At 45.1% G+C, this 288,358-nt stretch overlaps 1 protein-coding gene and 1 long non-coding RNA gene across 3 annotated transcripts; both read left to right on the top strand.

The window, feature by feature from the left end:
* Positions 1-55,891: 55,891 nt before the first annotated feature.
* On the top strand, positions 55,892-264,836 carry BTBD1 (BTB domain containing 1). 2 transcript variants are annotated; one of them, XM_069222562.1, is made up of 8 exons: positions 55,892-56,435; positions 80,664-80,820; positions 117,394-117,499; positions 120,513-120,710; positions 122,549-122,741; positions 133,982-134,069; positions 181,648-181,794; positions 263,892-264,836. In XM_069222562.1, the coding sequence occupies exons 1-8, from the start codon at positions 56,065-56,067 to the stop codon at positions 264,048-264,050; spliced, it is 1,419 nt and encodes a 472-aa protein (XP_069078663.1). In that variant the 5' UTR covers positions 55,892-56,064; the 3' UTR covers positions 264,051-264,836. The 2 variants fall into 2 exon arrangements, with proteins under 2 accessions (XP_069078663.1, XP_069078664.1); XM_069222563.1 differs by having other exon boundaries at positions 55,928-56,315.
* Positions 264,837-265,134: 298 nt separating this feature from the next.
* On the top strand, positions 265,135-266,233 carry LOC138284121 (uncharacterized). Its single transcript, XR_011201349.1, has 2 exons — positions 265,135-265,216; positions 266,049-266,233. It is a non-coding gene; the product is annotated as an uncharacterized lncRNA (long non-coding RNA).
* The last annotated feature ends 22,125 nt before the right edge of the window (positions 266,234-288,358 follow it).

The raw sequence follows: 288,358 nt of genomic DNA, 5'->3' as shown, positions 1-288,358 counted from the left end.
CTTGTTTAACATTTAACATGAAGCTGTTTTGCTTCCTGATGCAGGTGTCAGGGTCTGAGGTTGAACTGATGAAGAATCCATTGTATTTAAGACACAGGAAGATTTACAAGAGATGCTGTTATCATGAGGGGAGTCGTTTGGAATGGTGGCCATAACTCTTCTAAAGTTCCTGAAAAAGTAAGGGGTTGCAAGGCCAAAGTGGAGAGTTTCTGAAGTCAAGCTGCCAGTTAAAATTAGTTTAATGATCTGTTTTTCAGTGGAGATGCCTTAGAAATGATGTAAGCACTGTAGAACGGGGGCTTAAAAGAGTGATCAATTCAGCAAAAGTGTTAAATTCTCTTTGTCCTTAGCAGAGAGCAGACCATACTGAGATTTTCCTTATACTTAAATTCACTCTGGCTTCATGCCACTGCACCTCTCTTAACATAAACATCTACTGAAGCTTCTGTTTGATCATTCTTTATTTAGAAATATTAGCACTAGAATAGTTAACTTAGATGAAATGGTTAGGCAGGAGAAATTGATTTCAGAATTTAAGCATTAATCTTTATTTCAGATTTTCTGCATTATCGCTATTGAGATACGTGTCTTTTATGTGCTTGTGAAATTTAATATAGTACAACGCTTTAATTCTTCTTTGGTGATTGTGTATATCTGTACTGTGGTTTTGCGATTCATTTATGTAAGTTTGACTTTGATTCTTTAATAAAGCCCTTTCAAACTTAAGATGGTCTCTGAGACGTAGGGGGTCATTAAATGTTCGGCGGTCTTATGACCCCCATGTTGGCAGTGGCGGTCGTACCGCCAACAGGCTGGCAGAAAAGACTGCCAAATTATGACCATGGTGGTATCCCCAACAGAATACAGCCAATCCACCCCCAGCACCACCAGTGCGGTCAGGCTATCACGGACAACGGTAGGCACTTTCAGGCCGCAGAAGACCGTGTTCCTGCTGGACAGATTATGAGGCAGTACACCACCAAGGTTTCTGCTGCGGTCGCATCACCACAGAAACCATGGCAGAAACCAACTCTATAAAAGGAGAGACTCACCTTCAGGAACACTTCGCGTCTGAAACTGCCATGGAACCTAAACTACATGTCTTTCCTCTGCTCGCCCAACAACTCCGGAACCAGCGACGACGACGACACCAACCATAAGTACACACTTTCCTATCACTTTTGTAATTTGTGAAAGTACCTATGCACACACAACATACACATCCGGAACGGGTGGTGAGGGTGACACGTACCCACACACTGAAATGCACACTCACACTCAGCCACATACACACATGCACATACATTAAACACACACTACAACCAACACACACTTCCAAAATACTCACCAACACCCAGATAAGCAGCACCGGCAAAGTCAAACACAACAACACAACCAAAACAACACCACAATGGCAACTCGTCGTAAGCACCATCATACTTCCACAGTACACACCTCCACATGACAAATCATACATACACCATCCCCTAACAACACCAGAGAACCAACACACAACACACATCCATACAACAAAGCATACGTCATACCCCACCGACACACATCACAACAGATCTGCCATACCAATCACCACACACAGTACAACCACACAAGGGCACACAACAATTGAAATAACACGTCAACACAAACACTACACACAATAACAACATAAATCCATGTCCTAAACTCATACATGCCCATCACACAATACACAGCCATCACATCTGGAAAAATACAATGCACACAACCACACATGCTGGCCACACACAACTGGTAGCACAACCACCACACACACAAAACGTATTCACACACAAACTAAAGCAGCCAAGACCAAAACAACCACGAGGAATGACAGGCAGGACAAAAATGTAACCTTGGAACCAACAACTGGTTGGCCCACATGTATGGCAATAAATAAATAAATATATATACAGAACTATGTACATGCTAAGAAGGCCATAGGCCAGTCCAAACACATAGGTGCATCAGGCACATATGGCACATTCCAGTGCCCCTACTTGACTCCTGACCGCCATACAACCTTCACAGGTAGGGGCATCAAGGGGACAAGCAGGCACCTCATAGAATGAGAGGATGGAAGGGGAGTTTGGGTTTGGGTTTGGGTTTGGGTTTGGGTTTGGGAGGTGGATCCTTGGGCTTGGGAGGTTTAAGTCGAGGCTTGGGGTGGGCTGGAAACTCTTGGGAGGGGTCAACCTCTTGGCAGGGGGAGGGGCATGGGTACTAGCATGGGCGCTAGGGAGGACTTGGAGGTGAAAGGGCTGGACTTGGGGAAGGACACAGATCTTTTGGGTGTCACACAGGGTGGGAGAGGAGTAGGGAAAAGGGACAACTCAGAGAGTAAACATTTGTTCGACATGCGGGGACAGTCATGGCAAAAGAAGTTTGGGAGTGGAGGGAGAGGAAGTGGTTGTAAGATGTATTTTGGTGGATATTTTGGGTGCATGTTTGTGTGAGGTATGCTTGTGTGTGCTGGGTGTCTGTTTGGTGGGTAGGTGTGGGTGTTTATGTTTCTGAGGAGGAGGGGGTGGAGGTACTGGGAGATGCCATGCTGGATGGGTGACTGTCTGTTGGGGTGGTGACTGCAGGTATAGTGGATGTGCTGCATGTAGGCGTGTCGGTGGTTGAGGTGTCTGCAGATGTGGTGACTTGGATGGATGTCTGCAGGTCTGCTATTGTACTGACTGAGGGTAGGATAGGGGTTGTGGCTGGATCAGTGAATGTTGGTGTGGTGATGGCAGGTGTGTCCGGTGTAGTGTCTGTGAAGGTGGGGATGGTGGGAGAGTAGGTGCAGGTAGTGAGCGTAGGTGTGTCAGCAGGTGGGTGTTGTTTGTGGGCATGCCTGCGGTGGGTCTTATGTTGCTTGTGTCTGTCAGTGGTACCCTTGGATTTATGCATGTCTGTCTGTATGCTTTGGCTGGGACGATGAAGAACGGTACGGGATTGGGAAGAGGAAGGAGGGGCAGAAGACAAAGGGTGACTGACTGCCATCAGTGTGGAGACCATAGCCTAAAAGGATCTGTATAGGCCAGCCAGTTCACCGTGAATGCCCTCCAGGAACGCATTACTCTGTTGCACTTGAGTTGCCAGTCTCTGGATGGCCTTCACAATGGTCGACTGACCCACAGAGATCGACCTCAGGAGGTCAATAGCCTCCTCACTGAAGGCAGCAGGGCTGACAGGAGCAGGGGCAGAAGTGCCTGCGGCGAAAGAGACTCCCACCCTCTTGGGTGAGCAGGAATGGACAACTGGGTGGGGAGCTACAGGGAGTGCAGTTGTAATAAGGGAGATGGTGGACAGAGATGGTGCTGGGGTGGTCCCAGAAGGATCCGACACCCTCAGGGAGTGTCCACTAGAGGAAGATTTCGAAGATGATGATGTGGATCCTGTCTCCCCTGTGGCATTCCCCTCACCCTCTGGGCACCGGGTCCCTCGCAGTCGGTGGTATCAGCACTCCGGGTCCGTGGCCAGCACCATGCCCCCTCACTTGTGCACCGTCTCCTTCGCCTGCCGATGCTGATGCACACAAATAGGGAGAGAGGGAGGAAGAGACAGAGAGGGAGAGAGAGTATCATCACATTCTTCACATACACACATTACAACATGGACAACTGTAGGTATACATCTTCTGGCAAGGCTATGTCATTTAGTGACCCACAGAACCTACATCATGTCACAACATGTTACTTCTATCCACCCCTTAATATTTTCACTCTCACCCACATCATAATCCAATCAAGGTAGCACGACTGGAGCATTCCAAAATTCCAAGAAATCACCTGTAAAGCCATGTCAGCATGCTCATCATGCCTTGGCTGAAGCAGACAATCTGTCCTAATTTGGATCAATATTCTCCATACTCCTATTACTTTTAGGAAAAGCAGTTGACTGATCACAACATTACATGCACGTTCTGAATCTACACCTGGCCAGTCCATGTCCAAAAGTAATGTCCCATGATAGTTGAGAAAACTCAATTCACAGCCCACACAGCACTTGCCATCCTAATCACATGCCTGGCTGGACCCTCTGTACATATATGAAATAATGGATACAATCACTGATGTAGCCACAACATGAAGCACCTCCATACAGGTGACATCTGATGTGTAGAATACATGTCTGGAGAACAGCCATGTCACCACATGTACCAAATACCAGAGGAACATCTGCAGAGACTGAACATAGATACACCACATCACTTCATACATGCATATGCAGCTACAATGGGCTGCACAGCACACATGAGACATCCACTGACAATCATTGAGTGCAGTGGAAGAACGCCTAAATACTAGCAAGCCACAGAAAACATCATAAGGCACCTAACATTCCACCTGACATGCTGTTAGAGTTCCACCACATGACTGCATGAGTATAGCAAAAACACTCACACCTATCCGGACGTGATTACCTGTTCCTAAGTCCAGACAACACACATATTTTACTGAAAAGATAGGTACACACAGAACTACACGACTGCCATTGCACTGACAACATTTCCCACACAACACCTGTATCAGAAAGAGTAGTACAGCTAAACCACTTAATATTGAAATAAGACGTCATCCAATAACAATACCTGTCCAAAGTTCCCACATCCGCTAGGCTAAGGGTATCAGTGATTGACCCACTCTATCACATGTGCCCTAAAGTAGCCATTGAGATATGATGTAGGCAAATAAAGACATATGTGTCACTGTATTTGGTAGCAAATTGGCACACACAGCATGGACATAGCATTTTTTCAAAGGGTAGCCCTGCCTAGCCACTTACCGCCTCGAGAACAAAGCCACTGGTAATATTGTGAGTTGCCCCTATGCCAATGCCATGGAAATGCATGAAAACGATAATTAGACAAAATCGGACACCCAAACTAAATTAGCCTTCCCTTACTACCTTCACATACCCCATAGTATGAAGATGATGGGATAATGGGGATACATCTACAGACCCATATGTACTTTCCTATACTGGCCATATCTGTGGAGTGATTGAGATGCCTGCCTCACATTGAGTCAATAACTGTACCAGGACAAGTGTTACATAGCCCCTGTACAAATTATGTCAGGGACCCAGTTGCAAATACAGGTTATCAAGATAGATGGGAGTGCTCAGACACCTTAGAGCTACTAAAGGACATATGCTGACAGATGGACCAGGACATGAAACACCATCTTAAATCCATAACAATGGCTGGGTGGAATCACACATGTGGCATTGTCATCTGAGCATCTCCACATGCAGTCATAGATATGTCTTAACACAGGTGATCTAAACTTACACATAGCAAACCATAAATGCCAGATCTGCATCAAATAGTGAGGCAATGTGAGTACTACGTGTTCCCACTAAATCACATACATGTAGCACCTACAACATTTTCACAGCTGCTACAGTGTGACTGCAAACACCATACAACCAGAGCCAATTAGAAGGATACAGTCAGTACTTACACCCTTGTGGCTGCTGTCCTGCCCTCAAATGCCCATCCACCTCAGGGTAGGCAATTGCCAAAATGCGGGCTATTGGGGGGTTAAGAGTCCGACGGGCACCCCTCCCTCGCTGGGGGGACACCCCCAGCTAGGTCTTCACGGTCTTCCGGGCCCAGCGTCTCAGGTCCTCCCACCACTTGCGACAATGGGTGCTCCGCTGGCTGTGGACCCTCAGGGTTCGCACTTCCTTTACGATGGCAAGCCAGATCCCCTTCTTCTGATGGGTGTTCACCTGCATGGATGACACAGACAAAATGAGAAAGTCATGTATACATGCACCATACCAACAGGAGTGGTCACTACACATCTGTCACTGCAAGCAGGCACACATACCCAACCTCTCTGCTCACACGCCTTCACAATATGGCTCTGCATGCAGCTACACCCTCACCAGTTCACATGCCCGATTAAACATCACACGCAACACCTATCTCACATGGCTGGGCCATTGAACTCACATGCTCCTCTGGTGCCACATTTAGCTGTTCATACAGGGGTAGGACCTCCTCCACAAGCTTGTCTAGCTCTTCAGGGATGAAGGCAGGGGCCCTATCATCTGCAGGACGTGGCATGATGGCTCCCAGAGGCAGTACACAGCAGCTCATGTCGAGGAGGTCTTACTGGTAACAGTGTCAAGAGTCAAGTGATCAAAACTGCAGACAATGGCAGTCACGGCCACCACGTATAGGACCGTCACTGGCAGCGGTCATGCCCATTGTCCCTAGCCCATCAAAGGCAGCAATGTGAACCATTGACAAGTTGCACTGACGAGGAGTTGAGGGTCATGGTGGTTGAAATTGTCAGGGTAGAGTCACAACTGTTTGGAGCACAGGTCCAACAAACATCGATTGCCAAGAAAATTGAGTTGTGGTAAAGGATAGTTGACAGTTTCAGTTCAGTAGGCAGCCATCCACGCACAAGGGAGGACATCAGGGAGAGGTGGAACGACCTATAGGGAAAGGTGCGTCCCACGACGTCCAGGCACCTAATCGCTGTGCAGAAGACTGGTGGTGGGCCCCCACCTCCTCCTGCACAGTTCACATCCTGGGAGGAGAAGGTCTTGGACATACAGCATCCAAAGGGCCTGACTGGAATACCTGGTGGCTGGAGTCTGGTTAGTACCCACAAGATCCATGTCACACATTTGTCTTGTCCTGCATGCTTCCACACCACCCAAATACTCCCTAATGCATGCAACTTTTGCATGCCACCACCCCACTCAGCCCAACTGCCCACACAGCTCTTGGCAATGGCATTTTAACTACTGGCTAATCATATCACTACGACTCCCCGCATGCACTAACCCATCTTTGTGAAAACCTGGATTGTGCACAACAAATCACATGTAATGCATGTACAACTAAGGTACTAGCCACACCATCTAGATTGTTCTACTGAGGACCAGTACATGGAAATGACAGCAATGCAATGGCAGACTCACAATTGCAACCAAAGCAAAACACAGCTAAGTGATCATTGCTAATGGCCACAGAGCACATACCCCAAGCCTGAAATACATAGACCTGGGTAGGAAAGTAAGATGGCAGACTCTATACACATGCACAACATCCAGAAGCAGGACTATTTCCCTTGCATACCCACATACTGTGTGCTTACTAGGACACCATTACACAATGTGCTGCTGCAATGTGTGACATCAAGCAAGCCTGATTATTCACTAGGTAACAGAGATGAACAGACATGCCAATTATCAGACAAAAACAGAACCCATCTGCGGTGCAATCTGTGCCAAACTTCTATGACAGCCCCCAACATGGAGTATGGAAATCAAGTCACAGAGTAGTAGGTGTGCTGTGCAGCAACTGTCAATGCCATTGCAGGGAATCCTGTTAAGCCACTGTCTGCATCTCACAAAGAGGTAACCAAACACACATTCTAACCTGAACTCTGTGTATCACTCCCTCCACAGGTAACTCAGCCATTGTCACCATGGAGAGGATACCAGACACTGCCAGTCCCACTGAGGATGGAGGCCCCAGTGAGGTCAACATGCCTGGATGTCTAGACAATGACAAACAACCTGGTCAGTCAACAACTCCCTGTCTCACCCTGCCCACATCAACCCCTCCCACCCATGGGGTATCCACATCACAAGCAACCATTTGCTCCCCATTCGAACCTTGACATCCCTGACAATGATAGCCCTGCTACCACTGGGAGTGGGCACAGCGTGCCAGGGGCACAGGCACCCGGGGTATGGTGCGTGGGAGGGATGCTGTGTGCCAGATAATGGGGTCTCAAAGGGAATCTACTGACCAGGAAACCTTCTTCCAAGTCCCAGGAGCATACCAAAGTTCCCAGGACAAGATTGGCCAAATTATATCCATGTTGGGAGAAAATCAACCGCTGTAGAGGAAATACCACCAGGAAGTCAGGCAACAGTGGCAGGCACATAATGCCACCATGGCCACCATTGCAGGGGTGCTGAGGGACATCAATACCACCCTCATTGGTTCCTCAACACACCATCATGTCCCTTCCACTAGCAACCTAACATCCGCCCCATCTATATCTGCAGCAGCTAGTGGAATGGAGGTCCTGCCACAGGACTCACAATCCTCAGACCCCCCCTCCCTCTACAGCTGAAGAACCCCCCTGCAAAAGTGGATGTCCACCCAGCCATCCGGTTGGAGCAGACGCCAAGGCCAAACCCACTGCCAGGAAGTGAACCTCTCCTGATTTGTCACACTTGTGTGCCACTGAGACACCATGTTGACTGTTGTGAGACATGAATCCATTTCCTCATGGTACAAGGACACTGGACCTGTCTGACCAACTGGTGTAGCTGCTACTCTGATGAATCCATCTAGCATGACCTACCTCAACACCCCTTTTTTCACTTAATCACTTTGATTTTGACCTTATTCATCATGATATGCACAATAAATCACAATTGAGCACATCTATACTGTATGTGTCTTTCTTAATACATAAACATTTGCCATGCTTCCCAACTGTGGTGAGGTAATGCCCCCCTGCATCGAACATCCAGTGTAATGTTCATCAGACAGAGGCTCCCACAGCATGAGACACATAACAACTGAGATGTATCAGGACAGGTGTCAGAGAGGTTGCAATCCAGCCCAACATCATAGTGTGGTCAGTATTCCAATCTGCAAATAGAGCATTACAGAAAGTAACATCAGGATGGAAGGCATGGTGGCACACAATGCACGAATACAGGTAACAGAAGACATTGCCATGGTAACCTACCTACAAAGTAGGGGCACCCAGAATGGACCTATATATCATCAGGTACAGGCTCATCAAGTACACATAACATAGCTACATGACCACATATCCCATGGAACACACATATGACACCACTGAGGACCCACAACATAAACTATACACAAACATAGGGCCTATATCTGGAGTAATTTTCTTACTGCTTTGTTACAAAACTGTTGTCTGCACCTTGAACAGCAAAGTCGGAATACGACACAGCTAAGCCCTATGGTCATCACATACTACTCCACCCACTGTGTAGCCAAAGGCAATTATCCATTATTCACACAAGTGCCACATACTTCAGCTGACATGAAAAAAAACATTTCACATCCCCCCAACCCCACTGGTAATAGGAAAGAATGAAGCTGTCACATTTCAACATGTATGAAGGGTGTACAAACAAGTTTTCATCCCACCGTAACTATAGCCAATTCAACTGCTAGCTGTCAATAACAACTCTCAGGTCTGTCATCTACTTCCTTTGACTATTGACAATGAATACCTCAATCCATAGGTTGCAGAGCCAAACTGGAAATTGCTATTGCAGTGATTGGAAGGAGAAGAGGATAGGAGAATGCAGGAAACATAGCTCAATACGGAATACTCCATTCCAGAAGTGAATGTTAGGATTAATGTAACACTACATGTTTGAACTGACCCTCTATTACTGTACACCTTACAATATATCAGTCTGCCTCCACAACTCACATATAGGCATTGGAGCGCAATACACCACCACTGATGAATCAAGTCAGGAGGTGTTATGGAAGCCATCAAAATGTACGCTTCAATACTAGTAGGGGTCCACTTCACACACCTTGATGTCAGTGGAAGTACTGGTTAATGAGCTCTGTCCTAGAGTCAGCTGCTCCTTCTTCCTCTGGCTCTTCATCACTTGCCATATTAGCATTACCAGCCACTGGTCCTGCTCTCTCCCCCTCATCTGCTATCAATGGTATCTGATGTCTCAGGACTAGATTGTGGAGCATGCAGCAGGGAACGATTATTTGGCATACGTTGTGAGGCGAGTTGAGGTGGGCACCTCCAGATAGGTCCAGGCATCTGAATCTTGCCTTCAGGAGACTGAATGCACGCTCAGTTACACGCCATGTACTCCAGTGGGCCTCATTGTAACAGAGTATTCCTGGCGTGGCTAGGTACCTCACTGCTGTCAACAGCCAAGGAAAGTTTTGATAGCCAGAGTCACCTGTGAACACAATGATAGAACAAACATAAATATCTTCACTGACTGAGTATTATATGATGACAGGTGACATAACACTGAAATACACAATACAATGCATACTTACCAAGCAGCCAGACCCTCTCTGTTTGTAGGCATGTCATCAGATGTGGGACTTTGATGTTCCGCATTGTGTAGGAATCATCCACTGATCCAGGAAACCTGGTTGTGACTTGTGAGATGTACTGATCTGCCAGAAACACCACCTGTACCTTGATTGAGTGGTAGTTCTTCGTGTTCCTATACACCTGTTCATTGTCACTGCGAGGGACCAGGACTACATGGGTGCGATCAATGGCTCCTACCTCATGAGCAATGTGTTTCGTCTCATAAAAGTCTGCCTTCACAAAGGCCAAATCCGCTCTTTGGGGGAACCTGATATAGCTGCCCAGGTGCTTCAATAATGCACACAATACATCCTTCAACACCAGAATGAACATGGGCTGAAAAATCCCTGATGTTAAGGCGACTGTATTCTGAAAGGACCCTATGGCAAAGAAGTATAGCACTGATAAGACCTGAACAATGGGAGGTATGCCATAGGGATTGCGAATGGCTTGCATTAGATCTGGCTCCAACTGTGTATATAGATACATGATGGTATGACGATTCATACTATATGTCTGGATGACATGCCTGTCCTCTATGGTTGCCAGGTCAACTAGTGGACGGTACACTGGTTGTTGTCTCACTCTCCTCATGGCAGGATAACTATGTTGAGAGGAGACAATGTACAATGAGTAATGCAGTATGCACACCACCAACACATTGTACATTACCTGACACTTAGCATCTGTAGAGGTAGAGAAGGACTGCTGACATGTAAAATACAGACTACAGCTATGCACCTCATACACTCTCATTGCTGCATATTGGCTTACATGTAATTTGGAATGTACATATGTAACATATGTCTTTATGCATGTGTGGGTGACATTGCTGTCACGGACTCAGTACACATATGTTTTGGTATCTACCTATACCTAGCAGTAGCCTATGTACCTCAGAGTTGCTTTACTTAGTTCTCAACATATAGACAGCCTGAACACGTCGAGGTGTACCGATTGTCACATTATGCTGCACTACCATGATCGCCCAACATACGGTCACACTGAAAATAGGGGGAGTAAGTGACTGACGCAGATTATTCAGCACATCCATCTATGAAATGTGCACAAAATGGCAAGCGCCTGACCTAGTGTAGTGGACAGTTGGAAGTGACCTAAGTCCGCCGGGGGAAGTCGTGGATGTGGATGTGTGTCAGGTGTGGGGTATTCAAACTATCCAATGTGGTGTTGTGTTCTGCCTGAAGTGAGTTTTTGACTGCGGTGGTTCGCACCGCCAATGGTTTACCGCCACAGAAGATCCGCTGTGATTTGTGTCTCGTAATCTGGTGGGTGGAATTTTGTCGGGCTGGTGGTGGAACCGCCTCTTGTCCGCCCTCCAGAGTCATGGCGGTCTCGGAGTTTTTGCAGTTTTTTGGCAGTCTTCACTGTGTGACTGTTAATACTGCGTTCGGATTACCGCCATCATGATGGTCTTTTGGTATCTGCCACCGCAGCAGTCTTCTGAAAAGACCACCAAAGTCATAATGAGACTCTTAATGTGTGGCTCCCTGAGTTACACTGAATTTGTTTAATTTAAACTGATGAATGTTCTCGTCTTCCCTCAGATCTGAGAAGAAAAGATTCATTGGATTCCGGATGAATAAATAATGGCCAGAGCTTCATCAAGAGTGATAATGACCTACTCGTGGATAATTTTACTTTCACAACATCTGTTAGTCTAGCACCTCTTCATACTATCAGATGGGTTTGCTTAGTATTCCCAAAAAGCATCATTGATTAACAGAAAGGCTATAAGATTGAGTCAAGAGCAATTTTGTAAAGAGACCCCTAAATTACTGCCTACCTTACCTACATTTGGTGATTCTGTTTTTGGAGAACTTGAGGGTGAGGAACAATCAATTTCTAAGTTATTTAATGTATTGTTAAACAAAATAAAAATGTTTTTGGTCTAACCCTTTCTCAACAAGATAAGAAAGGTCAAATTAATCAACTCTGGCTGGTTTTAGAATTAATGGTAGAAAATTAAACGTTTCCTTGCATTAGTAACTCAACATTTAAACTGGATAAATGAGTTACATTTTAATACACTCACCAGAGAATATAAAAAGATTTTGAAGAAGAAAAAAGTGGAGGAGCAAAAGATATCATGGATTAACCTAAGAGATGTTTCTCCTGCTAAGGACAGGAACAAATATTGGGAGGTTGGACCTTAAGCATATGGAGAGGACATTAAAAGCCAGGAGTTCCCTGTTGATGCAAACAAATGGATTAACCATTGTAGGCAATTATCTGACAGGTGTGGTAATTCCGGTGGAACAAATGAATCAAGTCTGTTGGCACAAAAGGAGAAGGAGTAGGAAACCCAATGGCACCCTGACTATATTGGTCCTAGAAGTGGAAAATTCTCTCTTCCTGGTGTTGTGCAGTGTAGTCCCTCTCCATAAAGCAGGCAATCACAAAGATCAGATGAATTATAGACTAACCATCTTGTTGGCTGGAACAGGTAAAATACTTTGAAGGGTAATTTAAAATTGGCTTTATGGTTGAGCTGACTGCAATAACTTATTGATCGATGTCCAGACTGATTTTAGAAAAGGAATAGGAATCATCGACCACGCCTTTTGACTTTATATAATTTGTACAAAGTAGTATGCTTTTTAAAAGATGCCTATATACTTAATTTCTATAGATCTAAGAACAGCCTTTGATCAAGTAAACTGAGATAACCCCATATAAGCAGAGTCTGAGGGTTGATGTAGGTTTTTTTATCTGCACTGAAAGATTTGCATTCAGACAGTACAGTTAGAGTTTGGTATTATCCACTTGGCGGATGTAGTAGTAGCTTTGGAATTACAAAGGGTGTCCATCAAGACTGTGTATTGGGCCTGTCCTAATTAATCTGTTTTGAATGTTGTGGCTGAATATCTAATGGATTTGACTGGAATGTGCCCAAAATAGCTAACATAAAAATTCATATTATACTGTTTGCAGACTATGCTGCCTTAGTATTGTGTACAGAAAATGCCATGCTTTGACTACTAAAAAAAAAGGTAAAATGCTGTAATTAGAATAATTTACTTATATGTAGTACATGCTAATAAAGCCTTATTCCACATTAAAATTGGCAATTGTAATTGACTTAGTGGTTAATAGAACCTGTGACCTTCTTTGACTCCTTGGGCATTGTCTTTGATGAACATCTTAAATGGCTGACACCAGTAAAAATGGCTAGGGCCATCTAACACTCCATTAGCGACATATTAAGGTTTAAGGACTAGGCTTGTAGCCAGTCAATGAGTATGATATTCCAGGTTTACAGACACAATGCAGTCACTGCAGCAATTTATGGAGCTGAATTATGGAAGTTTAGCAATATCAATGAACTGCAAGTAGTAGAGAATATTTCTTAAGATCATTGTTAATAGTGGGTCCTGACACACCTTTAATCTCACTGTATCTTGAAATGGGAACTAGGACAATCTCTGACACTATCGTCTCATATCCCTATTCATACTAGATAATCGTTAATAGAAACTCCAAGGCAGTGATACACGTGCTCTCCATGTTAGAGGTTTGCTCATCTGCACTTAGGAGATCTTTGAGCAAACCTGTTCTAATTAGTTCTGACACACTCAGAGTGGCAAAGGATCTGTAGAAGGCCTACAAGATAAGGGCCAAGATTTATAGTAATAATACAGGTACTTTAGCAGCTTCTTAGCATGTATATAAAACAGATGCAAAGTGTGAGAGTTACCTAGACCTGATCCAGCCAGAAAAATGTTGCACTTTATACAGCAGGATTAGGTGTGGGACCTTTTGCGACCAGAGTTAACAAAGTGAAATGTGACAAGCGATTAGTAACTGGTGTTAGAGCATCATCCCTTATTTGGTTTTCATGGTAATAGATAAGGGGACGCTTTATAGGTCGATAGACCTTTTGACTGTGCTTAGAGTAATTCCACCATACGTTTCATGTAAAACAATTTAATCAACATAAATTTGGAAAAACATCTAACTATGGCTCTATTAAAATAGCGGTTGGTACCTAGAAACAAAGAATATAACCTACAACAAGAACAATACCATTTTGTTTTACCTCTCCTCATATGGATCAGCAAGCTGTGATTATCTTCGTCAGTTAGACATCAGTTCGGTCAGCATCCCAAAGGCCAGTGAAAGGGGAATGGTTCAGGAATGGGAACTCTAAGCTATCCGAACTATTTAAAAGCAATATCTAAGGAATCAGCATTTGGCATCAGAATTCTAAGCAATAAAGTTAAGGATAGAAATAAATCTTCAGGAACTGTTCAGCCCCTCAGACAGAATAAAAAAGAAATCCTCTATGGAGGAAATCAAAGTAGGAAAAAAACGTGCTCCTCTCTGTGCAGTTGGGGTAAGTTAGAATCACCTAAAGAAGTTCCCAAATTTACTATTGGTAAGAAAATCGTACATTTACAATTTGTCCAATAAAGATTCATTCCCCAATCTAACATAAAACTTAACTGTCTTTCACATGTCGATGACTGGCTACCCTTCTCCTGTTCCCATCCATACTCCAGCCAGTGCATCCATCGTTAGCTCCTGGGAACAGCGCTGCCTCACGCATCAAGCTATACAATGTAGCAATTACTAATGCAAGATATTCTAGCAGGTAGTTCTTATGAGAAAGTTAAAGACATCTGCTAACATTTGGTCTACGCAGTGGAAAACAATACACGAATACATGATTTTATTTGAACAGTGCAGCCTAATATGAGGCTTGTGCAAACGAGGCCCAAATCTCGCTAACTTAAGGCCTATAGGTAATAAAGCAAATACATAGTGCAAAATCATTAATATAACACATCACTACAATAACCGAAACATAGGCACTTCAATTAATATTAATATGCATTTAATAAGGACACTTCATACTTTAATGATGGCCACTCAAGTGGACACATTTTCCAAGTCACACATTATTTTCTATATTGGTCAAATTCTATACAGATTCATAATCCAAAATACATGACAATTCCTTCCATGACTAATGAGGACACTGACTGAAATGAACTGAAAGAACCTAGAGTTTGGGAGATTCATTAGTAGCACATTCAGCGTTCACAATCCCTCCGCTGATAAAAAAATATGTCAGCATTCTTCACAATTTCCCCAAATTTGTGTTCATCTAAAATTTGCCCTCCTTATAAATTTCATTTCTTTTATCTCTCCTCAAATTTTCCCTAAATAGTTTTTCCATTCTAATTTCTTCCTGCCTCTGATCATACTTATACTTGTTCATTTTAATCACAATACGATTTATAAATTCCCCATGTTCCTAATAGACAGATTACAATAATCAATATTATTTGTATTACTCTCAAAATTATCCCTTTCCCAATGTTGCCAAACCAATTTCCCACAGAAGCAAACCCTTTGCCAAATTTTTCCCAAACTCCAGGTTCTTTCAGCCCATTTAAGTCAGTGCTCTCATTAGCCAGATTGTTAATTAAGCTCTTAATCTTCTTACTATTATTAGGAGTGAGCGTACAACAATGCTGCGAATTCACCATTTTACAAACTCCACCCTCCTTTAATAAAAGGATGTCTGACACAAGTCGATTCTGAAGAGTCATAGATCTTACTGCAGCCATTTCTGTATCCATTAGGATAATGGCTCCTAAAAATTTTGTCAACATGTTATCCACGATAGTAGACAACTTTAGAAATTTTACTGAATTTAGAATAACTCCTACTGAAGGAATCATTGCTTTAAAAATATCTCCCACTATGCCAGAAGAAGATTCTTGCTTTTGTCTGACAAGGTGTAATTCAGTCAGTTTAGGTACTTTATTCAGGTTCTCAAGTTGAAATACCTATGGGAAAACTATTCCCAAGTAATATGTACCATAATATCCTCTAGGAAGAGGGTAATATGCATTTGTTCCACAGATGTAATAAACTCCTGGAATTGGTGGGTCTTGTCTATTCAACATAAATGCCCATTTACTCTGAAACAAAAACACATGTGTACATTCACTTGTTTCCCACAAACAGTGTGTCAGTTCTAGATTTAGGCCTATATATACAAAGTCTCCCTAAGTGTTAAAGCTAATTTCCCTTGTGTCATTGTTTCACTAAATGCATGATCATTACTAGGCGTCCTTTTTTCTAAGCCTCTCTCTAACTTCTCCTTTAAAGCTTTTCTGCTATCATTGGTTTGATCTAAGAAGCTCTTTTCTACAGGTGTCAGCAAGCATGTCAAGTTGTTGCGATGCACGTAAGCTGTTCCAAACATTAATGTGGGCTCAAAGAATCCTCTCACTAACTCTATATTATTTTCTTTTGCTACTCTACTCAGGTACTTAATTATAGGTATGAATGAAAACACAACGTTGTGATTGGAAAATAAATATTGAAGGTTCTCCTGGTTATAGAATCTTGTTAATAAAAGACTACAGCTTATTTTATAAGTAAGAGGCAAACTATGATAAGTAACTCCTTCCTCGACTGATGAAGGAATCTGTGTACACACATAACATTCTGTCGCATTCATTGTCTCAACATACTCATGCAATAAGCGATAGAAAACATTAGAAAAAAGGTCTCCTTGGTTGTTGTCTCCATGCAAGTATTTCTCATCTAACCTAAACTTTTCTAACCCTATGAGTGTAGTAGTTGTTTCTAAAGCAGAGGTATGGTTGGCCACAATCCTGTCAAGAAGAGTCATACTCACAATCAAAAACAGACACAATACCATGCACACAATCGCCAAACCAATACCTATGTATTTACAGCACCCATTCTTCCTAAACTGTTGACTAAGGTTACTCATGATCTATAAAGAATCAGCTAGTAGCAGAGAAAGATTATAAATATACAGCAAAATGAAAAACAAAATCTTTGATCTTCTTTAGCAGGTATTTACAGCTTTCAGTCTTTCTTCCAGGATCCTTTTGTCAAAAATTGGTAGCTTGTCAAAAATCGGTTTAGCAATTTGTCAAATCAGGTTCTTTCCAACTCTTCCGGTTACTTTTAATAGTTGCACTTTCTTTAGACTTGCAGTTTCACAAAGTTCAGTTCATTGATCTTCTTCACGTGCTAAAATATTGACCTGGAATGTCTCGAGCAAAACAAAAAGACAAAAAATCACTCTGCCATTCACTTGTTGTTGTATATACCCATTTAGGACCTGCGTTCCTTCGATTTGCAATTCTCTTTCTTTTCAATCTTCTATCTCCATTTAACTCTCCATCATTCAAATCTTCTTTTCTTGCTGTGTTTATTTCTTCCTCAATTGTTGTCACTGTGATTGCTTCTTTTCTCCTTGCTTGTGACTTTGGCCACATCTCTTTTCAGTGGGCTTTTTGTCAATCAATCAATCAATCAAAGCATTTGTAAAGTGCACTACTCTCCGGTGAGTGTCTCAAGGCGCTGGGGGGGGGCTGCTACTGCTTGAACAGCCAAGTATTGAAGTGTCTCCTGAAGGTAAGTAGGTCCAGTGTCTGTCGCAGGTGGGTGGGAAGAGTGTGCCACGTCTTGGCGGTGAGGTGGGAGAACGATCTGCCACCGGTGGTCGTTCTGTGGATGCGTGGGACAGTGGCGAGGGCAAGGTCAGCGGAGCGAAGCAGTCAGATCGGAGTGTAGAAGGAGAGACGCCTGTTTAGGTTTTCTGGTCTGGTGTTGTGCGGTGCCTTGTGAGCATGGATGAGGAGTTTGAATGTGATTCTCTTGTTGACCGGGAGCCAGTGCAGGTCTCTCAGGTGGGCTATAATATGGCTATGGTGGGGGATGTCCAGGATGAGGCGTGCGAAGACGTTCTGTATGCACTGCAATCTTTTCTGGAGCTTGGCGGTGGTTCCTGCGTAGAGGGTGTTGCCGTAGTCCAGTCTGCTGCTTACGAGGGCTTGGGTGACCGTCCTTCTGGTTCCAGTGGGGATCCATTTGTAGATCTTCCAAAGCATGCGGAGGGTGTTGAAACCACGAGGAGGAGAAAGGGTTGACTTGCTGGGTCATTGATAGCGATGAGACCAGGATGAATCCCAGGTTGCGTGCGTGGTCGGTGGGTGTTGGTACGGTTCCCAGTGTGGCAGGCCACCAGGAATCGTCCCAGGTGGAGGGGGTGGAGCCGAGGATGACGACCTCAGTTTTGTCAGAATTCAGTTTCAGGCAGCTGTTCTTCATCCATTCGGTGATGGCCTTCACTCCTTCATGGAGGTTGGTTTTGGCAGTGGCGGGGTCCTTGGTGAGGAAGAGGATCAGCTGGGTGTCATCGGCGTGTAAGATGATATTTGGTTGAGGTTGTGAGATCGGACTATGGCCCTCATTCTGACCCTGGCGGTCGGTGATAAAGCGGCGGCCAACCCGCCAACAGGCCGGCGGTCCAAAATAAGCAATTCTGACCCTGGCGGGAACCGCCAACACAGCCCGCCGCATTAACACTCCGCCCGCCACGGCGGAACAAACAAACAGCGCGGCGGTCCCCGCCAACAGCCAGGCGGCAGACAATGTACCGCCCACCCTATCACGACCCACCAATCCGCCACCTTTTCCGGGGCGGGAGCACCGCCGATAAAAACACGGCGGAAACAGACTACGAACGGGAAAACGCTCACCTCCACATACTCCACGCGAGATTCCGGCAGTATGGAACCCGAGTTACAGGTCATCCCCGCACTCCTATACCTGCTCCTGTACCAGGAGCACGCCCGGCGGCGCGGAAGACATCGGTGAGTACTGCACCTACGACACAGGGGAGGGAAAAGATTACCGGCACACACCCACCCACCCACACCCACTACAACACACACATCAATGCATTCCCACAGATCACTGTCACAACCCACAAACCCCCCCCTCCGAAATAATGCAAAGACCAAAATAAGAGATCTTAAACGGGCAGATATATTGAAAAATGGACAGCAGTAATCCAAATAAATAAATAAACTATGTACAAAATATATACATCTACTATATGTAGTCCAACCACTGTCCGTGGACCACAGGGGTCCTGAGCAAAGGGGCAAGGCCCAGTCCCACGACAAGAACTCCACGGAGAGAACACTGCAGGGGCATCAGAAAGAAAAAAGGACAGGCACCTCAGGGGGAAGGGAAGAGGGGGCACCTCAGCCACTTGAGTACACGACACCAGATCCACGAGGGGACTCCATGACCACTGGCCCATCCTGGGGAGAGCAAAGCCACAGCCCATACAGTCCATACAGTGGGTGGCCTGCCCACTGGGCCATCCTGGGGAGAGCAAAGCCACAGTCCATACAGTCCATACAGTGGGTGGCCTGCCCACTGGGCCATCCTGGGGAGAGCAAAGCCACAGTCCGTACAGTCCATACAGTGGGTGGCCTGCCCACTGGGCCATCCTGGGGAGAGCAAAGAGACAGTCCGTACAGTCCATACAGTGGGTGGCCTGCCCACTGGGCCATCCTGGGGAGAGCAAAGCCACAGTCCGTACAGTCCATACAGTGGGTGGCCTGCCCACTGGGCCATCCTGGGGAGAGCAAAGCCACAGTCCGTACAGTCCATACAGTGGGTGGCCTGCCCACTGGGCCATCCTGGGGAGTGCAAAGCCACAGTCCATACAGTCCATACAGTGGTTGGCCTGCCCACTGGGCCATCCTGGGGAGTGCAAAGCCACAGTCCAAACAGTCCATAACAGACTCCACTGCCACTGGAGGAGGCATGTTGGCCAGAGGACATCCTGCAGCCCTGCCCGAGACAGATCCTGCCCTGCCACGTCTGCCAAAGGGCCATCGGTTCTTGCCTGGAAGGGCCCAGTTCAGCGGTTCCTGAGACGGCGGTCCCCAGCGGAGCGGTGCTGGAGACGGCGGGGCCCAGTTCAGCGGTTCTTGCCTGGAAGGGCCCAGTTCAGCGGTTCTTGCCTGGAAGGGCCCAGTTCAGCGGTTCCTGCCTTGAAGGGCCCAGTTCAGCGGTTCTTGAGACGGCGGTCCCCAGCGGAGCGGTGCTGGAGACGGCGGGGCCCAGTTCAGCGGTTCCTGAGACGGCGGTCCCCAGCGGAGCGGTGCTGGAGACGGCGGGGCCCAGTTCAGCGGTTCTTGCCTGGAAGGGCCCAGTTCAGCGGTTCTTGCCTTGAAGGGCCCAGTTCAGCGGTTCTTGCCTTGAAGGGCCCAGTTCAGCGGTTCCTGAGACGGCGGTCCCCAGCGGAGCGGTGCTGGAGACGGCGGGGCCCAGTTCAGCGGTTCCTGAGACGGCGGTCCCCAGCGGAGCGGTGCTGGAGACGGCGGGGCCCAGTTCAGCGGTTCTTGAGACGGCGGTCCCCAGCGGAGCGGTGCTGGAGACGGCGGCCATTCTATGGCCAACTGCTCATTGCCTGGTGGTGCCCTCCTGGGCAGCGGGGATGGTGCTCCTTCAATGCCCACCTGGGCTGTGGGTGGTGGGGCCCTCCTGGCCAGCTGGGCTGGGTCCTCCCTGGGCAGCGGCTATGGGGGTGGTGGGCTCTCCCGGGGCAGCTGTGCCGGTTCCTCCCTGGGCAGCGGCTATGGGGGTTGCGGGCTCCTCCTGGGCAGCTGTGACGGGTCCTCCATGGGCAGCAGGCCTGCTGCCTGACTTCTCCGCCTTGCTGCCCTTGCCCTCCTTAGTCGGGAGTCTGTGGCCCTTTCCTCCCTTTGGAGCTGTGGCTGTTGACGGTGGCTGGCTAGTGTCCTGGGGGGATATAGAACCCGGGCTCCTGCGGCGCCCCTTCCGCCTTCTGCTCCTCTTCCCAGGGGGTGGGCTGGCTGTCCCCTTGCTGCTGGGCGAAGATCCAGACCTGCGGGCTGGTGGGCTCCAATACCCCTGCACCCTTGTCAAGGGGGCTGCAGGGCTGGTGGTGGCTGAGGTGCTCTTCTTACCCCGACGAGAAGGAGGGGGGGGCTCAGGGTCAGGAAAGAAGGTAGCAGTAGAGAGATAGATTTTCCTGGGACAATGGATAGTGGTAGGTACAGTGGGTATGGGAGTGGAGGGAGAGGATGTGGTTGTAGGCGAGACAAGTTTGCTGTCTTTGGGTGCAGGTGCAGGAGCGGGAGGCTGTCGTGAGGTGGATGGCTGTTGGGTGGGTGGGTGGCTGCGTTTGTGTGGTGTGGAAGAGGGGGTGACAGACACAGTGGGAGAGGACACAGGGGACGTGTAAATGGCAGTGGGGGTGGTGACTGCACGTGTGCGGACTGTACTGGAGGGTGTGCTGGTGATGGTAACACTGGCTGATGGTGAGGTGAATGAAGGTGTGAGTGTAGACGTCACAGGGAGGGAGGAGGGAGACGAGGAGGTGGGGGTCACAGAGGTGGTAGTGACTGTTGGCATGTCTGCATCGGAATGTTGCTTGTGTGAATGTCTGCGTGATCTGTGGTGCTTATGTTTGGATGAGCTGCTCTTGGGTGTTGAGGTGTGTGCAGGCTGGTCTGATGGTGTGGGTGGGACAGGCAGAGGAACAGGAGACTGGGAGGAGGGAGTTAGTAGAGGGAGGCAGGAGACAGGGACAATGGCTGCCGTCAGTGCTGAGGCCAGAGCCTGGAACGATCGCTGATGGGCAGCCTGACCCAAATGAATGCCCTCCAGGTACGCATTGCTGCGATGAACCTCCCTCTCCACCCCCTGGATGGCATTCAAAAGGGTAGTCTGCCCAACAATGAGCGTTCGGAGGAGGTCAATGACCTCCTCACTGAGGGCAGCGGGGGTAACAGGGGCAGGGCCTGAGGTGCCTGGGGCGAAGGAGATGCCCGGCTTCCTGGCAGAGCGGGCACGGGGCGAACGCTGAGGGGCTGCTGGGAGGGCGGAGATGGTGCGCTGGGTGGCGGCTGTACCTGTAATGGCGGGGGGCACGGATGGTGCCACCCCCGCAAGGGAGCTCCCTTCCGAGGACGTGTCCGTGTCGCTGCAGGGTCCAGTCGGCCCCGTTGTGGAGCTCCCCTCGCCCTCCGTCTCACTGGTCCAGTCCAACTCTGTGGCATGGCCCTCCTGGGCCATGTGAGATGCAGCTCCCTCCTGCCCCGATGCCACTTCTCCTCCGCCTGATGATGCTGATGCACACAAGCACAGAAAGACAAACAAAAAGGGGGGGGAGAGAGAAATAAAGAGATTTTGAGTACATGGATCACCGGTACAGTTAGCGGACATGACAGACACAGATGCCCCCTGCACTAAGTTGCGCACTTGTGGTCCCCTACGCATTCCGTGGAACATGCCCTACACGCCTAGAGTTGACAACTGCACCCATGGATGACACGGCCCAGGGATGGCTGTACTGGCACACTACTGAGGGTGGTGGCTGGGGACACAGGGGCTTACGGGGGTGCCCAGCCTACAGATATCGCCCTGGCCTAGGGGGACCCACAGCCCTCCTCCCCCACCCAGACACCTCCACTGCGCGACAACAGAGTAGATAATGCTTGTACTCACCCCCTTGTGTCTGCTGTGCTGTCCTCACGCGCCCATCCAAATCAGGGTAGGCCACCGCCAGGATCCGGAACATCAGGGGGGTCAGTTGACGGCAGGCACCCCGACTACGTTGGGAGGCCATCCCCAGCAGAGACTCGGCGGTCTTCTTGGTCCCGTGGCGGATGTCCTCCCACCTCTTGCGGCAGTGGGTGCCCCGTCGATGGTGGACCCCCAGGGTCCGGACTTCCTTGGCGATGGCACGCCAAATCCCGATCTTCTCATGGGCGCGGACCTATGTGACACGTACAGGGAGGGAGAAATACCACGTTCAAGTTTGTCTGCATTATCGTTGCCAGTGGCCCAACGCCCCCCATCCCCGCCAGGCCCAACATGCCCCCCATCCCCGCCAGGCCCCCCGCCAGGCCCAACATGCCCCCCATCCCCGCCAGGCCCCCCGCCATGCCCCCCGCCAGGCCCAACATGCCCCCCATCCCCGCCAGGCCCCCCGCCATGCCCCCCGCCAGGCCCAACATGCCCTCCATCCCCGCCAGGCCCCCCGCCATGCCCCCCGCCAGGCCCAACATGCCCCCCATCCCCGCCAGGCCCCCCGCCAGGCCCAACATGCCCCCCATCCCCGCCAGGCCCCCCGCCAGGCCCCCCGCCAGGCCCAACATGCCCCCCATCCCGGCCAGGCCCCCCGCCAGGCCCCCAAGCCAGCCAGCGGCCCCAAATCCATATTGAATTAAACTCACTTGTTGGTCTGGAGGACCGTAGAGTAGCGCATACTGGGGGAGGACCCCATCCACAAGTTTCTCCAACTCTTCTCCAGTGAAGGCAGGGGCCCTTTCCCCAGGCGCAGCAGCCATTGTCCCTTCCAGACCGAGGTCACAGCAACACTTGCAGTATAGGTCCTTTCCTGTGAAAGTTCAAGTCGCAAGTGAATAAGTAGATAGAAAATGGCAGTCACGTCCGCGGCGGTGCGTACCGCGGCGGTGCGTACCGCCATCGCCGGCGCCCTTCGCCATTGGCTCCTGAAACCCATAGGCTTCAATGTTAACCAATGCGGCTTTGCGCCGCGGTCTTCGACCGCCTACCGCCACGGTGTGCCACGCCAGCGCATTGACCTCACATCCCATTGCCACACTTCACAGGTCAGGCAGCCGCCATTTCGAGGGTCCACATGGCTCAATTTCAACTGCGTCACACAGGCCTAGGCCTTGCATAGCCACTCAGACACGCCATTCACTGCATAGAGAATCGTTTACTGTGCAAGCTGTGAGTACGTACCTGTGGGTTGCTTGACTGTGTGCTCCATGTTGTCCTTCCTAGGCACCGTCCGCTGGGTTTGGCGAGGAGACGGATGAATCCTCCCGTGTACAGGCCGCTGGTGGACCTGTCGACAATGGAAGCACGCCACATTATCCTGACCTACCGGCTTGACCGTGCCACTATACATGAACTGTGTGCCCAGCTGGAGCCCGACCTGATGTCCCCCATCCGCCAACCCACAGGGATTCCCCCTCTGGTGCAGGTCCTGTCAGTACTCCACTTCTTGGCAAGTGGGTCATTTCAGACAACAGTGGGAATTGCTTCTGGGATGTCTCAGCCCATGTTTTCGAAGGTGTTATCCAGAGTGTTGTCGGCCCTGATGAAATACATGAGGAGCTACATCCTTTTCCCTGAGATGGGCGAATTGGCTGCAGTGAAGGGTGATTTCTATGCCCTTGGACATATTCCCAACGTCATTGGTGCCATTGATGGGACCCATGTGGCTTTGGTTCCCCCAAGAGACAGGGAGCAAGTGTACAGGAACAGAAAAAGTTACCATTCCATGAACATCCAGGTGGTGTGTTTGGCTGACCAGTACATCTCGCATGTAAATGCCAAATTCCCTGGGTCAGTGCATGACGCCTACATCCTAAGGAATAGCAGCATCCCTTACGTGATGGAACAGCTAGAGAGACACCGTGTATGGCTATTGGGGGACTCTGGGTACCCCAACCTGTCGTGGCTACTGACCCCAGTAAGGAATCCCCGGACCAGGGCAGAGGAACGGTACAATGAGGCCCATGGGCGTACTAGGAGGGTGATCGAACGCACCTTCGGCCTCCTAAAGGCCAGGTTTCGGTGCCTGCATATGACAGGTGGATCCCTAATGTACTCACCTAAGAAGGTGTGTCACATCATCGTGGCCTGCTGCATGCTTCACAACCTGGCTTTGCGCCGCCAGGTGCCTTTCCTGCAGGAGGATGGTCCAGATGGTGGTGTTGTGGCAGCTGTGGAACCTGTGGAGAGTGAAGAGGAGGAAGACGACGGGGATGAAACAGACAACAGGGACAGAATCATTGCACAGTACTTCCAATAGGACACAGGTAACAATTCAAACATAATTTTGTTAATGTAAACTACTCTCCTGCATCTCTGCTGCCTGTCTATTTGCCCCAGTGTATGATGACTGAGTTGTGGCTTTTCCCTCCCTATTTCAGATCTGGGGTCCCCACTACGAGTCCTGTGCTTCGTTTCCCCATGGACTACAGCTTTGTGGCAGCTGTTTGTTGACTTCACTATGTACAAGGACATATTTGCACTGTCATGTCAATTACAATATTTTGAATTCACAGCCAGACTCCAGATAGTTTTGTGCAAAATAGGTGTTTATTTCAGTGCTCAAAATGGGATGGGTGGTTTCAAGTGGGTGGGGGCTATGGTGAAGGAATGTCCATGGCAGAGTCCAGAGTAACAGTCACACAGGTGCATTGTCCATAGGCCTGTGGAGAGATGGAGCATGGGCAGTTCAAGGATGGACAGGGTGACAATGTGGGACAGTGGGATGACATCAGGTGGTATCCTTTGCTGGCGGGGGTCTTGACATCCTACTCTGTCTTCTTGTGAGATCTCAGGGCCCTCTTGCGGGGTGGTTCTTCTCCTGCAGGAGGTGGGGGTCTGGTGGGCTGCTGTTGTGCGGGGGCCTCCTGTCCACTAGCGCCAGCGGAGGTGGTTGGCTGTTCTTGGTCCAGGCTAGTGGCAGGGGCCCTTTGTTGTTGTTGAGTGTCCGTCCTGGTGTTGATGAGTTCCTGCAGCAGCCCTACCATGGTAACCAGGGTGGAGGTGAGGGCTCTGATGTCCTCCCTGTACCCCCGATAGTGTTCCTCCTGCAGTACCTGGATCTCCTGGAACCGGGCCAGTACCGTCGCCATCGTCTCCTGGGAGCGGTTGTATGCTCCCATGATGGTGGTGAGGGCCTCGTGGAGAGTGGGTTCCCTGGGCCCGTCCCCCCCCTGTCGCACAGCTGCCCTCCGAGTTGCCCTGTTTCCCTGGGCCTCTGCCCCCTGGCCGGTGTGCCCACTACCACTGCCCCCAGGTCCCTGTTGTTGTTGGGGTGGTGGGTTATCCTGGGTGCCCTGTAGTGGTAGACACACCGCAGATTGACGCGCCCTGGAGACAGAGGCATGGGCCCGCTGGGTGGGAGCTGTGCTGGTGTTCCCAGAGGGGTTTGGGTCTGTAGTGGCCTGTGGCTGTCTGAGGGGAACCGACTGTCCATAGGTCCCCGATGGTCCGGGCTGGTCATCAGTGTCCAGGTCGACAGAGCTGCTGTCATCGCTGACGGCCTCTTGGGTGGGGGGTGTGGAGAATTCTGGGCCCTCCGTGGCGGTGTGTTGGCGGTCGGGTCCTGCAGGGGTATAGAGGTATGGTTATAGTTTCAATGTGTGCCATATGGGTGTATCTGTGGGTTCCCGTGTCCCCAAGTGCTGGCATTCGTGTGTGGGGGCTTTGGTGAGGGTGGCTTGTGGGGGGGATGTGTATATGCATTGGGCATGCTTTGGTGATGGGTGTCCATGCTTAGTGGACGCATGCAGGCCTAGGTTTTGGGATGTGTGGGTTGTGATGGTGAGACATTGGCAGGGAATAGGTGTGCTGGGGGTGGGGGTGAGGATGGTGGTGGGGGTGAGGATGGTGGTGGGGGTGAGGGTGGGGGTGAGGATGGGGGTGGGGGTGAGGGTGGGGTTCGAGGATGGGGGTGAGGGTTGGGGTATGATTTGGCATGCAGGTGGGGGGGAAGCAGTATTGAAGCTTCAACTTACCAGAATCCATTCCTCCGCCGACTCCTGCGAGGCCGTCAGGATGCAGGATGTTCAAGACTTCCTCCTCCCATGTTGTAAATTGTGGGGGTTGAGGTGGGGGTCCTCCGCCAGTCTTCTGCACGGCGATGTTGTGCCTGGATACCATGGAACGCACCTTCCCCCGTAGGTCGTTCCATCGCTTCCTGATGTCTTCCCGATTTCTGGGGTGCTGTCCCACAGCGTTGACCCTGTCGACAATCCTCTGCCATAGCTCCGTCCTCCGGGCAATGCTGGTGTATTGGATCTGTGTGCCGAGGAGCTGGGGCTCTACCCGAACGATTTCCTCCACCATGACCCTGAGTTCTTCGTCTGAGAAGCGGGGGTGTCTTTGGGGTGCCATGGAGTGGTGTGTATGATGTGTGGGGTGGAGTATGTGTAGTTAAGTGTGTTGAGTGTGGTGGTGTGTGTTGTTTTGTGTGTGGATATTGTGTGGGTGATGGTGTAGTGTGCCTCTGTGTGATGGTGTTCTGTGATCGCTGCTTTGTCTCTCAGTGCTTCTTTTTGGATTTTGGTCGAAGGGGTTTGTGGGTGATGTGGGTGTGTGTTTTATGTTGTATTGTGTGTGTGGGAGTGGTGTGTGTATGTGTATCAGGTGTGTGGAATTCAAATCGGCCAATGTGGCTGGGTTTTGTTCATTTATGTGTATTCTGACCGCGGCGGTGTGTACCGCCAATGGAAAACCGCGTTTGAAAGACCGCCGCGTGGATTCGTGGGTCGTAATGGCATGGGCGTATTTCTGTTGGCGTGACGGTGGAGGTTTTGTCACCTCCACTTTTCCGCCGACCGCTGGTCTGGCGGTCTGTTGTGGCTGTCGGATTTTCGGAGGTTTGGCTGCTGCGGGTCAGAATGACCGTGGCGGGTTACCGCGACCGCGGCGGAATTATGGAGGATTTCTGACCGGCGGTAGGCGCCTTTTACCGCCGAGGTCAGAATGACCACCTATGTTTGCGAGCGGAGCCATGTAGATGTTGAAGTGGGTCCGGCTGAGGGACGATCCCTGGGATACGCCGCAGATGATTTTAGTGGCTTCAGAGCAGAATGGGGGGAGACAGACTCTCTGGGTTCTGCCAGTGAGGGAGGAGGTGATCCAGTCCAGGGCTCTGTTGTAGATTCCTCCGTCGTTGAGGCGTGTGCGTAGGGTGTGGTGGCAGACGGTGTCGAACGAGGCTGAGAGGATGAGGACTGCAGTTTTGCCATTGTCAAGTATGGTCCTGATACCGTTGGTGGCGGCGATGAGGGCGGTTTCGGTGCTGTGGTTGCTGTGGAATCCAGATTGGATCAGGTCCAGAGTGTTGTTCTCCTCGAGGAAGCGGGTCAGTTGTTTGTTGACAATTTTCTCAATGACTTTTTCCGGGAAGGGGAGCAGGGAGATGGGCTGGAAGTTCTTAAGATCCTTTGGGTCTGCCTTGGGTTTCTTGAAGAGGGCGTTGATCTCGCCTTGCTTCCAGCTCTCCCAGAAGGTGGCAGTCTCAAAGGAACTGATGATGATCTTCCGGAGTTGGGGTGTGATGACGGAGCTCGCTTTGTTGAAAATGTGGTGAGGGCAGGGGTCGGATGGTGAGTCGGAGTGGATGGTGTTCATGATTTTGATAGTGTCGTCGTCATTGCCGTGGGTCCAGGAGAGCAGGAGGCTGAGTGGCTGGGGGGCGGTGAGTCTGTGGTGTCGGTGGTTGACGGGGGGTCTGGGTAGGGAAGCTGTAATGGATGTCTGCGATCTTGTGGTAGAAGAAGGTGGCAAGGGAGTTGCAGAGGTCTTGTGATGGCGGGATGGTGGGATGGCGTTGATGTTGGCATTGGGGTTGGCGAGTTCCTTCACGATGCTGAAGAGCTTCTTGTAGCTGTGTGCGTTGTTGTCAATGCGTTCTTAGAAGGTGGTTCTTTTGGCGGTTTAGATGAGTTGGGGGTGTCTCTCGGATGGCGTCCTTGAAAGCTGTGTGGTTGTCCGGTGTCTGTTCTTGGCACCACTTTTTCTCGAGTCTTCGGCATGTTTGCTTGGATTCTTGGGGGTTGGCGGTGGACCAGAAGGCCTTTCTGTCGGTGCGTCTGTTAGAAGGTCTCTTGATCGGAGAGAGTGCTGGCACAGTTGTCGATCCATTGCCTGAGTTTGCGGGCTGCTGTGTCGGTGGTGTCGATAGGTGGGTTCCAGGAGAGGGTGGTGATCAGCTGGTCTTTGGTGACCTTGTTCCATCTGCGGTGGGGAATCCGCTGCGGGTGATGGTTTGTTGTGGGTTTCTCGAAGGAGAAGTAAATGCAGCAATGGTCAGTACAGTGGAATTCGGTGGTGTGGCTGAAGGAGATGTGCTTGCTGATGGAGAAAATGGAGACGAGCGTGTCACCTGCAGAGTGGGGCAATGTTCTTTTCAGTGCTGGATTTGCAACTTCTCTTTGTTCTGCTGGATTTTCTCTTGACATACCTGCAACTGTTTCAGGAGGAGTCAAATCACTTTGGCTTTGATCTGCCTCAACTCCTTCCACCTCGGGGTCTGTCATTTGCTCTGTTTGTGTCGCAAGACTGTCTTCTTCTGGGAGAGCCCTCCTCTGACTAGACTTTCCTGCCACCTCATTTGAGGTTGGTTCACTGTTACTCTCCTGTATTTCTTCCGCTTCGTCTCTCACAGAACTGTTTGTATTGGCTTCAGTCTGCTCAGATTTAGGCCCTCATTCCGACCTAGGCGGGCGGCGGGTGCCGCCCGCCGGTCGGTAACCGCCGAAAGACCGTACCGCGGTCATAAGACCGCGGCGCCCATTCCAACTTTCCCGCTGGGCCGGCAGGCGCCCTCCAAAAGAGTGCCCGCCGGCCCAGCGGGAAAGCCCCTGCAACAATGAAGCCGGCTCCGAATGGAGCCGGTGGAGTTGCAGGGGTGCGACGGGTGCAGTGGCACCCGTCGCGATTTTCACTGTCTGCTAAACAGACAGTGAAAATCTTTGTGGGGCCCTGTTAGGGGGCCCCTGCACTGCCCATGCCAGTGGCATGGGCAGTGCAGGGGCCCCCAGGGGCCCCACAACACCCGTTCCCGCCAGCCTGGTTCTGGCGGTGAAAACCGCCAGAAACAGGCTGGCGGGAAGGGGGTCGGAATCCCCATGGCGGCGCTGCAAGCAGCGCCGCCATGGAGGATTCCCTGGGCCAGGGGAAAACCGGCGGGAAACCGCCGGTTCCCCTTTTCTGACCGCGGCTTTACCGCTGCGGTCAGAATGGCCCTGGAAGCACCGCCAGCCTGTTGGCGGTGCTTCCGTGGTCCCCAGCACTGGCGGTTTGAAACCGCCAGGGTCGGAATGACCACCTTAGTCTCTGATTCTCTGTGTCCTTCTCCGAGCCTGGGTTTGGTCTCGAATTGTTGGCACTCTCAACAACCCGTCTTTATCATCCAAAGGACACAGCACTTTCCGAGTATGGCTGGCATGGATCCAATCTGGAACTCCAGCGCACTTTACAGCTGTAGTAGTAACCAGTACTACTTGGTAGGGACCTTTCTACCGAGGCTCCAAGCAAGTCTTCCTCAAGTGTTTTCTGATCACAATCCAGTCCTCTGCTCTTAGGTTGTAGCTTTGATCTTGTGATGGCTGCAGTGTGGTGGCTTCCACCTGATGAGAAAAAGAGCAGACCACATCAGCCAGGCCTTTGCAGTAGTCCAACACCATATCATCTGTTATGTTCACAAGAGCATTTGCAGGAACCGCTAGCAACCTCATTGCTCTGCCCATGAGGATTTCATGTGGCGACAATCCATTTCTCCTGTCAGGTGTGTTTCTCATACTCATCAGAACTAACTGCAGTACATCTGGCTATTTCAGATTTGTGGACGCACACATTTTCACCATTCTTGATTTTAAGGTACCATTCATCTGCTCAACGAGTCCTAATGCTTCAGGGCGGTAGCTACAATGCAACTTCTGCTCAATGTGTAAAGCTGAACATAGCAATTTGATTACTTCATTGTTGAAGTGACTTCCTCTATCTGATTCTAAAGAGACCGGAAAATCAAAATGAGGTATCAGTTCCCTAAGCAATAACTTTGCTACTATAAGGCTGTCATTTCTTCGTGTGAGGTAAGCTGCAATCCAGTGACTAAAGATACAAACAATCATCAACACAAATCTCAATCTTCCACACATAGGCATCTCAATTAAATCCATCTGCATTCTGCTAAGTGGACCTCCTGCTCTTCCAATGTGGCTCAAATTAACCACAGTCCCTTTACCCATGTTTATTTGCTGACAGATGATGCAACAATGGCAAACTGCTTCGGCAACCTGTCTAAACTTTGGAATAAACCAAAACTGTTGAAATGTTTGAATCATCTCATCCCTTCCAACATAAGCTCGGTGATGATAGTACCTCACCATTTGAGTCAAGAAAGTATTAGGCAGAACCACTTGGCCCTCTCCTGAAAACCATATATCATCCTCATGTTGAACACATTTCAACCTCACCCAGTTTCTCCTTTCCTCTCTGTCAACATTTTCTTGAAGTGCTTCCAGTTCTTCCAATGTGTTGATTACATGCAAAGCATAACTTGGGCATATTCCTTCTTCTTAAGGTAACAATTCCCATTTATGTTTGAATGATATATAGTTCAATGCGCAAAATGTTGCATATCCATTTCCCATTGACACAAAATCTTGTGATTTAAGGTGTGCACTGCATTTCACCACAGCAATCTTTTCAGGCATTTGAATAGCTTGTAACAACTGATGAATTCTCTCACCATTTCTAACTGGTGAACCAGAAGAGGTCAGGAAACCTCTCGGTGACCACAGCTGGGCAAAGTCTTGGACTATTCCAGATCCGCACTGGCTGTCAGTATAAATGGTAACTTTAAGCTGTGCAGAAACGTGGCATGCTCTAGTAAGGGCTACCAACTCTGCTACTTATGCATTATACACTCCTCAAACCCAGGATGCTTCAAGCATACCAGAAATTGTGCATACAGCACATCCTGCTCTCAATGTTCCTATGTTATCTATTAAACAGGAACCATCAACAAAAATAATTTGGTCATTTTCTTCTAATCAAGTATCCTTAATATCAGGACTTGGTTTTGTGCACAAATCAGTTACCTAACATCTGGTCTTGGTTTTGTGCACACATCAGTTACCGCCAGACAGTCATGTTCAACTTGTTTCAATTTGTTAACTTCAATATTCTGTTTTGGAAGCAAAGTTGCAGGGTTAAGCACTGTACACCTTTTTAACATCACATTAGGGGAACCCAAGATGACAGCCTCATACCCTGTCAACCTGGAATTCGTTAGGTACTGAGTCTTCATTCTGGTGAGTAAAACTTCAATGGAGTGACGGACCATGACAGTTAAAGGGTGTCCCACTCTGAGTGAGGCTCAGTCCAACTGTTGCAACTGTATGTAAACAGCCAGTTAAAGCTGCTGCAACTGGGTCCAAAGTAGCTGACAAATATGCTACTGAGCGGTTTACACCACCATGGACTTGAGTCAAGACAAACAAAGAACATCAGGCTTGTGACAAAACAACATGAAGGGTTTTGTGTGGTCAGGCATTCCCAAAGCCGGGGCTTCGCACAGACTTTCTCTCAATTCAGTAAAAGCTTTCATGCGTGCTTGATCTAACTCTAAGAGATCAGTAATTTCTTTGTGAGTCAGCTTCTGTAGGGGCTTCGAAATAATTGAAAAGTTGAGAATCCACTGTCGACAGTAGCTCACCTTTCCCAAAAACATTCTAACATCTCTCTGTGTCACTGTGGGATTCATCAACAATATGGCTGTAACCCTCTCTCTGGAAATCTTTCTAGCTCCTTTCTCAATTTAGTGACCTAAATATTTCACTTCTTTCTGACAGTACTGCAATTTAGCTGGGGACACTTTATGCCCATTCTTCCCTAAATGATTCAGTAAGGCAATAGTATCATACTTGCATGCTTCCCTTGTCTTTGGCGCAATTAACAAATCATCAATGTACTGTACTAATGTTGATTGGAAAAGCATTTCCAATGACTCCAAGTTATTTTTCAAGAACTGGTTGAAAATGGATGGTGACTCTAAAAACCCCTGAGGAATTCGACACCAATAGTAGACTCGATCCAAGAATTTGAAACAGAAAAGAAATTGACTATCCTCATGAAGAAGTATAGAAAAGCATGCTTGAGACAGGTCCACTACGGTGAACCATTCAGCATTACATGGGATCTGAAACAAAATCACTACTGGATTTGGCACTACTGGACAACATTTAATCACAATATAATTTACTTTTTGCAAATCCTGATATCGGGGTATCTGGGGAAAAATCGTATTTGGCTTAGCTGGAACTTTAACAGGCTCAACTCCTTTGATTAGACAATGGCCCTCATTATGACATTGGTGGCACAAGGCGCCTACTGCCACGGCGACAGCCGTCAACATACCGTCGCCGTGGCTACCGACTGTCCATGCCATTATGGCCGTAGATGGAATTCCGCCAGAAGGCTGGCGGAATTCCATCGACGGTCATGGCGGCGGATGGCAGTAGAGTGGTGCTGCTACCAGCAGCAGCGCCACGTCAGCAAAACACCGCCTACCGTATCATGTCCCATGGGACGCTGCTGCTGGCAGCAGGGCTGCGTCCTGTCTCCTGCGGGAGGACCTCCTGCATGCAGGTAAGTCGGGTTCTCCGACAGGAAAGGGGGGTGGAGGGTGTGTGTGCATGTGTGGGGGAGTGTGTGAGTGTGTCTGAATGCGTGCATGCGTGTGTAATGCATGTGTTGCATGAGTAGGTGTGTGTGCACATGCATGTTGTGTCATGAGATTGTGTGTGGGCCTGGATGCATGTTCGTGAGTGTTGCTGTGAGTGTGTATGAATGTATGAATGCGTGGGTGAATGTGTGTATGCGTGTGTATATGGGTGTAAATGTATGTGCGTGTATGTGTGTAAATGTGCGGGCAGGTTGGGAGGTGGATGGAGGGGGAGGACTCTGGGGAGGGGAAGGGCACGGAGAGACCCTATCAGTGCCAGGGTAGGAATTCCCCGGCACTGATAGTGCCTCCCGCCACGGTTTCAGTGGCGGTACAGAAACCACTGAAACCATGGAGGTGGGTGGGGTCATAATGCCATGGGCGGCCTAGTGACGGCCGCCGGGCTAGAGGCTGTAGTCTCGAGCCCGGCAGTCGTTACCGCTGCGGCCGTCGGTTTGGTACATTGGCGGTTTGGCAATGTCATAATAGTGGAGGTAGGTACCGCCAGCCTGTTGGCGGTATTACCTCCACTATTCCACCGACCGCCAGGGTCTTAATGACCCCCAATGTCTATTCCTGTAAAATCCCACACTTTGATTTTTAACTGTTCCCTGTAAATCAGTAGGAAGATCTCTTACTGTGAAAACATGAAAGCAACTAATCAAAGGGTATTCCAGCTTCACTGTATCACAGTCTGTTTCTGTGGACAAGTCATCTTCATCATCAGTGTTTGTCTGAATGGCAATTCCATCTTTTGAGCAAGTAATTGAACATCTCGTCTTTCACAACAAGTCCCTTCCTAGTAAGGATACTGTACTTGAATCACAAACCACAAATTTGTGTAGTCCTTCGAAATTGCCAATTTTAACCTGAACTGGTTCTGTGATTGGATTGGTCAAATATTGGTTTGCAACCCCTACAATCTAGACTGTTTTCCCTGAAAGGGGCAGGTTTGGAACTTATGCAGTTCTCACTGTTAAGTGTGTCAATCCTGTGTCAACTAAGAACGAGACTTTGTGACCCATTGCTTTTCCCTTCACATATGGACCTTTCGATCTACCTCTAGTGAAGCTGCTAACACAAATTCTTCTTCATCCGGCCTCTCACTCACCCAGTCATCGTTCATTCCATCCTCACTGTGTAATGGGAATTGGTGTACTATGTTATTATTCTGATTAAACCTTTGGCCTGTGACCTGCTGAGGAAGCATCACTTGCTGCTGCTCCACTGGGGCTTGAGGTATTTGAATTTGTTGCCTAGGTACCATTTGCACTTGAGGCCGCATTTGCTGTGACTGGGGCACCTGCAGACGTGGCATCTGCACTTGTTGTACGGGCTGAAACTTTGCATTGGGTTCACACTACTTTGGAAATTTGGATTTTGACCTCTCATTCTCGGTCGTCTCATTTTTGGGAAAGAATTGATTTCATTTGACTGCTGAACAACACCTTCCTGAACTAACATAGGACACTTCTGTTTCCAATGTCAGAGCCTGACACGGCAACACTCTCTTCATTCCTTGCACATCATTCTGAACAACCGCAGTATCGGGACTACCGTTCACGTTTCCAATTCCACCACGATCTGTACCTTTCGCCTGGTTCTATGACCACAGGTTTCCCTGCTATTGATGTTGCGGAAAACTTCCCTGAATCCCTATTTGTGCTGCTTTAATCTGCATCACCATTGCCTTCTCTTTCAACTTTCTCTACTTCAACTCAGTCTCGTCACTACAGTAGTTTGCATACTGCAATACTTCGGCAATCGCCTTTGCTTGTCAATAAATCAAATGTCTCTTTATCAACTGGCTAATTTCAAGTCTCAGTCCTTCAACAAATCTGAATACAAAATGAGTGATGTCTTTCAACTCAATTGTTTCTGTGCCACTGTAATGTTTGAATGCCTGTAAAAATCTCTCGTAGTATCCATGTATTTGCTCCTTCGTTTCCTGGGCTGTCCTGTCTTTTCTCTACCAGTCAATATTCTTGGGCCAAATTCTCGTTTTTAGGAATCCAATCACTTTGTAATAATATTTCATCATGTCAGTAGATGGTGCACCTATTGCTGGATCTTTCAAAGGTTCTCTTGTGGGCCAATCTATACTCCTTTTACACTTGACTTATAAATCTGCTGGAACCACTATCTCTAACAAGGTACTCAAATCCTCCTACAGGCATTTTGCGAGTTTCACAAACCTATCTGTTTGCTGGTACCATTCTATAGTCTTCTCTCTCAACCTGGGACAATCATTTGTAAATGAGAGAATGTCACTTCTGCTCCAAGGGACATGCACAAAATTCCCTCTGGGAATCTCTCATTGGTAAGATTTTCACTGGATTCTCAACCTGCTGCACATTTGCAGTAAGATTCGTAGAATCCATTTTTCTTTTGTCTCTTTTCTTTACCCATCTGCCTTCCCATTTGTCTAAGGCTCCCCATGTCTGGATGCTCTGAATTAATTCCCTAATGTGAATTTTCATTCTCGGTATCCTCATGTTCTCAAAGTCCCTTGAGTCGAACTCTAACCTGTAATTGTTCTTTAGACGCTTAGTTTTCTCAATTCCCACGTCATATTTTTCTGCCAAATCTGCTAATTTCTGATGTACTATTCCTGCTTTGTTGGTAATCAGTTTGAACAAGTAACGTAGCTCCTCTTCTTTGTATGGGTCAATTCTGTCTAACCCCATGTAGGAGGCTGGACTGGCTTGTAGTGAGTACCAAGGGGTACTTACACCTTGCACCAGGCCCAGGTATCCCTTATTAGTGTATAGGGTGTCTAGCAGCTTAGGCTGATAGATAATGGTAGCTTAGCAGAGCATTTTAGGCTGAACTAGGAGACGAGTGAAGCTCCTACAGTACCACTAGTGTCATATGCACAATATCATAAGAAAACACAATACACAGATATACTAAAAATAAAGGTACTTTATTTTTATGACAATATGCCAAAAGTATCTCAGTGAGTACCCTCAGTATGAGGATAGCAAATATACACAAGATATATGTACCCAGTACCAAAAATATGCAGTATAGTATTAGAAAACAGTGCAAACAATGTATAGTTACAATAGGATGCAATGGGGACACATAGGGATAGGGGCAACACAAACCATATACTCCAAAAGTGGAATGCGAACCACGAATGGACCCCAAACCTATGTGACCTTGTAGAGGGTCGCTGGGACTGTAAGAAAACAGTTAGGGTTAGAAAAATAGCCCACCCCAAGACCCTGAAAAGTGAGTGCAAAGTACACTAAAGTTCCCCAAAGAGCACAGAAGTCGTGATAGGGGAATTCTGCAGGAAAGACACAAATCAGCAATGCAACAACGATGGATTTCCAAACGAGGGTACCTGTGGAACAAGGGGACCAAGTCCAAAAGTCACAAGCAAGTCGGAGATGGGCAGATGCCCAAGAAATGCCAGCTGTGGGTGCAAAGAAGCTGCTACTGGACAGTAGAAGCTGAAGATTCTGCGAGAACGACAGGGGCTAGAGACTTCCCCTTTGGAGGATGGATGCCACACGCCGTGGAGAGTCGTGCAGAAGTGTTTTCCTGAAGAAAGACCACAAACAAGCCTTGCTAGCTGCAAGTCGTGCGGTTATGGTTTTTGGATGCTGCTGTGGCCCAGGAGGGACCAGGATGTCGCCAATTGCGTCAGGGGACAGAGGGGGTGCCCAGCAGGATGACGAGCCCTCTCAGAAGCAGGCAGCACCCGCAGAAGTGCCAGAACAGGCACTATGAAGAGGAGTGAAACAGTGCTCACCCGAAGTTACACAAAGGAGTCCCACGTCGCCGGAGGACAACTCAGGAGGTCGTGCAATGCAGGTTAGAGTGCCGTGGACCCAGGCTTGGCTGTGCACAAAGGATTTCCGCCGGAAGTGCACAGAGGCCGGAGTAGCTGCAAAAGTCGCGGTTCCCAGCAATGCAGTCTGGCGTGGGGAGGCAAGGACTTACCTCCACCAAACTTGGACTGAAGAGTCTCTGGACTGTGGGAGTCACTTGGACAGAGTTGCTGGATTCAAGGGACCTCGCTCGTTGTGCTGAGAGGAGACCCAGGGTACCGGTGATGCAGTTCTTTGGTGCCTGCGGTTGCAGGGGGAAGATTCAGTCGACCCACGGGAGATTTCTTCGGAGCTTCTAGTGCAGAGAGGAGGCAGACTACCCCCACAGCATGCACCACCAGGAAAACAGTCGAGAAGGCGACAGGATCAGCGTTACAGAGTTGCTGTAGTCGTCTTCGCTACTTTGTTGCAGTTTTGCAGGCTTCCAGCGCGGTCAGCAGTCGATTCCTTGGCAGAAGGTGAAGAGAGAGATGCAGAGGAACTCTGATGAGCTCTTGCATTCGTTATCTAAGGAAATCCCCAAAGCAGAGACCCTAAATAGCCAGAAAAGAGGGTTTGACTACTTAGGAGAGAAGATAGGCTAGCAACACCTGAAGGAGCCTATCAGAAGGAGTCTCTGACGTCACCTGCTGGCCCTGGCCACTCAGAGCAGTCCAGTGTGCCAGCAGCACCTCTGTTTCCAAGATGGCAGAGGTCTGGAGCACACTGGAGAAGCTCTGGGCACCTCCCAGGGGAGGTGCAGGTCAGGGGAGTGGTCACTCCCCTTTCCTTTGTCCAGTTTCACGCCAGAGCAGGGCTGAGGGGTCCCTGAACCGGTGTAGACTGGCTTATGCAGAAATGGGCACCATGTGTGCCCATGAAAGCATTTCCAGAGGCTGGGAGAGGCTACTCCTCCCCTGCCTTCACACCATTTTCCAAAGGGAGAGGGTGTAACACCCTCTCTCTGAGGAAGTCCTTTGTTCTGCCTTCCTGGGCCAAGCCTGGCTGGACCCCAGGAGGGCAGAAACCTGTCTGAGGGGTTGGCAGCAGCAGCAGCTGCAGTGAAACCCCTGAAAAGGCAGTTTGGCAGTACCCGGGTCTGTGCTACAGACCCGTGGGATCATGGGATTGTACCAACAATGCCAGGATGGCATAGAGGGGGCAATTCCATGATCTTATACATGTTACATGGCCATATTCGGAGTTACCATTGTGAAGCTACACATAGGTAGTGACCTATATGTAGTGCACGCGTGTAATGGTGTCCCCGCACTCACAAAGTCTGGGGAATTGGCCCTGAACAATGTGGGGGCACCTTGGCTAGTGCCAGGGTGCCCTCACACTAAGTAACTTAGCACCCAGCCTTTACCAGGTAAAGGTTAGACATATAGGTGACTTATAAGTTACTTAAGTGCAGTGTAAAATGGCTGTGAAATAACGTGGACGTTATTTCACTCAGGCTGCAGTGGCAGGCCTGTGTAAGAATTGTCAGAGCTCCCTATGGGTGGCAAAAGAAATGCTGCAGCCCATAGGGATCTCCTGGAACCCCAATACCCTGGGTACCTCAGTACCATATACTAGGGAATTATAAGGGTGTTCCAGTATGCCAATGTAAATTGGTAAAATTGGTCACTAGCCTGTTAGTGACAATTTGAAAGAAATGAGAGAGCATAACCACTGAGGTTCTGATTAGCAGAGCCTCACTGAGACAGTTAGTCATAACACAGGTAACACATACAGGGCACACTTATGAGCACTGGGGCCCTGGCTGGCAGGGTCCCAGTGACACATACAACTAAAACAACATATATACAGTGAAATATGGGGGTAACATGCCAAGCAAGATGGTACTTTCCTAATCACCCCCCCCAACGAAGGACAATAAGACTAGCCATGACCTGATGAGTCTTCATTGTCTAAGTGGAAATATCTGGAGAGTCCATCTGCATTGGAGTGGGTACTCCCAGGTCTATGTTCCACTGTATAGTCCATTCCCTGTAGGGATATAGACCACCTCAACAAATTAGGATTTTTACCTTTCATTTGTTTTAGCCAAAGTAGAGGTTTGTGGTCTGTCTGAACAATGAAGTGAGTGCCAAACAGGTATGGCCTCAACTTCTTCAGTGCCCAGACCACAGCAAAGGCCTCCCTCTCTATGGCAGACCAACGCTTTTCTCTAGGGGTCAACCTCCTGCTGATAAAAGCAACAGGTTGATCCTGGCCCTCAGAATTAAGTTGTGAAAGGACTGCCCCTACCCCTAATTCAGATGCATCAGTTTGGACAATTAATTTCTTGGAGTAACAGGGGCTTTTCAGGACAGGTGCAGAGCACATGGCCTGCTTCAGCTCCTCAAAAGCCTTCTGACAGCTAGCTGTCCACAATACCTTCTTAGGCATTTTCTTTGAAGTGAGGTCATTAGGAGGGGCTGCAATGGAGCCATAGTTCTTTATGAACCTCCTATAGTACCCAGTGAGGCCTAAAAAGGCTCTCACCTGAGTCTGAGTAGTAGGGGGAACCCAATCTATAATAGTTTGGATTTTCCCCTGAAGTGGTGCAATCTGTTCTCCACCAACCAGGTGTCCTAGATAAACCACCTTCCCCTGCCCTATCTGGCACTTTGAAGCCTTGATAGTGAGGCCTGCTTTTTGCAGGGCCTCCAAAACTTTCCATAGGTGGACCAGGTGATCATCCCAACTGGAGCTAAAGACAGCTATATCGTCCAGATATGCTGCACTAAAAGCCTCCAGCCCTTGCAGGACTGTATTCACCAACCTTTGAAAAGTGGCAGGTGCATTTTTCAATCCAAAAGGCATTACTGTGAATTGGTAATGGCCTCCAATGGTTGAAAATGCAGTTTTTGCTTTTGCATCTTCTGATAATTTGATCTGCCAATACCCTGCAGTCAAGTCAAAAGTGCTTAGATACTTGGCAGATGCCAGTGTATCTATGAGCTCATCTGCCCTGGGTATAGGGTGAGCATCAGTTTTGGTTACTTGGTTGAGACCTCTATAGTCTACACAAAACCGCATTTCCTTCTTTCCATCTTTGGAATGAGGTTTTGGTACAAGTACCACAGGAGAGGCCCATGGACTTTCAGAGTGCTCAACCACTCCCAGTTCTAACATTTTCTGCACCTCTTGTTTTATGCAGTCTCTGACATGGTCAGGCTGCCTATAGATCTTACTTTTGACAGGCAAGCTGTCTCCAGTATCTATAGTGTGCTCACACCAAGAAGTGGTGCCTGGCACAGTAGAGAAGAGTTCAGAAAACTGACCCAGGAGATTTATGCAGTGGTCTTTCTGCTCAGCAGTAAGACAATCTGCCAGTACTACACCTTCCACTAGAGCATCTTGTTCTGTGGAAGAGAAGAGATCAGGGAGAGGGTCACTCTCTTCTTCCTGTCCCTCATCTGTTGCCATGAGCAGGGTGAGATCAGCCCTGTCATAGTAGGGTTTCAGGCGATTGACATGGAGCACCCTAAGGGGACTCCTGGCAGTGCCTAAGTCAACTAAGTAGGTGACTTCACCCTTTTTCTCAACAATTGTGTGGGGTCCACTCCATTTATCTTGGAGTGCTCACACTTTCTGCCCTGGTTGGTACTGAATCAAAACAGCCTTCTGGTCATGCCATTGCTTTTGGAGCTCTTGGCTGGCCTGAAGGTTTTTACTGGCCTTTTTCATGTACTCAGCCATCCTTGATCTGAGGCCAAGTACATAGTCTACTATGTCTTGCTTTGGAGCTTTTAAAGGTTGTTCCCAACTCTCCTTAACAAGTGTTAGAGGACCTCTCACAGGGTGCCCAAATAGGAGTTCAAAGGGGCTGAAGCCCACTCCTGTCTGGGGTACCTCTCTGTAAGCAAAAAGAAGGCATGGTAAAAGGATATCCCATCTCCTGCGGAGTTTTTCAGGGAGTCCCATAATCATGCCTTTGAGAGTTTTGTTAAATCTCTCCACCAGTCCATTTGTTTGTGGATGATAGGGTGTGGTGAACTTGTATGTAACACCACACTCCTTCCACATGGCCTTTAAGTAAGCAGACATGAAATTGCTTCCCCTGTCTGATACCACCTCTTTTGGGAAGCCCACCCTGGAAAAGATTCCCAGGAGGGCCTTTGCCACTGCAGGAGCTGTAGTGGTCCTTAGAGGAATTGATTCAGGATATCTGGTGGCATGGTCCACTACCACCAAGATAAACCTATTGCCTGAAGCAGTAGGAGGGTCAAGGGGGCCAACTATGTCAACCCCTACCCTTTCAAAGGGAACCCCAACCACGGGCAGTGGAATAAGGGGTGGCTTTGGAGTGCCACCTGTCTTGCCACTGGCTTGACAGGTTTCACAGGACTTACAAAATTCCTTTGTGTCCTCTGACATTCTAGGCCAATGAAACAAGGGAACAAGCCTGTCCCAAGTTTTCATTTGCCCCAAATGTCCAGCTAAGGGAATGTCGTGGGCTAGAGTTAGGAGGAACTTTCTGTACTCCTGAGGAATCACTAATCTCCTGGCAGCTCCAGGTTTTGGATCCCTTGCTTCAGTGTACAGAAGATTGTCCTCCCAGTAAACTCTGTGAGAGTCACTGACATCCCCATTTGCTTGTTTGACAGCTTGCTGCCTTAGACCCTCTAGTGTGGGACAGGTTTGCTGTGCCGCACTCAGCTCCTCCCTGGCAGGCCCCCCTTCACCCAAAAGCTCAGCAGTGTCTGCTTCCAGCTCCTCTGGTGTAGGTTCTGCACAGGCTGGAAATTCTTCTTCCTCAGAAGTAGAATCCACTGTAGAGGGAGGGATAGTAGGTAGTGCTTTACTTCTACTAGCCCTAGCTTTAGGGAGCACTTGGTCCATTCTTCCAGGATCCAAGTCACCCTGTCCTTTTTGCTTTTTGGCCTGAGCCCTTGTCAAAGCAAAAATATGCCCTAGAATGCCCAGCATTGCTGCATGGGCCTCCAACTCCACATCTGACCAAGCTGATGTCTCTAAATCGTTTCCAAGTAGACAGTCTACAGGTAAATCTGAGGCAACCACAACTTTCTTTGGACCAGTAACCCCCCCCCAGTTGAGACTTACAACAGCCATGGGGTGGCTAAGTGTGTTGTTGTGAGCATCGGTTACTTGGTACTGGTGACCAAGTAGGTGTTGTTCAGGGTGGACCAGTTTCTCTATTACCATTGTAACACTGGCACCAGTGTCCCTGTAGGCCTGAACCTCAACACCATTTATTAGGGGTAGTTGCTTGTACTTATCCATGTTAAGGGGACAAGCAACTAAGGTGGCTAAATCAATAGCCCCCTCAGAGACTAACACAGCCTCTGTGGTCTCCCTAACAAGACCAACCCCAACTAAGTTACCAAAAGTGAGCCCAGCTACTCCCTTGGATTGGCTATTAGTAGGTTTGCTCCCACCACCACTGCTATTAGTAGGGACACTAGGTGTAGCAGTAGGGGTTGTAGTGGTAGGAGGCTTGGTGCTTTTCTTTGGACAACTGGGATCTGTTGTCCAATAGCCTTTTATTTTACATAAATAGCACCATGGTTTCTTTTCTTTGTTTTGATTTCAAGAGGATTTGGACCCACCACCCCCACCAGAGTGTTTTTGTGGGCCTGATGAAGACTAATTTTTAGATTTGTCCCCACCCTTGTCAGAAGACTTACCATCCTTCTTCTTGCCATCTTTGTCACCCCCTGTATGAACTTTTCTGTTCACCCTTGTTCTGACCCATTTGTCTGCCTTCTTTCCCAATTCTTGGGGAGAGGTCAGATCAGAGTCCACCAGGTACTGGTGCAACAAATCAGACACACAGTTATTATGTGTATGCTCTCTCAGGATTAAGTTATACAGGCTTTCATAATCAGTAACTTTACTGCCATGTAACCACCCCTCCAAGGCCTTCACTGAATGGTCAACAAAGTCTACCCAGTCTTGTGAAGACTCCTTTTTGGTTTCTCTGAACTTCATCCTGTACTGTTCAGTGGTTAATCCATAACCATCTAGGAGTGCATTCTTAAGAACTGCAAAATTATTGGCATCACTTTCTTTCACAGTAAGGAGCCTATCCCTACCCTTTCCACTAAATGATAGCCATAGGATAGCAGCCCACTGCCTTTGAGGGACATCCTGTACAACACAGGCCCTCTCAAGTGCAGCAAACCACTTGTTAATGTCATCCCCCTCCTTATAAGGGGGAACTATCTTGTGCAGATTCCTAGAATCATGCTCTTTTGCAGGATGACTATGGGGAATACTGCTGCTGCCACCATGGGTTTCTAAACCCAATTTCTGTCTTTCCCTTTCCACCTCTAAGGACTGCCTATCCAAATCCAGCTGTTGCTTCTTGACCTTCAGTCTGGTTTGTTCCACTCTCAATCTATTGAGCTCCCTTTCTAACACTCTGTCATCAGGGTGGGTGGGTGAGGCATGTCTAGAGACAGAAGTATGCTGAGATAGAACAGAAGGAGGCCTGGCCCTAACAGAAGGCACCCTAATAGCTTGACTAACAGAAACAGCACTTCTACTATGATGAGAAGGGATACTCTTACTGTGATGTGAGACCACACTATCAGTATGGTGTGACTCTACATCAGTACCAGCTATGCTAGGTGGTTTGCTAGGGGGCAGGCTTGGAAGTTTCCCTCCCACCTCTTTTGCTAGGGGTGCCCCAGAATAAGAGTGGGAAGCATTAGCTAACTTTTCAACAGGGGTGCCAGCTCTGGCCTTATCCTGTTCAACAAGCATATTTACCAACAGTTCTCTAGAGGGATTCTTCCTTACACTTAAACCTCTTTCTATGCAGAGACTCCTTGCTTCTTTCCAGCTAAGGTTATCATAAGCAAGTTTGGACAGATCAACAGTTTGGCCTGTGACAGACATTTTTTAGAAAGTGTTTAAGTGATAGAAAAAGTGAGAAAAAAGTTTTTCAGAACTTTTGGAAAGACAGAAAAAAAACTTTTAAAACTTCTTAAGAACTTTTTAGAAAGTTTGAGGTACTTTTCAGCACTTTAGAAAAGAGGTGAGAAAAGAAATGCAAAACTTTTTGGTTAGGTGTACATACACTGAATTTGTTTTGTATATTTTTCTCTTATGAAAAGTACAATGACAAAAGTGGTAAGTAGTTACAAAGCACTTATCCCACCACTGCACAACCAATGTAGGAGGCTGGACTGGCTTGTAGTGAGTACCAAGGGGTACTTACACCTTGCACCAGGCCCAGGTATCCCTTATTAGTGTATAGGGTGTCTAGCAGCTTAGGTTGATAGATAATGGTAGCTTAGCAGAGCAGCTTAGGCTGAACTAGGAGACGAGTGAAGCTCCTACAGTACCACTAGTGTCATATGCACAATATCATAAGAAAACACAATACACAGATATACTAAAAATAAAGGTACTTTATTTTTATGACAATATGCCAAAAGTATCTCAGTGAGTACCCTCAGTATGAGGATAGCAAATATACACAAGATATATATACCCAGTACCAAAAATATGCAGTATAGTATTAGAAAACAGTGCAAACAATGTATAGTTACAATGGAATGCAATGGGGACACATAGGGATAGGGGCAACACAAACCATATACTCCAAAAGTGGAATGCGAACCACGAATGGACGCCAAACCTATGTGACCTTGTAGAGGGTCGCTGGGACTGTAAGAAAATAGTTAGGGTTAGAAAAATAGCCCACCCCAAGACCCTGAAAAGTGAGTGCAAAGTGCACTAAAGTTCCCCAAAGAGCACAGAAGTCATGATAGGGGAATTCTGCAGGAAAGACACAAATCAGCAATGCAACAACGATGGATTTCCAAACGAGGGTACCTGTGGAACAAGGGGACCAAGTCCAAAAGTCACAAGCAAGTCGGAGATGGGCAGATGCCCAAGAAATGCCAGCTGTGGGTGCAAAGAAGCTGCTACTGGACAATAGAAGCTGAAGATTCTGCGAGAACGACAGGGGCTAGAGACTTCCCCTTTGGAGGATGGATGCCCCACGCCGTGGAGAGTCGTGCAGAAGTGTTTTCCTGAAGAAAGACCACAAACAAGCCTTGCTAGCTGCAAGTCGTGCGGTTATGGTTTTTGGATGCTGCTGTGGCCCAGGAGGGACCAGGATGTCGCCAATTGCGTCAGGGGACAGAGGGTGTGCCCAGCAGGATGACGAGCCCTCTCAGAAGCAGGCAGCACCCGCAGAAGTGCCGGAACAGGCACTATGAAGAGGAGTGAAACAGTGCTCACCCGAAGTTACACAAAGGAGTCCCACGTCGCCGGAGGACAACTCAGGAGGTCGTGCAATGCAGGTTAGAGTGCCGTGGACCCAGGCTTGGCTGTGCACAAAGGATTTCCGCCGGAAGTGCACAGAGGCCGGAGTAGCTGCAAAAGTCGCGGTTCCCAGCAATGCAGTCTGGCGTGGGGAGGCAAGGACTTACCTCCACCAAACTTGGACTGAAGAGTCTCTGGACTGTGGGAGTCACTTGGACAGAGTTGCTGGATTCAAGGGACCTCGCTCGTTGTGCTGAGAGGAGACCCAGGGTACCGGTGATGCAGTTCTTTGGTGCCTGCGGTTGCAGGGGGAAGATTCCGTCAACCCACGGGAGATTTCTTCGGAGCTTCTAGTGCAGAGAGGAGGCAGACTACCCCCACAGCATGCACCACCAGGAAAACAGTCGAGAAGGCGGCAGGATCAGCGTTACAGAGTTGCAGTAGTCGTCTTTGCTACTTTGTTGCAGTTTTGCAGGCTTCCAGCGCGGTCAGCAGTCGATTCCTTGGCAGAAGGTGAAGAGAGAGATGCAGAGGAACTCTGATGAGCTCTTGCATTAGTTATCTAAGGAAATCCCCAAAGCAGAGACCCTAAATAGCCAGAAAAGAGGGTTTGGCTACTTAGGAGAGAAGATAGGCTAGCAACACCTGAAGGAGCCTATCAGAAGGAGTCTCTGACGTCACCTGCTGGCCCTGGCCACTCAGAGCAGTCCAGTGTGCCAGCAGCTCCTCTGTTTCCAAGATGGCAGAGGTCTGGAGCACACTGGAGGAGCTCTGGGCACCTCCCAGGGGAGGTGCAGGTCAGGGGAGTGTCACTCCCCTTTCCTTTGTCCAGTTTTGCGCCAGAGCAGGGCTGAGGGGTCCCTGAACCGGTGTAGACTGGCTTATGCAGAAATGGGCACCATGTGTGCCCATGAAAGCATTTCCAGAGGCTGGGGGAGGCTACTCCTCCCCTGCCTTCACACCATTTTCCAAAGGGAGAGGGTGTAACACCCTCTCTCTGAGGAAGTCCTTTGTTCTGCCTTCCTGGGCCAATCCTGGCTGGACCCCAGGAGGGCAGAAACCTATCTGAGGGGTTGGCAGCAGCAGCAGCTGCAGTGAAACCCCTGAAAAGGCAGTTTGGCAGTACCCGGGTCTGTGCTACAGACCCGTGGGATCATGGGATTGTACCAACAATGCCAGGATGGCATAGAGGGGGCAATTCCATGATCTTAGACACGTTACATGGCCATATTCGGAGTTACCATTGTGAAGCTACACATAGGTAGTGACCTATATGTAGTGCTCGCGTGTAATGGTGTCCCCGCACTCACAAAGTCCGGGGAATTGGCCCTGAACAATGTGGGGTCACCTTGGCTAGTGCCAGGGTGCCCTCACACTAAGTAACTTAGCACCCAACCTTTACCAGGTAAAGGTTAGACATATAGGTGACTTATAAGTTACTTAAGTGCAGTGTAAAATGGCTGTGAAATAACGTGGACGTTATTTCACTCAGGCTGCAGTGGCAGGCCTGTGTAAGAATTGTCAGAGCTCCCTATGGGTGGCAAAAGAAATGCTGCAGCCCATAGGGATCTCCTGGAACCCCAATACCCTGGGTACCTCAGTACCATATACTAGGGAATTATAAGGGTGTTCCAGTATGCCAATGTAAATTGGTAAAATTGGTCACTAGCCTGTTAGTGACAATTTGAAAGAAATGAGAGAGCATAACCACTGAGGTTCTGATTAGCAGAGCCTCAGTGAGACAGTTAGTCATAACACAGGTAACACATACAGGGCACACTTATGAGCACTGGGGCCCTGGCTGGCAGGGTCCCAGTGACACATACAACTAAAACAACAGATATACGGTGAAATATGGGGGTAACATGCCAGGCAAGATGGTACTTTCCTACACCCCAGAGTTCCTTCAATCAGGTCTTCTGCTTCTCATCTAAGCCTGGCCAAATTCAATGCACTTCTTCAGCTGGAATCCCCTTGGCTGTTATTCAACCTCTCTAGCCACTCGGTTAACTGTTGAGCTGTCAAACCTTGTAATGAAATGTTATTACTTACACCGGGCATTTGCTGTAGTATTAGGCTTGGAGTTTCTGGTATCACCATGCTTGGATTAGGACCTATATATGATCTCACCTCATCATTTGGAAGGGTCCTGAAAGGAGTTAAATCAATTAACGGACCTATTCTCTCAAATGTTGGTCTCATGGGAGTCATCATTCTTGTATTTTCATTAAACCTTTCTCTTTCTGCACACATATTCAGGATTTTCTGCTCATTGTTCTCGTTATTTCCCTGGGCAAACAATGGTATGACTGGGCCTATGGTAACTGGTACTGACACTGCATCTGAACTGAATCTGACATTTGAATCCATTGGGTACATTGCTCCTGTATTCTGACTCGTCAATGCAGGCATCTCTGTCCGTGACCCTGTTATGGGGGGGTAGCTTAGGATTGCCGGTTTCTGTATTGGACACATTAAATTTGGTGTGGACTCTATCTAGATCAAAGTCGGTTTCTGATAAACCTGTCCTGTAGGTACTCCTAAGTTTGCTGCGGTCTCTACAATTGGCACATCTGGTAAATTCTCGGTATGTCAACCTGCGGCATCGGCCTTTGAATTGCAGAAGTATTCAGAATACTATGGCTAACCTGCATCTGGCTCTGTGTGGAGAAAATTGATATCGGAGGTGTAGGATCTACAATGGTGCTTGAATTTCTCTCATGTGCTGCATATGGTGGAGGACGATTTCTCAATAACTGTAAAATGAACTCATCATCATCTGTCTCTTCGCTGAGAGTCAAAGATTTTCTAGACTCTTTCTAGCCTCGTTCATGCTCTCTTGGGTAATTGCAAGAAACAACTTAATTACCTGTAAAGTCTCAGTTCTCCAAGTTTTTGCTCACTATCCCATCGAGCCTCTGCTAGTGTCTTCTCAGCTTTTCTCATCCTTCTCTCAAATTTCAACTGCTGTGGTTGTCTAGCTACTAATTCCCATTCTAATGCTTCAAAATGCATTGGTCTCGGAGGAGGTTTCAAATCGTACAGTACTCTCCTCAAATTCTCTAAAATCCGCTAAGCTTCTGTCTCTCTTTGTTTCTTTGCACCATTGTTTCAGCCAAAGACATGGCACAGCACCTTTTTCCTCAGATACAATATAGGCGGGTGCACCTTCTGGTGGTGTAATTTCTCCTATTCTAGTTGGTATAAAGTTATGTCCCCTTAGGGCACTCTTAAATGCTTTGAAAAAATTAATTTTCTGTAATGCATGCTACTTTCAGTCAAATCAGGAAGTGACTTTCAATTCCAAAATCCTTTTCGACGACCTTCTCAACCAATTACGCTTCATGGTTGTCCACCAATCCGTTCGCGACCCTTCTCTTTAGCTGACATATCCCAGCGTGGCTCAAATGACGTCAAACTCACACATACAGTGGCTGACAGTCTTTTGGCTTGTCCTCCTCAACTCACTTTTGTGAAAAACTAAATACAAGTATTGCGAGCACTAAACAAAATCAAAGCCCAATTTGTCGGTTTACTACAGGTAGGGTAACACAGTCGCTTCAGAAACCTTCCTAATTTTTCACTGTGGCATTTCACTCTGACAGTCATTCGTTATTTGGTCTTTATGTTAATAGATAAGGGGGTGCGTTATAGGCCGATGAACCTTTTGACTCCACTTAGAGTGATTTCACCATAAGTTTCTAAACTCACTTTAAATACATCTGCATAATCAATAAACATCAAGCAACACAGACTCCCACCCAATCATGACACCGCTGTCACCAGCATGACAGCAGCGTTGTGATTGGTCTTAGCGGCCTGCTTCGACTGGGAGTGGGAGCCTGTGCATGTTCTCCACTTAGCTGTGCAATACAGCTGGGTAGAGAACATGCAAGGCGCGCATGTCTCATTGGCTGGCCCAACACCGGTGGCCAAACAGACATGAGCAAATTGTGGTGCATAGCCCTCCCCTGGCCCCCTTCCTCCAGCCAAGCCCCACCCCTTACTCCCAGGAAAAATAAAATTATAATATTGTAGTGTACGTTATCATTTTATTTTTCCTTTTTCAAAAATCCAGCGGGCAACGCTCCTCCGCTTTAGCAGAGGAGCCGCCCCTGGCGAATAGCCTTCCACTGAGCATAAACACATGGCCATGTTTTTAGTGACTTGATGCATTTGAGCTAGAAATACATTTCTTCTATGTGTCAAATGCAGCAAATCCACAATTATTAGGGAAACGCTGCAGCCGCAGAATTGCATAATTCCAAAGGCCCTTAATATAATTGTTGGGTCCCTCGTGCTCTCTGTCGTGTTCCTTGCGCGGTGGAACTAGAGAACGGGGAACCGTGGAATGGAGAATGTTGGGTGGGGGTTTAAGCCAAGGTGGCAGTTGCAGTCCGGGGTTTGAAGAAGAAGGACGGAAGTTTCGAGGCTGTCATATTTCTTAATACATAATAAAGAAATTCAACTTACCTGTGTGTGGATCTCCTCTACTCTTCAGTGGCGACGAGTGATTCCTCAATTGACAACGTGAGCAGGAGCTGGAATCTTCCGGTTCATTACGCGAACAACTTTCCGGTTCACATCGTGAATAGAGACAGAAACGCGAGCAGACCGACTATATTTAAGTCTGTCTCAGTCTACCTTGAACTGGCACATCACGTGAGTACTGTATCTAGCGCATAGAGCGCTCCTTCCCCAGCGGCCATATTGGATGTATGGATTTGCGTGTCACGGTGACACCAACACCAACAGCGGCCATTTTATGAAGAGCAATCGAGCGTCACTGTGACGCGCACTGCGTCTAGAGCGCGCTTTCTCACAGCCATTTTGCACACAGTGATTTGCGTGTCATGGTGACACGCACACCTTCGGCTGCCATTTCTTCAGCGCAATTTGAAGAATCAAAGTCGGATTTACCATTTACGATAACTATGAAGAGTCTTGCGTGCCAGTGACACGCACACCTCTGCAATTTTTACTTGGCACACTTTGGCAACTATTTTGAATGTACTGTACACTGTATTTTTTTTTTTTTTGGTGCAGAACAAAGTTACATTATCAACATAGTGACTTCATTTATAACTTTATTTGATTTTTTTTTTTCTTTTCCCAGATGTATAAGATTGTTAGTATCAATTAACTATCTAATTGTTCTGTTATCTTATGTTGTTTTGATCTTCATTATGCAACAGTCTATCTCTCCACCTCCTCCTTTTGTTCCAAATCCAGCTTCTCCTAACGTGGATTGGGAGCAATGGAAGGAGGCATTTGAGGCATATTTGGATGCTCTTGAGAGCGAAACGTTCACTCACAAGAGAAAATTTGCGATTTTGAGACACTGTTTAGGAAATGAAGGGTGGAAAATGTTAAAATATATTCCTAAGGTAACTGTTGTAACTGCAGTGGGTGAAGGTGATAGTGTTGAAGATGAATACGAAACGGCGGTCAAGTCTCTGGACACAAGGTTCAAGAGGTGTCGAAATGTCACTTTGGAAAGACATCAGTTCTACAAAAGGGTCCAAGCTGAAGGCGAATCCGCGTCTAGTTATGTTGGTGCCTTGAGACTATTAGCAGTTTCATGTGATTATGAAGAATTTGAAGAAGAAATGATTAAGGACCAACTGGTGGAGAAAACTAATAATAAGAAAGTACAAGAGGCCCTGTTATCCACACCCAATTTAACCCTACAGAAAGCATTGGAGATTGCCACCAGAATTGAAAGTACGGTATCATTCATGGAACAAATGTCTATTTCTGACAAAAGAGGTCAATCTCCAAGATCTGACGTACTTGTAGTCAAAGCAAAACATAAAAAAGGAAACAAAGGATCTGTACCACAAGCTACAGGTGGAAAATCTGACAAGAAATTTACAAGATCATTAGAGTGTTATAGATGTGGTAGCTCTACGCATTTGGGTAATGCTAAATTTTGTCCAGCTATCGACAAGATGTGTGCCAAATGTTATAAAAAGGGTCATTTTGCAAGAGTGTGTAAAGCAAATAGATCCTACAAAGCGGATAAATCTGAGTCTTACAGAGTTAACAACGTTGCTACGAATGATTCTCCTTCATCTAGCAGTGATGGAGAGGAAGTATTTGTGGTGAATAGTGATTTTCTGATAGGTGAGATAAGGAACTCCTGTACGAGAAGACCTTTTTGCTTGGTAGAAGTGAACGGAGTTCAGGTTCAGATGATGGCTGACTCTGGATCTCCCTTTACTCTCTTGAGCGAATCCAAGTGGAACGAATTGTTCAAAAGTCATGGGATCACTTTAAACCAGTCACGTATCCAGCCAGTTGGTTACAGTGGGAAATCTATTGATGTAATTGGTGAGTTCCAGGCTGATCTCAGGTTTAAGAATAATACAACTCCTGCTACTATATAAGTGGCCAAAGATAATGCTTGTCTTTTGGGGTGGTTTGATCAAGGCAAATTGGAATTGGTTTTGGATCCAAATAACCCGGAACAAGTTATAACGAGAAGTGAATTCATGCATGTATCTTCCATAACGTATAAGTGGGAGTCATGTTACCCCGAAATATTAAAAAAATAAGTAGGGTTATACAAGGGGTTTTCTCACAAGATCAAAATGAATGAGAATGCCCAACCAAAGGTGCACAAAGTACGGAAGGTTCCTCTCACTTTAAGGGATGATTTCAAGAATGAATTAGACAAACTTTGTACTCTAGACATAATCGAACCTATAGAGTCCTCAGATTGGGTGGCGCCAGTGGTCTTAGCTCGTAAGGCGAATGGTATGTTGAGGATGTGTGTGGACTTACATGACCTTAATGACCAAATTTGGGTTGACCAATATCCTTTACCCAACATTTCAGAAATGTTGTCTTCTGTTAAGGGTGGCAAAATATTTTCCTTGCTTGATATGACATCTGCATGTCATCAAATTAGTCTACATCCAAGTTCCAGACATGACACCGCTTTCATCACTCCTTTTGGGTTATTTCAGTTTAAACGAATGCCGTTCGGGTTGGCCTCTGCATCTGCTGTCTTCCAGAGGACGGTAGAAAGTATGTTCCAAGGTATGCGTGGGGTGATGGCGTTCCAGGATGACATTCTGGTTTATGGAAAAGACATGCGAGAACATAATGAAAGATTGAACTGGGTGCTGGATGTTTTGAAGTCGAAGGGTGTAACCCTCAGTTCCAGTAAATGTTGCTTTGGTGTATCTACAGTGAATTACTTAGGCTTTGTGTAGTCAGCGGATGGCTTCAAACCCAAAGTAAGTTTAGTGAAAGCCATCCAAGACTTTGTTTGTCCTGAGAACAAAGACCAGTTGAGGTCCTTCATGGGCTTAATAGAATTTTATGCTAGATTTGTACCCAACTGTTCAGAAAAAATGCACAATTTGAGGAAGCTACTGAAAAAGAATGCTAAATTTGTGTGGGACGTTGACTGCAACCGTGAATTCAAGAACATTAAGCAAGAGATCTCCCAGGCAATTCCCTTGAAACCTTTTGACACTAGAGATCATACAATTATAATGACAGATGCCAGTCAAAAAGGTTTAGGTGCTGTCCTGTTGCAAAAAAGAGATGGGAGGGAGAAAGTGGTAGGATTTGCTTTGAGGAGTTTGAAAGGAGCCGAAGCAACATATTCAGTGATAGAACGCAAAGCTTTGTCATGTTGGTGGGGTATTAATCACTTCAAACAATTTGTGTGGGGCTCAAGGTTTACGGTTAGGACTGATCATAAGCCCTTAGTTCAACAGTTTACCGCCAAGGGTCCGGAGAAAGCTACTCCACGTATTGCTAAGTGGCAATACAAATTGTATGAACACAGTTTCAAGTTACAGTATGTTCCTGGCAAGAAAAATATATTGGCTGATTGTTTGTCCAGATTGTCGAGCACTGATTCTTTGGAGGGATTGTCAACGGACCTCGGTCCCAAGGATGAGGATGGTGAGGTTGTTGTCTGTTCAATAGATGAGCAATTGAATGGGGCGTTAGGTGAACAAGAGTGGAGGGAAGCTTGTGATGAGGATCAGGACATGAAGTCAATTGCGGAAGGAGTTGTGACAGGGTGGTCACAGTGGTCGCCTGATGGCGATCTTAAGGATAAGTACAAACACGTTTTTGACGAGTTGTCAGTAATCAATGGTTTGTTATTTAGGTCAAAGTTGTTGGTAGTACCTAATGGCATGAGGAAAAGGGTTTTGAGCCTTGCGCACGAGGGTCACATTGGTTTGCGTGCCATGAAAAGTAGAGTCAGGGAAGGTTTCTGGTGGCCTGGAGTAGATAAATGTGTGGAACATTTTGTAAGAGATTGCGTGTATTGTGCTGTTAGTGACAAGTCTCAAATCACAGTTCCAAGCCCAATAGAAGCGATTAGGGTTCCTGATAAACCCTGGAGTAAGTTAGCAATCGACATAATAGGACCAGTGAGTTTATCCTATGGATCCCAGGAATACGGGTTAGTAATTTTGGATTTTTACAGCAGATGGCCGGAAGTAAAATTTGTGAAAGTTCCTGACTCTAATAATGTGAGCCAATGGTTAGAAGGGATTTTCGCTAGGGAAGGTATTCCGGAAGAAATTTTGACTGACAATGGGTCCCAATTTACTTCTGGACAGTTTAAAACATTTGTGAATTTCTTGGGGATCAAACATTCAAAAACTTCCCTGTACCATCCTAGGAGTAATGGACTAGTGGAGAGGTTTAATAGGGTTCTCAAGGACAACATTCAATTGGTGAAAGCAAGTGGATTGCATTGTAGATGTAAATTGGAAAAATTGCTGTGGGCTGTGCACACAACCAACAATTCTGATATACATGGATCACCTTTTGTTTTATTACGGGGACGCGTTCCGTCCTCAAAACTAACCAGAGAATGGATGGGTCATTTTGGTGTGCCATGGTACAAGGTTGAGAGTGTGATGGAGAAACGAAGGGTAGCGCAACAAAGGTATGTACAGAGTTCGGAAACTCACCATTGTAAATTTAATTGGAAGGAAGGAGATGTAGTGCGGGTGAGGTCTCCGAGAACTATGGTCAAAGGTTTGTCCAAATTTTATAGCGGGAAGAAAATTATCAGGTGGGTGACAGAGCTGTTAGACTAGACGACGGCAAGTGGTGGAACAAGGATACAATATCTCTAAGACTGTGAATGTGGAGGATGACCAGGGTGTGAACGGAAACGGAAGGGTGCATGTTGATCGTTCTGGAAATCAGGCAATTGATCCACCTGTGCATCCTTGCAGATGTTCAGCTAGAACTGTCAAACCACCTAAGAGATTTGATGATTGCAGGAATCAGTCTTCCAAGGCAATTGATCCGCCTGTGCACCCTTGCAGACGTTCAGATAGAACTGTCAAACCTCCTACGAAATTTGATGATTACACATTCTAATGTACTGTGTTTACTATTTTATAATTTGCCATATATTTGATTGGTAGTTATGCATTAATGAATTATTTTTGTAATTTGTTTTTTTTTCTTTTTCGTTTTGTCAAAAGCGTTGTAAGGGAAGAGATGTGTTGGGTCCCTTGTGCTCTCTGCTGTGTTCCTCGCGCGGTGGAACTAGAGAACGGGGAACCGTGGAATGGAGAATGTTGGGGGCGGTTTGAGCCAAGGTGGCAGTTGCAGTCCGGGGTTTGAAGAAGGAGGACAGAAGTTTCGAGGCTGTCATATTTCTTAACATATAATAAAGAAATCCAACTTACCTGTGTGTGGATCTCCTCTACTCTTCAATAATACACTTTATAATTGTACCTACAAAGACATTGAACATTCAGCAAATATGGCGTTTGACACTATTTGGAAACGTGGTTACAACAAATCACATTAGTGGCCCTAGAAATGTGATACGTAACAGATATTCCATCAATGTACTGTGCGGGAGGTTCCTAAATTTGGTTAGCGTGGTGCTTTCGGTTTACGTGGTCCTTCTGGAGAAGTAATCTTGATTCTAGTACTAATAAAAGTTCCTTGGTTAAGACATGGTTTGCATGGTTCTATAAATACAAATGACAGTGTATTTATGAGTCAGTTTCACATATTAGCATTGTATTCGTTTAGAAAAGAATTCATTGTTCTTATTGGAAATTATTACGTCATTTTAATAATATGATGGCTGTGTAATGTGTCCTTACAATTACTGTATGACTTATTCTTATGTAGCAATAAAGATATTTGGACTGGCAGACTTCTAGCAGCGATTAATGTTGATGAATGTAGTGAGCTGTTTAAATATTCGTCAGAGTGAAAAAAATAATTAATGTGACTGACGTTTGCAGTCATGGTAAGACATTCCAGGGACTACCACAATATGGTAACGCTCGTCCCGATTTCACTCATCTTGAATGCTACAAAAATAAATAAGGCGGTGTTATATGTTGTAAAAATATGTTTGATATAAAGCGGTTATATCGATGTCGTATTGTAACTAATAGCGTGCACGAATATCTTCACGTTTATACCATTTTAAACAGGGACAGAAAACGCTTATGTTTTGAACATTACTTGAACCGGAGCTATTATTTTTGCTTTCGCTACAGCACTAGAGCGCCACACCAATGACCTTGTTTTTACGCAGAGCGCAGGGCTGCTTCCTCTTTTCGAAGCATTTCCTCGGTCGCGGGGTCGCTGAGCGTGTATCTGTGTGCGACGCTCGACGTCACGTCCCGGAGCGATAGGTTTCCCGTATTCTACCTTGGCATGTAAACAGCAACGAGAGTTGCTCTGTACGGGGAGAGATGGGGGCTTTGCGGCTAGCCTCCCGCGGCCAGGCATAGCTAACTCAGCCATGGCCTCAGCGGGAGGGGCTGACGCTGCCTCCAACGCCGCCTCGGATGAGGAGGCGGCGGCGGCCAAGGGAGGTGGAAGAGGCGCCGCCGAGCCTCCCGGGCCTTACCACCGGCAGCCCATGTACAACTGGCAGGCCACCAAGAGTTCTCTGCAGGAGCGCTTCACTTTCCTCTTTAATAACGAGCTCTTGAGCGACGTGCGCTTCGTAGTGGGCAAGGATCGCACGGCGCAGCGCATTCCGGCGCACAGGTTCGTGCTTGCTGCTGGCAGTGCTGTTTTTGATGCCATGTTCAATGGGGGCATGGCCACCACCTCCGCCGAGATCGAGCTGCCTGATGTAGAGCCTGCTGCCTTCCTTGCTCTGCTCAGGTACATGGATGCTCAAGTAATTGCTAAAAATCTGTGTTTCAAGTATGACTTCCGAGTATCAATAGCTTTAATTAGATGGTGGAACAGTTACTTGTAGAGGCTCAAAGTATTCTCTTCTCTATCTTTGTGCAAGCAAGATTGTCTTCTGAGGTAATACTTTCCACCGATATCTGCTGTGATCAGCAGGTCTCGAGGATGCTTCCCGACAAGGCGACCTCCGTCTGCCATAAGTTATTACAATTTCAATACAGGACGGAAACGAGTTCTTATGTACACTTTTATTTAGAAATGGACACATCAGTATGTATTTGCTGTATTGTAGTTTAACCGTCCCATAGTGGTGCCTTGTAATGGTTACATTCGTATTTACGGCCTGATATTATTTGAAGCGCTTCAATTACTATATCAGTGGTTGTCGGTGGAGTATTGCTACTTTTTTTAAATCTTATCCCATCTGCAGATGTTTTTTATATATAGTTTAATCTACAGTGTGTTATTGAATTAGCTGCTGGCTAATTTCTGGAGTCGAAGGCAACTATTTGAAGTTAGCCGCCTCTAGCAGTGGTTACTCCTGATTGAATAATTTTTGATACCTGATTTGGGGAATAATAACTTGTTTTTATAGAACCCTTCTTACTTCACGCCTTCCATTTCAAAGCACTGTAGATAAAATCTTAACACCAAAGCAAAGAAAGACACTTCCATGAGAAAAGATATAGCTTTGTGTCATTGTGTAATTCCGTTCAGGCTTTTTTTTGTAGTACTTTCTATCACTAGGTCTTCCCTGGTGTATTTGTTCATTTTTCAGCCGAGGCACAGGTTGAGACGGCTTCACTTCTCATAGACCCTGACCATAGAACATGAATACTTGAAATCACATATACAAATATCTGTGTAGTGTCATGCTATTTTTGGTGAGTACCTTAAAATTTCAAACAATAGCCGCCAAGTGGCCTCATGTTACAAGCACTTTGGTTGGTGGTGCCAGTAGGCCCGCACTTAACATGAGAAATAAAATGGCAAGTTCCATAATGTACATTGTTACACTTGTTATATAACACATGTACACCATTCCTAATGCAGTACTGGGGCTAATGGTGTTTGGGTGCCTGCTGTTGAATTGTTCCAGAAATATAGTTTCCAGTGGACAAAGTTTATAAATCGGCCTCAAGCTGTCTGTGGGTTCGTACCCTTAAGTAGATGAGGTGGCTAATCCTGAGAGGGATGCTTTTAATACAGTAGTGAGCTTCTGCTTCTGTTGTTCAGTGGTTCATAAATGGTTGTTTGCTCTCATTCACTCAAAATATCCTGTTTTCCTGAATGCTAAATTGGATTTTGGGTGTCTCAGATGACTGAGTTGTAACTTATAGTGTGCTTTGAAGAATGTTATCTTAAGTGTTATGTTGTGACATGATATGAATATACATTATTTTCCTAGATGTCATTTTGAAAGGAACATAATCTGATGTTGGTTTGTTTTCTGACTAGATGTTTGGGAACGCATTAGGATTTCTTCATTAGATGACATTCTATGGGATACTATGTACTGATTAAAGGTCAGCCCAGACCCGATGACTATATTTTTTGCTGGTATTTGGATACAGATGCTTATTTTGGACTTTTTAAATAGACTTGGATTACTTAATGTAATGGTTTTGACTTTTTCCACAGACTTTACATAGTTTTCATAGGACTGATTTCCTACATAAGATTTAATTTGAATCAAGGTAGGCTTTTTAATCATTATGTGATTTAGTATTAGTTGCAGGTCTCTCATGAACATTTGGGTGCGATGTTAATTTTTATTCTTATTCTATTGCACTTTCTCTCTTCTGTTTACACCTTACTAGCTGGTTTTCGGACACTCTTTTTCTATTTGGGTTTTTCGGTGATCTTTGGCTCGAATATGGAGGCGTTCATATTCATTTCATACTATCCCTTACACATGGAATTATCACATTAGTTTATAGCTTAATGTCGTACTGGTCAAATATTATGGTCATCTCTTAAGTGTGACAACCCTCTCTGTGTAACATAATTTATTTCAAACAGATCGATTGTCTGGCACTTTTTAATTCACTTTTGGCATGGCTTTGGCTCTCACAATTATCACGGGATGTTGATCTAGTGTTCTGCTCTGAACAATTTTTGAATATATACTATTGTTATAGTCATTGTTCCCATATATATGTTTTGCAGCCCTGACGAAGTCCTGTGAGATGATTCTCTCATAGGACGAAACACGTGTTGGCTATGGTTGCTACATGAACATTAAGACTATGGATGCTACATGAATATCTAATTCAAGGAGGATTGTTCTATTTATGGCAAACCTTGTGTTCTAAGAAATAAATGATTTATGAACTTTCTATGTTGTTATTACCATGTCCATACTGAAGTTTCTAAACCGTATTAACTTTCAATCTTCTGATCACGAGTGCCCTGACAGCTGGCCTTTTCATTGTTAATTTCCCTTGAAACATTGGAGGATTAAGGAAGATCCTCTTGCCAGGAGCACCGTGCCACATTTTGGAATACTAATATTATTACATGGACTCACTGTGAGCGCCCAAATCCTATGATTTTCTTCCTATGTGTTTTTGTTCTAATTCTTTGATGTTAACATAGGGGTGCTGCTCCAGCCCATTGACAAATTTGTTTAATTTTCTTATTTTATAGTGTTTTGCCTGTACTCTATTTCGTGAATATGGATCGTGATAAATTAGCAGCAGACATCTTTGGTAGTTTAGAGCAGACAGGAACTTTACCTAAGTCACATTCAATCGGTGCCCAACACACCAAAATGGGGCTCCGGGACAAGTTTGTTAAATTAGAGAAATTAAAGAAACAGGAGGTATCCAAATGGTGGGATAGGGCCACCTTGAAACAATACCTAAAACTTAACAGGATACCTAGAGGGTTACGGTCACATATTTTTCCCACTTTTGATGATCTTGATCCAGACCTATTAGATAGTTGGGAACAGGAACTGGTATCAAGTTCACTCAGACTTATGAACATTTTAATAGAGAACTCTGAGAGAAAAGTGACTAGATTGCAATCAGAAATCTCTAAACTAGAAATAGAGATTAAAAATATGAATATGGAGGAACCAACTGCAAAAAATTTTACAATTCTGAATGAAATTATTGAACAACATCAAATTGAGATTACTAAAAAAAAAGCACGTAAACTCAGACAAGATGAATTGGATTATAAAAATGGCAGGATCTTTACATTCGCCCGTAAATATGATCATCTAGTCAAAAGCTATGAACCTCCACAAAACTACGATGCAGGTTCTTCATCCTCACTTAACAGCGTTTCAACTAACAACAGTGATACAAGTGCCAACTCTAATCTTTCCAGACAAGATACGGTAATGCAACAAGGCACTCCATCTTTTTTAGCAGAGGATAAGACGGGGACAATGGGAAGGAAGTCGATACAGGGTGGACCCAGAAAAACCAGGAGGGGTGGCAGAGGTAGAAAACACAGACACAAGGAAAGGGATGAAAACCCGATCTTGGAACAGGGGGAAATAAATAACTCTGATGGCTGCTCTATCAATATCATTAATCTCTCCAACCTGAAACTTACTACGCACGACCTAAGTCTCCTTAGTAAAGGACTGGGGTTCTGTCCAGGAGATTTTGGAGATTTTCAGAGAACGAAAATTGACTTTTTCAAATTTACTAGACGTTTAAAGTTGAGGAGGCACTTTGCCAATCAGCCTGACAGCAGGGACACTAGTACCCTTTTTGACGGTCACAGTGACGGTCAACATTTGTCCATTATAGACGTCCAGAATACAGCTACCTTACTGTCGATTACAGACAATGAACAGGATCCCACTACCATAACACGCATCTTATCAGATCTTGACATCCCTTCAGACTCACTCCAAAGTGGCTTGAGGAGAAAATCAGTCTGGACACCTACCTTGACGAAGGACAACTGTATAGATACTTTTTTTAAGGTTGTCTGGCGTGACTTAAATAAAGTAGAGTCAACAAATTTGAGTCGGCAACATGGTTGGCATCAAAACCTCACTCAAGTAGAAAAGACCAATTTGAAACTTTTACAAACCAATAAGGAGATTACCATCCGGGAGGCGGATAAAGGGGGAAACATCGTAATTATGAACACTGCAGATTATGACCTAGAGATATATAGACAATTAGATGATGTTATCTGCTATGAGAAGATTTTGACAGACCCCATCCCCGTGCTTGCGAATAAAATTAATAGATTTTTACACGATTGTCTGGACCACTCACTTCTAAAAGAGGAGGAATATATGTACTTACGTGTTCACAGACCTAGAAATCCTTGTATATATGCACTTCCTAAAGTGCATAAAAACCCAACTTCCCCTCCGGGCAGGCCAATTGTTTCAGGTATTGGTGGTCCCACAGAAAAACTTTCGGAATATGTTGACATTTTTTTACAGCCCATTGTAGGTAACTTACCATCTTATATCAAAGATACCAAACATATCCTTAGCATACTTACGGACATCACCTGGGAACCAGGGATGACTCTAGTTACACTAGATGTTACTTCCCTCTACACTAGTATTAACCATGAACAAGGAAAGGAAGCATTACGCCATTTTCTTTATAAAAGACTCGCAAGCCTTTATTGCCACACTCAAATGTTGATTAACATGGTCGATTTGATCTTGAATAATAATGTTTTCTTGTTTAAAAATGACTGATATCGCCAGAAACAAGGCGTAGCTATGGGATCTAAATTTGCACCAGCATATGCTAATCTTTTTATGGGATTGTTCGAACAAAATAAGATCTGGAGCAAAGAGGGCAGCAAGTGGATTTCAGATATACTCTATTGGGGCAGATACATTGATGACTGCTTGATGATTTGGACAGGCGATTTACAAGAACTTGATAACTTTATCAACTATCTAAACATTAATGAGTCTAATATTCATTTTACTTCGGAACATAGTACGACCAGCATCCCCTTTCTGGACGTCGAACTTCTCATTCACAACAATAAAATAGTCGACTATATAGGAAAAGTACCTCCTGTAACTCTGTTTTACATGCTAAGAGCGCACATCCAGTCCATCAAATTAATTCAATACCATATGGTGAGATGGTAAGGGCAAGACGCAATTGTAGTCGTGAAGAGGATTTTGGACTTTGCATAGAAGATATGAGTAAGAGATTTCTAGCCCGGGGTTATTCCTCTAGGGTGATAGATAGGGCCCGGAAAAGGGCCACACGTCTAAAAAGGACAGACATATTGGCAAAAAAATCCCGACCAAGTGACAAGACTATTCGTTGTATTGTTGATTATACGAAAACCGCCACTTTACTACACAAATGTATGAAGAAACATTGGTATATTTTAACATCAGATCCTATTCTTAAAAAAGTGATTCCAGATACCCCGGTTTTTACCTATAGAAGAGGTAGAACTCTTAAAAATTTCCTATGCCCTAATTTTCGCAGTAAACCAAACCAGGACAACTGGCTTACTATCCATGGAAAAGGCTTTTTCAAGTGTGGACATTGTGGAATGTGTAGATGGGCCAAGTCAGGTATAACTTCATTTAAGAGCTCTACTGGTGGTCAATACAACATTAATTGTAATATCACATGTGATAGTAATTTTGTCATCTATATGATTATGTGCAGATGTGGCCTATACTATATAGGTAGCACTATCAGACCACTCAGAATTAGGGCAAGTGAACATTTCAGAGCCCCGAGACAGGGAGATGAAAGATACCCCATAGTAAACCATATGCAACATTGCCCTAAACAGAATAACACTTGTGGCTTTGATTTCTTTGGTTTTGACCATATCGTTAGAGACCCTAGAGGAGGGAATAGAGAGTTGGCCCTCCGAAAAAGAGAATGCTACTGGATCCTGAAACTTAGAGCGGTAGAAGATGGTCTTAACAGCAATTTCGAAATGGAATACTATTTGGGTGATTAATGCAACTTATGCTTACCTAACATGGTAATTGACAACTATCTATGTCACAGGGTTTTCTTACTTTTGTTATGACTGTATTAAGCTGGGTAATAATGAATTGTTCTTTAGCCTTAGGCTAATTGAATTGTATTCTATATTGGGACTTATATACAGCAGATTGTTTGAGAACATGGGATTGGAGTTGTTCTCTTGAAGGATGCATAACTTTACTGATCTGCTTTGTGACAGACTACACCAATGCTTATTCTTCTCCTCATGTATTATTCATATGCACTGTACTAGACCATTAGTAACAATTGTAATAAGGAATTATCATTAATCTATATACCGTATATCTACCCTCTTGTATGCCATATATTGTATTCCTGCCATTTGTGAGGTTTACACATGATGTGAATGTGGAACGCCGCATTGTAATATAGGAATTATCATTAATCTATATACCATTTATCTACCCTCTTGTATGCCATATACTGTATTCCTGCCATTTGTGAGGTTTTACACATGATGTGAATATGGAACGCCGTATTGGTGCACTATACTTTCTTTCTCTCTTTATTCCATCATTGAGCTACATAACCTTTCTATTTTAGACTTAGTTCTTGATACTTTTTTCCTCTAGTACACATTGGGGTCTCTCTAGTTATACTGGCTTCCCTGATTTGTTATTATACTATCATAGCATTGGATATGTGTATTTTGAAGGAGCCTTGATGTTGCTTGGACGTACCGTTTTGCAGTTTTCCTCGTCGCTAACAATTACTCGTAGAATACCAAGATGGCGCTCGTTAATTGATGTTTGTCCGTTTTCTATTTCCTCATCTTTGACGGGAGGATACTTCATTACGCATCCGCCCCATACGAACCACCTACGATTTTGTCTCCCAGTTACTAAGCGCGACGTGGGAGTACCGCACCACGGCGTGTCTCTTCTAGATATTGACAGTTATTTGAAGATAGGTAAGGGCTTATCTGTTACTATGTGCATCTTGGGTGTACTCTAGGCTAATATTAGGTTCTTATTGGTTCATATCTTCTTCGCTTTAGGTTTTTACAAGCCATATACTCAGTCGCCGATTATTCTTTTCCCCGTACCTCGTGGTTTGGGAACGCATTAGGATTTCTTCATTAGATGACATACTATGGGATACTATGTACTGATTAAAGGTCAGTCCAGACCCGATGACTATATTTTTTGCTGGTATTTGGATACAGATGCTTATTTTGGACTTTTTAAATAGACTTGGATTACTTAATGTAATGGTTTTGACTTTTTCCACAGACTTTACATAGTTTTCATAGGACTGATTTCCTACATAAGATTTAATTTGAATCAAGGTAGGCTTTTTAATCATTATGTGATTTAGTATTAGGTGCAGGTCTCTCATGAACATTTGGGTGTGATGTTAATTTTTATTCTTATTCTATTGCACTTTCTCTCTTCTGTTTACACCTTACTAGCTGGTTTTCGGACACTCTTTTTCTATTTGGGTTTTTCGGTGATCTTTGGCTCGAATATGGAGGCGTTCATATTCATTTCATACTATCCCTTACACATGGAATTATCACATTAGTTTATAGCTTTATGTCGTACTGGTCAAATATTATGGTCATCTCTTAAGTGTGACAACCCTCTCTGTGTAACATAATTTATTTCAAACAGATCGATTGTCATTGGATTGTTTGGCACTTTTTAACCCCTTCGCTGCCAGGCCTTTTCCCCCTCCTGTGCCAGGCCTTTTTTTGCCTATTTGGGGCAGTTCGGGCTTAGGCCCTCATAACTTTTTGTCCACATAAGCTAACCAAGCCAAATTTGCGTCCTTTTTTTCCAACATCCTAGGGATTCTAGAGGTACCCAGACTTTGTGGGTTCCCTTGAAGGAGGCCAAGAAATTGGCCAAAATACAGTGAAAATTTCGTTTTTTTCAAAAAAATTGGAAAAAGTGGCTGCAGAAGAAGGCTTGTGGATTTCCCCCTGAAAATGGCATCAACAAAGGGTTTGCAGTGCTAAACTCAGCAGCTTCCTAGCTTTCAGGAACAGGCAGACTTCAATCAGAAAACCCAATTTTTCAACACAATTTTGGCATTTTACTGGGGCATACCCCATTTTTGCAATTTTTTGTGCTTTCAGCCTCCTTCCAGTCAGTGACAGGAATGGGCATGAAACCAATGCTGGATCCCAGAAACCTAACCATTTCTGAAAAGTAGACAAAATTCTGAATTCAGCAAGGGGTCATTTGTGTAGATCCTACAAGGGTTTCCTACAGAAAATAACAGCTGAAAAAGAAGAATATTGAAATTGAGGTGAAAAAAACATCAATTTTTCTCTACGTTTTACTCTGTAACTTTTCCCTGCAATGTCAGATTATGGAAAGCAATATACTGTTACGTCTGCTGGTCTCCTCTGGTTGCGGGGATATATAGGGCTTGTAGGTTCATCAAGAACCCGAGGAACCCAGAGCCAATAAATCAGCTGCACCCTGCAGTGCGTTTTCATTCTGTACCGGGTATACAGCAATTCATTTGCTGAAATATAAAGAGTACAAAATTGCTATCAAGAAAACCTTTGCATTTCCAAAAAGGGCACAAGATAAGGTGCTGAGGAGCAGTGGTTATTTGCACATCTCTGAATTCCGGGGTGACCATACAAGCATGTGAATTATAGGGAATTTCTCAAATAGATGTCTTTTTTACACACTCTCCTATATTTGGAAGGAAAAAATGTAGAGAAAGACAAGGGGCAATAGCACTTGTTTTGCTAATCTATGTTCCCCCAAGTCTCCCGATAAAAATGATACCTCACTTGTGTGGGTAGGCCTAGCGCCTGCGACAGGAAACGCCCCAAAGCACAACGTGGACACATCCTAAATTTTGGGAGAAAACAGCGGTGTTTTTTGCGAAGTGCCTACCTGTAGATTTTGGCCTCTAGCTCAGCCGGCACCTAGGGAAACCTACCAAACCTGTGCATTTCTGAAAACTAGAGACCTAGGGGAATCCAAGGAGGGGTGACTTGCGGGGCTCGGACCAGGTTCTGTTACCCAGAATCCTTTGCAAACCTCAAAATTTGGCTAAAAAAACACATGTTCCTCACATTTCTGTGGCAGAAAGTTCTGCAATCTGAGAGGAGCTACAAATTTCCTTCCACCCAGCGTTCCCCCAAGTCTCCCGATAAAAATGATACCTCACTTGCGTGGGTAGGCCTAGCGCCGGCGACAGGAAACACCCCAAAGCGCAACGTGGACACATCCTAAATTTTGGAAAAAAACAGAGGTGTTTTTTGCGAAGTGCCTACCTGTAGATTTTGGCCTCTAGCTCAGCCGGCACCTAGGGAAACCTACCAAACCTGTGCATTTCTGAAAACTAGAGACCTAGGGGAATCCAAGGAGGGGTGACTTGCGGGGCTCGGACCAGGTTCTGTTACCCAGAATCCTTTGCAAACCTCAAAATTTGGCTAAAAAAACACATGTTCCTCACATTTCTGTGGCAGAAAGTTCTGGAATCTGAGAGGAGCTACAAATTTCCTTCCACCCAGCGTTCCCCCAAGTCTCCCGATAAAAATGATACCTCACTTGCGTGGGTAGGCCTAGCGCCGGCGACAGGAAACACCCCAAAGCGCAACGTGGACACATCCTAAATTTTGAGAGAAAACAGAGGTGTTTTTTGCGAAGTGCCTACCTGTAGATTTTGGCCTCTAGCTCAGCCGGCACCTAGGGAAACCTACCAAACCTGTGCATTTCCGAAAACTAGAGACCTAGGGGAATCCAAGGAGGGGTGACTTGCGGGGCTCGGACCAGGTTCTGTTACCCAGAATCCTTTGCAAACCTCAAAATTTGGCTAATAAAACACATGTTCCTCACATTTCTGTGGCAGAAAGTTCTGCAATCTGAGAGGAGCTACAAATTTCCTTCCACCCAGCGTTCCCCCAAGTCTCCCGATAAAAATGATACCTCACTTGCGTGGGTAGGCCTAGCGCCGGCGACAGGAAACACCCCAAAGCGCAACGTGGACACATCCTAAATTTTGGAAAAAAACAGAGGTGTTTTTTGCGAAGTGCCTACCTGTAGATTTTGGCCTCTAGCTCAGCCGGCACCTAGGGAAACCTACCAAACCTGTGCATTTCTGAAAACTAGAGACCTAGGGGAATCCAAGGAGGGGTGACTTGCGGGGCTCGGACCAGGTTCTGTTACCCAGAATCCTTTGCAAACCTCAAAATTTGGCTAAAAAAACACATGTTCCTCACATTTCTGTGGCAGAAAGTTCTGGAATCTGAGAGGAGCTACAAATTTCCTTCCACCCAGCGTTCCCCCAAGTCTCCCGATAAAAATGATACCTCACTTGCGTGGGTAGGCCTAGCGCCGGCGACAGGAAACACCCCAAAGCGCAACGTGGACACATCCTAAATTTTGAGAGAAAACAGAGGTGTTTTTTGCGAAGTGCCTACCTGTAGATTTTGGCCTCTAGCTCAGCCGGCACCTAGGGAAACCTACCAAACCTGTGCATTTCCGAAAACTAGAGACCTAGGGGAATCCAAGGAGGGGTGACTTGCGGGGCTCGGACCAGGTTCTGTTACCCAGAATCCTTTGCAAACCTCAAAATTTGGCTAATAAAACACATGTTCCTCACATTTCTGTGGCAGAAAGTTCTGCAATCTGAGAGGAGCTACAAATTTCCTTCCACCCAGCGTTCCCCCAAGTCTCCCGATAAAAATGATACCTCACTTGCGTGGGTAGGCCTAGCGCCGGCGACAGGAAACACCCCAAAGCGCAACGTGGACACATCCTAAATTTTGGAAAAAAACAGAGGTGTTTTTTGCGAAGTGCCTACCTGTAGATTTTGGCCTCTAGCTCAGCCGGCACCTAGGGAAACCTACCAAACCTGTGCATTTCTGAAAACTAGAGACCTAGGGGAATCCAAGATGGGGTGACTTGCGGGGCTCGGACCAGGTTCTGTTACCCAGAATCCTTTGCAAACCTCAAAATGTGGCTAAAAAAACACATGTTCCTCACATTTCTGTGGCAGAAAGTTCTGGAATCTGAGAGGAGCCACAAATTTCCTTCCACCCAGCGTTCCCCTAAGTCTCTCAATAAAAATGGTACCTCACTTCTGTGGGTAGGCCTAGCGCCCACGAAAGGAAATGGCCCAAAACACAACGTGGACAGAACATATTTTTTCACAGAAAACAGAGGTGTTTTTTGCAAAGTGCCTACCTGTGGAGTTTGGCCTCTAGCTTAGCCGGCCCCGGGAGGGGGGGGGCAGAAATGCCCTAAAATAAATTTGCCCCCCCCAGCCCCCACCCCCCTGGGAGCGACCCTTGCCTAAGGGGTCGCTCCCCCTGCGTGACATTGGCGCCAAAAAACAAATCCCAGGTGCCTAGTGGTTTCTGCCCCCTTGGGGGCAGATTGACCTAAAATCTGCCAATCTGCCCCCAAGGGGGGCAGAAATGGCCTAAATACAATTTGCCCCCCAGGGGAGCGACCCTTGCCTGATGGGTCGCTCCCCATCTCGAAAAAAACAAACAAAAAAAAAAACACAACAAAAAAATTTGCCCTGGTGCCCTGAGGGTTCTGCCCCCCCCCTGGGGGCAGTTCGGCCTAGTAATAGGCCGATCTGCCCCCAGGGGGGGCAGAAATGGCCTAAAATAAATTTGTCCCTCATCAGAATAGGCCAATCTGCCCCCAAGGGGGGCAGAAATGGCCAAAATATAATTTTCCCCCAAGGGGAGCGACCCTTGCCTAAGGGGTCGCTCCCCACCCAAAAAAAAGAAATGAAACATAAAAAAAAAAAAAAAGAGAAAAAAAATGGTCCCTGGTGCCTAGAGGTTTCTGCCCCCCCTGGGGGCAGAAAAGGCCTTCTCAAAAAAATGCCCCCCCTGGGAGCGACCCTTGCCCAAGGGGTCGCTCCCTTTTGTCTGTTTCAATAAAAAAAAAAAAAAATCCCTGGTGTCTAGTGGGGTTTCAAAAGCCGGATTGCAAGCAATCCGGCTTTTGAAACCCTCGGAGGGACTTCAAAGGGAAGGAAATACTTTTCCTTCCCTTTGAAGCCCCTCCGGGCCTCCCAAGTGATTGAAAAAGAAATGCTTTTGCTCTGCTTCCAGCGCGACTAGGGAGGCCCCTGTGACAAATCAGCGCGCACTCGCGCGCTGACCTCACGGGGGGGGTGGGGGGGGTTGGGGTCTTCCCCTTCCATCCCGACTTGGGGGGGGAAGGGGGGTGCACGGGGGCGCGCTAGCGCGCCCCCAAGTTTCCCTGTGCCTAGGACGAGATGATCTCGTCCAAGGCACAGGGGAACTGTAGCCTTGGACGAGATCATCTCGTCCAAGGCACAGAAGGGGTTAATTCACTTTTGGCATGGCTTTGGCTCTCACAATTATCACGGGATGTTGATCTAGTGTTCTGCTCTGAACAATTTTTGAATATATACTATTGTTATAGTCATTGTTCCCATATATATGTTTTGCAGCCCTGACGAAGTCTGTGAGATTATTCTCTCATAGGACGAAACACGTGTTGGCTATGGTTGCTACATGAACATTAAGACTATGGATGCTACATGAATATCTAATTCAAGGAGGATTGTTCTATTTATGGCAAACCTTGTGTTCTAAGAAATAAATGATTTATGAACTTTCTATGTTGTTATTACCATGTCCATACTGAAGTTTCTAAACCGTATTAACTTTCAATCTTCTGATCACGAGTGCCCTGACAGCTGGCCTTTTAGAGTTTGTTGGGTGTGTTCTCTGGTGTGAGATAGTCAGGTATAGTATTTTCCAGGGGTGTGATGAAGTACAATTAAGTTTGAAAATTAAAGATGTGATTTAGGCAGCTTTACTTGTAGAGGCCATGGCGTTGAATGTTCCCATTGTGAGTGCATGTGTAGGTGCTCTTCTTCAGGTTCATTGGCCATCTATTTATGGTAATTAGGGTTCAGTAGTTTGTTATCCAAGTAGTATTTCTTTCCTAAAACATTAAGGAGCTTCTCTAAGGACTTAAGGTCTTTACTTGTTTGTTAATGTGTAATGTTGATTGAGGACGATATGTGATTACAGGCTGCTTTTCGTATCTGCTTAGCACCAATGTTTGGCTTTTATTGACCATGTCAAGGCAAAGCATTTGCTGCACAATGACTTCTGATATAGTAGTAGGTGCAGTAATCCTGGGACAACTGTAGTTTTTATGATCCTTTGATGTGTGGTGCTGTTTGGTTGATCTGTCAGTGGAGTGTGTCTGATTGCTGTGAGAATTGATATGTGTATTCATGTAAGAGGTAGAGGATGCGTTCTTAGGCTTGGCCAATACAGTAGATGATTTGGTTGTGAAGGAACATGCAACAGATTGTATTGCTTTCTTTATAAGGCCACTTCTGTGTTTGCATTGGTATTTGTCCCTTCAGGGGTTGTTACTAGAATACTCGGTGTGAATGGTGCTTGGAGTCAATGGTTGCCAGACCTCCATTGACGTCAACTGCAATCAGGCTCCCTAGGGTGGAGAGTAGTGTTAATGGGAATTGTGGCTTCTTGGAATTGTCATGTAACAGTACATTTTGGGGGTAGCAGGATGGCTGTTGTGAAAGTGGGAAGTATGGTCTCAGTGGGTCACTTGTGGAGGCCCAGGTATGTTATGTCAAAGTCTATTTTGGTAGGTGGTGTGAGAATCGTCTTTAGCAATGACAAATCTCGTCATGTATTTGAATGTGGACGAAGGGATCGCAGGTGTTGGGATTAGTGGGTGAATTTGGTCATGCATTTTCTAATTGCAGCTGCAATTGTCTTCTTGTAACACAGTCTTCTGTTATGCTAGTTTGGTATTTAATGTGTCTGGATTGTGTGTAATGCAGGATTGTTGGTGGCTGAACTACTGTGAAAGTGATTTTTGCCTGGTCTGAGCACTAGGTTTCTGGGTTGCATGAGTGTATAAGTTGCAAGTTTGTACACATATGTGATTATTTTGAGTTCTCACTGCTGCCTAAGAGCACCTTTAGAATGCGGTCAATTTACAGAGGGTAATTGCTGTTTCTTTCAGTGTTCTGATTGTTTTATTTTTTAAGTATCAGTGTGTCTCTGGTTTAGTTGTGAGGCCCTGGAAAGCAGTTAGAGCTGGGGTGTGAAATACAGGGCGATGTGTAGGATGTAAGGTCAGAGAACTGGAAAGTGATGTGACTGGGGAGAAAGCCAAAGGGAGAGCAAAGAAGGGGTACAGTGTAGGGGAGGCAAGTGGCAGAAGGTGAAAGGATAGGGAGTGATGTGAAGTGATGGGTGTGAGGAGACCTTGGGCTGAAGTGAGAGTTAAATGATGTAGGTTTGAAGAGTTACAGCTGAAAGAGAGCTGAGGAGGAATTTGGAGTGTGGTGCAGAAAGAGTGTAAGGTTGGGCAAGTGAGATGAAGAGATGGGAGAATTGCTGAGTGAGTGGGTAGAGGAGTTGGGAGTTTGGGAGTAGGGTGAATGGAGAACAGTTGGTTTTGATAGGGGTGAGGTGAAGGCAGGACGGAGGCCAGCAGAAGGGAGAAATGGGGATTTTGAGCATGTGAAATAAAGAGGTCTTAAGTAGGCATGACTGAAGTGAGGGTTGGGGTAAGGTAATGGTATAGGGTGAGGACTGGGAGGTGAGAAGAGACTTAACTAGAGTGAAGGAAAGAGGCATTGAGGGATGGGATGCAAGGAACAACGTTGCCGTGGAAGTAGCAGTTTGAGAGAGACAAGATCAGGGGTGGGGAGGGAGCTGGATGAAACCAGTTGGAGTTCTTTCACCCAGGACACCTTACTTGTAATCAAAGACAATAAGTTTAGTCTCTATTTTTTCAAGTGTACAAGTAGACTTGTTGGCCCGGTTACAAATTGGCTGGAATACATCTAGTAAATTTAGCATGTTTTGCCTTTTTGTGAGTTCCCTGAATAATGGTCTTGGAAACCTATTCTCTGCTTTAGCTGCCTAAATACAGTTGGTGGCAACAGCAGCTGACTTGGCATCATAATCGAACAATGAGTTGAAAATAGCGTGTGCTGCAAAATAGAGGTCTAAATTTACTGCTGTATCGGTCAGAGGCAATTAGTTCTTTGACATTCAGGATTTTCAAGAGCCTGAAGCAGCAGTTCAGCGAATCAAAAAAAGGGGACAGATTCCAGTCTCCGCTATCAATTTGATAAGGGTGCCTTGGGATTATATTGGGTACCCCTGGCTATTACCTTAGGGTCTGATTACAATCTTGGTAGATGAAATACTACAAATGTGACGGATATACTGTCCGCCGTATTACGACTTCCATAGCATATAATGGAGTCCTAATACTGCAGACAGGATATCCGTCAAGTTTGTGACGGAGTAACCTGTCCGACAAGATCGTAATCAGGCCCTTAGTCTTTTTCAAATTATTGACAAGTAATTTATTTCAATGCTGTTGGAATTCTTTTTTTCAATGAAAAGGCTTCCAACAGCATATGCAAAGCATTTTCTATGCTTCCTTTTAATATTGCATTTGCTACAAAGAGTTGCCAGTACCTTTTAGCCATCTCTAACCCTGTGCTGCATGGCTAAATAAGAAAGAAAACCCCAAAAACCCAAACCCAAAAAACAATTACGTGATTGTGTGGGTGCACGCACCACGCATGCGTTCGCTTACAAATTAGCACACTTACTTTGTTTCTTTTTCTTTGCCAATCCAACTCTGGTTGACAAATGTTTTTAAAAAAAGAATAATATTTGTTTGTATCAACATGGGGGTCCAGTTGGGGAGAAGCCTTTCCGAAGGTGTGGGGGGATCAAACGTCGGAGAAGGAGTGCAATATCAGAACGCAGAGAAGAAGAGCAAATGAAGGAGAGAGAGCAACGTGGAGGTGGGAGGTGGGACAACCATACCGACAAGAAAGCAACATGGGTAGTAGGGCACATAAGTTTGAGCACAACACTGGGTGTGGGGCTTACTGGTGAGAGAGAGCAGCTTGGAGAGGGGAAGAGAATCACACTAGGGAGACAGCTGGTAAACATATGCTGTATTGTAGAGTGCTTAAAAAGAAAAAAGTTGAGCCTTAGAAAACGAGCGGAGCCATGACACAGTAATACATCCATGCTCCAAGGGCGAGACAAACAAAAGAAGAGGAAGGAAAGCCCACACATAATAACGAATACCTAAACAAATGAGTGACAGTTAAGCCAGCCAGTGATAAGCAATGGGTGGGTTCTAAACCCACAGTAAACTAGCAATATTTCTCACAACAGACAGTGCATGCAAGTTCAGGCAAGTCCTAAAAGGGTTAGTGGCATTGGGCAACCTGACTAATCACTTGTTTGTCTCGATAATGGCTCACTGTGCCCATATCTAACCCTTGCATTGCTATCTTTATGAACAGCTGCATGCAACCAAATCACACACTTACTGTTCCCAGCATCACAAAGTGAGTCCCATAAAAATGGCCTATTGATAGAGTTCAAAGCCACTCAAGTCAACAGATCCTAATAATCTTTCTTCAGCTTAACATACTTTGCATGAAAAGGAAGCGGTCTAGAATTTTGCTCCATAAAGCTCTATCATTAAAAAGTCTGCTGTTTAAGCAGAAAGTTACATCATTTGCATTCACATAGTCCTGAATGTGATCGGTCCGCGCTTTCCTACATACTTTGACCACTGCTTTTAGATAGTGACGTGTAGTTGAGGCATGGAGCTCTTTTTAGGTCGCAGCCTACCAGACAGTGCAGCTGTCTGCTTTGCTGAAGACATCTTGGGCACATTCAGAAAGCTAACTTTGGAATGCATTCTGCCAGTTGGTTACCATAGGCTTTGTGGTTTGTAACTCACATTTTCTTGATTTCCATTTGCTGACTTTGTTTTAAGCTGTCAACCTTGAGGTTTTACCTTCCATTGCCAAAACTGTATTTACAGTATCCTTCCGAGTGTTCCCTTTCTGTAAACAGGCCTGTAAATCTTGTTCTTATCTTGTCACATTTGCTGTGCATTCAAAAACCGAGGTCAGATGTCAAACGCTGTCTTCCGAGGGCGCTTGTTTACTTTTCCTTCTCTGACTTCAAAGTGAGAGTATACATGTGGCAATCTTGGTCAACACAACAACATGTAAATGAACTGAAGTATTTCAGAATATATTAGGAACACACTGAAGCACGTTTTTTTGTTATTTCTAAAGTGTGTTCGAAACAAATACTTGATTTATGATGAAAACAAATCATTACACTAGGTGATTCAATTTTCAATTTTTTTTGTCTGTGCACTGTATAGTTTTATTAGTAAGTCTGTATGTCTGTGTGTAAGGAAATGCCTCCTTGGCATGGTTACCCCCTGACATTTTGCCTTTGCTGATGCCAAGTTATGATTTGAAAGTGTGCTGAGGCCTGCTAACCAGGCCCCAGCACCAGTGTTCTTTCCCTAACCTGTACCTTTGTTTCCACAATTGGCACACCCTGGCGTCCAGGTAAGTCCCTTGTAACTGCTACCCCTGGTACCAAGGGCCCTCATGCCAGGGAAGGTCTCTAAGGACTGCAGCATGTCTTATGCCACCCTGGAGACCCCTCACTCAGCACAGACACACTGCTTGCCAGCTGGTGTGTGCTGGTGGGGATAAAATGACTAAGTCGACATGGCACTCCCCTCAGGGTGCCATGCCAACCTCACACTGCCTATAGGTATAGATAAGTCACCCCTCTAGCAGGCCTTACAGCCCTAAGGCAGGGTGCACTATACCATAGGTGAGGGCATAGGTGCATGAGCACTATGCCCCTACAGTGTCTAAGCAAAACCTTAGACATTGTAAGTGCAGGGTAGCCATAAGAGTATATGGTCTGGGAGTCTGTCATACACGAACTCCACAGCACCATAATGGCTACACTGAAAACTGGGAAGTTTGGTATCAAACTTCTCAGCACAATAAATGCACACTGATGCCAGTGTACATTTTATTGTGAAATACACCCCAGAGGGCATCTTAGAGATGCCCCCTGAAACCATACCCGACCTCTAGTGTGGGCTGGCTAGTTTTAGCAGCCTGCCACACACCAGACATGTTGCTGGCCACATGGGGAGAGTGCCTTTGTCACTCTGTGGCTAGTAACAAAGCCTGTACTGGGTGGAGGTGCTTCTCACCTCCCCCTGCAGGAACTGTAACACCTGGCGGTGAGCCTCAAAGGCTCCCCCCCTTTGTTACAGCACCCCAGGGCACTCCAGCTAGTGGAGTTGCCTGCCCCCTCCAGCCACCCCCCCACTTTTGGTGGGAAGGCTGGAAGAGATAATGAGAAAAACAAGGAAGAGTCACTGGCCAGTCAGGACAGCCCCTAAGGTGTCCTGAGCTGAGGTGACTCTGACTTTTAGAAGTCCTCCATCTTGCAGATGGAGGATTCCCCCAATAGGATTAGGGATGTGCCCCCCTCCCCTCAGGGAGGAGGCACAAAGAGGGTGTAGCTACCCTCAGGGCTAGTAGTCATTGGCTACTAACCCCCCAGACCTAAACACCCTCCTAAATCAAGTATTTAGGGGCTCCCAGAACCTAGGTAACTAGATTCCTGCAACCTAAGACGAAGAAGGACTGCTAACCTGACAATCCTGCAGAGAAGACGGAGACACCAACTGCTTTGGCCCCAGCTCTACCGGCCTGTCTCCCCACTTCAAGAAAAACTGCAACAGCGACGCGCTCCACAGGGTCCAGCGACCTCTGAAGCCTCAGAGGACTGCCCTGCATCTAAAAGGACCAAGAACTCCTGAGGAGCAGAGCCGCTGTCCAAAGAAGAAACATCTTTGCAACAAAGAAGCAACTTTTAAAGAACACACGTTTCCCGCCGGAAGCGTGAGACTTTGCACTCTGCACCCGACGCCCCCGGCTCGACTTGTGGAGAACCTACACTACAGGGATGACTCCCCGGTGACTGCGAGCCCGTGAGTAGCCAGAGTTGACCCCCCTGAGCCTCCACAGCGACGCCTGCAGAGGGAATCCAGAGGCTCCCCCTGACCGCGACTTCCTGCTTCAAAGAACCCGATGCCTGGTAAAGACACTGCACCTGCAGCCCCCAGGACCTGAAGGATCCGACCTCCAGTGCAGAAGCGACCCCCAGGTGGCCCTCTCCCTTGCCCAGGTGGTGGCTTCCCCGAGCAGCCCCCCACCTTGCCTGCCTGCTTCGCTGAAGAGACCCCTGGGTCTCCCATTGAATCCTATTGCAAACCTGATGCCTGTTTGCACTCTGCACCCGGCCGCCCCCGTGCCGCTGAGGGTGTACTTTTTGTGCTGACTTTTGCCCCCCGCCAGTGCCCTACAAAACCCCCCTGGTCTGCCCTCTGAAGACGCTGGTAATTACCTGCTGGCAGACTGGAACCGGGGCACCCCCTTCTCCATTGAAGCCTATGTGTTTTGGGCACCACTTTGACCTCTGCACCTGACCGGCCCTGAGCTGCTGGTGTGGTAACTTTGGGGTTGCTCTGAACCTCCAACGGTGGGCTACCTTGGACCCGACTTTGAACCCTGTAGGTGGTTTACTTACCTGCAAAACTAACAAACACTTAGCTCCCCCAGGAACTGTTGAAAATTGCACTGTCTAGTTTTAAAATAGCTTATTGCCATTTGTGTGAAAACTGTATATGCTATTTTGCTAATTCAAAGTTCCTAAGTGAAACACCTTTCATTTGAAGTATTACTTTTAAATCTTGAACCTGTGGTTCTTAAAATAAACTAAGAAAATATATTTTTCTATATAAAAACCTATTGGCCTGGAATTGTCTTTGAGTGTGTGTTCCTCATTTATTGCCTGTGTGTGTACAACAAATGCTTAACACTACCCTCTGATAAGCCTACTGCTCGACCACACTACCACAAAATAGAGCATTAGAATTATCTCTTTTTGCCACTATCTTACCTCTAAGGGGAACGCTTGGACTCTGTGCATGCTATTTCTTACTTTGAAATAGTACATACAGAGCCAACTTCCTACACTGTGCAATTGAAAATGTGTTGTTTATAATGGCAGTGTGCTACCACACCATGAATAGTCCACTCTACGCCACGCCACTCTATGCTGCACCACTCCACTTTACATCACACCACTGAACTCTTCATAGCTCCACTCTACGCCGCTACATTCTACGCCACTTCATGGTATGCCTCTCTACTCTACCCTGTCCCACTTTACTCTGTGCCAATGCTCTCTTCACCACTGCACTCTGCCACTTCAGTCGAGGCTGCACCAATCTACTCTGCACAACTCTATGCTACACCAGCGTACTCTACGCCACTCTGCACTCTGTGCCAGTACACTCTACACCTATACACCTTACTCTGTAACACTCAAGTCTGTGCCCTTGCACTCTGTGCCAATCCACTGTACGCTGCGCTAATCAACTCTATACCACTGCACTCTATACCACTGCATTCTATACCACTTTACTCTATGCAATTACATTCTGTGCCACTCAATGCAATTGCACTCTACCCTGAACCACTGCACTCTACGCCACTCTACTATTAGCCACTGCACTCTGCCCCAATGCACTCTAAACAACTGTACTGTACGCCAATGCACTCTACTCAGCATCACTGTATTATACGCCACTGCTCTCTATGCCACTCTAAACCACTGCAGTCTGACACTCTACTGTGCAACACTGCACTCTCCGCCCTTCTACTCAATGCTACTCCACTCTAGCCCACTGCACTCTGTGCCACTGTAGTCTACACCACTCTGTTACGGGGAAACATCCTTTTTTCCGTTTTTTTTTTTTTTTCTCCGAAAGTCGTGGTTAACGAAAGCGCAACAGCGCTTTTTTTAACCATGACTCTGTTTTTTTGTGCCTTAACTACGTATGTTCTGAACAACAAACATGCGTGGTTAAGGTACAAAGAAGGGAGTTGGAGAAGGTAAGTGGTGGGTTTAGGTTTTGGGGTGGGGGTCAGGGGGTTTTAGGTTTTGGGGTGGGGTTGGGGGGGTGGGGCGTTTTTGGGGTGGGGTTGGGGGGGTGGGGCGTTTTTGGTTTTGGGGAGTGGGTGGGGGTCAGGGGGTTTTAGGTTTTGGGGGGTGGGGCGTTTTTGGGGTTGGGGGGGTGGGGCGGTTTTGGGGAGTGGGTGTGGGGTCGGGATTTTAGGGTGGGGTTGGGGGGGTGGGACGTTTTTGGTTTTGGGGAGTGGGTGGGGGGGTCAGGGGGTTTTAGGGTGGGGTTGGGGGGGTGGGGCGTTTTTGGTTTTGGGAGTGGGTGGGGGGTCAGGGGGTTTTAGGTTTTAGGGTGGGGTTGGGGGGGTGGGGCCTTTTTGGTTTTTGGGGAGTGGGTGGGGGGTCAGGGGGTTTTAGGTTTTAGGGTGCGGTTGGGGGGGTGGGGCGTTTTTGGTTTTGGGAGTGGGTGGGGGGTCAGGGGGTTTTAGGTTTTAGGGTGGGGTTGGGGGGGTGGGGCGTTTTTGGTTTTGGGGAGTGGGTGGGGGGTCAGGGGGTTTAAGGTTTTAGGGTGGGGTTGGGGGGTGGGGCGTTTTTGGTTTTGGGGAGTGGGTGGTGGGTCAGGGGGTTTTAGGTTTTAGGGTGGGGGTGGGGCGTTTTTGGTTTTGGGGAGTGGGTGGGGGGTCAGGGGGTTTTAGGTTTTGGGGTGGGGTTGGGGGGGTGGGGTGAGTGATGTAGGGTGAATGGTGCCTATTGCTAATGATTTTATCAGGAATGCCTTTACAACGAAATATTTTTGTTAAGGCATTCGTGGTAAAATCATTAGTAGTAGCAACGAGGTCGGTGTTCCGACCTCATTGTTAAGGCAGTAGTTGTTTTTGAAGTTGTTGTTTAGTCGTACAATCCTCTGTTACTCTATTCTGCACCACTCTATGCCTCTGCATTCTGTACCACTCAGCTCTACTCTGCGCCACTGCTCTCTATGGCACTCAGCTCTACTGTGAATTCTATGCCACTGCACTCTATGCCACTTCACACTACTCTGCGCCACTGCCCTCTGTATCACTCAACTCTATTCTATTCTGCACCACTCTACGCCACTGCATTCTGTGCCACTCAGCTGTACTATGCACGCTACGCCACTGCACTCTGTGTCAATCAACTCTGCGCCACACCAGTCTACTGTGCACCACTCTACTCTATGCCACTGCATTCTACGATGCTGCATTGTACGCCGTTGAATTCAGTGCTACTGCATTCCATGCCTCTGCACTCTCCGCCACTAAACTCTGCAACACTCTATGCCAGTGCACTCTATAACAGTCAACTGTAATCTATGATACTCCGCTCAACTCTACACTATGCCTCTCCAATTCACAATATTCTGCCACTCCACTCTACGACACTCCACGCCACTCTCCTCTACACTGCTAACTTTTAGCCATGGTGAACACCAGCCAACCTGGTGTACAACATGGCTAAAACACATTGACAAAGCCGATAGCTCTTGCATAGGTGAGACCTACTGACTTTGTCAATGCTTGTTTGAAAATTGCACTGGTTTTGCTGTCTCTGGCGATAGGGTTTGTGATCCCGCAGTTGTAAAATGCTGATCTGTATCTTTTAATCTAAACCCTATAAAGTCCATTTTCTTTAACTCTCAAAGTAACAGTCTTCTAAGTTTGCGTAGTCATCATTTACTGCATCACCTCATCTGCAGGCAAATAAATGCTGAATTTTCTACTGAGCAGTCATACATTAAAAGTGAGTTTCAACCTTTATGATTACCTCAGTGGGACACCATAAAGTGTGCCATTATGAATGTTTTAATTTTAATTGCTTCCATATTACACTATCCTCCAAAGAGCTCTGCTCTGTCCTATATAGAACTGGTCATGTTGTCAGAAGTGCGCAGAATTGACCATCCCTTTTACAGTATTGTCCATAAAGTATTCTCTTAGGTCTAAACATGCTCCGTTGAGCCTCGAAGAATATATCCTTCACAACAACCGAAGGGTGAAGAACATGCTGCTGGATATATGTTGGCTTTTCTTTGTCAAACTTTCTTTCCTAGAGAATCCATCCACCTGCATTTCTTTTCTGTAAGTGCTGAGGATGACTGGGGAATGGAAACCCAAGAACCTCAGAAACAACATCCACCAGAGAAACCATTGATGCTGGGTATTGAGGTGATGGATGGAAATATTTTCCCTGACTTGAAACAGTGCTGTAATTTGTTCTTTCATCTGACGAGGATCAGACCTCTTTACATAGAATAACACAAAGCTTCCATACTTCTGCCTTGGACATCAGAGCTATTGATCAGGCATAGCCTTCCCCATATAGGAGACTGAGCCTTGGAAAACCTAAAACAACAGCAGATAGCAGTTATTTTTGTGTTCAAATACAGTAGCATCTACTCCTATACTCTATTCATACTTCTATACCCACCTCTTTAACAAAGCTTATTTTACCCCTCTTCTCCTCCACGTATTTCTTCATCTGATAATCCCTTCCTCATTTCTGTGATACTTCAGTTCCATTAGTCCATTCTTACATCCGGTCCTATTTTCCCTGCCTACTTTTCTTTTCTTTTCTTCTCTACTTTTTCTCTTTTGACTGTATATCTTTGTACCTGTGATCATGAAGATATTCACTGTACAGATGCACTACACATTTGCCTTTTCTGTGCTTATATTTCCTAATGGTGCTTTAAGGTTTGTGTTCTTGTGTGTTCATGCACTTTTTTAAAAATGATTACTTGCGTAATTTTGCTTGATCATTAGTAAATAAGTACATTTTGTACTTTTTCTTTTTAACAACAGTACCGCTCTCTTTTTCATACAATTTTGTAAAAAATGTATAAAAAGCTGTGTACATTGATTTCAGTTTTTGACGGTTCACCCCAGTGATGGTAGCAGTTTCAGTCTGGATAATCCTAGTTTTGATTAACTCATGCTGTCACTGGTAGAGACAATAGACATGCATTTTGTCAGATTTGAAGCACAAACCTCTGATGTCTAAAGGTATACTTTAGGTACGATCTTTAGATGCAAGCGAGTAGGTACATTTGAGTACTTTTGTTTAGATACCATTGTATGACATTGCATGCAGAAAGGTCAGAATAGGATGTACATCGCATTTTTAATAGAAACATTTGTAATTGCTTGGAACAATCCACCAGTAGAAGTAGAAACAATGGTATATTTCTAATCCACAAAACAGACAAAAAGCAATACAGAGTAAAGGAGGGCTAATGTAAAGACTTTTCTGGGTATATTATGTTTCTGTTGTTTTGCTCCTGGACTCTTCAATGTGAATTAATATACAATTTAATCAAACCTTTAAGCACATTGACCTACACACCGCTAAATAATTATCAATTTGTGTATGACTCTGTTTTATTTTTAGGTTTCTTTATTCTGACGAAGTACAGATTGGTCCTGAGACGGTGATGACAACTCTTTACACCGCTAAAAAATATGCAGTTCCGGCTCTAGAAGCACATTGTGTGGAGTTTCTCACAAAACATCTTCGCGCTGATAATGCCTTCATGCTTCTTACACAGGTGAAAAATAAATTGTTTTTAATAGTGTAAATGTTTGTGGCAGAGTAAAAAGGAAAACAGGTCCTGTGTTTTTGTTTTTATTTTAGACTATAATGTTTGTAAACCTCTTTGCTATAGTAAATATTCTAAGTGACCAAAACATTTTAAACTATCTCAGCATAAAATGGAGAGAATTTATAACTACTTGCCAGCAAGGAGGTTTTCAAATCCCAGCGTGAGACACTTCTTTTTCCTTTCTTAGCTTACTGTTAAAGATGCTCAATCCAAATTTACCTAAGGTACCCAAAGTTATAGTCCTATTCAATAAGCTTCATTCTGTTAAAGTAAAAAACATAAAAGCGGCACAGTAAATACAACAAAAATATAAATATATACACACATAACATTTTTAACCGCTTAGGTGCGGGCGTCGGCCACTGGCCGACGCCCGCACACCCTCCCTGGTGCGGGTCACGAACAGTGGCCGACACCAGGAAGGGTATCAATAAATCCTCGGGTGCGTCGCACCCGAGGATTTTTTTTTTTTTTTTTTAAAGAGTCTCCCCTTTCTTACGAGGCCTTCTCAAAGTGTTTCCTGGCCCCCGATCGCAGCACAGCTGCGATCGGGGTCCAGGAAACACCACTAGATGCCAGGGATTTCACTTTGGGGGGGCGGCCCCCTCGGAAAACGGGCCGCCCCCCCCGGGGGCATAATTAATAAAAAAAAAAAGGTAGGTGCCCCCCGGGGATTGTTTTTAAAAAAAAATAATAAAAAAAAAAAAATGACAGGGGGTCGCCCGTGGGCAGGGTGACCCCCTGTGGGGGCAATTTTTTTTTTAGATGTTGTAGGGTTTCCCTGGGGGCCATTTTGGCCCCCAAGGAAACCATACAACAACTAAAAAAAAATAGATCTATATATAGATCTATATTTATATATCTATGTAGATAGATATATCTATGTACATGGATATATCTATAGATATATCCATGTACATAGATATATATATATATATATATATAGAGGTAGATCTATATATACCAAAGAGATTTATAAAGTGTGCTACTCACCTGTGAGGGTCTCAAGGCGCTTGGGGGGGGCGGGGGGAGGGAAAGGGGCTGGGAGGTTCACTGTTCGAAAAGCCAGGTTTTGAGGCCCTTCCTGAAAAGAAGTAGGTTTTGGGTCTTGCGAAGGTGGGTTGTGAGGGCGTTCCAGGTTTTGGGTGCAAGGTAGGAGAAGGATCTGCCCCCGGTGGTGGTGTGTTTGATGCGGGGGACAGAGGCGAGAGAGAGGTCAGCTGAGCGGACGTTTCGTGTGGGGGTGTGGAAGGTGACTCTCGTTGAGGTAGGCAGGGCCTGTGTTGTGGAGTGATTTGTGTGCGAGGATGAGGATCTTGAAGGTGATCCTTTTGTCAATGGGGAGCCAGTGGAGGGATTTGAGGTGTGGAGAGATGTGTTCGTGTCGGCGGAGGTCGAGGATGAGTCGTGCTGCTGAGTTCTAGATGCGTGTAGTTTGCGCTTGAGTTTTAGAGTGGTGCCGGCGTAGAGGGCGTTTCCGTAATCAAGCCTGCTGCTGATGTGTGCGTGAGTGACAGTTTTTCTGGTCTCTGTGGGGATCCATTTGAATGTTTTTCAGTATACGGAGTGTGTTGAAGCATGAGGAGGTGAGAGCGTTGATTTGTTGGGTCATCGAGAGGGAGGAGTCTAGGATGATGCTGAGGTTGCGTGCGTGATTGGCGGGGGTGGGTGCAGGGCCTAGCGTGGTGGGCCACCATGAGGGGTCCCAGGTGTTTTTGTGTGGGCCAAAGAGGATTATTTCGGTTTTGCTTGAGTTGAGTTTCAGGTGATTGGCTGTCATATATATATCACTTTTGTCAATATGTGTGTGGTTTCCCTGGGGGGAAAAGGGTCCGACTTGTCTAGTGACAGTTTTAGTGCCATAAAGAAGCGCAGAAGGTTTATATGCCTACTGCAAAGAGCAAATCTGTATTTTATGTAAATAGCTGAGTACATTAGCAAAGTCTATGGAGAGATGAAGGGCACTTTTGCTGGGTGGTAATGAGGGAATCCGAGGAGGAGGGAGTGGGAGCACCAATAATGATTGTTGGACTGGGCGCAGGAGGTGCTAAAGACTGTGACGAATGGTATGTGACAAGGTGTTTTTTGAGTGTCTCGAAAGTACGTGCTGATTGAGGGAAGAAGCGCAGGTAAGGTGGCCTCTACTGTTGCACGTATCTCACACACCATCGATTTTGTGACTGTCTACGTAGGCTAGTGTTTTAGAGCAACAGTTTAGCCAATAGCAGAGATGGCATCTTGATGGATGACTGCTGCCTACACTCGGGTTATAGAGGACCGCTCTGACATAGGATCAGAGACTGAGACATCAGATACTGAGACAGCATCTGAGGGATAGGACAATGGCGCAGACTCTGGGAGTGATTTTTCAGTCAGAGGAGTCCCATTCGATAACTCCTCTTCCAGTACATTATGAGGGAGGTGATGAGGACAGTCCTGCTGTCCCTTCGCAAGCTGTTTGTGCAACTGGTTAATAGTGGGTTAGGCCAACCCAGAGAGCAGGTGAATGCGGCGGCAAGCAGAGAGAGAGTGCTCTCTTGGGAGCTCCCCAATTTAGTTCAGCCCCAAATTCCACCACCCAAATCATATTGTGGAGACATCAAAATTATCCATGGCAAAACAAACTGGTTTTGTAAGGCAGGCACCTGTGTTTTTGGTCCTGGATTCGGCGGCCATATAGAGAAACACACTAAACCCAAACATTTCTGGAAACTAGACATTCGGGGGAGTCCACAGAGGTGTGACTTGTGTGGCTTCCCCAAAGTTTTCTTACCCAGAATACCCTGCAAAGCTGAAATGTTGAAAAAAAACTCAATTTTTCTCGCATTTCTGTCACACAAACTACAGGAATATGCTGGGATCCACAATATTCCTACCACCCAGTGACTCCTCACCTGTCCTGATAAAAACACTACCCCACTTGAGTGCCTACACCTAGTGTCTGTGTCAGGAATGGATCACCCCAGGGTCAACAGCTGCCTCACGTAAGGACCAACATTGACCGTTGTGTGATCTATTCCTGTCGCAGGCACCAGGCCTAACCACACAAGTGAGGTATCATTTTTATCGGGAGGCTTGGGGGAACGCTGGGTGGAAGGAAATTTGTGGCTCCTCTCAGATTCCAGAACTTTCTGTCACCGAAATGTGAGGGAAAACTTGTTTTTTTAGCCACTTTTTGAGGTTTGCAAAGGATTCTGGGTAACAGAACCTGGTCAGAGCCCCGCGAGTCACCCCATCTTGGATTCCCCTAGGTCTCTAGTTTTCAAAAATGTACAGGTTTGGTAGGTTTCCCTAGGTGCCGGCTGAGCTAGAGGCCAAAATCTACAGGTAGGCACTTTGCAAAAAACAGCTCTGTTTTCTGTGATGTGTCCACGTTGTGTTTTGGGGCATTTCCTGTCGCGGGCGCTAGGCCTACCCACACAAGTGAGGTATCATTTTTATCGGGAGACTTGGGGGGACGCTGGGTGGAAGGAAATTTGAGGCTCCTCTCAGATTCCAGAACTTTCTGTCACCGAAATGTGAGGAAAACTTGTTTTTTTAGCCACTTTTTGAGGTTTGCAAAGGATTCTGGGTAACAGAACCTGGTCAGAGCCCCACGAGTCACCCCATCTTGGATTCCCCTAGGTCTCTAGTTTTCAAAAATGTACAGGTTTGGTAGGTTTCCCTATGTGCCGGCTGAGCTAGAGGCCATAATCTACAGGTAGGCACTTTGCAAAAAAACAGCTCTGTATTTTGTGAAAAAATGGGATGTGTCCACGTTGTGTTTTGGGGCATTTCCTGTCGCGGGCGCTAGGCCTACCCACACAAGTGAGGTATCATTTTTATCGGGAGACTTGGGGGAACATAGAATAGCAAAACAAGTGTTATTGCCCCTTATCTTTCTCTACATTTTTTCCTTCCAAATATAAGAGAGTGTGTAAAAAAGACGTCTATTTGAGAAATGCCCTGCAATTCACATGCTAGTATGGGCACCTCGGAATTCAAAGATGTGCAAATAACCACTGCTCCTCAAAACCTTATCTTGATCCCATTTTGGAAATGCAAAGGTTTTCTTGATACCTCTTTTTCACTCCTCATATTTCAGCAAATGAATTGCTGTATACCCAGTATAGAATGAAAACCAACTGCAGGGTGCACCTCATTTATTGGCTCTGGGTACCTAGGGTTCTTGATGAACCTATAAGCCCTTTATATCCCCGCAACCAGAAGAGTCCAGCAGACAAAACGGTATATTGCTTTCAGAAATCTGACATCGCAGGAAAAAGTTACAGAGTAAAACATAAAGAGAAATGGCTGTTGTTTTCAGCTCAATTTCAATATTTTTTTATTTCAGCTGTTATTTTTTGTAGGAAAACCTTGTAGGATCTACACAAATGACCCCTTGCTGAATTCAGAATTTTGTCTAGTTTTCAGAAATGTTTAGCTTTCCGGGATCCAGCATCGGTTTCACACCCATTCCTGTCACTAACTGGAAGGAGGTTGAAAGCACCAAAAATAGTAAAAATGGGGTATGTCCCAGCAAAATGCCAAATTTGTGTTGGAAAATGTGGTTTTCTGATTCAAGTCTGCCCGTTCCTGAAAGGTGGGAAGATAGTGATTTCAGCACCAGAAACCCTTTGTTGATGGCATTTTCAGGGAAAAAACCACAAGCCTTCTTCGGCGGCCCTTTTTTCCCATTTTTTGGGAAAAAACTAAATTTTCACTGTATTTTGGCTATTTTCTTGGTCTCCTCCAGGGTAAACCACAAACTCTGGGTACCATTAGAATCCCTAGGATGTTGGAAAAAAAGGACGCAAATTTGGCGTGGTTAGCTTATGTGGACAAAAAGTTATGAAGCCCTAAGCGCGAACTACCCCAAATAGCCAAAAAAGGGCTCAGCACTGGGGGGGAAAAGGCCCAGCAGCTAAGGGGTTAAAAAGAGCAACCATAAAAGTGACAGCATAAGAGACCGTAAACATCCTAACTTCATTCATACAGGTCTAGAATTCCTTGGTCTCATTGCAGCTGTAAAAAACAAAAAAACCCAAGCTACATTAAAAATATCCACTGAGAGCAGTTGTACTTGTTTGAGTTGACAAGTCTTTAACAGAGGGACAATATAGTCTTTCCTAGGCACATCAAAGTGTCTGCAGTACATGTATAAAATGCATAGTGTCCTGCGGAGACACCTGGTCGCAGCCGCAGGGTGCTAATTAATGAACGTCCTGCCGTCCCATTGGAGATGCCAACAACTGAGGTATCGAGTTAAGCCTAAACCTGGTAAACAAATAGCAATCCTAGTTACAGGTTACAATGGTATGATAGGGCTCTATTTATAGAGTTGATTCCAGCAGAACATACCCACGAACCGAAGGCTTCTGTAGAGCCACTTGTTCCCTGTCTGATGACAGAAAGTTAGCTCCACTCTCCCTAACTTCTGCAATGGTTCTTCAATGTTTTTGAACCAGGGGATACCGAGGATGTGGTCAAGGGAGAGACAGGCTAACAAAATCTCCTTGTTTAGCTGAGATCCACTGTAGGAAAGTACCATCTTGCCTGGCATGTTACCCCCATATTTCACTGTATATATGTTGTTTTAGTCTATGTGTCACTGGGACCCTGCCAGGCAGGGCCCCAGTGCTCATAAGTATGTGCCTTGTATGTATTCCCTGTGTGATGCCTAACTGTCTCATTGAGGCTCTGCTAACCAGAACCTCAGTGGTTATGCTCTCTCTGCTTTCCACATTTGTCACTAACAGGCTAGTGACTAAATTTAATAATTCACATTGGCATACTGGTACACCCATATAATTCCCTAGAATATGGTACTGAGGGTACCCAGGGTATTGGGGTTCCAGGAGATCCGTATGGGCTGCAGCATTTCTTTTGTCACCCATAGGGAACTCTGATAATTCTTACACAGGCCTGCCAGAGCATCCACGTTATTTCACAGCCATTTACCACTGCACATAAGTAACTTATAAGTCACCTATATGTCTAACCTTCACCTACTGAAGGTTGGGTGCAAAGTTACTTAGTGTGTGGGCACCCTGGCACTAGCCAAGGTGCCCCACATCGTTCAGGGCAAATTCCCCGGACTTTGTGAGTTCGGCACACCATTACACGCGTGCACTATACATAGGTCACTACCTATGTATGGCGTCACAATGGTAACTCCGAACATGGCCATGTAACATGTCTAAGATCAGGGAATTGTCACCCCAATACCACTCTGGTATTGGGGGGACAATTCCATAATCCACCGGGTCTCTAGCACAGAACCCGGGTACTGCCAAACTGCCTTTCCGGGGTCTCCACTGCAGCTGCTGCCAACCCCTCAGACAGGTTTCGGCCCTCCTGGGGTCCAGAGCCCCCAGTCCTGCTCTGGCACGAAACTGGACAAAGGAAAGGGGAGTGACCACTCCCCTGACCAGTACCTCGCAGGGGAGGTGCCCAGAGCTCCTCCAGTGTGTCCCAGACCTCTGCCATCTTGGAAACAGAGGTGTTGGGGGCACACTGGACTGATGTGAGTGGCCAGTGCCAGCAGGTGACGTCAGAGGCTCCTTCTGATAGGCTCTTACCTCTCTTGGTAGCCAATCCTCCTAACTTGGTAGCCAAACCTCCTTTTCTGGTTATTTAGGGTCTCTGCTTTGGGGAATTCTTCAGATAACGAATGAAAGAGCTCACCAGAGTTCCTCTGCATCTCCCTCTTCACCTTCTACCATGGATCGACCGCTGACTGCTCCAGGACGCCTACAAAACTGCAACAAAGTAGCAAGACGACTACCAGCAACATTGTAGCGCCTAATCCTTCCGGCTTTCTCGACTGTTTCCAGGTGGTGCATGCTCTGGGGGTAGCCTGCCTTCACCCTGCACCAAAAGCTCCGAAGAAATCTCCCATGTGTTGACGGAATCTTCCCCCTGCTAATGCAGGCACCAAAAGACTGCAACACTGGTGTTCTGGGTCCCCTCTCATCCTGAGGAGCGGGGTCCCTGGAACACATCAACTCTGTCCAAGTGACTCCCACAGTCCAGTGACTCTTCAGTCCAAGTTTGGTGGAGGTAAGTCCTTGCCTCCCCATGCTAGACTGCAAAGCTGTGTACCGTGTGATTTGCAGCTGCTCCGGCTCCTGTGCACTCTTCTAGGATTTCCTTCGTGCACAGCCAAGCCTGGGTCCCCAGCAATCCGTCCTGCAGTGCACAACCTTCTGAGTTGTCCTCCGGCGTCATGGGACTCCCTTTTGTGACTTTTCGTGTACTCCAGTTCACTTTTCTTCTAAGTGCCTGTTGGGGTATTTCTGCGGGTGCTACCTGCTTCTGTGAGGGCTCTCTGAGTTGCTGAGCGCCCCCTCTGTCTCCTCCTCCAAGTGGCGACATCCGGGTCCCTCCTGGGCCACAGCAGCACCCAAAAACCTCTACCGCGACCCTTGCAGCCAGCAAGGCTTGTTTGCGGTCTTTCTGCTTGGGAACACCTCTGCAAGCTTCATCGCGACATGGGACATCCGTCTTCCAAAGGAGAAGTTCCTAGTCCTCTTCTTTCTTGCAGAACTCCAAGCTTCTTCCAACCGGTGGCGGCTTCCTTGCACCTTCAGCTGGCATTTCCTGGGCTCCTGCCCTCTCTCGACACTATCGCGACTATTGGACTTGGCCCCCTTGTCTTACAGGTACTCAGGTCTGAAAATCCGTTGTCAGTGCACTGCTGGTTTGTTCTTCCTGCAGAATCCCCCTATCACGACTTCTGTGCTCTCTGTGTGGGGGTAGTAGGTGTACCTTACTCCTACTTTTCAGGGTCTTGGGGTGGGGTATTTTTCTAACCCTCACTGTTTTCTTACAGTCCCAGCGACCCCCTACAAGCTCACATAGGTCTGGGGTCCATTCGTGGTTCGCATTCCACTTTTGGAGTAAATGGTTTGTGTTGCCCCTATACCTATGTGCTCCTATTGCAAACTATTGTGATTCTACACTGTTTGCATTACTTTTCTTGCTATTACTTACCTAATTTTGGTTTGTGTACATATAACTTGTGTATATAACTTATCTTCTTACTGAGGACACTCACTGAGATACTTTTGGCATATTGTCATAAAAACAAAGTACCTTTATTTTTAGTAACTCTGTGTATTGTGTTTTCTTATGATATTGTGCATATGATATAAGTGGTATAGTAGGAGCTTTGCATGTCTCCTAGTTCAGCCTAAGCTGCTTTGCCATAGCTACCTTCTATCAGTCTAAGCTGCTAGAAACACCTCTTCAACACTAATAAGGGATAACTGGCCCTGGCACAATGTGTAAGTACCTCTGGTACCCACTACAAGCCAGGCCAGCCTCTACATCCACCTTTAGAGCAAATGTCTGTCCAGCGTTGGAGAGGGCGAAGAGCTATTGTGTCCGACAGGTAGATTACTCCCAATTCTTCGTTCACTTTAAAGGAGGGAATGCATTTGGCAACACAAAAGATTTGCCTTAGAAATTAATTTTCAACCGCCTGTAAAGAACCTTACTTGGTATATCCCCAAAAATCACTCACATATGAAACCTTTGAGACACATTTTGCCAAATAAACTTGCACTGACGCCCTGAGCGGCCTTCTAGCCATTCTTGAGGCAAACCTCCATATGGATGCATTTGTTCTTATTAAATACATATTTTTTCCGCCTACTAGGGGATTCTGACACACATCTGAGTCCAACAAAATTATTTCACCTAAAATAGCATTACATTGAAAGATTTCAGTTTTGCTGCACTAGGTCCTACTACCATCACACAAGAGTTGCTAGTGTTTATACTTGGATCAAGTTCACCGATGAAGCCCACAAATGCATCCAGAAGGACTTCCACTTAACACTGCATCGTCCCCATAAAGCAGGGCAGTCAGCCCAAATGTCCACCAAGACCTGTTCGAGCTTATTAATGATTAAAGTAAATAGAAAGGGGGCCAAAATTGCAATCCTGACCCCTCTTCCAGTTTTCAAGCAACGCAGACATTTTGAGTGATTGGTGTACCTGACTGTCACAACTGTGTGAGTGTGAAGGTCCCTCAAGGAATAAACTATGTCCCGACCAACATCAGTCCCCATAGATAACATAATCCTCCATAATTTATGTAGGATTACCTGGTCTAAAGCTGAGGTAAGATCCATAAAAGCGAGATGTATGGAACCTTTTCGTGCCACTGTGTATTTGCTCAGGACAATGTATAGATTCAGACACTGATCGACAGTCGATCTACCAGGCCTGAATCCATATTGAAGGTCAGATATGATGTTATGTTTGGAAACCTAAGAGACAAGTGTATCCAAGAAATCCCGTCCCACTGCCTTAACCTCAGAATTGATCATAGAGATCAGTCTTTAGCATTGGGGGTTATCCCTGTCTCTCTTTTTGAAAACTGGGACAATGACAGAAGTAGCCCTTGTGGGAGGGGGTCCTGCCCTCACTGCAGCATTTAAGGTGTTTGTCAAAACAGACGCCCAGGTCTCAATATCACTCAAATAAAGATCAGGGTTACATTTAGTCAAGACCTGAAGCTTTGATACGTTGCAGCCTACCAGACAGCGCATTTGTCTAAGTATACAAAAGATATCTTGGGGAGTTTCAAAAAGTTGGCCTAGGAATGCATTCTACCCGTGCTTGCCATTAGCTTTGTGTTTTGTAAATCCAGTTTTCTTGCTTTCATTTGCTAGCTGGGGGTCTTTAGGTTCACTTCCTCCTCCCAATGCCAAGACCTTATTTACAGTATCCTTCTGAGAGCACCCTTTCTGTAAACAGGCCTGTAAATATTGTACTTATCACCTCACATTTGCTGTGCATTTAAAGACCGAGGTCAGATGTCAGGCTGCAGTTCCCAAGAGCTTGTGACTTCAAAGTGAGAGCGTTTATGGGAAAGAGGAATGCAGAACCCACTGTTGCCCCTCCTATGCTCCATTTATGAGGCTGTAACATAACCTTTAATAAGCACATCATGTAACATGCGATGACAGGTTATTTTTTTTTAGGCACAGACAGAAACAAGTGACTTGCCCAGAATCACAGAATGTTGCAGTGGTGACGTAATCCCTGCTTGTTCTCTGCCTGACCCTTAGTCGCTGGATCCACCCAAAACTTTGGCCTGGAAATCGCGTCAGTTTGTCGAGAACAGCATGTATATAGTTAACAGAGTACAGACCGAAATGCCTGGTCATCATATTGTCAACAGAGTTTTGAAGCCTAGAAAAAAAGATTTGGTTTACTCCATGTAAGAAGTAAAAGTAAAATCCCCTTCTCGGCTGTGGGGGGTGATAACTGTAAGGATGCCAGGACGAGAGGAGAGGCAGATGAGGATGATGCTGTAAGGGGGAACAAGATAAGTTGGCAGACCAAACTGTATGCTTCTGGGCAAAACAGTTTTTCTGTTGCTCAATTCGTTTCTTTGCCAAACTTGATAGCTTTGAAAATGAAACAAGTTAGCACTGGATGTGTTTAACAATGATATATATAAACGTAAAGCTCCTGGTTTTGCTAAAAAGCATCTTTTCTGTTTGCACATCATCGCCGTTCGTGGGCAGCTGTTTTCATGCAGTTACAATCTGCTTTTTTTTGTATATCTAATCGGCATTATGTAGCGAGCTACATGTCTGATAACAAGCCTCGGGGCATCGTGAGCTATACAAATGCGGTCTCAGTTACTTTAGCTTTCAGGTGAGTGGGGTCACTTCAGAGCCCTCGCTCGAGGTGACGCTTTGAAGTGCTGTGGCTTGTAGATGCACATCATTAATAAATGTGGATGGTACTCTCTCGGTAAGATCCCGTCGACAGCGCAGGGCTGCCGAAGGCTCCTTTCTTGGGTCCTCTCCAACGGTTGCCTAACTTTGGCAGTTTTGAGATGACTGTGTTTGTTTGAGGCATCAATGAAGATTTGCTTGTGAACGAGGTACATTTTGTGGGAAGAGTTGGAGGTCAGGCAGGGAGCAGCCTTTCCCTTGAGCGCCGTCCATAGCCCCTCATCTGCCTGTGAATGAACTGGATTTTTGCTCGTGGTAAAACAGTCGGGCCTTTGATGGTGATCTCTGTGCGGGCGCATGGGGCAATTTCGAGTGTCAATTTGAAAAGATGCAGTTGCACCCTGCGTTTCCAAACTATTGGCGGTAACTAGATTAACTGGAAAGCTTTTTGCACTGCTCTTCCCAGGTATAAATGTGCCCTTTCATATCATTACAAACCCTAGCGCCTGGGTTCCTCTAGTATGTATTCCTCATACAAGAAAACTGCTGATACTGAAAACAAATCAACAAGCCTTTTAAGGGCGGGACGTTGCTCAGGCTTACAACTGCCAAAGGAACTAACAGGGCACTGTCGCTTGCTTCCCAGTTTCCTGCTGTAAAGACTCCCGGGTTTTGGCATGGAGCACCCCTGCTGTGCTTGCTGAGCTGGAACCCCTATGTACCAACTGCCTCCAGATTGACCTGTAACTCCGCCTGCAACACAATTAAACCTTTAAAAAGCATAATACCGGTGAAGCCCACAGCTGCCTCTCGTGGTATGGGATAGAGGGTGGGTTACAGTGTAGTCAGCCAGGGACAAAGAGGGCAGCACTTGTGGGGTGCAGGTATAAAAACCTGTCCTCTGCAAGCACAGCACCGGAAGTGATGCAGTGTGGAGTGCCGGACATGGGGCTCCACAGGGTGCCCCAATGAGTGGACTGCGGTGAGGATGCCCGAGGCATTACTAATGGGGGCTGCCCTCTTAGGAGCCGCATAGTGTCTATCGGTGAATCTCCCCGAAAAAATATTATACAATAACTACTTAACCAATAATTCAGACAACACAAGGCTTGGTTGGAAAACAAATCTCTGCAGGTTTATTTGAATTGAAATATGCCAGGTTACGGGTGATCCGAGGGCAGGCAGTGATGAATAACCTAAGCTGCCCACCTACTTGATGAGCCAAAAATGGCACCATGGGACTACGCATTCGGTGTTACAATTTTTAAGTTGGGGAGTTTTTCACCCCCTGAAGACCGTGGACAAGCAGCCCAGTCCAGCAGTATAATTCACGCCTTTTAAAGGGAGGAGCGTCACAAAGGCATGCCCCCGGTTGCTCAGGCTCGCAACCTCCAAAGGGACTAACGCTTGCTGTCGCTTGCATCCCAGTGTCCTGCCGTAAAGACTCCCGGGTTTTTGCATGGAGCACCCCTGCTGTGGTCACTGAGCTGGTACCCCTTTCTACCAACTGCCTCCAGAGCACCCTGTAACTCCGCCAACGCCTCGGATGTAGCCACCATCACATCTGGGGCTCCTCCCACTATGGCAGGCATCCTAATCACCATCAACCAGTCGTTTCCAGTGCCTCCTGCAGGTTTAAGAGGAACAAGCTCATGCCAACCTCTGACAGATGTACCCCCCCCATATCGAAATACCCTGCATTGCTTGCGTTAATTAGGCCATGCCTTATAAAACCAAAGCTCCTCCGCTCGGTGAACTTGCGCATGGCAGTATTTACCCCTCTGCGTGAATGCTCAATGGCTTCACCCGACCTGGTCCTGTGCCCACCCTGCGTGGGATTATCTCAGACCACCTTAACTCTCAGTGCCCCATGAATTTCCTGATTTCACCTATTGTGGACTTCATTGACGTGATTAGCGCACAGCGCCCCAGGGAGTTGATGTTATTGCCACTGAGGTGTATTATGGAGTAATAAGAGGTATCAAATACAAACATTTATAAATTGTAACACAAGTTATGTCGTTTACATGTTGTTATGTAAATGCAATCGTTTATACGTAGGGAGCACCATCCGCCCACTGAAAGTAAGGATTGGAGAGCATTGGAGAGCTATTAAACAAAATGATGACAGATTTCCTATTGCTGTACATATGAAAGAGTGTGATATGCATGATACACAAAAATAATTCAAGTTCTTTTGATTTGACCATGTTAAAATAGATCCAAGAGGAGGGAATAGAGAACTTGTTTTGAGAAGGAGGGAATCGTGTTGGATTAGGAGATTAATGGCAGTAGAACGTGGCTTGAATTCTGACTATGAACTTGAATATTTTTTTAGGGGATTAATACAATGAAATGAGTTATGTACTGAATAATAGTGAATCACGTGCACGGACGAATGTGGTTTTTATATCAGGAAACCATTATATATTATCTGCACACAAATTTGGTTATATATTAAAAATATAGATTTGATTGCATTAAAACTTTGCCTACAATACGGTCTATTATTGTTAAATAAAATAAATAACATAAATAGTAAAAACTCAAATGAATATGATATCTTAGAAATTTGATTTGGATTACTAAAATGCGATCATAAGTTTGAATATTAAAATAGGATATTAGAATCAAAGATAAATATCGATGAACATAATTGATACTTGCCTTGATAGATATGAGTAGTTTAGTCCTTTATTTCTGTTTACTAGTCTGTGTTACATCATTATCTCTAAGGGGACAACAGTCCTCTTTCTGTTTAGACTAATGCAATGGAAGGAAACGGGAAGTCCGCTGTTAATCAGCATAGAAAGTGTTTGAATCTCAATTTCAGTCGATTTATTTATGTCCACAGATACACTGGATTTAGGTTGGGATATAAGGATATAAATGGAGTACACTACACCGGGTAAAACTAATACTTTTCATTTATTCGTATTTTGATTGGATGGACACACATTGGTGTTTCTGATATGGGGTGCGGCTCTCTTTGGTGCACGTGAGTTTGTTTATATAAAAAACACTAATATTTAAATGTGACTAATTACTAATTAATAAAGTGGATTAGCTACTATAATAGACCATCAATGAATCCAATAAGATTTCCACCACATAGTAGATAACTGTATATCACTGGGTGTTTTATAGAAAAAGAAAATTACAAATATTGTGGATTTATTAGGAATTGGAATTTACAAGTGAGATTTTGAATACAAAACTAATTGGATATTGTATGTTATTAACAGTCGAGAGAAGCCCTGACAAAGTCTTTGGGGAGATATTTACCCAGACGAAACACGTGTTGGCTTGGCTGTAGCTGATAAAAGGAAATAATAAAGAAGATGATGAACATTCCAAGTAGAAGTATGGACTTTGAATTGGGTTTTTATTAATATTATTATAGGACTTGAGTGCTTCCGTTGGTAAATGTGATTAGGGACTGCCTTTTGGCTTTCCAATTCAAGGGTGTTTAGGGGAACAACCTTGGGCAGCACCGTCCATTGGATACTTTAGGTTCGATACAGTAGTGAGCGCCCCGTCCTCATTTTAAAATCCCCTTTTTTGTATAATAAAGTTGTAAATTAGCACCTCCAACCAGTCTTGCGTTGTTGGGGGGGCAAGCAGTCACCCATTTTCTACAAATTTCACGTCTAGCCAACAAAATCATATAAAAGAGTAACTTAATATTTTTCCTCTTAAGTGTTAACTGGCTTTGTTCCTGGAAAAACTCCAAAGACAACCAGGGAGGGGTTGACCTGACAGTTGATAGAGAGTACCTCCCCTATTACCTCCTCCCCCTTACGCCACAAGTTGGTCAGCTGGGGACAGCTCATAAACATATGAAGATCAGCTGCACTCTCCAGACCACATTTCTTACAGGCTAAATCCGTTCATTGCCCCATCCTAGATAGTTGTGCAGGTGTCCAGTAAGCCCTATAAATAGTGAAAAGATGATTCCTTCTAAAAAACGCCAGTCGAACTGTCTCACATAAAAGGGCATTAGAAGCTTGCCCTGGATCCATAATCTGCTGACCCAACAAGTCCTTCCCCCATACTTTCTCCGGAAGAGAGACCACTCCATCCACTGTCTCCATAATCAACCAGTTCAGCTTTGTTATCACCTGTCTCAAGGGGGTGAGGGGTATTAGAGAATAGAAACTCTTCCAACTCATTTGAGACCCCTACTTCCTCCTTCAAATGCTTCAGCCAGCTGTAAATTGTTGTGTATTGTACGCAAGTATTGAAATAAAGCTTGACCCTGTTCTGGATATTTCTCCATCACCACTACTGAGAGGATGGAAAACGCCTCCATCCAATTTTCAGTTGTCTTCTCTGCCCAAGCCTGATATCGCCCTCTCTTATCTTCTTCTTTACCACCCTTTTGCCTAGTGTCAATACGGTCTTTTCCATGCATCAATAGTGTAAGGATGTTTGAGTCCGGGCCTCCATATCCCTTCCTTAGCTGCTAATGGTACTTGTCAGGCCAAGAAGCAACGCTCGGATAGTAAGGGGGTGGTTTTTATCAGGGGGCTTAGCCCTAGCAGGTGATATCTCATTGCCAGCATGGCTCGGTGTGTGGAGGACCCCTGTCCATCTTTCTCAAGCCAGTGCCCTCCCCCTTCCCCCCAAATCCCAGTGTGCTGCATGCCTCTCCCACCTGGAGAGGTGAGATATTATTTTCCAGCATGGGGAGCTGGGGGCCCAGTGAAGTGGAGCTACTATCTGTGCCACTGTTGGAAGCATTGTGGTGTGGTTTGGGGCTGTGGCACAGAGGCCGTGTTGGCTGAGGGTTTTTAGTTTGTTTGGACTGGGTGCTTGCTTGTTGTTGCCCAACAAATTTTCCTAAACCCTTTGTAAAGGAGGCCCCACTTCCCCATAATGGTTGGTGTGCCTTGTTGCTGCGTGTGGCATACCAGGGCTTTGAAATCCACCATAACATTCATCATTGTCTCCATCAGCTTACCCATCCTGTCCAAGTTTTCACGGGTTGCTGAGGCCACATTGTTTTGAGTCCATTGGTGTTGCTGTTGCTACCTTTTTCTGTTTGCCTGCGGCGTGGCTTCGATTTGGGTGCCATTGGCGGGTGGCCTGGGAGCCCTCTTAGACTTTGTTGGCCCTGAGTCTGTTTCCACAGGCCGCTGCCCACTGAGTCTGGCTTGCTCAACATCGGAGTCCTCGGGCTCCTGAGCATCCATGATGTCCACTGCCCAATCTAGAACCTTTCCATGGGCCATGTCCATGCGCCCACGCCGCATCCTGTGACATGCCAGGACTGTGATCCTGTGGCACAAACCTCAGAGTGTTTCAGTTTCTGGAGAGGGAAAGAAATGGTAGTGAAATCAAAATCACCGTTCATGTGACCCTCCCATGCGCACTCGTTAAGCAGCGTTGCCCCGTGGCCCTTTAAAAATGCTGCGCGTTTTGGGTACATGATTCCCCACGCTTGTTGTTGCCAAAGTTCGGCCCGAGGTATTTGCCTAATCCTGAATTTTATACTCACTTCTCCAAAAAGGGACGGCATGAGAATTTACCACCCCACCACCGAGCAAAAGGTTCACCATAGCGTATGTCTGCTGAAATTAGGAATAATGGAGAAAAACATGCTCAGTTAAAAGAACAAATGAATCTGACCTCTGTCCAGCTACTGCCCTCTAGGTCTGACCTGCAAGATACAGTCTCTATGCAGGCTTACAACAATCATCCAGACCTGGCAGTGCCAGCATCCAGTGATTTTACTACCGTCGCTATGACTTACCCTCAGATTCCAATCCTGAAAACCGTGGATGCTTGGAAGCTGTGTGGCCCTTGAAGGGTTGTTTCTACCTTGTTTGTCACTGTACCTTTGGATATAAATGGAACAATTACATGTCCGGGATGAAATGCACACGTAACACACATGGGGAGGGAGCTTGTGGGGTGAGGGGCGTTTGGTCGATTGCTTTGTTGATTGACCACCCCAATGACAGTCTCAACTGTAGCACCCATAAGGGGCGTATTATTTAAGACACCAATTGTATTTTGTGTTTAGACGTTCCATAGACCCTCCTTTTCTTAGCGCTCTTAACTCCTCACCTGTGCACACAAAGCCCTCCACAACACCGGACCAGCCTACCTGAACCAGCGACTCAACCTCCATGTACCCCACAGGGCCGTACTCTCAGCCCAGCTCTCTCGCAGAAGTACCCCGCATCAGGAAAACCAGAACAGGAGGATGCTTCTTTTTTTCTTCCTCGCAGCCACCGCCTGGAACTCCCTTCCTCTCCACATCAGACAAACCACCTCTCTCCTCAGCTTTACGAAGTAACTGAAGACATAGCTTTTTTAATAACCAGCTCACCGATATATGCTACTCTTTTCCTCCCACACCCTCCTCACCTCCACCATCACCTTGAGACCCTAACAGGTGAGAAGTTGCGCTTTACAAGCATTGATTTATTAACTCAAGTCGTAATAGGCTCAACCTCAACTGATACCTCTTCCCGTTTGGCTGAAGAACGGTCCACATTTCACTGATTTAATAGAAGAACAAAAGACACGGTAGAGACAAGCAGTGCCAACTAACGAATGCACTGGAATGAAGCCCGATTAGCCCGGTGTCTACAACATAGTAAACTGGTGGGGCAGTGCCACATAGTGGTCCAGACACATTAATGACTGTTGCATACAACCTTCAGATAGATTCCCAGGAAACTACTCAATTATATATCAAAGAAAAATGGAAATGACCTGTGCAGTCTTCACTCTGGGCGCCTGGCTTAAGCCTTGCTAAATCACAGTTGGCTCAGGAGAAGGGTGAAAACCATGAAGCACCTGTACCACTAAATACATGGGAGATTCTAGTGATAAACATCCTATAAAAACATGGTGTATACTTCTCTAAAAAGTAGAAAATATGTGTTTGATGGCATCTGTCGCTGTAGATACACATGTTGTGCATAGCCCGCCATCTGGTGTTGGGTCGGAGTGTTACAAGTTGTTTTTCTTCGAAGAAGTCTTTCGAGTCACGGGACCGAGGGACTCCTCCTCTTTGTCTCCATTGCGCATGGGCGTCGACTCCATCTTTGATTGTTTTCTTTCCGCCATCGGGTTCGGACGTGTTCCTTTCGCTCCGGGTTTCGGAACGGAAAGTTAGCTAAATATCGGAAAATTACGTCGGTATTGTTGCGTTCGGGATCGGCTTAGTTAGAATCAACACCGAATCGAAGAGTGAAGAGCTCCGGTACCCTTCGGGGTAGTTTTCGATCCCCCGTCGGGGCCTGGTCGGCCCGACCGCGTGTGAAACAACGCTGATGGAACGGACCCCGTTCCGTTTCTGCCCTAAATGCCACAACAGATACCCGTATACAGACCAACATTTGGTCTGTAACCTGTGCCTGTCGCCTGAGCACAGTGAAGAGACTTGCGAGGCCTGTCGTGCGTTCCGGTCCCGAAAAACACTCCGTGACCGTCGAGCCAGAAGACTGCAGATGGCGTCCACGCCGACAGCTCACCGAGAGTTCGAGGAACAAGAGGAAGAAGGAACCTTCTCGATCCATGACTCGGACTCCGAGGAATTCGACGAACAAAGAACTGTGAGTAAGACGTCGAAGCCAGCACACAAGAAAAGTGACAAGGCCCAGGGGACGCCACTGGCGCCAGGCCATGGCTCGACCCATAAATTCGGTGACCGACCATCGGCACCGAAAAAGGCCGAAATGGTGCCGAGATCGTCCGACTCCGGTCGAGACACCGGCACGCAGCCTTCTCGGGACTGAGATAGTGCTGCTGAAAAACGTCGACGCCGAGATAGCGGAGCCGAAACTGCTCGACGCAGAGACAGCGGCACCGAGGAAGATCGACGCCAAGAGGGTTCGACTCCGAAAAAGAAGAAGGTCACCTCGGAGCCGAAAAAGAGTACAGACAGGGTTTCGGTGCCAAAACGACCCGCAACCGACCCAACTACCGGTTCCTATTCAGAGGAGCAATCACTGTCCTCTCAGCTGCGAAAGCATAGATTTGAGGAAGAGTTGCAATCCACCGAAGTGGACCACACTCAGAAACGTATCTTTATACAGGAAGGAACAGGGAAAATAAGCACCCTTCCCCCTATTAGGAGAAAAAGGAGATTGGAGTTTCAGTCAGACCAAGCACCACAAACGAAAATGGTGAAAAAGGTAACTCCGCCACCCTCTCCTCCACCTGTAACTAACGTTTCACTGGCACAAACTCCATCACATTCCCCGGCTCACACCACCATGAGCCAAGGTGACCAGGACCAAGACGCTTGGGACTTATACGACGCCCCAGTGTCGGACAACAGTCCAGAGGCGTATCCTACAAAGCCCTCACCACCGGAAGATAGCACAGCATACTCCCAAGTGGTGGCTAGAGCAGCAGAGTTCCACAACGTGTCCCTACACTCGGAACCAGTCGAGGATGATTTCTTATTCAACACCCTCTCCTCCACCCATAGCTCCTACCAAAGCCTGCCTATGCTCCCAGGAATGCTTCGGCACGCAAAGGAAATCTTCAAGGAGCCGGTCAAGAGTAGGGCAATAACACCAAGAGTGGATAAGAAGTATAAAGCACCTCCCACAGACCCTGTTTTCATCACCTCACAGCTGCCACCAGATTCCGTCGTAGTAGGAGCAGCTCGCAAGAGAGCCAACTCCCACACATCTGGGGATGCACCACCCCCAGATAAAGAGAGCCGCAAGTTCGATGCAGCCGGAAAGAGAGTCGCAGTACAAGCTGCAAACCAGTGGCGCATCGCTAACTCTCAAACACTACTTGCGCGCTATGACAGAGCCCATTGGGACGAGATGCAACACCTCATTGAGCATCTACCCAAAGAGCTACAAAAAAGGGCGAAACATGTGGTTGAGGAGGGACAGAACATATCTAATAATCAGATACGCTCCTCTATGGATGCAGCGGACACAGCTGCAAGAACAATTAACACATCTGTGACTATAAGAAGGCACGCATGGCTACGAACGTCTGGTTTTAAACCAGAGATACAGCAGGCAGTGCTCAATATGCCATTCAATGAGAAACAACTGTTCAGACCAGAAGTGGACACGGCAATTGAGAAACTCAAAAAGGACACTGACACTGACACTGCTAAAGCCATGGGCGCACTCTACTCCCCGCAGAGCAGAGGCACTTACAGCACCTTCCGCAAAACAACCTTTAGAGGGGGGTTTCGGGGTCAGGCCACACAAGCCAGCACCTCACAGGCAATACCGTCCAGCTACCAGGGACAATACCAAAGGGGAGGCTTTCGGGGCCAATACAGAGGACAATTCCCTAGGAATAGGGGAAAATTTCAAAGCCCCAAAACCCCTACAACCAAACAGTGACTCACATGTCACTCATCCCCTCCACACAACACCAGTGGGGGGAAGAATAGGTCAGTATTACCAAGCATGGGAGGAAATAACTGCAGACGCTTGGGTCTTAGCAATTATCCAACATGGTTATTGCATAGAATTTCTACAAATCCCTCCAAACATACCACCAAAAGCACAGAATTTATCAAACCAACATTCAGACCTTCTGGAAATAGAAGTTCAAGCATTATTGCAAAAGAACGCAATAGAACTAGTACCAAAAACACAAATAAACACAGGAGTTTATTCACTGTACTTCCTAATACCAAAAAAGGACAAAACACTGAGACCAAACACTAAACACCTACATCAAATCAGAACACTTTCACATGGTCACGCTACAAGAAGTGTTACCATTGCTAAAGCAACAGGACTACATGACCACCTTAGATCTCAAAGACGCGTATTTCCACATACCAATACATCCGTCGCACAGGAAATACCTAAGGTTCGTATTCAAAGGAATACATTACCAATTCAAAGTATTGCCCTTCGGTTTAACAACTGCACCAAGAGTCTTCACAAAGGGCCTAGCAGTAGTGGCTGCACACATCAGAAGGCAGCAAATACACGTATTCCCGTATCTAGACGACTGGCTAATCAAGACCGACTCACTGACAAGGTGCTCACACCACACAGATCAGGTCATACAAACCCTCTACAAACTCGGTTTCACCGTCAACTATGCAAAATCACACATTCTGCCGTGCAAGGTACAACAATACCTAGGAGCCACAATAGATACAACAAGGGGAATAGCCACTCCAAGTCCACAAAGGGTTCAAAATTTCCAAAAGATTATACAACGCATGTATCCAACACAAAAAATACAGGCGAAGATGATATTACAACTACTAGGCATGATGTCCTCATGCATAGCCATTGTCCCACACGCACGGTTGCACATGCGGCCCTTACAACAGTGCCTAGCATCACAATGGTCTCAAGCACAGGGTCAGCTTCTAGATCTGGTGTTGATAGACCGCCTAACATACCTCTCGCTTCTATGGTGGAACCACATAAATTTAAACAAAGGGCGGCCTTTCCAAGACCCAGTGCCACAATACGTGATAACAACAGATGCTTCCATGACAGGGTGGGGAGCACACCTCAATCAACACAGCATCCAAGGACAATGGGACGTACATCAAACAAAGCTGCATATAAATCACCTCGAATTGTTAGCAGTATTCCTAGCGTTGAAAGCATTTCAACCCATCATAACCCACAAATACATTCTTGTCAAAACAGACAACATGACAACAATGTATTATCTAAACAAACAGGGGGGAACACACTCGACACAGCTGTTTCTCCTGGCACAAAAGATATGGCAATGGGCAATTCACAACCACATTCGCCTAATAGCACAATTTATTCCAGGGATCCAAAATCAACTAGCAGACAATCTCTCTCGAGATCACCAACAGGTCCACGAATGGGAGATTCACCCCCAAATTCTAAACACTTACTTCAAAATTTGGGGGACACCTCAAATAGACCTATTTGCAACGAAGGAGAACGCAAAATGCCAAAACTTCGCATCCAGGTACCCACACAGGCAGTCTCAAGGCAATGCTCTATGGATGAACTGGTCAGGGATATTTGCGTACGCTTTTCCCCCTCTCCCTCTCCTTCCATATCTAGTAAACAAATTGAGTCAAAACAAACTCAAACTCATACTGATAGCGCCAACGTGGGCAAGGCAACCATGGTACACAACACTGCTAGACCTATCAGTAGTACCCCACGTCAAGTTGCCCAACAGGCCAGATCTGTTAACGCAACACAAACAACAGATCAGGCATCCAAACCCAGCATCGCTGAATCTAGCAATCTGGCTCCTGAAATCCTAGAATTCGGACACTTAAACCTCACACAAGAATGTATGGAAGTCATAAAGCAAGCCAGAAGACCATCCACTAGACACTGCTATGCAAGCAAATGGAAAAGATTTGTTTGCTACTGCCATCATAATCAAATTCAACCGTTACACCCATCTCCAAAAGATGTGGTGGGTTACTTACTACACTTACAAAAATCGGACCTGGCCTTCTCTTCCATTAAGATACACCTAGCAGCGATATCTGCATACCTGCAGATTACCCATTCAACTTCACTATTTAGGATACCTGTCATTAAAGCGTTTATGGAAGGCCTCAAAAGAATTATACCACCAAGGACACCACCCGTTCCTTTATGGAACCTCAACATCGTCTTAACAAGACTCATGGGTCCACCCTTTGAACCTATGCACTCTTGCGAAATACCATTCCTAACATGGAAAGTTGCATTTCTCATCGCCATCACATCTCTAAGAAGAGTAAGTGAAATTCAGGCGTTTACAATACAAGAACCTTTTATCCAACTACACAAAAATAAAGTAGTCCTAAGGACCAATCCTAAATTTTTGCCAAAGGTTATTTCACCGTTCCACCTAAATCAAACGGTAGAGCTACCAGTGTTCTTCCCACAGCCAGATTCCATAGCTGAAAGGGCACTACATACATTAGACGTCAAAAGAGCACTAATGTACTACATCGACACAACTAAAAACATCAGGAAAACTAAACAACTGTTTATTGCATTTCAAAAACCTCACGCAGGAAACCCAATATCGAAACAGGGTATAGCCAGATGGATAGTTAAGTGCATCCAAATCTGCTACCTTAAAGCAAAAAGACAACTGCCCATTACACCAAGGGCACACTCGACCAGAAAGAAAGGCGCTACCATGGCCTTCCTAGGGAATATTCCAATGCACGAAATATGTAAGGCAGCCACATGGTCTACGCCTCACACATTTACCAAGCACTACTGTGTAGACGTGCTATCAGCACAACAAGCCACAGTAGGTCAAGCCGTACTAAGAACCTTATTTCAGACTACTTCCACTCCTACAGGCTGAGCCACCGCTTTTGGGGAGATAACTGCTTACTAGTCTATGCACAACATGTGTATCTACAGCGACAGATGCCATCAAACTGAAAATGTCACTTACCCAGTGTACATCTGTTCGTGGCATCAGTCGCTGAAGATTCACATGTGCCCACCCACCTCCCCGGGAGCCTGTAGCCGTTTGGAAGTTAGCTTCAACTTTGTACATTTGTAAATATATTAAATCTTAGATAGGTACATACTTATTCACTCCATTGCATGGGCACTATTACTAACAAACAACTCCTACCTCACCCTCTGCGGGGAAAACAATCAAAGATGGAGTCGACGCCCATGCGCAATGGAGACAAAGAGGAGGAGTCCCTCGGTCCCGTGACTCGAAAGACTTCTTCGAAGAAAAACAACTTGTAACACTCCGACCCAACACCAGATGGCGGGCTATGCACAACATGTGAATCTTCAGCGACTGATGCCACGAACAGATGTACACTGGGTAAGTGACATTTTCATTCCCAAATGTTTACAATTTGTGAGGCGTGAACAATCGACCTTCTCATTATTGAACTGGACGCGCTGGGTACAATAGAGGGGCTAAACAGATGGAAAGACTTTGCCTAGAATAGCATTTCCCAATTGGCCTATTAAAACTTGTCTGACAAGTTCTATGGGCTGCAGCCTTGATCGGTCAGTACAATTAGCCTGATGGAGCCTAGTAAATGTAACTCCAGTTGTTTTCACTGCTAACAGCAAGCACCCATTATATTTGAGGCACGGTTAATATCATGCTTCTTTTTATTGAACATACAGGAGCCGGGGAATACGAACCCTGTGTGGGCATGTACAGTGAAATGACAAAGCTAAACATTGATGGCCAACTCTCAGGATACGAACCCTGGTAATTTAGGAATCAAACGATCCTGCACTTGGCCATAGAACTCTCTTGGCTGCTTCCGTAGATAAATTAAATTGTAATGGCAGCAACCGCTCAGAAAATGTAATGCGGTCTTAAATCACAGAAAATGTAATCCTTATCCAACTTTAGGGGCCTCGTCTATTTGTCCCCAGAAGAATTGGCAGCTTGTTGGGGCTTTAACTCCTAATCTACCTCAACAGTGACCGCTTAGCTCACTAAGTCATCCTCGTGACTGGGAAAGTAAATTTAATTAATTAATAATGTGGAGAAATGGGGACTCAAACCCTAGTTACACTTGTGTTAAGTGCTGCTACCCTTAGCGTTGAGCTACCGTATTAACTTGTATGGTCACATACAACAACCTGCCCGATAATTGGCCCATGCATATTTCAGTGGATCATTGCCAGAAATGCCTTTTAGCTCTCAGGTTCCTGCACACTCCCCAAAACCAGGATCTATGAATGTGGTACGCCGAGAAGAGAGACACCACGGTCCGGTTCACCAAAACCAAGTGAAACTGAACCTTGCTGGGCTGTACGGCTGGCTAAGGTCTTTGCCATGGCTTAAGTTGGCCGGCCTGCTCAAAATTAACGGTACGATCCCTTCTCATCAAGTACTTTAACTATTTGCCGGTCGGGGTCAAACCCTTAAGGGTTGCCCCCAAACTCTGCTATGCAGGCATTACCCATCCTAAGATCACACCGCCCCCGGCCATACCTTCTTTGTCCTGAGAGACTGATGCCGACTCACCGCGTTTTGTGGCATGGTGGCTGCTCTGCTGATTGCCAGAGGGGGAGGAGGGGTAATGCGAGGACACTCGTCGCTGAAGGCTGGTGGAGAGATCGGCCTCGATGTCAGTAAAAAAAACAAAGTAGGCATGGTAGATAATCAGTGAGGAAACAGCGTGGCCAGCTAGGAACAAAGAGGGAACCCTCTTCCCCTCAAGCAGGGCGCCAGAAGTGACGCGTGGAGAGCGCCAGAAATGGGGCTCCACAGGGTGCCCCAACGAGTGGACTGCGGTGAGGGTGCCCTGTGCGTCACTAACGGGGCCACCCTCTTAGGAGGGGCGCACAGTGCGCACCGCGGGCAGCTGCATTTCAGTTGAAAATGTGTTGTCTGTTATGGCAGTATGCTACCACACCATGAATACTCCACTCTACTCTGCATCACTGCACACAACTCCACGTTACACCACTCCAGGCAACTGCACTCTGCACTGCCCCACTTTACCGTACTCTGCACCACTTCACGCTACGCCTTTCTACTCTGTGCCACTCTACTGTAGGCCAATGCACTCTTTGCCACTCTAATCTAGACCACTGCACTCGTTGCCACTGCACTCTACGCCACTCTAGTCCAGGCCACACCAATCTACTCTGCACAACTCTACTGCACTGTACCCCACTGCACTCTACACTAATACACTGTAAGCCAGTCAAATCTATTCTTCACCACTGCGCTCTGCCACTTTACTCTACCCCCACTTTACTCTACGTCATTGCACTCTGCCACTCTACGCAACTGCCTTCTACCCTGCACCACTCCACTCTACAACGATCTACTCCATGCCATTGCACTTTATGCCACTCTACTCCACTCTGCACCTCTCCACTCTACATCACTGTACTCTCTACCACTGCTCTGTATGCCGCTCTACACCACTGCACTCTGACACTCTACTCTGCAATACAGCACTCTCCAACACTGAACTCTACACCACTCTCCTCTGCACTACTCCACTCTACACCAGTGCACTCTATGGCACTATACTCTACTCAGCACCACTCTGCTCCACTTCCCTCTGTGCCCCTCAACTTTACTCTGCACCACTGTCCTCTGCATCACTCAACTCTGTGGTGTTCCACTCTGTGCCGTTCTACTTTGCGCCACACTCTACTTTGCGCCACACTCTACTTTGCGCCACACTCTACTTTGCGCCACACTCTACTTTGCGCCACACTCTACTTTGCGCCACACTCTACTCTGCACACTCTACTCTGCCACACTCTACTCTCTGCTACGGCATCCTACAATGCTGCATTGTGCGCCCCTGAATTCAATGCCACTGCACTCCATGCCACTATACTCTATGCCAATGCAGTCCAGTCCATCTTTATCCTCACCAGTGTATGCCACTGTACGCAGTTCCACACTTTGCCACTCCAAATACACAACACACTCTGCCACTCCACTCCGCCACTAACTTTTAGCCATGCTAAACAGCAGCCAAGCTGGCGAACAACATGACAAAAACACATTGGCAAAGTCAATAGCTCTTGCATAGGTGAGACCTATTGGCTTTGCCAATGCTTGTTTTTAGTTAGGCCCGTATACCTTTCCTCACCTCATCAGTTGTAAACAGGAGATTTTAAGTCCCCACCATAGGCTGCATGCCATCTGAGTACGTCATATTAAATACCACATTATAGACTCTCAAAATGACAGACCCATCTGTTGGCAGTAATATGATGTGGCAGTGAGGTGACATTATGTGACTTCTGAGGCGATCTGACAGTGGGAGAGGAGGCGCCTCTTCAAAGGCTAATGGAGTGTATTTAGAAAAGACATGAACAATGCTAAACAAGATGTTCAAACCATGCCAATTTTGAAGGTTACTATTAATTTACCCCCTGAGGGGATAATGTATCACCTATACAGAATAACACTGTCTAGAGCCATGTCCAACTTAAAAACAAAGTTATTCATTGGTTGGGGCTGCATTCCTCGATATGGGTTTATATAGGTGACTGAATTAATCTGGTGAGGAGGGTAAAATGGATTGGTTACAGCACAAAACACTTTTCTGGTGACCGTGTTACCCAAAGTAATTTCTCTTTATCTTGTTCTTTAAAATGTACAAAATGTGTTTTTAAAAATGTTTAGCAGAGTTCTTTCCTTGTAAATGACAAAAAAAAGTTATACATTTCCAAAATCATAATGTCTGAATATTGAAACACAGGTTAATTTAACATGTCATTGTTACTTTGTATGGCTTCCACAGGCTTCCACTTAGTTACTGAAAAGTGAAGAATCAATGAATCTAGAACTGCGCCAATTTCTAAAAGCTTGACAAAGTCCTGAATTTAAGAAGAAGTTGTGAATTAAGATTGCCTAAAATCTCCTTTTTCTGTTATTCCTATAACTGCCAAAAGCAGTACAAATAATCTGAAAGGAAGTATGGAAAGTGTCTCAATCTATAACATACTTAAATCAAATTATCCCTATGAAACCATTGACAATCATGGTTGTATGTCCACAAACACAACAACATCCGAGCCTGGATGAAGACCAGATTTACTTTACGTGCCCATGCCATTCATCACTTGTAATTGAATTGGGCAATATTATATCACAATTGAGTAATGTTATCCAGGGGTAGAGCACCTCCAGGTAGTTATTGGAGACTGGTGGAAGGTGAAGCCAATGACCCTCCTCCACCCTGGTCACTAACACACTGGGAGTGTTCTACCTGTTAGACAATTGTTGTTATTGTAAATCAGACCCCTAAATGTATGGGTGAAATTCACAGGACTATTTGTTGCATGCAGTGTTTTACATTGTACACTTTGGGTGGAAGGTTACTTGAAGCATAACTGTTGGAGTTTTTTTTTGGTGCTCATGCCTCACTAATTTTGTCCCAATCAAATGAATTATAATGAATGTCTGACTAGTTTTGAGATCACGAAACGGAGGAAAAGGTAAGAGAGAAACAGGTTTTTCTTGCAATATAAATCGTTGGAGCTGTCCTAGTAAATTCAGGAATTTTTTGTGAGTTTTAAGGTGCTTACACTCTGTCAAAAATGCTAATCTTCTGTTGGGATTCTATGAACCACCCTTAACAGAGAGCGGTTTTCTCTTATGAGTTTCGAATTATGGTTAGTGGTCCAGTATCTAAAATAAGAATATATTTTCTTTAAATTCACAAATAAAGTTGTCATCCATGTGAGGAAAAAAAAGTGTGACATGCTGAGTAAATTGTGGCAGAAGTCTGTCATTCAATTCCCTGTGTTGTAACAGAGCTTCACCAGCTTCTAATGAATAAATGGAACATTAACATTCCATATTCATGACAGCTGTGAGGTACTCTTGTTTCTGAAATAGGAGCTATTGAATTTAAAGTCTTGCCTGTGAAGAAGATTTATATAAATGAGGATCGGGAAGTAAATTAAGATCTGAAACAATCAATTTATGTGAGTGGGAAGTATGGGTTTTTAGTCTTGCATGGCATAAAATCATTTTGAAGGGCTGAAAACTGTTATTGAGAGAGATTCCTATCTAATTCTAGTATCCCTTATACACATCTGTTTCCTTAAACTGTCCATCTTCCCTGCTGCTTAATACTGGCCTAAAATTAAAATACTAACGTATTGGTAAACATGGACGCTTTTCATTTTTTTTAAACTTCCATTTAAATGCTTATAAGCAGATTTTCTGAGGTCAGGAGGTGATTTGCAGACAGTTCACATCTTTAAAACAAGTATTTGCAATGCAATGGAGTGGGTATCATGTTTGCTCAAGTTAGAGCTATTAGCGTTGTAAATTCCTAACTGGATTTTTCTTGCCACATAAATTGAAAAGTAAAAGAGTTGACAGAAGCAAGTCAATTCAAAGCTCTACGGCTGCCATGAGCGCAAGAGTTATAGACTCCCTGCGTGAATGTCTAGAAAGGATCATGGTTGGGATGAAAGGCAAACTGAAACTGAAGGAGGGGCGATCACACACTGTAACGAGAGGAAGCGTGACAGTGTGATGGCCAACAAAAATGTTCACTTGGTGAAATCGCCTGAGAGGGAATTCAACATACAAAGGAGGGACATTTCAGAAAGTGCACCAATAAAAATGAAGCATTTAAGACTAGCACAACAAAATGAATAGCAAGAGTGGGCGTGGATAAAAGCCCACAGAGAGATTACAACAGGCCAGAGTGCTTGCACGTTTGACACTTAAAAAAGTCCAGGGGTTAAGGTGAGCTTAAAAGCTCCCTGGCCTATTGTACCAGCCTTTCAATCAAAAAGTTGTGCGTGCTGTCTAGTCCTAGCTCCCCAAGGACTCTGTGTCCTTGTGCACACTGCAGGCCCGGGACAGACAATCAGCTGTAGGTTGGTGACAGAAAAGTGGGTCATATTGGTCTGAAGCTCAGAGTCAGCAGTAGTATTTAGGGAGTACTGAGTGGGGCGCAGAAAGAAGGATGGAAGTTATAGCAGACACTGTAATTCGGCCAACAGCCCGCTTGAATACAAATGCAAACGTGCGAACATTTACATGGATTAACTACAGTAGGACCCACTGGTGTAACAAATTCCCCTGCAGTGAGGAGGACCCCGAGTACCATGGGGACCACTCAGCACAGTACAGTGTGCGTGGGAAATGGATCCCAGGAATTGAGTTTCCGGAGAGCAGAGGCTGTATGGGCATGGTTACTGAACTTGGAGCTCCCGCGATATGCTGATGGCAGATTTAACAACACAGAGAGTTAACTCCCGGCTCTCTCAATATGCCAGTCACTTTATGCGCACACTGACTGAACTCCCAAGCTCACCACAAATGCTTGTTATCATGCAGTGCCGACACAGAGACTGATCTCCCAGCTCACTGGATATGCCGGTCACCACGTGTCTATGGAGACTGATCTGTTCACTAGACATGCTGGTCGCTGAGTGCCTATGGAGACTGAACTCCCAGCTCACTAGATATGCCGGTCACTGCGTGTCAGCTCACTGGTTATGCTGGTCACTGAGGGTGTCTATGGAGACTGATCCTTCAGTTCACTTGACATACTGGTCACTGTCTGTCTATACTGACGGATCCCTCAGATCACCAGGGTTGATAAACCAGTCACCTCCTGTTTATAGAGACTGATCGCACAGCTCACTAGATATGTCAGTCACTGCTTATCTTTGTGAAATGAACTCGCCGGTCACTGCATGTCTGTGGAGAATAAACTCACAGCTCACTAGTTATTCTGTCTTTGTCTGTAGCATGCCTCACAATGCATGCATATTTTGTGAGCCAGATTAACTCTGTAGTTCTTTATTAGAACTCTGTCTTCACAGGCAGTGATTTGGAAGGCATAGTGATATGTCATTGGATACTTTCATGAGGCTTGTCTCACATACTAGCTGCAGATTTCTGGGTAGATATTGTATGGCTAGAAGACACATAAACTACAGCATTTTTGTTGATTAAGTCTGATTTACAATCATAATTATAAACCTAAACATGGTAGCAAAGCTAGATGCACATGGGAAAGAAATTTACACTATTTTGAATTGAGACAAAGGTGACAAACAGACCTCCCAGAAGCGGGGATGCCTTTGATGTAAGCGGCTAGGAATCTGTTTCAGAAAGAAAGTATTTTTGTAACATTCACAAAAAATATGACATCTAAAATCTTACGGTATTCTCTAACTGACGAGGAATTGCAGCCTCTTGCATCCATGTTAACTGTGGGAAGAAGAGTAGAACTGGAGAGAGAAGTTGGCTTTTATAGTGTGCAAGATTGGTTAGTAAACTTCCCTCCGCAATGGTTCTCCCCAGGTAAACTGAAACTAGGATGGGGAGTATCTAGAAGCAGGAAGAAATTTCATGACTTGTGGGGGGTTTCTACTCGCCAGCAAAGAAGGATGTGAACTACTTGCAAAGGTGGCCCTCGTGAGTAGAGACAAGATGGAAATGTGAGGTGGTGGATGTAGGGACAGCTGGGCCAAGATATACAGAGCTTTGCAGTAAAGGAGGACTGCTCCTAAAAAAACTCCCTTTCATGTAACCAGAATATTTCTGGTTATTGAAGCATGTGTTGTCTCCATAGTGTGTATGATTGCAGGGTAAATAGCCCCATCTCCCTGCGAGCTTAAACTGACTATGTGAAGAGAGAACTTCTCAGAAAGTATCTCATCCTCCCTTGTCTGGTGGTAAGTGTTGGAACCTTCTGTCACGGAGCGTTGGGGATAATCCCCATTCCCTCTCACCTAAGTACATTTTACATTGAAACCCTTGTTACCATTGTGTACATCATTTACAGCTGTGCCAATTTCCAAACCTAACCCCTTGACATGCGTTTTTTTTTAACTACATTATCTATAAAATTGAGAAATTATCATGGCATCATTGTCATCATAGGTGTTCAGTGAGCTCTTTGTGCCTAAATCATTGTCTGGATTAAACTACCAGTTGCACACAAATTCCCTCCTAAACCTCTTTTGAATATGAGACATCCTCAGAATCTTCTTTGGCAGTCAGACACTGTTTTTCTTGTGTCCACCTAAGACAAAATAGATTCTAAAATATTATTATTTTAACTGGGATCTGTAGAAAAAGGGTCAGAAAAAAACAAGTTGCACTGCAAGTGTAATACATTTATCAAATACAGAACGTAACCCATATAAGATGAGGTACAGCACCTCCAACATTGTCTTTGGGCCGAGTCTGTTAAGGTCTGCATAAGGCCCTTACATTGAATTGGGCTTTCCAGCTCAGATTAAAACTGACAGAATAGGTTTTATATTTCCAAAATAAAACCTGTTGCATTCTTTGTCTAATATTCCCAAGTTTTAAACTAAAAGTTTAACTGCCAAGTTATTGCTGTCTGTACCTAGACCTTAAAATGGAATACTACTATTTATGAACTTTATACATTATCTTTTGTATTCAGATATAAATGAAGTATCTCACAGTTCCGGATTCGGATTTTAGAAGACATGTACTCTTCCTCAGCAATCAGTAACCATTAACACTTCAAGAAAGTACCCAAACCGTATATGTTTTTCTTTTATGCCTTCACAGGAAACTGAACTTTGGTGAAAGAACGTTTTGTGGTAGAATGAAAGTGTACTTTGCTTTGTCTTTCGCCATTAGTGCTTCGGTGATAGGTCTATTTATCTCACAATATTTGTGTTCAGGAATAAACAGTGTCCTCGCTATTGAGAAGGACAATATTAAGTCCACTAAGGCTATAGAACTGAGTATTATGCATGCATCGTTCTTTACTAACAACACATTCATAACGTTTAGTGAAGATAAATACCAAAGTGTTTATATTGACCAGTCAGTTGTAATCCACCCAGTAAAGTCTTCGAACACCATCCAGTCATCTTCTTTCTTTGTAGACAAACACCAACCAGTACTAAAAATGTACAGTACGTAAAGTATACCATGCAATACTTAAAAATATATCATTATGGAAAAAATAATTAATACTGATATTTACATAAAAACACAGTACAGACTACATCAAAGAATATTCCAAGGATGCTTTGTACATGCTTAACCCATTTTAAAATAATATAAAACTTTTTTCTAGTTAGCACCTTCTTAAAAAAGCAGTTTTTATTACTGTGATTAGGTTGTCAATTCAATATAAAAACTGCAGACTTTCCAGACTGAAAAAATATCGGGAAATAGCAAAGGTCCTGTGTCAGACATACAAATTCTCAAAGCAATCCGGTACAGTAATATTACAGTGATCCTCAGCAGTAGTCTTCTTGTGCAATAAGTTCTGCGTAGGGGACAAAAAAATTGCAAATGTGACCATCCCTAGGGTAAACGTTCTTTCTAACAGATTCAACCCCCGCACTTCCAATGTTCAAACATTATAACATTGCCAGTTTTACAAAAATCTTCTTTGTGGAAAGATACTCGGTTGAATCCAACCTATTAAACAATCACTGAACTCTGCAACTGAGAGTATTTTAGTTCCGGAGGAACTGACAATCTTGTGTCATTCAGCAGTTTGCAAATCATGGGCATTCCCCTACCAGCAGGACATGTGCTGGGTAATAGCTGCATGGAAGTAAATACTCATTTTAAGAACCATATGCTTATCCATTAAATTCCGGATATCTATCACAGTTCCCCTGAGAGATACAAATACCTCCCCAAGCACCTACCAGTCTGCCTTTCCTGGCAAACCTGTATCTCTTATGGGTTCTAACTGCTCAGACTTTCTCAGTGCACTTGAGACCTTGGCTCAAAATTCAGAGGACTTCATCCCACGGCCTGAAATCTTATATTCCATCACCAAACGATGGCCTTTGGGATCTGTAAGAGTCATCTCTTGCCTGGAAACAGGGATTAAAAAATACTCAAAAAAATTCCACCTGAACTGGAAAACATTTGTGATCTTCAAATGGGCATCATCAATATCAAACATGGTCTTTATATCTATGCTAGATTTGCCACTTTTCATTGCATTGAAAACGGTTGAAAGTGCTTGTGAGTCTACTCTTCCCCACTTGTGTGGGAAGTATTGTTGTAAACTTTATTGTTTAGTTAATTAAAACCATTACAATGGACAAAGTCAGCAATAAAAATACAGCTATCTAGTAATAAAATAATCTATGTAAAAACGTGCAATTAGAAAAGTACGTAAGCAATCAATATGTTACAGAATTTTCTGACATCTGGCAAGAAAGTCTTGGTGAGTTGCTGGGCAAATAGGCCTATAGGTAAATAGTTTAATAAGTTTTGTGCAAAAAGCATGTAGATTTACGATGATGTGGATGGTCAGTACATTCCTGGTATCCCCTGCCACCGCTCTGGCGGTACGTCATCTATCTTTTTTATGCACTATTGTACTTCTGTGCTGTCCGTCACAGTGGTCGAGGATAGGAGTATGTTGACAAATGTGGTCATCTTGTTAAAGCCCAAGGGGCCAAGTGTGAAAATCAAATGTTGGAAACTTCCAGGCATGATCGCGCCCCGAGGGCAAAGATTACTGAATCAATTAGTTGTCTCCTGTGGTGATCTAAAGTGGGACAGCAGGAAGTGGAGAATGGGAAGAGGCAGGAAGAAATCTGTCACGAAATCTTGTGGATTTGGTTGCCAGTTATAGATCTGGCAGTCTAGATGTTAAGACATGCCTGGGTCACAGCCCCCATCAGCTCTGGAGTGGATAAAACACTTGTAAGTGCAGTCTATATTCGGTCAAGTGTTTTTTTTTTTTTTTTTTTTTTCTTTCTTCAAATATCAAAGGTCCTAATCACCAAAGTACATTTCCTGTGCAGGTACTTTGCCATTGCGAAGTCTGACTCTCCAGGCAACAATATAGGGATATGGACCTAATACAATTCAATGGTTGATGTACCACATGGCAGGCACATTGTCCATCTTCAACAGAATGGATCAGCTCACTCTGCCATTTCAAAGGATTCCACCAGAAGATTCTGGCAATTGAAAAGAAGTCCTAAGTTTTCTTTGGATCATTTTCCACCTGTGAAAGTATTCACCTGCCAAGCTCCCCAACCTAAATTGTTGGCATGTGACTCATTCGTAATTTTGAAACTGAAATCCAGAATGGCTTTCCTATTACATTCCTCCAGCTGCTGTCAGCTTCAGCTTTATCTTATGTGGCTTTGCCTCTTCAAATAAGTAGATCAAGTTCATAGAGCTCAAACTCCTCATTAAATGGTGGAATTTCTGCTTCTGGGTCGCTCTGCAGTGGAGTGGGCGTGGAAAAATATCAATTGCAACATATATTATGGACTGTAGTCTGCATTATTTGCTTTATGTTCCAGTTATTGATGCTCAACTTAAATACTATGTTATCTGTATTGAAGGAAGCTTTATTATGAAGCTTCCTCCTTATTTGCCTAATAATTAGGCCTGGGTGGAACTCGCTGAGTTTCACTCATTGGAACTCCGCAAAGTTACCTAAAAAAAACTGTGAGGTTTTGAGGAGTTATGTGAGCAGCAGAATTCTGGTACATTGTACTGATTTGTAGCACCTGGAGTTTGTCCTGCACTTTAAAATCATCGCCAACTGCAGAGGGTGCTTCTTCTTCCTGTCGCTAGAGTAGATTTTCTATTCTTGCGGCAGCTGTCTCAACAGGAGCGGTAGCGACCTGCTGGGATTGCTCATGTTGAGAAATCATGCTGGAACTCTTCCTAGCACTCCATTTTCACTTAACATTGGCGAGCTACCCGCAACAAAAACACTGTCATGAGGAGGTTGGTGGAAATTGTTTTTCGGAACTCCAGTCGGAGTGCAGAGTGGACAAAAGTCTGCGAACTCCCCCAGCAGTTTACCGCCCCCTGCTTATAATAAGGTGCCTGTTTCCCAGGAGCCAGATCTTCGGTTAACCCGCAGTTCCTTTTCCAATGTGCCCATGGTATTGTTCCAGCACCTGAAGGTATTGCTGCAACAAATGGTGAGAATTGGGGATGGTTGGAAGTCAATTGGTGCTTATGTTTTACAGTGGACAATGAGATAGAGAGGAAACCCAGGGTATTGGGTAGAACCTTGCTTAAACACTAACTGGCTGATTTGGACTGAAACACTGCATGACTCCTATATGAACGTTCAGTTTGCTACTTCAGTTCGTGAAAATAGACTTTAAAATAAAATAAATTTGCCAGGCCGGATGGCTTTGGAAAGGTTTTCTGTTTAGCATTGGTAGATAGCGGTCCTCTGAATCACACTTGCAACACACCCAAGTCCTCTCAATGCCACTGAGAGAAGACTGCCTATCCAATGTTCTTGAAGAATAGTCCTCTGAGATATTTATGAGGCTGCTGTTGAAATATCACTACACACATTTGCAAATCACATGTAAGTAATGCAGTTTTAAACCTGAAGCGTGGCAAGCTATGAAACTGATTCAGGTAGGGCTGGGTACTGTTTCATTTTCATTAATTGGAATTATAGCCCTGTAGTGGGGGTTTTCATTCAATATTGAATGTTTAAAAGATCCAGTGGTGCAGAAGAAAAAGTATTTGCTGGTAGTGGTTCACCCTTAATAGATTCCATCTGCGACCCCCTCATCCCCTCGTAGTTATTGGACCATGACGTACAATTCAAAGAAGTGAAAACGGCTTTGCTTACCCTGATGCAATTGCAGCACATTTTAACCTTGTTTTGATGATTTGTGGGTAATATACGTTTTTATATTTATAGTTTTCCAAAGTACTTATTTTAGCCATATGGGGAAATATGCAGCTTGTTAAAACTATGTAAAATAAAACATTTTTTTTAAAAATAATATGCGAGTGACTGTACAACCATGTAATGTTAAGATTGTTTTAAGATGGACTTTATGGGCATCAGAGAATCCCTTAACTTCCCTATTGACATACCTGGGTGTGTGTGTGAGAGTATATAAATATAATAGAGTTAACCGTGTATATGATTGGCATAAAGGGGTTCTGGTGACATCATAAACCATAAGACTGCAGATTGGGTGGTTTTTACATGTTACCAGAAACCCAAAATCATCACTATAGGACAGTGTTACATGTTACCCCTTATGTAATGTATGTTGCATGTTGAGTTTGGGGCTTTTCCCTTGAAAAATGTTTTTTTTGTTTGTTTTACCCAAACTGGAAAATGTTTACAGAAAATAGTAACAGATAGTTGAGATAATAGAATTTTATAAAAAGACACCCTTTCTATTGTTAAAAAAAAAATTGTGCTTTAATGGCCAAATGTACATTTTATGGGCACGAAGCACAAATGTGAAGTGCCCCTCCTTGTTTTTAGTCTGTGCAAACATTGGGGAACGTTTTCAGCAGAGAAATGCATAGACACAACAGCAGTTAAAAACATATTATTCCAGTGTATCATGCGTTTCCATTGTTTTATATGGATTTTATTGTACACTCAAACCTACAAACGTGTTAACAAGATGGTTATTGACAAGTAAGAAAGTTTCTCCTTTATCCTTAGGCTCGACTCTTTGATGAACCTCAGCTGGCTACTCTTTGTCTAGAAACAATAGACAAAAGCACTTTGGATGCGATCAGTGCAGAAGGTTTTACTGATATTGATATAGGTATGCTTCTCATTTTAGTTTGAATGTTTGCCGCTTTGCAAGTAGGCTGCTGGTGTGTCACAGCGTTATTTCTTTTTAGTGTTCTGATTATGTTGGACTTCCTTTAATGCAATTCATTTGGTTTAACAATATTAAACAAAAAATAACTACTGAGCTGAACCTTGGACCTGTGAGCATATGCAGTAGGTCTTCAGTGGAACAGGAGTTGGGAAAATATGTCTTAAAATCAACTATGTAAAGGTGTGTCTAATGTTGACCTCAAAGGATGCATCATGGTCATATTTTCTGGATATCTAAAGCAGATAACGTAATATTCAGTGGCCATCACTTAGAGAGACAGTTTTTAACCTAAATATCTGACACAGGAGTGACCCTCCTGGACTAGTGTTAATCAGCCCTAATGTAATTCTTTATACTGTAGAAATCTAGACAGGGTTTGGAGAAATAATTAATAATTTTGTGTTCACAGTAGATGTGGGTTTGGACAGCAACTCCTTGCAACGTTGGATTTACACGCTTGCAGAACTTCATTGGTATGAAATCAGGATGGAACTTGTGGATTTAGCTGGCCCTTGAAAGTTATATTTTTACTCTGTTTTTAGTTTTTGGCCAAGCGTACTGAAACTTGCTCATGTTTCTCTGTATGTAATTGTAACAAGGTGGATCTGGGATCCATGAGGTCTTCATGCTAAGTGTGATGAAGGTTCCAAGCTATGATTTGAACTGGTTAAACGTACTTCATTACCCTGTTTTATAGTGAAAGTGTGAATGAGGAGAGTGGTCCCCAAGCATTTTCCCCACTATGTGTATATTAGAAGAAGCTCCTGAGCCAATCACTGGTGTTCTTGTACATGCTTGGTTTATACTTTTTCCAAATGGGTATTTACGAGGCAGTGAACTTTGTTTCAGCCGCAGTCAGAGTCATCAGTCTAATGCGAATCCAATTACTCTAGGAAGCCTTGAACAAAATATGCATAGCTGCACATTTCCTGAGCTAAATTAAAAGTATGTAACAATCTCTATACTCCATCAGTAACACATCACTGACATGGTAAGTCAATGTTACTTTCTCCTGGAAGTCTGCTTCAAACTGTTATTTTGGTGAATGGAAAGAGGCTATCTTGCAGACCATTAATGTCTGTTTCTGATATGGTTCTGATGATGAAATAATGGTCTGCCCCACGCTAACAATAGGGTCCCTCTTTCCCCTCTAAAAGACCCTTGAGCTATGCGAGTTATCACTGCCAATATAAAATACTGTGAGCACAAGCACTTTGCCTCCAGATCCCCCCACGAGTAGAGGACAGGTACTGACAAAAGGCTGCCCTTCTTCCAAGATGTGGTTTGGGGGTGGGGGGTTGTCGTTCTTAAACCAATTATTTATATTTAATTGCTTGGGGATAAGTGACTTTTTATGAACAGAGTGATTGTTGCAATCCTGTTTTAAATTGTGACTATGGGGCTATTATGAATTTGTAGTCTTTTATGATGTGTACTTTTTATATTATTGTAAGGCTTGTTGCTGATACAATTTAATAAAATTGAATTGATATGGTTCTCACTTTGTAATGCATGTCCAGATCCCATCACTGCACCTTTTACCCTCTACTACTTGGTACAAAGCTTTGCCATCCACTCTGCCACCTAGCCATATTGGCCAAGAGAGACCTTGCTCTCTTTATGTCCTGAAACAAAAGGTCTTGCTCTCTCAATGATACTTAGTTTCACAGGTTAAAGCATATATCATGCATTCCACTTTCGGTAATAGCATGGATCAACAGTTAAGATTCTAGAGAAACAAACTACTATTTATTTCCATGTTTTTTTTCTCCCAATAAGGTTATTGATTTTCACAGACTCAGGTTTAAAGAATACTACAATACAAAACAATCTTTATATTTGACTTATGATACAATATGACAAAACATTTCACATTTACCAAGGGGTGCTTTTGTTATATTATGAAACTACTCTTACCTGAATGTTCTATTAAATACATCTTAGAAATTTTCTACAATCACTCATATTGTGTTTGAAGAGAAAATATGCACCAATGCTGATTTATTATCTTCATTATCGTAGCATAGCAAGATTATAATGTGGTATTTCATTTCAATTTTACATTTATCATACATGATTTAAATTGCTGATAAATTTCCTATGAAGTTTCATAAATGTTATTTCATATGTTTATGTTGGTAGACTTATCCGTGCTTAAGTACACTCGGTCAAATTGAGCAATAGCCTGCATACTGACTATGAAAAGAGTGACTTGTACCTCCTAACATATTGGATGTTGCATAAAGTCTTCTTGGCTGCACAGTAGACTTGAGCCAGTATTAAAAAATGTCATACTGGCTAAGGTACCAAGTCCTTTTACTGTGAAGTCAAACGCACATCAGAGCTCCATGAAGGAGGAATGTATTTCATTTCATATTCTCTACTTGTCTGCTGTTGACAAAAGGAGTTTATGATGTTAATAAACAATATTGAACAAACCTTTTTTTAATGGTATAAACCCTAGCATTATGCATGTAATGATAGAATAGGAACAGTGTTTTATATATAAGGCACAATGTGGGTATGTATGGGTTTATTAAAGTAACAACCCAGAGCTATTTGACCCTCCAAGATGCTGGAAATCTGTATATAGTTTTCCCACTGACTCAAGTGGTGTATATTAATTTAAAGCCATTTATTATTTAATTTGATTTAAAAAAGTATTAAAGGAGTATCTGAAACATGTTCCCATTGAAAATGTCCTCTCTCTGAGGTACCTGTTGTGAACACATTTATAAGTAAATTTGCATTTTAAAGTTGTCCCAAGTCTTCACAAAATATTCTTATCATGAAAAAGGTAGTACAGTACACGCAGTATTGAACCGGTTCAGTCAAAAACATAAATACCTGATCCATTTTCAAAAGGACTAAATATGGAATTACATGTTGTTTTGTACATGTGTTGAAAAAACAAGACTCCTGTGGTAATATATTTTCCTCTGGTATTATTTAGACACACTCTGTGCAGTTCTGGAAAGAGATACACTTAGCATTCGAGAAAGCCGTCTCTTTGGAGCTGTTGTTCGATGGGCTGAAGCAGAGTGCCAAAGACAGCAACTCATTGTAACTGTTGACAACAAACAGAAGGTGCTGGGGAAAGCTGTTTCCTTAATCCGTTTTCCTCTAATGACCATTGAGGAGTTTGCAGCTGGTATGTTAATAAATATATTTCTGTGTGTGTGTGTGTGTGTGTGTGTGTGTGTGTATGTCACTCGTCAGTTCTAGATGTATGCAAGAAATACCCAAATTCTTTCAGCACTGTTGACTGTGTGTGTCTGGGAACATTTTTATGAGATTCTACTTTGGAGAAAAAGTTTATTTTTCTTAATGGAGCAAGGTAGTTGGCACCAGAAACCCTTGACAAAATAAAATAAAAGTCAGTGGGACAAACTTCCTAATTATTAAACATGATCAGGAAGATGCTGAGGCCACACTATCTACAAAATGATTCCTTCGTTAAGCCTCAGATCTAGGAAGTTTATAAAAGTTGTCCAAAAGCTAACTAACGGAGAGGTAGATCCTTTTATGGGGTGGCATACTTATGAGTCCTCACTGAGAGTTCAACCAATCAAATGTCTTTTAGAAAACACCGGACACTGTAGTTGTATACAATCCTTGTAAAATAGCTTCTGCCTCCAATAAAAAAGATTGGACCCTAGAACCCTGCCAGACTTTGGCCATGTTGAATATTTATCTGTGTCTTGGAAATGGTAATTATTGTGTTTGGAGTGCCACAAAACACAAGGTATTTAGAGGATTTTGTTTTAATATTGAACGTATTCACATATTTCTGACAACTCAATCTAGTATGCTTTCTACTTGCTCACATCTCATTATCTATAGAACAAATAAAGACCTGACGAATACCAAATCCTGTGTTATCTGTCCTCTTTTTCCACACAGGTTCATTTATACTATCTTTACGTGCCCCCTCCAAAAAAAAGTAAATTCTCCATACTGAACGGTATTTCAGCACAGTTGTGCTATTTAGTGTTTTTTTTATTACTTGTCACCAGTCATCCCTTGTATCAAATGCAGACATTCATTTATGACCGATGGGAATATGTGCACTAACTTTGCAAGCTACATTACACACCTGGAAACTCCATTTGCTAATTTATACTGCCTCACCGTAGTTGTATCCTTAATTAAAAACAGACCTCAATCCTCTTGATCCAAACCAGATGAGATATTTTTTGCAAGCCCCACATACAGCCAGTAGATGGACAGTGGAGTGAACCCTGTCTCCTCTCATCATACTCCTGCATGCCCAGTCATGTTATTTTGTACTTTATCCAGTATTATCAGGTGATCAACTAACTGCCATTTCACTACTTCTGTTATTTGTTATATTGTAAATGACAAATTAAGGTAGGTAACACAGCATATTTTGAAGAGGACAGATTTAAAATAGTCTCAAGATCCTCCAGCAACTAATGAATCATAGAGATTAGTTTGTGTGTAATGGTCATTTTAGTACTTTTTCAAGCCACATTTGTCACTTAGTGCTTGGTTCAGTGGGGCGTCTCTGATAGATACAGATGCCTAGGGCCACTGTTAATTTTAGAAGTTGTTTGACTTGCCAGCTTCTTTAATTCATCCTTGATTTTAGTACAGGTGCACTTCTGTATAATGTGGCATATTTATTTTGGCTACAATATCTTACCCTCCCGTTGGTTAGCTAGCTAGATGTTCATTATGCCTTCACTAAACAAAAATCATTGTATGTGTATTAAATATAATGGCCATTCATAGCTGGTGATTCATGATTCTATGAGCAAAGTTGATGTGATAACTTTGGACCCTGCAGAACATGGAATATTTTTGTATCTTTTCGCAATAGTTTTCTTTGGGGGATAAAAGGTTATTGAAAAATAAATTTTACCTACATGTTTATTTAATACAATTGCTTTTCTTAATGATTGCTCCATAAATCCTTTGCACGCACATCACTTTCACAGAAACTTGCCTTTCTCTCTGTCGTGGCAGGTCCTGCTCAGTCTGGAATTTTATCAGATCGGGAAGTGGTAAATCTCTTTCTACATTTTACAGTAAATCCTAAACCTCGTGTTGAATACATTGACCGGCCTCGGTGCTGTCTGAGAGGAAAAGAATGCAGCATTAACAGATTCCAGCAAGTGGAGAGTCGCTGGGGTTACAGTGGAACGAGCGACCGAATCAGGTACTTGGCTACTGTGCTGCATACTGTCAATCAGAAAAGAGACCACAATTGCACATATATTTGGTATTTTGACCTTGAGTTTGCAAGTATGAGTTTACTTATGTACTATATCCACACATAGGGCCTCTTCATGAGTTTGATGGTCTGTGGACTGCCAGGGTAGCGGTCTGACAGCCACAACTTTGGTGGTCGGACCGCTGGATTACAAGTTTGGCAGTCAGACCGTCAGAAGACCCCCAGTGGACCGCCGGCACGGCCATAGTCAGTGTGGTGGGGACCGCAGCAGTCCTGACTGCGTTGGCCAGTGTTTGAGATCCCGGCATTGTGACCACCATGGCCATTATGACCCGCAGGCCCATCACGCTCTCAATGGCGTTCCCACCGCTGTGGAAAGCTTGGCGGTCAGGCAGGTAAGGGGCTCAAAATGGTGAGTGTCAGGGGGTATGGCCCCATGGAGGGTGTGGCTTGGGGACATACTATGTCCCGTGTACAACGTGGTGCATGGGCTGTGCGTCCGTCGTGCTGACAGGTCGGGAAGCATGATAGGTAGTAGCTCCATTATACTGCCGTCTGCCTCCTCCCACCAGTCATGCCAGCCTCGTGGGAAACTTGTAATTTGGCAGTCTTGGGACCGTCGGCCTGACACCATTTGAAAGATAGCCACTATGGCAGTCCGGCGGTCCAACCGCCAAACTCATAATGAGGCCCAAAGTCCTGTAGACACTTCCCCATTGAAATTTACTAATACTTTACATTCAAAAAAATATTATGTTGATATAAATCGCATCAAATATGCACATATGCCATCACATAGAAATACATAATCAATTAAAATCATATGGATTGATAATGACACCCTTCTGCTCCCTAAAAATCCATAGCAATATCTCAACTGAGCCAGTTAATTAACTGTGCTCTATAAACTCAACACAAACAAAGCCAATAAATATGACTGGGCAAGCACTAAGTGACAATATGTAATTCTTGGGGAAACTCTCCAAAAACAGCAGATCCATCACATTGAGGAAAATAGAACCCCAAACTTCAGAAATCATACACAAAATGAGTAATACTGTGTTCGGTGGCATGTGTAGCTGCAGAAACACATGCTGTGCATAGTCCGCCGTCTGGTGTTGGGTCGGAGTGTTACAAGTTGTTTTTCTTCGAAGAAGTCTTTTCGAGTCACGAGACCGAGGGACTCCTCCCACTTCGGTTCCATTGCGCATGGGCGTCGACTCCATCTTAGATTGTTTTTTTTCCGCCATCGGGTTCGGACGTGTTCCTTTTCGCTCCGTGTTTCGGGTCGGAAAGTTAGTCAGAATCAACGGAAAATTCGTCGGTATTGTTTCGTTCGGTATCGGGATAGTTAGGGCAAATCGACACCGAGCCTTAAAGAGCTCCGGTGACCCTTCGGGGTATTTTCGATCCCCCGTCGGGGCCTGGTCGGCCCGACCGCGTGCAACATCGAGACTGATGGAACGGACCCCGTTCCGATTCTGTCCTAAATGCCACAGTAAATATCCTTATACAGACCAACATTTGGTCTGTAACTTGTGCCTGTCCCCCGAGCACAAGGAAGAGTCGTGTGAGGCCAGTCGCGCGTTTCGGTCGAGAAAAACGCTCAGGGACCGAAGAGCCAGGAGGTTGCAGATGGCTTCCACGCCGACAGGACAACAAGGGTTCGAGGAGGAGGAAGAAGAAGAAACTTTCTCCATCCGCGATTCGGATTCCGAAGAATTCGACGTCGACGAGCAACCAACCGTGAGTAAGACGTCGAAAGAAAGATCACATGAGAAAACAGACAAAGCCCAGGGGACGCCACTGCCAACAGGCCATGGCATAACCCATAAAGTAGGTGACCGTCCATCGGCACCGAAAAAGGGCGAGCTGGTGCCGAAGTCGTCCGACTCAGGTCGAGACACAGGCACGCAACACTCTCGGGACAGAGAGAGTGGTGCAGAAAAGGCTCGACACCGAAGCTACTCGACACAGACACAGAGATAGCGGCACCGAAGCTGCTCGACACAGAGATAGCGGCACCGAAGATGGTCGGCACCGAGAGGCCAAGACACCGAAACAGAGAAAGATCTCGTCGGAGCCGAAAACAACTAAAGACACGGTTTCGGTGCCAAAACACCCGGCAACCGAACCAAAAACCAGTTCCTACTCAGAGGAACAATCACTGTCCTCCCAACTAAAAAGACACAGATTTGAGGAGGAATTACAAACTACAGAGGTAGATCACACGCAACAGCGGATCTTTATCCAAAGGGGTACAGGGAAAATCAGCACTCTTCCCCCAATCAGAAGGAAAAGGAAACTTGACTTCCAGCAACAAGACAAGCCACCACAAGCAAAGGTGGTAAAGAGGGCAACTACACCACCCTCTCCACCACAGTCAACTCATGTATCACCGACACAGACTCCACCACACTCACCAGCTCATACCACCATGAGCCAGGATGATCAGGCAGCATGGGACCTCTATGATGCTCCAGTATCGGACAATAGTCCAGAGTCGTACCCAACTAAACCCTCACCACCTGAGGACAGTACAGCACATGCACAGGTGGTAGCTAGGGCAGCCGAATTTCATAATGTATCTCTACATTCGGAGCCTATTGAGGATGACTTCCTCTTTAACACCCTGTCCTCCACCCACAGCCATTAACAAAGCCTTCCCATGCTCCCGGAAATGCTAAGGCACGCTAAACAGATTTTCAAGGAGCCTGTTAAAAGCAGAGCAATAACTCCAAGGGTGGAGAAAAAATACAAGGCACCGCCCACAGACCCTGCTTTTATTACATCACAACTGACACCAGATTCAGTAGTCGTAGGAGCAGCTCGTAAAAGAGCCAACTCGCAGACATCAGGCGACGCACCACCTCCGGACAAGGAGAGCCGCAAGTTTGATGCAGCTGGGAAAAGGGTTGCAGCACAAGCTGCAAATCAGTGGCACATCGCCAACTCGCAAGCACTCCTAGCGCGATACGACAGGGCCCATTGGGACGAGATGCAGCATCTCATCGAGCACCTCCCCAAAGAATTCCAGAAACGAGCGAAACAAGTGGTTGAAGAGGGGCAAAATATCTCCAACAACCAAATACGTTCTTCTATGGATGCAGCAGATACAGCTGCAAGAACAATAAATACTGCTGTGACAATAAGGAGGCACGCATGGCTGCGCACATCTGGCTTCAAACCTGAGATACAACAGGCAGTGCTCAACATGCCGTTCAATGAACAGCAATTGTTTGGCCCAGAAGTGGACACTGCAATTGAAAAATTAAAGAAGGACACTGACACAGCCAAAGCCATGGGCGCACTCTATTCCCCGCAGGGCAGAGGCACATTTGGCACATTTCGCAAAACAACTTTCAGAGGAGGGTTTCGAGGTCAAGCCACAGAAGCCAGCACCTCACAAACAAGACCACCTACCTACCAGGGACAATATCAAAGGGGTGGCTTTCGAGGCCAATACAGAGGGGGCCAATTCCCAAGAAACCGGGGAAAGTTTCAAGGTCCCAAAACCCCTCCAAATAAACAGTGACTCACAAGTCACACAACCCCTTCACACAACACCAGTGGGGGGGGAGACTAAGCCAGTTCCACAAATCATGGGAGGAAATAACAACAGACACTTGGGTCTTAGCAATTATCCAACATGGTTATTGCATAGAATTTCTCCAACTCCCTTCAAACGTCCCACCGAAAACACACAATATGTCAAAACAGCATATAGACCTTCTAGGACTAGAAGTTCAAGCATTACTGCAAAAAGACGCAATAGAATTAGTTCCAAAAACACAAAAGAACACAGGAGTTTACTCACTGTACTTTCTAATACCGAAAAAGGACAAAAGTCTGAGACCAATATTAGATCTCAGAACACTAAACACCTACATCAAATCAGACCACTTTCACATGGTCACGTTACAAGACGTAATACCACTACTGAAACAGCAAGACTACATGACAACGTTAGATCTAAAAGACGCGTATTTCCATATACCGATACATCCCTCGCACAGGAAATACCTAAGGTTCGTATTCAAAGGAATACATTACCAATTCAAAGTGTTGCCATTCGGAATAACAACAGCACCAAGAGTCTTTACAAAATGTCTAGCAGTGGTAGCTGCACATATCAGGAGGCAGCAAATATACGTGTTCCCGTACCTAGACGATTGGTTAATCAAAACCAACTCGCTAACAAAGTGTTCACACCACACAGATTATGTTATACAAACCCTTTACAAACTGGGTTTCTCCATCAACTATGCAAAGTCACACCTTTTGCCGTGTCAAACACAGCAATACTTAGGAGCGACAATCAACACAACAAAAGGGATAGCCACTCCAAGTCCACAAAGGGTTCAAAATTTTCACAAGGTGATACAAGCTATGTATCTAACACAAAAGATACACGCAAAGATGGTATTAAAACTCCTAGGCCTGATGTCCTCATGCATAGCCATTGTCCCAAACGCAAGATTGCACATGCGGCCCTAACAACAGTGCCTAGCATCACAATGGTCACATGCACAGGGTCAACTTCTAGATCTGGTGTTGATAGACCGCCAAACATACATCTCGCTTCTATGGTGGAACAGTACAAATTTAAACAAAGGGCGGCCTTTCCAAGACCCAGTGCCACGATACGTGATAACAACAGATGCTTCCATGACAGGGTGGGGAGCACACCTCCATCAACACAGCATCCAAGGACAATGGGACATACATCAAAGAAAGTTTCATATAAATCACCTAGAATTGTTAGCAATATTTCTAGCGTTGAAAGCATTCCAACCAATGATAACCCACAAATACATTCTTGTCAAAACAGACAACATGACGACAATGTATTATTTAAACAAACAGGGGGGAACACACTCGACACAGTTGTGTCTCCTAACACAAAAAATATGGCATTGGGCAATTCACAACCACATTCGCCTAATAGCACAGTTTATTCCAGGGATCCAGAACCAGCTAGCAGACAATCTCTCTCGGGATCACCAACAGGTCCACGAATGGGAAATTCACCCCCAAATCCTGAACACTTACTTCCAAATTTGGGGAACACCTCAAATAGATCTATTTGCAACAAAAGAAAACGCAAAATGCCAAAACTTCGCATCCAGGTACCCACACCGGCAATCTCAAGGCAATGCTCTATGGATGAATTGGTCAGGAATATTTGCGTACGCTTTTCCCCCTCTCCCTCTCCTTCCATATCTAGTAAACAGATTGAGTCAAAACAAACTCAAACTCATACTAATAACACCAACATGGGCAAGACAACCTTGGTATACCACACTACTAGACCTGTCAGTAGTACCTCATGTCAAACTACCCAACAGGCCAGATCTGTTAACACAACACAAACGACAGATCAGGCATCCAAACCCAGCATCGCTGAATCTAGCAATTTGGCTCCTGAAATCCTAGAATTTGGACACTTGAACCTCACACAAGAGTGTATGGAGGTCATAAAACAAGCTAGAAGACCATCCACTAGACACTGCTATGCAAGTAAATGGAAAAAATGTGTTTGTTACTGCCATAATAATCAAGTCCAACCATTGCATGCATCTCCAAAAGATGTAGTAGGATATTTACTACATTTACAAAAATCATATCTAGCTTTCTCTTCCATAAAAATACATCTCGCAGCAATATCTGCTTACCTGCAGATTACTCATTCAACTTCCCTATTTAGAATACCTGTCATTAAAGCGTTTATGGAGGGCCTAAAGAGAATTATACCACCAAGGACACCACCTGTTCCTTCATGGAACCTCAACATTGTCTTGACAAGGCTCATGGGTCCACCTTTCGAACCCATGCATTCTTGTGAAATGCAATACTTAACGTGGAAAGTTGCATTTCTCATTGCCAGCACATCTCTAAGAAGAGTAAGTGAAATACAGGCGTTTACCATACAAGAACCATTTATTCAAATACACAAAAATAAGGTCGTTCTAAGAACAAATCCAAAATTCTTACCAAAGGTTATCTCACCGTTCCACTTAAACCAAACAGTGGAATTACCAGTGTTCTTCCCACAGCCAGATTCAATAGCTGAAAGAGCACTACATACATTAGACATCAAGAGAGCGCTAATGTACTACATTGACAGGACAAAAGAAATTATGAAGACAAAACAACTATTTATTGCCTTCCAAAAACCTCATACAGGAAATCCAATTTCAAAACAAGGTATCGCCAGGTGGATAGTAAAGTGCATCCAAACCTGCTATCTTAAAGCAAAGAGAGAACTGCCTATTACACCAAAGGCACACTCAACCAGAAAGAAAGGTGCTACTATGGCCTTTCTAGGAAATATTCCAATGACCGAAATATGTAAGGCAGCAACATGGTCTACGCCTCATACATTTACTAAACACTACTGTGTAGATGTGTTATCTGCACAACAGGCCACAGTAGGTCAAGCCGTACTAAGAACTTTATTTCAAACTACTTCCACTCCTACAGGCTGAACCACCGCTTTTGGGGAGATAACTGCTTACTAGTCTATGCACAGCATGTGTATCTGCAGCTACACATGCCACCGAACTGAAAATGTCACTTACCCAGTGTACATCTGTTCGTGGCATTAGTCGCTGCAGATTCACATGCGCCCACCCTCCTCCCCGGGAGCCTGTAGCCATTTAGAAGTAGTTCTTGAACATTTGTACATTTGTAAATATATTACATTAAACCTTCATTTTGTACATACGTATTTATTCCATTGCATGGGCACTATTATTAGCATACACAACTCCTACCTCACCCTCTGCGGGGAAAACAATCTAAGATTGAGTCGACGCCCATGCGCAATGGAACCGAAGTGGGAGGAGTCCCTCGGTCTCGTGACTCGAAAAGACTTCTTCGAAGAAAAACAACTTGTAACACTCCGACCCAACACCAGACGGCGGACTATGCACAGCATGTGAATCTGCAGCGACTAATGCCACGAACAGATGTACACTGGGTAAGTGACATTATCATTCCTTTGAACCTCTTATTGTGAGAACAACGGATACCTATTAATTTGATGCTAACATCCAGAAGTCCACACCCCAACACTAGGATCCCAATTAAATTGCTGCAATCATTATTCAGAGGACTCAACAAAATACTATCAAACGTCCTCTAGGAATGTGAACATCTCAGACAATATCAAAACAAGTGAGAAAGTGGAATCAACTTACCAAATTCCTGCCTCACCTAACATGCATTAAGGATATTGGAAACCTTCAGTTGCCAAAAAGATACAGCCAACTACAGTACAACAACATAGGTCAAATTAGACGGTTCACTAACAGTACCTATTCCTCTTGCTACATTCACTACTGCTGATAGCGTAGGCTCCAACACTTCTTAACTTTAGTTAGCACCAAGAAAACACTAAACCATGTTGGGAAGACGAACAAAAGAAAGCTGGCTCAGTAATTGAAACTGGTATCACAGCTGTTCTGGAAAAAATAAACGAAAATCAGAACCATGACATTTAATCACTTTCATGGAACGATTTAGGCAGAACGTCTTTGGAAGGAACAACTTAATCTCCGGCAAGCTGCATGAAAAATCTATATTAAAAATGATCAGAAACTAATGCTTGCAACCCAAAGAGCAATGGCAAAACAGTATTCAACAAGAAAAACCTTATACATGTGGATGCATATAAATCAACCAAATGGATCAAAACAGCTAAACCAACTGTGCCTGTCCCTCCTTAATTAAAACTTGAGTAGAAAAATGTACCCTCCAATAAATGAAAACATTTATGAGAAAATATGGAAAAGGTTTGCATTGTGAACCTATACTGTCTTCTTTATTCTCCTCAGAGTGCTATGGTCTTTAAGAATTACATAACGCTAACTTTAGAGAAGATGCCACATGCTGGAGATAAGAAGAATATGGCAACACTGTTGAACATGATCTTCTCATGCAACAAGGGGAAAACAATATTGGACTAAGGTTGTCAAAAGGATAACCCAAAATATACCAACTCATTATGTAACTTTTTACTTTCAACGCAGGTAAACTTACAATCGCTAATCAGTCCAAAAATCAGATTACTCAATATCCTGCTGATAATTGCACTACAGAAAATAGCATGTGGTTGGAAATGCCCTGACTAGTGCTGGAACATAGTATGTCAGACCCAAAATCTTGAATTAAAAATTCCATTACATCAGAAAAGATTCACAGTCTTCCTCAACATACAGTATTCAAGAACTAGCTGAAGGAGAGAGCCCTCCAGACTGACTACCAATAAACCACCAATAAATATGGTAGATATATAAAGCTGCATAATGAAGGCATCAATTCCCTTCCCTTTACATAGCCATACAAGCCCTCTGCAATCACAGACTCATAATCCTCATAATTGTGATTTAATCACAGTTACCAGACGACTTATCTTTTTCACTTTTTATTTTGATCAATTTACCTATAGTACTGTATACAAAAAGAATCAGAAATGAATGTGCAACTGTATCTGGCACTCTAAAAACTCTAAAAACAAAAGGAAGGAAAACGGTGCTGTCTCTAGATGGAATTCACAGACATCTGAAGTCATGTTTAACCCATTTAGAATTTAATTTTATTATTGTGAAACAAATTAAGCACTATTATTCTTACAAAGGAAAGTCCAGATGAGTAATTGTAATCATTGTCATACCCTTTTTGTTGTTGCAGGAATCTGTTGCAGATATCAGTCTGTCACTCACTCAAAGCCCTAGTCGTTTAGTCCTTTACCATACTTGATTATGCATTAATATGGTGTCTGGACTGCACTGGAGGTGTTGCATTATGGTGGGCAATCATGTTAAATAAACAACCAAGGCTCATGTTGAAATCCTGATAGCTGTCGACAGGCACAACAAAAATGTTTTTTCTGATGGACACATCTACCTGTGCACCAGTCCAGTCCTTTTGAATACTCCCAATACATCAGCATTCTAGGGAAATCTTTTCTTTTTAGCTCTCCATGTTGACAAGGACGTCACAGTAGAACGGCTCTGCAAGTGACTCCGTCTGATGTCATTGGAGCCATAAGAAGTCCTAGCTGGCGTGCTGACGCCAGTTCCCTTTTTTCGCGCCTTCGACGATAACGTTTTTTTCTACCTCTCCTATTGTTACACTGTTTTGAGGGAGCTTCTTCGTTGAAGTTTTGGTCGTGTTACAATGTCTCCACCAAAGAAGTCGAGCTTTAAGCCTTGTAGAATGTGTGGAGGTCATATGTCAATTACTGACCTGCACGAAAATTGTCTCTGGTGTCTGAGTTCCTATCACAATGTCGGGGGATGCTCTTCTTGCCAGAGAATGAACCCAAAGGAAAGAGAAGCAAAACTGGCAAAGGCTAAAAAAAGAGAAGCATGGTCATAGAGGATAGAGATTTTGAGAGGAGTCGTCATCGCAAAAGTCCTCGGGTCACATAAGAAGCGTTGTCGACATCATAGCTCCGGGCGTCACTATTCCCAGGATCCTAGCCCGAGGTCTTTGTCACCTTCTCGACGCCAGTTGACCTGAGAGGGGAGTCCCACGTTATCACCTCCTCAGTCGAAGTTGCCTGAGATATCACTGGCACCGTCTTTGGTGGAGATCTCAGTGTCGCCTACGAACCCGGCACTATTCTCTCCTGTTACTCCAGCAGGCCAGGAGAATTTAGAACAGGAATCAAGTCAGGCCCTGTCTCAGCAGGAGTATCTGTTTTTTTCCGACTCCTGGGACTGACCATCTGTCTTTTTAAATGCTGTGTTTAGTATTTTCAATAGGGTGAAGGCCCCTGCTGGTGCGTCTGCAGGCCCCACGGGTCTTTTAGCCTTTAATCCGGGAGGCTTTCAGGTGCCATATAAACAGGCTCCTTTCTTGCCTTTTTCTGCCAACGGCTCCAAACCATCGGAGATGACGGCGGCACCGATACCGATGTCCGATTGATCTCATCCAGTGTCGAGTCACTCCACTCCTCTTCAGAGTGACATCCCAGCACTAGTTCTGGCTTCACCGGCGCTGGAAAATACATCTTTTATTTTGGTGCATGTGTTATCGACGCCAAGGCTAGAATCTAAATTTAAGATCTAGAAGAGAAGCCTTGAGACTTTTGGAAGAGCAACAATATTATGAGGAACAAAAAGCACTTGAGGAAGGAGAAATTCCTTTACCTTCTCAAGGTTTTGAAGGTATCGAGGTGGCTAGTGGATTGGATACTTCTCCGGAATGGAAGTTGTTGTCACTTGGGGGTATTCGTCCTCCAGAAGTAACTAGTTACCATGGAGTGATCAGGAAGGCAGCTGAACATTTGGATTTGCCCATGTCAGAGTTGCAGTCAAATATTTTGATGGAAGTTATTCACTCCTCATCTGCTACATCAGAGCCTTTCCTTACATTTAATGATGCATTGACTGAGCCGGTCTTGGATTTGTGGTACAAACCTGTCACTACTCCGTCTGTTTCTAAAGTAATTTCCAGGAGATATAGGGCTGCCGCAGGTGACCCATAGTTCCTCACTCAGCACCAGACACCTGAATGTCTGGTAGTTCAGACTTCTTGTTCTACAAAGGCTGCTCCTGGTTTCTTCCCTACAACTCCGGCGGATAAAGAATCAAAGTGCATGGAACAATCTGCTTAAAAGATCTTTTCCTCATGGAGCATGGCATTAAATCAGTTAATGCTACATGTGTTGGACAGGTATATCCATGCACTAATGGACTCGGCAAAAGTGATGTTGGTGTTCACCAGTTCACCTCGAAGACACAGTGGAAAAGAAGTCGGTGAGACTGATGTCAGCCCGCTGGTGAGGACTTCTTATGGCTCCGATTACATCAGATGGAGTTACGTGCGGAGACGTTCTATTCACGTGGAGTCCTTATGGTGGTGCTTGTCGACGTGGAGAGCTAGAAAGAAAAGATTTCGATAGAATGATGACTCATTGAGAGTATTCAAAAGGTGAGGAATCCACAGCTAGATACTGTATCCACCATAAAAAGCGTTACCACGGGTAAGTAACTTGTTCTTTTCCTGTCTATAACCAGGAGCATAAGCATAACAATGTTTTTTAATATTTTTTTTTTTTCTCTCAAAAGACAAATGATCCAAGAATAACTTAAAGTGCAGGGGCTAACATAGTGGGCAATTATAATTACATATATTTAATAAAATACTATTTGAATTTCCATTGCTGATGTGTTGATTCCTATGTTTTTAACAGCATAACATATGTCTTTAAGGTTTACAGTAAACAGAAGGATATCAATTGTTGGTTTTGGACTGTATGGATCTATACATGGGCCCACAGATTATCAAGTCAATATACAGGTACATCTATTTCACAAATCACTGTAAACCTTCTGAAAGGGGCAATTGTATGTATTTAATATGTGTAAGGAGACTATATCTATGGGGTATTGGGTTATAAATGCATTATTTAGGAAAGTGTTTGGTTTCTTGACGAATTGGAAAAGTAAGCATCTGGTTAGGGTGTTCCGTTTAATTGCTACCACCCAGTAGATTGGAGTTGTTATGAGAGAGACAGGGCTGTCTGCAGGGCTTTAAGTGGGATGAAAAAACTGGAGGGTCTGTCTAAGTGATGTGGCTGATGTAGTTAAAAACACGTGAGATTAAAATATGTGCTTAGTATTAGTGTGCCTGACTGGTATTTTGCTGCTTCTTTCTGAATGCGTCCAGATATACAATACAACAAGTAACATTACACCTAAAACAAGCCAGAACTATTTGCTTTGTCAATTGTTGTTAGTTGCATAAGATAAATAATCAAAAACAATGGCTTTGTTGTATAAAATATTGCAAATGCTTGAGTTCTGAAAAGATGAGACTGTGAAAGAACTGTAACAAGTCACTTTAAAGTTACATCAAAGTCAATGAAGGGTGGTACTGCTGCGAGTTAAGATTATTATTATTTTTTTCCCCCTGAGGGTGAGGGCAAAAGTGGAGAGCCCGATGAGGACCCGTCTAAGCACCTGCTTTTTAGGACTGCCAGTGCTGATCACTGGAAGGACCCGGCCCACTTAAAGCGCTGGCTGTATGTACTGTGTATGTTTGCTTGTTAATTAGGAGACAATGGCAACATTTGTTAGCAGTCCAGAAAATCTAATTTGTCTATATAAAGTGAGAAGAAGATGCAGTCAACAGAGGTTTGGTACTATTCTTGTCACAAGTAGCCACTCTGGCTTTAAGCATATCTTTTTAGTGAAACTGTTGTGGACTTCGAGATGCCTGTAAGGACACTTCAGAATCCAGCCTTAAGTACTTGGACTTCTGATTTCAGTAGGTTTTGTAGTAACACAGATCTACTAACCAGTAATATTAATGTTTACATTGTTTATAACATTTAAGCCCATTTAGAGGCATGTGGGTTGTTGTGAAGACCATTGCATTTGCTTTTACTCTAAGAATTCGAGTACACTTCTGCCTGATTAGGGTTTTCTTTTCAGGTGCAGTTAAACAGTAGATGACTCTTCAAACAACATTCCTACACTAGACTTTCAAGACCACAAACCAATTAGAGGGAATGTAAAATCTCAATTTTAGAGGGGCCAAAATTCTGTAATCCAGTAGTGGTATTCAAATGTGTCGGTTTCAGACATTGTGGCACAACTTTGTTTTGAATGGAAGAATATGAAATAACTATCCAGTGTGGGAGCAAAGTCTTGGGGACTTCTACGACATGAGTTAACAGGGTGAGATCTTTTGCATTATGAAGAAGGCTTGGCAGCTCAGACAACTGCCATCCTCTTTGCAGAATAAAGGGAATGTTGTCCCTGTAGTGGTCACTGCGGTTGTAGTAGCTAGTGTTTTCCTAATTTTGCTAATTTTGTCAGGGTTGAAATTGTTGAAAAAAAAGAAAGTACATTCATAGCATCTTGTTTTATCCAGTCGAATGGGGATAGGAGTTGTTGTTTTATGACTTGATTTCAATTCGCTTTTTTGGGGGTTCTCTTTGTATCACAGTTGATTTAGGAATGGTCATAGGAGGTTTAAATCTTCGTAATCACCATCTGAGGGCGCAGCGATCGTCCACTGCTATAAAGATGGTGTGATCCCCTTCTCAGGGTGGGGTACGAATAGATGGGCAAATGGCTGAGGTGTTTGCTGACTTTTATAGGGAGTTGTATGCAGCAGACACGGGGAACGACATGGGCCCTTCCTCCTATCTCGTGGACTGTCGAATTGTCCCGCTCCGTGAGCGGGATACGACCGCCCTGGACCAGCCCATAAGTTTGGAGGAGGTGATCTCGCCGATTTCCCGCCTGACGCTTGGGAAGTCGCCTGGCCCAGATGGCTTTACCTCGCTTTTCTATAAAACTTTCTGTCCAGAGCTGGCCTCGCTCCTGGTGCGGCTCTTTAACTCCTTTCGGGTGGCCAGAACCCTCACGCCCAGCATGTTGGAGGCCACCATCACGGTCATTCATAAGCCGGGGAAGAACCCGGAGGGATGTGGTTCATACCGGCCCATCTCGCTTTTAAACATAGATGCCAAGTTATTTACCGGCATCCTGGCACAGCGCCTTAATCCCTTTATGCCTGGACTTGTGGACCCAGATCAGGCGGGCTTCATACCCCACCGACAGTGCGGGACAATACGAAGAGGCTCTTACACTTAATTGACAAAACTAACAGATCTCATAGAGAGGCGCTCATCCTCTCCATTGATGCGGAGAAAGCGTTTGATAGGGTACATTGGCCCTATCTTTTCCAGGTGCTGGAGTGCTTTGGAGTGAGTCCGGTGTTCAGGTCCTGGATTCAATGCATCTACCGTGCACCTAAGGCCGTGGTCCGAGTAAATGGGACGTTGTCCATGCCGTTTCCGATAGGGCGGGGGACGCAAGAGGGGTGTCCGCTCTCCCCCCTGTTGTTTGCGCTTTACCTGGAGCCTCTCGCTCAGCGCCTTCGCGACGATCCTCACATCTCCTGTGTCAAATTTGGGGGAGATTATCACCTCATTAGTTTATATGCAGATGATGTGATCCTCACTCTGGCGGATCCTATGGTCTAGCTGCCGGCCCTCATGGAAGCCCTTAGTGCGTTTGGTGGGGTCACTGGGTTTAAAGTGAATATGCAGAAATCTCAAGTATTAAGTCTGTCAACCCTTCCAGAGCATGAGGAAGACTTAAGGTCTCGATATCCCTTTCTATGGTCAGCGTCGCATGTATTCTACCTGGGTATTAAATTGGCTACTTCGGTGGCGAGGACGTCTAGCCTGAACTACACTTCCCTCTCCCGGTAGATTTTGAGGGACCTAGGGAAATGGGAGAAACAGGAGCTCTCCTGGTTTGGAAGGGTCTCCGCGGTGAAGATGACAGTGTTGCCGTGCATACTTTGTGTTTCAAACGCTCCCTCTGACGCCACAGCCACACACTATAACGACACTCCAGTCAGCGATTCTGAAAGGCATTTGGGATGGGAAACCGGCGCAGACCCCGCAGCGCGCCTTGTACCGTCCTAAGGAGGAGGGAGGACGGGCGGTCCCTTGCCTGTTAAGGTACTTTCAAGCCGCTCATCTGCGCTTTCTGCTGGAGTGGAGTCGCCCGCTCACCGAAAAGCACTGGTGCTTTATGGACCAGGCGGTCGCTGGGTCCCATATTTGGAAGGAGCCCTGGCTTCGGCGGAGGCACAGAGCGCCGGGGCTTTATTCTTCTCCAGTTACGGGTGTGGGATGCAGTGGCGAGGATGCACGGTCTGACGACATTCCCATCTCCTATGTCACCGATCTGTGAGTGTCCCAGGTAAACAGGTGGAGCATTTTCGCCGCTGGTATGAAGGGGGCTGTAAAAGGGTAGTGAGCATATTTGATGTGGATGGAGTAATTTCTTTTGACCAGTTGAGGGAGACGTATGGACTGATGGAGGCAGATAGGCTGATGTATTATCAGGTTTGGCATTGGGCTCTTCTGCCGGCGAATAGGCCTCTGATAGACAGGCCGCTTACACCCTTTGAGAAATGGCTTCTGGTAAAGAAAGATGATAAGCGGGTGATATCTGAACTGTATAGACTGCTGCAGGGGGTAGAGCGGCCGACGAAATCCAAGGGGCAGAGGAGATGGGAGGTAGAGCTGGGGAGGGAGTTGACAGAAGAAGAATGGGAAAGTATCCATTATAGAGTGCATCACACTGCTTACAACACGTCAGGGACACAGACGGCATATCAGCTGGCTTCCTACTGGTACTATACCCCGGCAAGGGTGAATGCATGGGATCCCTCTAAGTTGGGCCTTTGCTGGAGGGGGTGTGGCAACGTAGGCACGCTTTTACACCTACTTTGGGACTGCCCCAAGTTAAAGAGATACTGTAAGAGCACCCTAGACGACATAGATGGAGTATTCCAGACAAAGATTCCTAGACTGCCGTCATATGTTATTTTGGGTTTACCCAACCCTATCACCTTACCTCTTCGCTCGCAGAGAGGGTGGCCGATGGCCCTGGCCCTTAATGCTGCGCTGCAGGCCATCCTAGCTCTCTGGGGCTCGGACAGGCTACCGACTTATACCTCCTGGCTACATATGCTTTGGTTCATCCTGGCAATGGAGAAATTAACACTGGCGTCCAGGCAGCGCGCGGGAGACCTCTGTACTCTATGGAAACCGTTCATTCAGATTTTATCCACGGAATTTAACAAACTGACTTGCCTGGCATATTTAAATGTTCTGGGGTTAATACGAGATACTTTATGATGGGAGGCTGGTCGGTGAAGAGAGAAGGGGGTTGGGGGTGGAAGTCTTTACTGAGAGGACCGGGACGGGGGTAGAGGGCGGATGGGGTGGTACTGCGGTGGGTGGCGCGGGGAAGCACAGTTATGCATTTTGTGTTCCTGTTTGTTTTTCGTTTTCCAGCTCTTCCTTGGACCAGACTGTCTTGTTATCTATGCCACGGCTATAGACCCTTAGAGGAGGGCGGTTTGGTGGAGGAAGTACAGCTAGCTATGTCAACCAATATCCACTGTTGGGCCGTCCACTGACATGTGTAGCAAGGGATACTGTTATATCTTGACAGCCGACCGATTTGGATGTAGATACAGAGCTTGTATTAGGTTTATGTATGTTAAATACCAATAAACAGATTTGATCAATAAATCTTCGTAATTAGTGCCTACATTATCTTCCCATTCCAGAATTATCATTAATGTGGGTCCTGATAATTTTGGGGTCCTAAAAATAATGTGGATCATGTGCTTTTATAGAAGAAAATGGTGCATTTGGTGTTTCTCCGACATTTGATGCATGTTTTTCAGCAACTGAAACCTTTGTATGAACACACAGTACCTATAATAAAGATGGGCCCTGTAACTATAGTTACCGGTCCCTTGGAAATTAAATGCAGAAGTTTAAAATTGGCTTTCTTCCCGACTATGGCCCTTACCATAAGGGGCAGGTTAATATCAAATGAAATGTTGGTAAAGGCTGATGGTTAATCGATAGAGGGGACAAAATTAGTTGCCAAGTCCTCTTTGCCTGTACAGTAATCTTTGAACATTTGGATTAACAGTATAAGTGTAGATTGTGGAAGGAATCCAGAAATGCCAGTTCAAGTTGATAGGGTCACAGGTGTGAATAAATTCTTGCTTGCATGTATTAGTTTGAGACCGTGTTCTATGAGATGATTGGCTGTGAGGAAGAACGCAAGTTAGAAAGACGGTGGGATCTGAAGTCTGGTTGAGCCTAACGTTAGAAGGATCCGAGTAGACGAGTCTCAAAAAGGAGATGGAGATAAAAGATCCTTTTTCTGTTTTCTGAAGTATTTTATGAGATCAACATCTGTAAAGGCCTAAGCTCTTGGGCCATAATAGGCATCTAGATGCTGTGGACAGTGACTGCAGTGTCAGAGACCAACATGAGAGTTCGCCCCATTGGTGCTTACGCCCATAGGCCTTTGATAGAACTCTAAGGATTCAAGATGTGTGTGACAACAAGGGTGCCTGCCTAGGATCTTAGGGTCAAGAATTAGGCCAAGTATTGATTCATGTTCATTACACAAACCCTGATAAACCAAAAACAGACAGAGAATCATATATGTATTCCTTTGAGGAAAAGCCCACAGCACTTCAAGAGAGGACAGATAAGGGCTGAAAAGTGCAGACTAATAGTGCAGGTTGAAATCTTCCACCCCCTACCCCTGTTATAACCGGACCACATGGGGACTCAAAGAAAGGTTTTTTGTCCAATGTGAGGTGTCTTTAACAGCTTCTATATTTTCTGTATAAGTGAGGAGGATTCATTTCTGTATCTCCATTTCCAATATTTCCCACTATATCCCATCATCATTGGAAGATGAACCCATGAAAAACATATAAAAGCTCACCGGATTCTCAGAGTTTTATTCTATGCTGTGGACAACGGTCTCCAGTGTGAGGAGATACCCAATGCTGAAGCATGCCACACCAGGGTAGGTGAGGGTATTCATCATCACTTCTTCACATCATGGTAGACTACATCAGAACAATTTTCACTTCAGTAGTCCAATAACCCGGTGAGTACTTTTGTGTTGGTAGATGATTTGGAAACATGCCCTCTTGAATTAATACATGCCTCAACTCCCCCTTTGCATAATTAGTATTTTTGATAACCCAGGGCTAAGTTATATCATAGGTGTTACAATCTGAATTTTTGTCTATATCCGGAAGAGCTTAATTTCAACCTAACTGAGAGCTACGATAATAAAAACAATTGCATCTACTTTGTAACGAGCACTGAGAGATTGAGTAATGCTATCTAGGTGAGTCACATGTTTTTTGTAGTGTAATGGCAGAAGTCCAAAGTGGTTTAAGAAGATTTAATGAAATCCAGAACAAAACAGAGGCTCCCTGGCAGACACTGCAGGTAAGACACAACTCCCACTCATTCCAACTGCCACCATCGGAATCCTCACGTAAACATTCCAAAGTTGCCAACAGTGGCAAGACAACAGGCGCTAAGAACTTGACCTAACCCAACCAGAATAAACATGTCAGTATACAAATCAATGCATAACAGACCACAAACTACTACATGACCTTTCCGCTCAACACCAAGAATATAATTTTAAGAACATTACAAGACTTTTTCCTTTAGCAAATATGAGTTAAAAACAACAAAAACATTCTCATATAAAGATCAAAAGAAAAGCAGTTTCCCTCCTTAACTTTATTCTTGTTTGTAAAACCTTTGATGGTACCTAGGTCTTTGAAAAACACAGAAGGATATTGTTTTACTAGATCTTCCATAATGTTGCTAGAGTTACCAATCAAAACTTAATCCCTGGTATCACGTTTCTGTACCATTTGGAATAACCCTTGGTGGAACCATCCAAGCGTATAAAACCCCTTTCATGGCAACATAAACCTTCCCAAAAATCTTCCTTCCCCTGAACTCTAGTATGTCTTCAAAATGTCCATCCAATTCAATCTTCCCTCCCTGATATGAGACACAATATTGGTCAGGTAGTTCTAGATGTCTGCCGTTCCATGTGCCCTTAAATAGTTCCTTGTAGATCATTGTAATTCTGGCCCCAAAATCAACAAGTAGTGTAAGGTTTTATTTTATCCCCTACACCAATATCAGCAAATGGGTCAATGCACTCTGAGGAAACACCATGCACAACAATGGACACAGCTACAACCATGACCATGAGATCAAATTGAATCTCCTATTTTCACTCATTATGACAAAAGTCACATACATTATCTACACCATTACCACCAAGTTTGCCACTGTGGCATACTTTAGCAAAGTGCCCAATTAGTTGCATGACCTGCAAGTTACATTTCTAGCAGGATACATTTTGTTGTCCCTCACATGTACATTGTTACTGCTTCTGAAACAAATATTTTCCTGTTTAAAAACAATTTGTTTGCCCCATGTATTGTTTTTGAAAACTTATCCTCCTTTGACTTTTTTTGTTCTCAGGATCATCTATCGGTACTTCAGATGTTTCAGTGCTCTTTAGAATCAGACATTTTGTTCTCAGGTTCTTATACCGGTACTTTAGATGTTTCGATGCTCTTCGCAATTCTGATTGTTTATTCAAGAGATGGATTACTCATGGAAAGAAGTTTCTGTTGGAATGTCTTATCAGTACATTTACAGATCATTTGATCCCTAACCAACTAATGCGTAAATGTTTCAAATTGGCAGTCAGCAACCAACCTTGTCAGGGCAGAAACACATGCACCAACATCCTCACCACTTTTTTGTTCTCCTTTAAAAAGAAGTGTGCCTCATTACTACTCGGTTTGGTTGAACATCAAACCCTAGGTCCAGTTCGTTTACCATTATCAAACTCATCCAACTGCGCCTTCATTTCAAACAAATGGTGGTAAATGTTTCAAAACTTTCTTCCTTCAAAGCCCAAAAAGAGAAGAAGGATTTGTTTCCTTCCTAATTGAAAATGAGATGCACCAGTGGCCCCTAAGCCTGGAAAGCATCAAACAATCTCCTACACTGAATAGACTGGTTACCTGGGATTTCTAAGAAAAGCATAGGAGTACTTAGAGACTTCATAGTTCAGGTTACAAGAGAAAATAATCTGCAGTAAGGTGTGTGTGTGTTTGAGTGTCACCGTTGTTAGATGGGTGTTGACACACTTTGTTGTATTAAGCGTTATGTCACCACATAAAGGACAAAGAAATCAATTTGTGCATCGCTGTGGAGTGAAACGTGCATGCACAGTACAAATTATTTAACAATTATTAAAATGGTGTGCTCATCACCCATGTACAAGAGCTGTGTGTATTACTGTGACACGCCGTCAGCCATTAAAAGAGATGAGTGCATCGCTATGGCACACTGATATCATGCAGTGTACCTAGTGAATTGTGAGCTGAGTCCTTTATTTCCCCTTAACAGGATTCACTCAACCAAAATGGCAGCATGTACACTTGTCCATGTGTGATGAACATCTGTGTGCGTTTCAGCTTCCTGAGTGACCCTGTGCATGGGTGATGTAAACATGGTGATCTCCAGCAAAGCTGCCCCTCTCTGTATTAGGAGAAGGCCTTTGTGTTCCACCAAGTTTCTCCGCACGCTGCTCTGTGTTACAGCGATACCTATTTTTGTCTCTGTGACACAGCTGGCTCCCTTTAAGCTAGATGGCCAAGGCAACCAATTGCTATAGAAGGCACACTTGCATGATGGGACAATCACCTTAAGATATATCCTTAAGAGTATGTGGATTCTTAACAGAGGCGGCCTCACATGGATTCGTACTGCTTGTTGCAACACATGTGTAGTATTATGACAGGAATCCAAAGTGGAGCTGGAGGATTTAACGAATTCCAGGAGGAATCAGTGGCCACTCAGCAGACTCCTCAGGTAAAACACGACTCACAGTCAATCCAACTGCCACCTTTGAAACCCTCAAGTAAACATTTTAAAGCTGCTAATAGTGACAATGGGAGCTAAGAAGTTAACCTAACCCAACCAGAATAAATATGACCGCATACACATTACTGCATAAAAGACTACAAACTACTGCAGTTTTACTTATTTATTTACACAGCTTTTGTAGTGCTGCCACTATCCTGGGCCTGGTGGAAGAACCTAGCTCAGGGGATGGGAAAAGAAAGGCAGAAAGAAAGGAACAACACAAGCTTAGTAAATTGTGAAATGACTGCACAAAAGCAAAGTGCAAAGAGGAGGCGAAGACCATGACCTTTATTAAAATAAGCGCATAGGAGAGCGGAGTGGCACCCAATAGAGGCATGGATCCAGCTGCTGCAATTGTTGAACGCAAGGGAACATAGCAGAGGTAGCCCTTGTCCGCACGCAGGAATTGTATGATTTGAGGACACTGAAACAGTATGCATATGGTTTTCATCAAAACACCAGGTTTTGAGCAGCTTCCTTAAAGTGATTTTATCCTTTGTAGGTCTCTGTCTCTTTCTCAAATCTCATATATCTACTATAATACATATGTATAATATTCTATAGGGGGGGCTTTGGGTCAGCCCTCTCTAGCTATTTCCTTGCTTGAGTGTCACTTACGTTTTAGTTCAGCCTCAGGAAGCATACAAAGGAGTAATGAGCCACCCCAATTCAGCCATTGCCTTTCCCTAAAGTGTCATTTTCATTTTTGAACAAGCCCGCAGCCTAGCCATTTGTTGCTTACCACGTGTGACATTACGAATGATGGCATTTTGCTGTTTGATGCGAGCTTTGTTTAAAAAAAAAAAAAAAAAAGTCTGTGTCTGTAGAAAGTTTGTTTACAGAGATACTACCACTGAGTGCCACAGCAGCTCCTCTGCCTGTGATGCCCTTGTTCTCTTTCAGCATTTGGAGCACCTGTGGCTTAGCTTTGAATATCAGCTTTAGACCCTGCAGCATCTTTAAAACGACTTTAGCCACCTCGATACTTCCGGCCTGTGCTGCATCACAAGTGCTTCCAGCCCCTGGCTCATTACCCTTGAGCTCCTTGTCTTCTGTGCTGAATCGTAAGACACTCCTTCAGCTATAATCATGCTTACAGTTCCTCACTAAATGTTTTAAATGTAATCCACAGTTGGAGGCATAGCTAGTTCCGACTAAGTCTGCGTCCGGTGAGAGTTGGGGTAACCACAAGCCCTCTGTTGCAGGCCGATCGGTCCTTTTCATCCTGCTCTGTATGACCAGAACCATTCCTGTTCTCCTCCCTTGTAAACCTATGAAAGTGACTGCAAGAAAAACAATAGTTCAGGGTTTCAGTCTAAAAAAAATAATAATAATAATAAACAGCTCATGGTTCCAGACTCAAAAACATCGCCATAGCCCATTGCCTCCAGATCATTCTAAGATAGGTACCTTTTAACCGGAGCTTTAGAACTCGCTCTAATTGTCGGATTACTGATACACAGTGACTCCCGATGATCAGAAACTATTTATCTAGTAGCAGTAACAATTTGCAATTTTACCACGGCAATATGTATGGCAACAGTAAACTGGCATCGCAAGGTTCGTTCTCCAGTGTGTACATTTTAGCAGAGGAGTGAATCTTAGAGCAGTACAGTAGCAGAATAGAAAGTGCACTCAATAATTAGCAATGCTAGCATAGCAGGGCATCAGCCATAAACATAGCAAGGTATATTATCCATTGTACAGTTTTTGAACACCAGTGCACTGGACCAGTATGGCAAGAAGCATTCACCTTTGTGTAATTTTAGCAGAGAATCAAATCGGATGTTGCCGTGAAAATTAGTCTACATAGCTTAATGTTTTTTTTAAGCAAGTCGGTACTTAAAACATTGAAGCTTTGCCCTGAAATGTTTGTATAAGTAATCTTAAATGAAAGGGTCAGCTTCATGTGCCATTCAGAAGGGTACTCGAAACCGCATGTGTGAATATATAACAACACGCATTGTCAATGCTGATAGGTCTGGTCTTTTGAATGTGTGCTATAGATTTGTGATATGATTTTAGTAGCAACTTTTTTTGTGAATATTTTTATTCCTTTTATTTTTTATGTACATTTATATTTTGTAAAAAAAATTGAAAATGAGATTGGTAATTTAGATACTGAATGTTAATACAGTGGGTTAATGTAAAAGTAGTAGTAGTGCTGCAGCGTGGAGAAATCCAAGCTATTACCTCAGACCAAATAGTGGATTTCGCTCCTTGGGCTAATGGACCGACATGACATTTATTTGAGAGGAAGTCAAATAGTATATGTCATAATCATCACAATAAACAACAAGAAATTAACAATCTGATTACACTGCAATGTCCAGACCAGTTTATTAAGAAGATGTGTCATTTTTTTCCCTATAATAACAATGCTAAAGTCACAAAAATAAATCTCAAACCCAAATGATACATATAAAGAGTCATCAATGGCTGGTTAGAACGCCTTATATATCTGAGTTTAATCCAAGCAAGTAAACAAATTAACTCAAGAGTAATGACACAATTTAATAGCACCAATATCTGTGCCAGTGAGGTAATATACATTGAAGCAATAGATAAAGAACATCAACACGAATCATGAGCATGTGAGGACAGACTCCCTCTCTAACCACTAATTAGCATTAACATGTTGGGCTTCATGTAAAAGTTTTAGAATCGCAAATTTAGAAAACATACCAACTCAGGCTATTTCAAAATAATATTACGCAGCAATTAGTTAACGAGTTGCAGCTGGTACCTGTAAAACAAAAGACACATAACAATTTGCACTCTATACGTTACCCTTAAGATCAGTGAATAACAACAGGAATTACTTCAGCAAGGGGACACCATCAGTAGGAACGATTTTGTAAATCCCCCAAATCTGAAAATCTCTTAAATCCCTGACAAATCTGATATCCAAAGAATAAGTGACAGAGCATTAAATTAATTCTCCCAAAGCCCATGATTGGTCAGGACATGAGGTGTTATACATTCAATCAATAAAACTCCTGTTAGTTTACTAAAAGTTTTGATTTGCTAGCATCTCATTGATGAAATTATTAACTAAACACAATTTATAACAATCTCTTCTTCTCTTCCGTCTCGTCTGTGGATCCATTGTTCCATCACGACAAAACGTCATACTCAGGAAGAGACTTCTAACAATGTTGCATCTACTTCCATCCTCGAGGAAAAACACATGTTAGAAAAATGTTACTAAAAAATAGGACAGTCAAACTCTAGCAATGACCTAATAAATCTGGCCTTGTAAGGTATAAAATTAAATTCCACTAGGGGTAGCTATTTACACTTCTATAAACTATTAAACACACTGTTTTTTGAGTAAGCATTGAGTAATGAAAAACAATTCCTTTATAAGCTAAAGTTGGCCTAAGGAGAAAACAAAATATATATTATAGTGGCCATTTACAAAAGTCACCTGTTTTGTTAGCATTTATTGGAAAATCACACATTAGTTCATCAAGATCAGTACATATTTAATTATAAAGTTCATCAGTAAAATCTCTGCTCCTGCAATCCCTCCTCTGATTACTAATTATGTTGTCACTTAAATTCTCAAATAAATGTATTTATGTTTATTTTCCAAATTTAAAATCTTTCTTTCACCTTTTCATGAATTTTCTTTTTCCCTGTACTTTTCCCATAAAATGTATCCATTTGAACGTTGTCTCTTCTGATTCTTTTCAAACCTTTTCCTTTTCATCAATTTAAATAATTTATATGATCCCCAAATTCCAATTAAACAAAACAAAATTATTGAAAGTCATTTGACTATTCTTTAAATAATTTATTTTCCTAAGTTGCCAAACCAATTTCCCACAGTTGCAATTCCCTTGCCAGATTTCTCCCAGATAGTAGTTTCAGTTAGTTCTTTTAACTCTTCTTTGTTATTCATTAAATTATTTATCAAACCTCTAACTTCTTTAGACTTGTCCGGTATATACACACAACAGTGACTCAGAACAAGTAATTTACAAACTCCGCCCTCTTTCGCTAAAGGAATGTCTAACGCAAGGCAGGTCTGAAGAGTCATAGCTCTTGTAGCAGCCAATTCGGTATCTACGAGAATAATAGCTCCAGAATAACTCATCAACATGTTATCTACTATTGTAGACAACTTCTGTATCTTGATTGAATTTAGAACTACTCCCACTGACTGAATTATAGCTCCAAAAATGTCTCCCACAATGCTGGAAACTGAGTCTCGCTTATCTCTCGTTTAAATTCTTGTTAATTTAGGAAATTTATTCAAGTCTTCCAGTTGGAAAGACTATTCCCAAACAACATGTACCATACCATCCTCTAAGAAGACGGTAATAAGCATTTCTTCCACAAATAAACACAAGACACTGGTGGGTCCTGGCCATTCATCATAAAATCACATTTACTCTGAAACATAAACACATGTCTACATTCACTCGTACCCACAAACACTCCATCAATACTACTCTGTGGCCTATAGATACAAAACGTTCCCACATGCTCGGCATCCAGTGTTAATTTTTTTTGTTTAGTAATGTAATTAGAAGAATAATCAATCCCAGGTCTATGATTAATCATTCCTTTATTTATTTTACCCTTTATTTCTCTTCTCCTATCTTCTGTGTTATCTAAAAATGTATTTTCTACAGATGTTAGTAAACAGGTAAAAGTATTCCTGTGTGAAAAAGCAGGGCCAAACATTAATGTAGGCTCAAAGAAATCTCTCACAAGGACTATGTTATTATCTTTGGCTATTTTATTCAAATAACCAATGACCAGCACAAACAAAAAAACTACATCATAGTTTGAGAAGAAATATTGTATATACTCTTGGTTATAGAAACGTGTTAGTAAAAGACTGCAACTTATAGCGTAAGTTAATGGTAAACTATGATAGGCAATTCCTTTCTCCACAGAAGTCGGAATCTGTGTACAGACATAACAATCTTTCGCGTCATCACTTCAACATACTTACGCAATAAGCGATAGAAAACACTAGAAGAAAGCTCTTTCTCTTCATGCAAGTATTTGACATCTATTCTAAGCTTATCTTTGGTTAATGATGTAGTAGTAGGTTCTAAAGAATTGTTAATAGTAACTGTCTCCGCAATATGGTTGGCTCCACTCATCTCATAAACAGTCACACCTACAAATAACAATAAGCATATTAATATACTTGCTACTGCCAAACCAATACCTACGCATTTGCAACGACTAATTCTATTGTTTTGATTACTGAGGTTTCTCATGGTCTTTGAAGAATAATAAGAAAAAAAAACTAAAATTTTCCGCAAATCCCTCCTACTTTTTTTTTTTTTTTTTTTTTTTTTCATATGGTCATTCACACAAGACAGTCTTCTTGTCAATTCTGATGTTGCAGCTTGTCAAACTCAGTATTGCAGCTTGTCAAAATCAAGTTATCAATGTCTCTTTTAGGCACGACTTTTCAAGTCTTCTTTCTATTTCAGTTTTTCCCAACCCATACACTGTTGTTCTTCACGTGCCAAAATGAACATTTGGAATGTCTCTATCAAAACAAAAACTCAAAAATTCTTCTTGCCATTCATTGCTAGTTACATATGCCCATTCTGCTTGCAACTTCCTTTTTGGTCTTTTACTATTTTCAGCTTCTCCACTAGTATTTTCTTCTTCATTCAATTTTTTTCCTTCCCGAATTGGTGGAACTACATTTATCTTCTCTCCTTTTGAACTTTTCTCTGGACAGTTATCACCTTTCAGTGACTTTCTTTTCAGCACCTTTTTCAAATTGAATTTGAACTCGAACTTGAACTCTTTTCTTCTGACATTCCCGCTGCTGGTTCAGGAAGAGTCAAATCCACTTGGGCGGGGATCTGTCTCTATTCCTTCTCCAATGGGGTCAGTCACTTGTTCATTTTGGTATGTCAAACCACCTCCTGCTGAGGATACCCTCTTCAGAGCAGAATTTCTCTCACTCAGTCGTTTCTGATCACCCTCTTCTGAAAACACCCTCCTCTGATCAGAACTTCTCTCAACTGATTTTCTCTTTCCTCTTGTACTGATTTTCCCACTAATCCACTTGTACAGGATTCACTTTCCTTCAAGATTCTCTCTTTCATCTGTCATAGGAGTAGGTACATCTTTTCGAACATTCTCAGGAATTCTCTCCAGTTCCTCTCTTTCTTGTTCTCGACCTGGAATGCTGTTGGTAATCTCTTCTTGTTCTGTTGGATTATTCACCTTCTGTGTATGGCTTGCATGCACCCAGTTTGGCAAACCTGCACACTTCACAGCTGACATTGTTATGAGGATAACTTTGTAGGGCCCCTTCCACCGTGTCTCCAAACACGACTTCCTCACATGCTTTCGTATGATAACCCAATCACCAGCTCTCAAGTTGTGACCTTGACCTTGAGACTGTTGAATTGTTGTGGTTTCCACATGATGAGAAAAGGATTGAACCACATCAGCCAAGCCTTTGCAATAGTCTAACACCATGTGATCTGTAATATTTACAAGAGCATGTGCAGGAATTGCTGGCGGTCTCATTGCCCTCCCCATCAGGAGCTTGTGAGGAGTCAAACCAGTCGTCTTGTCAGGAGAATTTCTCATTGACATTAGAACCAAAGGCAAAGCATCTGGCCATTTCAAATTAGTTGATGCACACATCTTTGCCAGTCGGGAATTTAGAGTTCCGTTCATCTGCTCTACAAGTCCTGAAGCCTCTGGGCGGCAACTACAATGTAGCTTCTGCTGAATGTTTAAAGCTGAAAATAGTATGTTTATACCCTCATTGTTGAATTGGCTTCCTCTCTCTGATTCTAAAGAGACCGGGAAACCGAAACGTGGCATCAACTCTCTGAGAAATAACTTAGCTACTGTAAGGCTATCCTTGAGGATAAGCCTCAATCCAGTAACTAAAAATGCACACAATCACCAACACATATTTCAAACCACCACACGCAGGCATCTCAATAAAATTCATTTGCATCCTGCTGAATGGACCTCCTGCCATCCCTATGTGCCCCATGTTGACCACTGTTCCTTTACCAACATTCATCTGCTGGCAGACAATGCATCTATGGCAAACTACTTCAACAGCTTGTCTACATTTTGGAATGAACCAATACTGTTTAAAACTCCAAATAATTGCATCTCTTCCTATGTGTGCTTGACCATGATAATATCTGGACATTTGAGTCAGCAAACTGTTTAGCAGAACTACCTTTCCTTCCGCTGTCACCCAAATATCATCTTGCCTTTGTATGCATTTAAGCTTCACCCAATCTCTGTGCTCTTCTTCTTGAACATTATTTTGTAAAGCTTTCAACTCTTCAACAATTTGTATCGTACAATTTGTATACACTTCATCATTTTCAGGCATCTGTTCCCACTTTTCCTTGAAAGAGATACCATTTAAAGCACAGAATTTTGCAACGTGATCTGCATAAGCATTACCCAAAGTCACATAATCCTGTCCTTTTTGATGTGCACTGTATTTAACCACATCAATTTTCTCCTGTTTCTGAACAGCTTGTAACAATACATGTATTCTCTCACCTGTAAGAAATGGTGAGAAAAATGCTTGCCATAAATCTACCACAGTAAACCATTCAGCATCACATGGAATCTGGAACATAATCACAGCTGGATTTGGCACAACCGGACAACATTTAACCACAATATCATTGATTTTTCTCATATCCTGGACAAGACAAATTTTCCCACATGGTTTTCTCAATCCTATTATTGGTGAATTACACAGACTACTCTGCACTTCTTTCAGAACTCCTTGTTCCAAAAACTGCTCTATCAAAGGTCTTTTACTTTTGATTGCTTCATTTGTCATCGGGTATTGTACAGTCTGTGGAAATACCACATTCTCTTTCACTGCCACTTTGACTCCTTCACCTCCCTTAATCAAACTAATGTCTTTCCCTGAAAGATCCCAAACTTTAGACTTAACCGTTTCTTGCAAATTGACTGGAAGATATTTTATTTAAAGAAGATTAATCAAATCAGCCAAATTATGCTCCTTATCTTCTTGTTCATTGAAATCAGTAAGAGGAAACGCTCTAGACACTTGTTCAGTGTCAGCAGTAAACACTGAATCTTCATCATCACGGTTTGTCTCAGTCGCTATTCCTTCAACTGAACAGGTAATTGAACATTTTATTTTATACAAAAGATCTCTTCCCAGAAGTGACACTTAACTGGAGTCACAAACGCCAAATCTGTGCAAACCTTTAAAATTACCAATTTTAACAATAACTGGTTCTGTAAGAGTGTTAGTCAAATGCTTGTTCGCAACTCCTACAATCTGAACTGTCCTCTCTGATAAAAGTAAATATGGAACCTCTACAGATCCTACTGTTGAGCGTGTAGCTCCTGTATCAACCAGAAGAACGAGTTACTTACCTTCGGTAACGACTTTTCTGGTGGATACATTAGCTACCTGTGGATTCCTCACCTAATGAATACTCCCATGGCGCCAGCATTCGACGGAAATCTTCTTCCTAGCTTCTTCCTAGCTTCTGCACGTCGACGAGGACGTCACATTTGCCCACGCGACGCCGTCTGACGTCATACAGGCAATAAGAGGTCCTCGCCGACATGCCGACGTCAGTACCAACATTTTTTACGTGCCTGAGAACAATAATCCAATGCAATGAAAGATAAAGGCAACATCTCATAACATTGTAAACTATACATCTTTGCAAGAAGATGGCTATAGATTTAATAAAACCTCTTTTTTTTTTTTTTTTTTTTTAAACAATACATATATACACTAAATATGTATATACAAAAATAAATATATACAAATATCCATATATACATAACCTATTGCAGTCCTAAAGACCAAGAGGAGCACACCCAAGGATTACTTGGTAAGACCAAAAAGGCAACGGGGAGGCAGATGGGACCGTGAGGAATCCACAGGTAGCTAATGTATCCACCAGAAAAGTCGTTACCGAAGGTAAGTAACTCGTTCTTCTGATGTATACAACTACCTGTGGATTCCTCACCTAATGAATAGAGTCCCAAAGCAGTACCGCGCCCGGAGGTGGGTGCCTGAATGGTCAAACCAAGAAATCCTGCAGCACTGACCGTGCAAAATGGCCGTCCCTTCTAACCTCAGAGTCCAAGCAGTAATGTTTCGCAAAAGTGTAAAGGGACGACCAAGTTGCGGCCTTGCAGATGTCGACCACAGGAACACCCCTAGCCAAGGCCGAAGTGGCCGACTTAGCCCTGGTGGAATGAGCTCTAATACCATCAGGAGGATCCTTCTTTGCTAAAGAGTAACACATTTTAATGCAAAGAACAATCCACCTGGAGAGTGTTCTCTTGTGGACTGCCTTTCCTCTCCTCTTGCCCACGTATCCGATGAAAAGCTGATCATCCAGCCTGAAATCCTTCGTTCTGTCTATGAAGAAGCTTAACGCCCTCTTTGGGTCCAAGCAATGAAGTCTCTCTTCTTCCTTTGAAGGATGAGGCGGAGGATAGAACGTGGACAGAGTAATTGTCTTGTCAAATGAAAGGGTGAAACAACCTTCGGAAGGAAAGCAGCCTTGGTCCTCAACACCACCTTATCCCCATAAAAAGTTGTATAAGGGGGTTTTACAGATAAAGCCTGCAACTCACTCACTCTCCTTGCAGATGTTATGTCCACCAGGAAAACTGTTTTAATAACTAAGAACCTTAAGGGGCAAGAATGCATAGGCTCAAAAGGGGACCCCATAAGGAAAGTCAGGACCAAGGACAAATCCCATTGAGGCATAACAAAGGTTTTTGGAGGTTATTTATTCATAAGGCCCTTTAAGAATCTAAGCACTATAGGAGATTTAAATAACGATGGTTGGTCTGGAAGACAAATGAAGGCTGACAAGGCAGACAAGTAACCTTTAATAGTATCCACTGCACAACCTTTCTGCGCTAAAGACAAAGCAAAAGATAAAACATCTGACATATGAGCACGTAAGGGATCAATCTGTCTCTCCCCACACAATACCACAAATTTAGACCACCTATTAGCGCAGATAGTTTTAGTGGAGTGTCGCCTGGCCGCTAAGATAACATCCACTACATCAGGTGGGAGAGAGAAGGAACTCAGGTTGCCCCGTTCAATCTCCAGGCATGAAGGTGCAGGCCCTGGACGTTGGGGTGTAAAACCTGCCCCTGCGACTGCGAGAGGAGGTCTGCCCTGAGAGGGAGACGGAGCGGAGGGCACAATGAGAGTTGAAGAAGGTCGGAATACCACACCCTCCTTGGCCAATCCGGAGCTATTAAAATGACTTGGGCCCGGTCTTGGCGAATTTTCCTCAATACACGAGGAATCAAGGGTATGGGGGGAAACGCGTAAAGCAACTGGTCGCACCAGGTTCTCTGAAACGCATCCCCCAACACCCCCTGCACCGGATACTGGAGGCTGCAGAATAACGGACAGTGCGAGTTCTCCCGGGTGGCAAACAGATCTATCCGAGGAACCCCCCACAACTGGAAGATCAGACGGACTTGATCTGGATGGAGACGCCACTCGTGGTCGGCCGAGAAATGGCGACTGAGACTGTCCGCACGTACATTCAAGACTCTGGCCAGATGATTTGCTACCAAGCAAATCTGATGGTCCTTTACCCAGGACCATAGTCGAAGAGCTTCTCTGCAGAGAAGGTACGACCCTACTCCTCCCTGCTTGTTTATATACCACATTGCGGTAGTATTGTCCGTCAGGACCTGAACCGACTGACCGCGAAGGGATGGGAGGAAGGCCTCGAGAGCCAGACGTACAGCCCGCAACTCCAACAGATTGATATGAAAAATCTGTTCCTCTGGAGACCAAAGCCCTTTGATCTCCAGATCCCCCAGATGAGCTCCCCACCCTAGAGTGGAAGCATCCGTTATGACCGTGATCACTGGTGGCGACTGCGTGAACGGCCTCTCTTGAGAAAGATTGTCGCCCGCAATCCACCACTTCAAGTCCGTAGCAGCATCTCTGGAGATCTTGACAGAACCTTCGAGATCTCCTTTGTGTTGAGACCACTGCCTTCGGAGGCACCACTGAAGAGCCCTCATGTGCCAGCGAGCATGCGTGACCAACAGTATGCAGGAGGCAAACGGGCCGAGCAGACGAAGGACCTTGAGGACTGGAACGACCGCTCCACTTCGAAACATTGGAACCAACTCCTGAATATCTTGAATCCGCTGAGGCGGAGGAAAGGCTCGATCCAATGTTGTATCCAGTACTGCCCCTATGAACAGGAGGCGTTGAGAGGGCTCTAGGTGAGACTTGGGCACATTCACCGTAAAGCCCAGATCAAACAACAACTGGGTTGTCGACTGTAGATGGTGCAACACAAGCTCCGGGGACTTGGCTTTGATCAACCAGTCGTCTAGGTAAGGAAATACTGCTATCCCCTTCCTCCTGAGCTCCGCCGCAACCACCGACATCACCTTCGTGAAGACTCGAGGTGCTGAAGTAAGACCAAACGGGAGGACCCCAAACTGATAGTGCTGCGACCCCACCACAAAACGGAGATACTTCCTGTGCGACTTGAGAATTGGGATGTGAAAGTAAGCATCCTGCAAGTCGACAGACACCATCCAATCTCCCTTGTTCAACGCCAAAAGCACCTGAGCTAGGGTCAGCATCTTGAACTTTTCCTGTTTGAGGAACCAATTCAAAATCCTCAGGTCCAGGATTGGTCGCAATCGACCATCCTTCTTGGGAATCAGGAAGTACCTTGAGTAACAACCTTGACCCTTTTCCTGCTCTGGAACCAACTCCACCGCGCCCTTTGAAAGGAGGACTTGAACCTCCTGCTCTAACAACAGGAGGTGTTCTTTCGAACAATAAGATGGACGGGGCGGGATGGGGGGTGGAAACTCCCGAAAGGGAAGGGTGTAGCCTTTTCCCACAATGCTGGTAACCCAGGTGTCTGATGTGATAACTTCCCACTTGTGAAGAAAATGCAGTAACCTTCCCCCTACAGGAGAGGAGTGAGTGGGAATTGGTGGAAGCCTAAGGCTGCTTCCCCTGCTGCACCCCTCCAGAGGACGAGGAAGAGGCAGAGTGCTGCTGAGAGGCTCCCCTGGTACGGACCCTACCCCTCCCTCTATTTGATCTAAAGGTGAGAGAGGAGGTAGGTTGTTGGAATCTCCCCCGAAAGGAAGAGGAGGATGAGCCACGACCAAATCCTCAAAACCTCCTAAAAAACCTGGAGGAGGCAGAAGAAGCGGCTTGCAGTCCTAATGACTTGGCCGTGGCCCTGCTTTCTTTAAACCTCTCCAAGGCCGAATTGGATAACCTGGGTTGCAGCAGCCTGAGCATCCAACACGATATTCAAGAGTCCTTGAGGAAGCTCCGTATGCGATGATGTTATCTCGTCCATAAGAGCATACATAGATGTACCTCCCCAAGATACATGTAGCGTTGGTGGACTTCAGCGCCATGCTACAAGATGAAAATATTTTCTTCGACTGTGAGTCCAACTTTTTGGAGTCTCTGTCCCCCGGCACTGTTGGAAAAGATCCAGGCGCAGATCTAGCAGAGCAGGAAGCCTGGACCACCAAGCTCTCCGGCGTAGGGTGTCTGGACCGAGAGCCAGGGTCAGATGGTGCAGCCCGATACCTCCTGGCCACAGATCTATTAACAGCCGAGGAAGATACCGGCTTCTTCCAGACCTCCAATACCGGTTCAAGCAAAGCCTTGTTGAATGGTAAAAGAGGCTCTGCCGCAGTAGAGGCCGGATGTAGGACCTCAGTTAGTAAATTTTGTTTCGCCTCAGCCACCGGCAAAGTTAGTTCAAGGAAGTTAGCCGCCTTCCTTACTACAGCATGAAAAGTGGCTGCCTCCTCAGTATACTCCCCTGGAGATGACAAGTCCCACTCAGGGGAAGTATCAAGGCCACTAGCTGTATCCAGTCCATGAAGACCTTCAGAATCCTCAGTTTCACCTTCTTCCAGGACCCGTTGATATTCCTGTTCCTCCAAGAGACGGAGAGCACGTCTCCTAGAATGTAACCTCTCCTCAATACGCGGCGTCGACATGGCGTCTGCCGAAGTCGAGGAACGGCGCCGATCGCCGGATCCATCCGACGCCTCGGAGTCTCAGATGGTCCTGACGGGGTCACTGGCCGAAACCCCGAAGTCGATGGAGCTGAAGCCTCCGGGGCCGAAACCTCTGGAGCCACCGGAGCCGACACCGGCGCCGAGCCCACATTCCCCAAGGGGAGAAAGGGCATGAAGGGTGCGGGCCGTAGCGGCGCCGGAGCACCCAAGCTGAAAGCCAACGGGCCCGGAGGACCAGTCGGAGCACTGCCTGGAGCCATCTGTTGGAAGATGGTGAACATCGCATTTAAAAATGCAGTATTATCGGCTCCAGGGGCCGGGAAAACCAGATACTGGGGTGCCTGGATCGAAGGCGACCCCGACGCCGGCCTCAACGTCTGCGACGCCGGAGAGAACACCTGAGGCTGTGGCACCTCAACCACTGAAGACGTCTGCCCAGGCGAAGTCGGCGAAGCCGGAGAAGGCAACGGCGTCGATGGATGTGGAGTGACTGTGGGACTGACCTCCCAAGTCTTCCGACGCCGAGCCGACGGCGACCTCGATCAAGACCTCTCCTTGCTCGAATGGCGTTGTGAGTCCCGACGGCACCGGGAGTCTCGATGACGCTGATGAGACCTCGGTGAGGAGGACTTTCTATGATGTCTCTTCTCCTTTCTCTTCGACTTCGCCATAAAGAGTTTGGCTTCACGCTCCTTCAGGGCTTTCGGATTCATGTGTTGACATGAATCACATGTAGCTACGTCGTGGTCGGAACTTAAGCACCACAAGCAGTCCGAATGTGGGTCAGTAACGGACATCTTGCCCCCACACTCCCGACAGGGCTTGAAACCAGACTTCCTCTGAGACATAGTAACCTCAGAGAAAAAACACCCAGCAGAAAAACACACTGTAACTTCGAAAGCAACAGTAGCTCCCTCGAAGATAACCGTTTCGAATGGCATGGAAAAAAGGGAACTGACGTCGGCGAGGACCTCTTATTGCCTGTATGACGTCAGACGGCGTCGCGTAGGCAAATGTGACGTCCACGTCGACGTGCAGAAGCTAGGAAGAAGATTTCCGTCGAATGCTGGTGCCATGGGAGTATTCATTAGGTGAGGAATCCACAGGTAGTTGTATCCATCAGAAAAGAAACGTCATGACCATGTACTTTACCCTTTACATAAGGACCCCTCTGATCCACTTCTAATGATGTTGCCAACACACACTCTTCCTCATCTGAACTATCCATCGGCCATTCATCGATTAATTCTCACTATGTAAAGGAAATTGGTCAACTGTTTTTTTTCACTTTTGTTTGACTTGTGACCACCTGTGAAAGCATCACCTGTTGTTGATCCATAGGACCCTGTGTCATATGAATTTGTTTCGGCATGTGAATTGGTTGTGCAGGCACCATCTGCATTTGTGGCTGCAATTGTTGTACCTGTGGCATTTGTACTTGTGGTTGTACATTTTGCATCTGCTGCAAAGGTTGAAAACTCTGAATAGTATTTACATTATTCTGGAAATTCTGATTTTGACCTCTCACTCTAGGTCCTTTCATGATCTGAAAAGAATTGACACCATTTGTCTGTTGAACACCACCACCTTGATTTAGCAACGGACACTGTCTTTTCCAATGTCCAATTGCCCCACGATTATGACAAGGTAATACTCTCTTTCTTTGCTGCTCATCCTGGATCACCACTGAATTCAAATCCACATTTCTATTGACAACCGGAAATATTATTCCACCTCAACCTCTGCCTTGACTCTGAAACATGCCATTCCCTTGCAACTGCTGCTGAAAAATTCCCTACATTCCTGTCTGTGCAGCCTTGATCTGCATCACCATTGCTTTCTCCTTCAACTTTTTCTGATTCATTTCAATCTCGTCACTACAGTATTTTACATATTGCAACACTTCTTCAGTCTGTTTAGCTTGCCAACAGATCAAATGACTCTTAATCATCTGGCTAATCTCTGGTCTCAATCCTTCAACAAACCGGAACACAAAATGATAAATCCTGTTTCTCAGTTGCCTCTGTACCACTGAAATGTTTGAATGCCTTCAACAACCTTTCATAATATGCATGAATTGATTCTTTTACTTCTTGTGCTGTTCTGTCTATGCGTTGCCAATCAATATTTTTCGGCAAAACATTTATTTTCAGGAACTCAACAACTTTACAGTAATATTTAATTACTTCTGGAGATGGTGACCTGTTTTCAAATCTCTCTGTGGTTCACTTGTCGGCAAATCTACACTCCTTTTGCACTCAATCCAAAAATCTGCTAGAACAACAATATCAAAGAGAGTATTCAAGTCCTCCTACAGACATTTTGCAAGCTTCACAAATCTATCTGTCGGCTGATACCATTCCACTGCTTTTTCTCTTAACCTTGGGCAATCATTTGTAAAACTTAAGATCTCACTCCTACTCTAGGGTACATGTACAAAATTCCCTCCTGGTGTTTCTCTCATCGGTAACATCTTCACTGATTCTTCTGTCTGCGCCACAGCTACCAAGGGAGTTCCTAATTCTTTCTCTTCTCTTGACCCATCTGCCTTCCTATTTATCTAAGGCTCTCCAAACTTTTACTCTTTCAAGCAATTCCCTAAGATGTGTCTTCATCCCAGCAGACCTCATGTGTGCAAAAACTTCCTCTTCAAGATCTAATCTATACCTTCTCTTCAGGTTTTTCAGTTTTGTGAGGTTGATCTCATACTCATCTGCTATTTCTTGTAACTGCTAGTGTACCTTTCCTGCTCCTTTTATAATGATGTTACACAAGTATCTCAATTGCGCTTCAGTATATGACTCGAGTTGGTTCACACCCTATTGTCCCTTCAAGAAGCTAATTTCCTTCCATTGATAATCTCACTCTGTTTATTGAGTCTTCCACCTATTCTGCCTCTCTAGGGTCTTTGAACTACTTAGATCTTCTAAACATTTTGTTATTTCTTGTGTAGATAGACCCTTCAAAGAAATCTCATTTGACTGTGCACTCGAGCTTTGCTGTTGTACTGTATTCGTGCATTGTTGTGGAGACAGTAATCTTCCCTCCTCATTACTGCAGGATCTCATCCCAGAATTTCCAACAGGAGACAAATCTATTAAAGCCCTAGTCTCATTCAGGTTTTGTTCTTGCCTTGGAGTTGATTTCTCCAAAACCCCATTCTGAAACCGGACCAAAGAACTCACGCCACTATTACTACTCTGGACATATAGTGGCATGAGCGGGCCCATTTTAATAGGTACTAAAATCACATCCGGACTAACAAGAGGTCCAGCATTCTGTGTATGCATTGTTCTCATGCTCTGCATTTGAGGAATCTGTATTTGAACAGGCTCTTTCTGAATTAAACTCAGCCCTTGTTGACCTGGAGACAACACCAAATTACTAGTCATCCTTACAATCGGAACTTCTGGATAAGTCTCAGGAATGTTTATCTCTAACTGCTGTCCATTGTTTAATGAATCATTAGAACTACTCTGCATCTGAACTCGATCACTGTTCAGGATATTCAGTGATACCCCCGCTGTTGATAGTGCAGTAGGACTCATATTACCAATCCCACTTCCACTGGTTCCACTCTCACTAGTTCTACTCTCACCGGTTCCATGACCTTCTTGAGTTGCATATGGTGGTGGACGATTTTGCATAAACTCAGAAATTAATTCATCATCGCCTGATCCATCATCATTAAACATAACTCTTTTCAGTTCTTTTAATTTTTGTTCCTTATTTTCGAAAGAACTCCTTTTTCTTCTCAGCTTTTGACTCATTCTCATCATCTTTTGTTCTTGCAGGAAATAAACTAATTCCCTGTAGGGTAGCTAGTCTCCACTCCTTCTGCTCATCGTCCCATCTAGCTTCTGCTAGTGACTCTTCTACACTCCTCATTCTTTTCTTGAATTTCAAAGCTTGTTGTTGTCTAGCTACTAGCTCCCAAATCGCTAAAGCTTCAAACTGAGCTGGTCTCGGAGGACATTTTAAACTCTACATTTTCTGCCTTAGATTCTCCAAATGTTTCAAATTAAAAGTACAATTTTCTGGAAAAGCCAAACAACCTTCTTTCTTTGTGATCTTAATCAAGTGTTTCAACCAAAGGCACGCTCCCGTACCCTTCTCCTCAATCACGATATATGGCGGAGTATTTTCTGGCGGACAAATTTCTCCCTCTCTTGCCGGAATATACTCATCACCTCTAAAGGCACTTTTTAAAGCTTTGAAAAACTTAATTTCTTTCAACAAAATCCATTCAAAAACAGTTTAACCAAGCAGTTACTTACAAAATCTATTCCAAACAAAACAAAACAACGAAATCTATAAAAAAATAACCAATCAGAAAGAGTGACTCCAATCCCACAATCCTCTTTGACGCTCTTGCCTTTGAATCGCACTACACAAGTGTCGAACTGATGGACAAATCCGTGTGCGACCCTTCTCACTAACCAACCTATCTCAGCACGGCACAAACTTACAACACACTAATACACACACGCCCTCTCAGCGCAGACGCTGAAAAAGTCTTTATGCTTGACTTGCACACAATTAACACACCAAACTAATGCAATATTAGTTTGAAAGCAAACCGTAATACCAAAAATAAAGAAAACAAATTTGTCTGTTTACTACAGGTGGGGTAATACAATCGCTTCAGGAACCTTCCAAATTTCACCTTCAGCTTTCGCATCTACAGTTACTCTTTTTCACAGTTCTCCACGTTTGTAAGCAAAATTCGACCTGCAAATTTCACTTCTCAACTGGTCAGTTGGATTATTGTTCTGGTGCACATAGAACTCACTAAATCTCAGTTATGATTTCAACCACACAAATTATCTCAAACTCGACTTACCAACCATGCCGGATCGGTCTACTAAATAGACAAATTACAACATATACCAGGTGTCTCTCTACACTTGTCAATATACTCCTGAGTCTTAGACCTCTCTCATTAGGTCCCTCTTATCAACAACCACATGGACAATTTTTCCTGCACCAAGTGCCACACACAAATGAAGAACGCCGCTTCCCTACTCTTATACCTATTGGAGTACGCCGACTCCTTGTAAACTCTATTGGAGTACGCCCACTTCTCCTAAACTCATGAAAAATTAGCTCAAGCTGTGCAAGCGTAAAATAATCTAAACTCACTCGATTCAATCAAAACACTGCTAAGAACATACGCTTAACCTAGAGCTTCTCCAAGGACTGGGAAAGTCACTTAAGGCATCTAGCAACCCATTTTCTCAGATACATAAAACATTTCGGAACAATTAGTTTAAAAAAAAAAAGGAAAATTATTTCACAGATTATGACATCACTATGACATCATCCAATGACATAACCGTAACTCTAGTACCATTAACTGAAATCCAAGCTATTATCTCAGACCAAATAGTGGATTTCGCACCTTAGGCCGATGAACCAACACAACATTGATTAGAGAGAGGGGATGTCAAATAGTATATGTTATAATCATCACAATAAACAACAAAAAAACAAGAAATTAACAATCTGATTACATTGAAATGTCCACACCAGTTTATTAAGAAGATATGTCATTTTTTCCCTATAATAACAATGCTAAAGTCACAAAAATAATTCTCAAACACAAATGAAACATATAAAGAGTCATCAATGACTGGTTAGAATGTCTTATATATCTAAGTTTAATAAAAGCAAGTAAACGGATTAACTCAAAAGTTATGACACAACTTAATAGCACCAATATCTGCGACAGTGAGATAATATATATTGAAGCAATAGATCAAAAAACGTCATCACGACTCATGAGCATGTGAGGATAGGCTCCCTCTCTAACCACTAATTAGCATTAACATGTTGGGCTTCCTGTAAGGTTTAGAATTGCAAATTTAGAAAACACACCAACTCGGATTATCAAAAATAATATTATTATTATTAATATGCAGCAATTAGTTAACGAGTCGCAGTCTATACATTACCCTTAAGGTCAGTGAATAACAACAGGAAACACTTCAGCAAGGGGACACCATCAGTAGGAACGATTTTGTAAATCCTCAAGTCTGCAAATCTCACAAATCCCTGACAAATCTGAGAGCCAAAGAATAAGTGACAGAGCATTACATTAATTCTCTCAAAGCTCATGATTGGTCAGTACATGAGGTGTTATACATTCAACCAATAAAACTGCTGTTATATAACTAAAAGTTACACATTCATAGTACACTAAGTTTTGATTTGCTAACATCTCATTGACAAAATTATTAACTAAACACAATTAATAACAATTTCTTCTTCCGTCTCGTCTGTGGCTCCATTGTTGCATCACAACAATACTTCATGCTCAGGAAGAGACTTCTAGCAACTTCTACTTCCATCCTTGAGGAAAAACACACGTTGGTAACATTTTTCTAAACAATAGGTCAGCCTCTAGCAATGACCTAATAAATCTGACCTTGTAAGGTATAACATGAAAAACCACTAGGGGTAGCTATTTACACTTCTATAAACTATTAAACACACTGTTTTTTGAATAAGCATTGAGTAATGAAAAACAGTTGCACTATAAGCTAAAGTTGGCCTTAGTAGAAAACAAAATTATGGTGGCCATTTACAAAAGTCACCTGTTTTGTTAGCATTTATTAGAAAATCACACATCACTTCATCAAGATCAATACATATTTAATTAAAAATGTCATCAGTAGAATCCCTGCTCCTGCAGTAGTAAAATTAGTATCTAAACATATATTGTTAGTTGTCATCAAGTGAAAATGTGAAAATATACAGCTTGCGAATGCCGAAAACATAAGTTTCTACTTTAGTAGTGAAACGCACTGCAGACAGCAGCCACCTATGCACAGTAAGAGCAGTATTATTTGAAGAACTGAGCTTTAGTCATGTATGTCAAAAGGGCATGCTGGTAGCTGGTTTTCATTATAAATATACTAACATTAGCATGAATTGCACCACAACAAGTGGAAAAATCACATAAAATACTTAATTACAGCTGATAACGCATAAAGGAAGCGTAGAGGTGACCTTTTCACAGTAAATGCTCCCAAGTATTTCTGTACATGTGTCACAATAGCATTGACACTGAGCCAAGTTCCTGACATTTACATGCATATGCAGTTATATTAGGCTGAACATTTCTTCCTGTATATGTTTCCAAACCCCTGGTGCTATTTAGACTTTAATACAAACATAGATGCACTTCAGAACAAACGTAACAAGTCAGCTAGTAATGCCGTCTCCTTTCCAGCAATATTTGAAGCCTGTTTTCACTGTAAAAGGCCAAGCTCTGTCTTTATACGGTATTTAGACAGGATATTGAAAACAGAAAAGTCATGGTCCAAAATCTTGAAGAATATCAAGGATACAAATATTGTGAAGGAAAGTTTATATAGATAAGTAACGTTTTACTATATATATATATATATATATATATATATCTTCAAGGTATGTAGATGTGGGGCTAAGATTAGTAAATCTACACTTACCTGTTTGCACTTACCTTCTCGATATTTTGGACCTCGATATTTTTGACATGATATTTTGTCCATACAATAATTCTCTCTATCAGTGATCCCTTAATACAGTTATACATTCCAAGTAAACAGCAACTGAGGGGTTGAACATAAATGGTAATACTTTTGCCTTAGTTCTTCTTTAGGTTTATAGTTTTGTTATGTTTTTTGGTTTTATATGGTTTAGGAACACTGGTCCTTATGTAGAAGAGATAACACATCATAAAAGTATGCCAAATGTAATCATAAATCGAAAATAAATTATAGCAAACACTAATCAAGAGAGAGTGCCAGTGAGGTAAAAAAATAATAATACATTAATGGTGCTCAAGCAACTGTGATACAAACATGGCCATAAATTAGTGTATCAAGGGGTAACAATTATTTGGCATGCATATGACCCGATTATCATGAGGTCATTATATTGAAAATAGGTCTGTATCAAAAGACCTGAATTTTACCTTGGCACAAAGGCATTCAAGTGTTTTAGAACCAGGGGTAACTCGTTTGCTTCTTTTTAGGTCTGACGTTCGCCAAGACCTTTAGATTTTACTAAAATTATCTGTAGAATATTCTTATGTAAAGGGGCTTTCAGCCACCTCTCTTCAACCCTCAGCCTTTCAATGTGTCATTCACATTTTGACAGTAGGTCAGCCTACTTCAACCACTGGTTAACTTCACTGTGAGTGACTATTTTACTCTTTCACAACAAGCACATCTACACACAAGGTAGTTCCCCTTCTGTGCCCGTTTTATTTTTCTTTATAATCACTTTAGTGTTCCCTTGACGCTTAGAGCCATAGGAGGCCTTTCTACCTGATGTGCTTTGTTAGTTCCTGTCTTCTGCCACTGCTGTTGTAAATTCCTTTAGGAGTGTCCTTTGTTTATCTGACTGCTTATATTTCAAAGCATAACAGATTGCGTCCATTTGAAACTGTTTTGTATTATGTTATGCTCTTTTTTACTATGCATGCAGTACACAAACCAAAAGCTTTAATATTACATTGTACATTAGCAGACAATTTTTCAGAACATATTTATTCACCAGTGGCTCTTTATTAGACTTTTCCCAAGGCAAAAATAAGCCTTTATTGTGTTTTATTTGCTGCACTATTTTTTAACCATTTATTAAATGTATTTCCAGCTCTCTTTTTTTCTTGTTTTTTTTAGCTTCTTTTTTTCTTTCTTTTCTCTTGTCTTCATTCTTTCCTTCTTACTTTCCTTCTTTTTGTTTTCTTTCAATCTTTCTTTCTTTCCTTTTTTCTTGTTTTCTTTCCGTTCCTTCCATCTTTATTTTCTTTCTTTCTTCCCTCATTCTTTCCAGCTTTCTTGTCTGCTTTGCTTCTTTCTTGCTTACTTTCCTTTTTCTTTCCTTCTTTCATTCTTTCTGGCTTTCTTTCCAACGTTCCTTCTTTCTTTCCATCTTAACTTCCTTCCTTTTTTTTCCTTTTATTCTTCTTTCTTTCCATTCTTTTTCTTTCTTTCCTTTCTTGTTTGTCTTTAATTTTCTTTCTTGGTTTGTTTTCCTTTTTCGTGTTTTATTTCCTTTTTTCTTTCCATTCTTTTTCTTTCTTTCCTTTTTAGATTTCTCCTACACAGCGCTTGCACTGTGCTAGGGAAATCTATTGTATTTTTTTTTATCCTAAAAAGGACTTAAACCCCACCCATTACTTACCTCTACTTATCATTGGTGGACTCCCACGTGGGTCTCACATTCCTCTTGTTTCCTTTTACTTACCATTGGCTGGCTCCCACGTGGCTCCTATGTCACCCTCCTTTCCTTACCTACTATTGGTCACTTTTCTTTTCTCCTCCATCTTCTTCCTTGGCTTGGATTCTTTGTGCCATCCTCCAGTACAGTTTCACCCAAGTACTGCTTCTGGTGCCTCGTGTCCTAACACCGCAGCGTCCTGCAGTACAGGCACTCTTTTTTATTTTACCTTTTCACAGGCACTCTTTGATGACCGTGAGCATTGAGCATTGTTGATGGTGAGCTGTGTCAGAGGTCTTGGGCACTGGCGTCTGTTTTAAGGTGAGAGCAGTCAGACCAGCTGCAGTCCAGCCTCTGAGCCCAACACACAAGTCTGCCAGTACCACAGCAGCCTTCCCTGCACGCGCAACAGTAATCCACCGGCATGCAAGCGGCCGAGTGCCTTTCTCCCAAGGATATTATCTGCATAGCCTGCTCCATCATGCTGCCTGCCTTCCTGCACCCAGCCTGGCCACACACAGACTCAGACACAACAGCCCAACCCACAGCATTCCGGCTCACACACTCCTGCCCCTCGCCTAGCTGGGCTCAGTGCCATGCACTGCAGTGGGTGGTGCCCCGTTGCAATGCCATGCAGGTCAGATGTGTTATGTGCTTTGCACCTTTGGCGACACACACACATACACCCCACAACCACACACACAGACACACACACACACACACACACATACACCCCACAACCACACACACACACACCCCACCCCCCCCACACACACACCCCACTCCTACCCCCCACACTCACACACCACTCCTACCCCCCACACCCCCACCCCACTCCCACACCCCACTCACCCCCACTCCTACTCCTCCACCATTCACTGCAGAGTGGGCAGGGCCCCATCACAATTCCACGCAGGGCAGTTATGTGCATTGTATTTCTGAATGGTGCCCCCCCCCTCCACCCCACACTCTCTCTCTCTCTCTCTCTCTCTCTCTCTCACACACACACACACACACACACACACACACACACACTCTGTCTCTCACCTGGCTGCGTGTGCCATGCACTGCAGGATTGTTGGGGCCTGGCAATGTCTGCCTGGCGTACACTGCCAGTAAGTCGGATGACCACCTCTGGTCCCTGCAGAAGGAGCTGTCGGTCTTCTATCTGGGTTTGCAGGAGGTGCTGCCTGGCTCCTCTATTCGCATGTCACGTAGCAGAGGATGCTAACCAGACCAGGTGTGTCATGTTTTTACCAAAAGACAAACCTGTGCCTCTTTAGTGGGGAGGTCCTTGGGTAGGTAAGTCTGAGATGCAGCCTGCCTTGTCACTCCCCAGACCCAGACTTCCAAGTTTGTGTGCCACGAAGTCATAAATATGGACGTGTCTGTGAATAGGCTACGAAACTTTTGTTTGTGACAGTCACCTGTAGGGGTTTTCAGCCTCACTTCATCCATTTGTCCGTGGTTGTAATTTATATTTTTCTTCAGCCCACTGAAGCATGCATCAAGGGGCAAAGTGGCAGCCATTGCCTAACTTCACGACGAGTTATGGCATGCTGTCCTTTCACAGTGAGCACATCCACACACAAAATGGTTCCCTTCAGTGCCAGGGAGTACTATGGTAATGGGAGCTTTTTTAGACCAAATAACATGTTTACCTTTAGCCAATGTTTTAATTGGATTGATGAACAACCAGCAGCTTCCCATACAATAAAGTTTTGCAAAAGCTATGCCAAAGAAAGAGAAGAATTGCCAAATTACTGTTGGACAATGCCCAATCTTAAGTAATTTGTCCAGAATCACAGAAAGTTGAGGCAAAGTCAGGAGTCGAGCCTGGTTCACAGGTCTAAAGTCAGCTGCTGTAGCAGCTAGGCCAAATCTCTAAAAAGTGGTCCATGGATTCAGTACTACTAGCTGACATGATAAAGGATAGGCCTTTGTTACAGGCGTTTTTGGTAAATATTGGGAAGTAACAATAAGTTTTGGAAAAGAAAGGATACATGTAGCAAGCCTAAACACAAATAGAAGCATCATGCCATACCAAATGAAACCAGTTTACAAAAGCCGACAATCAACAGCTAACTTTCAATACGAAATATGCACACAGCTCTTTCTGATGCACGCATGCTCAGATTGGTGGCACATTTGATGGAATAATAAATTATATTAAGTAATGAACACAAGGTGCAAGACTGAAAGAGAAACCCTGGATTACAAAATAAGGAACAACCACTTTCAGATAAGTGCAGCCCACACACTGAGCACAATTTTGGAATGCAGGGCACACTAGCAGCTAGCTGTCCTTATATAAAATATTTTCTCAATATTTCTCCAAGCTGCTGCCTTACTCCATGAGTATTATACAAGTACATAAGCAAGGCAGTAGTGGACCGACCCAGCAGACACTTGCCACATGTCCTTGGTACACAGTAACCAGCACATTATTGAAATATGTAGATGCAACTCTAGCAGCTCATTGTAACAATAAATAATTAAACCAAACAAACATAAATGCATTCCACCGTAGTCGAAGCTGACAAAACAAAGTTGGCACCATTACATAAAGAGTCCAAAAATGTTTTCTGAATGTGCATGCACGTGCAGGTCTCTGCCAATAACATAAAGAAAATAGCTTGATGTGGAACATCATTTACCTTTATATGTACTTCAAAAACTAGCAATGTAAAATTCGTATTCACCACAGCTCCATCATGAACACAAACAAAACAAGTTTCAGAACTGCATCAAGAATTCACAGGCAAAACAGGCACAAAGTGATTTCTCAATTGTGTACTGAAAACAGTTTTACGCTTCAAAATAAGATACACAACATACGTGCAATAAAGACCAATTTAAAACAAATAAACAGAAATTTGCAAAGGATAAAATTACAACATAAACATGCTGGCAACTAATTAGTTCCTCCGCTACCATGCAAAAAGACATTCACAATAGTGCATTCTTAAGTGTACTTGCAAAAATGATGTCACTTAACAGAACAGACTCTTCAATTCCTAATCACAGAATAGTAATGAAATAGAAGACACGGCTGCCATTCAGGAGAATGACACACTTCTTGATTGACAAGCAAATATGTGTGTGTATATGTCTTATAATGTGCATCATTAATAAAATGTAGTGTCTCTCCATGCCGGAACCTAGAAAATACTCACTAGAGCCGAAGCACAAATGCGCTGTTATTCATCAGTTAATTCACTGAGCTTTAAAAGCAGTTGGAGGAAAGGGACATGTATTGATGCCAGCATAAGGCTATAAGTACTACAGAAAATGTAAGTTTCCTGAAGCATTGTCACAAGAAGAGGAATTGTATTTGTAAGTCTCCAATTCAAGCTCTCTTATTTCGTTTTGCAACGAATGACTTGGTGACTATTATTAATTAATTTTGTTGCCTGTGAAAAGTGCAGGTTTGATAGTACTTTGGCATAAAGTCAGAACAATGCTATTTTCTCATACTACCTAACAGTGCCATCTTCTCACAAGCTTCAGTGACGGTTTCTCACTGCCCTCAGGTGCATACTTCTTAAAGTTCCCAGCAGTGCCTGTGCTTCTCGTTATCTTCGAGTAACTGCTCCACAGTGCTCACCAATGTCACATCTCTCTTGATCACCAAGGCTTGTTTCACCGTGTCCAACAATGCCTGCTCCTCAGACTGGCCACTAGTGCTAACTATTAATTGTGCATTCCGAGGCCCTCTCCTCACTCTGCCTACTAGTGATATCTCCGTATACTGGCCAATTCGTCATACTTTTCACCCGAGCCAGCTACTCAAAGTTAATAGTGTATTATTCTGATACTGCCACCCAGCGTTTCCCAGCAATACTCAGCCGCTAATGTGTGCTCCTAATATTGCACATCAGTAACAGTTATTCTGCCTCTCAAATGACACCTCTTCACACAAACCACCAAGAGTATAACCACTGCCCATCAATGACTGCTCTTCACGTTTACCGCTACTGCTGTTCATCATATAGCCCACCTGTACTCTGTCTAATCAATCAATCAGGAATTTGTAAAGTGCACTACTCACCCGTGAGGGTCTCAAGGTGCTGCAGGGGTGGGGGGACACTTTCCACCAGTGCTTGCTCCTACTACAGCTCACAGTTGCCTACAATTACTAGATCCTCACTGGTCACCAGGGGAAGATTTCACAGTGTATGCCACCACTGTCTGCTTCTATCACAGCCAACCAATATTGTATGCATCAGACTTATTCTGATGGTGATGTTCAAACTCAATGAACACTCAGCATTTAGCTTCCTGTTCTCTTATTCTCCTCCTCTCTAGAATTGTTGTCTTCTCAGACTGACACTAATGCCCCCACTGTCGCCTGGTCTCACTTTAAAATATTATCGTCACCCCCTCTAAGGCTCTTACTTTACCCTATAATTCCATGTCACACTGTTGGATTTGTGTCTTCTTTTTACATTTTACTCCTTCCTTCTTCCCGCTCTCAGGCCCGCTTTATTTTTCTCCTCTTTCCATTCTTTGATGACTCCTACTCTTCTGTTTCCTTCTCTCTCAGCCAACGTTGTCTCTCTGCACTGGCTGTCAGTCCTGCCACTTCTGTGCTCATCCTTTACTAGTTGCACAGAGCATTTTCCCGATGTTACCATTCTGAGCAGTGGTTGGGAAAGTGGGTGTTCCCCTGCAGCGCCATCTCACTAGGGATGTCCAGTACTTGTGAAGTAGAGCGGTAGCTCGACTTGATAAGTCTGTGATTAAAAAACAAACAAAAAAAAATTAAACCCACATCCATGATCCTCGTGTCTGGAATAGCTTGTGTACTTCTCATTGCCTGATTACCACTACTTACTCAAGAAACTCAAGAACTGTGTCATTCAAATGATGCTGTGATATTTGATTACTTTGTTGTTCATTTAGAGTTCATTGTTATAAACCTCAGTTGGATTATTGTATTGAACCTTACTGAATCACTGTAGTGCTAGAGCGGTCATTTATTTTTGTATGTCTTTATATTGTAAAACTTCCCTGCTTGTTTTATATATATATATATATATGTGTGTGTGTGTGTGTGTGTATGTGTATGTGTATATATATATATATATATATATATATATATATATATATATATATATATATAAATGTATATATGTTCGATGGTATGTGTAGCTGCAGATACACATGCTATGCATAGTCCTGCCATCTAGTGTTGGGCTCGGAGTGTTACAAGTTGTTTTTCTTCGAAGAAGTGTTTTCGAGTGACTCCTCCTCTTCGGCTCCATTGCGCATGGGCATCGACTCCATGTTAGATTGTTTTCTTTCCGTTATCGGGTTCAGACGTGTTTCTTTTGGCTCCGGTAGTTCGAGTCGGAAAAGTTCTAAAAACTCTCTAATTCGTCGGTATTGTTTCGATCGCATATCATCTCTAATCCACACTTCGGTACAGTCGGATCCAACTTCTTTACTCGCCCTTCGGGGCGCCCTTGCCCAACTCGGGCCTGGTCGGGCCGACCGCTTGGAAGCCTCATAGACCAGACCCCATTTCACTTCTGTCCTCGGTGCCACGCCAAGTTTCCGTATACAGACCAACATCTCGTCTGTAATCTCTGTCTCTCTCCAGACCATCGAGAGGATACTTGTGAGGCCTGCAGATCCTTCCGTTCGAAGAAGACTCTAAGAGACAGAAGAGCAAGAAGGTTGGAAATGGCGTTGAAAAGCAATGAACGTCTCGACGTAGAGGAAGAGGAGATCATGCACACCTCAGTCTCCGTCCGAGGGTCTGATTCCGAGCAGGAATCCGAGGAGGACAGATCGATCACGGCAGGACAGTATGTGAGTACGCCTGCCCCTGTCCAATCCAAGGCCAAACATAAGGCCTCGGGAACGTCACTGCCATAAGGCCATGGCTCGACCCACAAAAAGACCTCCGATGACCAAGCAACAACTCCGACACCGAAAAAGGCCACGCCGCCGAAGCACTGGCTGCGAAACAGGCAAACACAGACCCTTTGAGTCGAAGTCTCGAAAATCGCTTTCGGAGCTGTGGCCAACATCCACTCCCAGCCTTTCGATCCCCAGAAAACCGGCTTCGGAGCCGGAAAGACCCAGTTACACAGAGGAGCATGAACTTTTGAAACAACTTAAAGAAAGCCATAAATTTTCGGAGGAACTCACACAAATGGAGGACATTGATGAAAGGCAGGCCAGAATTCACATTCATGAAGACACTGGCAAGATCATAATTGCACCTCCTCTGAAGCCTAAGAGGATGCTGGCCTTCCAAGGACGATTGGACACTGATCAGCCACCATCTAAAGTGCCAAGGCCTAAGCAAAAATCTCCACCGCCACAATTTCCACCTCCTCAGCCTCCTCTTCATTCTCCTTTTGAGAAAGTAGCCTCTTTCTAGCCTTGTTACCCCCACTTTTGGCCTGTTTGTGAGTATATGTCAGGGTGTTTTCACTGTCTCACTGGGATCCTGCTAGCCAGGGCCCAGTGCTGATAATAAAAACCCTATGTTGTCAGTATGTTTGTGTCACTGGGACCCTGCTAGCCAGGACCCGAGTGCTCATATGTTTGTGGCCTATATGTGTTCCCTGTGTGATGCCTAACTGTCTCACTGAGGCTCTGCTAACCAGAACCTCAGTGGTTATGCTCTCTCTTTACTTTAAAATTTGTCACTAACAGGCTAGCGACTAAATTTACCAATTCACATTGGCATACTGGTACACCCATATAATTCCCTAGTATACGGTTCTGAGGTACCCAGGGTATTGGGGTTCCAGGAGATCCCTATGGGCTGCAGCATTTCTTTTGCCACCCATAGGGAGCTCTGACAATTCTTACACCGGCCTGCCAGTGCAGCCTGCGTGAAATAACGTCCACGTTATTTCACAGCCATTTACCACTGCACTTAAGTAACTTATAAGTCACCAATATGTCTAACCTTCACCTGGTGAAGGTTGGGTGCAATGTTACTTAGTGTGTGGGCACCCTGGCACTAGCCAAGGTACCCCCACATCGTTCAGGGCAAATTCCCCGGAATTTGTGAGTGCGGGGACACCATTACACATGTGCACTATACATAGGTCACTACCTATGTATAGCGTCACAATGGTAACTCCGAACATGGCCATGTAACATGTCTAAGATCATGGAATCTTCACCCCAATACCATTCTGGTATTGGGGGGACAATTCTATGATCCCCCGGGTCTTGAGCACAGAACCCGGGTACTGCCAAACTGCCTTTCCGGGGTCTCCGCTGCTGCCAACCCCTCAGACAGGTTTCTGCCCTCCTGGGGACCAGACAGTTCTGGCCCAGGAAGGCAGAACAAGGGGCTTCCTCTGAGAGAGGGTGTAACACCCTCTCCCTTTGGAAATAGGTGTGAAGGCTGGGGAAGAGCAGCCGCCCCTAGCCTCTGGAAATGCTTTGATGGGCACAGATGGTGCCCATCTCTGCATAAGCCAGTCTACACCGGTTCAGGGATCCCCCAGCTCTGCTCTGGCGCAAAACTGGACAAAGGAAAGGGGAGTGACCACTCCCCTGACCTGCACCTTCCAGGGGAGGTGCCCAGAGCTCCTCCAGTGTGTCCCAGACCTCTGCCATTTTAGAAACAGAGGTGTTGGGGGCACACTGGACTGCTCTGAGTGGTCAGTGCCAGCCGGTGACGTCAGCGGCTCCTTCTGATAGGCTCTTACCTCTCTTGGTAGTCAATCCTCCTTCCTAGGTAGCCAAACCACCTTTTCTGGCTATTTAGGGTCTCTGCTTTGGGGAATTTGGCAGGTAACGAATGCAAGAGCTCATCAGAGTTCCTCTGCATCTCCCTCTTCAACTTCTGCCAAAGGATCGACCGCTGACTGCTCAGGACGCCTGCAAAACTGCAACAAAGTAGCAAGACGAATACTAGCAACCTTGTATCGCCTCATCCTACCGGCTTTCTCAACTGTTTCCAGGTGGTGCATGCTCTGGGGGTAGCCTGCCTCCTCCCTGCACCAGGAGCTCTGAAGAAATCTCCCGTGGGTCGACGGAATCTTCCCCCTGCTAACGCAGGCACCAAAAGACTGCATCACTGGTCCTCTGGGTCCCCTCTCATCCTGACGAGCGTGGTCCCTGGAACTCAGCAACTCTGTCCAAGTGACTCCCACAGTCCATTGACACTTCAGTCCAAGTTTGGTGGAGGTAAGTCCTTGCCTCCCCACGCTAGACTACATTGCTGGGTACCGCATGATTTGCAGCTTCTCTGGCCTGTGCACCCTTCCAGGATTTCCTTTGTGCACAGCCAAGCCTGGGTCCCCGACATTCCTTCCTGCAGTGCACAACCTTCTGAGTTGTCCTCCGGCGTCGTGGGACTCCCTTTTGTGACTTCGTGTGGACTCTGATTCACTCTTCTTCCAAGTGCCTGTTTAGGTACTTCTGCGGGTGCTGCCTGCTTCTGTGAGGGCTCTCTGAGTTGCTGGGCGCCCCCTCTGTCTCCTCCTCCAAGTGGCGACATCCTGGTCCCTCCTGTGCCACAACTGCGCCCAAAAACCTCTACCGCAACCCTTGCAGCTAGCAAGGCTTGTTTGCGGTCTTTCTGCGTGGGAACACCTCTGCAAGCTTCAGCACGACATGGGACATCCGTCTTCTAAAGGAGAAGTCCCTAGCTCTCTTCTTTCTTGCAGAACTCCAAGCTCCTTCCATCCGGTGGCAGCTTCCTTGCACCCTCAGCTGGAATTTCCTGGGCTCCTGCCCACTCTCGACACTGTTGCGACTATTGGACTTGGTCCCCTTGTCTTACAGGTACTCAGGTCCGGAAATTCACTGTTGTTGCATTGCTGGTGTTTGTTCTTCCTGCAGAATCCCCCTATCATGACTGCTGTGCTCTCTGAGGGTAGTAGGTTCACTTTACACCTACCTTTCAGGGTCTTGGGGTGGGCTATTTTTCTAACCCTCACTGTTTTCTTACAGTCCCAGCGACCCTCTACAAGCTCACATAGGTTTGGGGTCCATTCGTGGTTCGCATTTCCACTTTTGGAGTATATGGTTTGTGTTGCCCCTATACCTACGTGTTCATATTGCAACCTATTGTGATTCTACACTGTTTGCATTACTTTTCTTGCTATTACTTACCTAATTTGGGTTTGTGTACATATATCTTGTGTATATATCTTATCCTCATACTGAGGGTACTCACTGATATACTTTTAGAATATTGTCATAAAAATAAAGTACCTTTATTTTTAGTAATTCTGTGTATTGTGTTTTCTTATGATATTGTGCATATGACACCAGTGGCATAGTAGGAGTTTTACATGTCTCCTAGTTCAGCCTAAGCTGCTTTACCATAGCTACCTTCTATCAGCCTAAGCTGCTAGAAACACCTCTTCTACACTAATAAGGGATAACTGGACCTGGCACAAGGTGTAAGTACCTATGGTACCCACTACAAGCCAGGCCAGCCTCCTACACTCCTCACCTGCTTGTCTCCACCTACTACTCCTACACCTGCACAGTCTCCTGTACATTCTGTAGATTCACAACAGGACAATGTGGATCCCTGGGATCCCTATGATCCAGATCCCATTCCGGATAACAGCCCAGACTGCTATCCTTCCAAACCATCACCACCGGAAGAGAGCACTGGATACACTCAAGTTCTGGCTATGGTGGCATCATACCACAATGTCGCCATGCACACCGAGCCCTTTGAGGATGATTTTCTTTTTAATACATTATCCTCCACACACACTACCTACCAGTCCCTTCCCATTCTTCCAGGCATGTTAAAGCACGCACATCAAATATTTCAAGAGCCAGTCAAGGCCAGGATCATCACTCCCAGAGTGGAGAAAAACTATAAACCACCTCCCTCTGACCTGGCACTCATTACTCAATAACTGCCTCCTGATTCTGTAGTTGTAAAAGTGCAGTTAGGTAAAGGGCCAACTCTCAGTCATCTGGTGGTGCACCACCACCGGACAAGGAGAGCAGGAAATTCGATGCTGCTGGCAAAAGAGTAGCATCACAAGCAGCCATTCAATGGAGGATAGCCAACTCCTAAGCAATATTGGCTAGGTATGATAGGGCCCACTGGGACTCGATGAAAGATATCATCCAGCATCTCCTCAAAGACCAACAAAGAAGGGCACAGCAAATAGTCGAGGAAGGGCAGGCTACTACTAACAACCAAATTAGATCAGCCCTAGATTCAGCAGGCACAGCAGCTAGGACAATCAATACTGATGTTACTATTCGGAGACAGGCATGGCTTCGGTCGTCAGGGTTTAAGCCTGAAATTCAGCAGGCTGTCCTTAATATGCCATTCAATGAAAAACAGCTTTTGGCCCTGAAGTTGATACGGCTATTGAAAAGATGAAAAAAGACTCAGACACCGCTAAAGCCATGGGTGCTCTGTATACCACGCAATACAGAGGTTCATTTTGGAAATCTCAATACAGGGGTGGTTTTAGAGCGCAAACACCTGAGGCATCCACCTCACAATCCAAATGATCTTACCAGCCTCAAAGAGGAAATTATAAAAGCCAATTTCCCAGAGGTAGGGGAAAATATCAGCCAACAAAACAAGCCTCACAGCCAAAACAGTGACTCTCTCTACCTCTTCCCACATCACACCTCACCTGTGGGAGGAAGACTGCAAACGTTCCACAACAATTGGATACCCATTACAACAGACAACTGGGTATTGTCTATTATCCACAATGGTTATTGCATAGAATTGGCACAAATTCCCCCAGATATACCTCCAAAACCACACAAACTCTCCTCCCAACACATCTCCATTTTGCAAGAAGAAGTACAATCACTCTTACTCAAGCAAGCCATAGAGCTTGTACCACAAAATCAGATAGGAACAGGGCTTTACTCCCTGTACTTCCTTATTCCCAAAAAAGATGGAACCTTGAGACCAATATTAGATCTCAGAACTCTCAATCTTTACATCCTATAAGAACACTGTCACATGGTAACACTACAGGATATAGTGCCACTGCTACAACAGCAAGATTTCATGACAACATTAGACCTCAAGGATGTATATTTTCACATACGCATCCATCCAGCGCACAAAAAATATCTCAGGTTTGTAATACAGGGAAAACATTACCAGTTCAAAGGGTTACCCTTTGGGATAACAACAGCTCTCAGAGTATTTACAAAATGCCTGGCAGTAGTTGCAGCCTACCTAAGAAGGCAGCACATTTATGTCTTTCCATATCTGGACGATTGGCTAATAAAATCCAACAGTCATACACAGTGCCAAAACAATACATATTATGTAATACAAACCCTACACACTCTAGGGTTCTCTATAAACTACCAAAAATCCCACCTGCGCAAATTCAACAGTATTTAGGAGCCACACTAAATACGCAAACAGCACTTGCAAGCCCAAGTCCACAAAGAGTTCAAGCATTCCACAATGCATTAGCACAAATTCAGTCAAGCCAACAATACACAGTCAAATTTGTAATTAAACTGTTGGGCATGATGGCATCATGCATCACCATTGTCCCAAATGCAAGATTAAACATGCGGCCTTTACAACAGTGCCTTGCAAAACAATGGTTGCAGGCACACGGTCAATTTCAAGATCTAGTGTTGATAGACCGCCAAACACGCATATCACTTCAGTGGTGGAATTCCACAAATCTAAACAAAGGGCGGCCATTTCAAGACCCTCTGCCTCAGACCATACTTACAACAGATGAATCAATGAGTGGGTGGGGAGCACACCTCAACAATCACAACATTCAAGGACAATGGGACACCAAACACAAACAACTTCACATAAATCACCTAGAATTGCAAGCCGTATTCCTAGCACTCCGAGCTTTCAGCCTCTTCTCATTCACAAACACATTCTTATCAAAACAGACAACATGACTACAATGTACTACCTAAACAAACAAGAGGGACCCACACATCGCAACTGTCCCTTCTAGCACAAAAGATTTGGCATGGGACAATACACAACAACATTCACCTGGTAGCACAATACATTTCAGGGATACCCAACGAATTGGCAGATGTTCTCAGCCGAGAAATTCATCCCCAAGTGCTTCAGATATACTTTCTTCACTGGGGAACGCCAGACATAGACCTATTCGCCACCAACAAAAACACAAAATGCCAAAACTTCGCATCCAGGTTCCCACACCCTCTATCCAAGGGCAATACTCTATGGATAAACTGGTCAGGGATATTTGCTTACGCTTTTCCCCCTCTCCGACTCATTCCATTTCTAGTCAACAAACTGCGTCAAAACAAACTCATACTTATAGCACCAGCGTGGGCATGTCAACCCTGGTACACAACACTGTTAGATCTGTCAGTGGTACCACACATCAAACTCCCCAACAGACCAGATCTGTTAAAGCAAAACAAGCAACTGATCAGGCATCCAGATCCCAAAATACTCAATCTAGCGATTTGGCTCCTAAAGTTTTAGAGTTTGGATATCTACATCTTCCAACAGAATGTTTGGAAGTAATTAAACAAGCAAGAAAACCCACTACCAGGCAGTGTTATGCGAACAAATGGAAAAGGTTTGTCTTTTACTGTCAATCTAAACAGATTGCCCTGGTTTCAGCGTCAATACAAGACGTTGTAGGTTACTTGCTTCATCTGCAAAAAGCAAATTTAGCCTTCTTGTCCATCAAAATACATCTCACTGCTATTTTAGTGTATTTGCAAAATATACAACACACCTCTCTATTTAGGGTCCCTGTTATCAAAGCCTTCATGGAAGGACTAAAACGCATCATACCACCAAGAACACCCCCAGTGCCTTCATGGAATCTAAATATTTTACTCACATGACTCATGGGTCCACCATTTGAACCTATGCATTCCTGTCAGATTCAATACCTAACATGGAAAGTTGCATTCCTAGTCGCAATTATTTCATTAAGAAGAGTTAGTGAAATCCAGCCTTTCACTATTCAAGAACCGTTCATACAAGTGCACAAACATAAAGTGGTACGTCAAACAAACCCAAAATTTCTACCAAAGATGATATCACCGTTTCATATCAATCAAACAGTGAAACTCCCCGCCTTCTTCCCACTTCCAGACTCTGTAGCAGAAAGAGCGCTGCATACATTGGACATTAAAAGAGCTATAATGTATTACATTGATAGAACTAAATCATTTAGGAAAACTAAACAGTTATTTGTGGCGTTCCAAAATTACCACATACTGGTAACCCTATCTCAAAGCAAGGACTAGCTAGATGGATAGTAAAATGCATCCACACATGTTACCTAAAAGCTAAAAGGCAGCTATTAGTAACACCAAAAGCACATTCCACCAGTACAAAAGGGGCAACAATAGGAAATATACCAATGACAGAAATCTGTAAAGCAGCCACTTGGTCAACATCCCATACATTTGCCAAGCATTAATCTGTAGATGTGTTAGCAACACAACATAGTAGGACAGGCTGTACTAAGAACACTATTGCAATCAACTTCAACTCCTACAGGCTGACCACCGCTTATGGGAGGCAAAACTACTTTGTAATGTATGCATAGCATGTGTATCTGCAGCTACACATGCAATCGAACGGAAAATGTCACTTACCCAGTGTACATCTGTTCGTGGCATGTTCCGCCGCAGATTCACATGCACCCTCCCACCTTCCCAGGAGCCTGTAGCCGTTTAAGTTAAAACATTCATTTGTACATATGTATATATCTTTATTCCATTTGCGTGGACATCTCTTTTCTTTATACTGTATCACTCCTACCTTACCCTCTGCGGGGAAAACAAGGAGTCACTCGATCCTGTGACTCAAAAACACTTCTTCGAAGAAAAACAACTTGTAACACTCTGAGCCCAACACTAGATGGCAGGACTTATGTATAGCATGTGCAGCAGAACATGCCACAAACAGATGTACACTGGGTAGGTGACATTTTCCATATAAAACAAAGGTTACTGAGGCTCACATTTTAAATGTACAAAACTATAGAACTTCACCTGTTATAGTTAGTTATCTCAGTTACTATACCTCTTGCCCTAAGGTAACTATAACTTGCAAAATGGCGAGGGCGTGAGGGTGCGAGTTATAGTTATCTTAAGGCACAAGTTATAGTTACTTGCGATAACCCTAACTATAACATCCCTGTAACCTTAGTTTTTTTTTTAAGTGAATTTCTATGTTCCTTTTAATTCTGTTTCCTAATTGTAACGTCCCTGTAACCTTTGTTTTCAGTGAATTTCTATGATTTTTTTAAACATAAAATTTTATAAAATATATCATTTTAATTACTATATGTTAATTCAACCGCAGCCGTGCACGGCCTCTGCGCATGTATGGTGGGGGTTGACTGCAGCCATCCCCCTATAACCACCCGACGCCTTGCCAAGCACAGCCTTCGGCCTGCAGCCAGGCCCTGCACCCAACCTCCTATAGCCGCCAACCCCCTATAACCACTGACCTCCCGTCACGCACGACCTATGCGTTGGGTTTCAGCAGCAGCTTACAAGATAGAACCCTCTCGTCACTGTCAGTACATGAGATATTGAGCCTTAAAAAGGCAAGCTTGGAAACACTTCTGTCAAGGATTACAGATAACTTTGCAAGATGGAAATACAGAGAAAACACACTTGCTTTACCTTGGCCATGCACACAAAGTTAGGATGATTAGTACTTTACCAGTACTTTAGAAGTGGAGCTTCAACATGGCACATGCTTTGTTTGTACGTGTAAGTGCTTGCAGCTAAGGATTACTTTCTGTAAAATGAGCATCGTGCTAGAATGAATCCTCCCATGCATATTTAGCAAATATGAGGCCACGTTTTGTGCAAAATGTCTACCCAACTGGAGTACTTTCTACTTGCTAATTACTAAGTTCAACCTCGTTGGGTAAATGTATAGTGCATCTCCTACACTACGGCTGGATAAAGGACATTAAGAAAATGTCCCCAGTGACCTTGTGTGTCTGTCACTTTTCCAATGTGATTGTTCCTCGAGTGTCCTCATCGTATAATTTTCAAGATGGAACTGACTCTCTACCCCTGCGGGAGCTAGCATTGCTTCAGCAAGCAGGGAGCTGCTGTTTAAAGCTTGCGGGAGCAGTGTTCATCTGTTTCCCTGCACGCATATTTGTGTGTAGGGAAACAGGTGAAAACTACACTATCTGCAAGCCGGAGTTTGACTGCTCCCGCGTGCAGAGAGCGGAGTTATGTTTGCTTTTGCTTGGTGGGAGCTGGCTGCACATATTTGCTGTGATTTTTCACCATGATGTTAAAAAAAATATATACTTTTAAGCCTTGTTGGGGGGGTGAGGGGGGATCCCTGCGCCTTTTTCTTTTTCTTCTTTTTTATTTTATTTTTTTATTTTTTTATAAAGACTCTGCAGAAGCCGAGTCTCAAAATGGCTGCCAACACTTCCCGATTAAAGTGTTGGCAGCCATTCAGATCTCTGCACTAGATCAGGAGTATTTGCGAAGCCTTCGCGCCTCCAGTTATACAAATTTGGTTTTCTATTAATATTTCAAAAACTGCTCAACAGATTTACACCAAATAATAAAAAGGCTTCTCTCTGAACGAAAAGGTACCTTTCTGCCAAATGTGGTGTAATTCCGTTCAGCAGTTCAGGCTGTAGTCATGTTCAAAATCCCAATGGGAATTAAAATGGGAAATACACTTTTATTGAGCCCCCCTTTTTCTCGGCCACCGCTTGACAGATCACCCTGAAACTTCCCATGCACAACAAGATTCTTGGGCACACTTCTTTTGGAAAATTTCGTGAAGATTAGTCAAACGAAGCCAAAGATATAGCCAAGTCAATTATGGTTTTTCCATAGAAACAAGGTCCTAACTATAACTACGTACTGGCGATCGTCAGTAGGTAATATATTATATCACCTGTTCGAACAAGCAGGGAAGTTACAGTGATGTAATTTGAGATGTCATCATTGAAGTCACTGACCATGTCATGAGTGATAAAATATGTGAGCTCATAAGCAGTGCATTGCGGGGGCGTAAGTTGCAGTTAGCTCAGGCAACTTTAACTGCTAGATTTCAGTGGTTTTGTGCATGTGAAATCTCAGCCTAACTATAACGCCCCTGTAACCTTTGTTTATTTCCCAAGGAGAAAATATATATATATATATTATAACATCTGCTCAGTAATCATATTCTAGGATGAATGATCAGTTCCAACAATCTTTGGTGCAAACCACTGCTCCATTTGCACAAGTCAAAGGTGTTTGTGAGTAAAAAGGGTATGTTAATGTTTAATATGTAGAATAAAGATCCATTTGTTTTACTTTTCTGATCTATTATATTTCCTGTTGCAGATAATTGAATATGAAAAGAATCAAACTCTGGGACAGAACGATACTGGATTTAGTTGTGATGGAACAGCTAATACATTTCGAGTGATGTTCAAAGAAGCTATAGAGATTTTGCCCAACATTTGCTACACAGCTTGTGCAACGCTAAAAGTAAGACCATTCGAAAATAAGCCTATTTAATATTTGTATGACAATCAGTATTACTATCATTCAGTCATGTTCATCATTCATTTTCCTTTAGGCTTCTCTGGTTATTTTTGTTGCATTCCCTTAACAGATCCTAGCATTTCGTGTCTTCGGTAGCCTGTGATAAACATTTGCAGCTATAGGGGATTTCAGTCTGCAGAATATAGTATGTGGGCCCCAGAGTTCATAGCTTCTTCAGGAGTGGCCTCCGAGCTGAACAGAAAAACTGCTAGCTTGTTTCTAACCTAACACCTAGGGTAAATAAATCCATAATGCAAGTATTTGCCTACTGCTGTTTTTCTTTTTAATTTATGGTTTATTACAAATTTGCTTCTGTTGTACGCTTAACATTGAAAATCCTTTTCTCACATGTAGATTTATTATAATCAGTGTTTATCCCTATTGTTTTTATTCTCACCTCATGTCTTTCCTGGTAAAAGCCATCCCTTTATGTGACACCACCGTGTAGTCACATGCTTCTACCCGTGATCTGGTTTTCGCGTTCCTTGCCTGTGTCAAGTGAAATTCAATTGGCTCCTTCCCTAGAATTAAACAGGATGCTTTATTTTTACTAACTATATTAACCGGTGTTTTGGGATGCAATATTAAATAGGAAAAGCAAAAACTAAGAAATTTAATATTGACAAAATACTAAGCATGTGAGCCCTTGAATCAAGATCAAAGGAAATACAAAAACACACATTATGGGGAAAACACACCAGGAAAATCAGACGATCACAAATGTATTTTCAGTACGTAGAGCTGAGAAGTATGCAGACACTATGAAGCTATCGTTTAGATGTCACCCGCAGGCTGCTTCCAAATTGCTGGTGTGTAAATATGACTTCAAGAGCGAGCTATGCATGAATGGAGGGTGAGGGATATCTAAATGTGCAGGGTGATCTGTGTTTGAGCGCAGGGTCAGGTTTATGTGGAATGACTGAATGGTGGGCGAGGGCATGGTGTGTAGGGAGTGTTGTAAATACAGGGTGGATGGTGTGTGAGTAAAAGGGTAGGCAGTGCAGGATTGCACCATGAGGTGTCTGAGTGCAGGAAGAAGGGTGTCTGAATGTACAGGTTGAGTGGTGCATGAGTGGGCAGGGTGAGTACAAAGTGAGTGGTTTGTGTGTCTGGGTCTGATCTGTTCAGGATGGGCAATGTCTTAATGTGCAGAAAGCCATGTGTGTAGGATGAGCAATGGGTGAGCGCTGATTGAGCAGTGTCTGAGTGCAAAATGAGGAGTGTTTGAATGTGCATGGTAATCGGTGCAGGAGTTGTTTGGAAAGCAATGATTACCCCTACCGCTTCACGTTGGCTACTTGAGTTGAGAGAATCCTCTTCAATTGCATGGCATAGCAATTTTATTTCCTATTTCACCCACAAAAGCATCACTTTAGCTTTAGGACAGACTTGAAGCAGAAATCAACATATCATCTTGAAATCAATTGTTGGAGCTACTTCATTCAAATAGGGCCAGGTTTAGCATTAGTGGCATCCAGTGTTACACTAACTTTGTTGACGCCCGCTCCCCCCAAATGACCTAATTTTCCACAAATTCCGCTACTACCACCCTCATCTCTCTTTTATCCCTTTCTCATATGTATTTATTTTTTTGCGCTAATCAGCCCAGAGCGCTTGACATCACGAACATACAGAGACCGTGAGTCATACAATAAATGTACAGGAAATATTACTTAAGACAGTAAGAACTACAAGGTATAGGAGTCCCAGGTTATTTATACTGGTAAGCATTATACGGAGTGCTTGGTCTGGAGAAGCAGTGGGACAGAATAACTTCCTTTTTTATGATGCGCAGTAACCAAAGTTGCAGTGCTGCCTTGTGTGAAAAGGAGAGAGCAAAACTGCACCAGATCTACAAAGATATGGTGCTTTTGCTCTCTGTTGCATAAACAACGACTCTGGTGTAATTCTACAGGGTTTGTTTTCCCATCCACGGGTGACACAGGAGAACCTAGTTCAATGCACCTGCACTGAATGTGAAAAACGGGTTATTGTAACCCTGAGAAACCCCACCAAATACATTGTTGGAGTAGAGTTATTACTTTTGAGTTACTAACAACCCCTGCAGTAGGATCAGGGGCATCGTGGTAACAGAAACGAACAGACTTTGTTATTTACTGTATCACACAGGGACTGTACTCAGAAGAATAAACACTTTTAACTAAAAGCATTTATTACAACAGGGCGAACCTGTTTCTCAGCACATCTACAATAACTACACAAGATATCATAAAAACAAGAATAAAATAAATATTTTTAACACTATATAAATGTCATCTGGAATCTCACACCCTATCTCTTTATGCGCAACGTCAGTGGTTCCCAAACTTTCTCGACCCACGGCTTCCCCATTATGTTAGATTTTTTTTTTTTTTTTTTTTTTTTGGGCGGGTGAGGGGGGTTGTAAGCTTGGCCTTAGGAGTACTTCCATTTTTCTCCCTGAAAATAATTGGGATGAAGCTGATGATGGGTATTATAATCATATATGCCCTGAAACCCAGAAACAAGCCCATTGCCCCTGAAATTCGCCCACAAATCTAATGCCACTTCCACAGTATACTAGCGTCTAGGCTTTTAGGTAGTACTTGCATGTAGCCATTTCGTTCACAGATTAAATGCAGCGGCCCAACTACACACCTGTTTATTGAGGAATATGCACACATATGTACCCTAGAGCAGATGACAGCAAAACACAAAGGCAGGAAGGTGCAAGACGCATCAGTGTTGTTTAATGGTTTGTGCTTTTGTTATTTAATATCGAAAACTTTGTAAAAGAATGCGCTGCTGCACACCGAAGGCTACTTTAAAGGCACCTGTGGTTCCCAAACTGTGAGCTTGGTGCATAGTTCCCCTAGCTAGGTTTTCTGGCGCACTGCGGTGCTGCGACGCACAGTTTAGGAACCACTGCGCTACGCTAAGAGACCATGAAAACTAGAGCGACTTGCAGTCTGGGTTTTTTTTGGAAGAGGAGGCACATTGCATACCTTGGTTACAACAAGAGCTGTCGTTCTCAGCAGAGGCGTAAAGGCAGTGTTCTGTGCAAAGGGCAAACGCACTGAGATAGCGGCCTTCCTCCAGGACTTGACTTTATCAGCATCAGGCAAGCGCTGGCAGAATCCTGTGTGATAATTTTGGTATGTAGAACCTTTCCTGACAAGTGAGCAAGTGGGAGCCCCTATATACTAAATCTTATCAGAGATTGGAATTTCTGGTGTAAGTTTAGGCATATCTGACATCAATTACGCTTGTCCCGGGCATTTCCTTATGAACATATAAGGTGAAAGGACGTCAATTTAGACTACACTATTTTGGCTATATGTCTATATTCACTCTAATTTGAACTTGACATAGTGATAAGTAGAAACTTGTCCCAAATTGATGTTGCAACATGTGTTGTATCTGTGTCATTAGCTGAATAACTTGACACTTTTATTGTTCCTAGAAAGATAAAGTCAGACAACATCTGCGTCAGTGGCAGACATGACAATGATTCTGCATAAATCCAGAAACATTAGCGATGTGCAGTATTTACCTAAGATGGAGCCAGGGCCTACTTAAAAATGGAGTTGGACCTTAGGACTTCGTCATCTCTTCTAGTGCTGGCTTACCTTAGGCTGCCTTGCACTTATGCACACAAACCCTGCACCATAGTGCAAGGGTACTTGAGTGATATCAGGCTTGGGTTTTATACTGGAAGACTACCCTTTCAGCACAAAACTCATTGTTTTGACAAGGTTTAATACTTTACCACTTTGTTTTGTTTCTGGTACATCACACATGCAAAATTGGAAAGGTTTGGAGAAAATACATCTTTTCTCCAGCTTTATGGCTGACTCGAGGCGTATGTTTTTGATACCAATCTCTTTCTACCAGTGTTAGTAGATAGGGATTCAAAATCCATGGGTGAGTGCCTGGGAACTTATTTTTAGTGTTAAATCTGAAGGCGAATTGTTTTTGAGCTTGTTCTCAATCTTTCTTTACAACACCTTTCTTAGGCTCATGCTCTTTTTCATAACAATGTCGTATGCATGACATTTAGTGAGATACAGACTCTATGCCCCCAGGGATCGTACACTTTTTTCCAGAATTGTACCTTCAAAGCATAAATATCCCTACTGTAAATGAAGGAAACGTTCTGTGATTTTACTTGAAACTGTAGACATCATAAAACCCAAATAATTGTTTTTGGATTTTGGTCCCCTTCAAATGGAATTAGATTTTAAAGGCTGTCTATTTCCACAAGTACAGTGTCCCATATAAAAGAACTATGCATAGGAAAACCACCAGTGCATATTTCACAAGTGAGTAAGCTGTCAGTGTGGCTTTATTGAAAAACACCCATATCTCTTTAATTTGCCAACCATCCACTTGGTGGCCCATTTACATTTTATCATACCATGCAATTTGGACTCTGACTCCAGATACTGAAATGTCTCAGTACTCTTTGCAGGTCAGTTCTGGTACATTTCCTACCATCTGTGATTGAAAACGGCTTTCATTTGTGATGAAGATTACTTGTTATTCTAGCTCTTAAGTGAATCTTTCTCAGAATCTGAAAAAATACACCTCCTCCTCCATATCAAAATGGCCAAGGTCTACTATGTGTCAGGATCAAAGGATTCTTTCAAGAAGAAACTGAACAAGTTGCCAGTAAAGGTAATGATGGAAAATCAGTGGTGCTGGCTATTATAAATCCAAACCCACAATGACTCAGAAAATTGTAAATAAACCCATAATAAAAATGCATCCATAGTTCAGGGACTGTCATAAACTTTAGAAAAGAATCTATATAACTGGTCCATGTGAATTCTAATTCACCACATCTGCCTGCCAGATCAAATAGCGATTTAATAATTCTAAAGTTTGCATTGTGCTAACGTTCTGACTATCTATGCCCTTGGATCTGCCTTCTACTGGTTCTAAAGTAATTATGAAAAGTATTGATGCCTTCATTTTACAGCTTTGAATGTTGCAGTAGTCCCATTGTGTCATAAGAAGCATCATGCACTATATTGTAAATTATCTTAGCAATTAAATTCATCCTTCCTCTCCTTTTGCAACACCCAATTGCAAAACAACTTAGTCTCCAAATGGTCTGTACATAAGGATTGATTCCAAGCTGCGCTAATAGGAACAGCAACTTAAGAACTACCTGTCAGACTGGTTGATGAGAGGAACATGATACTTGCTAAAAAAAAAAAAAAAAATTTTTTTTGAAACTTTATGTTCGATGGCATCTGTCGCTGTAGATACGCATGTTTTGCATAGCTCGCCATCTGGTGTTGGGTCGGAGTGTTACAAGTTGTTTTTCTTCGAAGAAGTCTTTCGAGTCACGGGACAGAGTGACTCCTCCTTTTGTCTCCATTGCGCATGGGCGTCGACTCCATCTTCGATTGTTTTTTTTCCGCCATCGGGTTCGGACGTGTTCCTGTCGCTCCGAGTTTCGGAACGGAAAGATAGCTAATTTCGGAAGATTTTCGTCCGTATTGTTGCGTTCGGGATCGGCGTAGTTAGATTCAACACCGCATCGAAGATCGAAGAGCTCCGGTGCCCTTCGGGGTAGTTTTTCGATCCCCCGTCGGGGCCTGGTCGGCCCGACCGCGTGCAGAAGAACGCCGATGGAACGGACCCCGTTCCGTTTCTGTCCCAAATACCACAACAAATACCCCTATACAGACCAACACTTGGTCTGTAACCTGTGCCTGTCACCTGAGCACAGTGAAGACACCTGCGAGGCATGTCGTGCGTTCCGGTCCCGAAAAACACTCCGAGACCGTCGAGCCAGAAGACTTCAAATGGCGTCCGCGCCGACAGCCCACCGAGAGTTCGAGGAACAAGAAGAGGAAGGAACCTTTTCGATCCACGAATCGGACTCCGAGGAATTCGACGATCCACGAACCGTGAGTAAAACGTCGAAAACCATTCAGAAGAAGATTGACAAGGCCCAGGGGACGCCACTGCCATCAGGCCATGGCTCGACCCATAAATTCGGTGACCGACCGTCGGCACCGAAAAAGGCCCAAACAGTGCCGAGACCGTCCGACTCCGGTCGAGACACCGGCACGCAGCCTTCTCGGGACCGAGAGAGTGCTAGAGACAAGCATCGACACCGAGATACCGGTGTAGACACGGCTCGACGCCGAGACAGCGGCACCGACGAAGATCGACGCCGAGAGGTTTCGGCCCCGAAAAAGAAAAAAGTCACCTCGGAGCCGAAAAAAGATGCAGACAGGGTTTCGGTGCCAAAACAAACTGCAACCGACCCAGTTTCAGGCTCTTATACAGAAGAGCAATCGCTAACCTCCCAAATGCGAAAGCATAGTTTTGAGGAAGAGCTGCAATCAACTGATGTAGACCATACGCAAAAGCGTATTTTCATACAGGAGGGGACAGGAAAAATAAGCACCCTTCCCCCTATTAGAAGAAAGAGAAGATTGGAGTTCCAAACTGAACAAACACCACAAACAAAGGTGGTGAAAAAGGTTACTCCACCACCCTCTCCTCCACCTGTAATTAACGTCTCACCAGCACAAACTCCATCACATTCCCCAGCTCACACCACCATGAGCCAGGGTGACCAAGATCAGGACGCATGGGACTTATACGACGCCCCAGTGTCAGATAACAGTCCGGAGGCATACCCTACAAAGCCATCTCCACCAGAGGACAGCACTGCGTATTCTCAAGTGGTGGCTAGAGCAGCACAATTTCACAATGTAAGCCTCCACTCAGAACAGGTCGAGGATGACTTTTTATTCAACACCCTCTCCTCCACCCACAGCTCCTACCAAAGCCTGCCTATGCTCCCTGGTATGCTCCGGCACGCAAAAGAAATCTTTAAGGAGCCGGTCAAAAGTAGGGCAATCACACCAAGAGTGGAAAAGAAGTATAAGGTGCCTCCTACAGACCCGGTTTTCATCACTACACAGCTGCCACCAGATTCCGTCGTTGTGGGAGCAGCCAGGAAAAGGGCCAACTCCCACACATCTGGGGATGCACCACCCCCAGATAAGGAAAGCCGCAAGTTCGATGCAGCTGGAAAGAGAGTCGCAGCACAGGCTGCAAACCAGTGGCGCATCACTAACTCTCAAGCACTACTTGCGCGCTATGACAGAGCCCATTGGGATGAGATGCAACACCTCATTGAACATCTACCCAAGGACCTACAAAAGAGGGCAAAGCAAGTGGTTGAGGAAGGTCAGAACATTTCAAACAACCAGATACGCTCCTCCATGGACGCAGCAGACACAGCTGCAAGAACTATTAATACATCTGTGACCATCAGAAGGCATGCATGGCTACGAACGTCTGGGTTTAAACCAGAGATACAGCAGGCAGTTCTCAATATGCCATTCAATGAAAAAGAACTGTTCGGTCCAGAAGTGGACACGGCGATAGAAAAACTTAAAAAGGACACTGACACTGCTAAAGCCATGGGCGCACTCTACTCCCCGCAGAGCAGAGGAAACTACAACACCTTCCGCAAAACACCCTTTAGAGGGGGGTTTTGGGGTCAGGCCACACAAGCCAGCACCTCACAGGCAACACCGTCCAGTTACCAGGGACAGTACAGGGGAGGATTTCGGGGCCAATACAGAGGAGGGCAATTCCCTAGGAATAGGGGAAAATTTCAAAGCCCCAAAACCCCTACAACTAAGCAGTGACTCACATGTCACTCATCCCCTCCACACAACACCAGTGGGGGGAAGAATAGGTCATTATTACAAAGCATGGCAGGAAATCACTACAGACACTTGGGTTCTAGCAATTATCCAACATGGTTATTGCATAGAATTTCTACAATTCCCTCCAAACATACCACCAAGAGCACAGAATTTATCAAAACATCATTCCGAGCTCCTGGAGACAGAAGTTCAAGCACTATTGCAAAAGAATGCAATCGAATTAGTACCAAGCACACAAATAAACACAGGAGTTTATTCACTGTACTTCTTAATACCAAAGAAGGACAAGACGCTAAGACCAATCCTAGACCTCAGAATAGTAAACACATACATCAAATCAGACCACTTTCACATGGTCACACTACAAGAAGTGTTACCATTGCTGAAACTACACGACTACATGACGACCTTAGACCTCAAAGACGCGTATTTCCATATACCAATACATCCATCGCACAGGAAATACCTAAGGTTTGTATTCAAAGGAATACATTACCAATTCAAAGTATTGCCTTTCGGTTTAACAACAGCACCAAGAGTCTTTACAAAATGTCTAGCAGTAGTCGCTGCACACATCAGAAGGCAGCAAATACATGTATTCCCGTATCTAGACGACTGGCTAATCAAGACCCATTCGTTAGCAAAGTGCTCACACCACACAAATCAAATCATACAAACCCTTTACAAACTAGGGTTCACCGTCAACTTCTCAAAATCAAACATCCTGCCGTGCAAGGTACAACAGTACCTAGGAGCCATAATAAACACAACAAAAGGAGTAGCCACTCCAAGTCCACAAAGAATTCAAAATTTCAACAACATCATACAACGCATGTATCCAACACAAAAGATACAAGCAAAGATGATATTACAACTCCTAGGCATGATGTCTTCATGCATAGCCATTGTCCCGAACGCAAGACTGCACATGAGGCCCTTACAACAGTGCCTAGCATCACAATGGTCACAAGCACAGGGTCACCTTCTAGATCTGGTGTTAATAGACCGCCAAACTTACCTCTCGCTTCTATGGTGGGACAATATAAATTTAAACAAAGGGCGGCCTTTCCAAGACCCAGTGCCACATTACGTAATAACAACAGATGCTTCCATGACAGGGTGGGGAGCACACCTCGATCAACACAGCATACAAGGACAATGGAACGTACATCAATCAAAACTGCCTATAAATCACCTAGAACTGCTAGCAGTTTTTCAAGCACTAAAGGCTTTCCAACCAATAATAGTTCACAAATACATTCTCGTCAAAACAGACAACATGACAACAATGTATTATCTAAACAAGCAAGGGGGGACACACTCAACGCAGTTGAGCCTGTTGGCACAAAAAATATGGCATTGGGCAATTCACAACCAAATTCGCCTAATAGCACAGTTTATCCCAGGGATTCCGAATCAACTCGCAGACAATCTCTCTCGAGATCACCAACAGGTCCACGAATGGGAAATTCACCCCCAAACTCTGAACACTTACTTCAAGCTCTGGGGAACACCTCAAATAGACTTGTTTGCGACAAAAGAGAACGCAAAATGCCAAAACTTCGCATCCAGATACCCACACAGGCAGTCCCAGGGCAATGCCCTATGGATGAACTGGTCAGGGATATTTGCCTACGCTTTTCCTCCTCTCCCTCTCCTTCCTTATCTGGTAAACAAACTCAGTCAAAACAAACTCAAACTCATATTAATAGCACCAACTTGGGCAAGGCAACCCTGGTACACAACGCTGCTAGACCTATCAGTAGTACCCCACATCAAATTGCCCAACAGGCCGGATCTGTTAACACAACACAACCAACAGATCAGACACCCAAATCCAGCATCGCGGAATCTAGCAATCTGGCTCCTGAAATCCTAGAATTCGGACACTTACAACTTACCCAAGAGTGTATGGAAGTCATAAAGCAAGCCAGAAGGCCATCCACTAGGCACTGCTATGCAAGTAAATGGAAGAGGTTTGTCTGCTACTGCCATACTAATAAGATCCAAACACTACACGCAACTCCGAAGGATGTAGTAGGTTACTTGCTTCACTTACAAAAATCTAACCTAGCTTTCTCTTCCATTAAAATACACCTTGCAGCAATATCTGCATACCTGCAGACTACCTATTCAACTTCCCTATATAGGATACCAGTCATTAAAGCATTCATGGAGGGCCTTAAGAGAATTATACCACCAAGAACACCACCTGTACCTTCATGGAACCTAAATGTTGTCCTAACTAGACTTATGGGTCCACCTTTTGAACCCATGCACTCCTGCGAAATACAGTTCCTAACCTGGAAGGTTGCATTTCTCATCGCCATTACTTCCCTAAGAAGAGTAAGCGAGATTCAGGCGTTTACAATACAAGAACCTTTTATACAACTACACAAGAATAAGGTCGTCCTAAGGACTAATCCTAAATTTTTACCAAAGGTTATTTCACCGTTCCATCTAAATCAAACAGTGGAACTTCCAGTGTTCTTTCCACAGCCAGATTCCGTAGTTGAGAGGGCACTACATACATTAGATGTCAAAAGAGCATTAATGTATTACATTGACAGAACAAAGAACATCAGAAAGACTAAACAATTATTTTATTGCATTCCAAAAACCTCATGCAGGAAACCCAATATCAAAACAAGGTATAGCCAGATGGATAGTTAAATGCATCCAAATCTGCTACCTTAAAGCTAAACGACAGCTGCCCATTACACCAAGGGCACACTCAACCAGAAAGAAAGGTGCTACCATGGCCTTTCTAGGAAACATCCCAATGCAAGAAATATGTAAGGCAGCCACATGGTCTACGCCTCACACATTCACCAAGCACTACTGTGTAGACGTGTTATCCGCACAACAAGCCACAGTAGGTCAAGCCGTATTAAGAACATTGTTTCAGACTACTTCCACTCCTACAGGCTGAGCCACCGCTTTTGGGGTGATAACTGCTTACTAGTCTATGCAAAACATGCGTATCTACAGCGACAGATGCCATCGAACTGAAAATGTCACTTACCCAGTGTACATCTGTTCGTGGCATCGGTCGCTGTAGATTCGCATGTGCCCACCCGCCTCCCCGGGAGCCTGTAGCAGTTCGGAAGTTACCTTCAACTATTTGTATATATATAATTTCAACCTTAAATAGGTACATACTTAGTCACTCCATTGCATGGGCACTATTACTACAATTCAACTCCTACCTCACCCTCTGCGGGGAAAAACAATCGAAGATGGAGTCGACGCCCATGCGCAATGGAGACAAAAGGAGGAGTCACTCGGTCCCGTGACTCGAAAGACTTCTTCGAAGAAAAACAACTTGTAACACTCCGACCCAACACCAGATGGCGAGCTATTCAAAACATGCGAATCTACAGCGACCGATGCCACGAACAGATGTACACTGGGTAAGTGACATTTTCATTATGGCTCACCACGCATCAAACACAGATGTTAAAGTTAGTTACATAGTCTTCTAAGCATAGCCCACATACAAATGACCCTCTCCCAAAGACCAGCATTACATCTTCACACACTTGCTCAGTTATAGTTACATTTGCTCATTTCACTTCATATCCACTTCAGGAGGAATATCCCATCTACTGTTTATAAAACATTCCATAGGATTCTACATTTGGTTGTGCTGTCTGTTGCGTCCTCCCCAGCCCGGAAGCATGTAAATGAACATACCACACACGGAGCTCTGTAACAGAGGTCTTTATTTATTAACATACTATTGCGTTTCTCTACTGCATTGCATCATAACTTTTATCACCACACCCTGACACCTCCCATCCAATTCCGTAATCTTTGTCTAAGGATGCATGATATCACTGAAACTATGGCCCTCATTACAACCCTGGCGTTGGGTGATAGAGTGGCGGTAACACCGGCAACAGACTGGCAGTAATTACCACCAAATTATGATCATGGTGGTGATATCTCCCATAGGCAGCCAATGTACCACACGACTGCCAGGGCGGAAACAACAGTCACCGCGGCGGTAACCGCCTACAGCCAGGCGGAAGACAAAATACTGCTCACCATATTTTGACACATGAAACCGCCAACTTTTCCGGGGCAGTACCAATGCCATCAAAAGCCTGGCAGAAACAGAGCACAAAAGTCAAAGGACTCACCATTGGAGACACAGGGAAGAACCACGCCGCCAAGAAACCCGAACTGCAAGTCTTCCCGATGCTCCACCTGGAACACCAACGCCGGCGAAGACGACAGCGAGTTCAGCCGCCTAGCACACAAGGGAAGGTGGGAGGAAAACGAGAGTGACACACACACGCACAACACACACCTCACACACATACACCATACACACAACAAACCGCATTACAAAAACAATCAGACCCCGAAAATTTGCAGAATAATGCAAGGACAACAGTAATTGATGAAAGTGATTGTAATCAGTTCAACAAAATAAAACAATAATCCAATTTGGCCATGAAACGGATATGTACACTTGTATAAAAAAAAGGGACACTGCCCAGTCCATAGCTCAAAGGGCCCATATGGCTACAGTCCAAGGCCCAACTCGAATCCTGCACCAATCCTGATGGAACACTGCAGGGGCATCAATTGTCAAGTAGGCAGGCACCTCAGGGGGAGGCACCTCAGCCGGATGCAGGAACAAGCCCACTGGTCTGGAGGGGGCAACATGCCCTGTGCATTGTCCTGGGGCGTGCAAGGCCATGGTCTCTCAAGTGGGTGTCCTGCCCACTGGTTCTGGAGGAGGCAACATGCCCTGTGCTTTGTCCCAGGGAGTGCAAGGCCACAGTCTCCCAAGTGGGTGTCTTGCCCACTGGTTCTGGAGGGGGCAACATGCCCTGTGCTTTGTCCCAGGGAGTGCAAGGCCACAGTCTCCCAAGTGGGTGTCTTGCCCACTGGTTCTGGAGGGGGCAACATGCCCTGTGCTTTGTCCTGGGGAGTGCAAGGCCACAGTCTCTCAAGTGGTTGACATGCCCACTGGTTCTGGAGGGGGCAGCCCGCACAGTAGCCCCTGGAGGGTGGACTACATGGCGTCCGCTGGCGGTGATGGCTACACTGAGGTGGTGGTTGGGGGAGGCTCCTGGTCAGCCCCTGCACTCTGTGATGGCTGCACTGTGGTGGTGGTTGGGGAGGCTCCTGGTCAGCCCCTGTACTCCGTGATGGCTGCACAACCACGGCTGGCGGTGTGGGGGCCCTGTCACAGATGCTGGTGGTGGTGTTTGGCTGACAGCTTCCGCTGGCGTAGATTGCCTCCTACACACACGGAACAGGCCTACTCTCTATGCATGGCACTAGCAATGAAATGGCTAGTCACCAAGGAATGGGGAGGGGCAGACACCGTCAACTGCAGCACACCTGGGAACCATGCAGCCCTGCCCAGAAGTGAATACTAACAAGCTAGGTAAGCAGTATTTTACATTCAAACCCTTAGCCACCATAGGACCTACGCTGCTATGTCTGGCCTAGCCTAGTGGCACCCAAGGACACACAACCACCACCCGGACACCACCCCACCAGCCGTAAGTTGTAATGATAGCCACTGCACTCACTCCCTTGTGGTTGCTCTGATGCCCGCAAGTGCCCATCTAGCTCAGGGTAGGCCACCGCCACTATGCGGGTCACCGGGGGGTGAGGGTCCGACGGGCACCCCTTCCTGGTTGGTAGGCCATCCCCAGCTGGGTCTCCGCGGCCTTCCGTGCCCAGCGTCTCAGGTCGTCCCACCTTTTCCAACAGTGGGTGTTCCGCCTGCCATAGACCCCCAGGGTCCGCACCTCCTTGACGATGGCACGCCATATTCCCTTCTTTTGATGGGCGCTGACCTGCAGAGGCAATAAACACAGGAGAACACCATTAGACAAACAGTCCAGCCTGTCACACATATGGCCCAACATTCCTGTTTGCATCACCACTGACACACACATAGCCCAACCCACAACTTGTACACTACCAAGAGTACATCCCCCCACACCCCTTACATGATGCCTTCACACACAACTCCATGCATTCATGCCACACACATTGCGCACACGGTGTACTCACCTATTGGTCTGGAGGCCCATACAGCTGTCTGTACTGGGGTCCAGTCGCTCCAATTCCTCAGAAGTGAATGCTGGGGCCCTTTCCCCGGTCACACGGGCCATGGTGGGTTCCAGACACAGATCACAGCAGCACATGCTTTGTAGGTCCTCTCCTATGGTAGGTCAGGAAACAAGTGAGGAATCATGTAGAAAATGGCGGTCACGTCCGCGGCGGCGCATACCGTCGCTGCCGGTGTAGATCCCCATTGGTCACTGTACCCCCATAGGGCCCAATATTAACCAATGAGGAATTGCACGTCAGTTCACGACCGCCTACCGCCACAGCGCACAACATCGGCGGCATTACCTCACTTCCACCTGTCCCTCCACATAGGGCAGGTGGTCGCCATTTCAGGGAGGATAAACATGCCTATCGATAATTGCTGTGTCACAGGATCAATAGGCACATGCTTTTTAAATTACACTGTCCCATAACATGTTTGCACGATGTGGTCTGCTGTTGTGGCTCCATTGTTCAGTTTGTGAGAGCCTACTCACTTGTGTCCCTTAGATACCTACCGCTGGGGTGAATAGGAGATGGCAACATACCCCCGTGTACAGGCCCCTGGTGGACTTGGCTACACTGGAGGACAGGCACAGAATACTCTCTATAGACTGGGCAGGGCCACAATCACAGAGCTGTCTTCCCAGTTGGAACCTGACCTGATATCAGCTATCCGTCATCCCACTGGGATCCCCCCTCTTGTGCAGGTTCTTTCAGTGCTGCATTTCCTGGCAACTGGTTCTTTCCAAGTGACAGTGGGCTTGGCAGCAGGATTGTCACAGCCAATGTTCTCAATCGTGCTAGCAAGAGTCTTGTCTGTCCTGATAAAACACATGTGCAGCTACATTGCTTTCCCCCAGTTTGAGGATTTGGCCACTGTGAAGGCGGGGTTTTATGCAATGGGACATATCTCCAATATAATTGGGGCGATTGACGGAATCTATATTGCATTTGTACCCCTCCCCCACGCCAGAATGAACAGTTGTTCAAGAATTTAAAGAGTTTACACTCCATGAATGTGCAGATGGTATGCTTGGCAGACCAGTACATCTCCCACGTCAATGCTAAGTATTCTGGGTCAGTGCATGATGCCTTTGTTCCGAGGAATAGCAGCATCCCAAATGTGATGTCCCAACTACAGAGGCACAGGGTGTAGCTAAAAGGTGAGCCCTGGTTCCCACCCAGTATATGTTGGTGTATGCCTATGGTGTTGGCCATATAGGATAGTGTGTGGTTAAATGTTGTCCCTCAATATTTGCAGGTGACTCTGGTTGCCCAAACCTATCATGGCTGCAGACCCCTGTGAGGCATGCCAGGACAAGGGCTGAAGAACGTTATAATGAGGCACATGGGAGAACCAGAAGGATTATTGAAAGGACCTTTGGTCTCCTGAAGGCCAGGGTCAGGTGCCTCCATCTGACAGGTGGATTCCTGTGCTACTCACCCAAGAATGTCTGCAAGATAGTAGTGGCATACTGCATGTTGCACAACGTGGCCCTCAGACTGCATGTACCTTTTCTACAGGAGGAGGAGACTAGAGATGTCCCTGTGGCAGCAGTGGACCCTGAGGACAGTGAGGATGAGGAGGCAGAGGATGAGGATGTGGACAACAGAACATCAGTGATCCGTCAGTACTTCGAATGACACACAGGTGAGACTGTGCAACTTCACATTTCTATGGGTATTGGTGTATTCTGTGTGGCATTGGCATTGGCATGCTGGCATTACCCACTTCTTTGCCCTACTTACTGTTACCTATCGATATTCATTTTGCAGATGTTGGTGATAAGACAACATTCCCCTGGTGTGATCACAACAGCCAGCGACAGGTCATTAATTCTATGCTCATACTACTTACAGTTCATTTGCAATGGTTGTAGCTGTTTCAATCAATACAAATTTGCAATACATGAAATACTAGTAGTCGAATTTTATCCAAGGGTGTTTATTGTTGTGCTAATATATAGAGGGGAAAGTGCAATGGAATGGGGTGATGATGGAGGAAAGTCCAGGGTATAGTTCTAGTCAATTTGTAGCACAGGTGCATTGTCCAAGGTGTAGGAGGCTGGACTGGCTTGTAGTGAGTACCAAGGGGTACTTACACCTTGCACCAGGCCCAGGTATCCCTTATTAGTGTATAGGGTGTCTAGCAGCTTAGGCTGATAGATAATGGTAGCTTAGCAGAGCAGCTTAGGCTGAACTAGGAGACGAGTGAAGCTCCTACAGTACCACTAGTGTCATATGCACAATATCATAAGAAAACACAATACACAGATATACTAAAAATAAAGGTACTTTATTTTTATGACAATATGCCAAAAGTATCTCAGTGAGTACCGTCAGTATGAGGATAGTAAATATACACAAGATATATGTACACAATATCAAAAATATGCAGTATAGTATTAGAAAACAGTGCAAACAATGTATAGTTACAATAGGATGCAATGGGGACACATAGGGATAGGGGCAACACAAACCATATACTCCAAAAGTGGAATGCGAACCACGAATGGACCCCAAACCTATGTGACCTTGTAGAGGGTCGCTGGGACTGTAAGAAAACAGCTAGGGTTAGAAAAATAGCCCACCCCAAGACCCTGAAAAGTGAGTGCAAAGTGCACTAAAGTTCCCCAAAGAGCACAGAAGTCGTGATAGGGGAATTCTGCAGGAAAGACACAAATCAGCAATGCAACAACAATGGATTTCCAAACGAGGGTACCTGTGGAACAAGGGGACCAAGTCCAAAAGTCACAAGCAAGTCGGAGATGGGCAGATGCCCAGGAAATGCCAGCTGTGGGTGCAAAGAAGCTGCTACTGGACTGTAGAAGCTGAAGATTCTGCGGGAACGACAAGGGCTAGAGACTTCCCCTTTGGAGGATGGATGCCCCACGCCATGGAGAGTCGTGCAGAAGTGTTTTCCTGAAGAAAGACCGCAAACAAGCCTTGCTAGCTGCAAGTCGTGCGGTTAGGGTTTTTGGATGCTGCTGTGGCCCATGAGGGACTAGGATGTCGCCAATTGCGTCTGGGGACAGAGGGGGCGTCGAGCAAGACAAGGAGCCCTCTCAGAAGCAGGCAGCACCCGCAGAAGTGCCGGAACAGGCACTACGAAGTGGAGTGAAACAGTGCTCACCCGAAGTCGCACAAAGGAGTCCCACGTCGCCGGAGGACAACTTAGAAGGTCGTGCAATGCAGGTTAGAGTGCCGTGGACCCAGGCTTGGCTGTGCACAAAGGATTTCCGCCGGAAGTGCACAGAGGCCGGAGTAGCTGCAAAAGTCGCGGTTCCCAGCAATGCAGTCTGGCGTGGGGAGGCAAGGACTTACCTCCACCAAACTTGGACTGAAGAGTCACTGGACTGTGGGAGTCACTTGGACAGAGTTGCTGGATTCAAGGGACCTCGCTCGTTGTGCTGAGAGGAGACCCAGGGTACGGGTGATGCAGTTCTTTGGTGCCTGCGGTTGCAGGGGGACGATTCCGTCGACCCACGGGAGATTTCTTCGGAGCTTCTAGTGCAGAGAGGAGGCAGACTACCCCCACAGCATGCACCACCAGGAAAGCAGTCGAGAAGGCGGCAGGATCAGCGTTAAAGAGTTGCAGTAGTCGTCTTCGCTACTTTGTAGCAGTTTTGCAGGCTTCCAGCGCGGTCAGCAGTCGATTCCTTGGCAGAAGGTGAAGAGAGAGATGCAGAGGAACTCGGATGAGCTCTTGCATTCGTTATCTGAGGAATTCCCAAAGACAGAGACCCTAAATAGCCAGAAAAGAGGGTTTGGCTACTTAGGAGAGAAGATAGGCTAGCAACACCTGAAGGAGCCTATCAGAAGGAGTCTCTGACGTCACCTGCTGGCACTGGCCACTCAGAGCAGTCCAGTGTGCCAGCAGCACCTGCTTCCAAGATGGCAGAGGTCTGGAGCACACTGGAGGAGCTCTGGGCACCTCCCAGGGGAGGTGCAGGTCAGGGGAGTGGTCACTCCCCTTTCCTTTGTCCAGTTTCGCGCCAGAGCAGAGCTGAGGGGGTCCCTGAACCGGTGTAGACTGGCTTATGCAGAAATGGGCACCATGTGTGCCCATGAAAGCATTTCCAGAGGCTGGGGGAGGCTACTCCTCCCCTGCCTTCACACCATTTTCCAAAGGGAGAGGGTGTAACACCCTCTCTCTGAGGAAGTCCTTTGTTCTGCCTTCCTGGGCCAAGCCTGGCTGGACCCCAGGAGGGCAGAAACCTGTCTGAGGGGTTGGCAGCAGCAGCTGCAGTGAAACCCCTGAAAAGGCAGTTTGGCAGTACCCGGGTCTGTGCTACAGACCCGTGGGATCATGGGATTGTGCCAACAATGCCAGGATGGCATAGAGGGGGCAATTCCATGATCATAGACATGTTACATGGCCATATTCGGAGTTACCATTGTGAAGCTACACATAGGTAGTGACCTATATGTAGTGCACGCGTGTAATGGTGTCCCCGCACTCACAAAGTCCGGGGAATTGGCCCTGAACAATGTGGGGGCACCTTGGCTAGTGCCAGGGTGCCTACACACTAAGTAACTTAGCACCCAACCTTTACCAGGTAAATGTTAGACATATAGGTGACTTATAAGTTACTTAAGTGCAGTGTAAAATGGCTGTGAAATAACGTGGACGTTATTTCTCTCAGGCTGCAGTGGCAGGCCTGTGTAAGAATTGTCAGAGCTCCCTATGGGTGGCAAAATAAATGCTGCAGCCCGTAGGGATCTCCTGGAACCCCAATACCCTGGGTACCTCAGTACCATATACTAGGGAATTATAAGGGTGTTCCAGTATGCCAATGTAAATTGGTGAAATTGGTCACTAGCCTGTTAGTGACAATTTGTAAAGAGAGAGCATAACCACTGAGGTTCTGGTTAGCAGAGCCTCAGTGAGACAGTTAGGCATCACACAGGGAACACATACCTATAGGTCACAAACTTATGAGCACTGGGGTCCTGACTAGCAGGGTCCCAGTGACACATAACAAACATACTGAAAACATAGGGTTTTCACTATGAGCACTGGGCCCTGGCTAGCAGGATCCCAGTGAGACAGTGAAAACACCCTGACATACACTCACAAACAGGCCAAAAGTGGGGGTAACAAGGCTAGAAAGAGGCTACTTTCTCACACAAGGGGACATAGGAAGGGGAGCAATGGCAGTTAAAGGTGGACAAGGTGACTGAGTGGGGCACATGGAGGACAATCAGGAGAGTCTCATTTCCTGGCAGTGGTATTGGCAAGTGTCTCTGGCTTCTGTCTGGTTTGCAGGGAACGTTTACGGGGTGGTTCACCTTCTGCAGGGGGAGGGGTGCTGGTGGCTTGAGTCCTGTGGTGGGGCCTCCTGGCCACTAGCGGAAGTGGAGGGCTGTTCAGATGACTGGCTAGTGGTAGGGGCTCGCTGGTGTGATCTTGCCTCCCTCATGATGTTGGCCATGTCTGCCAGCAGCCCTGCTATGGAGATCAGGATGTTGTTAATGGCCTGACGTCCTCCCTGATCCCCTGATACTTACCCCTCCTGCAGCCGCCTGTTCTCCTGCACGTTGTCTAGGATCAGGCCTATCATGTCCTGGGAATGTTGGTAGGCTCCCAATATCTCAGAGTGTGCTTCCTGGAGAGTCGGTTCCCTTTTCCTGTCCTCCCCCCGGCGCACAGCAGTCCTCCCAGTGCCCCTGTTGGCCCTTGCCTCTGTCCCCTGAACGGTGTGCCCACTGCCACTGACCCCAGTTCCCTAATTGTCTTGTGTGCGAGGTGTGGCCTGGGATCCCTGTACAGATGGGCACACTGCTGATTGACGTGTCCTGGGGATAGAGGTGTGGGTACCCTGGGTGGGTGCTGTGGTGTTGGATCCTGATGGGGGAGGCTCTGTGGTGGTCTGTGAGTGGGCTTAGGTGACCAGCTGTCCAGTGGTCCCTGATGGGCCAGGTAGATCATCCAGATCCTAAAGTCCAGAGTTACTGTCATCACTGTGGGCCTCTTCTATTGGGGGACTGGATAGTGGTGGCACCTCCTTTCCAGTGAGATTGGCTGGGGTACCTGTGGGGATGTAAATGATGTATTATGCTTCAGGTGTCTGACATTTGTACTCCTGTAGTTTTCCCTCTATGGTTGCTGTTCCTCTGCCAGCTTTTGCTTGTGTATGTTGGTGTATTGTGGTTATGTTACTTGCCCTATGCTGTGAATGCGTTGGTGATGAGTGTCCATGCAGGGCTGGGAGGGGTGTCCATGCATTGGTACAGCATGCAGGGCTTGGCATTGGGATTAGTGAGATGTGATGGTGGAGTGTGTGGGATGTGGTGGAGTGGTGAGGGTGTTTGATGGCATGCAGGTATGGGGGGTGATAATTGTTAAAAGTAGTCTTACCAGTGTCCAGTCCTCCTCCAACTCCGGCGAATCCCTCAGTTTTCAGTAATGCCAAGACTTGCTTTGTGAGGAAGGAGGTGGGGGTCCACCGCCAGTCTCTATATGGCGAGCTGGTGTCTTGCTCCAATGGAACGCATCTTTCCCTGTAGGTCGTTCCACCTCTTCCTGATGTCATCTCTTGTTCTTGGATGCTGTCCACCTCATTGACCCTGTCCAGGATTCTCCACCATAGCTCCATCTTCCTTGCTATTAATATCTGCTGCACCTGTGCTCCAAAGAGCTGTGGCTCTACCCTGAAGATTTCCTCCACCATGAGCCTTAACTCCTCCTCAGTGAAATGGGGGTGCCTTTGTGGTGCCATGGGTGTTGTGTGATGTGTGTTGGTGAGGGTGTGTTGGGTAATGTGGTGAGGTGTGTGATGTGGAGTGCACAAGGGGTATTTGGGTGTGAGTGGTGTGTGTGTCTAGTTGTCTCTGTGCTCTTCTCAGTCGCGTGGTGGCAATAGTTGTTGGTAAAGGGTTGTGAATAATGTGGGTGAGTGTTTTATAGTGGTGTGGGTGTGTATGGGGGTCAGGTGTGTGTTGTTTGAATTGTCCATTGTGTTGTTTTGTATGTGGGTGTCCATTGTGAGCGCGGCGGTATGTACCGCCAATGGTTTACTGCCGTTGAATGTCTGCCATGGAGATTTGTGGGTCATAGTGTGATGGGCGTTGTTCTGTTGGCGTAACGGTGTGGGTTTTGGGACTGCCAGTTTATTACTGACTTTTGGTCTGGCGGATTTGTGTATGTGGCTGTATTCTGTCGGATTGGTGTGTGTGTGTCATAATATGGTGAACGGATATTCGCCAGTGCGGCGGTAAGTTGGCGGCTGTCAGTGCGGCGCCAATGTCATAATGAGGGCCTATATCTTCCCCCTCCTTGTTCAATAAAAAATTACAAACAACATTAGGTTGCACTGGCCTGCCAGATCGGGTGGTATGAGGTAGTTGAGATGCACCATCATCATGCATCAGGGGCATAGGCTCAGGTGTGCAAACTGGACATTCAGGCATGGTCCCCTCACTTGCGGCTTCAGGAGCTGATGGACACAGAGGTAAATGTTTAAAATGTGATGAGTCCTGTGTGATAGATTTTCTGGGATGATGCGTTGGGACCATGTGTCCTTTGCACGTCACGGTCCTGAAACGGTCAACAGCAAATGGAGCGTTGGTTTTATGCTTTGGTTTCTGTTTGACCAGTACCAAGTACCCTTTCTCAAAGACTGTTTCCTGGGCACATCGGTGCTTTCATTTTGCACTTTTGAGACGTGTCCGGAACAGAAACCTTAGCAGCATTCACTGATCTGCTCGATGTCCATTGTGGTATTTTGGTTCTGATGGCTCTTTCAAACAGAAAGGTGGCAGGGCTCTCACCAGTTGTGTAGTGAGGAGTTGATTGATAGACTCGAAGTGCTGGGCACAGGGCTTGTTTTAGATTGATTCCTTCCATCGATGCTCGCTGAATTCCCCTGTTCGATGGTGCACATAAATTGTTTAACAACACCATTGGCTTCGGGCCAGAGAGGTGTAGTCTTTTGGCTTTAACACTGAGTCCATCAAGAAACTCTTTGAAATTCTTCGCTTTTGAAAGGCGAGCCATTGTCAGATATGAGAATAGTGGGGATGCCCCACACTCCACAGATGTGATCAAGTCACTCAATGGCTTTATCATGGGTTGTCGATGATAAGCCTTCCACCAAAGGAAAACACGAGTAGTCATCAATTACTGCCATGAGACAATGTCCATTTTCCAGAGGCCCAAAGAAATCCCCTGCCACTTTCTCCGAGGCATGCGCAGGGTGTCACTGGATGCTGCATTACCTTGGGGATAAACAGTTACAAAGATGGCATGCTTTCAGCTCTTTTGCAACTTCTTCGTCTAGGTGAGGGAACAACACTCAATCTCTTAGGGCTCTTTTGGTGGCTACAGTGCCACAATGCCCTTCATGGGCTAGCTTGATGAATTGCTGCCTCAGGCTCTCAAGTATGAGGATGCTCAAGCCTCTGAATATGATACCCTCCTGAGTGACGGATAGCTCATCCTGTAAATTTTGGGACTTTTGGAATTCAACATTATCAGCAAAAGGTTGAACACTTGCCTTCCAAGATTGCGTTGCAGTGAGGTTTGTGAGGGTGAACATAACCTTATCTGCTTTGGTAGCAATAAAATCCTGCTCACTGGATAGAACTGCTGGCATGCTGAACCTCACAATGAAATTCAGATACTCTTTGGATGTTGAACTGTGGCGATGTTGCTGCACCTATGCCAGGTAGTCTGCGTCATACTCTTGCAGTCGCAACACCCACCTTTCGATGAGAGGAGGCATTTTAGCTTTTGGGTTTCCAAAGCTAGTGAGAAACACCTGGTGGTCGGTGATGATAGTGAAACATTTCCCATATAGAAGCACATGAAAATGATTGCAGGCCCACACTACAGCCAGACTCTCCTCCGGCTGAGAGTAGGCAGGTTCTGTTTCAGACAGGCTTGTACTGGCATAGGCCACATTGTGTCTCTGTGCATTCGGATGGCCATTGTGTTAAGCAAGGATTGCCCCAGCCCCACCAGGCTCGCATCTACTGTGATCTCCTTATGTAATTTGGGGTCAAAATAGGCCATTTCAGCTGCATTCTCAATCGCATGTCTTTTATTTGAAACTGCGTTCGCATGCAGGAGACCATTGAAACGGGACATTCTCTCAATGGAGCCCTCACTTTAGCAAAGTTGTGAATGTACCTTGAGCAGTAATTGGCCATGCCCAAGAAGAATCATAGCATGGTTACATCTTGTGGCGGGCAGGTAGATGACAGTGCTTGCACCTTATCCAGATCATGAGTCATTCCTCCATCAGAGAATATGTTCTCAAATAATTTAAGTTTTGTTTTGTGAAACTCACACATTTCTGCATCCAGAGTGAGACCTGCATCAGCAAGTAATTGACAAACTGGCGTAAGAGCCTTGTCACGCTCCTTTTGTATTTCCCCAGATACCAGTATGTCATCACTGTAATTGAAAACATTCGTAACAGGTTGGATAATTCAGCGAATAACATCCTGAAATTTCTTCACAGCCGTAGATACTCCACTGCTCAGTCTTTTCTATTGGAACAAACCAACATGAATCGAAAAAGAAGTAATGTACTTACAGTTCTCTTCCAGCTCGAGCTGTTGATACCCTTTGTTCAGGTCAAGACAGGAAAAGACTTTCACTCCGTTCAACTTCATGATCATGTCTGCTATGGGGAGACCAGGATATCTTTCTCTCTTGATTGCTTTGCTGGCCTAGCGAATAAGAAATGCGCACCACATTCAATAATATGTTTCCACAGTGTTTCTAGTTATTTCTCAACAGCTGCTTGTAGGTGAAAAGTGATGCTGCATTGCTATTGGGCAATTGGGCTAATGTCCTCGTTAATATGACGTTGCACTTTCATCTTTTTGAGTCTTCCCTGGCCATGAAACAATGATGGTAATTGACTCACAGTTTCAGCCTGAGCATCAACTTTGTTTTTGAGAGCGATCAGTGGCATGGCAGCAGCAGTGCCATAGCTATGCAAGCATGCACAGGATGAAGTTTCCTGAAGGACATGGATTGGCACTTGTACTGACTAAGTTTTGTGTTGCAAAGTTGCTGTAAATGACCCTTAACTCTGTAACGGTTGTAAAGCAGCCCACATGTATACCTTCATGTTTGCTGGAGTAAGGCGTGGCACAGGAGACAAGTTGTTTTCTACTGGCAATAAGTTAATGAATGCACCACTGTCTATAATGAAGGTTATGGCGCAACCATTCACATTTAGTGTGATTTTAGGATAATGTCCAAATGAATTTTGTCGCTTCGTTTTTTTTAACTTTTGATCTTCTTTGCAAGCAGCTAACCCTACGTGTGCATGTCGTTCCTTAGTCAATAACATGAGCGCTCATCCATCTTCTTCACTACTATTTGATAATGTTGAAGAGCCTTTTTATGATGAACTTGACGATGATCGACTGTGCTTGGTTTCCAATTGTCATAACTGATGTTCCCTTTTGGCCGCGTGGGCGTGACAAGAATGTTTCTGGAACATTCTGGCGGCTATTTTCTCTTCTCGCTGTGCTGCATTTCTTTTCTCTTTGGCTTTGCAGACCATTATGAAGCCTGCACGTCTGTCCTGTGGCTAGATATTTACCTTAATGGGGAAATGAAAACCCACATCAAAAGCATAAAATCTTCTTCTTCGGAGACGTCGACTTGTATGCATCTGTTTTGTGCTTTTCCTTGCTTTTCACAATCAATGCAGATTCATTATGCACTTTTCTGCTTCCAGAACAGCAGCTTGTTGATCTGCTCGTTCTTTTGCCCTTGCAACCATTAGTATTTTCTCCAAACTAAGTGGCTGTCTCACCATGCATCTTCTGAAGGAATCTGAACGGCAGCTATCAGTGACTTGGAGGCGCATGGCTTCTTCATCATTAAAGTCACAGAACTTAAAGTATTTGAGTAGTACATCAAGTCTCTCAACAAATTCATCATTGTTTCACCACCTTGTTGTCATGTTTAGTTGAAGATCTGCCTTTCGTTGTCGACATTCACCATCGGATTGAACTTTGCATCCAGCGCTGCTTTTATCTTTTGGTATGATGTTGGATCAGCTGTGAGACTTTCTTTAGCCCTCCTTTCACTCCATCACCAGCAAGGTTTTTCAAATATTTACTGATTTTATTATTGTCTTCTTCTCCTGTCGCATCTATGAAGTCATCAAATGTTTCAATCCATGTAGTCCACCTGGCACCAATGTTCTTTTTCTTTGCGGTATCAAATCAAGGTGTGGCTTCAGGAATGTAGCCATGTCGTACTTCGCGCTTCCTTCTTTTGCCACCGAGGGGAACGTGCTGTTCATCTTGTGGAACAGGACTGGCAGCCTCTCCACACAACCCCCGTTGCTTGGGACTGGTCGTCACAGCTGATTTTCGAGAATGTATAGCACTTTAATTGTTTGTGTCGGAAAAAACATTTTCTTTCTTTCTTTCCTTTTTTTTTTTTTGTTGTTTCTTTTTTTCATTCATGGTTGTCACTGCCTTTAGCGTTTGCTTTGTATTGATGAATGCTCTGTGTTATGGCACAGTGCCATATTTCTTCTCTTAGCTTTCCAACGGGTTTTGGCAGGCTTTTTGAATGTGCTCTGAAGGGCCTTCAACTTCTTCGAAGGCCATGTATGGGCTGGAGTCGAACTACAACTCCACATATGCCAATCGCAGACCGGTTTGCCTCGATTTTGAAGTGCACATGCACGCATGAGCAGCTTTGTTTCTTTGGGACACGTATCCCCCACTCGTTGCCAGTTGTAGTGTCTTCCCCAGCCAGGGTGCACGTAAATGAACACATCACACACGGAGCTCTGAAACAGACATCTTTATTCTTCAAAATACTATATTGCTCTTCTCACACATTGGGCCATAACCTTTATAACCGCACCTTCACACCTCCCATCCATCCAGTTACGTAATTCCTGTTTAGAGTCCACCCAGGGCATCAAGGCCCCAGAGCACATGATATTGAAGACACTAAACCGTTCTTTAGGCTTCTCTGTTGTTCCTATACCAAACATGAAAAACATTAGCTATTTTTACTATTTTTTGTGCTTTCAGCCTCCTTCCAATTAATGACAGAAATGAGCGTGAAACCATTACTGAATCCCGGAAAGCTAAACATTTCTGAAAAATAGACAAAATTCTGAATTCAGCAATGGGTAATTTGTGTAGATCCTACAAGGTTTTCCTACAGAAAATAACAACTGAAATAAAAAAATATTGAAATTGAGGTGAAAAAAACCCAGCCATTTTTCTCCATGTTTTACTCCGTAACTTTTTCCTGCAATGTCAGATTTTTGAAAGCAATATAACGTTACGTCTGCTGGACTCTTCTGGTTGCGGGGATATATAGGGCTTGTAGGTTCATCAAGAACACTAGGTACCCAGAGCCAATAAATGAGCGGCACCTTGCAGTGGGTTTTCATTCTACTCCGGATATACAGCAATTCATTTGCTGAAATATAAAGAGTGAAAAATGGGTATGAGGGAAACCTTTATTTTTCCAAAATGGGCACAAGATAAGGTGTTGAGAAGCAGTGGTTATTTGCACATCTCTGAATTCCTGGGTGCCCATACTAGCATGTGAATTACAGGGCATTTCTCAAATAGACTTCTTTTTTTACACAATGTCTTACATTTGGAAGGAAAAAATGTAGAGAAAGACAAGGGGCAATAACACTTGTTTTGCTATTCTGTGTTCCCCCAAATCTCCCAATAAAAATAATACTTCACTTACGTGGGTAGGCCTAATGCTCGCGACAGGAAACACAACATGGACACATCACATTTTTACATTCAAATCTGACGTGTTTTTTGCAAAGTGCCTAGCTGTAGATTTTGGCCTCTAGCTCAACCGGCACCTAGGGAAACCTACCAAACTTGCGTATTTTTGAAAACTAGACATCTAAAGGAGTAACTTGTGGGGCTCTCACCAGGGTCTGTTACCCAGAATCCTTTGCAAACCTCAAAATTTGGCCAAAAAAACACTTTTTCCTCACATTCCGGTGACAGAAAGTTCTGGAATCTGAGAGGAGCCACAAATTTCCTTCCACCCAGCGTTCTCTCGATAAAAATGTTACCTCAGTTGTGTGGGTAGGCCTAGTGCCTGCAAAAAGAAATGCCCCAAAACACTACCTGGACACATCAAAATTATCAAATACAAAACTACCTATTTTTGCAGGGCGGGTGGAGGGCCATCTGTGTTTTTGGTCCTGGGCTCAGCAGCCATCTAGGGAAACCTACCAAACCCAGATATTTCTGAAAACTAGACACCCGAGAGTCCAGGGAGGTGTGAATTGCGTGGATCCTCCAATGTTTTCTTACCCAAAATCTTCAGCAAACCTCTAATTTATCTAAAAAAAAAAAATCACATTTTTCCCACATTTCTGTGTGGGATCACTTCACCGTGACAAATTTCCTGCCACCCAACGTTCCCCTCAGTCTCCAGTTAAAAATGATACCTCATTTGTGTAGGTGGACCAAGTGCGTGTAACCAGGAAGAGCCAAAAACATGTTGAGATTGAGGGGGAACCAAAGCAGGTCCAAAAGGGCAGTTTGGAAGCTGAGGTTCCAGCACGGTGGGGGCAGCCTCTGATGAGGTCAGCAAGTGATGTCTAAAGTAATTTCCAGCTCCGTCTTCCCTGTAGAGTAAACAGATGTAGATTTGGCCACCTGTCAACAATGCCACTGGCCCTAGTGCAGTCTTCATCACTGCTGTGTTTGTCACCAACTTTAATGCCTTAAGCTCCTTTAATGCTTCCTGTTTACTTGGGCGCTACATCCATGCTGTCTGGGTCATGGTGGTCTTGGTGGTCTCCACTCTCCCCAAACACTTCTAGGGTCATGTTTCAGAGGTATCCAGGATGGCCAGGATGCATCATGCCTTATTATCAAGGCTGGCCTGGACACAGCTGCCTGCGGAGCTGGAATAGTGAAACATCCAAAGCTCCCAGGCAGCATTCTTGGCTTCATTTGACTATTTGACTGGATTCCCTTCAGATGCCCAAAACATCCTTAAGGACATACCTTTTGATGGTGAAAGACTTTTTGGTCAAAAGGCAGATGATACGCTGGAGTACTTCAAGAAAGACAGAGCTACGGCCCGATCTCTTGGTTTGTAGACATTTTCTGTACGTTTTTGCTTCTTTTGCAGGTTCTTAGGCTTCCAGCAAAAGAACATTAATACTTCCCAACTGGTCAACAGTGACAACAATTTCCCTTTCATCAATACAGATGTAGGGGGTCAATTACGCACTCAGCAGCTTAAGCCCTAGCCCCTCCTCCTTCCCTTACTCCCAGAACCACTTGGGAAGCAGCAGTAGTTTGACTGTGAAGAAGCATGTTAAGTGGGTAGGAGGAACAGTGTCTGTTTCATTTCAGGACTGGAGGAGGATTACTTCGTAACATTGAGGTCAGTAGATTGTTGGAAAGGGTACCGCCTACTTATCTGCCAGCAATCCTCCCCATCCCCCTCTCCAACTCCCACCCAGCTTGTCTCACCTTTCCCAAGACATCTGTGCATCCTGCAAAAGGGGGTGGCACTGCTGTTGCAGAAATGAGCGGTGGACTTGGTGCCACAGTAGGAAATTGGGCAGGGGTCCTATTCACGGTTCTTTCTGCTTCCCAAGAAAGACTGTGGCCTCAAGCCCCTGAACCTGTACCTGCATAAGGAAAAGTTCAGGATGCTGTCCCTGGCTCTGGTTTTACTAGCGCGGTATGTAGAAGACTGGATGGCGTCTCTTGACCTACAGACGCATACTTTCATATAACGATTTTGTGTTCGCAGAGGAATTACTTGTAGTTTGTGGTGAATTCCATTCACAACCAGTTTGCATTGGATTCACATTAGCACCGCAAGTCTTCACAAAGTCAATGGCAGCGGTGACTGCTCATCTCAGGAGGTTCTTGGTGGCTGTACTCCTCTACCTCGGCAACTAGCTCTTTAAAGCTGATTTCCTGAAGGTAGTGTTCCGCCACCTACAAATTACTACATCTCTAAAGTTCAACATGAGATTTTTCATTGATAAGCACAATCCCCCATATTCACCATCCTACTTCAATCATTCCCTCTTCGACAGAGCATCCAGAACATTCAGGACATGATTCAGATATTTCGAGCGATGCTCGGATCCATAATAAGACTTTGCAATATTGAAAGGCCTACAAAGATCAAGAGACCTGTGGAATCTTAATTGTGATGTATATTACGACAAAAAATATCACAAGAGAGCCCTTAAGGCTCAATAATGTATCACCTAAACTGTTTTGTTAATGGGTGTCTCTTAAACGATGAACAATTGGTGTCTAAAGAAGAGTGATATCTGTGTTTTACAAATGTTCCTTATAAAGGTTTGCTGCATGCTTTTTTTAATTGATTCATGTGCTGTGCACATGCCTTCCATGTCTTGTTGGAGTTAGAAAAAAAGACTTGCTTTGCTAAAATCTTTGTTTTTCGGCTTAAAATATGACTCAAATGACAGTGTGCTGCAATTCTAAAGCCTACAACGCCATGGGGCATGCACTCCAGCTTAGATTTGAGTTTGGGATATTTTACATCACCTTGGTGAAGTTGTGGTTCCAGTGTAGCACTTTTTGTTCCTTGAAAGGACATGCATGCCGTTTGCAGCTGCTGTTTGATCATGGACTTTGATGAATTAAGTTGAGTATGTAAGGAAGGAAATCAGTGCAAAATGACCATAAGAAAACAAAATTGGACTGATTACATCATGACACAGATCCTCGCAAGAAGTCTTTGAAGAGGAGTCTAAGTAAGAAGATTCCAAAACCAGGGAAGACTTAGTAATTCATTCATGTTAATTGATGCGGATAAGGAGGAGCATAGGCCTTCACAGCCAAAATTGTTGGAGAAGCCTGGTCCATCTGTAGATTACAGTGTAGGATACCCACCAAATAAAAGCAAAAGAGTCCACACAAGAAGTGTCTCAGAAATGTGCAGAACTTTATCTACATGGAGGCAAGGCTTTCAAATACTTTAATACCATCAGCTTATAAACACTAACACAAACCTTGGTTTGAGAATCTATCTCTGAGGATAATCTTGCTCAACCTAAAAAGTTAAAACCTAGCTGTTAGAAATTGGGTTTTTGGTTGGCAGAGTAATGCATGCTGTACAAGCAGGAACTACAATCCTAGTCAGGGTAGCTCACAAACAGACCCTAGGTTAGCCTGTGCTCACCCTCCAAGAGCTTGGTACAGAGCAGTCAGGCTTGACCTGAGGCAGTGTGTAAACTATTTGTGTAATACTTCATACAGTAAAACATTGAAAACACCACACAAAAAGATTCCACAGCCAGGTTAGAAAAATAGAGCTTAATTTAATTAACAAACTAAGACCAAAACAACCAAAATCTAATAGGTAGAACTGGAGTTATGAATTTTTAAAGATCACAATGCAGTATGGTGATTAAAAGCATATAGCGACAACAGGAGATATCTGGTTGCGCTAGTCCGGTTTAAATCCAAAAGTTCAGGCCAACCGCGATGGAGCTCTGGTTGGATATTATCCCAGATAAGTCCAGCTGAAGTTTCACCTTCTCAAGAATTAGGGCCAAGAGTCCTGTTCGTGGGGAAGAAGTTCAACTGGAACAAGGAAGAGCGCCACTGGCAGTAGTCGGCGGGCACGAAGAGTCGGCCAGGCATCGTAGATGGGCGGGCAGAAGCCTTGCCATTGAAAGCAGCAATACTTGCTATGCAAAGAGACAAACTTGCAGTGGCTGATGCTTATTCTTCGGGCGAGCTGCACGGTTCTGGTGTGAGTGGGCACATTTGCAGTTGCAAAGAGCCCAAAACTTCCGAAGAGCAGGAAAAAACACTTCCAAAGGCTTAGGACTGGAGAGGCGTCTCTTGGGGGTCAGGAGCTCGTTGAAGACCAGTCCAGGAGCTCCAGCAGGTGAGTTGGAAGTTTTTTGTGTCTGTAAGACTTCAGAAAATGGGAGGCAAGCCAGAAAGCCTTTTGAGGCACTTTGGTTCTGGGATGTGGGGATGCAGGTCCAGTCCTTCTCACTCCCAGGCAAGAGGCAGCAGTCAGTAGGTCAGCACAGAGTCCAGCAGAGTGACAGCCCTTGTATCATCACAGCAGCTCTTCTTCCTGGCATCGTATCCACAGGGCCTGAAATGTACTGAGTTGGTGGTGTCAGAAGTCCAGTACTGATACCCAGTTGTGCCTTTGAAGTGGGGGAGACTTCAAAGAAAGGTCTTTGAAGTGCACAGAGGTCCTCCTTTCCTGTCTTTGCTCCAGACTCACTGAAGGGGTAGGCAGCCCTTAGTGTGGGGACAGGATACTGTCTATTTTGTGTAGTGTCAGCTCCTAACTCCCATCCTGCCCAGGGTGGCCCATCAGGATGTTGATGGTGCATCAGTCACACCTAAGCTCCCTTTGTGAGTGGCTGTCTAGAGGAAATGCACCCCACCCCAGATGTGTATTGGAGACAGGCAGAAGGCACCAAATGGTTAAAGAAAGAAAAGGTAAACTTTCTAAAAGTTATTTCTGAAGTTATTTTACTAACGCAATAAGTGATCTATAAACATAAATAAAAAAACAAACTCCCTGGTGTCTTGTGGTTTTTGCCCCGCTCGGGGGCAGATTGGCCTAATAAAAATAGGTCCCCAAGGGGGGCAGAAATGGCCTAAAAGTAAGTTTGACCCCAAGGATATGACCCTTGCCTAAGGTTTCGCTCCCCACAGACATAAAACAAACAAAAAATGATCCCTCGTGTCCAACGGTTTCTGCCCCCCTGGGGGCAGATCGGCCTAATTATAATAGGCTGATCTGCCCCCAGGGGGGCAGAAATGGGCTAAAAATAAATTGCCCGCCTGGCGAGGGGCCCTTGCCCAAGGGGCTGCTCCCCTTATGCGCAAGTATAACGCAACCCAAAAAAATTCTGGTGTCTAGTGGCATTTCTGCTGCTCGATCGCATCGCAATCGGGCAGCAGAAATTCTGAGAGAGAAATGAAAGGAGAGGAAATGCCTTTCCTCTCCTTTCATGCCTCTCTTGCCCCTTCCTCGTGATCGGTGGAGAATTGCTTTTGCATTCTCCTCCGATATGTGCTGGAAGCTGAGCTTCCAGCGCGTGGGGGCAGCCTCTGATGAGGTCAGGACGTGATCGTGCACTGAGGTCAGCTGATGCCACGGGGGGTCAGGGGCGGGCGGGGGTGGAGGGGAAGCGATTCCCCTTCCACCCATGCCCAGGGGAGAGGGGTGCCAGGCCGCCGGAGGGGGGAGCGCTAGTGCTTCCCCCATGGGCCCCTGTCTGGACGTAACGGTTACATCCTGGACAGCCGAGCACTGCTGCCCAGGACATAACAATTATGTCCACAGCACCCGAGGGGTTAAGGATGAGATCAGGGTCCCAATCTCAGACTTTCATTCTTCTGAATCTTCCAAGGAGGTATTGCAAGAAAAAGAAAGAGCACTTCTCTCATCTGAGAAGATAAAATCTAAAGTAATTTCCAGTTCCATCTTCCCTATAGAGTAAACAGGTGTAGATTTGGCCACCTATCAACAATGCCACTGGCCCTAGCGCAGTCTTCATCACTGCTGTGTTTGTCACCAACTTTAATGCCTTAAGCCAGTGGTTCCCAACCTTTTGTCTTTTGTGAAACACCACCTTATCAGTACTTTAATCCAGGGACCCCATCTGAATCATTATTGGAATCTGGGGACTCCCCCAGTGAAGCTGGGGACCTAATTTGTTAATAATATTACATTTTCTAAGCAGTCACGAACCCCCTGATGAGGCTTCGTGGACCCCAAGAGGTCCCCTGACCACAGGTTGGGGACCACTGCCTTAAGCTCCTTAAATGCTACCTGTTTACTTGGGCGCTACATCCATGCTGTCTGGGACATGGTGGTCTTGGTGGTCTCCACTCTCCCCAAGCACTTCAAGGGTCATGTTTCAGAGGTATTCAGGATGTCCAGGATGCATCATGCCATATTATCAAGGCTGGCCTGGACACAGCTGCCTGCGGAGCTGGAATAGTGAAACGTCCATAGCTCCCAGGCAGCATTCTTGGCTTCATTTGACTATTTGACTGGACAATCCCTTAAGATGCCCAAGACATCCTTAAGGACATGCCTTTTGATGGTGAAAGACTTTTTGGATCAAAAGGCAGATGTTACGCTGGAGAGCGTCAAGAAAGACAGAGCCATGGCCCGCTCTCTTGGTTTGTAGACATTTTCTGTATGCTTTTGCTTCTTTTGCAGGCTCTTAGGCTTCCAGCAAACATCAATACTTCCACCTGGTCAACAGTGACAACAAATTCCCTTTCATCAGTACAGAAGTAGGGGGTCAATTATGCACTCAGCAACAAAAGCCCTAGCCCCTCCTCCTTCCCTTACTCCCAGAACCACTTGGGAAGCAGCAATTGTTTGACTGTGAAGAAGCATGTTAAGTGGGTAGGAGGAACAGGTTCTGTTTCATTTCAGGACTGGAGGAGGATTACTTCGTAACATTGAGGTCTCTAGATTGTTGGAAAGGGTACCGCCTACTTATCTGCCAGCAATCCTCCCCATCCCCCACTCCAACTCCCACCCAGCTTGTCTCACCCTTCCCAAGACATCTGTGCAGAAATGAGCAGTGGAGTTGGTGCCACAGCAGGAAATTGGGCAGGGGGTCTTATTCACGGTTCTTTCGACTTCCCAAGAAAGACTGTGGCCTCAAGCCCCTGAACCTGTACCTGCGGAAAAGTTCAGGATGCTGTCCCCGGCTCTGGTTTTACTAGCGCTGTATGCAGAAGACTGATGGCGTCTCTTGACCTACAGACGCATACTTTCATATACCGATTTTGTGTTCGCGGAGGAATTACTTGTAGTTTGTGGTGAATTCCATTCACAGCCAGTTTGCAGATCTTCCATTGGATTCACATTAGCACTGCAAATCTTCACAAAGTCAATGGCAGCGGTGACTGCTCATCTCAGGAGGTTTGCGGTGGCTGTACTCCTTTACCTGGGTGACTAGCTCTTTAAAGCTGATTTGCTGAAGGTAGTGTTCCACCACCTACAAATTACTACAACTCTAAAGTTAAACATGAGATTTTTAATTGATAAGCACAGGTCTCAATCCCCCATATTCATAGGGGCAGTACTGTTTACCATCCTACTTCAATCATTCCCTCTTCGACAGAGCATCCAGGACATTCAGGACATGATTCAGATATTTCGAGCGATGCTCAGATCCATAATAAGGCTTTGCAATATTGAAAGGCTTAAAAAGATCAAGAGGCCTGTGGAATCTTGACACTTACGATTCAATTGTGATGTATATTACGACACAAAATATCACGAGAGCCCTTAAGGCTGAATAATGTATCACCTAGCCTTTTTTGGTATTGGGTGTCTCTTAAACAATGAACGATTGATGTCTAAAGAAGAGTGTTATCTTTTTAAAAAAAAATGTTTTTATTGATTTTATATATCAGATAAACATTACAAGTCGTATCATCTTCCACCACAGGATTACAATATATCTGCTTAAAAGAAAACATATGATACCCCTGCCCCCCTCCCTCCCCACACTACACGGACCACTTGTAAACCTTCGACCTCATTTCTAACTGCGTTTAGCGAAGACCTTAAACATATGCTGATTAGCTGATGGATAAACCCCATTTATGACTACAGGGAGTGCAGAATTATTAGGCAAATGAGTATTTTGACCACATCATCCTCTTTATGCATGTTGTCTTACTCCAAGCTGTATAGGCTCGAAAGCCTACTACCAATTAAGCATATTAGGTGATGTGCATCTCTGTAATGAGAAGGGGTGTGGTCTAATGACATCAACACCCTATATCAGGTGTGCATAATTATTAGGCAACTTCCTTTCCTTTGGCAAAATGGGTCAAAAGAAGGACTTGACAGGCTCCGAAAAGTCAAAAATAGTGAGATATCTTGCAGAGGGATGCAGCACTCTTAAAATTGCAAAGCTTCTGAAGCGTGATCATCGAACAATCAAGCGTTTCATTCAAAATAGTTAACAGGGTCGCAAGAAGCGTGTGGAAAAACCAAGGTGCAAAATAACTGCCCATGAACTGAGAAAAGTCAAGCGTGCAGCTGCCACGATGCCACTTGCCACCAGTTTGGCCATATTTCAGAGCTGCAACATCACTGGAGTGCCCAAAAACACAAGGTGTGTGTAAGGAAATGCCTCCTTGGCATGGTTGCCCCCTGACTTTTTGCCTTTGCTGATGCTATGTTTACAATTGAAAGTGTGCTGAGGCCTGCTAACCAGGCCCCAGCACCAGTGTTCTTTCCCTAACCTGTACTTTTGTATCCACAATTGGCAGACCCTGGCATCCAGATAAGTCCCTTGTAACTGGTACTTCTAGTACCAAGGGCCCTGATGCCAAGGAAGGTCTCTAAGGGCTGCAGCATGTCTTATGCCACCCTGGAGACCTCTCACTCAGCACAGACACACTGCTTGCCAGCTTGTGTGTGCTAGTGAGGACAAAACGAGTAAGTCGACATGGCACTCCCCTCAGGGTGCCATGCCAGCCTCTCACTGCCTATGCAGTATGGGTAAGACACCCCTCTAGCAGGCCTTACAGCCCTAAGGCAGGGTGCACTATACCATAGGTGAGGGTACCAGTGCATGAGCATGGTACCCCTACAGTGTCTAAACAAAACCTTAGACATTGTAAGTGCAGGGTAGCCATAAGAGTATATGGTCTGGGAGTTTGTCAAACACGAACTCCACAGCACCATAATGGCTACACTGAAAACTGGGAAGTTTGGTATCAAACTTCTCAGCACAATAAATGCACACTGATGCCAGTGTACATTTTATTGCAAAATACACCCCAGAGGGCACCTTAGAGGTGCCCCCTGAAACCTATCCGACTATCTGTGTAGGCCGACTGGTTCCAGCAGCCTGCCACACTAGAGACATGTTGCTGGCCCCATGGGGAGAGTGCCTTTGTCACTCTGAGGCCAGTAACAAAGCCTGCTCTGGGTGGAGATGCTAACACCTCCCCCAGGCAGGAGCTGTAACACCTGGCGGTGAGCCTCAAAGGCTCACCCCTTTGTCACAGCCCAGCAGGGCACTCCAGCTTAGTGGAGTTGCCCGCCCCCTCCGGCCACGGCCCCCACTTTTGGCGGCAAGGCTGGAGGGAACAAAGAAAGCAACAAGGAGGAGTCACTGACCAGTCAGGACAGCCCCTAAGGTGTCCTGAGCTGAGGTGACTCTGACTTTTAGAAATCCTCCATCTTGCAGATGGAGGATTCCCCCAATAGGGTTAGGATTGTGACCCCCTCCCCTTGGGAGGAGGCACAAAGAGGGTGTACCCACCCTCAGGGCTAGTAGCCATTGGCTACTAACCCCCCAGACCTAAACACGCCCTTAAATTTAGTATTTAAGGGCTACCCTGAACCCTAAAAAATTAGATTCCTGCAACTACAAGAAGAAGGACTGCCTAGCTGAAAACCCCTGCAGAGGAAGACCAGAAGACGACAACTGCCTTGGCTCCAGAAACTCACCGGCCTGTCTCCTGCCTTCCAAAGATCCTGCTCCAGCGACGCCTTCCAAAGGGACCAGCGACCTCGACATCCTCTGAGGACTGCCCCTGCTTCGAAAAGACAAGAAACTCCCGAGGACAGCGGACCTGCTCCAAGAAAGGCTGCAACTTTGTTTCCAGCAGCTTTGAAAGAACCCTGCAAGCTCCCCGCAAGAAGCGTGAGACTTGCAACACTGCACCCGGCGACCCCGACTCGGCTGGTGGAGATCCAACACCTCAGGAGGGACCCCAGGACTACTCTAAGACTGTGAGTACAAAAACCTGTCCCCCCTGAGCCCCCACAGCGCCGCCTGCAGAGGGAATCCCGAGGCTTCCCCTCACCGCGACTCTTTGAATCCTAAGTCCCGACACCTGGGAGAGACCCTGCACCCGCAGCCCCCAGGACCTGAAGGACCGGACTTTCACTGGAGAAGTGACCCCCAGGAGTCCCTCTCCCTTGCCCAAGTGGAGGTTTCCCCGAGGAACCCCCCCCTTGCCTGCCTGCAGCGCTGAAGAGATCCCGAGATCTCCCATTGACTTCCATTACAAACCCGACGCTTGTTTCTACACTGCACCCGGCCGCCCCCGCGCTGCTGAGGGTGAAATTTCTGTGTGGGCTTGTGTTCCCCCCCGGTGCCCTACAAAACCCCCCTGGTCTGCCCTCCGAAGACGCGGGTACTTACCTGCAAGCAGACCGGAACCGGGGCACCCCCTTCTCTCCATTCTAGCCTATGCGTTTTGGGCACCACTTTGAACTCTGCACCTGACCGGCCCTGAGCTGCTGGTGTGGTGACTTTGGGGTTGCTCTGAACCCCCAACGGTGGGCTACCTTGGACCAAGAACTGAACCCTGTAAGTGTCTTACTTACCTGGTAAAACTAACAAAAACTTACCTCCCCCAGGAACTGTGAAAATTGCACTAAGTGTCCACTTTTAAAGTAGCTATTTGTCAATAACTTGAAAAGTATACATGCAATTGAAATGATTCAAAGTTCCTAATGTACTTACCTGCAATACCTTTCAAACAAGATATTACATGTTAAATTTGAACCTGTGGTTCTTAAAATAAACTAAGAAAAGATATTTTTCTATAACAAAACCTATTGGCTGGATTTGTCTCTGAGTGTGTGTACCTCATTTATTGTCTATGTGTATGTACAACAAATGCTTAACACTACTCCTTGGATAAGCCTACTGCTCGACCACACTACCACAAAATAGAGCATTAGTATTATCTATTTTTACCACTATTTTACCTCTAAGGGGAACCCTTGGACTCTGTGCATGCTATTCCTTACTTTGAAATAGCACATACAGAGCCAACTTCCTACATTGGTGGATCAGCGGTGGGGTACAAGACTTTGCATTTGCTGGACTACTCAGCCAATACCTAATCACACGACAAATTCCAAAATTGTCATTAGAAATTGATTTTTGCAATTTGAAAAGTTTTCTAAATTCTTAAAAGACCTGCTAGGGCCTTGTGTTAGATCCTGTTTAGCATTTCTTTTAGAGTTTAAAAGTTTGTAAAAGTTTGAATTAGATTCTAGAACCAGTTGTAGATTCTTAAAAAGTATTCCAACTTTTAGAAGCAAAATGTCTAGCACAGATGTGACTGTGGTGGAACTCGACACCACACCTTACCTCCATCTTAAGATGAGGGAGCTAAGGTCACTCTGTAAAATAAAGAAAATAACAATGGGCCCCAAACCTACCAAAATACAGCTCCAGGAGCTTTTGGCAGAGTTTGAAAAGGCCAACCCCTCTGAGGGTGGCAACTCAGAGGAAGAGGATAGTGACTTGGAGGAAAATTCCCCCCTACCTGTCCTATCTAGGGAGAACAGGGTCCCTCAAACCCTGACTCCAAAAATAATAGTCAGAGATGCTGGTTCCCTCACAGGAGAGACCAACACCTCTGAAATCACTGAGGATAACTCCAGTGAAGAGGACATCCAGTTAGCCAGGATGGCCAAAAGATTGGCTTTGGAAAGGCAGATCCTAGCCATAGAGAGGGAAAGACAAGAGATGGGCCTAGGACCCATCAATGGTGGCAGCAACATAAATAGGGTCAGAGATTCTCCTGACATGTTGAAAATCCCAAAAGGGATTGTAACTAAATATGAAGATGGTGATGACATCACCAAATGGTTCACAGCTTTTGAGAGGGCTTGTGTAACCAGAAAAGTGAACAGATCTCACTGGGGTGCTCTCCTTTGGGAAATGTTCACAGGAAAGTGTAGGGATAGACTCCTCACACTCTCTGGAAAAGATGCAGAATCTTATGACCTCATGAAGGGTACCCTGATTGAGGGCTTTGGATTCTCCACTGAGGAGTATAGGATTAGATTCAGGGGGGCTCAAAAATCCTCGAGCCAGACCTGGGTTGACTTTGTAGACTACTCAGTAAAAACACTAGATGGTTGGATTCAAGGCAGTGGTGTAAGTAATTATGATGGGCTGTACAATTTATTTGTGAAGGAACACCTGTTAAGTAATTGTTTCAATGATAAACTGCATCAGCATCTGGTAGACCTAGGACCAATTTCTCCCCAAGAATTGGGAAAGAAGGCGGACCATTGGGTCAAGACAAGGGTGTCCAAGACTTCAACAGGGGGTGACCAAAAGAAAGGGGTCACAAAGACTCCCCAGGGGAAGGGTGATGAGACAACCAAAACTAAAAATAGTAAAGAGTCTTCTACAGGCCCCCAAAAACCTGCACAGGAGGGTGGGCCCAGAGCCTCTTCACAAAACAATGGGTACAAGGGTAAAAACTTTGATCCCAAAAAGGCCTGGTGTCATAGCTGTAAACAGCATGGACACCAAACTGGAGACAAGGCCTGTCCCAAGAAAGGTTCCACTCCAAACTCCCATCCAGGTAACACTGGTATGGCTAGTCTCCAAGTGGGATCAACAGTGTGCCCAGAGCAAATCAGGGTCCACACTGAAGCTACTCTAGTTTCTGAGGGTGGGGTGGATTTAGCCACACTAGCTGTCTGGCCGCCTAACATGCAAAAATACCGACAGCAACTCTTAATTAATGGGACTAGAATAGAGGGCCTGAGGGATACAGGTGCCAGTGTCACCATGGTGACAGAGAAACTGGTTTCCCCTGGCCAATACCTGACTGGAAAAACTTACACAGTCACCAACGCTGACAATCAGAGAAAAGTACATCCCATGGCAATGGTTACTTTAGAATGGGGAGGGGTCAATGGCCTGAAACAGGTGGTGGTCTCCTCAAATATCCCAGTGGACTGTCTGCTTGGAAATGACCTGGAGTCCTCAGCATAGGCTGAGGTAGAACTAAAAACCCATGCAGCAATGCTGGGTATCCCTGAACTGGTGTGTGTGAAAACAAGAGCACAATGCAAGGCACAGGGTGAACAAGTAGAGCTGGAGTCTGGAAGAATGGCCCAGCCTACCAAGAGGAAAGGAAAGTCAGTTGGGAAACCAACTGCAACACAGCAAAAGAAAGGGAACCTCTCTTCTCAGGAAGAAGTTCTGCCCTCTGAGGGAACTGAGCCTTTGGAGCTTGAACCTTATCAGGTTGAGCTCTTAGGCCCAGGGGGACCCTCAAGGGAGGAGCTGTGTAAGGGACAAGAAACCTGTCCCTCTCTTGAAGGCCTTAGGCAGCAAGCTGCTGAAGAGTCCAAGGGCAAGAAAAATGGAACACATAGGGTCTATTGGGAAGATGGACTCCTGTACACTGAGGCCAGAGACCCCAAACCTGGTGCCACTAGGAGAGTGGTAGTGCCTCAGCTGTTCAGAGAGTTCATCCTAACATTGGCCCATGACATTCCCCTTGCTGGACATTTGGGACAAACCAAGACGTGGGAGAGGCTAGTCAACCACTTCTACTGGCCCAATATGTCCAACATGGTTAAGGAGTTTTGCCTCTCCTGCCCCACCTGTCAAGCCAGTGGTAAGACAGGTGGGCACCCAAAGGCCCCCCTCATTCCACTTCCAGTGGTGGGGGTTCCCTTTGAAAGAGTGGGTGTGGACATAGTTGGTCCACTAGAACCTCCCACAGCCTCAGGAAATATGTATATCCTGGTAGTAGTGGATCATGCTACCAGGTATCCTGAAGCTATTCCCCTTAGGTCGACTACTGCCCCTGCAGTAGCCAAGGCCCTCATTGGTATCTTTACCAGAGTGGGTTTCCCTAAGGAGGTGGTGTCTGACAGAGGTACCAACTTCATGTCAGCATACCTGAAGCACATGTGGAATGAGTGTGGAGTGACTTATAAATTCACTACACCCTACCATCCACAAACTAATGGCTTAGTTGAGAGATTCAACAAGACATTAAAAGGCATGATCATGGGGCTCCCAGAAAAACTCAAAAGGAGATGGGATGTCCTCTTGCCATGTCTGCTTTTCGCTTACAGGGAGGTACCACAGAAGGGAGTAGGATTCTCACCCTTTGAACTTCTGTTTGGTCATCCTGTAAGGGGACCACTTGCCCTTGTTAAAGAAGGCTGGGAGAGACCTCTCCATGAGCCTAAACAGGACATAGTGGACTATTTACTTGGCCTTCGCTCTAGAATGGCAGAGTACATGGAAAAGGCAACCAAAAACCTTGAGGCCAGCCAACAGCTCCAGAAGTTTTGGTATGACCAAAAGGCTGCACTGGTTGAGTTCCAACCAGGGCAGAAAGTCTGGGTTCTGGAGCCTGTGGCTCCCAGGGCACTCCAGGACAAATGGAGTGGCCCTTACCCAGTGCTAGAAAGGAAGAGTCAGGTCACCTACCTGGTGGACCTGGGCACAAGCAGGAGCCCCAAGAGGGTGATCCATGTGAACCGCCTTAAGCTCTTCCATGACAGGGCTGATGTGAATCTGTTGATGGTAACAGATGAGGATCAGGAGGCAGAGAGTGAACCTCTCCCTGATCTTCTGTCATCAGACCCAAAAGATGGCACAGTAGATGGAGTGATCTACTCAGACACCCTCTCTGGCCAACAGCAAGCTGATTGTAGGAGAGTCCTACAACAGTTTCCTGAACTCTTCTCCTTAACCCCTGGTCAGACACACCTGTGTCAGACACATCCCATGATGTGGACACAGGAGACAGCATGCCTGTCAAAAACAAAATCTTTAGACAGTCTGACCATGTTAAGGAAAGCATCAAGGTGGAAGTCCACAAGATGCTGGAATTGGGAGTCATTGAGCGCTCTGACAGCCCCTGGGCTAGCCCAGTGGTCTTAGTCCCCGAACCTCACACCAAAGATGGAAAGAAAGAGATGAGGTTTTGTGTGGACTACAGAGGGCTCAATTCTGTCACCAAGACAAATGCTCATCCAATTCCTAGAGCTGATGAGCTCATAGATAAATTAGGTGCTGCCAAATTCTTAAGTACCTTTGACTTGACAGCAGGGTACTGGCAAATAAAAATGGCACCTGGAGCAAAAGAGAAAACAGCATTCTCCACACCTGATGGGCATTATCAGTTTACTGTTATGCCCTTTGGTTTAAAGAATGCCCCTGCCACCTTCCAAAGGTTGGTGAATCAAGTCCTTGCTGGCTTGGAGTCTTTTAGCACAGCTTATCTTGATGATATTGCTGTCTTTAGCTCCACCTGGTAGGATCACCTGGTCCACCTGAAGAAGGTTTTGAAGGCCCTGCAATCTGCCGGCCTCTCTATCAAGGCATCCAAATGCCAGATAGGGCAGGGAACTGTGGTTTACTTGGGACACCTTGTAGGTGGAGGCCAAGTTCAGCCACTCCAACCCAAGATCCAGACTATTCTGGACTGGGTAGCTCCAAAAACCCAGACTCAAGTCAGGGCATTCCTTGGCTTGACTGGGTATTACAGGAGGTTTGTGAAGGGATATGGATCCATTGTGACAGCCCTCACTGAACTCACCTCCAAGAAAATGCCCAAGAAAGTGAACTGGACTGTGGAATGCCAACAGGCCTTTGACACCCTGAAACAAGCAATGTGCTCAGCACCAGTTCTCAAAGCTCCAGATTATTCTAAGCAGTTCATTGTGCAGACTGATGCCTCTGAACATGGGATAGGGGCAGTTTTGTCCCAAACAAATGATGATGGCCTTGACCAGCCTGTTGCTTTCATTAGCAGGAGGTTACTCCCCAGGGAGCAGCGTTGGAGTGCCCTTAAGAGGGAGGCCTTTGCTGTGGTTTAGTCCCTGAAGAAGCTGAGACCATACCTCTTTGGGACTCACTTCCTAGTTCAAACCGACCACAGACCTCTCAAATGGCTGATGCAAATGAAAGGTGAAAATCCTAAACTGTTGAGGTGGTCCATCTCCCTACAGGGAATGGACTTTATAGTGGAACACAGACCTGGGACTGCCCATGCCAATGCAGATGGCCTTTCCAGGTTCTTCCACTTAGAAAATGAAGACTCTCTTGGGAAAGGTTAGTCTCATCCTCTTTCGTTTGGGGGGGGGGTTGTGTAAGGAAATGCCTCCTTGGCATGGTTGCCCCCTGACTTTTTGCCTTTGCTGATGCTATGTTTACAATTGAAAGTGTGCTGAGGCCTGCTAACCAGGCCCCAGCACCAGTGTTCTTTCCCTAACCTGTACTTTTGTATCCACAATTGGCAGACCCTGGCATCCAGATAAGTCCCTTGTAACTGGTACTTCTAGTACCAAGGGCCCTGATGCCAAGGAAGGTCTCTAAGGGCTGCAGCATGTCTTATGCCACCCTGGAGACCTCTCACTCAGCACAGACACACTGCTTGCCAGCTTGTGTGTGCTAGTGAGGACAAAACGAGTAAGTCGACATGGCACTCCCCTCAGGGTGCCATGCCAGCCTCTCACTGCCTATGCAGTATGGGTAAGACACCCCTCTAGCAGGCCTTACAGCCCTAAGGCAGGGTGCACTATACCATAGGTGAGGGTACCAGTGCATGAGCATGGTACCCCTACAGTGTCTAAACAAAACCTTAGACATTGTAAGTGCAGGGTAGCCATAAGAGTATATGGTCTGGGAGTTTGTCAAACACGAACTCCACAGCACCATAATGGCTACACTGAAAACTGGGAAGTTTGGTATCAAACTTCTCAGCACAATAAATGCACACTGATGCCAGTGTACATTTTATTGCAAAATACACCCCAGAGGGCACCTTAGAGGTGCCCCCTGAAACCTATCCGACTATCTGTGTAGGCCGACTGGTTCCAGCAGCCTGCCACACTAGAGACATGTTGCTGGCCCCATGGGGAGAGTGCCTTTGTCACTCTGAGGCCAGTAACAAAGCCTGCTCTGGGTGGAGATGCTAACACCTCCCCCAGGCAGGAGCTGTAACACCTGGCGGTGAGCCTCAAAGGCTCACCCCTTTGTCACAGCCCAGCAGGGCACTCCAGCTTAGTGGAGTTGCCCGCCCCCTCCGGCCACGGCCCCCACTTTTGGCGGCAAGGCTGGAGGGAACAAAGAAAGCAACAAGGAGGAGTCACTGACCAGTCAGGACAGCCCCTAAGGTGTCCTGAGCTGAGGTGACTCTGACTTTTAGAAATCCTCCATCTTGCAGATGGAGGATTCCCCCAATAGGGTTGGGATTGTGACCCCCTCCCCTTGGGAGGAGGCACAAAGAGGGTGTACCCACCCTCAGGGCTAGTAGCCATTGGCTACTAACCCCCCAGACCTAAACACGCCCTTAAATTTAGTATTTAAGGGCTACCCTGAACCCTAGAAAATTAGATTCCTGCAACTACAAGAAGAAGGACTGCCTAGCTGAAAACCCCTGCAGAGGAAGACCAGAAGACGACAACTGCCTTGGCTCCAGAAACTCACCGGCCTGTCTCCTGCCTTCCAAAGATCCTGCTCCAGCGACGCCTTCCAAAGGGACCAGCGACCTCGACATCCTCTGAGGACTGCCCCTGCTTCGAAAAGACAAGAAACTCCCGAGGACAGCGGACCTGCTCCAAGAAAGGCTGCAACTTTGTTTCCAGCAGCTTTGAAAGAACCCTGCAAGCTCCCCGCAAGAAGCGTGAGACTTGCAACACTGCACCCGGCGACCCCGACTCGGCTGGTGGAGATCCAACACCTCAGGAGGGACCCCAGGACTACTCTAAGACTGTGAGTACAAAAACCTGTCCCCCCTGAGCCCCCACAGCGCCGCCTGCAGAGGGAATCCCGAGGCTTCCCCTGACCGCGACTCTTTGAATCCTAAGTCCCGACACCTGGGAGAGACCCTGCACCCGCAGCCCCCAGGACCTGAAGGACCGGACTTTCACTGGAGAAGTGACCCCCAGGAGTCCCTCTCCCTTGCCCAAGTGGAGGTTTCCCCGAGGAACCCCCCCCTTGCCTGCCTGCAGCGCTGAAGAGATCCCGAGATCTCCCATTGACTTCCATTACAAACCCGACGCTTGTTTCTACACTGCACCCGGCCGCCCCCGCGCTGCTGAGGGTGAAATTTCTGTGTGGGCTTGTGTTCCCCCCCGGTGCCCTACAAAACCCCCCTGGTCTGCCCTCCGAAGACGCGGGTACTTACCTGCAAGCAGACCGGAACCGGGGCACCCCCTTCTCTCCATTCTAGCCTATGCGTTTTGGGCACCACTTTGAACTCTGCACCTGACCGGCCCTGAGCTGCTGGTGTGGTGACTTTGGGGTTGCTCTGAACCCCCAACGGTGGGCTACCTTGGACCAAGAACTGAACCCTGTAAGTGTCTTACTTACCTGGTAAAACTAACAAAAACTTACCTCCCCCAGGAACTGTGAAAATTGCACTAAGTGTCCACTTTTAAAGTAGCTATTTGTCAATAACTTGAAAAGTATACATGCAATTGAAATGATTCAAAGTTCCTAATGTACTTACCTGCAATACCTTTCAAACAAGATATTACATGTTAAATTTGAACCTGTGGTTCTTAAAATAAACTAAGAAAAGATATTTTTCTATAACAAAACCTATTGGCTGGATTTGTCTCTGAGTGTGTGTACCTCATTTATTGTCTATGTGTATGTACAACAAATGCTTAACACTACTCCTTGGATAAGCCTACTGCTCGACCACACTACCACAAAATAGAGCATTAGTATTATCTATTTTTACCACTATTTTACCTCTAAGGGGAACCCTTGGACTCTGCATGCTATTCCTTACTTTGAAATAGCACATACAGAGCCAACTTCCTACAGTGTGCAATACTCAGAGACATGGCCAAGGTAAGAAAGGCTGAAAGACGACCACCACTGAACAAGACACACAAGCTGAAACGTCAAGACTGGGCCAAGAAATATCTCAAGACTGATTTTTCTAAGGTTTTATGGACTGATGAAATGAGAGTGAGTCTTGATGGGCCAGATGGATGGGCCCGTGGCTGGATTGGTAAAGGGCAGAGAGCTCCAGTCCGACTCAGACGCCAGCAAGGTGGAGGTGGAGTACTGATTTGGGCTGGTATCATCAAAGATGAGCTTTTGGGGCCTTTTCGGGTTGAGGATGGAGTCAAGCTCAACTCCCAGTCCTACTGCCAGTTCCTGGAAGACACCTTCTTCAAGCAGTTGTACAGGAAGAAGTCTGCATCCTTCAAGAAAAACATGATTTTCATGCAGGACAATGCTCCATCACACGCGTCCAAGTACTCCACAGCGTGGCTGGCAAAAAAGGGTATAAAAGAAGGAAATCTAATGACATGGCCTCCTTGTTCACCTGATCTGAACCCCATTGAGAACCTGTGGTCCATCATCAAATGTGAGATTTACAAGGAGGGAAAACAGTACACCTCTCTGAACAGTGTCTGGGAGGCTGTGGTTGCTGCTGCACGCAATGTTGATGGTGAACAGATCAAAACACTGACAGAATCCATGGATGGCAGGCTTTTGAGTGTCCTTGCAAAGAAAGGTGGCTATATTGGTCACTGATTTGTTTTTGTTTTGTTTTTGAATGTCAGAAATGTATATTTGTGAATGTTGAGATGTTATATTGGTTTCACTTGTAATAATAAATAATTGAAATGGGTATATATTTTTTTTTGTTAAGTTGCCTAATAATTATGCACAGTAATAGTCACCTGCACACACAGATATCCCCCTAACATAGCTAAAACTAAAAACAAACTGAAACCTACTTCCAAAAATATTCAGCTTTGATATTAATGAGTTTTTTGGGTTCATTGAGAACATGGTTGTTGTTCAATAATAAAATTAATCCTCAAAAATACAACTTGCCTAATAATTCTGCACTCCCTGTAGTGTGAACTTTTTGTTGTTGCTGGGGCTGTTTTGACAGGCGTGTGGTAGTAGTCCGGGATGGAGCCTGTCGCTTCCAAAGAGTGTAGAGAGTGGGCGCTATTCCATTATGCTGTGTTTATTCACGCGTTTGCGGGCCAATGAGCAACTAATGTGCCAGGAGGAGAGGCATGCAGGCCGTCGCAGCTCTGTATATGCCACACGTGGATTATGTCGTTAGTGGAAAGTGCGTAAGTGTAGACACGTTGTCTAACCTATCATTACATTCCCGGCTTATGGGGGTTTTTCGTCGTTTTTTGCCTCAAGTTTAGCTACTAGTGTCTCCCATACTGCACTTCCTGTATGTTGTTGTCCTTCTCGCGCCAACTTTTTCAATACTTGATGTTCCGTGCGGGCCCATCGCAGTGTTAATATGTACCAAGTTTTCCGAACAGGTGCTGTGGGAGCCTTCCAGTGCACAGCTATTAATCTTTTGTACATTAAGCAAGCTAAATCTATAAATTTATGCAAGTGTCTTTGTTTTTTGGATCTCGTCCTGAGCCCCAGTAGACAGGATTTGGGTTCCGTTGACAGAGTTAGGCCTGTCAATTCGGAGATCTCCTGGACTACCTCCGACCATGCTTTTTGTATGTTAGGGCACTCCCAGACCATGTGATAAAAGTGAGCTAGCGGCGCTTTGCATCTGGGACAGGACGGGTCCAAGTCCGGAAACATGCGCTTTATCCTGGCTGGAGACAGATATGTTTGGTGTGTGTAATTGAACTGGGTGTATCTAAATCTGGGATTCCTTGACACTCCACGGGCGTGGTGTAAAGCGTTCCGCCACTCAGCCTGTGAGATCTGATCGGGGAGGACGGAATTCCATCTCTCCCTTGCTTTCTCCACATGTGGCTCTGGAGGTTTATTCAGGATTTTGTATAGACTAGATACTACTTTTGTTTGGGCATCATGTTGTGGAATATGGTGGATTATAGGCGAGGATTCTGGTTCAGTATTGCCCTGCCCCAATGTTTTTTTGATTGCATGGCTTATGGCATGGTATGTCAGGAATTGACCAGGATTTATCTTGGTAAGATCCTGTATTGCCTCAAATGACATGAGCATCCCATCCTCAAAGCAATCGCCTACTGTCTGCACCCCCGCCCCCAGCCACACTGCTGCCACCTGCGCGCAGGCTCCCGACCACTCTGGCAGATGGTCCAACGGGATGCATGGGGAATAGGGGAGTACGAAACCCCCTCCCTGTACATATTTGACCTAGCAAGCGTGTGCAGCCTCCATCAGTGGGCTGACGTTCCTGGACTTGGGGTGCTTGGACGCCAACCATTGTAGTAAGGGGGCGCCCTCTAACCAAGTCCGCATCCACGTTGTCTCCGCTGTTGCCGGCCTATGTATCCAATACTGAACCCACTGTAATTGTGCTGCTGCATAGTAGCATTCAAAGTTGGGGGCCCCAAGGCCCCCCACTTCTACCGGGCGCTGCAGTATGTGAAGGGCCACCCGCGCTCTGCCCCCACCCCAGATGAGCTGCCGCAGGACTGAGTTCAGGTTCCCAAAGAAGCTTTTAGGAATAATGATCGGAAGAGCCGCAAAATAGTATAGCAGTCTGGGCAGAATCAGCATATTTGCGATCGCCACCCTCCCTGGTGGGGAGAGCGGCAGTTTGTTCCAAAATTTCAGCGAGCCTTTTATAGCGGCCAGCGCCCTGCCCAGGTTGCCGTCTCTGAGGTCTACTGTATCGTGGTATATATTAATCCCTAGGTATTTAAACGTCGTAGGGCACCATTTTAAGCGCCCGAGTGGGGGAGCTCCTTGTGTCTCGGGCGGCCGCTTTGCAAGTGGGAACGCGCATGACTTTTCCCAGTTCACCACTAAGCCCGATAGACCTCCGAACTCAGCTAGCAGTGATATCACTGAGGGGACAGCATCCTGCCCTTTCCGAACGTATATTAATGCATCGTCTGCATATAATGATATTGTGTGGTGAACCCCATTCCTAACTATCCCCCAGCTCTGCGCCATGGAGCGTACCCTTGCCGCGAGTAGTTCCATTGCTATTGCAAATAACAATGGGGACAGTGGACAACCCTGTCTTGTGCCTCTTGTAATTGAAAAGCTGTCAGAGATTACCCCGCCCGTCTTCACCCTAGCTTGTGGGTCCGAGTATAATGTCCGAACCCAGCGTATATAATTGGGGCCTATTCCTATACTATTCATTGTCGTCAGCAGGTAGTCCCACTCGAGCGTGTCGAACGCCTTTTCAATATCCAGTGAGAGCACCATTTCTTCGTGTGCGTCTGAGGGGGTGACACCCATTATGGACAATAATCTACAGATGTTTAAAAAGGTGTTGCGCTTTGGTATAAAGCCATTTTGGTCATCGTGTATTATAGTGTGCATGATAGGAGCTAGTCTATTTGCCAGAATTTTGCCTAAAATTTTACAGTCTAAATTTAAGAGTGATAGTGGTCTGTAGGATTTAACTTCTGTGGGGTCTCGCCCTTGTTTGGGGATCACCACTATCAGGGCTTCTCTCTGTGATGGGGGGAGGTTCTCTGTCGTCCACGCTTCCTCAAACACCTTCAGCAGGTGGGGCTTTAGGGAGGACAAATAAGCCGTGTAGTATTCTAGTGGGAGGCCATCTGCACCGGGTACTTTATTTCTGGGCATCTGCGCTAAGGCAGATTCTATTTCTCCCAGTGACAGGGGGACCTCCAGGAGCTCCCTGTCAGTTTGTGTTAGCTGTGGTAGGACAGAGCCCGACAGGAAGGATTCGAGTTGCAAGGGGGTGCACGATGTGCGCTTAGTGTATAGCTGCGAGTAGTATTCTCTGAACCTTTCGTTTATCTCAGCTTGTGTAGTGGACATATCGTGTGTGTCAGTACGAATGGCTCCGATTGGGGGTTGTTGTCTATCCTCGCGCAGTAGCCACGCCAGCATCCTGCTCGACCTGTCCCCTTCTGTTTGTAGACGCATTAATTGATAGTTATAGTCGTGGCAACGGAGTTTGCTGTCTACCTCATTATATTTTGTGCGCCTTGCTTTTAGGGCTGTGTGAGGGATCTCTCCACGTGCTACTGCTATTTCTGCCTCTCATCTCTTTTTCTAGTTTGCCAATTTCCATCTGTAGTGTACGTCTTACTCCCCAAGTAGACGACATGCAGAAACCGCGGACCACTACCTTATGTGCATCCCATTCTATCGCGCGCGTCGTTGCCGTCATAGCATTTGCCTCCCAGTATTGGGTTAATGTGGCTTTCAGCGTTTCAGCAAACGCTTGGTCTTGCAGGGCTGTTACTTGGAATCTCCAGGTGGGAATCGCCTGTCATGCCTTGCCCCAGTTCAGTGTTATTCTCAGTGGGGCGTGATTTGACAAAGTTTTTGCTAGGTATTCTGGCTCTCCCAGCAATGCTCCTATATCCTGAGTGCCCCAAATTATGTCTATTCTAGTGTGGGTTTTGTGCGGTACGGAGTAGAATGAGTATTCCCGCTGATGTGGGTATCTTAGGCGCCATAAATCATATAATCCCATAGAATCCGCCCATTCCTGCAGTGGACCTGGGGGTTTCCTGTGCAGCGTGGAGCTCGCCTGAGCGTGGGATCTATCTAATGATGCATTCGGGGTGCTGTTAAAGTCTCCTCCCCACAAGGCGGGAGACATTGGATTTGTCAATAGTGTCGGTGTGAGAGAGCCCAGGAATCCTACAGTTCCAGTGTTTGGAGCATATACCCCAACCACTGCTAGCTGTCTACCATCTAATTGGCCCTCCACTACTACGTATCTCCCGCCTTGGTCTATCTTGTGTGCCGATACTTGATATGGGACCCCGGGTGCGATCCAGATCAGCACCCCCCTTGCAAAAGCCGAGAACGTAGTGCCTATAAGCTGACCCCCCCCATCTCACGCGTAGCGCCCGTAAGTCTGGCTCTAACATGTGCGTCTCTTGCAATATGGCAATGTGTGCTCCCAGTCGCCTAAGGCGTGCATATATTCCGGAACGTTTAGTCTGTGTACCCAGTCCTCTCACATTCCATGTTACCATAACAAACTGGTTTATATTATTACCCCTGTGTGTCGCCATTTGGGTGTGTGGGGTAGCACGTTGTGTTTAGGATGTGGTCTCTGTGCTTAGTCCTCTTTATCAATGCTCCTTTAGCCCTGTCTTTTACTAGAGGGGTCGCGCGCTGTATTTTCCTCTGTGTTTTAAGTGGATCCGGCGTGTGTGTATAAACTAAACTACTACCACCCCCAATGAAGCCCCAACCCCTCTAACTATTTGTGCGCAACTTCTAAACCTATAAGTGTGATATACAACCCGCATCCGATTGGATTTCTGTGGAAGAGTGGACATATATGTCAGATGTGACTCCTTGCGGGGCTCACATCTTATTGCAGACTGAGTCTGCCAATATTGTTGGGCGCCCCCCGGCCCCGCGCAAAGTCTGCGCTCCGTCCCTGCGCCCCCCCCCCCCCCCAGGCCACCCCCACTACCTCCTATACTTTCATACCAAAGTTACTCATTACTGATTGCGCTTTAGCCTCAGCGCTCCTCTTCTCCCCGGATTGGGGGGCCCGTCCAGCGCCGCAGAGTCTTCAGTTCTGATGCCGCCAGTCCATGGGAGCTGTTGGGTGTGTTTAGAGTTCGTCAGCTGATCTGGGGGTGATTCTCGGCCCTCCCAGCTCGCCTGTTATCGTGGACACAGAACTTGCCGCGTCCGATTCCGTGTCCATCACAGGGGGTTCCCCGACCAAAGTGAGGCCGCTCTGCATTAGCAGCGGAGTCTCTTTCAGTATTCTTGCTCTTTCTTCTGCCGCCTGACGGTCACTTGGCTGGCCTCTAGCTCGCCTCTTGGTCCTTTTTCTTGAGGTAGATGCTTGCCACTCCTCGTCCCCCTCTAAATCTTCTCTTGTTCGAGCAAGGCCCTTGGCATGTAGCCAGGTCCAAGCGTCTTCTGGTGTGGTAAATATGTGGGTGCGGTCTTCCGACACCACCCTGAGCTTTGCGGGGAATAGCAAGGCGTACTTTATGTTGTGTTCTCGTAGACGCAGTTTAATTTTTGCATAGGAGTTCCGTTGGTTCTGCACCTCCTGCGTGAAGTCTGGGTAGGCATTAATAGTCGAATCCTCGTACTTGTAAGGGCCTTTATTGCGGAACTGTTGCAATATTGCGTCTCGGTCCCTGAAGTTGAGGAATCTGGCGATCACAGGCCTAGGTGGCTTGCCCGGGGCCGGTGGTCTGCCCGGCACTCTGTACGCCCGTTCTACTGAGAAGAACTTGGGTGGGGTCCCGGTCAGTACCTCTTTGATGAGCCATTGTTCCAAAGCAATTTCCGCGTCTGGTTGTCGCATCGCTTCTGGGAACCCTAAAAAACAAATGTTGTTGCGGCGCGCCCTGCTCTCTGACTCTTCCGCTCTTCTCCAGAGCCCCTTCAGCTCTGCGTCCATTCGCTGGATCTGTTTTCGATTATCCTGAGCCATAGGGGATATTTCAGATAGCCCTTCCTCGTTCGATTTCACCCTTTCCGCTAGTTTGCGGTGGTCTACTCGCAGGAGGTTCAGATCTTGTGAAACTGCATCTATCCTATTTTCCAATGATGATTTAGTGTCCATTATTGCCTGTAGCACTTTCTCAAACTGCGCTGAGTGCACCACTAGAGTGTTCTCCAAAGACTGTAGGGACGGGTTAGTCTGTTGGTCGTTGGGCGTTGTGCCAGTGGTGTTGTGGTCCAGGTGTTTGGTTGATTTGGCCCTTCCAGCCATTGTGACTGTCTGGGGGTTTCCTTACTTGGTGTTGCTGCGTATGGCCCAGCACCAGTTTCCCGATGGGGGAATCAGCTTCTCAACTACTGTTTTCCAAGTGGTTTGCTCTTTTCTGCCCCCTTTGTGGCGCTGGTTAGTTGTGCCCCAGCTGTGCTTATTCTTGGTTTCCGAATGTTTTCAGTGCAGCCTGTGGAGGAGTAAATGTGCCAGGCCCCTGAGGGTTGGGCTGCTGCTCCCGCCGCGTGAATATATCCGCTTGTCGCCCAGTTAGGGTTCAGCATGCCACCGAAGCTATGGGAGCTTTAGGCATACTCTATCCCGCAGGCCTTCCCGCTAGGCGGCTCAGCTGGTAGGAGGCAGGTCTTTCTTGAGGCGAATCGCGGCGGTGTCTCCCGTGGTCACCAGCAGCCCGCCGGAAGAGCAAGGCTCCCGCTTTACTGTCTTTCGCCCTTTTCGCGATCCTCCTCAAGGGTGCACTTCGCTTTAAGGCTGAGGTCGACGCTGCACCACCCGTATGTGCAGAGGTAAAACCCCACTCCAGCTCAAGCAGCCCCCCGCAGCTCGCCGGGGGTCATTTCCTGCAGGCAGGGGTGCCGGGGGGAGGGGGCAAACAACAGTTTCTCCGCTCAGTCTGGGTCCCAGCATCCCAAATTGCGCTTTCTCCTCACCTCAGTCTCCCCCGGTGGGCGCCGTTTCACCCACAGGCCCCCCCGAGCCAAAATCCACTGCAGGGGCCCTCAATATCCTTGTTGGGCCGTCTTCACCTCTGTTTCCGCGTTTCCCCTGAGCCAGGCACAGCCCCTGCGGGCCTCGAGTCAAGCCCCTGCGCCTACGCCCCCACTAGGGCGGGCAGGGAAAATCCTAGTCCTTTGTTTTGCCGCCCGAGCGGCAGGCACCTCTCAGGGGGGCGGGGGCAAAGGCTCCCCCGCAGTCTCCCGGCTTATACGGGCCTACGGCTCAGCCGGGCGAAAGCTGTCGGCGTCAGGGGTCTCCCGGCCGCAGTGCGCCCAGTCCGGCCGCCCCCCTTGGCTCGTGCGAGCAAGTCGGGGTGCGGTCCAGCTACTCCCGGGCCTGCGCTGGGCCCCCGGGCATCATTTTCTCGTTCCCGGCAGGGAGAATCTTAGTCCTTTGTTTTTGCCGCCCGGGCGGCAGGCACCTCTCAGGGGGGCGGGGGCGAAGGCTCCTCCCGCGGTTTCCCGGCTTGTACGGGCATCTGGACCAGCCGGGCGAAAGCTGCCGACGTCAGGGGTCTCCCGCCCACAGCGCGCCCGGTCCAGCTGCCGCAGCCGCCTCCCTCGGCTCGTGCGAGCAAGCCGGGGCGCGGTCCAGCTACTCCCGGGCTTGCGCTGGGCCCCCGATCATCTCTTTCTCATTCCCGGCCGGGCGAGGAGCCCTCTGGATTCCGTGGCGCACTTCAGCCGATCCGCCGCTCATGAGCCGAGCGCCCAGTGCCGGGGGGGCGCCCTTAAAGGATATTCTACGGCAGGCCCTGTGCGGAGCGGTCGCTCAGGCGTCCGTCCTGGCCGCCATTTTGGCCACTCCCCAAGAAGAGTGATATCTACAGGGAGTGCAGAATTATTAGGCAAGTAGTATTTTTGAGGATTAATTTTATTATTGAACAACAACCATGTTCTCAATGAACCCAAAAAACTCATTAATATCAAAGCTGAATATTTTTGGAAGTAGTTTGTAGTTTGTTTTTAGTTTTAGCTATGTTAGGGGGATATCTGTGTGTGCAGGTGACTATTACTGTGCATAATTATTAGGCAACTTAACAAAAAAAAATATATACCCATTTCAATTATTTATTATTACCAGTGAAACCAATATAACATCTCAACATTCACAAATATACATTTCTGACATTCAAAAACAAAACAAAAACAAATCAGAGACCAATATAGCCACCTTTCTTTGCAAGGACACTATAAAAGCCTGCCATCCATGGATTCTGTCAGTGTTTTGATCTGTTCACCATCAACATTGCATGCAGCAGCAACCACAGCCTCCCAGACACTGTTCAGAGAGGTGTACTGTTTTCCCTCCTTGTAAATCTCACATTTGATGATGGACCACAGGTTCTCAATGGGGTTCAGATCAGGTGAACAAGGAGGCCATGTCATTAGATTTCCTTCTTTTATACCCTTTCTTGCCAGCCACGCTGTGGAGTACTTGGACGCGTGTGATGGAGCATTGTCCTGCATGAAAATCATGTTTTTCTTGAAGGATGCAGACTTCTTCCTGTACCACTGCTTGAAGAAGGTGTCTTCCAGGAACTGGCAGTAGGACTGGGAGTTGAGCTTGACTCCATCCTCAACCCGAAAAGGCCCCACAAGCTCATCTTTGATGATACCAGCCCAAACCAGTACTCCACCTCCACCTTGCTGGCGTCTGAGTCGGACTGGAGCTCTCTGCCCTTTACCAATCCAGCCACGGGCCCATCCATCTGGCCCATCAAGACTCACTCTCATTTCATCAGTCCATAAAACCTTAGAAAAATCAGTTTTGAGATATTTCTTGGCCCAGTCTTGACGTTTCAGCTTGTGTGTCTTGTTCAGTGGTGGTCGTCTTTCAGCCTTTCTTACCTTGGCCATGTCTCTGAGTATTGCACACCTTGTGCTTTTGGGCACTCCAGTGATGTTGCAGCTCTGAAATATTGCCAAACTGGTGGCAAGTGGCATCGTGGCAGCTGCACGCTTGACTTTTCTCAGTTCATGGGCAGTTATTTTTCGCCTTGGTTTTTCCACACGCTTCTTGCGACCCTGTTGACTATTTTGAATGAAACGCTTGATTGTTCGATGATCACGCTTCAGAAGCTTTGCAATTTTAAGAGTGCTGCATCCCTCTGCAAAATATCTCACTATTTTTTACTTTTCTGAGCCTGTCAAGTCCTTCTTTTGACCCATTTTGCCAAAGGAAAGGAAGTTGCCTAATAATTATGCACACCTGATATAGGGTGTTGATGTCATTAGACCACACCCCTTCTCATTACAGAGATGCACATCACCTAATATGCTTAATTGGTAGTAGGCTTTCGAGCCTATACAGCTTGGAGTAAGACAACATGCATAAAGAGGATGATGTGGTCAAAATACTCATTTGCCTAATAATTCTGCATTCCCTGTATGTTACACAAATGTTCCTTATAAAGGTTTGCTGCATGCTTTTTTTAATAGATTCATGTGCTGTACCAATGCCTTCCATGTCTTGTTGGAGTTAGAAAAAAAAAAACTTGCTTTGCTAAAATCTTTGTTTCTGATGGATACAACTACATGTGGATTCCTCACCTTATGAATTCGTCCTTGCGCCAGCATCCGACGGAAAGTCTTCTTCCTAGCTGTCCACGTCGTCGAGGACGTCATAATGGCACGGCTCCATGTGACTCCGTCTGACGTCAACGTGCCAATAAGAGGTCCTCGTCGGCATACTGACGTCAGTTTTCCTTTTTTCCGTGCCTTCGATGCCAACGGTTTTTCTTCCTGGCTCGTTGATTACTGTTGCGTTTTTTGGTGTTTACAATGCCGCCTCCAAAGAAGTCCGGTTTCAAGCCATGTAGAGAATGTGGGGGTTGGATGTCAGTGACTGACCCACACTCGGATTGTATTTGGTGCCTTAGTTCTGAGCATGATGTTGAAGGCTGCTCACCGTGCCAGAGTTTGAACCCTAAGGCTTTAAAAGAGCGTGAGGCGAAGCTTTTTCTGGCAAAAGCGAAGAAGAAGGGCGCCATAAGAGGGATTCCTCCCATGCTTTACCAAAAAAAGCATAAGAAGCAGTGTCATCATGACTCATGGCGCCGTCATGACTCTCGGCGCCGGTTGGAGCGGAGCCGGTCGAGATCTCGGTCTTCTCGACACCAGAAGACATGGGAGATGAGCCCTACTGTGACGCCTCAGCCCAGGAGTCCGGAGTTGTCGCCGGCGCCGTCGGTCTTTGAGGTTGCTCATCATAGCCCTCAATTTTCTCCGGCGTCGAGGGAGCCTGATGTACAGCAGTCCTCTACTCAGCAATATCCTGCTTTCCCGGCTCCAGGGGTGGATCCGGCTGCATTTTTTAATGCAATGTATGCCGTTTTTCAGTCTGTGGCCCCTGCTGGCGCACCGGCGGGTCCCACGGGGCCATTGGCATTTGATTTGGGCTCTCCGGCGCCATATAAGGCGGCTCCATTCATGCCCTTTTGTCCAGCAGAGAGTGTCGGATCGGCGCCGAGGGTATCTCCTTGTGGGAGTTCACCACCTGTGACGGTGGCTCCACCATCGCGTCAGCCGACGCCATCGCCGCACCATTCGACGTCGATGATGTCTCCTTCCAGACCGGCTCCATCGCCTTCCTGCCAACCAACTATGCAGAGGTCATCGTTGGACTCCGTGCCGGCGCCGGGTGAGGCTAGGAGTCACCCATCTCTTAATGGGCCTTTCCGAGGTTCGAAGTCTTCGGCGTCGATGGATTCATTATCGACGCCGGCTTTGGAGACACATCTTCGGTCTCGTAGGAAGGCTTTAAGACTTTTGGAGGAGGAAGAATACAGACAGCTGGAGGAAGGTGAGATTGAGCCTTCGGATGAATTCCAAGGTCTGGCCACTGCAAGTGGGCTGGATACTTCCCCGGAGTGGGACATTGCGTCTCCGGGGGAGTTTACAGAAGAGGCCGCATCCTTCCATACGGTGGTAAGGAAGGCAGCAGAGTTTCTGGACTTGCCTTTGTCTGTGGCGGAGGTGAAAACTAACCTGCTCACAGAGGTGTTGCATCCTTCTGCGTCCAGTGCTGATCCTTTGCTGCCTTTCAATGAGGCTTTAACTGAGCCTATATTGGACTAGTGGAGCAAGCCAGTTACGACTCCTGCAGTGAACAGGGCAGTGGCGAGGAGACATAGGGGCACACCAGGAGATCCGGTTTTCCTGTCACGACATCCGACTCCTGAAAGTTTAGTAGTCCAGGTGTCTTGCTCCGCGAAGTCTGCTCCTGGAACATTCCCTGGAGTCCCAACTGATAGGGAGTCCAAGAGGATGGAGCAGTCTTCGAAGAAGATCTTTTCATCCTGTAGTATGGCGCTCAAGGCTACTAATTCTACCTGTGTGCTGGGCAGGTATGTCAACGCCCTTATGGACTCCGCTAAAGAGATGGCCAAGGATCTGCCACAGGAGGTGCAAAGGTCCTTTGGGTCTCTTTTTACAGATGCACAGGCGGCTGCACAACAAATTTTACAGTTTGGCCTGGACACGTCTGATTCGGTAGCCAGGGCCATGGGAACATCTGTGGCTACTAGGAGGCATGCCTGGTTTAGGTCCTCTGGATTTTCATCGGTTGTTCAATCCACCTTATTGGATCTACCATTCGATGGGGAAAAGCTGTTTGGAGACAAGGCGGATTCTGCCCTTGAACGGTTTAAGGACAGTCGGGCAACAGCTAAGTCTTTGGGCTTACAGACTTCTGCTGCAGCATCCTCTAGACCTTTTCACAGGTTTAGGGGGTTTACACGTGGCTCTGCCTTTCGGAGGTCCCAATACATGGCCCAGCAACCTGCCAATCCGCCCTATCGTACCTTTAGAGGGCGGGGTAGGGGTAGAGCTAGAGGGCCAGCCCAGCAGCCTTCATCTTCATCCTCCTCCTCCGGTGGACAACAGCAGAAGCAGCCCTAGTTTTCCCCACTTTATCGCCCATACTTCTCCTGTAGGGGGAAGATTGAGTCTTTTTCTCCAAAAGTGGGAGTCGATTACAACGGACTCGTGGGCGTTAAGAATTGTAGAAAAAGGTTATGCTCTCCCCTTTCAGGAGTCCCCTCCTCCCTTTCCCCCCCGTCCCTCATTTTGTTCAGAAGACCATCTTCTGTTGTTGCAACAGGAGGTTATGACCATGTTGTCAAAGGGCGCAATAGAGTTGGTGCCGTTGCAGGAAAGGGGTCAGGGGTGTTATTCAAGATATTTCCTGATTCCCAAAGCGGACGGTCGTCTAAGACCGATTCTAGACTTGAGGATTTTGAATTTGTTCCTCAAACAGGAGAAATTCAAAATGCTGACCTAGCGCAGGTACTATTGGCGTTGAACAAAGGAGACTGGATGGTGTCTGTCGACTCGCAGGATGCGTACTTTCATATTCCAATAATCAAGTCGCACAGGAATTATCTCCGGTTTGTGGTCGGGACGCAACACTACCAGTTTGCGGTCCTTCCTTTTGGACTTACTTCAGCACCTCGGGTTTTTACGAAGGTGATGGCGGTTGTTGCAGCACATCTCAGAAGGAGGGAAGTAGCGGTTTTTCCCTACCTGGACGATTGGTTGATCAAAGCCAAGACTCCAGAGCTTGTGTTGTCTCATCTGTGAATGACAACCCAGTTGTTGTCGATCTGGGTTTTTCAGTAAATGTACCCAAATCTCACCTGGAGCCCTCTCAACGCCTCCTGTTCATAGGGGCAGTACTGGACACAACATTGTTTCGGGCCTACCCCCTGCCTCAGCGGGTTCGGGACATTCAGGCACGGATTCCAATGTTTCAATTTGGAGCAGCAGTTCCATTCCTCCAGGTCTTACGCCAGCTAGGTCTGTTTGCTTCTTGCATTCTGTTGGTCACTCACGCTCGCTGGCATATGAGGGCTCTTCAGTGGTGCCTCCACAGGCAGTGGTTCCAGCACAAAGGAGATCTCGGGGATTCAATAAAGATCTCCAGGGACGCTGTAGCGGATCTTCATTGGTGGACAGTGGACGGCAACCTTTCCCAAGGAAAACCGTTTTCACTACCACCTCCTGTGGCCACAGTAATATCGGAAGCTTCCACTGTAGGGTGGGGAGCTCATCTGGGGGACCTGGAGATCAAGGGTCATTGGTCTCCAGCGGAACAGATGTTGCATATCAATCTGTTGGAGTTGCGGGCGGTACGTTTGGCGCTCAAGGCCTTCCTCCTTTCCCTTCCCGGTCAGTCAGTTCAGGTCCTGACAGACAACACTACTGCGATGTGGTATATAAACAAGCAGGGAGGAGTAGGGTCGTACCTTCTCTGCAGAGAGGCTCTGCGACTCTGGTCCTGGGTTCAGGACCATCAGATTTGCTTAATAGCGAATCATATGGCCGGAGCTCTGAATCTACGTGCGGACTGTCTCACTCGTCACTTCTCAGTAGATCACGAGTGGCGTCTCCATCCGGACCTGGTCCTCTACATCTTCGGGATGTGGGGTACGCCTCAGGTGGATCTATTTGCCACTCTGTAGAACGCGCACTGTCCACTGTTCTGCAGCCTCCAGTATCCGTTGCATGGGGCGTTGGGCGACGCGTTTCAGATGTCCTGGAGCAGCCAGTTGCTTTATGTTTTGCCCCCCATACCCTTGATTCCTCGGGTTCTGAGGAAGGTTCGTCAAGACCGGGCCCAGGTCATCTTGGTGGCACCAGACTGGCCGAGAAGGATATGGTATACAGACCTGCTTCAACTCTCTCAGTGCCCTCCGCTCCTTCTCCCGCTCAGGGCAGACCTCCTCTCACAGTCGCAGGGGCAGGTTCTACACCCCCACCTCCCGAGCCTGCACATTCATGCCTGGAGATTGAACGGGGCAACCTGAGTTCCTTTTCTCTCCCACCGGATGTAGTGGATGTTATTCTATCGTCCAGGCGACACTCCACTAAACCCATTTATGCCGGTAGGTGGGCAAAATTTGTGGTTTGGTGTGGAGGGAATCAAACAGATCCCTTAAAGGCCCACCTTTCAGATGCTCTTTTGTTTGCTCTTGATTTAGCAAAGAAAGGCTGTACGGTAGCTACGGTTAAAGGTTATCTGGCGGCTTTGTCGGCTTTTCTTTGCCTTCCGGACCAGCCTTCTTTATTTAAATCTCTGATTGTAAATAGGTTGATTAAGGGTTTAGTTAATAAGTTTCCTCCCACACCCTTTCAAATGCCTCAGTGGGACCTGAATCTGGTACTGACATTTCTGATGGGTTCGCCTTTCGAGCCTATGCATTCATGCCCGTTGAGATATTTAGTCCTAAAGACTGTTTTCTTGATTGCGATTACTTCTGCTAGGAGGGATGGGGAACTTCAAGCCCTTTCTGTTAACCTCCATTTACCATGTTTTTCCCTGATAAAGTGGTGTTGAAAACCAGGGCAGCATTTCTGCCAAAAGCTGTCACTCCTTTTCATATGGGTCAGGCTATTACCCTTCCCTCGTTCTACCCTACTCCCCACCCCTCTAAGGATGAAGAGAGGCTCCATCGGTTGGACCATAAGAGGGCTCTGAGTTTCTCCCTGGAGAGAACAAAAGACTTTCGTCTGGATGATCAACTGTTCGTAGGGTATGTTGGACAGCGGAAGGGCAGAGCGGTCCAGAAACTAACAATCTCCTGGTGTGTCATCCTGTGTATAAAAGTTTGTTACTCTCTGGTGAAGAAAGTTCTCCCTGAAGGTATCAGGGCCCATTCTACTAGGGCTAAGTCCGCTTCTTCGGCCCTGGCGAGAGGAGCTCCATTAGTGGACATTTGTAAAGCGGCAACGTGGGCGTCCCTCCATACCTTTGTAAAACATTATTGTTTGGACTCTGAAGTGAGGAGGGACGGTCATTTTGCTCGCTCAGTATTGCAAGATTTCTTGGTGTAATCAGGCGGGCACCTACCACCGAGTGCGGTATGGCTTTGGGACTCTATTCATAAGGTGAGGAATCCACAGGTAGTTGTATCCATCAGAAGAACAAGTTACTTACCTTCGGTAACGATTTTTCTGGTGGATACACTAGCTACCTGTGGATTCCTCACAGTCCCTCCCGCCTCCCTGTTGCCTGCATGATTTCACAGTTATCTTGTAAATGGTTGGTTTTTGTTTATCTGGATATATACATATGTATATGTATTTATATATTTATGTAAATATATGCGTTTAAGGGAAATGTTCTTGTATATATGTATTTTTCTTTACGGTTTTTGATGGGTCGGTTCTCACCTGTTCGCCTCAAAGGCACGTAAAAAAGTGAGGTGAAACTGACGTCAGTACGCCGACCTCTTATTGGCACGTTGACGTCAGACGGAGTCACGTGGAGCCGTGCCATTTTGATGTCCTCATCGACAGCTAGAAAGAAGACTTTCCGTCAGATGCTGGCGCAAGGACGAATTCATAAGGTGAGGAATCCACAGGTAGCTAGTGTATCCACCAGAAAAAGCGTTACCGAAGGTAAGTAACTTGTTCTTTTCGGCTTAAAATATAACTCAAATGACAGACTGCTGTAATTCTAAAGCCTACAACGCCATGGGGCATGCACTCCAGCTTAGATTTGAGTTTGGGATGTTTAACATCACCTTGGTGAAGTTGTGGTTCCAGTGTAGCATTTTTTGTTACTTGAAAGGACATTCATTCCTTTTGCAGCTGTTGTTTGGTCATGGACTTTGACGAAATAAGTTGAGTATGTAAGGAAATCAGTGCAAAATGACCATACGAAAACAAAATTGGACTGATTACATCATGACACCGATCCTCGCAAGAAGTCTTTGAAGATGAGTCTAAGTAAGAAGATTCCAAAGCCAGGGAAGACTTAGTAATTCATTCATATTAATTGATGCAGATAAGGAGGAGCATAGCCATTCACAGCCAAAATTGTTGGAGAAGCCTGGTCCATCTGTAGATTACAGTGTCGGACACCCACCAAATAAAAGCAAAATAGTCCACACAAGAAGTGTCTCAGAAATGTGCAGAACTTTATCGACATGGAGGCAAGGCTTTCAAACACTTTAATACCATCAGCTTATAAACACTAACACAAACCTTGGTCTGAGAATCTATCTCTGAGGATAATCTTACTCAACCTAAAAAGTTAAAACCCAGCTGTTAGAAATTGGGCTTTTGGTTGGCAGAGTAATGCATGCTGTCCAAGCAGGAACCACAATCCTAGTCAGGGTAGCTCACAAACGGACCCTAGGTTAGCCTGTGCTAATCCTCCAGGAGCTTGGTACAGAGCGGTCAGGCTTGACCTGAGGTAGTGTGTAAACTATTTGTGTAACACTTCATACAGTAAAACATTGAAAACACCACACAAAAAAGATTCCACAACCAGGTTAGAACAATAGAGCTTAATTTAATGAACAAACTAATACCAAAACAACCCAAATCTAAGAGGTGGAACTGAATTTATGAATTTTTAAAGATCACAATGCAGTATGGTGATTAAAAGCATAAAGCGACAACAGGAGATATCTGGTTGCGCTAGTCCGGGTTAAATTCAAAAGTTCAGGCCAACCGCGATGGAGCTCTGGTTGGAAATTATCCCAGATAAGTCCAGCTGAAATTTCACCTTCTCAAGAATTAGGGCCAAGAGTCCTGTTTGCAGGGAAGAAGTTCAGCGGGAGCAAGGAAGAGCGCCACTGGCAGTAGTCTGCGGGCACGAAGAGTCAGCCAGGCATCGTAGATGGGCGGTCAGAAGCCTTGCCATCGAAAGCAGCAATACTTGCTATGCAAAGAGACAAACTTGCAGTGGCTGGTGCTTATTCTTTGGGCGAGCTGCACGTTTCTGGTGCGAGTGGGCGCATTTGCAGTTGCAAAGACCCCAAAACTTCCGAAGAGCAGAAAAAACACTTCCGAAGGCCTAGGACTGGAGAGGCGTCTCTTGGGGGTCAGGGGCTCGTTGAAGACCAGTCCAGGAGCTCCAGCAGGTGAGTTGGAAGTTCTTTGTGTCTGTAAGACTTCAGAAAATGGGAGGCAAGCCAGAAAGCCTTTTGAGGCACTTTGGTTCTGGGATGTAGAGATGCAGGTCCAGTCCTTCTCACTCCCAGGCAAGAGGCAGCAGTCAGTAGGTCAGCACAGAATCCAGCAGAGTAACAGCCCTTGTATCAGCACAGCTCTTCTTCCTGGCAGCGTATCCACAGGGCCAGAAATGTACTGAGTTGGTGGTGTCAGAAGTCCAGTATTTATACCCAGTTGTGCCTTTGAAGTGGGGGAGACTTCAAAGAAAGGTCTTTGAAGTGCACAGAGGTCCTCCTTTCCTCTCCTCGCTCTAGACTCACTGAAGGGGTAGGCAGCCCTCAGTGTGGGGACAGAATACTGTCTATTTTGTGTAAGTGTCAGCTCCTAACTCCCATCCTGCCCAGGATGGCCCATCAGGATGTTGATGGTGCATCAGTCACACCTAAGCTCCCTTTGTGTGTGGCTCTCTAGAGAGAATGCACCCCACCCCAGATGTGTATTGGAGACAGGCAGAAGGCACCAAATAGTTGAAGAAAGAAAAAGTTAACTTTCTAAACGTTATTTCTGACTTTATTTCACTAACGCAATAAGTGATTAGTTTGAGATCAGGAACCGATATTGCATGTAAGGCAACCAGTTTTTCTATTCTCTTTTTCAGCATTCATTTAGGCCTGTTACAGTGTTGCTGTCTGGAAAATTAATTTGTATAAATTGCTTCAACCGTCCGATTTACTTTATGAATTGCTTGCGCAACGGTCACTGCTTCAAGCGTCTAAAAGACACGACCACTATGCAACAGTGTTAACAAAGAAATGTAAGCTGGTGGATATTCAGAGTCTGATAACAGAGATTTCTGCTCGCTTGAGAAACGAGGTTGACACTCCATGAAGCATCCATCAACGGTTTAGCACTACTTGGGTTCAAAATTGTATGATGATGGAACATTCAAGAAAATAGTCAGACCCAGTACTTGGCCCTGTGGAGACCCCAAAATTACGGGGTTTGAAATGCATTGACAACTACTCATAGGGAGTTGTTGGACTTTCAACCCTTTATATAGGCAATCCTGTTGTAAAAAATGTGGTGCCTTGGTTTTGTCGAATTGATGAGTTGTGACAACCCCTGCTAATGCTTTATTTTAGAAGGCTGGATAATTGAGCCACAGTGGTTACTTCTACCCCTTTGAAAGTTTGGTACTAGTACACTTTATATGTGTCACAAATTGACAACAACAAAAAAGTTTGTTTTTGTATGTTTTGCTATTTATAATTTAAGTGTATGTTCTACAGTAACATAGAATACGTTGTGGGCTACTAAACTTCACTGGATATCAAACAGATGTTTTCCAATGTGTAAATGATTGTTCTATGCAAAATGTCTAAAGGAAAAAGGTGAAAAAGAAATGTATATAATGTGGTGATGCTAATAACATTTTGTGATCACAAACTAATGATTTATTGCTTTGGTAAAATAACTTCAGACAAGGTATAGTTTTGTTTGTTAAATATTCAAAATTGGTCTAACCTTGCTGAGTTTCTAGGCCCAGCCCTTTCGCTAAAATATTATAAAAGTGTAATTTTCAGAATTACAATTAAACATCTGACCTCACCATAATTGTGATTTTGAATTGTGATTTCAGAGAGACCAAATTTGGGGGTTCCATCTCTTCCCAATTGGAAATTACACTTATAAAATATGATAAGGTAATTCCAATGTTATCCTATGGGAGAACAATGCCTTGCAGTTGTGAACAATGAGTAAAAGAGTTTTTCACTACTAGGACATGTAAAACTTAAAAGTACATGTCTACTTTTTAAATACACTGCACCCTGCCCATGGGCTGTCCAGGGCCTACCTTAGGGGTGACATTTGTATTAAAAAGGAAGGTTTAGGCCTGACAAGAGTTTGTCAGGTCAACATGGCAGTTTAAAACTGCACACACAGGCTCTGCAATGGCAGTCCTGAGGCATGGTTAAAGGGCTACTTACGTAGGTGGGACAATCTATGCTACAGCCCCACTAGTAGCATTTATTATACAGGCCCTAGACACATTTACTGCACTTTACTAGTAAATTAAATATGCTAATTGGGTATGAGCCAATGTTACCATGTTTAGAGGAGAGAGCACATGTACCTTAGCACTGGTTAGCTGTGGTAAAGATCTCCAAGAGTCCCAAAGCCAACAACAACAAAGTCAGAAAAAGAGGAGGAGGAAGGCAAAATGTTTAGGGTGACTGGCCCTTTATAGAGGGCCATTTTCCAACACCAGCTGAGAACAAATCAATTCATCATTTTGATCTGGCACTCTGATTTTAGCCAAAGAAGAGGGTTGGGCACAAGCCAAAAGGATTTCTATTCCAGGGGACATATGTGAATCCCAGAAATACATTGCTCACCGTCAGCAGAGGTCAAAGACTGGCATTGACGGGGACTTTGACCATGTGCTATTCATATTGGCGCCAAGAGTGGCTCCATTGTAGAAGCCCAGATTTCAGCCCCCACCCCCCCAAAAAAAAGCAAGAGATGTAACAGCTCAAAAGATCACAACTTTTCTAATTCCTGAGAAGAAATACTACCAATAATAATAGGACACCTTGATCCATTTTCACTACGATGTAACAGAGTACCGCAGTCAGTCAGACCACAGTCAATGCCCTAACCTGTTCTGAGACAAATGTGAGCAAGAAGGATGTTGAACTAGATACAAGAGGGCCTATAATACTATCTCATTAGACCGTTGCCACTCAAGAAAACAACTGTACACAATTCACTCATATGAAGAACGACCGACCATTATGGTGAGGTTATGTAGGTGAAGGTGAACAAAGAGCATTTCTACCCTGAAATTTTCACCTTAGCGAAATACATATTTGCCTATGCTTAAAGTTGCTTTAAGCCTCCCAAAGATCCATTGCTATTCTTGTCAGTACAAGGTGTGTAACAGTCAAGGATTGAATGCAAGAATAAAGCTGCTCTTAATAACACAGGTTAAATCAAGAGTACATGTAGAACCTGCACTGTGAGGTTGCATAAGACACACCACTGCTCTTTAAATCCTGCAGCTGCTAATAGAATGCCCCGATTTGAGGGGAAAAAGTAAGCACATAAAGTAGGTGTGGCAACTGGAAAAGTAATGAGTCAGTGTAGTAATTTCAGAACCATTATGACAGATTTCAGTGGAAAATTGTAGAAGATACTATACAAACTTCTAAGATGTTCAACATAAAATAGCAAAGTAGATAAAACAAGTGTACAAAGCCATATCAAAAGGAGCCAGTGGAACTGCAGCAGACATGTTCAAACACCATCTCAACACCAGCCTTTTCCTTTGTAAGCATGCTTGGTAAAGAGCTGTATACTTTCGTCCAGAAGTCCACATGCACTTGGTTAAGCTGAATTTTTATGGGAAATGCTTGTTTGAACTCAGAATTGATAAGATTTTGGAGAAAATCAAAAACTTACACCGAGCCTCACATTCCACCCTTTCTCTCCCTTTTCTGTCTCCCACCCCTCCATAACCCCTAGATCCTGATGATGTTTGACATTGTGCAGTACTAGTTTATTTGCCTCCCCTTACTCTGAATTGTCTTGATACACAGTTGAGGTCTGACCATGTTATGCTGGTTAAGCACTTCTTGATAATACTGTGAATTATTCTGAAACTTCGTATTAAAGATCATTTTAAACAACAACAAAATTTACATTGAGACCGCTAAAAGGAGGTTACCCTTATTTTCCTAGGCCAGATGGGAGACCTCCTGCCTAGGATTAAAGACCACTAAACCAGGGCCACCGAATATTCACACACAAACTGCAACAGTCCTCACAATGAAAAGCTGTAACCTCAGGACCTCAAAGTAAAGGATCGGATTCCCTGCTAACACAGGAATGACCCATTGGTTCGCCTATCACCAATTAAAAGACGCTTGTAGGAGGACAGATTCTTTCGCCCTCAAATATGGGTGCAAATAATCTCAAACAGGAGGGTGTAGGATATAATGAGGCTAATACTGCATTGAATCAAACTAACGACCACATTATCCACCATGCAAAATCAATACTACACTGGATTATTTACCAAATAAGGTTGCCTCATTGATGAAAAATGAGGAGGGGGGGCTAGTGGTGTATTTCCTCAGCCCCCCTGAAACTATTTCTAGATCTTAGGTCACTCAATAGATAGTTAAGGACTTCACATTCCAAAATGTCAACTCCTCAGGAGTTCATTTCATTGCTAGACTAAGGAGACATAATGGCAATCCTCTATCTCAAGGACGTGTACTTCCAAAGCCTCATGCATTCAGCCCCATAATAGTACCTGGGATTTATTGTGAATTGAAAACATGGTCACTTCAGTGTACCTCTATTTGAACTCTGCGTCAGTCTGTCAGTGGCAGCAACATACTTGCACAATGCCAGTTAGATGTATCCAAAACTGTCTGGCCACGGAGAAGGCATTTTGTGAATGCCAGTATAAAATAAGTAACATGGTTCAGCTGATGCACAGACTGTTTCAGGATAAATGTGCCAAATACTGTATTTGGCCACAACAGATACCAGATTTCTTGAGACAACCCTCAATTTGCAAGTCACGAAAGGCTTATCCCACCCACCGACAAGTGCGGATATTCCTGAATATGACGCCCATTCAGGCAGTGTAAGTTTCAGACCGAGATGATGATATTGTGCTTGTTGGGCATGATAGCATTATCTATTTATCTGAACTCCAAAACCAAGCTCCATATGTAACTCCTCTAGGAATGGCTAACCGTGCATTGATCATGCGTGCCGAGGCCCACATGACGACAGCTGCAGACCTCCCATTGCAAAGAGTTTGGATCGCACTCTTTAGCAACCTTGCAAGCCCAGTGCAGATGGATCTCAGAGGTTGCCCACTTGAATATCAGTATGTTTTCCGAAGTACTAGCAGTTGTTTTGATAGACCATTTAAGATTCTGGGCAAAGGCCATACAGAAACACCAGCATTTTTTCATGACTCACGATCTGGTGGCCAGACTAATCATATGTCACCAAGAAATACAGGTGGGCAATGAATTCCATAGATGGAGAGAGTAGTTATTTCAAGAAATGTGGAGGTCCAAACATATATCAGCTTGAAACAAAGGGAAATGCAAAAGTAGAACTTCTTGGCAGTGTCACTGCCTGGCAACCATCATTCCTTTCAATGCCCTTTCAACATTAAGACATGCAGGACCTCTAGTTTTGGATATTTTGGAAACAGTGCCTATTTTCAGTACTATTCTCTGACTCCACCTTAAAACTAGAGAAAAAAAAATAGCCCAGTGCTTTTTAAGATCTCATGACCTTGTATAGTTGTTGGTGGCGTCTTAGTTTTTAAAAGAAAATTTGCAATTCAACCATTGTCTCTAGCTTCAATGTACCTAAAAATGCAACATAATATTAACGGAATTTGTATTGTGCATGGCTACTCTAAAAGGGGCACCCCAGCGCGCTTGATAAAAAAGAAAATGGTAGGAGACACTGGTGCACAAAAGAAAATTAGAACAACCATGTTTTGAGATGTTTGCAGAAAGTCAGTAGGTGATTGAAGGACTGTAAATGAGATGGAAGGCTGTTCCGGAGCTTGGAAGGAATAGCTGCCTTGTCAATTTGAACCATAGAATGGTGGCCAGACTAAGAGCCGAAGATCTGACAGGTCAGGTGGGGCTGGTACATTTTCAGAAGAAATTTGAGGCAAAGAAGGACCACTATCATTCAGATTTAATGCATGACCAGATTGCCATAAACCGGATCCATTTCTCTATGGGGGGAAGATGGACAAGCAGCCCGCTGTGGCATTTCAGATCAATTAAAGCCTCTTCCCGGATGACTGAGTGATACCAAGTTATAGTATGTTCGATTGATAGAGATGTGAAATAATTAGGGATTTAATCATTGTCTCCTCGGTGGAGAGGGGAAAGCATCACAGAAATTTCTCCAGTCTCCTGAGTTTGTCGAAGCAGCAGGCTATCACTGTCTTTATTGGTTTATCAAAAGATAGATTGCTGTTAATCCAAAAACCTAAACTCTTGGCAACAAGCTTGGGGCTAGGAGGATTCACCAGCACTTCGGCCACCAACGAGAGCCCCACAGGTGAGTCCGTTTACTCATCACTACAGCTGCCATTGATCCCAAATCAATAAAAAGTCATCCATTCTCCCATCCGGGCCATACAGTTCATAAATTGGCAGGAAACTCCCATCCAAGGCAGATGTGAGGGATATAAGTCATTGAGTGTCATATGTATAAGAGATCAGCGAGAACCCATAAGATTCAACGATGTCTACCAGAGGCCATACATAAATAATGAATACCGTGGGGCTCAGTGACGATCCCTGAGGAGCTCCAAACAGTTGACAGTTAGTGGAGGTGACTGGGTACAATACAACTTGAAAAGAGTGCCCTTCAAAAAAAGATGTGCATCAAGGTAGTGCTTTGTCCCAGGTTCGGAACTCTGTGTGTTAACTGCAGTGAGATCTAAATGTATCAGTGTAGCTGAGCCTCTTTATCCACTATCTGCCGGAGTTCTTTGGTGTGGGAGGGCTTGAAACCTGTTTGAGAGATGTAGTAGTTGATGACGCACTAAATAGTCCAAAAGCTGTCTTAGTGAATTTCTCAAGTACTTTTGCCAGGACCGTCATAAGCAAAATTGAACGATAATGTTCAGCGAGCTTGTGATCCAGAGGAGGGTTTTTTTTTTCAATAGAGGTAAAACTGTTGCTTGTTTCTAAGTAACCAGGACCCTCCGTATGAACGGAGGTGCTGGGTCTATCAGAGAGCCATCCTTATTGAAATAATAATAATCAAAAGGATGGTTAATGAAGGAAGATGGTCTCTAATATTTCATGAAAGTATCTGTGAATTTTCAAATGTGCCACACAGGGACGTTGCCACTGGTATTGTTTTTAGACGTTTATCTCCCTTCTCTGCTTTTCTGCTAACCTGTGAGGTGGTGGGGAGACGTCATAAAAAACGGTACGTTCTCCCATCCCGTGGGTTTCTTCCGTGTTTTGCTGCCTACCTGTGATCACCTGTGCATCATTTGGGACAACTTAATCCAGAATCCTGCTGGCTAAGGAGGAGGCTGGGAGATGCAATAAAAACAGGTGCGTTCTCCTGCAGCACGGGACGTGCCTGCACAAAGACTGTCCCTTGGGCCTGAACGAGGATGGCCAACCCTCCTGACATCTACTCTCTGGCACTGGAAAAAAAAAAAAAAAAACTGTTCTTATCGTCAGTTCCTGGTTATAAAACTACCCAGGATGGGTAAAAAGGAAAATCACACTGTCCACGATTCGTAAGACTGCTGTACCTCAATTATTAACAATCTATCCGGTCCTATTGGCTTAATTGATAGAGAAATTGGAAACGCCGAGGAAAAAGATTTGCAGAGACCAAATGTGTGATAAATGAGGCCCTTAGTTTCCCAATACGTGATACATTTTCAGATATTCCGACCGGGCCCGGTGACCTACGTAAAGTGATACACATGGACTCAACAAAACTGAAATCTAACAGAAAGCCTTATGACATAAATTGTCCCATAGATCTTATGTTTCCATTTCTTTCTCCCAGGCTGTTACTTCCGGTCCAGCAAAAAAGAAAAGCGGACAGACGAGGGTAAATGGCTAAAAAAGAAATCAAATTAAAGGCAGTGTATTGTAATTGTATTTTGTTTATTCGTGTTCGGTTACTTAAAATCGTTACATGATAAAACGTACGAGCCTTGGTTTACAAGCAAAAGAACACTGACAAATGTATCGAGAGGAGTATTGCTAGAATCAGAATGTATTATTTTTTTCAAAAAGAAAGTAAAAGCAACATTTCACGGTGTATCATCCTGAGTTCATACACGGCTTCATAGCTGGAGGAGACAACATTGTGTGCAATGTGTATTTTATATTTTGTAGTGGTTTGTGCCTAATAAGCAGTACATTTTAAGAACAGTGCTGATGCTTGACGGTGCAGTTTGGCAGAGTTAAAACAGTGGGCAAAATATTGCAAAAAGAGAAATAATACACCTGAACAGGCTGCATGTTTTTAAGATGTGTTTTTTCAGGCAGCTCGGGATGAAAAGTGCTTGTATTTGACAGTCCACCAGGCAAAAGGAAGTTCATTAGAGAGAGAGAGGATTGGCTAATGTTCGAGCTGTTGGCGTTTATATTTTGCTTATCTAAGGTCAGGTGATGTCTTGAACTTTGGGGTTCGTCTTCGAGAGGTTAAGTGCTGAACGTATGGCATTGATGCTATGATCACTGGGGCAGATTGAGAGAAACACAGGTTTGTGGCCTCTCTGCAGGCGCGTATCCCATGGGCCAATAGTAAGGGAACTAACAGGCGTCTGGGTTCATAATTTTGATTGGGGACAGCAATACATCAGGTGGAGCCAGGATTCATTAAAAAAGAAAACGCACAACCTGCATGATCTTCCCTCGCCTTCGCTTGCCCAAGAGGGATTGAAGTTAGTAATTGGCAGGGCAAGGAGATGCATGTATACAGTTTTACTGCGGTCATGGGCCCTATTGCTTGGTGAAGGTAGGACTGTGCTTTCCAAGCTGAGTAAGAGTGGCCAAGAGCTTTTGTGACCCTGGAGCTAATTAAGTTGGGCAAGTCCTGCTCTAGAGAAGTACTTTTTACTGGTCGTTCACTCACTTTTTTCAGGCTGAGAATGGAATATCAGTGTGCTGGAAGTTACTAGCTTCAATTTGTAGGTTTCTGATTGCTTGTGCTAGGTAATCATGCCACTGGTTACTGGCCGCATGCTTTGAGCCGAGCCTTGAGGGAGTTCTCTAGTGCCTGCAAAATCCTGATGTAGCATTTCGGAAGTACACCTTGGCATTCCAGATTTTGGTTCACGAGGCCTAACTCTAATCTCAGCCTAGTTCTTTGTTTGTGCCTATGTATGGGCTGGATTTTCTTATATGCTGCACATTGGATGGAGTCCAGCAGTGAGGGCAGTGCACCTGGGAAAGCTTGGTGGTAGTAGTTCAGTAAAGAAATCAGTTTGCCTGTAGTACTCTTAAGAAGGTCCAGCTGTGGTGCTCATTAGGCAGCTGTTAAGGCGGTTCAGACCAAGGACTACACTAGCTCCTTTAGGTCTTGGATGCTTTAAGTGTACCTTTGGTTTGGCCCCTTCTGAGAACCAAACGCCCAGATAATTTTATTTAGTTGCTGTAGAGATTTGCAGCTCCCCAACAATAAAGGGCATTCATGTACCATTCTTGAGGAATCTCTGTGTTAGATACATTTGAGTTAAGCTGAAATCACTAGAGAGGGTGGTGAAAATGTATAGGAGACTATAGCAAAGGAAAGCAGCTCCACCAACAATCAAAGCTCCGGGTTGCAAAAAGAAACAACTACCCAAGTAGAGCCAGAAGTACCAAAAAAAGAGTATAAAGGAACAGATAAGAAGGGGAACGTTATCGCATATCCCTCCGATTCACAGTATTGATAAACCTAATGATAAAGGGAGGAGGGACAGTCAAAGGGTAATGCAAATTCATTGAACTCACCACTGTAACTCACCCGTGAAAGGGCATTTATCAGTGTTATAAAACGGACTGTCTGGATGCTGTACATGTACCCCCTGAAGCTGTCCCCTATGTAATTATTCAAAAGGGTATAGCATTATTAAATCCCACCTCTATGAAAGAAGGGGGTATGTTAAAAAATAAGGTAGTCCATTGGCGAGCACGAAGGATTAGTAATGCACACATTTTACATAACGAAATCTTAATAGTGAGAAGAGTCACGTGGATGGGTAGTTCACCAAAAACAACTGAAGTCGAGTGTGTCGTTATTCATTTTTGAACCCCTAAATATGTTAAATCATTATTAAATTCACTGCTTGAACTACGAAGGACTGACGGAGCATTAAGGGGGGATAGCTGAAGGCTATTTTACAGACCAGAGCAATATTTATCTCCTGAAGTAAATTGCTGTGATGAAAAAAGGGCAACTTCTGAAGGGATCACTGAAGGTATTACTCTATTAAATAGGTTTGCCTGGTTGGATCCTATGAATGAAATGGATGGACTTGATGATGCTACACAGAAAGAAATCACTCCTCTTAATACCTCTATCACTGATTCCCTAATAGAAAGTACGTGTAATAATCCTTCACATTCAGTATTGGGTGTTGGTTCTGCCATAACGAGGAGAAAATTTACCCAGATCATCGTCTCCTGGAACATCGCAGGGATAACAAGTAAGGTCCATCCTTCAGAGTGACAGGAATATGTAGCATTACCACAGATCATGTGTGTACAAAAAACATGTATAACAGACAATTTATTGATGGTTTCCTGTCAGTAGTTACACCATCAAAACCAGTAAGGGCAAAAGGTAGTCTTGCAACCTTTAGTTCAACTATATAACCAGCTAAAGTTAAGAGGTCATAAACAGCATCACCATTTTATCAGTTTGTGCAATTGGCCATAGATGATAGTTCAGAATTTGTGGTTAATTTTTACAATAATACATGTCACCCCTTCCACGTCTAAGTGGTTGCGTATATGGAGTAGGATTTGCCCTTATTTCTACTACTGTGCGTGAGTAATTATTATCTAATATGGGTAAGTGTTAATGTTAATAGATGCCCTTTTGTAGGAAAGTACCATCTTGCCTGGCATTTTACCCCCATTTTTTACTTGTGTGTCAGTTTGTTTTTGCCTGTCTCACTGGGATCCTACTAGCCAGGACCCCAGTGCTCATAGTTGTGGCCTTAATGTGTTCCCTGTGTAGTGCCTAACTATGTCACTGAGGCTCTGCTAATCAGAACCTCAGTGCTTATGCTCTCGCTGCCTTTAAAATTGTCACTGCAGGCTAGTGACCATTTTTACCAATTCTAATTGGCACGCTGGAACACCCTTATAATTCCCTAGTATATGGCACCTAGGTGCCCAGGGTATTGGGGTTCCAGGAGATCCCTATGGGCTGCAGCATTTCTTTTGCCACCCATAGGGAGCCCAGACAATTCTTACACAGGACTGCCACTGCAGCCTGAGTGAAATAACGTCCACGTTATTTCACAGCCATTTTATACTGCACTTAAGTAACGTATAAGTCTAACCTATATGTCTAACCTCACTTGGTAAAGGTTAGGTGCAAAGTTACTAAGTGTGTTCAGGGCAATTTCCCCGGACTTTGTGAGTGCGGAAACACCATTACACGCGTGCACTACAAATAGGTCAATACCTATATGTAGCTTCACAATGGTAACTCCGAATATGGCCAGGTAACATGTCTAAGATCATGGAATTGTCCCCCCCATTCCAAATCTGGTATTGGAGTGCCACTCCCATGCATCCCCGGGGCTCCAGCATAGACCCCGGGTACTGCCAAACCACCTCGATGGTGTTTTCACTGCATCTAACGCTGCTGCCAACCCACAGACAGGCTTCTGCCCTCCTGGAGTCTGGGCAGCCCAGTCCCAGGAAGGCAGAGCAAGGAATTTCCTCTGAGAGAGGGTGTTACACCCTCTCCCTTTGGAAATAGGTGTTAAGGGCTGGGGAGGAGTAGCCTCCACCAGCCTCTGGAAATGCTTTGAAGGGCACAGATGGTGCCCTCCTTGCATAAGCCAGTCTTCACTGGTTCAGGGATCCCCCAACCCCTGGTCTGGCGTCAAACTGGACAAAGGAAAGGGGAGTGACCACTCCCTTGTCCATCACCACCCCAGGGGTGGTGCCCAGAACTCCTCCAATGTGTCCCAGACCTCTGCCATCTTAAATGCAGAGGTGTGAGGGCACAATGGAGGCCTCTGAGTGGCCAGTGCCAGTAGGTGACGTCAGAGACCCCTCCTGATAGGTGCTTACCTGACTAGGTGGCCAATCCTCCTCTGAGGGCTATTTAGGGTCTCTCCTGTGGGCTTCTCTTGAGATAACAAATGCAAGAGCTCACCAGAGTTCCTCTGCATCTCCCTCTTTGACTTCTGCCAAGGATCGACCTCTGACTGCTCCAGGACGCCTGCAAAACTGCAACAAAGTAGCAAGAAGACTACCAGCGACATTGTAGCGCCTAATCCTGATGTCTTTTTCAACTGTTTCCTGGTGGTGCATGCTCTGGGGGCTGTCTGCCTTCACCCTGCACTGGAAGCCAGGAAGAAATCTCCCGTGGGTCAATGGAATCTTCCCCCTGCTAACGCAGGCACCAAACTTCTGCTTCACTGGCCCTCTGGGTCCCCTCTCATTGTGACGAGCGTGGTCCCTGGAACACAGGAGCTGGACCCAAGTGACCCTGACAGTCCAGTGGTCCATCTGTCCAAATTTGTTGGAGGTAAGTCCTTGCCTCCCCACGCCAGACAGTAATCCTGTGTACTGCGTGAACTGCAGCTGCTAGGGCTTTTGTGCACTTATGCAAGGAATCCTTCCTGCACAGCACAGCCCAGGTCCCCAGCACTCCGTCCTGCATTGCTCAACTCGCTGAGTTGACCACCCGCTTCGTGGGAGCCTCCTTTGTAGTGTTGAGACAACTGCTGTGCTCATTTTTCTTGAACCCTTGTTCAAGTGCTTCTGCAGGTGCTGCCTGCTTCTGTGTGGGCTCTCTGTGTTGCTGAGCCCCTCCCCCCCACCTCCTCCTCCAAGAGACGACCTCCTGGTCATGCCTGGGCCTTCAGCCGCGACCTTTGCAGCAAGCAAGGCTTGTTTGCGGTCTTTCTGCATGAAAACAGCTCTGCATCCTGCAGCACGCCGTGGGACATCTTCTGTGCAAAGGAGAAGTTCCTGGCATCTTCCGTTGGGACATAGTCTTCAGCTTCTTCCACCCGGAGGCAGCCATTTTGCACCTTTATCTGGGGTTTAGTGGGCTCCTATTCTACAGTGTTTGCACTACTTTTCTAACTGTTTACTTACCTGATTTTGGTTTGTGTGTATATTTTTTGTATTTTACTTACCTCCTAAGGGAGTATATCCTCTGAGATATTTTTGGCACATTGTCACTAAAATGAAGTACCTTTATTTTTTAGTAACTCTTGAGTATTGTGATTCTTATGATATAGTGCTATATGAAATAAGTGGTATGGTAGGAGCTTTGCATGTCTCCTAGTTCAGCCTTAGCTGCTCTGCTATAGCTACCTCTATCAGCCCAAGCTGCTAGAACACTATCAATCTACTAATAAGGGATAACTGGACCTGGCACAAGGTACCCACTATAAGCCAGGCCAGCCTCCTACACCGTTCCCTTCGAAAGAGTCTCTGGTGTAGTAGGGATGCATGCAAAAGGACAGGTCCACTCCCAACATAATTCATACAGTAAAGAGTTGAATTATATGTTGTATAAACACGATCTGACTTTGTTGGAGGTAATAGGTAACCCTGTGTCCCCAGCTATGCCAGTGTTCATATCGAGGAGAGCAATGAGCATGATTGACCTTATAATGATGTCAACAAACGTTGTGATAAATCTTTTAAACTTTGATCTAAAGCCAAATAGTGTGAGCTATCATAGCCCCCTGGTGCTTAACCTTTCAGTACTCAAAAACACACTGAGACTTTTAAATTGGAAAACATAGTGGCTGAAAGCTCAGATGGGGTTGAAACTTATGTGGTCCAGGGAAGGGCGCAAGCAAATTCATCACAACAGTACTTAGGAGTAATAGACAAGAATTTCTGCCCTGTATGGACCATTTTGCAGAGTATAGCCACATTATTAGAGAAACTCATGAAAAGAATGCTAAACAATCAATTTAGTATTAATAAGGACGGCGGGGAAGGGAGGGCCAGTAAATTTGATAAGAATCACATCAAAGACTGGTTTGACCACACATACAATTATCTGCAGAACTTTGAGTTATTGCATAAAAAACAGAAAACAGAGAGATAAGGACGCAATTTGGCAATTGAGATTACAATATAAACGAGTGCTAGCAAATATGAAAAGGAAATTACAAGTGCAGTCAAGGGCATATTTAGTGCAAGTAGCTGAGAGAAGTGATACTTGCTTTTTCTAAAAGATCATAAATATACAGTTTTTAAGGGATAATGTATGATAAATTGGAGTCAAGCTTGGATTGACCATTTTAAAGTAATTTGTGATCCTATAAATGACTGTGACACTGGAGGTGATGATGAGTTATTAGCTCAACCCCAAGACGGGAAATGTTACACTGAATTAAGTGATTGTTGCTATCAGTAAAAGTGCAAAAAGGAATGTGGCTGGCTCCGACGGGGTACCGGCAGACACATGGAAAAGTCTACAAGCACTCTGGGCTCTAGTCTTAAATCTGGTCTTCAATACAGTGGATGCAGGGCTTATCCTAGTTACCTGGTTTTCATCAATAATTGCCCCATACCTAGCTATATGTATAAAAGGTAGCTCTGAATTATTTGCTAAGTTTAGGGAAGAGTGATTGTGGATCGGTTGGAGTTGTGGACACAAGAGAACGGCATACTTACTAAGTCGCAGTACGGATTTAGGAGGGGCATTGGTACTGTGGGGCAGTGTTTGAATGTGAATCTTATACTAGGACAATACAGCAGCGTTAAAGCAGGACAGTTTAATCTCTTCATGGATTTCAGTAGTGCATTTGACCTGGATAACCATCATAAATTATGGCAATTTTTTTTATCATTAGGTGTCCCAGAAGAGATAGTGGAACTCCTGGTACAAATTCCTTTTGGAGAGTCAAATACATCTATTAGTCCACAGATGTTGATTTCCTATGCCTCTTCATTAACGAGAAAAAATCTAAGAGAAAGTCACAATCTAACAGAAACCCAAGAATGCTAAAAGAAACTATAAATTGCTTGCTTATTAAGTCAACTGACACGAAAACTATTTATTGTAATTCATTTTATTTGTATTTATTCAGAATTTTTCTCGTTATATTTAAAGTGGAATAATCATTGAAAAATGAAAGAACTGTGAGGTATTATTGTATTAGGCATATATAATTTATTTTTTTGCATATACTTGGCCCGAGATCAGTGTCCTTTGAAAATCCGTCACAGGAGTTTCCTTGTTACGTACACAAATAAGATTGGACGTGTACACATACTGGATTTTCACCATGGGTGATGATCTTCTGTTACTACTAAATGCTCTTATTTCATAATGATATACCTTTTAAAACTTTTTTCTATTTTTCTGCATATCATTGTACTTGTGATATACATTTTCCTTTTTCTAATCTGAATCATTTATAATTTAAGTCTGCTGATTTCGAATATTATGTATGTTTTTTCTTCTTTCTGATTCTTGTCACCTTATGTAACTTACTTCCTTAGATTGTGTATTTGTTATGACATTTTGGTTAGCATTTGCCAATTACCAAGACACTTAGAGCCTGATTTAGATTTTGGCGGGAATACCGCCATCCTGTCATGGCAGCGGTCCCATGTACTCCGTCAAGTCAATGGAGTTCTGCCTTCGTTTTTATATGTTCTATGGGTGAACCGTCGACCGTCACAACGTAGTGATCTTCCTAGCCATCAGGCTGGCAGGCTCCTGCCCTCCATATTTAGATGTTGCAGTTCTGCACGTGGTGTACTGGTGGCGGATTGCTGACGGACCGAGCCCATTGGGGGAGCTAATGTACAATGACAAAGGCTATGAAAAAGAAGAAAGTTACACACAATCCATGTACTTTGGTCATATGTGTCCACTTGCTTAACACAGTACACACCACACTTCATACACACCATGATCCTTTGCCATCCCACCGCAAAACAACATTTACAGGCAGGAAACACACAATGCCATTCATTTCAAACACAACACACACACACACACTATTGATACTACAACCACAACTACCAACGCACTGACACACTCATCAACTCAAGCACACTCCCAAAAGCACAACTACACACATCACAACCACCACCAAACAAGAATCACTTGAATGTTGCACATACCAACACAACAGAAAACGAAACATACATAAACCTCAGACCCACATGCAAGTGGCACACGCACAGCCACATCGCCCCCACTCCAGCTCCCTTTACCTCAACCAGCCAATTAACTCCCACCCCTCCCAAGTAAAAGCTTAGCGATGCCAGATATGTGCCCAGTAGATGCCCATTCATAAGGAGGACACCCCTGGACTATAGGCAGGAGACAGGTGAAGGGAAACAGAGACAGGGGAAATTGTACCATCCAGACATTTTCACCGTCACATGAGTTACATTGCCAGTAACATATACATGAGAGTAGGAATACATGTCTGATGACCTGAGTCCAACTTTTACACAGTGTGTTCCACATTGTGCATTGCAGTACAAATCATTGTGTCATTGGAACGGAATTGTTGTTCCAGTGGTATATATGTACTGACTAACATTCACAACTGGAATCACTATATAACACTTACAGGTCCCATTGTAAAGTGCACACATGGACATAGTTCACAGTTGTGATGTTCATTTTATTTTGGTGCAGGCATTCATTTGGTAATGCATACTTACACCAAAATATAAATTGTGTATGTCCTAGTTTTTTAACTGTACAGGTGTGCCTCCATTAATGTTTAATACAGATGTTCTACAAACATATGCTTGTCACAATATGTTTTCAAATTTATTACTGTGACATGTATATTACTGCACTGGTTTCCATGCTAATATTAAGTGACCAAATAACATTCACTAAGTATATGTAATGCTTACCTGCGAGTCCAGCAACAAGGTGGTCGTGTTTCCTTCTTGGTCCAGTAGCGGCAGCAATAGCAGATTTGGTCCAGTCGGGTCCAGTCGAAAACGGAAGTGTAAAGGGAGGGGGGGAGGGGTATAGATTTTTACTTTATTTCCCTTCCAACACGGGTGTGGCGGTAACACTGCAACAGTTTCTTTGGCAGGAAGGCCCATAGTAATTCGCTTGGCTGGAAAGGTGACTGGAGTCATGCTGCTAGCCACTATATCCAATTGCGCCGTCAACACGTGTGGAGATTTCTGGTGAAGTCGGAGGGACTCAGGCGGTCTCTCGTCTATGGGACTGCCAACATATAAATACAGTGGGCGGACTGCCAAGACAGCGGACGGGAAATCCAAAGGAAAAGCGACTGCGGGACTGATTCCGCCAAGATCTAAATCAGGCCCTTATTCTGTTGGCCCTGAAGAAGCAACAGTTGTAACATATTAATTGTGAAACACATGTTGGCCATTTTGTTCTTATGACAAATAAAGAAGACATCATGAAAGAACCATGAATGTATGAAAATAATTATTTTCTAACACGTCCGAACCCGATGGCGGAAAAAAAACAATCGAAGATGGAGTCGACGCCCATGCGCAATGGAGACAAAAGGAGGAGTCACTCGGTCCCGTGACTCGAAAGACTTCTTCGAAGAAAAACAACTTGTAACACTCCGGCCCAACACCAGATGGCGAGCTATTGCAAAACATGCGAATCTACTGCGACTGATGCCACGAACAGATGTACACTGGGTAAGTGAAATTTTCATTTCCTGGCCTGGAAACAAGTTTTCCTTTTTGAGTTTATGTGATTAGTGCTAGGGAAGTTAAGCAGTATATTTGTTTCATATGCCTAATAGTCCAACAAGTTGAGCCCCTCCCCCCTATTTTATTTTTGGGCTGTTCATAACATGGTTGCGTTCTCAGTAATGGGACAGTGGATTAAGGATAGACCAAATTGCCAGTGTGATGGAAAATCGAAACAAACCTCCTTGAACTTTGTACTTGTTTGCATATTTTAAAGCAAAATAAGGAAGTACCTTGTTAAGCTACTGTTTTTAAATAGGACTTTGGGTGAGTTTGGAAAGGCATATTTTTATTTGCACACCTTAGAGGACGCTCAAGTTTGTTCTGCTGTAACGTCTACTATATGATTAGCATTCTGTGAGAGAAAGTGCCTGTTTGTAGAGAATTCTAATTGAATATACTAGTACTTAAACAATTTTGTATGACTTATTATTAAAATTGATGCACTCTCTTGTGATGTCTTGTTTACACTCATACGGTTTATTATGTACGTAAAACAAATAAAGATTTTAATTGAATCAAATAAACTTTTATCTTTGCTTTGCCAATTAGGGCGATGATCAGAAAGACAAAAACAATTAGTAAACTGTAACAGGCACCCTAAAGGCAGTAGGTGTGGAATGAAGAAAGTACTCACAAAAGGCCAACTACCATGGGCCATATAGGAAAGCCTACCTGAGCAGTTTCACACCAACCAATATAACTTACCTGGCAGAGAAAGGAAAGAAAGGCAACAGCTGCTGCCTTTGCACAGTTATTCTGACCCGCCCCCCAAATACTCAGCCTCCTACCTGCTGACCTTTTGCTATTCTGTTGGTAACAACGGGTAGTAGATATTGCGTGATATGCCCAAGCATTTGTGAGACAGAATATTTGACAAAGATCATATGAACGTTTTTAAAGGAATTTATAGTGCGGAATTCTGCAAAATCAAATGAATTGTACCCCCAATTTTTTCCAGCTCTGAAAGGAAGGACACTTTATTAAGTTAAGATCCATAAAGCATGAAGCTATTGTCAGAAACCTTTAAAAGGGATTCAGAGCACTCTGTATAACGCCATTGTTTCATAAAGCAGATATATTGGCTATCCTAGATCTATAGGGCGCATAGTCCCGCGTAGTACAGAAGACGTTTCTTTAGGGATGTACTGTCAGGTTCCAGCCTTACTGATTGTATTTTTTTGTCTTTAAGCAACAGAGTGATTTGCTGACCATGATAAATTGCAAATAACTAAATATTTACTTAGGATGCAAATGTGTTGGTTTCGTTGGCGAATTATATGTTATCATAGCAGTAAAATTAAATATTGGTCAGAACTCGACAGATGATTACTTCTGGATGCAAATTGTAGAGTCAGCTCTCATTGATTACGTCATGCATGTGATCGTTTCAGTGGTAGTTGGCTCGGATGACTTGTTTGTTTCGAAAATATATATATATATATTTTTATTTAACTTTTCTTCTGCTTAGTGTCTGATTAGATTAATGACATCTCATTGTTGCTGATGTTTTCCGTCTGTCAGCATGATTTATAAATATGTAGAAGACGCTTGAGAAGAAGTACAAATTTGACTACATGAAAGTTTTGGACCTAATCTAGACATCAACGATGCCCAAGTATTTATAAACTGTCCGGAGATTACAGGTGCGGTAAACTTTTTTCTTATTGCCAAAGTGAACAGTGTTTTATTCCAAACCAAATTTGTGGTTATTAAACATTCAACTTTTTTTCTGTCCTTCCTTACTGCACAGTCTTCTAAAGTGTCACATTTTTCTTTTGTAGGGACCAGATTCCCACTACGGTACAAAAGGATTGAAGAAGGTCCAGCATGAAACTCCCACAGCTTGCAAAACCTGTTTTTTCTTTTTTAGTTCGCCTGGTAATAACAATGGTACATCTGTGGAAGATGGACAAATACCAGAAATAATCTTCTACACTTAATTTTGGGTTGGTTTTCATTTCGGGGAATAGCAAAATATAAAACGATATGCAGCTAACAAGTGCCATCCAAATATTGAAACCTTTCTCAATATGCTGTTGAATAGCATGCGGAACATGCATATTCTGCATTCTTTGTTTTCTTCATAGGACATATTTGATAATTGGCAGAATGTGCAAATTAAAATGGTCTTAGAAAATGCTTGGTAAATGATGATACATGTGTAAGTAACTTAGTTGCTTGGTCACTTTTTTACTTTACGTTATGTAGCGTGTATTGGGGCATTGTAAACTGGAGTATCTTCACATATGGACTTCGAGTGGATTTACGAATTTTGAGTTAAAATCATCTCATGTCACCTACATGAATTTAAAACGATAAACACTTATTCACAAACTAATGGGACATGGGCAGCAATTCATATGAAAGAGTACAGGCAGTGCATCTGAAGAGCACAGTATTTATTTTGTCTGTATTTGTGAGTATTTAGTTGCATAAAAATTGGTTTATTTGCCATCTCTCGGTTTCAGTATTTATAAAGTCCTGAACATATCCGTTTCATGAAGAAAATAAGGCATATGTAGTAACTCTGCAATACATTTGTATTGAAGTTAAGGAAATCTGCAATTCTGTAATGTTGCTACAAAACTTCTGCAATATTAGGTGAAACCTGTAAACCACAGTCATCCACAAGCAGTACAAACATGTACAGTTCAAAACACAAGCTGTGGCATTCTGGAATTGCATTAATTTGATTTTGTATAAATCTGAATGTGTTTTGATTCCAAGTTTGTTGTTTGTATTTCTCTTCCCCTACTGCTAACGTTTTTGATAAGCATAAACACCAATGTTGTTTCATGGAGGCCTTCTGAAGGAGATTGCAATTTTTTTGAAAGCCAGATTGAATGTGTTCTGCATACCCTTTTTTAAGTCCAACCTGCGAGAGCACATGCGCTACCTAATGCACTCTCTCTTGCAACACTCTTGTATTAAATAATGGGCTTGGAACACCCACCCATAGAAGCCATTTGTTGGCATCATTGTCACTCTTCTTTGCTGCCTTATCATAGGCAGCGCTTGACATGCTTCACTTCTTTTTCTTACAGTGCAGCAAAATTCAGATTAATTAATACCCCTCCGCTGGCCATCTGCTCGTTCTAGAATTCAGGTACTGTTTCTGAGCTAGATGCTGTCAACCATGGTCACGTTATAGCTCTTTTTTAACATTTAACATACCCCTCCCCGCATTTCCTCTTGCCTCCCTGTTTCCTCTGCTCTCCTGTTTCTTCTCAAAGCGTCTCACCTGCCCCTTCTGTTATTATTTAACTTACCCCCCGCGTTTCTTCTCATTCCATCCTGGGTTTTTCTCCCACTGCCTCCTGCCACTTTCTCTGCAATCTTGACCGAATAAGTACTATGAAGTGGCGAGCACTGGCCGCCTTTTAGCACTTTTTCAAATCATGTAATCGCCCATGGAAAGACCTATTGGCTTTACCTGTTTGGCATGCAGTGTCCATAGAGAATTAACAATTTAAGAATGGTAATCCAACCTGTTTCTAAAATAAAAGCGATGTATTTGATCTCAAAGTCAGTTTAGCAGAAAGTAAGGGCAGCAAATGGCTAGATTCTTTCTTATTTTAACGTTTCTAAGATCTGACGTTGTCCATAAGTCTTATAGTTCTCATAGCGAGTGAGTCTAGTGGGTAAATAATCTGACAAGACCACAAGAAGAGCAAGAGTAATATTACTGTGTTGACTGAATGATACAGCCAGCAGAATAGGCAGCTTTGTTACGGTTATGTTATGGTGAAAAAAGGGCTGCAGAAGAAAGCTTGTTTTTTCACTGAAATTGGCATCAACAAAGGGTTTGCGGTGCTAAAATCACCATCATCCCAGCTTTCAGGAACAGGCAGACTTGAATCAGAAAACCACATTTTTCAACACAATTTTGTCATTTTACTGGGACATACCCCATTTTTACTATTTTCTTGTGCTTTCAGCCTCCTTCCTGTTCGTGACAGAAATGGGTGTGAAACCAATGCTGGATCCCGGACAGCTAAACGTTTCTGAAAAGTAGACAACATTCTGAATTCAGCAAGGGGTTTTTTGTGTGATCCTTTTTTTCCTACAGAAAATAACAGCTGAAATAAAAAAAAATATTGAAATTGTGGTGAAAAGAAAAACAGCCATTTATCTCCACGTTTTACTCTGTAACTTTTCCTTGCGATGTCAGATTTTCAAAAGCAATGTACTGTTACGTCTGCTGGGCTCCACTTGCGGGGATATTCAGGGCTTGTAGGTTCATCAAGAACCCTAGGTACACAGAGCCAATAAATGAGCTGCACCTTGCAGTGGGTTTTCATTGTATACAGCAATTCATTTGTTGAAATATAAAGATTGAAAAATAGGTATCAAGGAAACCTTTGCATTTCCAAAATGGGCACAAGATAAGGTGTTGAGAAGCAGTAGTTATTTGCACATCTCTGCATTCCGGAGTTTCCATACTAGCATGTGAATTACAGGGAATTTCTCAAATAAGACTTCTTTTTTACACACTGTTTTACATTTGAAAGGAAAAATAGCAGAGAAAGAAAAGATGCAATAACACTATTCTGTGTTCCCCCAAGGCTCCCGATAAAAAATGGTACCTCAATTGTGTGTGTAGGCTTAGTCTCCCCGACAGGAAACGCAATCTGATGTGTTTTTTTCGGAATGTGCCTAGCTGTGGATTTTGGTCTCTAGCTCAACTGGCACCTAGGAAAAACTACCAATCCTGTGCATTTCTGAAAACTAGACACCTAGGGGAACCCAGGATGGGGTAACTTTTGGGGCTCTCACCAGGTTCTGTTACCCAGAATCCTTAGCAAACCTCAAAAGTTGGCAAAAAAAACTTTCTCCTCACATTTTGTTGCTGCGAATCTGAGGGGAGCCACAAACTTCCTTCTACCCTTTGTTCACACAAGTCTCTTGACGGGATTTAGGTGGGTCACCTGCATTTCCTGTCCTGGGTTCAGCAGCCATCTAGGGAAACCTACCCAACCCAGACATTTCTTAAAACAAGACACCTGAGGGAGTCCAGGGAGTTGTGACTTAAGTGGATCCCCCAGTGTTTTCTTACTCCGAAACCTCAGCAAACCTCAAATTTAGCTAAAACAAAAATCATAATTTTCCCACATTTCTGTGTGGGATCATTGCACTGGCCCAAATTTCCCACCACCCACCGTTCCCCTCAGTTTCCCGGTAAAAGTGATACCTCACTTTTGTTGGTGGACAAAGTGCCTGTGACAGGGAAGAGCCAAAAGCATGTAAAAAATGAGAGGGAACCAAAGTGGGTCCAAAAAGGCAGTTTGAAAAAAATTGTTTTTAGGCTGCCAAGTAGGGCAGGATTTTTATCGGTATAGATGCGACAGTGCTGGGTGGTAGGAATTTTGTGGATTTCTGCAGATTGTGGAAGGTTCCATTTTAAAAATGTGTGATTTCAAGCAAAGTTGGAGGTATGCAGGGCATTATGGGTAAGAAAATGTTGCAGGGTGCATCTGAAGCACACCACCCTGGACTCACCCAGATGTTTAATTTTTAGATGTCTAGGTCTCATAGTTTTCTCTACATGGTAACGTCTCAGAGTCCAAAAAGAGCAGCCCTCACCATTCCAAGTGGGACGATTTTGAGAGACAAGCTCTTATGGCCCAAATGTAAAACCAAAACCCAAAATAATCAAATGTCCTCTTTCTTGCCGTGGGATAAGATGTTATAGTGTGCGGGCGGAGAGCTGAAAGACTATTACCCCCTTCAGTTCGGTTGGGGGCATAACCATGCCCTTATTGGTTGGTAGCCACCACCCCACTTTTTTGTTGTTGTTGTTAATTCCCTGCCACCTAGTAGCCTTTCTGCCCCCCGGGGAGTGGATCGGGGGTAATTGCTCCATCTTGCCCACCTGTGGGTAGAACAACTTTGTCCCCATTTAATTGGGGGGAAGTATGTCATACCCCACCCTCTTTTTTTGGAAAATAAAATCTTCCCTGGTCCCATGGTGCCCTCATGGGGAGCCACCCTTGCCCAAGGGGCTGCATCCCCCTAAAAAAAACACACATACACACACACCAATCCCTGGTGCCTCAGTGGTTTCTTTCACCCCTTCCCCCCCACTTCCGGGGGCAGAAATGGATTAAAATAAATTTGCCCCCAGGGGAGCGGCCATTGCCTAAGGGGTAGCTCACCATCTGTAAAAAATAAAAAATCCCTGGTGCCTAGTGGAAATGGCCTAAAATAAGTCCCCCCCCCCCCCACCCCCCCCCCCCCCCAGGGGAGTGATCCTTCCCTAAGGGGTCGCTCCCCTTAAGTGAAACTGATGTTAAAAAATAATAATCTTTGGTGTCTAGTGGTTTCTGCCCCCACTTGGGGGCAGGTTGGCCTAAGAAATATAGCCGTCACTGTAGGGGGTGGGGGGTTGAAGGGGAAACGATTCCCCTTCCATCTCTGCCCTGGGCGGTGGGTGGTGGGCCCGGTGCAGGGTGAGCTGGTCTCATCCTCGGCACAGGGCGACTGTGGCTGAAGGCGAGACCCACTCGTCCAGGGCAGCGTAGGGGTTAAAACACACTTTATGCCTAGGGTAAGTAGTGATTTTGATAGTGTTTTCTTTCTATCAAATTCACAACACTGCCTAAGTTAAGCTTTAAACAATAAGTTTGTGAGGTTTCTCCCTCATTCTCTGTCGACAAAAGATAGGGAAGGGCAGCATATATGAGTGATCTTTCGTTTAGTGCACACACAATACCAACAGAGCAGAGGCATAAAATGAAGCTGCAGTACTGTAAGGCAGAAGGAAGGACAGGTACAGATAGTAGATAGATAAGCCTGTAAAGGTACAGGTCAAGTGGCTCTCTGCGACAGGTACTATATATCAGTAGGCAATACAGGTTGGAAGTGGCAGTTACCAGAGCAGATAAAGGATCTGCCAGGCAGGGTTTTAAAAAAAATGGGTTGTTGGTTGACTGAGGTATGAGCCTGGTCAAGTAGCAACCACAAACCTAATCAGTATAAGTGTCAGGCACACCCTAAATTAACCTGTGCTCAACCTCTGGTAGCGTGGAAGGGAGCAGTCAGGCTTCACTTAGAGGCAGTATGTAAAGTATTTCTGCAACACTTCAAAAATGTAAAGCAGTGAAAACACTCCACAAAAAGATTCCACGCCAGGTTAGAAAAATTGATCTGAATTTAATAAATAAAACAAGACCTAAAGGACAAAAATCCAATAAGTACAACTTGGGTTATAAAATTGTAAAATGTGGGAAAAAGTCAGAAGCTCAGGCCGACCAAGATGGAGCACAGGCTTGGCTACAGGGACCCAGTTACACCTGTTGAACCTTAATCCTGGTGGTTGCGGAGCACAGAATTGGTGCTGAACCACGCAGTAGAGTTGATGCGTTGAAATTCTCTGTGCAACAGTGGTGATGTGTTGGTTCAGAGATTTGGAGGAGTTAGGGTGCAAGTTCCTACTATGTTGACATCAAAGATCAAGGCACCAGGAATCCAGATGAGGCGATGCATTAGTTCCAGTGAGCGCAGGGACTGTGATGCAGAGTTTTGGCATTGAGGTCTCATCCACTGGTATTCAAGAACCTTGCACCAGAATGTGCATTGTGGAGGTGGTTCCGAAGGCCATGCGCCGCTTCTGTTCCACGCAACAGTGTAGTTGATTCTGCTCCCGCAGCAGAGGTTGCGTTTGTTCCACTGGAGCAAATACCTCCGGTTCACTTCCCAGGGTCCAGGATTGGGGTGGCACCATTTGGCAGAGCAGACTCATAGATGGCAGAATCCAGGAGCAGGTGGGTGGAAGTCTTTTATGTCCCTGAGAGTTTGGGACAGGAGGCCAACCAGCTAGCCCTTGGAATCACTCTGTGTTAAGGTGATGCAGGTCCAGTCATTTTCACCCAGCAGAGGCACACCAGGCAGCAGAAAAGCTGACCAATTCAAGAGTCCAGCAAAGCAGCAGTCCAGCAGAGTGGCAGTTCTTCAGCAGCACAGCAACCCTTCTTCCTGGCAGAGTGGTCACAGTTCCAGAAGTAGACTGAGTTGCTGGTATGGGTGTCTGGGGGGAATACACAATGCCCAGCTGTCACTCACCCCAGACACGTGACCAGGGACAGGCACCAAATGGCTAAAGTAAGAAAAACCTTCTAAAAGTGGCATTTTTCAGGATTACAATTTAAAATACAACTTCACCATAAGTTGTGATTTTAAATTGTGATTCCAGACACATCAAACTGAAAAAGTGTATCTCTTCCATATTGTGAATTACATATATAAGATGTAATAAGGTAATCCCAATGTTATCCTATGGCAAAGATAGGCCTTGCTGTAGTGAAAAACAACTTTAGGACTTTTTCTGGACCAGGACATAAAAAACTAAAACGTACATGTCCTGACTTTTAAATATATTGCACCCTGCCCTCTGGGTTGTCTAGGTTCTACCTTGGGATTTGGGGGGGGGGGATATATATATTCATGTTCGGTGGCATGTGTAGCTGCAGATACACATGCTTTGCATTATCCTGCCATCTAGTGTTGTTGAAGTAAGCCTCAGCAAGGCCTACTAGTGCAAGGGGTTCACCTTTCTCTGCACAAAGTCCTCAGACCATGTAGGAAGAAGTTGGCACAGAAACTGAAATAAAAGACAAAGTTTATTAACCTCATGAGGTGGTACTACAGTTCAAACAGCACCCTTCGGTAAAGTTTGAAGTAGCACACTGAACTGAGAGAGCATGGTCCTTTTATACCCACGCAGGGGCTAAAAGGAGGTGGTACAATTATAGAAGCAAGACTTGCATACATGTAAGGTCATGTGGAAATGCACAGTCGACAAGTAGGAGGAGCTAACAGTTTTCAAGGACTAACAGCTGCAGACCTTACTGAGCATGTGCGAAGTGGGAGATGCTAAATATAACTTGTCACTAGGCAGATTTTCAAGAGTAGTTAACAGAAAGGTAGGACAGAGCACATGGTGAGCACATGGCAGCATGTGGCAGGGAAAATGGCTGCCCTGAATACAAAATGGATTCCGTGAAATGTTCACAATAGTTACTAAAAACAAGATGTCTTCTGCTAATGCTTAATCTAATTGCTGCTAAACTACAACAGACGACCCTTTCAGCATTAGCTGAAGACATTAATCTTTCTGGGATAATCTAAATATTCATCTTGTATATTTATGCTCATCATTTCAGCTATTTCCTTATCTAACATATGTTGTGCTGTCATTTCTGTAATATTTATTTTGGTAGGCATACAAGCAGTAATACACATGGAGCAGAACATTGGACCACACTGAATACAGATACAGCATGTGAAAAATATTGCAATCATTACACACACCTGACCACCCAACAGGTAGTTGCTAATATCCATAGTTACCACAAACAAAATATGTATTATGTGAAGCTGTAAAACTACTATTATTTACACCCTCAATAGTTAAAATCAAGGTACAATCCCTTATCCCTACTGGAATTTGCCCAATGCTATGTATACATAAATCTGCTTTAGTTTTTGTAACAGAAATCACAAATTGTTCTTTCTTGTCAGAGTCTCTTATATTTGTGAAGACATATGGTATTGAAACATTGTCCGGTTGATACTCTTCCCATTCCCATTTAGTTCCTTTGGCTTGGGGATACCCATCTTTGTCTTGGTAGCATACTTTATTAAGGCGAAAAAGAAGTCCGCCCTCTGTACGTTTTCCAGATGCAAACAAAAGCGTGTACCAAGCTTGACAAGAACCATTGTGTGAAAAAGGAAGAGGAATGAAAGATGTTCCTCCTTTCTTTTGATGCGCAGGTATCATTCCACATACCCAACAGTTAGTGGTATTTGTAGCATTATGAGTATGATGCAACATCTGAATGAAAGTATTATTGAAGTACGATTGACGGTGCTTCTGCTCCTGATAGGGAAGCGTAAAGTAATAGTGATCCTCTGGTACTGGAGTAGTGGCAACAAAAAACTCATGGGCAGGAGCCTTCTTTTCAACAAACCAAGTGATTATTGCTATAATCACCAAAACAACAACAAACCCCATAGTACTAATGATCAGTTTGTTATTCATTTTAGCAACAGTGATAATCGACCCTTTCAGAAATGAATTAAAAACAATCGTTGGAGCTCTTATCCCTGGGCAGCCGCTGATTTCTTCACCACTGGCCAAGACAGGTGTCACTACTCTAATGCATGGCTGATCCTCCCCCCTTGCCACATTGGCTCTCCGTTTCACTAACCCAGGGCGGTAGCTCAACCAGTTTTTTTCAAAACAAATTCAGATTCTTTCCTCGGTCTCAAATTATATCGCAACACTCCAGAAGTCGTATGGTCCGGGAAGACCTCTGCAGATTCGTCAGGTGATATAGCACGGCCTTTCTCCGTAGTCCAAATCTCTCGGTGATCGGTCAGCACAGCAGGTTCCACCAAGGTAGGTATCACTCTCTTGCAGTGAGTACTATGGACCCAATTCTTTCGGTTCGTCACTCGAACTGCTGTCCTTGTCGCAAGGAGCACCTGCTCTGGGCCTCGCCACCTTGGTTCCAAGCTGCTTGATCTTTTAAAGGACTTAATCATCACCTGGTCACCAGGTCGGAGTTCATGGCCTTCACCTGTAGATCTGTTAGGAAGTGCTTCTCGAACCTGTTGATGAATAGAAACCAAATTGTCGATTAACTGTGCCAAATAATCATTCATCAGGACACAAGGTACATCATATACAGAATTTGGCTTAGGAACTCCCCAAATGTTCATTGGCCTCCCAAATACCACTTCGTATGGGCTAAGGCCGAGTCAAGAGTGTGGCACTGACCTAATAGACAATAATGCCAACGGTAATGCATCTGGCCAAGTTAAGGATGTGGCAGCCTGTATCTTCGCTAACTTCAGCTTCAAAGTAGCATTATACCTTTCCACCAACCCTGCTGATTGTGGGTGGAAAACCGCATGTAACTTCTGTTTGATCCCTAATCCTGTCAGGACATACTTAATAACTTCCCCAACAAAATGAGGTCCATTATCACTCCATAAAAGTCTGCAAACACCAAACCTAGGGAAAAATTCTTTCAAAAGCACCTTCGCTGTGGTAATGGCAGTATTATCCTTTGTGGGGTACGCCTCTATCCATTTACTGAAGGCACAAACCACCACCAAGACATACTTTAAATTGTTGCAGCGTTCAAACTGAATATAATCCATTTGTAGAACTTCAAAAGGTGCAGTTGGTGTAGCAAACCCTCCCGCAGGAGTACGTGTCCCTTTTCCAGGATTGTATTGTAAACAGATCAAACAAGACTGTACTACTCTCTTAGCTGTACTGGAAATTTCTGGATGCTCCCAAACTTGCATAAGCAACTTCTTTATTGTTGAAGCTCCAACATGTGCCAGCCCATGTGCCATCTGAACCATAGGTTGTACAAAAGCTATAGGCAATTTCCATGTATCCATCTGCTTATTCCGCCAACTGCCCTCATCATCCAATTCTCCTTCTTCAGACCATTGCTCACGTTCTTTCACAGAATTAGATTTCTCTATATCTAATACGTCTTGTCTAGCATTATGCCAATGTTCAGCTTGTGACTTCACTACATACATAGAAGTAGTACTTTGCTGCATTGCAGTCTCATGTGCTACGCGGTCTGCAAGAGCATTACCTTGCCCTATCTTATTGGTCACTTTCTTGTGTGCACTACATTTCACAATAGCTAGTTTCTTTGGATATGTCAATGCAGTCAAGAGGTTATGCACTAATTCTCCGTGCATTATCTGCATCCCGTGGGATGTGAGAAAGCCTCTCTCTTTCCAAAGCAAACCAAAATCATGAGCCACTCCAAAAGCATAGCGGCTGTCTGTATAAATGTTCACACATAAGTCAGTACTAAGCTCACATGCTCGTATCAAAGCTATTAGTTCAGCTGCTTGAGCTGACTTCTGTGGTATACGAGCTGTCTCCACTACTGTGTGTATTGTGGTGATTGCATATGCAGCTGAGGTCGCATCATCTGGCAACTTCAAACAGGACCCATCAACCCACAATTCCCCGTCTACATCTGGAAGGGGTGTATCTTGTAAATCAATACGACCCTTTGTCTGTTCTTCGGTAAGGAATATACAATCATGTGTTTCTTGTGACTGAGGCTGAGTCACCGGATATGGCAACAAAGTGGCTGGATTTAGTGTTGCACATCTCTTCAGTGTAATGTGAGGAGCCAGCAATGTCAACTCATATCCTGTTATACGAGTGCTAGTTAAATGTTGTGTCTTTGTTTGATTTAAAACAGCATCAACCGCATGGGGTACTAACACCAACAGCTTATGTGACAAAACTATCCCTTCACTCTGACGTATTGACACAGCTGTTGCTCCAACTGAACAAAAACACCCAGGCAACGCTCGAGCGACAGGATCAAGTACTGCTGAAAAATATGCACAGGGACGCTGCTTATCGCCATGTGTCTGTACTAAAACTGACAATGCACATCCATCTTTCTCATGTACGTAAAGTGCAAAAGGCTTCATGTAATCTGGAGTACCTAACACTGGTGCTGAACAAAGGGCTTGTTGTAGCTGCCGGAAAGAAGTCTCACATTCATCTGTCCATGGGAGGGGCATTGGAGTATCTTTAGTCAAAAGTGCTAGCAAAGGTTTGACAATGTGTGAAAACCCTAATATCCATTGCCTACAAAAAGAAGTAAGACCAAGGAACGCACGAACGTCTTTCTGAGTAGAGGGTACTAGTGTGTCTAAAATTGCTTGAATACGATCTGATGTAAGTGCACGGCCCTCCTTAGACAAAAGGTGACCTAAATAGGTTACCTTTGGTCTACAATATTGCAATTTCTTTCGTGACACTTTAAGATGGTGTAAAGCAAGATAAGAAAGTAAGGACAAAGTGCACTTTTCACATTGCTCAGGGGTATCAGCCGCCAACAAAATATCATCAACATATTGTATGAGAGCCACACCTTCAGGCTAAACAAAAGAATCAAGTTGTCCAAAGTCATAGTACAAGAACTAATTGCTCCCTCAACTTCCTCATAAAAGGCGGCTGTATTTTTCCGCGGGTCAGGTAATGCTGTTTTAAGTGCCATTACATCTGCCCTATTCCAAGGAGTATACACCCAATTATAAATAAAATAACCCTTAGCATCAACAGAAGTTTTATCATCACTTGTATTCGATCCTTTAGGAGGAACATACAAAGGCGCAGCCTCCCGCATTGGTTTAGCGTGAACTATCATAATCTTATCTGTTCCAAAGATGGAAGCGTGCACCCCGCCGGTCTGAGATGTCCGTGCAACTACGTCCACGGCCCTTTTCTCCTCTCGCAAACGTTCTGCTGCAACACATAATTTCACCAAACGCCTGATTGCATCAGCCACCTGGGAGAAAACAAAAAGACCATCACGCATTTGCTTATGATCAGCTGCTACATCATCGGGCTCTAACTCATCAGAATATTTCCGAAATAGTTCAATAACTTTTGTGCCAAATGCCTCAGTAAAATATAGCTGCTCCTTTTCCGTCCACCCTTTCATGTTGTCTAAAAGTTCAGAAGTAGAGACAACGCTACGAATTGTTTTACGAGCAATAGATCTAAGCTCAGACGCACGGTCAGCAAGCAACATAGAGCGACTGTCTCACATCTTCTGTTGCTCCGAACTGGAGACCTTAGCTAACTCATGAGGGGCAGAAGGAACGACATACGGAGGTGGAGGGCGATCTAGTAACAAAGAATCATCATGTGGTTTATTAAGGATAGGATAGAGAGGTTGCCTAACGGTGTATTGGCCAGTTACCTGTAATTTACGTTCTTTCTCTTCTAGCTCCTTTAAGTCATTTCTTTCTTTCTTTCTCATTTCCACTGCTTTCACATATACATTCTTCCGCTGCTCTTTCTGAAGCAAGGCTTGCTCACGCTTCACTCGTACACGCACTTCTTTCTCCCACATTCATACACAGTCAAAGATATCTTGCCTAGACCTTCGCTTACACATACATTGTTCCACATACTCAATCTTTCGCAAATCAAATGACCCATGCATAGGCCAACGTAACTCAGGATCCGCATGAGTGTATTTATTCCATAATGTGCTGTACATTATAGAAGAAAGACCATGTTTAACATACATATCTCTATTGGGCGTCCCCTCTGGGGGTGCCGGTTGTGATTCTTCCAGTCTCAAATTGGTACCATTACAAAAGCAACACATCCTACAAAGTGCGCTAAAAACAGGCATGCCAAAAAATAGTGCAGAATATGCAATATTATAATCAAAGTAGCACTTAAGGTGCTGTTCAAATCAAAATGAAATGGGAGAAAATTCTCCTCATTACCTGCCTATATAAATTGCAATTTATATAGCAATTCAAAGGACACAAATTGACTAGTCACCCAAAACACGAGAGCCACAGTAAGTAGTGCTAAACTACATTACCAAACAAAGGCATCAAAACCCACAGCAAGTGCCGTAAAACGGCTCTTACCAATCACAGGGTGTCCAGGTTCCAACTGCCAAGTTCTAAAATCGACCAAATGGTCACTGCATGACGAATGAGCAAAAAGGATCTCAGTCGAGGACCGGCGCCACCTGGATGGTCAAATCAGAAAGAAGGGAAAAACGCCGTGGTTGCCAAGACTCAGGTTTCCTCAGGCATTGATCGTCCGCAGCGAGATCCCAATCCTTCGTCGCGACCAATCCGTTGGGCGTCCGAGTCACTGATGAGTCCCTGTTCGGGCGCCAATTTGTTGAAGTAAGCCTCAGCAAGGCCTACTAGTGCAAGGGGTTCACCTTTCTCTGCACAAAGTCCTCAGACCATGTAGGAAGAAGTTGGCACAGAAACTGAAATAAAAGACAAAGTTTATTAACCTCATGAGGTGGTACTACAGTTCAAACAGCACCCTTCGGTAATGTTTGAAGTAGCACACTGAACTGAGAGAGCATGGTCCTTTTATACCCACGCAGGGGCTAAAAGGAGGTGGTACAATTATAGAAGCAAGACTTGCATACATGTAAGGTCATGTGGAAATGCACAGTCGACAGGTAGGAGGAGCTAACAGTTTTCAAGGACTAACAGCTGCAGACCTTACTGAGCATGTGCGTAGTGGAAGATGCTAAATATAACTTGTCACTAGGCAGATTTTCAAGTGTAGTTAACAGAAAGGTAGGACAGAGCACATGGTGAGCACATGGCAGCATGTGGCAGGGAAAATGGCTGCCCTGAATACAAAATGTATTCCGTGAAATGTTCACAATAGTTACTAAAAACAAGATGTCTTCTGCTAATGCTTAATCTAATCGCTGCTAAACTACAACAGTGTTGGGCTTGGAGTGTTACAAGTTGTTTTTCTTCAAAGAAGTCTTTTCGAGTCACGAGACCGAGGGACTCCTCCCTTTCGGCTCCATTGTGCATGGGCATCGACCCCATCTTAGATTGTTTTCTTTCCGACCATCGGGTTCAGACGTGTTCCTCTTTGCTCCGTGATTCAAATCGGGAAAGTTTAAGAAATCATCGAAAATCCGTCTGTATTGTTGCGTTTGGGACCGGTTTTCTATAGATACATCGGCACCGACTAGACAACCACTTCGGCGGCCCTTCGGGACTTCCGCACCCAACCGAGGCCTGGTCGGCCCGACCACACCCATCGTCGAAGACTCATGGACGGGACCCCCTTCCGTTTCTATCTGACGTGCCACACCAAGTATCATTATACAGACCAGCATAGGGTCTGTAATCTGTGTTTGTTACCGGAACACAGAGAGGATACCTGTGAGGCCTGTAAGGCTTTTCGGTCGAAGAAGACCTTGAGAGATCGACGAGCAAGGCACTTGCAGATGGCATCGAAATCAACACAACACCTCGACGTCGAGGAGGAAGAGATGGCTAGTGGAGAATGACTTTCTTTTCAACACATTGGCATCCACACATGTGTCATATCAAAGCCTGCCAATGTTACCAGGCATGCTTAAGCATGCACAACAAGTCTTCCAAGAACCGGTCAAGGGAAGGGCCATTACACTGCGGGTGGAGAAAAAATACAAACCTCCCCCATCGGACCCTGTGTTCATTACACAGCAGCTCCCTCCGGACTCTGTAGTAGTGGGAGCCGCAAGAAAGCGGACAAATTCACAATCGTCAAGGGAGGCGTCATCCCGTGATAAAGAAAGCCGCAAATTCGACGCGGCAGGGAAGAGAGTGGCATTGCAAGCGGCCAACCAGTGGCGTATCGCCAATTCACAGGCCCTCCTCGCCCGTTACGACCGAGCCGGGACAAAATGCATGATATTAGTCAGCATTTACCAAAAGAACATAAAAAACGGGCTCAACAGGTGGCGGAGGAGGGACAGGCCATCTCCAACAACCAAATCCGTTCTGCACTGGACTCTGCCGATACAGCAGCAAGAACTGTAAACACAGCAGTTACCATCATGAGGCATGCATGGCTATGCAGTTCTGGTTTGAAACCAGAAATACAGCAAGCGGTGTTAAACATGCTGTTCAATCAGCAGCAACTATTTGGGCCGGTGGTGGACACTGCGATAGAAAAAATGAAGGAGGACACAGACACGGCCAAACCCATGGGCGCGCTCTACTCTACCCAGTATAGGGGAACATTTAGGAAGCCACAGTTTAGGGGAGGGTTTAGACAGCAACCCTCAGAGCCATCCACCTCCCAAACAAAACCCAACTACCAGTCACAATACCAGAGAGGGGGGTTTTGTGGGTCATTCAGGGGACAATACCCAAGAGCAAGGGGAAAATTTCAGCCTGCCAAGCAGACCTCCAGTAACAAGCAGTGACTTCAATGTCACACTTCCCCAACACACATCACCAGTGGGGGGAAGATTAACAAAATACCACAAACATTGGTCAGACATAACCACGGACACATTGGTTCTATCTATTATCCAACATGGTTACTGCATAGAATTCACACATTTCCCTCCAGATGTTCCCCCATGGACACACAAACTGTCAGCACAACATATAGACCTAATACAAATAGAGGTGCAAGCACTGTTAACAAAACAAGCCGTAGAACTAGTACCACACCATCAAAAAGGAACAGGGATTTACTCCCTATATTTCCTTATTCCCCAAAAAGACAAAACACTAAGACCAATTTTAGATCTCAGGACGTTAAACCTCTTCATTAAATCAGATCATTTCCACGTGGTCACACTACAAGATGTAGTTCCCTTGCTAAAACAGGAAGAATACATGGCAACACTGGTTTTAAAGGATGCGTATTTCCACATACCCATCCATCCATCTCACAGGAAATACCTCAGATTTGTCATACAGGGCAAACATTACCATTTCAAAGTATTGCCCTTCGGTATAACAACAGCGCCCAGAGTATTTACAAAATGCCTCACTGCAGTAGCAGCAGCTCATAAAAGGAGACATCACATGCGGCCCTTACAACAGTGCCTAGCAAAACAATGGACGCAGGGTCAACTTCAAGATCTAGTGTTGATAGACCGCCAAACACACTCTTCGCTTCAATGGTGGAACCCTGTACATTTAAACAAAGGGCGGCCATTTCAAGACCCAGTGCCTCATGCCACTATTACAACAGACGCTTCCATGATTGGGTGGGGAGCACACCTCAACAATCACAATATACAAGGTCAATGGGACAATCAACAAAAACAACTTCACATAAATTACTTAGAACTACTAGCGGTCTCCCTAGCACTAAAAGCTTTTCAACCCCTTCTAGTCCACAAACACATTCTTGTCAAAACAGACAATATGACAACAATGTACTATCTAAACAAACAGGGGGGATACACTCGTCACAACTGTGCCTCCTAGCACAAAAGATTTGGCATTGGGCAATTCACAACAACATTTGTCTGATAGCGCAATATATACCAGGCATTCACAATCAGTTAGCCGACAATCTCAGTCGGGATCACCAACAAACTCACGAGTGGGATATACATCCCCAGATTCTACAGGATTACTTCCACTGCTGGGGAACACCAGACATAGATCTGTTTGCAACACAACAAAACGCAAAATGCCAAAACTTCACATCCAGATACCCACACCCTCAGTCCAAGGGCAATGCTCTGTGGATCAATTGGTCAGGGATATTTGCTTATGCTTTTCCCCTCTCCCACTCATTTCTTTCCTAGTCAACAAACTGAGTCAAAACAAACTCAAACTAATACTCCTTGCACCAATGTGGGCTCTCCAACCGTGGTACACCACACTGTTGGGCTTCTCAGTAGTACCTCACATCAAACTCCCAAACAGACCAGATCTGTTAACACAACACAAACAAAAGATCAGACACCCCAATCCAGCATCGCTCAACCTAGCAATCTGGCTCCCGAGGGCTTAGAATTTGGCTATCTAAACCTTTCAAATGAGTATATGGAAGTCATTAAACAAGCAAGAAAACCGACAACAAGGCAGTGTTATGCTAATAAATGGAAAAGATTTGTTTTCTACTGCCAAGCAAATCAAATCACACTGTTAGATGCCTCCATACAAAACATTGTGAGTTACTTACAACATCTACAAAAAGCAAATCTAGCTTTTTCTTCCATCAAAATTAATCTCACTGCAATCTCTGCTTATCTGAAGATCAAACATACAAAGTCACTTTTTAGAATCCCAGTTACTAAAGCCTTTATGGAAGGACTAAAAAGCATCATAGCTCCAAGAACCCCACCAGTACCCTTGTGGAATCTTAATATTGTACTTACACGACTCATGGGTCCATCTTTTGAACCCATGCATTATTGCCAGATCCAATTCTTAACTTGGAAGGTAGCTTTTCTAATAGCCATTACTTCACTACGAAGAGTTAGCGAAATACAGGTGGTTACTATCGAAGAACCTTTTATACAAGTACACAAACATAAAGTGGTTTTCCGTACAAATCCAAAATTTTTACCAAAAGTCATTTCACAGTTTCATCTAAACCAAACAGTAGAGCTCCCAGTCTTCTTCCCACAACCAGACTCGGTAGCAGAAAGAGCACTGCATACATTAGACATAAAAAGGGCGCTAAAGTATTACATAGACAGAACAAAATCATTTTGTAAAACTAAGCAATTGTTCGTTGCTTTCCAAAAACCCCATGCTGGTAACCCTATATACAAACAGGGCATAGCCAGATGGATAGTCAAATGCATTCAGACATGTTATCTCAAAGCTAAAAGAGACTTACCCATTACACCAAAGGCACACTCCACTAGAAAGAAAGGAGCAACAATGGCCTTTCTAGGTAATACACAAATGACAGAGATTTGTAAGGCAGCCACTTGGTCTACACTTCATACCTTTACCAAACATTACTGTGTAGATGTGTTAGCAACACAACAAGCCACAGTAGGACAGGCTGTACTAAGAACATTATTTCAAACAACTTCAACTCTTACAGGCTGACCACTGCTTTCGGGAGGATTACTGCTTTGTAGTCTATGCACAGCATGTGTATCTGCAGCTACACATGCCATTGAACGGTAAATGTCACTTACCCAGTGTACATCTGTTCGTGCGATGCCCATGCGCAATGGAGCCGAAAGGGAGGAATCACTCGGGCCCGTGACTCGAAAAGACTTCCTCGAAGAAAAACAGCTTGTAACACTCCGAGCCCAACACTAGATGGCAGGAACAGTGCACAGCATGTGAATCTGCAGCGCAACATGCCACGAACAGATGTACACTGGGTAAGTGACATTTTCCATATATATATGTGTGTGTGTGCATGTTCAATGGCATGTGTAGCTGCAGATACACATCCTGTGCATAATACCGCCATCTAGTGTTGGGTACGGAGTGTTACAAGTTGTTTTTCTTTGAAGAAGTCTTTTTTCGAGTCTTTGGATCAAGTGACTCCTCCTCTCGGTCATAGTGCGCATGGGCATTGACACCTTTGTTAGATTGTTTTCTTTCTGTTGTCGGGTTCGGACAGGTTTCCTCTCTCTCCAAGACTTTCAATTCGGAAACTTTATATAAACTTTCTTCTACTGTCGGTATTGTTTCGACCTATTAAGGCCTTGAGTGCACCACTGCCAGAAAGCCATGGCTCCACCCGAAAGAAAATTGTCGGCGAGCGACCTTTGGGTTCCACTCCGAAAAAGGCCAAGTCACCACATCAACAGGCACGCCTGTTTCGATGCCGTAGTCGAGCAAACACATTTAAAGCTCCACATCCGAGCCGACATCCACTCTTCGGAGTTGAAATCACAGGCTGTCCCTTTGGGACCGAAAAAATTAGGTACCATTTCGGAGCCGAAAAAATCCTGATATACAGAGGAAACAGGACTTTCGAGCTGATTAAAACACAGTTCAAAGACAATAAGTGAACAATCCTTTAAAGGTGTTCCAACATCTGAATATACTTCTGAGGACTCTGATATTTAACCAATACTGGAAATTATGGACAGTAAACAAAGAAGGATACATATCCATAAGGAGACAGGGTAAATTATTGCTTCACCTCCTCCACAAACCAAGAGAAAGCTGACGTTTCAAGAGACTCTTCTTACTACTCCACCACCAGCAAAGTTATTTAAAAGAAAGGAAAAACCATCACCTTTACAGCTTTTTCCACCACATTCTCCACAGCTTTCTTCCTGTCCACCACCTACCACCCCCAGCATTGCCCTCACCAACACATTCTCATACACATGGCGATTCAGTGGACCCTTGGGACTTATATGAGCCTGATCCTATACCACTAAATGACCCAGACCTCTATCCGTCCAAACCTTCAACACCAGAGGAAAGTACGGCTTACACTCAGGTCATTTCTAGAGCAGCTGCATACCATGGAGTTCAGATGCATGCTGAGCCTTTAGAGGGGGATTTTCTTTTTAACACATTGTCCTCCACTCCCTCATGCTACCAGTGCTTACCAATGCTGCCTGGTATGCTTAGGCATGCTGATGAAATATTTAAGGAATCTGTCAAGGCTAGGGTTTTAACTCCAAGAATAGACAAAAATTGCAAGCCTGTGCCAACTGACCCAGTTTATATCACTCAACAGGTACCACCAGAATCTATTGTAGTCAGTGCTGCAAGGAAAAGGGCTAATAGCCAATCTTCAGGGGATACTCTCCCCCGGACAAGGAAAGCAGAAAGTTTGATGCAGCTGGTAAATGGGTAGCTGTACAAGCAGCTAACCCATGAGTATTGCCAATTCCCAAGCCCTGTTAGCAAGGTATGACGGTACACTGCAATGAAATGCAGGAATGTTTGCAATGTTTACCAAAAGAGCATCAAAAAAAGAGCACAACAAATTTTTGAAGAGGAACAAGCAATCACCAATAACCAAATTAGATCTGCCTTCGACACAGTCGATATTGCAGCTAGAAGTATTAAAAATAGCATAACAATTCGTAGGCATGCATGGTTAAGATCTTATGGGTTTAAACCCAAAATACATCAGGCAGTGCTTAACATGTCCTTTAATAAGGAGCATCTGTTCGGACTTGAGATTGATGCAACTGTTGAAAAACTTAGGAAAGACTCTGACACTGCAAAAGCCATGGAAGCCCTATATACCACACCTTACCGGGGTTCCTTTAGCAAACAGCAGTTTAGGGGAGGTTTCAAACCCCAAACTACAGAGGCTTCCACCTCACAGCCTAAACAAACCCAGCAGTACTATCCAAGACGATCATTTAGAGGATCTTACAGAGGCCAACACTTTAGAACCAGAGGGAAATTTCATACCTAAAAGAGTGTCACCACTCCCCCAAAACAATGACTTCCTCAGAATCCCACAATCCCACACATCTCCTATGGGAGGAAGACTGCAACAATTCCACTCTCACTGGCAAAATATCACCACAGACCAGTGGGTGCTTTCGATTATCTGCAATGGTTACTGCCTAGAACTAATTTCTACTCCACCAAACATTACCCCTCGCTCTCACAGACTCACCCCAGAACACAATGTTCTGCTACAGCAAGAGGTGCAATCTCTATTACTAAAACAAGCAATAGAAACAGTTCTAATATCACAACAGGGAACAGGTATATTCACTATATTTCCTGATACCAAAAAAGGATGGTACTCTCCGACCCATTCTGAATCTCAGACCTCTAAATCTATATATCCTGTCAGAACTTTTTCACATGGTAACCCTGCAGGAATTAATTCCTCTACTACAAAAAGATTACATGACTGCTTTATATCTCAAAGATGCTTACTTTAATATTCCCATACATCCAGCTCATTGCAAATACCTAACGTTTGTGATAGCACATCCTCAACCTCCCTCACCACAAACACATACCTACCTCAGATCCCTACACTGGCTGCCCATCAACAAAAGGATCATTTTCAAAATCCTTCTCCACGCTCACAAAGCCCTCCACGACACTGGACCGGCCTACCTCAACGAACGAGTCAACTTCCACATACCAACTCGACAGCTCCGCTCCACCGCCCTCGCCCTCCCTACAGTCCCCTGCATCCAACGCACCACCTCCAGCGGCAGATCCTTCTCCCACCTCGCCGCCAAAACCTGGAACTCCCTCCCCAACAACCTACGCAAGACACAGGACCTCCTAACCTTCAGAAAGCACCTCAAAACATGGCTTTTCGAGCAGTAACCGGCCCTCCCCCACCCCACAGCGCCTTGAGACCCTACCGGGTGACTAGTGCGCTTAAGAAATGTATTTGATTGATTGATTGATAGCAGGCAAGCACTACCAATTCAAGGTACTTCCCTTCGGCATCATAACACATACAGAGAGTCAGGGAGACTTAAACAAACCTGAACGAATCAACCCATACTATCTCCCTATGTATAGAACCAATAACACAAAAAGTATGGGGTTCACTTATAATGAGGAGCTGCACCCAGGGGAAATTTCCTGGTGCTCCTTAACCTCACTAGGTGAGTGGATGGTGTATGGGTGCTGTGAAGGGTCGTGAAGTGATGATGGGGGGTGTTTCCTTTACGGACTAGGTGGTCTTACACACACACACACACACTATATAGTGTCATGCTTCATCATTTGACCACCTAGCCCCACCCAGGTAGGACAATGCCACCTGGGCGGACTCAACCTCACCGTTAAAAGAACGGGATGGAGTGCATAAATGTTTTACTTTCTGGAAATTATGGGATCTAGCTGAACTCGGGAAAATATAAAAACACCTAGGCAGTTACCTGTGTGAAAAGTACACTTTTAATAATGGTGTCTGCTGGTGTGTTTAAAAACTGGGATGGGACACCTCTGGGTCACCTATCTAAAAAATAAATGGCCAACATGTTTCTGCCCTCTACAATGAGCCAAGGAAGGTCTAGGGGCATTCTTCAGGGCCTAGGATCCCTTAAAGTCATTCATTACAAAGAAAAACGTCCTACACTCAGTAAGAGTGTGGGTAAAATATTGTGCGAATTGATGCGGCCTACCTGAAGCGAGGAACTAACTAGCGTAGGCCTAAGGGAAACAGAAACAAAATTAACGTTTTGTGACACAAAGCACTGCACAGCAACACACACACAGGGGTGACACAGCAAGCGAAAGTCATGCAATGTATGCGTGTTTAACATGTATCTACAATGGAAAACATCTTACCCCAAGTCTAAAGGCTACTTGCCCCAAAACTCCAGGAGGGGGAGTGTCCCGTTGTAGTCACACACAAAAGATATGGGAAAAAGGAAGGCAAGAACAGCAGTAAGTATATACAAGATAAAAAATATAGAGAATAGAGAGCGTCTTGCTGGAGGCTGTGCTCGCTGTGAGATGGGCCAGTGATCTAACTCTGCCAGGTAGCGTGTAAAAGTGGACAATGCTTAGACTATTAGTAACTAGCTCAGCGAGTCCATATAAGTCACAGTGCAGCATGGAAAGTGCATCCGGTAAAGGTAAGGTAGGCTAAATGCCAAGAAAATACATGGTAAATATAAGGAGAAACGAGTCTAATCGAGGTAACACTTAAATGATTATATGACTATAAATGAACCCCGTGGCGGAGTGTTGGCCGCCTGTTTAGAGAACACACAAACAAACAACAAAGATCTTATCTGCGTCGAGGATAATGGCCTCCGGGAAGGAAGAAACATCAAAGGAGGCGCTCGCTGTGCGCCTGGTCCGTCCCCTCACTGGACCGCTTGTGGTAGGTAGTCCAGTGTGGTGGCGGTATTTAAAGATCCAACAATTAGGCCATAATGAGGTACGCGGTGCACATTATCACCACAGCCAGCCCCTGCCGGTTTACGTGAGGCCAGGGTGTAGGGTGAGGCGCCCAGCGTCCACGTGTGAGGAACCCGCGACGCGTTTGCGCCCACGGGAGGCTGGGAAATGTAGTTCCCAGCCTCTCGTTAAAAGAGAGAGGCAAGCTCCTCTTGCAAAGGCGAGTTTATACGGGCAAGAGGAGCCCGGCCTCTCGGTTGAAATAATGCACGCTCCTCTCGCGAAGGCGAGAAAGAAGGGCAAACGGAGGGGGGGTGGGTTGGAGGGGGAGGAAGAAAGACAGGGAAACAATTGAGTAAAAAGAAAAAAGAAAGAAAAAGACAAAAAGAAACAGGGGAGAGAGAGGAGGGAAGGGGAATGAAGAAACCAATGGGGGGGGGGGAGAAAAGGAGGGAAGGGGAAGGAGAAGAGAAAGGGGGAAACAAAGGGCAGAGGATAAGAGGACCGAGACAGAAAGAAGAGGGCACGCAGGGTGGGGAGAAAAGAGGGGAAGGAGAAGAGGAAGGAGGGAAAACAAAGAGCTGGGGATAAGGAACCCAAGACGGAAAGAGAGAAGGGAGAAGGAGAAGACACAGAGGTACCCGACTGGGAGTTGTTGGTGGTACTATGTTATAAGGATCCCCAGATGCCTCATTACTAGTGTGTGTCACATGGATGTAGTAATTTGTTAAGTGAGGACCACGGGATGTCGTCATTTAGTCCATTGGTGTCCGTGCATAGTCTCCAGACCCAGCGTTGTTCATAGTAAAGTAACTTCTGTGACATGTTGTTAGTTGTGGGGTGCAATTGCTCTAAAATAGTCCATTTCAAATCGTCTGGAGAATGTTTTTTTGTGACAAAATGACTCGTGAGTTTTGTGGCATCACGTTTACACCTGATGGTGCGCCTGTGTTCACAAATACGGGTGCTGACCTTCCTCGTTGTCATTCCGATGTATTTGAGCTGGCAAGGGCACTTGATCATATAGATTACATTCTTACTGTTACAATTTGTTAGTGCCTTTAACACCCATGGTGTTTTTAAACCAAGCTCTACTGTGGTAGATTTCTGTGTAAACCTACACACGCTGCAGTTGCCACATGGATGGTGGCCGACTGGGGGAGGTAGGTGCCAAAGAGCTGGATGTTTGTTAGGAGGTCTCATGGTAGGTCTTGTGTGGACCACCATATTGCGTATATTGGTGGCTCTTTTAAAGGCGTGCAGTGGTTGCTGAAACGGGAGGCCACCAGATGTTAAAATATCCCAATCGTCTCTGATAATTTTCTGGATCTTATTAGATAGTGGGTTGAACGTAGTCACACACACTATCTGTTCCGTCTTGGGTTTGTTTTCACGGGGTTGTAACAACTGGTCTCTATTGTTGTTCTGTGCTCTTTTGTATGCTCTCCTAAAAAGATATGCAGCATAATCTTTTTCTTGTAGTTTGGTAGACAGATTATTGGCATGTTTTTTATAGCCCGATAGATCTGAGCAATTCCATCGCAGATGTAAGAACTGACCCACAGGGAGGTTCTCCCCCAGGGACCTCGGTGGCAGCTCTGGAATTGTAATAAATTGTTGCGATCCTTAGGTTTGTGGTAGACCTCTGTCGCCAAAGATCCAATTCTTTCATAAATTAGAAGATCAAGAAACAGCAGTTGGTTATCGCCAATAGTTAGATTAAGAAACGGCAGTTGGTTATCGCCGATAGTCATAGTGAATTTTAGAAAAGGGTTTGCCGTATTGAGCCATTTTGAGAAGGCAAGGGCCTCATCTATGGAACCTGTCCACAATATACCGCTTCCAAAGTTTAATCTGCTCCAGAAAGGGGTTATCCTCATGGAGCACCACCTGTTTTTCAAAGCTGTCTACATACAGACAGGCCAGACTAGGAGCGAAGGTGCTACCCATGGAGGTCCCCTGTATCTGTAGATAGAATGTGTTTTCCAGTTCAAAGTAATTCCTTGTTAATGCAAGGTGTGCTAGATCTAGTACGAATTCTGGGTTGCTTCCTGGGGGATATTGGTGTAAAGTTATTCAATGTCCAGTGTGATCAAGAGTTCCATGTTTTTATCAAAAGGCATTGAGTCCAAGAGAACCAGGACATTGGTGGTGTCTT

The sequence above is a fragment of the Pleurodeles waltl genome, chromosome 3_1, assembly GCF_031143425.1.
Source record: "Pleurodeles waltl isolate 20211129_DDA chromosome 3_1, aPleWal1.hap1.20221129, whole genome shotgun sequence".
NCBI lineage: Eukaryota > Metazoa > Chordata > Amphibia > Caudata > Salamandridae > Pleurodeles > Pleurodeles waltl.
This window is presented reverse-complemented; position numbering and strand designations above follow the sequence as displayed.

What these genes read in the sequence shown, in the direction of transcription:
- BTBD1 (XM_069222562.1), top strand. Translation starts at nt 56,065, where the DNA reads ATGGCCTCAGCGGGAGGGGCTGACGCTGCCTCCAACGCCGCCTCGGAT. An exon ending in GCCTTCCTTGCTCTGCTCAG is followed by an intron (nt 56,436 to 80,663) that starts GTACATGGATGC and finishes TTTTATTTTTAG; the next exon opens with GTTTCTTTATTCTGACGAAG. An exon ending in GGAACGAGCGACCGAATCAG is followed by an intron (nt 122,742 to 133,981) that starts GTACTTGGCTAC and finishes TATGTCTTTAAG; the next exon opens with GTTTACAGTAAACAGAAGGA.